This window comes from Euprymna scolopes, chromosome 36 (genome assembly GCF_053919585.1).
Source record: "Euprymna scolopes isolate OS-2025 chromosome 36, ASM5391958v1, whole genome shotgun sequence".
NCBI lineage: Eukaryota > Metazoa > Mollusca > Cephalopoda > Sepiida > Sepiolidae > Euprymna > Euprymna scolopes.
Window position 1 is genome coordinate 5011269 of NC_136517.1, and position 258223 is coordinate 5269491.

Consider the following 258223-nt stretch of genomic DNA (forward strand, 5'->3'; position numbering starts at 1 on the left):
GTATATTCTACGTGTCTGTATAATACAGTGTGTATATTCTACGTGTCTGTATAATACAGCATGTATATTCTAAATGTTTGTATACAGTCATGTAGTCTATAAGGAGATAAGACACATACCTTTTCTCCTTTTTTTTGTTGGAAAACATTCTATGGAAGTACTTGTAAAACAATTCCAGGGATGCAACACTGCGGCAATGTGACAGTGTTGAATCTAATCGTATCTATTGGGATATACTAAGATATGAATTAACACTTCTGCCTTGGATCAGTGTGTAGTACTTGTACTTTCCAACTCTCACGATAAATCATTTTTCACATTTTTCATCGTTGTTGATTAAACAAAAAGTCTATTAGGCATGTGTTTGCACGTATGGAAGTGAAACCTGGTTAGTAGAGTTGAGGATATGTGTTGCATGGAGAGAAATGATATGAGAATAATACAATGGAGGTGCAAAGTGAGTATTAAAGAGGCTCAGTTCTGATGACCTTGGAGGAAGATTAAATTCAAGCAGTTTAAGATCTGTGCATAACAGGAGACTTTGATGGTATGACCACATTGAAAAAAGGAGTTTTTTGGGGGTTAGTAGATGTAGAACAGTTAAAGTAGCAGATTCAGTTCAGGGTAGGGAAACATCAAAGAAAGTGATTAGGATGGATTTGAGAAAAAGAGGGATAAAAACCTGGCCAGAGATAGGTTACTGTGGAAGTCAATTTCGAATGCATGTCTGTGTTTAAAATGAATGTTAAACAGTCTTGTTTGTTTCACAACTAAATTGTTTGAATATGTGATCAATTGTCGACCAACTCAGTGCAAACAATCTGGATTTCACCCTGCAATATAAACTGCTGATGTGCTGACTGTAATATCACATGATCAGGGAATCTACAGCAGCTTTGTTTCTAGAGCAATATTTTTGACATATCAAAGATCTTTGATACACTTTGGCATAAAGGTTTACTTCACAAGTTAGCCCAGTATGGAATATCTGGAAATGTTTTCTCAAACATCAAATTCTTTCTCTCTGATAGGTTCATGAAAGTAGTTGTTAATGGGAAGAAGTCTTGAGCACAAAGGGGCGTTTCAAAAGTAATGCCTCCTGTTTTTATTTCGCCTGAATCGATCAGAGGAAATTGCAAATTACATTATGATGACCTAACATGCATTCATGACCTGGAAGTTTCATGTCTCTGTTGCAGATATTGACGTGTTAGCTTCTATGAAAGCAACCCCTGTCATGGACATGCGTCATAAAACTCCTCCATGCAGAAAAAAATTAAACTGATCAACATTCACCAGTGCCTATTGAATGTTTGAGGCTGATCTAGTTGAGGGCTGCACAGTTAGGAGATGGGTTTGTTGATTTTAGTGTTGACAGAGATGAATGACAAAGCGTGCTCCAGATGCCCATATACAGCCATCACCTCATTGCTGGCAATAGTGCATTAACAATGATGGTGACTATGTAGAAAATAAATTCAGCAACACAAAAAAATCACTTTTTTTAATGGTGTTACTCCCATTTTTTTTTTTTTTTTTTTTTTTAATCAAAAAAATAGGATGCATTACTTCTGAAATGACTCTCACAGTATCAATGCCAGCATGCCTCAAGAATACATTCTGGGCTCAACCCTCTTCCTCATTTTCATCAATGATCTCCCAAATCACATTTTAATATCATTTGTTAACGTTACTGCAAATGCAATTCTCTATGTATATAAAAACCAAGTATGTCCAAGGATGGAGTACTGTTTCCGCATCTGGCCAGGAGCTGCTAGAAGCAGTTTATCCTACCTTGACAGAGTTCAGAATAGACATTGTAGCTTAGTGGGGATATCCTTTTCTTTTCCCTGCAACCTCTTTCCCACAGAAGAGATGTTGCAAGCCTGTCTTTGCTTTATCGTTATTTCCATGGCAAGTGCTCGTCTGAGCTCCAAGCTCTGGTCCCTCCTCATCAATCTTTCACAAGAAACACCCGTCTAGCTGAAATCACTGTCAATAATTTCGCCCACTCTTTGTCTGTGCTTAAATGAAAACAAATTCCATGGACAAAGCTTCTTTCTTAGAACTGTGCGCCTGTGGAACTCTCTTCCATTTGCCTGCTTCCCAGCTGATTACAACTTAGTTGTCTTAAAGTCCAACATAAACAAATTCTTGATGAACCGCCCCCCTTAAGTAATCCAATCTACCAAATTTCCATTACTAACGATTACTACAATATTATCCCATTGGATACTGCACACTCTATAACCTTTATCCTCGAGTGGCTTCCAGGCCTTGATAAGTGGTGACTCCTATGGAGGAAAAAAAAAACTATCACTTAAAATTAATTTTTACAGATGTGGGGTGGAGAAATGAAAAATAGAAACATGTCGCCAATGTTAAGATATAAAATAAAAAAAAAAACAGGCATAATATCAACAGAATGTAGGCAAATAATTCATATATATATATATATATATATATATGCACACACACACACACACATTTCATACAATTCAGTAAAAAAAAAAAAATAATGTATATATATTAGAGCTCTTAGAATAACACATTTGTGGGAGACCTTTTTCTGTCTACAGTGGCATAAGATATTCAAGGAAGGCAGGGAGTCTGTGAGGGATGATGAGACATGTAGGAGGAGTAAGGAAGTCACAACACCAGAGTTGATTGGCCAAATAAAGAATTTCATGGGTAAGGACTGTCGTCTGTCAATAGACATTGAGTGCACAGTTTGATGTCCATGTGGAACTCTACATACAATTATTTGTGAATAAATGAAGATGCGAAAGATTTGCGCGAATGCACCAGTTCATAGACTATTTGACCAAGATAAGCATTAAGACGGTTCCTCACCTTGCCTATATTCCAAACCTTGCTGCATGTGACTTTTGGTTTTTCTCATAACTCAAGAAAAACCTTATGAGACAACTGAGGAAATGAAAGAAGCTGTGACGAGAGTCATTGACACGCTTAAACAAGGGAATTTCCATGGAGCCTTCCAGAAGTTGTTGGAAGGTACGAGTGCATTGCAGCCGGCGGAGATTACTTCAAAGAGGACTAGAGTTTCAGGGCTCTTTTATCAATAAAAGTGCCCATACGAAAAAAGTTTGGAAATTTATTTGTATATATATATATATATATATATATATATATATATATGTATAAGAGTGATAGTTATGCTGTTAAAGATTTTTAAGTCGCTAATGGCTACTTTTGTTAATGATTAGAGTACAGTATCTGTTCTTTTCGATTGCAGGAGGTGAAGATTGGCTCCCCTGATTATTTGAATGCATCAGGTAAGTATTCTTGTTTCTTCTTTTTAATTCCCATTTTTTGTTTTGTTTTTTTTTTAACCATTTTTAGGAAAAAAATCTGCTGTCACAATTTTTCATGCAACCTGATTATCTACTGGGTCGGGCATAAATACTGTTACAAAATCAAACTAAAATGTTATCCCAACAAAATTTATTACAAAACCCAATTACAGAAAATGATCAGCAAATACTGAAGGAACAATATGACATGAGTATTTTTCAAAATGTTTCCCCTGAGCCTTTACTACATTTCGAAGTCTTTTGTTCGATTTTATCTTAAAAGCTTCAATAATTTGACAAGGAGTAGACCAGGCGTTACTCTCCAGGATTGATCACAAAGAAAAATCAAGTGTTAAGATCAGGTGATGAGGGAGGTCATTCTTCTTTGCTTTGTCAGCCATGATTGGCAACACTCAAAACACAATTGCGAATTACTGAGGACTTTTACACAGTCATGGCTTATGAAACGAGAACATGCTACCCACCCTGGATTAAATAAAGTGTTCCGTTTAGAATTCCAAGTTCGCCAAGATACACCTGAAGAAGGTCGAAGGTTATATCAACTGAAATATTGTTAAAATAATGTTCAAGATGAGAAGAGTAGTCCAAAGAATTCAAAGAACACAAATGATAAATCCTCATCTGAAAAACTGAAAACTGTATGATAGTCACTTATAAATCACATATTTCTGCTAATTTGAAAATAAAATTTTTATGTTGTACCCAACCGAAAATGTAGGAAAATGTCTATTGCGTGGTTGGTGAATGTAGGAAAAGAATCCTTAATATTGGAAACCAAAAAGTACTTATTTATTTGGTGCCCAACTGCCAGCCAACCTATCATTGCTCTTTTAATACTGCAGATGTTCAGTTGTCAACTATAGATTTTTAATTACAAAGAAAATAAACTTCTGAAACTTGTCTAACAGCCGATAAGGAAGCATGTTTTTTTTTGGGGGGGGGGTATGTTCTATTTTTACCAACAGTCAAGTATCATACTCATTATGTGTCTTTAAAAAAAAATTTTTTTTTTCATAACATTGGAAAATATTCTATTCTTCTCTTTCTTTCCTTTCCTCTTTCCTTTCTTTTTCTTCTTTCCTTTTTTCTTTCTTTTTTCTTTTTCTTTCCTTTTTTCTTTTTCTCTTTTTCTCTTTTTTCCTTTTCTATTCTTTCCCTGTTTTTCTCTTTTTTTCTAGCATTTATAAAGATGACTTAATAAAAACTTAATTTGTGATATCTTTTCTTTTATTCGTGTAATTTAAAGTTTTTATTTCATATTAATTTAGTAAACTGATGATGGTAAAAGATGGGATTGTCTGAGAACATGTGATTTTTAATGACAAAACCATCAGTTTCATCATAGTAAACAAATATATTGTAAAGATTATTTCAAGTTTTACTTAAATATTGTTTAATTGTGAATTTGTACTCAAACGTATCAAAATCAAAACACGTTTACACATACAGCAATACTCAATTATTAAAGCGATAATATATATAAATATAGTCTAATATTTTTATGTAAGCTGACTTAGAAGTCACAAAATATTACGTCATGGGCAACACCAGATTGTGTAGTGTCTCTGAATAAAGAAATGCCACTGTGCCCTTTAACTATCAATGAATAAGTCATTGTCGATCATACTTGTACAGATATAACATTTATGTCTGTATGATAGGTAAGTTGATTCATTCACTCATTCACTATAAACACGGACAGTATCATCTATATATATATATATATATAAAGTCTATCACTATTGGCTAAAACAAATTATTAGCCATTACATTGGCGAAAAGGGAGATAAGTATGCCCCCTGTATTCGCAATCTTCAAAGTGTTTTCATCTTGGGAAAATGCAATTTCTTCCAATTTTCCATAAAAATTACTTTTAACTCTAATTTTCTACTGGATGAATTTTTATCATTTTTTTAATGTGTTACTATTTTAGACATGACAAGTGAAATTGTTTTTGCTTGAAATAACATTTTTTTTTAAAATTGATCCATCGACTTTATTGTAACAAGCATCAAAATGACTGCATGTAATGACTGCATACACTAAGTAGTAACCAACCTGTACTTAACACTTCGTTAAAATAATCGAGTCAGTCAAAATATTGATGATAAAAAGGATATATAACATAAATATCATTGTGATTGAAAATGATATTAAAACATAAGATGCAACCAATACATTAGTTTAGGAACTTTTAATATTAGGGGCTCTCAAATTAGTATTAGTGCCTCTTGCTGCAGTCTAGTTGGCCTTGATCACAATGATCACAGGTTAAACTACTTTTTTATAAATTCAAACAATTCATAAAAATGTTGGGTAGATGCATGCCATCTATGGTACTTCTAAATATTTTTTTTTTATTTAAAAATAAATTACTTTGTACTTAAAAATAAAAGACCAAATAAACTTTTGATCTGTCTAGAGTTACCTGCCCATGATTTGACCAGATTATAAGAAACAGAAATTCAAATGGAGGACGCTACCAAAATCGAATAATTCACAATTAAAATCTCCTCACTTTATAGTAGTTCTTTAAGCAATAAATTATTAATAAATCGTTAATATTATTTTCAATGTTTCGTCCATTTATTTCTTTGAGTCTACAACTTACAGATTACTTCACAGGGAAAGTTAATGCAAAGTTATATATTTTTTCTTTTAACAATACAGTTTTATCCCATCTTTTATTCATCTTCGTTTTTTTTTTTTTTTTTTTTTTTTTTTTTTTTTTTTTTTTCAAAGTGGACATTGATGAATGCCCTCCATGTACTACGACTGTGTCAGGTTCCCCACCTTCACAAGCAGGCCCAGTTGAGAAGACCAAGGAGGGACACACACCACCAAATTCTCCAAATGTCAGTTTAATGTCTCCTAGTCAGAGGTAAGTTCATACTAAAATTCTTTTCTGCATATCAATGTCACTGAAAAAAAAAATTTGCTTTTACTTTAGTTTTTGTGGTTCAAAAGTTGAACCAGGATTGAAAAAAAAGAAAATTTTTAATGAAACTTTTTCACACAAAAAAAAAAATGTATAAAAATTTGTTAATTAAAAATACAGTGAGTATTTTTATTGCTTTAAACGTCGTTATATTAATTTTTCTTTTTTTTAACATAGCCTAGTTTTGATTTTGATGCCAGCCATTTACTCAATTCAAAAAGCTGTTTTGTCTTACTCAAAAACTGTACCAGTATACATTAATGTAAATGATGGAGAATATATTCTTCCAGATGTTTTCACTATAGACATTTCTTAGGGTATAGTGGTTTATAATCTCTGCATCTGATGGGAAAACTTGACACAGACAATTTTATTTCTTTTATATATAACTTGTGTTTATCGTTATTATATTGCTAATAACATAGTATAACAATAACAAATGAAAATTGGTTAGAAGAAAAATCTGATTTTTCAGCTTAAATGTTATTTGGGTCTGACTTTTAATAGTCTGACAAGATAACTTTATATGTTAAGATTTGGTTCTTATTGGCCATCCTGATAAAGAAGGGATTATTGGTTCCCTGAAAAAGGAGGGATTCGACCTAGTAATTCACTCTTGTTCATCTGTTTGCACTTTTCTCAATCAGGGCTTGGATATTTTTAAAAATTTTGCACAAACATTAGTCATGGTGGAAATAAATTTTTGCCAGAATGGATTTTCTGGGATAACTCTCGTTGATCCCCCCTAGAGGGCAGTATAGGGGTAATATTACCCCAAAATCGTTCGTCCGTTCATTTGTATTGCATTTTCTCAATAACCATGCCTTGGATTTTTTAAAATTTTGCATGACCATTAGTCATGGTGAAAGTAAATTTTTCAGTCATGGAGGGGGACCTCACATGCTTGGTTTGTTTAGAATTACACTTAGTTAAATATATATATATATATATATATATATATATATATATATATATATATATATATATATATATATATATATATATATATATACAGAAAAATCTTTATGAAGCATGTACTTGTCATGGAACAAAAATGTCATATTCCAAAAAGCACATATATTGATAAAGTAAGTTTCTTCTTTAATAAAAAATCAAATTTTATGAGGAAGCAATGAGGCCAAGAGTCACCATTTTGTTTTAAAATTCAAAGTCAACAATTCGATTATTACCAAGATTTTGTTTGTATTTAAAATAATCAAAAAATTTTAATCCTTAAAAATCATGAAATTTGATTTTCTTAAAAACAAAATACTTGATCAATTTAAGTGATTTTTAGAATATGAGATTTTTTTTTCTGTATTGTGTTTTTAATGAAGTGTAATTGTAAATCTATTAAAAGATTCATCATTGGTCTTCATTTTTTTTTGCAGCCAACAATCAGTTCCGGCATCAGCTGCCCTCCCGTTTCTCACGGCCACCACTCAATCGTCTGAGTACATGGAGTTGCAAGTTGAGTATTGGACAATCACCTCAAAAACAGAAACTGGGGACAAAGATCGCATCAATAAAAAGGAATCTAGCAAGTGTTCCCTGAAGACGGCCTTCCGTTCTTTGCATGTCTACCGTCTGCCACCGACACCAAGTGAAACGCCAGTGTCTGCGGGATTCTGCATGGGAGTTGTGACCAAAGAAAAGAAGCAGAAAAGTAAGCAACATATTACTTAGCAGTCATTTGTCATCTTGCTTATTGAGGAAATTCTAGAGGCTTAAAGTTAATGAAAGGAATTGAAGTGAAGGCTGTTAGCATCCTTAAGTAAAAGTGGTGCCAAGGGAGAGACAGGATTCAAACTTTACAAAACCAGGTCGCCAGTCCATATCATTAACCACTTAAACACTATCACTTCACAGAAAACCATTTAAAGAAAAAAAAAGAAAATATTTATTTACTTGTTAATAAAAATATTTATTCATAAAAACATTTTTTTTAAATAGTTATTTGTTTATTAATAAAATATTATTTATTAATAAAAATATTTTTATAAAAATATTATTTATTCATAAATTTTTTTTTTTAAATATGTATTTGTTTATTAATAAAATATTTATTCATAAAAATATTATCTCTATGGTATAAAAGGAATTTGTCTGTGAATTTGTTCCTTATATACTTGAAAACGTCTGGGCTGATTTTTTTGAAATTTTACACAAGGTACTTTAGTGCCTAGCAGTGTTCTTAGATAGGTTTTGTGTCGGAATTTCAATAAAAATAATCGATAATCAAAATAATCGATAATCAAAATAATCCTATGAAAGAAGGAACGGATGATTTTGACCAAAGCTAACATCCTGCACAGCCTAACATCACAAGTGCATTTGAGAAGTTTTATTACCACACAAGCAGAAAGGCCAGGCATATAGAATCAATAGAAGGTTCTTTGATGTGACAGACATGTTCGAAATGAAGGTTTCTATTTAAAGCACAATTTCACAATGATACTTGACTTTTTTATTTTAAACTTAAATTGAACCATTATCAGCGCACAATTAGTAATACCAGGCATATAAAATCAATTAGTTCTTTGGTATGACAGATGTGTTCAAAATGAATGATTTTAGCACAATTGAAGCATGATACTTGATTTTTGCATTTTAAACTTTAATGTAAGTCGTCATATATAAAAATGATTTTATAAAATCAACAGTAGGTTCTCTACAGTGCAATGTAAACTTCAATATATTGTGAACTTAGTCATTGCGAGAGACATACGAAGCTTTTTCCGGGTGCATCATTATGAGTCCCCAATTAGAGCAGGCAGTTAATCGATTTGATTGAAAAATGGGCTGTTTCATCGATTTCGATGACAATAAAAATATTAGAGTGTGAAAGATTCATTGATGATCATTCAATCCCGGGCAATGTCAGGTCACTCTGTTAATTTATTCATAAAAATATTTATAAAAAATTTTCTTTATAAAAATGATTCATAAAATATTATTTATTTATAAAAAATATTATTTATTTATAAAAATATCATTTATAAAAAATATTTCTTCAAAAAATGTTATTTATGAAAAATATTTATTCATAAAATTATTCATTTATAAAAATATTTGCTCATGAAAATATTATTTATTCCTAAAAATATTTATGAAAATATTCATTTATAAAAATATTTACTGATGAAAATATTATTTATTCATAAAAATATCATTTATGGCATAAAAATGTTCATATGAATATTATATATAAAAATATTTATCAAATTCTTTTTCTTTAAAAAAATATTTATTCATAAAAAATATTATTTACTAAAAAATATTTATAAAAAATATTATTCATAAAAATATTTGTTCATAAAAATATTGTTTATTTATAAACATTTATTTTAAAAATATTATTTATTCATAAAATAAAATATTGGCAAAAATTGGGATATATTTTTTCAATTTTTATTTTTCGTGTTTTATTTGGAGTCCAAATCAGGATTTTCACCAATTCTTAAAACAAAGAATTTCTTGGATTCTAACTTTGCATTATATTGACGACACTTAAGCAACATCATCAGCCATCAATATTTTTGACGAATGTTTATATTTTTTTTGTTTTACTTTATGAATCAAAGTTTTATTTTATTATTTTTTAAAGTTACTGTTTAAAATAAAAATATAATTGCAAAATTAATTTTTTTTTGTTTTACTTTATGAATCAAAGTTTTATTTTATTATTTTTTAAAGTTACTGTTTAAAAAAAAATATAATTGCAAAATTAATTTTTTTTTTTTTTTTTTTTTTTTTCCAGTTATGCGAATAGGCAAGAAATCAAAAGACCCTGAATCTAAAAGTCAGGTGATTGAAGGAATCAGCCGACTAATCTGTACCTCCAAGAATCATCATTACACACTCAAAGGTAAATTTTTTAAATTTTTTATCAGCAATGTTAACGAATAAAAAGACATTTATGCATTTTTTTATTTTGAACAATTTTTTTATGTGTTTGCATTTTTTATTCATTTTTTATTCATTTTTTTTTTTTTTTTTTTTTTTTTTTTTTTTAAGAACTTTTTTTGAGAACAGGAGGTGACTCCATCTGAAAATGTCAGAAATTCATGTAACTTTTAAGTTCAAGTGTAATATGAACAGACACCTTGCTGCTCCTACATTGTATCCATATCAAATTGGTCCCAATAGTAACCCCTTACCTCCAAGTGGTGCTGTGCTTTGTTTGAAGTGAAATAACAATTAAAAAAAATTTAACAAAAACAACTTTAAATAAAAACAAAAACACTGAAGTAATGTTAAGGAGAGGTGCAAACGAGCTAATGTCCAGGCAAACGAAAATAAACAATGAAATCCCTGGGAATGTAAGCAGAGGTGCAAGCGAGCTAATGTCCAGGCAAACGAAAATAAACAATGGAATCCCCGGGCTTGTGATGACCTTGGTCCATGACATCAAATCGGTCATGGGTCAGACCGAAAGCAGTGAAAAGTGTTAATAACAAGCTGGCAAAGAACTGGGATAAGAGGTTGGAGATGCTTCAATAAAAGAGAAAAGACAAAGCAAGGGCAGAGAGATAGACAGCTGAGGGACAAATTGTCATAGTTCGCGATCACCCCTACCACTACCCCTCCCCCACCTCCGTCATTGTGTATGAAATGTGTATATTAAATATATTGTAAAATAAACTGTTTTTATAAACAAAGTGTCTCGTATACATTGATAAATGAATTAACTGTCCATTTTAATTGCTAGATGGTCACCAGCTAGACATATAATGTAACAGTAATACAATAACGCAAAATAAAACATTATCTGAATATTTACTGAATTGGAATAAAATGAATAAAATTTTTAAATAAAATCTTCAGACATCATCTTTTTGAACATTTTCATTTGAATCAATTTTTTTTTTTTTCTGTGCAATACATTTCCTCTCTGCAGATACATGTTGCGGATGAAAATACCCAACATTAAGACGGTAAAAAGTCAGTTTTTTTTTTTTTTTTTTGGTTCAAAGTTTAAAAAGACATTGTGCATATTCAGTGTATTCTCATCCATTTTCAGAGAAATCTTTTGAAAAACGGTGATTTGTCTCCCCTGTTTTGACAGAAGTTCTTCAAAAATGAAAATGTAAAAAAAAAAAAATGTCCAAAATAACAAATGCACAAGTACCTTTTTATTCATTATTAAAAAAATTAAGTCAAGGAGTAGGGCAGTAAGATGTTTGTTTATATTCAAATTTCTACACGTATGTACTGTTGAAAGAGCAGGAAAAAAATTTGGACAAAAAATATATATTTGAAAATTTTTTAATCTTAAATAAAACTTTTAGTAAGTGACATGTTGAAATCTAAAAATTGAAATTCATTTTACATTTGCAGCCAACAAAAACGGTCCTCTCGCGACGACGACCGGTTCTACGCATGCGTCAGATGACGTCATGACCTGATTTACTTTAGTTGAAAAGCTGAAAAAATTTCATGTATGTGTTGCGTTAGGTCAGTTGGTTCATTATCTAAACATTTTGGGTTCAAATAGTGGTGTGAGATGTCTTTTTTTTCTTTTCTTTTTTTTTTTAAATTTAAATATTGAACCAGTGTTATTCAAGCCATTTTTCACGTAACGTTCGTTTTTTTTTTTTGTTTTTTTTTTTACTTCACTTATCCACCCCCGACCACACACCCAAAAACACCCGGGTACCCACCGATTTTTTTTAATTTTAATATCGAAACAGGCTTATTTAAGCCATTTTTCACGTGTTCGTTTTTCTGTTTTCAACATCGTTCGTTTGCCTTACGTCAGTTTTTTTTTTTGTGTTTTTTTTTTTTTTTTTTTTTTCGATGTTTTGATCTTTTATATCACGTCTAAATGATAATATTTACGACTTAACAAGGGGGGTTGCCTCTCTATTTAATTTGCCCGACTTTGAAACGTTAAATATTCGACATTTTCGGATCGGCACATGTAGATTCGTCTTTTTTGTATAAGAAAATCAAAACTGGATTCTAACCGGATGTAAACGTCACCGTCAACTATCCTGCAGTAAAACAATTTGACCTCATTAAAAACTGCAATGTTTGACATTCACTTTTTAATCACTCTTACATTCACTGTCGCTGTAGCTTAGGTGTTCAGGCTCAGCCTATGGGCCTCAAGGCTCCGGGTTCAAGCCGACCTGTCACCAAGCCCCCCCCCCCCTTATTTTTTTTTTTTTTTCTCCCATTTTTAAAATCACTGTTTTTTATTGTTTTTTTTTATACTTAAATTAAACAGGGTTAAGTTTCCTTTTGGTTCTCCTTAGAGAAATAGAAAAACCTGGCTGAATATCATAAAAGTATAAAAGTTTTCTTGGATTTATGATGTTAAATTCAATTAACTAATTATAAATAAAGAAAAGGTGACGATGACAATAATTCTATAAATTACTTAAAAAAGCAAGTTTACCAGTTGTAAAGTGATGATTACTTGAAAATTCAATCTCGCTGGATTGAAGGTGAATACGTTTCTTCTCCATTGTGTGTTATGTGTAAGCAATTAAACATTGTCTAATGAAGCAATGGTTTCAAGTTAGATGAAAAAACACCTCTTTCTCACAGAAGAGATGTTGCAAGCCTGTCTCTGCTTTATCGTTATTTTCATGGCAAGTGCTCATCTGAGTTCCAATCTATGGTCCCTCCCCTCGTCAAACTTTCATGAGAAACATTCGTATAGCTGAAAACACTATCAATAAATTCCCCCACTCTTTGTCTGTGCCTAAACCTAAACATATATTCCATGAACAAAGCTTCTTTCTTAGAACTGCACATAAGTAATCCAATTTATCAAATTTATACTAACGATTACGATATTGTCCCATTGACTACTGTACAATCTTTAACCCTTATTCTCAAGTGGCCTCTAGGCCTTGATAAGTGGTGACTCCGATGTAAAAAAAAAAAAAAAAAAAACACCTTACTACTAATCTTCCTTATTTTTCAAACTTAACCTTATTTTATTGCGGTAAAAAGGTTTTATGGTAGAAAATTTTTTTTTCTTTGTGGTAGGTATACTGTGAGAATTTGAACATCTCAATAATGTGATGTCATGTAAAAAGGTTTGAGAACCGCTGGACTAAGACTGTTGGCTTTGAAGCCAAGGGAAAACTCCTGGCTTATTGAAGTTTGATTTCTCCGTTGAAAAGTTATTTAGGTTTAACTTTTAAAATCCAACTGACATAATCTATATATATAAATCTCACCTGTCTCTTTAAATGTATTTATGTTTGTATGTCAGCCTAAAACTTTCGACAGAGGTAACGGATTTTTACGAGATCAATATCATTTTGAAAGTCGACCCTTCGGACTACAAATATAAAAAAATTGGCGAAAAATATTAATTCCTTCACCGTCAACTGGACACTTTTCTGCAGGGAGGGGTTGCTTTTTTCGCTGATATTTTCAAAAGTCATCCCCTATTTTCGATTGTCTAGCCTTAATTTTTTTTTTTTTTTTTTTTTTATTCAATTTTCACCCCAAACAAGGCACAGTGCCACTTTGAAGTAGGGGGCTACTATTAGGGAATTAATTTGCGGGGTCATTATGAAGGGAGAAGAGTAGAAAGATGTTTGTTAACATTACACTTGAACTTCTGCATATCATTGCAGTTGGGAAAGCAGAATCCCGGAAGGGAGTTCCAAAGACCCGCAGTTCTGGGGAAGAAACTATTGGAGTAAAAGGCTTTCTTGCACCTAGGGATCTCTACTGTAAAGGGATGAGACTTAGTAGCTTATCGGGTTTGCCGGGGGTAGTTACGTCGGGGAGGTACAAGTGTTTGCAGTTCGTCAGAGCATTCACCATTAAAGTATTTGTAGAACAGGCAGAGGGATGCAACATCTCGTCGATGGGACAGAGGTTGAAGCCTAGATGACAGTTCAGGACCTATCAGGTTGGCGACTCTTTTTTGAACCCTGTCCAGGAGCGAGAGACAAGCAGCAGATGCACCAGCCCAGATGTGACAACAGTACTCCATACATGGGCGAATTGTTGCCTTATAGAGGTATAGGATACTGGCAGGCGTAAGTAGTTTTCTAGCACGGTAGAGGGAGCCAACCTTCCTTGCAGCAGCCTTGGCAATGCTCTCAATGTATCTATTCCAGTTCATATTCCCTGTAAACGTTAGGCCGAGGAGTTTAAAAGAAGTACTTTCCGGCAATGTGTTCTTGGCCATTGCTATTGGTGGTAGAGAAGGTTTCTTGTAGTTATTGAAGGAAACAAGCTTAGTCTTAGCAGCATTGAATGAGACCAACCATTTTTGTCCCCATTCCACTACGGATTGGAGGTCATCCTCTAGTGTTTCTGCCATTTTCTTGGATATGTGTTCATTTGTTTTCCCCTCATATCTGTTATAGAGAGTGGTGTCATCGGCAAATATACCCATCTCCGAAACAATATTATCAGGGAGGTCGTTTATGAATATCAGGAACAATAGAGGTCCAAGGATAGACCCCTGAGGCACTCCCGCATTTATGTCATGTTGTTTGGATGTACGTCCGTCGAGGACAACTTTAAACCTACATCACTTCTGCTTTGCAATGGTCACAAAAGCAAAGACGTCAGTTTTTTGTGTTTTTTTTTCACATTCTTTGCCTTCTTCATGCTATGGATTTGAGACTACCTGCCTACTACCACTTTTTTTTTTTTTTTGCTCAATAAACGTCAGGCACCCAGGCTAGTTTTATAGATATGTAACATCCAAATTTATGAACATTAACTTTCAAAATTATACTGACATAATTTTATAGATTTTTTTTTTTTTTTTTCACTTAGAAGTCACCACTTATCAAGTCCTGAAGGCCACCCAAGGATAAGGGTTAATGAATGTAAGGTGGTAGTATAGTCATCATGATAGTATAAATTGGATATAATTTTATTATTTATAGAGACGGCTCAACAAGAACTTGTTTATATTAAATTTGAAGAATACCATGTTGTATATAACCAGAAAGCAGGCCAGCAGAACAGTGTTCCACCGGCGGGCAGTTCTGGGAACAAAGTTTTGTTTACGGAATCTGCATTTAAATTTAGGCAGTTAGAGAGTGGGGAAAATCGCATATAGTATTGTAGCTAGGATGCAGAATTTTTTTGGTGAAAATTTAGCAAGGGGGAACGAAAGATTGGAGTTCAGTCGAGCACTTGTCATGAAAATTATAGCATCCAAATTTATTAACCTTAAAGAAGATTCTTTTCTAAAAAATGTTTTGTTTTTCCTTTCAGTTGTTGTTGATGGCGTTGAATGGACCGGTGTTAAATTTTTCCAGCTGTCTTCACAATGGCAGACGCACATCAAAAACTTCCCTGTGGTCATCTTCTCGTACCAAGAACCCGTCTGAAGCTAATCAATGTATTAATGTCAGACTTTGGTGTTTTCCGAATAAAGCTATCTCCTCGTCCTGAAACCAACGTCTCTGAGTGTCTGCCAGAGGCTCTGCCTGTAGCATGTGTTCGGCTCAGCTGTATATTCAGTCAGTAACACTTCCGTCGTCGTCAGTAGTTCTCTCTTGTGCCAATGTCCACCTCCCCTCTCCTTCCTACTACTTCTCCTACTGGAATATCCGTATAATTCTTCCTTGGCAGACATGTTTTGGCTACTGTATACAAAGGGACGGAGAGAGAAAGACGAGGATCTTACTGAGACATAGAATGACAAACGGACAAAAAGAATCGTTGGAATCTCTCTTCTAATTTAGACTGTGTTATAATTGTGACTCCAGGTGATGCCAATTTCCATGCGTAGACAGTGTACAAATAGCAAACAAGACAGACAACACATTCATGGCACTCTCAAGAGGGAGGGAAGAAGAGTTTAAGGTTTCTTCTTTCTGCCTTGATGAATCATGGGGAAAGGGGGGGCTGTAACAGTAACTTTTTCATTAGAAACACCTTTTTATAAAAAAAGCCTAAAAATTAAAAAAATCTTAGTTATGATTCTAAGCAGTTATTGCTAAAAAAAAATGAAAGAAAAATAAAAAGATGTTTGAAAGAAGAAAAAACAAACAATGTAAGTGAACTTTCAGAAGAAGTTTCTGCCCTCTCTCTCTCTCTCTCCTCTCTTTCACTCTCTCCCTTGCTCTTTTCTCTGTCTCTTCTTTACCCTCTTTTGCAGTCAGATGGTATCTGAAACATGTAGAAAATCAAATTTTTTTTTTATATATATAATTTTAGGAAATGTATATTGTTTTCTTTATATGTATGTATATAATGTGTGTGCATATAGACACACATTATGTATGTGTGTGTATGTATATATTATATAATGTGTCTACATATATATATATTTGTATACATGTATATATAAATATATATATATATATATATATACATACACACATTATATACTGTATATATATATAATATGTGTATATATAGAGATAGAAAAAGAATGAAAAAAAAGCTTAAACGTGTGCTGTTCCTTTTTTTGTCTTTTTTTTTTTTTTTTTTTTTCGAAAGATTGTCACGCAGTTACCTTGTTTTCTTGTGCTGGTCAACGGTGGCGCCATCTTGCTGTTTAAGATAAATCCTTTCTGACTCTATCCGCCTCTTCACCTTGCTCGGCATCATCATTGTTGGTGCTTCATATTAAACATTTTCTCCTCCTCTCCATTGACCCACCAAATCCATCAAGAAAAACAAACTGTATTATTTATGAAAGAGTTGATCACTGTATTGTGCATTGGCTGGTGTTAACTAAACTGCATAAACAGTCCTGCCTGTCCCCTTACCCCAACCATCCTTCAACATGATGTATGCCGACGCCACCACCGATGCCATGCCACCGATGCTGACAAAATTTGGTAATTTGTGAGATGGTTAATATTTTTTTTGCTATCATAAAACAAAAATGGATGGGATACGATGATGATGATTGGGCGAAAATTAATTTGGGGGCAACTGAATCTACATTTGTCAAGGAAAAAAAACAATTTTATTTTTATTTATTTGTTTTTTTATTATTGAATAAATAAAAAGTGATGAATGTGATCCAAAGAACTAAAAAAAAAAAATACAAAAAAAAAAATTTGGTTGTTTTTTTCCAAAAGTAAACGTTCACCTCTGCTGGCCATTACTTCAGTCTGCTTTTGCTTATGATTATTTTTAAAAGTTTCTGGTGAACCTCTAAACCCCCTCACCCACAAAAAATATCATTGTATCTCCTAAACATTTTCCCAACAATTGTGGAGTAGACCTTGCTGGATGCTGGGCAGATTAAGAACATTTATTAAATACTTTTTCCTTTTTGTTTACAACTTTTTTGAATTGTAAAAAATTATAATTATAGCTTTTTTTGGGGGGGGGGTAGATAGACTTTTAAGAAAGTTTAAATGCTTGGATTTTTTTTATTACCTTATTTTTTTTATTTCTGGGCGACTTGTGAGTTTGTTAAAAAAAATAAAATGAAGTGGAAGAAGAAAACTTCAATAAATTTTATTTTAAAAAGTAAATAATTACTATTAAGTTTAAATTAAGTAAATTTAAAAATCAAATTTTGGAATTTTTAGTATTTTGTATTTTTACTTATTTTATTAAGATAATTTTTTTTCCTCCGATTTTTACATTCTGAAAAAAAAAAAAAAATATATATATATATATAGAGAGAGAAAATTGTTAAAATGAGGCTCTTACTTTTAAAAATTTAACTTTTAATCAAACGTGATATTAAATTAGTATCTCTCACCTTCTCTCCTCCCAGTTCCATTTTTTATGGATTTTGTGAACAAAAAAGGACAACATTTTTAAATATTGAAACAAAAAAAAAAAAAAATTTTTTTGTTTTATCCATTTCACTTTTTTTTTTTTTTTTTTTTTTTTTTTTTTTTTTTTTTTTTTTTTTACATTTTCTCAAATCCTGACAAACAATAAAAAATTTGAAATTATCGTAAATCATACACAAAATTAAGATATTTTCTTTTCTTAATTCATAATTTTAGACTATTCTTTGTTCAGTTTTGTTGGGGATTTACCAAATCAACAATCATTTCCAGGTAACAAACTAAAATTTACAAAGACAAATTCTTTTTTTTTTCCATAACTGCAAAGTAAAATGAGTTATCCTTCTTTACTACCCTAAACAAAAATAATTTTGAAATCGTCAAACTTGATTGTTTTCATAATCCTAAACTCTTAGAATCACATTATATTTCAATAAGAAATTTTCATTTTATTTTAATTAGATTTTTTTTCTTAGTAGAATTACAAATTTTCAGCCATTTTCTCTCCTAGCTTCTTAAGCTACAGTGACCATCATTTTTTGATGAACCTTTTCAGATTTTGTTAAAATTTATTTGATTTAAAATTATTCAATTTTATTTCCAAAATTCTGTAATTTATTAAGATCCAGATATTTTTTTAATAAATTGAACTTCCCCAGTTATTTTATAAAATTATAAAATTTCTTAAAAGATCCAAATGTCAAAATAGTGGATGTCTCTTTTGCTGCTGCAGTTTAATATGGTGACAAACAACATGGCTGGACACACATACTGCTATCATGTATATAGTAAAAAATAAAAATTTTATTGATTAAAATCAAACATTTAAAAAAATGATAACTATTGAAGTACCCAATCTAAAAAATGGACTTATAATTTAAAGTTATTCAGACTATTCTTCTCATCTTGGGTGTTATTCTCACAACGATCGGTTAATATAACGTTCTTCACATGCATCTTGCTGAACTTGGTTAATCTGTGCAGAATTTTCAATGGAACTCTTTATTTAATCTATGGAGGTAATCTGCTCTTGTTCGGTCAGCCATGAGTGGGTAGAAGTAGATCTTAATCGTATTCTTAATATCGTCTGCACTGAGGATTCAACCTTAAACCTCCAGAAAACTGTCACTTAGAAGTGATGATTATTTAGTGAAAGACTTGTGGATGTTGAAGGTCAATCCTTAGTGCAGATGGTGGACTGTGAGAAGTTGAATAACGAGATGTTTGTTCATATTACATTTAAACTTCTGCAAGATGAGAGCAGTTGTTTTAATATGAACCAATTCTCATCTCAAAAAGTTGAAACTAATAATAAAGAGTTTTTTTGTTTTGTTTTTTTGTTCTTAGAAGATTTTGTGTAGTTTGAATAAATTTGGAAACGGTGAGTTTTTACCAAAGTAAATGTAGGTATTTCAGGACTAACGGGAACAAAAAATAGAAAAAGGTTAAAAACTGACATTTTTTGTTTTGCCATTAATATAATTGTCATTAGTTTAATAAACAAAAACTACACGTTTTTTTTTTTTTTTTTTTTTTTTCAGTTTTAATGGTTTTTGTTTTTTTTTTGTTATTAAAAACAAATGATTTGAGTTTTTATTTAGAATCAAAAAAAAATACAGAAAATTTTTTTGATGTTCATACCTGTCACAGAACAGTCATATTCCCAAAATCATGTCAATTGATCTAGTTATTTTTTAACAAAGAAAATCAAAATTTACAATTTGTAGCAATCCAAAAAGTTTAATTATTTTGATTTCAAACAAAATCTCGGTAGTCAAATTGAGTTATCGCCCTTGAGTTTAACAAAACAACATGGTGGTTCCTATCTTGCTTGTCATAAAATTTGATTATTTTCTTTTTTTTTTTTTTAATTTAAAAAAAAATTATTTGATCAATTTATGTGATTTTTTTGATAGCATCGTACATCACAAAGATTTGTCTGTGTTTTTGTTTCTAAGTTGAATTCTAAAGAAGAACTGATTTTAGTAAACTTAAAACTTAATATGAGGCTCATTTACTACTCGACAGTCAACAGAAAATGTTAAATTATTTTATGTGAAACGTCAAGTTTTATCAGAATGATCAGAAAAGATTTTGACATTTAAGGGAAGTTCAAAATTTGAATAAATATTTTAATAGTTGACCATTTAATATTATCAACAGATTTTCTGGGGAGAAAAAAAATTGTTGATTTCAAATTACAAATTTCATGATTCTTTTATTTTATTTTTTTTATTATACCATTAGAATTTTCTAGTAACATTGAATGTTTTTATTATAAATAGTTTTAGATTCGTCTGGGCGTCAGGTTCTATTATTGAATATATCAAAGTGTTTAAATCTTTAAATAAATTATCAAAAATAAATTAGAAGTTGAACAGATAATGGCTATGGATGGGATTGTAATCATCATATAAGAATTAGTGGTTTTTGTTTTTTAAGAAAACAGGTCTTTTCCCAAGAATAAATGAATAAGAAATAAAATGATATTAAAATAATAATAATAATAATAAAATAAGAAATAAAAAAATAAGAATTAGTATTTCTTTTTTTTTTTTTTTTTAAAGAAAGCAGAAGGTCTTTTCCCAACTAGTAATAAAATGTGCTATAAATTTAACAGAACCTAAACCGTCAGACATATTTTTAATGAGTAAATTTTTCAACAAAATCATTTTGTTTTAGTATCTGCTATTAGAATACAAATCTTTTTAAAGTATTTTATTAAACTAATCCTACTTTATTGATAAAATCGCACGCCAAATAGATTGAAGTACTTCTTCGCCACTTTAGATGTTTTTGAACGCATTTCATGTAGTCCGAAAATGTCCTTTTTTTTTTTTTTTTTTTAAATTAATCAGATTTCAAAATGGTCTCAAAGGCTTACAACATATGCATTCTGTATATAGGAAAGCGATCTAACTTATCCCCCCCCCCAATTTTCAAGTTCTCAGCCTTAAAATCTTGTTTTTGACGTTCATGCCCTAAGGTCTTTACAAGTGCAGCAAGATGTTGGATGTTTTATCTATTGTTGCTGGTTACAAACGTAAGTTTTCAAGCTTCAGTGTCCCCAAAATGTAGGTCCGCCATTTCTCCTAACTGTGATATACTCAATCAAAACCATTGATCATTTTTATGTCTTGCAAAAATGATTTTTTTTTTCCAATCTTTTTAATCTGAAGACCTGCACACACGCACACTTGCACTTTTTTATAACGACTGGATTATCTGTGACTTTTTTTTTTTAATCTAAAGTTTCGTTTGATACGCTCGCGAATGATAATCCTTTGTTATACATATCAACTTTAAAAAAAAAAAAAGATTGTGCAACGGAATAAGCTAAAAATAAGACGTTGAAAGAAGAAATTAAAAAGAAAAAGAAAAAAATGTCTCCATGATCAAGAATCTGCTGTCGAAAAATACATCAGTTTGATTTTGTTTCTTTCGATTGTTCAGAAACCGAAAAACGAAGGAGGAAAGAATTTTTTTTTGATTTTGTAACTTTTGTTCATTTCTCATCTGAAGTAGAAACCGTTTCGTTAATTTTTTTATTTTTTATTTTACCAAAAGACAGAATTAATTTTTCAGTGTTTGCATAGATTGGTGATCTTTTAAACCAACGCATTTCAGGTGAAAACATTTTTATGTAATTACGTATCATGTCGAAATTAGTATAAATTCCAAAAATTACAAAAAATGATCCAGTAGAAAAATAAGTAAAAATAAAATTTATCAAATTATCGAGTTTTATTGTATTTTTTTAATGGGGAAGTGTTGTGCAACCAATTCAGTATGACAAACTGATTTATCTCCTTTGACGTAAATTCACTTGAACTAAAGGTCTGCCATTTTTAAACAACATGATTATGAATGATTATTTGTTAAAAATGCATTTACCAAATCTTCTAGAGAATAATTTTTTGTAATTTTTACAAATTTCATCATAAGCACATAATGTTTTCACCTGAAATGCGTGGATCTAAAAGATCATGAATGTACACAAGCATCACTTTTCATCAGAAAAAATGTAGAAATGCATTTTTATTTTATTTTTTATCCTGGAAAGAAAAGCATTAAAATCTGCTTGGCATTTCGTATTTAAAATGACAGGAAAATATTAAAAAGAATCTATTTTCCATGAAGTTCAGCATACAACGTTTGAATTCCTCCATTTCCCCCTATCGGCCTATTTTTTCAAAAGAGAGATGCACTGATGCATTCGTTTATTTACATGCATAAATTCATACATGTGTGTGTGTGTTTGTATAAATGCATCACACACACCTATGTTTATAAGAATAATTACAACAAGGTTTTGTTCATAGGAGGTAATCCAGTGAATCCTTACTGTGTTATGTGGAGGTATATATATGTGTTGGGACGATTAATCTGAGTCAGAAAATCTTAACATTTGGGAGTTTCGGAATCGGTATCAGAATTGAAAATATATGTGCCTATTTTCCAATGCCAAAAACAATTCTTTTAATTATCTTTTCTATTTGATTTTGTTTAAAACAAAATCTTCCACGGTTGCTAGTAATAATAAAATATTGATTATGAACTACCAGAAAAGCTAAAAACCTATAAAGCACCCCCGCATGTGTTATTTATTATGTGTTTTACAGTATCAGGAATAATAACTCTACAGTAAAATATTTAAAGATTTATAAAGAATCGGAATCAGGAATTATATTGGAATCGTCCCATTAATATATTTGAAAGAAATTTTCTTGAACATTTGTGTGTATGTGTGTGTGTATATATATATATATTTATATTTTGTGTACAGAAAGTTGTTAGTTGAGACAAATCATTGGTACCGTCGGTTTCAAGCCCGATAATAAGGCCCGTTTAAGGTATCCTTATCAAGCTCTCTTCAGCCAATATTCGTCTCTTTATATATATATATATATATATATATATATATAATTTGAAGTTGCTATTTTTCAAAGGTAGGTTAACCAGTGAAATATAACGAGGTTTATACGAGAGTGCTCAATACAGAAGTAGAGAAAGTTACACTTGTCTTTACATAAGCAATAGTTTGTTGCTACACAGTCATGAGCATGTTTCGGTCTACCAGTATTTACCAACTAGAGACCTCATCAGGCAACAACCCTTATTTTCGAAAACGTTTTTGGAAATAAGGGTTGTTGCCTGATGAGGTATCTAGTTAGTAAATACTAGTAGACCGAAACATGCTCATGACTGTGTAGCAACTACTGCTTATGTAAAAACAAATATATATATATATATATATATGCACACATACAAATGTTCAATAACATTTCTTTCAAATTGCCACAATTAAGCTCAATAAAAATAAAATGAATTTACACTTTCAGAGCATTTTATATATATATATATATATATATATAGTGGTGTGATTGATTGACCTCTTGTCTCACTCTCTCTTATATATAATTTTGGAAGTTTTTTAATCTTGAAAAGTATTACTAAAAACATTTTTTTAATTGTTAGTCCTTCATTGGAAAATTATTTTGTCAGTAATTTAATTTCCTGCAATCACTGAATCAACTTGATATATATTTAAATTTATGTTTCCCTACTACATTTTAAAAAATAATTTTTTGTATTATGATGTCATAAATCTTTGTATATTTATGATTTGCTAAAAAAATGAAATCTTTCCTGATAGTTTTATTAATATAAAGATTATGATGACGTCATTAAAAAACCATTTAAAATGTGATAACGTGAAAAATGTGTAAACAAATTTCGTAAAGCAAAAAAAAATTATTTTTGAAAATATTTCATTTTTTTTTTTTTTTTTTTTTTTAATTCTCTAAAACTCTTCTAACCATATTTTACCCTGGGCAAAATCTCCTGGAACTGACTGTGCAATGTTAATTATGAACAAATATAAAGAATTTTTAACGCATATGTAGGTATATATTCGCATATATGTAGATATATATTAGGTATGAAAAGAAATTATATTTACGTGCTCAATAATAAATAAAACTCTGGATTAGGTATATGTTTTTTATATAAACTTTTAGATTCCATCAAATGGAGCTGTAAAGAAAAGGTGTTGGCCCAAATAGATCTGGCTCTCAATGATTCTGACTGAAAAATGTCTGCATATGTGTAGCCAAATAATTTTTGTATAAATAAATAAAAAAAATATGTATCTAATACACAGCTCTATGTGTTATAGAACACTTTTATATGAATACGAAAAGGATTCTCTGGATTTTTATCCTGTGGATGTAAACTTGGCTGGATTACAAATATACATGCACACACATGTATGTATATTTGTGTGTGCATATATGTATGTATGTAGAATGAAAAATAATTATACATATATACATACACACATATGCTTTTACTATAAGATATGTCTTTATATTAATGTGTATTTTTCTGTACAAATGCCTATAGGTGGATGCTTGTGGACATCTCTTGATTTTGAGATATCAAATATGTTAGTATTAAATATGAATATACGGCAATTTGCATGTAATGGAAATTTTAGAATGTTTTCAGAACGACACATTTTGATGAGGTTATCTTTGGGCATCCTACTGGATGCCAGACATTTACCCGCTATGTTATACATTCCAACCGAAACGAAAGGTCTTTTTAAGATTCTAACCATCACTTTAAGTGTGGTTGTCTGGATCTCTCTTGCACTTGGTTCATCGGATATATTTGCCAGGTAATTTTTTAAATTCTTAATTGTGACATGCTATGCACCCTGAATAGCTTTTACATTGGTAGAAATTCAATAGCTGATATGGTAAAAATAGATTGTTCGCAATCAATGAAAGTAAAATATGTTTGAGATTTGATTATGAAAAGAATTTTTTAGATTCCTTTTTTTCATAAAGGGTTACCACATATCAAGGCCAGGAGAGTACTCAAGGATAATGTGTGTATTGTAGTCATTGGGACAGTAGCGTAGTAATTGTTTTTTGTAGAAATTTGGTATTGGTATAATTAGATTATTTACGAGGACGGCTCAATAAGAACTTGTTTATATTGGAAGTGAAGATGACGATATTGTAGTCAGCTGGAAAGCAGATCAGTGGAACAGAGTTCCACAGGTGGGCAGTTGTAGGAAATAAGCCTTGCTGACGGAATCCAGAGAGTGGGGAAAATTATTGATAGTGATTTTGGCTAGACAAGTGTTTTTTGTGAAAGATTGCTGAGGAAGGGGGCACAGGTTGGAGCTCAGTTGAACACTTGCTATGAAAATCATGATAGAGCAGAGACAGGCAGCATCTCTTCTGTCTTCTGTATGGGAAAGAGGATGCAAAGAAGAGAAAAGGGCATCACCTACTAGGTTACGAAGATGATTTTGAACTGTGTTGAGACAGGATAAAGTCTTCTGAGTAGCTCCTGCCCTGATATAACAATAATACTCCATTTTAGAACATACTTGACTCTTGTACAGGTAAAGGATTGCATCAGCCATGAGATATCTATTATAGCGATAGAATGAGCCAACCATTTTCCAGTGACCTTGACAATCAATTTGATGTATGTGCACCATTTCCAATCAGGAGTGAATATCAGACCAAGAAGTTTGTCTAAAAATGGAGCGCCCTCAAGACGAGAACCGTTCCTTTCAATTGGGGCAAGATGTAGGTCAGAGCACTGATGATGAAAGGAGAGAAGCTTGGTTTTAGATGCATTAAAATTAACAGCCACCTTTTTCCCCATTGCACCACGTGCTCAAGATCAGAGGAGAGAGAATCAGAGAGCTCTTAGTCATTTCCTGCCTTTGAAGTGTTGCCATAGATGTTAGTCAACTGCATAAATGTCTACAAATGATCTACTATGCTCATCATCTTCAAGGCTCTCCACAAAATTGCTTAAACCACCATTGTGCTGTGCATTCAATAGTGGTTCCTTGGCCAAACACTTTGTTGATATCACAAGCTGTTTCAGCAGCTTTTCGACCTACCTTTAATTGAAATAAGGAAATTGTGCAAATTTTTTTTTTTCCATCTTGTATTCAATGTTCTGAACAGAAGACATTTTTTTAAACGATTGTAATTTAAAAGATTAGATAGAAGGAAAAATGCTTTTTAAAATGATATATAAAGTAAAGGTATCATAATGAAAGCTTTTTTTTAAATCAAAATTAAAAGTTCTGCAAGAACCTTCTTGTCAACCTAATATATAGATAGACAGGTGTTAATATAATGTCATATTAAATCCAAAAAAAATTATGGAAAGCAACTGATGATCCCTATAATAATATTAGGACTAGCATATATTCTTGGAAGATTGCAAGAGATTAATGTATTTACAAACAAAAGCATCTTCCAGAGAAGGACTTGGGACTAAAAATTTTATTTATTCTCATAGTTTTAAAGATTGAAAATCTCCCAAGCCACACACACACACATATATATATATATATATATATATATATATATATATATATATATATATACTTATATTTTTATCTTTATTCTAAATCGACCCTTAAAATATCAGATTTGAACTTTTTTATATTCCAACTATCTTGATTTATCCAAAATATTTCACTATTTGGAATATTCATTTTAAACGATTGGATTTTACTTTATAAAATAGAATCTGAGGCAGAATAAATATATAATTCTCAATTCCCAAAGAATCATTACCAATTACTCTGGATACTATATCGAAAATAATTGGAATTTACCTTCCATGTGGATTTCTTCAACCAATTTGGAATCTAATATTATCCCACTCAAATCAAGGATTACTATTCCATTCAGGTACTAAAATCGCATATCCTCTCAGTTTTTTTTTTTTTTTTTTTTTCTCGCTCCTCATTTTAATCAAAAGAATTTCTATAAAAAAAAAATTATTTATGTAAAATAAATTTTTTTTTTTACAATTTAGGAATATTTTAAATATTTTAGGTTCCAAAAGTATGGTTACTGAGATGATTGTAGTTAAGATACTTTTTTTTTATCACTTTAATTCAATGATGACCAACGACCCTTAATTTCACCACATTTTTAATTACCTTGTGAGTGTAAATTTTTATATTTTATGCAAATAATGTTCCGATATTACACTTAATCTTTTTTGCCCTCTGTAAGTGAAACAGAAATTCTAGACTGAAGCCATTTTTTGTCTCATCACCACAATGTTGCATCCTGTTGCCTTTTTATATATATATATATATATATATATATATATGCATCACCACTTATCAAGACCAAGAGGCCACTCGAGAATAAGGCTTAAAGAGTGTACAGTAGACAATTGGACGATAAAGTAATCGTCAGTAATGAAAATTCGGTAAATTTGTTAACTTATATGGAACGGTTCATCAAAAACTTGTTTACGTTGGACTTGAAGACAACCATATTGTAGTCAGCTGGAAAGCAGGAAAACGGAAGACAATTTCATAAGCGTGCAGTTCTAAGAAAGAAGCTTTGTTCATGGAATTTACATTCAGGGTTAGGCACAAATAAAAAGTGGGGGAAATTATTGATAGTGTTTTCTGCTAGACGGGTGTTTCTTGTGAAAGTTTGGTATGGGGAGACCATAGATTGGAACTCAGTCGAGCACACCCCATGAAAATAACGAAATATTATATATATAACTACTTTAATGGAATATGCACTGATGAACTCCTTGCACTTGTACCCGCTCAGCGTACACACCCCAGACTTACTAGATAAGCAGCAAAATCCCACCCCTTCACTTTCGAGCTCCCGAGATGCTGGAAAGTCTTCTACTCTAATAGTTTATTCCCGTGGATTGCTAGACTTGAGAATTCCCTCCCTGCTTCCCTGTTGTACTAACATGCAAAAGTTTAAATGTAATGTGAACAAACATCTCACTTATTTGCTATACATAGTTCCCCTGTAGATATCATCCCGAATAGTGGCCCGTTATGTCCAAGTAGCAATATGCTTTGTTTCGGGTGAAAAACAATAAAAAAAAAAATTTTTATACCACAAACAAGGCGTATTGACACTTGAGTGTTAGTACAGTAAGGGGAGCAGGAAACAAGGAGGGAATTCCAATTTCTAGCATTCCAAGAGAAGGCACTATTAGAATAGAAAACTTTTCAGCATTTAGGAACTTCAATAGAGATGAGGTGGGACACTGATGCTTGTTGGGGGTTTGTGCATCGAGGGACCTAAGTGCTCAGAATTCAGAAGAGCACATTCCATTAAAGTATTTGTAGAACCCACGGATGCAACATTGCGGCGATGGGACAAAGGCTATAACTTGATCAACAGTGCAAGACTATTAGATTCGATAACTATATATAATGAACTAGTTGTGCCTATGAATTAAGGAACAGTTTTGTGCTAGCTGCGTCTAGATAACATTACAGTATTATAAAACAAAGTTATTTTGAATGTCATGCGTATTTGTCCTGTGATGTCTATACATCGTATTATGTTTAAATAATTGTGCGTCTGTGTATCTCTCTTTCATTTGGTCTCTTTTGAAAAACCAACTAAAAAATGTACATTAATCTGAAAAGCAACAACCAACCACACTTTTTGACATTTAACTTTGACTAAACCCATCAATTTCATTGGCTGAAAAAAAAAAAAAAAGTAAACAGCTATGATGATGAGCTATCAAATCGGACTATACAGCTTTCTGATTGGCTAAGAAAATAACCAATGAAAAAAGGAGAAAACAAAAAACGATTTTGAACTAATTTTTGGTTTGATTGATTGTGAAAATTTGTTAGCTGAAAAAAAAAAAGTCTGCTTTTTGTTCCTATTTATACGCCCTCGCCCTGCTCTGCCTGCCCCTCCCTGATTCACAGCCACTGTGAAGCCACCAATCCCTGACACGCCCCTGCTGTACTTTAGCCTTGGCTCATTGCTTCATGCCTTTTGCTGAAATTGGAGTTTAGTGCTCACCAAGTGATGACGTTTTGTGTCTTATTTTTTTGTTTGTATCTTTTTCAGAAGCAAGTGACAATATTTAGCGAAAACAAAATAGAAAAAAAAAAAAAATGGTTCGGTATTTAAGATGGGAAGCATACGCATTAATAATGATGAGCTTTTGTGGACGAAGATCCTTATCTTTGTTGCTTATATATTTGATGTATATAAAATGTTGGGGAGGGGCAGGACCCAATCAAAGTAGATTATTGTTCGAATACTAAATGAATCATTCCTTTTTCAGTTCTTTTAAGTGAGTAAAAAAAAAAACTGCTGGTGATTATCAACAAAAAAAAATAAAAAAATTTTTAATAAAAAAAAAAAAACAATTTTAAATGCCAATTGGTCTATTTTTGAAATGATGAATCATTAAATTGCAAGATCATTCATATTGTGTTTTACTCGTTGTTTTGATTGGCGTGCACTCAGGGGTCACCAAAACCCTCAAATCAAACTCATGTCTATCATAAAACAATGTGGAAAACATCCGAATTATTTAGATTTTTTGGACTACTGTTCTCATCTTGAGTGTTATTTTTAAAATGTTTTGTTCAATGTAACCTCTGGCATTCTTCAGATGTATCTTGTCAAACTTGAGAATTTACACCAAATTTTGAACAGAACCCTTTTTTTTTTCTTTTTTTTTTTAATAATCTGTGGAGGTGGCATGCTCTCGTTCTGTTAGCCACCATGATTGAGTAGAAGTAATTTGCAATTGTATTTTTGAGTGTTGCCCGCACTGATGACTGAGCTTTCAACCTCCAGAAAAAGTGTAATTTTACTACTGATTTTTACCAAATACTTTCAAACAATTCTAATATGAATGCTTGTTTTCTAGATGTACGACCTTACTACTTAACATTATATATCAGTATTTAGTACAACATATTTTCATTAATGTATATTTTTTATTATTTATTACGGCATACTATATATTTATAATAGTGTGTGAGAGGACACTTCTCAATGTATATACTCAACGAATATTTGATATCCAGACTTGAAATTTGGTGTATCGAGTATTCAGGCATGTAGAAAACGTTTTAATCAGTTTTTATCTGGAGAAAAGGGCTGCTAAAGGGGGTCACCTTTGAAAAATTGGTATGTGGGGGGTCGGATTCTTATGTTTATCAATTGCTTCATGAATGCACATGCATGAATCGTTCACATGACAGCTTCCTTATGTTAAGAACAAGTAGGTTTGAAAACACTTGTTAAGGATCGTGTCAAGCTGGCCTAATGGTTATTGTACTTGACTCACTATCTTTAGGTTTTAGTTTCGACCTCAGCTTGATTTTTTTTTTTTTTTTGTTTTTCAAAAGTGAACTGTTTAGAAAAAACATGCACACGTCTCAGTTTCTTTTCGTTTTTTTTTTTTTTTTTTTTTTTTTTTTAGGGGTGGGGGTTAAGGAATTAAATGTTACATTTAACGCCGGGTACAGCTGGTAATATACTAATAAACGTATAAGTGTAGAAATCGTTAAAAAAAAAATTTCATCTCAAACATGGAAATTGAAAGCAGTTCAAAGTATCATTTTTTTCTAATTTATACAAATTGCATTTGCTTTTTTTTTACACCTGAAAAAAAAAACTTAAATTTTACCAATTGTCATAAAAATTCATAAAAAAATTTTTTTTTTTTTTTTTTTTAAATTTAAAATTTTCTTGAAATTTTCTAACATTATGAGTGTCGGCCATGTTTATTGCCTCTGTATTAAACTACAGCAGCAGAAAATACTGTTAATTTAATTTTCAGAGTTTCTTTAATTTTTTAAATAAAAATTCATATCAAAAACAAATGAAAAAAGGTCATACAAAAGAGAGAAAAGTTAAAAAAAAAAAAAATAATTGATTTGGGTTTTAATCGAGCTGGGTTTGACGGCTTTCCAAAAACACAGCACCATTCTAAAATCAAAAAGGATGCCAATAACCGTTAAAATAAAAGTAGTTTTATATGACCTTGATTGTATCACATGAACTAACCAACCAGCCCATCGCATTGAGGTATTTCAAACCACGTAATGCGTTTCATTATGAGACACCTGATCAAAAAAAAAAAAAAAATATCTACCCTCAGACAAACTACTTTGTTATTCTCTCTATTTGATAAAATCAAAAGTAAAACCCTTAAACCTTTTGGCCATGTCAAACGATCAACCATTAGCCTGTCAAAGTTATTCTTTAATGGTGTGTTAGAAGGCAAAAGAGGCAGACAAAAGCTAACGAGAAGGTGGAGAGAAAATGTTTTTGATTGGACATCTCTCAACAGTTGGGCGTCCATCAACCAGCTTGCCCTGGATCGGAAAGAATGCTGAAAGATAAGTCATGTTCGTTTGCAATCCACACCAAGTGGACAATGCTACTCATGATGATCGAATTTTAACAAAATTTATGAAAAAAAAACAATAAACTAATAAAACGACTAAACGTCAAAATCGTGACTTTTTTTTGTTGCTGCAGTTGGTTAGTCACAAACATTATGGTTAAAATAAGAACTTGTTTCAGAAATTTTGAGATGAGGATTGATAATTGATTTTATTTGGACTACTATTCTCATCTTAGATGTCATTCTCACAACATTTCGGCAGATGTAACCTCTGACCTTCTTCAGGTGCAACTTTTTCAACTCTTTTGAACTGAACCCTTTTATTTAATCAACAAGTGTAGATTGTCATTTTGTCAATCATGAATGGATAAAAATGTTCAGTAATGTGGCGCAACAAATAAAGGCATTGAGTCATGATCAGTTCTATGTTCGTCTTCTGGTTCAATCCTTTGTAAAGGTTATTTAAAGAATAAAATTTTTTTTTTTTTTACTTAACATTTCTGCCCGATCATGGCTGATGGAAAAAGAACAATCTACACTAATGAGTTAAATAAATTCTGAGTTTGACAAGACACACACAAAGGAAGTCGGAGGTCATGTCAGCTGAAACGTTAGAATAACATCTATGATGAGAACCTTAGTCCAAATAATGCAAATTTCCTCATCTCAAAAATGACAAAACATTCTTACTGATACAGATATGTAACCGAAATATCCGACAATAAAATTTTGTAATTTAAATATTTGGTGGGGCCTGTGGAAATTCCACGGTTAATTAAAGGAAGTTTTTTTTTTTTTAATTGTATCTTCATAAGAAACAGAACCTTAATTTTTGTTTTCGAACGAGAGCAGGTTACTTTCATTGGAGGCTACATCGGCTGAAACGTGATGTTAGATTTTATTAAATGAAAGATCACATACGTTCTCATAAACGCGTAGATTGCATATGTTTGTTTTTACTCGTGAACGATCAAGAAACCATATAAAACCAAGTTGTTTTATACGGTTTCATTGCATAGCGTGTTTAGACGCGCTGGTCTTTCATACTCGCTTCTTGTCGTTCATGACTGGTCGTGATCATCCTTTTAACTTTAGCAAAATGAACTTTTCATTCATGAATGACACAAGGTAAATTTTGCTGAGTTTTTAAAGTTTCATTTGGGGAGAGACCAATATAGCTAATTAATTATTTAGTTCTCTTGTTACTAAGTATTCTGAAGAATTGGTGACGACGGACAATCTTGAGGTAAAATACGCTTAAATTATCTACATTATTTGCGTGTCCCATTCGCTTAACGTCTAATGGGAGACTGAGCTAGAAAAACCTTTTTCTTTCACTTAAAAACGTGACATCATCTCATCGTCAGATCATTTGACACCTACATTTCTAACATGCTTGATCTATTAACCCTGCCCTGGCACTCATTTCCATTCAACCATGAGAACAATTCTCTTTTACAGATCTGGATTATCCTGACATGCACTCAGTGTGACTCTTACCAAAATTCATACTAGCTAACTTAATTACTACTTACTGGCATAGGGTCCCAAATATATAACGGTAAGAATATCATCGACAGCTAGAACAGTCATCCAAATGATATAAACTCGTTGATTGTTATTGAAATGTACTTATGACTATCAGTGTATCCACCTCTAAAAATTTAACAATCAAACTTTCTTGATGTGATTGTAAAGAAGTTTATTCATTTTAGATTTTGCATTGCAATCGTCATTTGTTTAAATTGGAATTGCTTCTTGTCAAATTATATCGCGATCATTTTGATGTTTTCAATTATTTATTTTCCAGATGAAAGTCTCACGTACGAATGCTATGCGTATCAAGTTTATCATTATTCCTTGAAAAATAATTTTTTTTTTCTAATGAGAACGCTAGTCCGAATATGAATGATGAAAATAATTCCTCATCTCAAAAATTTCCAACAAAAAAAAACATTTTCACTCTAATGATAAAAAAAAAATGTGTGAAATCAGTAACAGTGGCTTTTGAGTTCAATAACGCGTCCCTGATCTTGTCATATAGTCCATCAGTTTGTAGAAAAAACGAAAACAAAAAAAAAAACGCCTAAGCAAAAAACGTAATTTTTTTTTTTTTTTCTGAAGTAGATAAGTAGAATTATATTTTATGAAATGAAAACAGAAAGAAAAAAAAAACATTTAAAGAAAAAAATAGTCAACGGGCAAAGTAGATGTTCTTTTGTTTGTTTTTTTCTGTCGTTATTTTCTAGTGTCCAATTGATCTTTTCCCAAGCCCGGGAACAAGTCTTTGCCTCATAGCACACTTTAAAAAATCTGAAAGAATAAAGAATTGTTTGAAACGCATTTTCTGTCTCTTTTTCAACCAACTTTTTTTTCTTATATTTCATCTTTCCATTTCTTTTCTTATCTTCTTTTCAGTTTTTGACAGCAAAAGAATTTACTGCTATAAAACTAGAATAATTTACAACACATTGTTTGGTGCTTGTTTGGTACAGTCAACAGATAGATTTTATTTCAATACATCGTTTTAAGCAAAAATAATATTTCGTACTTAATCGTCATGTCGAAAATAGTAATATATCCAAAAATTACGGAAAATCATTGAGTAGAAAGGTGTTTATAGTAAAAAGTAATTTTTTATGGAAAATTGGGTAAAATCACATTTTTCTTAAATGTTATGAAGCAGACACTCAAGACAATAAGAGTCTACACGCAGGGGACATAACTCAGAAAGGAATATTTTAGATTACTTGTGTCCTGGCTGCAATATTTATCTATAGCAAGAGAATTTTTTCTTTTTTTTTTTTTTTTTTTTTTTTACTAAAAACGCAACAGCAGTTGTTCTACTGGATGAATTTTCGGGATTTTTGGATGTATTACTATTTTCGACATGACAATTAAGTACATCGTATTGTTTTTGCTTAAAACGACATATTTAAACAATCAATTTGTCGACTATATCCTAACAAGCACCCACATTTTTATAAATTTTAGCTGCATATGTATGTGAGAAACATAATTATTCTTTGTACGTGTGGACATCCATTATTTGTCGTGTATTTTCGCCAATAACACATGTGTATCTTTATTGTTTTATCGGCATTAAAAAAAAAAAAACTAGTTGAGAAACAGTAACATTTAATTTATTTAGTTTGTCCAGGTAAACATAAAAGTAGGTTAATATTAGTGTTGGGACGATTAATTGGAATCGGGGAAAATCGGAATTTTTTTGGGTATCGGAATTAGAAATAATTGTGCATATTTTACAATGCCAAAGCGATTCTTTTACTTATCTTTTTTTATTTTATTTCACTGCTGGTAATAATAATAAAATATTTATTGATTTTAATATTTATTGATTTTATTTATTGCTGGTAATAATAATAAAATATTTATTGATTTATTTATTGCTGGTAATAATAATAATAAATATTGATTTATAGATTTTAAACTATCAGTAATGCTAAAATCTATGGATCATCACCCACTTACAAGTCTATTTTACGTTTGAGAAAATAGGTGCACATTTAACACAGGTTTTTTTTTTACGGTAATTGGGGAAAATAGCGACTTTATAGTTAAATATTTAGAAGTTTATGAAGAATCAGAATCGAGAAAACTTTTGGAATCGTCCCATCACTCGTTAATATAGGAAGATAAATAAACGTAATCACTAAGAAACGATTTTTTTTTTTTTTTTTTAATTTTTTTTTACAAAGGAGTTACATGTCAAGACCCGGATGCCATTCAAGGATAAGGGTTAATTGGTGTATTGTCGTGATTGGGACAGTAGTGTAATAATCGTTTGTGGTGGAAATTTGGTATGATCAGATTATTTACGAGGACGGTTCAATAAGAATTTGTTTACATTGAACTTGGGAACAACAGTATTGTAGTCAGTTGGAAAGCAGACCAGTGGAACAGTTCCACAGGCGGGAAGTTCTAGGAAAGAAGCTTTGTTGATGAAATCCACATTTAGGTTTAAGCGCCGATAGTTGGGGGATTTATTGATAGTGATTTTGGTTAGATAAATGGGTTTTTTTTTTGGTTTTTTTTTTTTCGTGGAAGATTGGTAAGGGAAGGGATCATAGGTTGGAGCTCAGACGAGCACTTACGATGAAAATAACGATAGAGCAGAGACAGGCTCGCAATGTCTCTTCTGTATGGGAAAGAAATTGCAGAGAAGAAAAAAAGGCATCACCCACTAGATTGTGAAGTCAGTTTTGAACTCTGCCAAGGTAGGATAGGTTGCTCTGAGCAGCTCCTGGCCAGATGTGGCAACAGTACTCCATGCTTGGACGTACTTGACTCTTATGCAGGTAGAGAATTGCATCAGCAGGGAGATATCTACTGGAGCAGTAGAATGATCCCATCATTTTTCCAGCGATTCTGTGAATGGATTTGATGTACGTATTCTATTTCAGATGAGGAGTGAAGGTCAGACCAAGGAGCAAAAAGTACAATTGTTCCCATGACAATAATGTACGCGTTGCAGATGCAAGAAGCAGAGCATGTGAATGCACAGAATATGTGAAATTGAATTAACATGAAATCTTACTAGTACCCCTCGACGACAATACCCTCAATAAACCTGACAAGCAGCAAAATCCCACCTCTACACCGTAGAGATCCCTAGATGCCGTAAAGCCTTCTACTCGAATAGCTTTTCCCCTTACTGCTGCACTTTGGAATTCCCTCCCGGGTCCCTGCTTCCCTGACTGTACTGACATGCAGAAATTCAAGTGTAATGTGAACAGACATCTCGCTGCCCAACTCCCTAAATAGTATCCCTGCAAATCTGGTCTCAAATAGTAGCCCCACATGACTAAGTGGCGCTGTGTATTGTTTGGGGTTACATGACAATAAAAATAATTATAAAATTCAATGGCAGTGACACACTAGTCAGAAAATAATGTACGAGAATGTTGGTTGGTTCTTTGACCAAAGTCTGAGAGGCGATTGACTCCATAATTAAAAGCTGGCAAAGTTGTTAGGTTTTTAATAGCTTAAATATTTGAGCTGGTTTATTCACCAGGTGGAGGAAGCAAGAATACAAACTTTCACACAAGGAGCACCCTCTCATGTTAAAAACATTTTTTTGTTTTTTGACATCGCTCCAGACAAGGCATAAGGCCACTTAATTTAAGGAGCTAACAAAGAAAGGGCCCATGATGCAGTGGATGGAGACATTGAATCTCTACACTTCCAGGTGAGCATTGTCTGAAGATAACGGTTTCAATCCTACCCAAAGCCGGACAGAGGATTAGTTGGCTAAAACATGGTGAGATGACAACAACTATGGAAGGCAGTAATTACTGAGGATACGGTTACGAGACTCAGCTTTCCTATTCTGTCGCGGTTAACTACCCAGAAGTATAGTTGGCTGAAACGTTGTGAAGCAACGACTAGAAGATTAGGATGATAGTCTGCAAATAAATAAGTTGATGCTTAGTCGGGTCAAACCATTTATCCGAACCTATACTAGCTTTTAAATTTTCTTAGTTTTCTTCATTTACAAAAATTGCTGCCTTGAAAATATTGTCCTGCTTTTAAAAAAAAAAAAAAGGGGGGATTTCAAACTGTATCTCCTGAGATCAACTTTTCAAGAATTACACATCATATGTGCTAAAGTATATTCACTTATGGATTTACCATTGTGCTTAGTTACATATAAGCACAGGATCTCGTTGACTCGAGGATCACATTCTTCTTGCCGTGTACAAACATTTTAAAAAGGCATTCGCTTTCAAGGAGGCCAGCTGAAAACCTACTTACACATTATCAAAACTTACGTCAAATCTACTTCCAGTTCACAGGTCTACGGTGTTCACCACTAGTCCTGGAACTGGCAACCCATCTCAACATGCGTGGTCTACGTTTGTCTGGGATGCTGTGTGTTCTATGAGAGGAGTCGGCTCAACCCATGAATGACACCAGAATCAAAAGTCAACTCAATTAAAATTAAGGGGATATTTTTAGGTTATCTTCTATAATATAAATCTCACCTGTCTGTTTAAATGTATGTATGTATATCTGCCTAAAACTTTCAACAGAGGCAACGGATTTTCACGAGATTAGTATCATTTTGAAGCTCGACCCTTCGGACGACAAATATCGAAAAATTGTCTAAAAACATTAATTCCTCCACCGTCAACTTGGCACTTTTCTACAGGGAGGGGGTCGCTTTTTTCGCCGATATTTTCGAAAGTCATACCCTCTTTTTGATTGACTAGCCTTAATTTAAACCTTCGCCACTTCTGGTTTGGCGTTGGATGCAACAGCAAAGATGTCACTTCTTTTTTTTTTCACTTTCTTTTCCTCCTTCGCGTCACAGGTTCGAGCCTGCCTGCTTACTAACACTTTCTTTTTTTTTGCTCAACACACACCTCCAAACATGCGGGCAACGCCGGGCACCCAGGCTAATCAACAAAGAAAAGATGTTTAAGAGGAATTCATGCATATGTGGGGCAATTTTAAAGAGATGGAAAGTGACATCACAGATTTTGTGGTAAATAGCATGCGTTCAAACTTTTTTTTTTTCTAAACTATTCTCGAATTTTCTAAAGGAAAACGTATTCCTGACTATTTGTGTAGGCTTACCTTTCTTGGGATCAAGTAAGGGGCTTCATAACTTGACTCGAAGCAGACCTCATCTGTTCTGAATTAAATACTGACTATTGTTGTATAAATCACAAAGAATATGATCATTTTTATTGAGTTTTTGTTTTAGAAAAAAAAAAGGAATAGTTTAGAAATCAGCTACATTAGAAAAATCATGTTCAAATATGCAGCTCAAATGTAGAATTTTCTTAGGAAGTGCTAAAAAATGAAGGAAAAAAAATAATGATTCATCGGTGTTCGCAAGAGTTGCACAATCTCCAACCACACTTCTCCTAAATCGACACTGCTTCAGTCCAGTGGCAAGGAGAAGTTCAGGACGACTGGAAACAATACCTAGATATATGGAGACTACATATAGCATCTTGAAGCCCCAAATGGTCACCCATCTGGTACTGGCCAAGCTCATTGTTGCTTAACTTCAGTGATCTGACAGGAACCGGTGTGTCAAATGTGATTATGCCGTATGCGGTGTTTGCACTAGTATTCAAATATCATAAAATAATCATATAAAATATGTATATCATAAACTATTCATATAATAAAATCAAAGAATTTTGTCAGTAATTTAACTTATCGTATACAAATTATCTTTTTTGATGACCTAAAGAAGAAAAAAATTACTTTCTATTTACAGTGGGGGATTTCAAACAGTGAGGGTTGTCTGACTTGCTATTTGCTTTCTTATTCAGCTTCAACATTTGCAATGGTTTTGTGCAGGGACTTAAAAAAAAAAGGGACGTTTTTTTTTGTTTTTTTTTATTACATTTTCACCCCAAACAAGGCAAATTGCCACTTTGGTGTAGGGGGCTACTATCAGGGGCAACAACTACTGGGGTACTATGTAGGGATTTGGGCAGCAAGGTGTCGGTTCACGTTACACTTGAACTTCTGCACGTCAGTACTGTTGGGGAAGCAGGGACCTGGAATGGAATTCCAGAGTCTAGCGGTTCTGGGGAAGAAAACTTGATAACTGTTGTTCGACGGCGCAGATGTATTCATTTCTATAAAATCTACAAATAAATACACATTGGTTTTCTTCATAAAGTGGAAGATTCAACATTTTTTCTGAATTCAATTTATTTGAAGTTCTTTATTTGCAATTGTTTTGTGAATTTTCCTTCTTTTTTTTTTTTTTTAAATCTTAAAAAGAAAAAAATTTTGAACTAAAATTCTTGGCAAATTCTTTTCCTCTTTCGTAAATTAATCGTATTTGGATAATTCGCTGTCGTCATTGTCAAGATGCCTTTCGAAATAACTCCAGCTTCTCATGGAAGGTTCTGGTTTCTTTGTCCAAACAAATGATCCATGGCGCTGATAAGAAAACAAAAAAATTGCTAAACAAGTTGACAATATTGAATCGCTAAATTATAAAGCATGGAAAGATTAAGACTGACAAATTTCAGAAAATTTATAAAAAAAAATACTGTAATCCAACAGAAGAAATCCAACCTACAAAAGCGGGGGAGAGTTAGCTTATGAAAGGAACAGGTTTAGCAAATCACTCACATTACACCACTCTAGTGCAATCCATCAACACTTGAAACAGCATAACTACCCCCATTCACAATTCAGACACTTCTTTGTAAACAAAACAAAAATTATACCCCCCCCATGTCAAAATGCTAAAAATTATGCAAAATAATTAAATTTTCCAGGCACTTTAAATAAAACACCGAAGGTTATCAAAACAATGAAATCACAGCAACCAACACCATTTAAGAAAAAATTTACTTGCTGTCATTGGTTTACTATATTTAAAAATAAATATTTATCTTGATTTAAACAAAAATATTCATAAAAAAGAAAAAAAAAAATCAGAAAAAATCAAAAATATTTTATTTTGTTCTCAGTTTGTTGTTCAAAACAAATATTTATCGTAAAACTTGAATGAGTTTTTTTTTTTTTCTTAAATTGATTATTCATTGTATTTTCTTGGTAGCTAAAAGATATATTGTTTTCATTTTTTTAGTAATCTTTCATTCAATTAATTTATAATAACAGAAATAATTATTTTCATTAAAAAAAATTGGCCAGCGTTTGTGCAAAAAAATCTTTTAAATCACACAACTTGTTTAGCACGCACACATATATATATATACATATATATATATATATATATATATTACAAAGTAGTCACCACTTATCAAAGCCCGAAGGCCACTCGGGAATAAGAGTGAATGAATGTAAGGTGATAGTTTAGTAATCATTAATGGTGTAGATTGGGTAGAATTTGGATCATTTAAGGGAAAAGCTCAAGAAGAACTTGTTTACATTAGACTTGAAAGCTACCATATCATAATTGGCTATGAAAGCCTACGGAATAGTGTTCCACATGTATGCACTTCTAGGAAAGAAACTTTGTTCATGGAATCTGCATTTAGATTTTGGGACAGAGAGTGGGGGAAATTGTTGATAGTGATTGTAACTAGTCGAGTGTTTTTTGTGAAAGTTTGGCAAGTGAAGACCATAGATTGGAGCTCAGACAAACCCATGCCATGAAAATAATAATAAAGCAGAGACGGGGTCGCAACGTCTCTTCTGTGGGGAAGAGGATGCAGAGAAGAGAAAAGGGCGTCACCTACTAGATTTTGAAGCCAGTTTTGAAAAAAGACGCACTGAGCAGCTCCATTTTAAGGCGTATTTGGCTCTTGTACAGATAGAGAATCGTATCAGAAGTGAGATATCTATTGGGGCGGAAGAGTAACCCAACCATTTTTTCAGCAATCTTGGCAACAGATTTGATGTAAGAGGTGCCTTTAATAAGTTTCCAGATTTTTTTTGTATGGGCACTTTTATTGATAGTACACACATGAAACTCTAGCCCCCTATAAAGTAATCTCCCCCGGCTGCAATGCATTTGTTGTACTGTTCCAACAACTTCTGGAAAGCTCCATAGAAGTTCTCTTATGTGAGCGTGTCAATGACCCTCGTCACAGCTTCTTTCACCTCCTCAATTGTCTCATAACAGCCTCTAAGGTTTTCCTTGAGTTTAGGGAATAAAAGTCACTGGGAGCAAGATCTGGACCATATATATAGGGTGAGGAACTGCCCATCTTGGTCAAATAGTCTGTGACAAGAATGGTGCACCCTTGAGACAAACTTTGCACAAATCTTCCACATCTTCAGCTCCTCATGAATAATTATGTGTACAGTTCCCACATTGACATCAAACTATGCACTTATTGTCTCTATGGACACACGGCGGTCTTTATTCATGAAATTCTTTATTTGACCAATCATCTAGTGTTCTGACTTCCTTACTCCTCCCACACTACTCATCATCCTTGTCAGATTCCCTGCCTTTCTTGAATCTCTTATGTCACTCAAAATCTGATTCTCAATTCAAGCAAGATGGTCCAAAAGCAGTCTGAAGCATTCCATACGTTTCTGTGGCATTTTTTTTTAAAGTTTAAAACATAATTTCATTTCATATCATTCTTCTAAATTGTCCTCACGTCCAGATTGCATTTTTGAAATTCACCAGCAGTGATAATCAGGCTTTAGTAGAGTGTATTCCAATTTCTGCTGTAGCTGTTCATTTGAACCTGAAATCATAAAAATTGGTCAGTCATCTAAAAAGATGTAGAGTAATAACATACTGAATTTTTAAAAGTCTACACCAATTTTAAATGCCTGTACAAAAAAAAGTCTAGAAATTTATTGAAAACACCTCATATATGCTCCATTTTAAATCAAGAGTGAAGCTTGTGAATACATGATTCTTTTCCAAGATGAGAGCCATTCATTTTAGTTGGGGTGTGATCGGGATCTGAGCGATTATGATGAAAAGAGAGAAGCTTGGTTTTTGATACATTAAAATTAACCAGCCGTTTTTCCCCATTGCACAACGTGCTCAAGATCAGAAGAGAATCAGAGAGATCTTGATGATTGCCGGCCTTTAACGTGTTGCCATAGATTGTGGAGTTGTCTGCATAAATGTCTATGAATAATCTAAGAATGTGATTTGGAAAATCATTGATGAAGATCAAGAAAAGAACTGGGCCAAGGATGGAACCCTGAGGGACGCCAGCATTAAGCTTCTGATTTCTGCCCATTGACAACTAGGACATTTCCAGCTATTCCATAACTAGAAATCTTGTGAAGTAGACCTTTATACCATACTCTATCAAAAGCCTTGAATATGTCAAGAGCTATTGCTCGAGAAACAACGCCCTTGTCAAGAAATTCACTAATTCTGTGTGATATTACAGTTAGTAAATCAGCTGTAGATCTAGCATAACGAAAACCATATTGCATGTCACTGAATAGATTATTTCTGCTGAAGTGGTTTGACCACTTCTCTATTTATCACAGATTCCAGCAACTTACTCATAGCACACAGGAAGCTGATTGGTCTGTACTGAGAGGCAGACTGAAAGACCGATATCCAGAATTTTTTTGATACAGGGCAGACTGATGTTTTTTATCATGCATAGAAACGGAAACTCTGAATTAAAGAAAAAAAACTTTGTATTTAATCAATAGATCTCCCTCCACTTTTTCCCATCTTCCGTTTTTTCTATTTTTTATCTCATATCAGTCGCCAGATAATCTATTATATAAAAAAAAAATATCTATGTGAAATTTAAAATTTATATCTTGTTAAAAGTTTTTAAAATAGATAACACGAGGCACACAGGATTTAACATTATGTTTCACCAGCAACCTTCTTGTTTTCTGTAAAATTATGATTCTTAAAACTTATAATTGGTTAATGGATTTAATTAAAATTTTAGTTATAAATAATGTAGAAATAATATCCCTTAGCGTTTTGCTTGATAATTTTTTATTGCCTTCATAATCTTTTTTTTTTTTTTTTGTAAATTTATTTTCAACTAAAATCAAAAATACGAAACCTCTGAAGTGTAGAGTTAACTCCCCTTTTTTTCCTTTGTCAAACATGGTGACTTACACATCTGAAGAAGGTTGGAGGTTACATCAACCGAAACGTTGTGCAAATAACACTCAAGATGAAAACAGTTGTGTGATTAATTCAAATAATACAAATATTTATTTTGTTTTGCCTACTCATTTGTGATCTATTCGCATTAAAAAAAAAATATTTAATATTTATGCTCCCAGGTATTCCATCCTCCTTTGGGAGAAGGGATAATATAATATCTAAGTTCTGAATTTTTAAGATGAGGTACGATTCTTTGTATTATTATGATTAATCAAACTAACGTTCTCATCTTGAGTGCTATTTGCACAACATTGCGTTTTGCTTGATAATTTTATTAATAATTTCTTTTTTTTTTTTACATTCACTTTCAATTAGAACCAAAAATACAAAATCTCGGAAGTGTAGAGTTAACCCCCTTTTCTCTTTTGCCAAACATAGACTTATACACCTGAAGAAGGTCGGAGGTTTCATTGACCAAAACGTTGTGCAGATTACAACCAAGATGAGAACAATTATCCGATTAAATCAACGTACAAACAAACCATGCATTTTTTTCTTTTATCAAATGAATCTTAGATGCATACAAAAAAGCCGAGTACTAATTTAACCCAACTGATGAGCAATTCTTACCTTTCCTCGGAGCGGGTAGTTTTTATCATAACGGGAATCGTAGCAATGCTCATAGGAGATTTTCTCTTTAATATTGACGTCTTTTTCTTGTAAATTATTCAAATGGACTGGAAAAGAAAAGAACAAAAGAAAACTTTTTTTATTTTTTTTTATTCAATTTTCACCCCAAACAAGGCACAGTGCCACTTTGAAGCAGGGGGCTACTGTCAGGAACTTAATTAGCAGGGTCATTATGAAGGGAGATGAGTAGAAAGATGTTTGTTAACATTACACTTAAACTTCTGCATATCAGTGCAGTTGGGAAAGTAGAATCCCGGAAGGGAGTTCCAAAGACCCGCAGTTCTGGGGAAGAAACTATTGGAGTAAAAGGCTTTCTTGCACCTAGGGATCTCTACTGTAAAGGGATGAACCTTAGTAACTTGTCGGGTTTGTCGAGGGTAGTTACGTCGGGGAGGTACAAGTGTTTGCAGTTCGTCAGAGCATTCACCATTAAAGTATTTATAGAACAGGCAGAGGGATGCAACATCTCGTCGATGGGACAGAGGCTGAAGCCTAGATGACAGTTCAGGACCTATCAGGTTGGCGACTCTCTTTTGAACCCTGTCCAGGAGCGAGAGACAAGCAGCAGATGCACCAGCCCAGATGTGACAACAGTACTCCATACATAGGCGAATGGTGGCCTTATAGAGGTATAGGATACTGTCAGGCGTATGACAAAAAATGACAAAAAAGTTAAACATTGGTTTAAAAAAAATCTAGTTAGAACATTTTGTTTTGTTTTTTGTGTTATTTACTGCTGAATCCAGTCATTCTGATTAAACAAAAAACAATTATTTGTTAAATTCTTAATATCTTATATATATTTGTTTTCTTTTGTTTTGTTTTTTTCCTTTGAAATTCATTAATTTCATGTATTAATTGTATTGTTTTATTGTGTATTTTTTGTATATTTTGACAAAAGTTGCATTTTATTTTTTGTCAGGTCATTTTTCCATAACAACTCATTTATTTTAGGAAAAATATAATGACGTCTACTTTAGTCTTTAAAACTAATCTTTTATTTTGCTTGTGTTATTGTGCATTTTATCACATATCAATTCTTTATTCCAATACAAAAGCTGCTACAATTTCAAATGCTTAATATCTTTGATAGTTCTTCAAAAAAATTTAAAAATTAAAAATAAACGTTTACAAGTATTTTTGATACAGATGTACATAATAATACTTTGATAAGTATGTTTTAACTTAAATAGGGATGGTATAATAAAATTGTAGTGTCTGTGTTCACGCCTGGCCTCCATAGAATGGAGATAGGCACAAACTTTAATAAAGACTTTTCATATCTATCTGCTTAAGTATACTTTGATAATTATGTTTCAGTTTGAAGAAATATGGTATAATAAAATTATGGGGTGTTCGTTTGTGCCTGACCTCCATATAATGGAAATATGTCACAAAGTTTAACAAGGTTTTTTAATATAGATCCACAGAATATTGTGATAAGTGTTTCAGTGTGAACAGTTATGGTATAATAAATTATGGGGTTTATCTATTTTATTTTTACTTTCATCATATTTTGCTTTGGTTTTGATACCCCCAAATTCGAAGCTATCTCTTTACAACCCTTCCTTTTCATAACCTATCATACTTTCATAAATCAGAGTCATTTTTCTGTAGACTGTTTTTGAACCCAGTCAACGACGGACACTTTTGCTAGTATATATATATATATATATATATATATATATGTATATATATATGTATATATATATATATATATATATATATATATATATATATATATATATTACAGGTAAAAAAAAAAAGAACATTGGTTAGCAAAAAATTAATCTGGAGTAAAAAATCTAGACCTGATATCTGAAATTTTTTTGTTCTTTTTTTTTAAAACCCTGTGCTTTAATGAACAGTGTGAGTATGTAAGGAAATGAAATTTGACCAATGAGGGTTGAAGACATGCGTTGCATGATACTAAACATTTTGTGAACAATTTCTAACTTTTCATGCCTCTTTCTATTTTGCTTGTGCCGCCTGCTAGGATTAAGTGGTCATCAACTGATTCCCTTCATGTCTTAACGATGTACCATGTCTGGCTTCGGGTCATCACCATCAATGTAGGACACACTTTGGAACGTTTTGGATGACCTGTTTAAAACATTTATCAGTCAAGACTGACAGAACAAAAGCATGCTATGCCTGCAAAGTTCCCTTGTAAATTCTGTCCAAATTCCCGAGTTCAATAGAAATATTCCAAAGTTTGACAAGGTACACCTGAAGAAGGTCGGAGGTTACATTGATCGGAACATTGTGAAAATAACATCCAGGATGAGATCAATCGTCCGAAGAAGCAAAATAATATGAATCCTTTGTCTCACAAGCACTTTAATGGAATGTGCTCTGATGAACTCATCGTACTTGTATCTCTCGACGAACATGCTACCAACTAAGCTGACAAGCAGCAAAATCCCACCCCTTCACTGTTGAGATTCCTAGATGATGGAAAGCTTTCTACTCTAACATTTTCTTCCCTCGGTCTGCTAGACTTTGAAATTCCCTCCCTGTTTCCTGCTTCCCTGATTGTACTAACATGCAAAAGTTTCAATGTAATGTAACAGACATCTCGCTGCTCAGTTTCCTACAACGTCCCGTTAGACATGATCCTAAATAGTAACCAGCTTGTGTCCGATTGGCGACACGTCTTGGTTCATATGAAAAAGAGTAAAACAAAAAAGTCACTCACAGCCTTTTTTCGACGATGCATTTTTGGTTGTGTCTGTGGCACGTGATTGCATACACTTCTCAAAATTTTTGTTTTGATTCCGACAAAAATCCTTCCGGAAGACTGTATCAAACGTGTAGGCTGCCAGTGGAGCATCTGTCGGGGAAGGTAACTGCGGTGCAATCCAGTGACCTTTTGGTTGACCTTTGGTCTCCACATGGCATATGGGTTCGTTAAGTGATCGTGAGTTTTGCCGCAAAAAGTTGCATTTCTTAGGGAAAGGCCTGTTTGCACGATAATCTGTGAGATCGTAAGGCAACACCTGACTTTGATGCTGCAGCATGTCCGGCCGTTTATTCAGGTGCACACCCAGCGGATCCTTTTCTCTCACCTCGCTGGACGTTTCTGGATATTTCAACGGTTCATCATTTTCATCATAGGCAGTAACACGATAAGTATTGGGACTAAAAACACAAAAAGAAAAGTTTTTTTTCAAATTAATTGGAATTTAAAACCGCAATTGTCTAAATGAATGCAAAGGTTGTTTTTTTTTATTGTGTCTATATTACCATCAAAACTGCATTTAAAACCAATAATACATAGTCTTTTGAAATACTGAACCGTTTTTTTTTACTCACATTCATCCCTAACAATATCACGACTTGGACGTAAGGGGCTACTATTTGGGACCATGCCTAGGTAAGATTAACAAGATGTTTGTTTACATTACATTTAAAATTTTGCATATCAGTACAGTCAGGGAAGCAATTAGCAGGAATTCCAAAGTCTAGCTGTTTGAGGGAAGAAGCTATTACAGTAGAAAGATTTCTAGCATTTAGGAACCTCAACAGTGAAGGGGTGTGATTTTGTTGCTAAGTGGGTATGTACATTGAGGGTTTTATTTCTACTATTATATAAAAGGGACTTTGTGTGTATGTCTGTGTGTGTGAGTTCGTTCCCTATAGACTCGAAAACAAGTGGGCTAATTATTATGAAGTTTCACATGAGGATACTATATGCCTGGCAGCGTTCTTGGATAGGTTTTGTCTCAGAATGGCTTCGATAAGTATCGATAATCGATAAGCGAAATAATCTGATAAAAGAAGGAACAGGCGATTTTGACCAAAGCTAACACCTTACACAGCCTAATAATTTTAATAAAAAAAAAAAGAAGAAATTATCAAAAGTTTTTTTAACGTATTTTATTCATTACTATTTAAGAGAGATATGAAAAATATAACGGTTCAGAGATCAATCAAAATGCAGATTTCTTTTTAAATAAACGTATTCATTAAAATTCAAAATTTCCATATTTTTTTTTTTCTATTTAAGCGTCTTCATCAGGAAAGTAGACATTTTTTTTTTTTTTTTTACACGGCATGTTGACACTTAACCGTAGTCTTCTATTCTTATCGAAGATTGAGTTTATGTCCGATTCCAGATGTTTCTTGCTCTGGTATGCACGTTTGAGCTATAAATGAAAGCGTTTCCACTGTTTGAATGCATTTGAAATTTGAAAAATATAACAATTTACAGACCAGGGGAAAATGCAGCTTTTTTAATTTGTAAATAAACATTTATTTATTTATTTATTTATCAAGGGAGATAATTCAGGTGACATATATGAAATTTTATTATTACAATAAATTCCAGCTTAATAGTGACCTTTGGTGAAAGAAGAAACCACTAGCACGACCAGCAACCAGATGACCAATCTCAGAGACGTCCCAAAGAATGAAAGGTCTGTTTTAGTACATCCAAAACCTTGATGGTGTGGAAATCGTGTTGCCACACAAACTTATAGTCTGCATGTATTTGTGTACCTTTGAACTAAATTTGATGATATATGCATCTATCCAACGTCTGAGATTAGACAATGCTATATTTGTGATCCCACAGTTTGATATTGCAGTTAATTTGTAACAACCCTACTGTAGACAATAGTCCATAGCAAGTATGGTTACAGTAATAGATGTACTTATCCAGCGTCGTCCGGAAGTAAAAGAAAGAATTATTAACTTATTTATTAAGAATTTCATAATCAAATTATTTTGTGAAATATTTATTTTTGAAGAACCCAATTGAGAGCACGCAGTTTGCATATGAAAATTTCCTTTTAATCTGTTTCGCTGAGTAGGGAAAAACAGCTTTCTTAGCTGGAAAAAGTATTTCAAAAATAAAAGGAGGCAAAATAAAATATATTCATACTGATAACATAGTGGAAGCTACCAATTCAAAATTCAGCTAATCTGAATCAAATATCGATGTCAGACAGATTGCTATTTGGGTTGAACTTTGAAAATCTGACAAAATAACATTATATGTCAGATATTTTGTCTATAACATTTCATCGAATAATGTACCTCGGCCTATAGTTAAATAGAGAAGTAGTCAACCACCTCAGTAAAAATAATTTCTTCAATGACATGCAATCTGAGGTATGGCATAAGGGTCTACTTCACAAGATTTCCAGCTACGGTATAACTGGAAATGTTTTCTCAATCATTAAATCATTTCTTTCCGATAGGCTCATAAGAGTAGTGGTAGATGGACAAAAATCGGAGGCCTGCAATATAAATGCTGGTGTCCCTCAGGGGTCAATCCTGGGCCCAACTCTCTTCCTGATCTACATCAATGACTTCCCTAAACACATACTTAAATCATTCGTTGACATCTATGCTGATGATACGACCATCTACGGCAACACATCAAAGGCTGTAAATGACAAAGTTCTCTCTGATTCTCTCTCCTCTGATCTCGAGCGCGTGGTTCAGTGGGGGAAGATGTGGCTGGTTACCTTTAATGCATCCAAAACCAAACTCCTATCCTTACATCATCAACGCTCTAATCCCCATCTGGCATCAATTGTGATGGATGGCTCTCGTCTGGGTGAGGCCCCGTGTTTTGACAAGCTTCTGGGTTTGACCTTTACTCCTGATCTGAAATGGAACACGTACATCAAGTCTGTTGGCAAGGTCGCTGGAAAGTTTCTTACTTAGAACTGCATGCCTGTGGAACTTTGTTCTATTTTCCTGCTTTCCAACTGACTAAAATATGGTTGTCTTCAAGTCGAACATAAACAAGTTCTTGATGAGCCGTTCCCCTTAAGTAATCCAATTTACCAAATTGCCACTGTTAATGATTACTATATTGTTCTATTGACTACTGTACACTAATTCTTATCCTCAAGTGACCTTCAAGCCTTGATATGTGGTGATTCCTTTTGAAAAAAAAAAGGGAAGAAACAACAGCAGCGAATGCTGTGTTTAAAAGTGTCGATTCTCAATTGGACAATACTTGTCAGCAGTTTCTGGCAGCCAATCACAGGCACAAAAATATTCATTTCTGAATTTCACATCTATAATATAAATCTCACCTATCTGTTTAAATGTATGTATGTATGTATGTCTTGCAAAAACTTTCGACAGAGGCGATGGATTTTCACGAGATTGGTATCATTTTGAGGATCGACCCTTCAGACGACAAATATCGAAAAATTGGCTAAAAACATTAATTCCTATACCCTCAACTGGGCACTTTTCTTCAGGGAGGGGTCGTTTTTTTTTCGCCAATATTTTTGAAAGTCATCACTTCTTTTCGATCATCTAGCCTTAATTTAAACTCATGTCACTTCCGGTTTGGCGATGGGCGCAACAGCAAAGACGTCATATTTTTTTTTTTTTCCAGTTTCTTTTCTGCCTTCGCATCACACGTTCGAGCCTGCCTACCTACTACAACTTTTTTTTTTTGCTCAACACACACCTACAAACACCCGGGCAACGCCGGGAACCCAGGCTAGTCTAATATAAAAATCCAAATGCCAGCGTTCTCTTTCTCTTTTCCAGTTTTCTTTTAGACTCAACACATGTGAGTATGTCCCTAAAATCAGCCTTGACAGTTAAGCTGATGACCCGAACCATTCACAACAAGAAACATTTACAGATTACTAAACACAGTGACAGCAGTGACTGCTTATTGAACTTAGGTACTCGCTCGCACACAAGTTCATACATACGCTCACTAAAAAACGGCAAATATACATCATCTATACATACATACGCACATCATCTGCTACCGAATTTACACACTGTTCCTTTTTACTTGCCTCCCAACGAGAGCAAAGTTAGGCACAAGACAACACTGAATGCAAGGAAAATCCAGCTTTCCAAAATGGTGTTTCTCTGGATTGGAACAAAATTTAAAATGCCACAGTCTAAAAGGATTTCTCCTTCATTGATCGAGGATAGAATAGACTAAGTGTAGCATCAGAACAGATACTACACTTTGTTCCTGAATTATTTAGAAAAAGATTAATTATTCATATTATTTGGATACTGTCCTCATTTTGCGTGTCATTTTCACAATGTTTTGGCCAGTGTAACAAGATACACCTTCTTCAGGTGTATCTTGTCAAACTCCAAAATTTTTCTATTGAACTCGTGAATCTGCATGGAATTTTTAATGGAATCGGGAGTAGCAAAGATCAGTGACACAGTAGATAGAGTATTTGGTAAAATTCACTTGCAAAAGTTATACTTCTGGAGGTTGAAGGTTTGTAGCCGACAGATTTGTAACAAACACAAACAGGATCAAATTCTCGCCGCTGGAGATTTTGAAATACACTTCCTTCCTGGCTTGTCCAATCAGAAGCCAGCTCTCAGTCACAGGACTGAGTTTATGGAAGGTTTAACCAGCAATACACTCTCCCTCTTTCTTACCAGCTCTCGGTGGCAGCATACTCTTCTGTTGTAACACAACCTCGCTAGCATGAATTCAAACAAGCTAACATTGCTAGCTCCAAATACGGACTTCCACATGCGGTACAAACTCGTACTATTTTTTTACCACAGGACTCTCTAATCTTTTGTCCTTATCCATACATAGACGCGCGCTCCAACTACCAACTTCAACACGTATCCACTGAATGCTTTTCTCTTTCAACAGAATATGTATAATCATCAACATCTTAATACAGAAGCTCTTCCAATAACTTCTCTTTCTCCTATATTTTTACGAACGAAGATAAAAATAAAGCTGCTTTTAAATGTTAGAATGAGGCTTCGTTTAACACTTTTTTTTTTTTACAGGTCCAATCCTCAGTGTGGGTGGCACTCCAAATGCAATTAGGATTTACTTACGACTTCCACCCAGTAATGGTGAACAGAATGAGAGCATCTTACCCCTAGTGATTCAAAATTCCGTGCAGATTTCTGAGTTTGACAGAAAGATTCCTGAATTCGACAAGATACACCTGAATAGGAAAATTGAAAATTACATCAACCGAAATGTTGTGAAAATAACATTAAAGATGAGATCAGTAGTCCGCAGAATCCAAATAATACGATAAACCATTTGTTCCAAGTCAAAAAGCCCAGACACACAAATTGCAGCGATAAAAATAAAAAAAAATGCAAATTTTTTAATTGAATTCAAACGATATAATGATTGAGCACACAGATTATGGGACTTTTGTACTTAATACACATTTTTCATAATTTGCCTTTTTGTTTTGCTTGTTATATTAAATGCAGATGAGAATAAGGGTGCTAATGCACTTGCTGATCCGCGCTATTTTTTAAATCGTATTTCCAAGTTTAATTAAAGTTTTATGATACGTTTTTTATTCAATTGTAAGGTTAAAGTATAGAATAGTTACAAAACACTCTCCCCCTCCCCATGTTAAGAATGGCTTTTTAAATAATAACGTTATTTCAGCATGGATCAATAAGTGCACTAGTACCAGAATAATTGTTCAAATAATGAAAATAATGTTTGTAGTTATGACGTTTAATAATTTAGCATATTATAGACTTTTTTAGACTCGGGAGGTGGGCGGGGGGGATATATGAAAATAAGTACAAAAAAAAAAATGGTGCATGTCCAGAGTTCAACCTAATTAAAAATAAAAAAATAAAGAAAAATCTTTATGATGCACATAAAATGTCATATTCCAATTACAAAAAATTAAATGTTATGGGTAACTGATAACGGTGTATCTTTATCCGCCGTATTATTAAAGTGAGACAACTCAATTCGAACTACAGAGATCAAAATCAGACCAGTAATAACTAACAAGCGTAAAAAGAAATAAAATAATTTTCTACATAAAAAAATACTTGATTAATTTATATGATATTTGGAATATGACATCTCCGTTCCATGACAAGTGCGTACAGTAAAGATTTTTCTGTATTTCTTAAAATTATGTTGAACTCTGCAGTTGCACCAAAAAATTAATTTTTTTTTAATGCATTATTTCACGTAAATTCTAAAACTAACTACGCATTTTTAACTTATTTTTAAACAATTAAAATATTAAATATTGATTTATTTTTTAATTTAATGGCTAAAATCGATATTATTGCATTTTTTAATAGACAGAAATGGAAATTATGCAAAAAAAAAAAAAAAAGAAAGAAAAATACAATTTTTAATTTAAAAAAGAAATTTTTTTTTTTTTAATTCTTCTTATTGGACAAAACATCCGTTGGTCAAAACATCCGCTCAAAAAATAGATTTTTTACGTACTTGTATTTATTTGGGACCCTTTTCTTCCGAGCGATTGTTGGCATATGTAAAGAAGTGGCCATTCTTAAACCGTTCTCCCTAGTTTCCGATATGGTAGTTTTCAGTCCTTCATAGTTTCCTAAACAGCAACAAACCTATGCCGCCATATTGTTTAGTTGTTGGCATGGAGATGACACGTTTTTTCTCGTCATTACTTACATCACCAAGGTGTGTGTGTGTGTGTGTGTGTGTGTGTGTGTGTGTGGGAGAGAGAGAGAGAGAGAGAGAGAGAGAGAGAGAGAGAGAGATTTTCCAGAATAGCCAACAAAAAAGTGGTAAAAAAATAAATAAATACACAACAAATAAATGTTACTAAAGTTACTTTTCTACCTGGATAAGTTTTTGCGTTTTTACTTATTTTAAAACGTTTTTTTTATTTTTTATTTTTTTTATTGTTTTTATTATTATTAGGTAATGTAAAAACGGATTAAAACGAAAAAGAAAAACGGTGATCTCATTCGTGCCTCGATAATCGCTGAAAAATCGAAAATTAAACAAAATACTGATAAAAACATATCCAATAAATGTCACCAATCGTGCGAAAATGTTCTACAAGTATTTTGGTGTTTTTAGCAAAGAAACCAACAAAGGAAAAAAATAAGGGTTAAAATTTCAAATTTATAACAAACAAATGTTATCAAAGTTACGTGGATAAATATTTTGTTTTAACGTATTTTAAAGCTTTTATTGCCTTCGAAAAAGAACGAGTATCGAGTTCATAAGTTGCTCACCCCAAACATTTCGTTCATATTTTGTTTTAATTTTTTTTTCTTTTTGTAAAACTCGATTTTCTTCCTCTGTATACCTGGAGCTAAACGGGACTTCCATAAGCAGAGTTTCTTTCCAAGGATTTTCTGTATGTGGGATGCAGTACCACATGGCTACTCCCCAGTTAACTACAACATAGTCATTTTCAAGTTCAATGTTAACAAATTCTTGTTAAGTAATCACATCCAGCTCAGATCCAGCCATAGTTTGCAACTCTCAAGGTGGTATCTCAACCTCCACCTGACACAAATCATTGATCCTTGTCCTCGAATGGCCTTAGGGTCTTGATGAGTGGTGACTTGTTAGTAAGTAAATAATTAAAAAAAAAAAAACGCTAAAAGACTTTACTTCTTTTCGCTTTATCTTAACCAGTTTCTGTTACAAGTTTTTACATCAACTGGTTTGCCGGCAAGAACTCTGTGTTGGTTAATTTACTAATTAGAAAAGTTTTTTCTTTTCTCCTATTTCATATGTAGTACTAAATTGATTTTAACACCAGGGTTTTAATTTAGAAAGGCGAGGGAGGGTTAGGGTTAGGGTTAAAGGAGCAAGTTATGGGGTGGGTCTGGGTGGGTAGTTGTAAGGCTATAATAATAAATTTCAGAATACCAATATATATTAGATAATATGTAGCAATAATTCTAAGCTTTCTTTGTTATTAGATATACAGGGAGGGGGTTTGGGTATAAGGCAGAGGTAAAAAGATAGGGTAGCAAAGATTAAATTAAAGATGGCTTTCTGTGTGGTAGGGATATCTCCAGTGAAGACCCTAATTTACCTTATATGTGCTTCCGGGGTTACACCACTGCATTTATATTTGCACTCTATCACCCTCACAATAGCGGAGTTACTCTCTTTAAAAGCATATCTGAGAAAAATTGACCATATCGTGTCTGCTCATCCTTTGGCTAACATTCACATTTGTGGTGACTTCAATGTCCACAATGTGGAATGGCTGACCCACACCCACTCGAAGAAGACAGATGATGAGGGGAGGTTGTGTCATGATTTCGCCATTGCCTATGACCTCACTCAGATTATTCACGAACCCACCCATGTGCCCGATACTTCCGGTCAGTACGCAAGCCTTCGAGACCTTTTTCTCATAACTTCCCCTGAGCTATGTTCATGTTCCGTTCTGTCTCCTCTGGGGTCTTTTGACCACTTGGTTATATGAGTTAAGATAAAAATGAAATGCAATAAGTCTTCAGACGTACCTCTCCATCGTACTGTATATCGATACTCTATGGCTGACTGGGATAGCTTCCGTACATTTATATCTGATCTACCCCTGCATTCCATGTTTAAAAAGGATGTGTCCTCCATAGTATCAGACCTGACCGAATGGTTAATTGTAGGCATAGACCGATTCATACCATCCAAAAAATTCCAATAAAAACCTAATAGCCAGCCATGGTTCTCCTCAGAATGTGCTGCTGCCATCGCGCAGAGAAATCAATTTTTCAATAGCTACCAACGTAATAGATGTACTGAGACTAAAGCTGCTTTCACGACTGCCAGCAACTACTGTAAAAGAGTAATAAAACATGCAAGAGAGCTATATGCTCAGTCCGTTAAATCCAAAGTAGCTGAGCAGCGGCTTGGTTCCCACCAGTTCTGGCAAATAGCAAACAGGATCCTGAACAGACACGTGCGTTCTATCCCAACCATCATCAATGGACCTGAGGTCATCTCATCAGCATCAGACAAGGTCAAACTATTTGCCAAGAACTTTGCAGCTAATTCTACCCTATGCGACGCAGCCCATCAACTCCCCGTATGTCCTCCTATAACAGACAACATGCTATGCAACATACAAATATCTGTGCGTGAGGTCGCTAAGCTAATCAAGAACCTTGACTCCAGTAAAGCAACTGGCTCTGACGACATTCCAATTATAGTGCTGAAAAAGCTTCAACCAGAACTTGCCCCCATACTTACAAAACCGTTTAAGCGTGTCCTTAAGGAGCAGTGCTTCCCAACACCCGGGAAAACCTCATCAGTATGCCCTGTATTTAAGAATTCAGATGATAAGTCGTCTCCCTCTCAGTACAGACCAATAAGTCTCCTGTGTGTCATGAGTAAGTTGCTGGAATCCATATTAAATAGAGAAGTAGTCAACCACCTCAGCAGAAATAACCTTCTTAGTGACATGCAATATGGTTTCCGTTCTGCCAGATCTATAGAGATGTGCTAACAGTTATATCTCATAGGATTAGTGAATCTCTTGACAAAGGCTTCTTCTCTAGGGCAATTGCTCTTGACATATCAAAGGCCTTTGATAAGGTATGGCATAAGGGCTTACTTCACAAGATTTCCAGCTACGGTATAACTGGAAATGTTTTCTCAATCATTAAATCATTTCTCCCTGATAGGCTCATAAGAGTAGTGGTTGATGGGCAGAAATCAGAGGCCCCCAGTATTAATGCTGGAGTCCCTCAGGGATCCATCCTGAGCCCAACTCTTTTCCTGATCTACATCAATGATCTCCCAAAACACATACTTAAATCATTTGTTGACATCTATGCTGATGACACGACCATCTATGGCAACACATCAAAGGCCGTAAATGACAAAGTTCTCTCTTGTTCTCTCTCCTCTGATCTTGAGTGCGTGGTACAGTGGGGGAAGAGGTGGCTGGTTACTTTTAATGCATCTGAAACTAAGCTCCTATCTTTGCATCACCAACACTCTGATCCCCATCTGACATCAATTGAAATGGATGGCTCTCAACTAGGGAAAGCTCCATGTTTTGATAAACTTCTGGGATTGACCTTTACTCCTTATCTGAAATGGAACATCTACATCAAGTCTATTGCCAATGTCGCCAATATTTCACGAAAAACACCCGTCTAGCTGAAACCACTGTCAAAAATTTTCCCCACTCTTTATCTGTGCCAAAACCAAAACGTAGATTCCATGAACTAAGCTTCTTTCTTAGAACTGCACGCCTGTGAAACACTGTTCCGTTTACCTGTTTCCCACCTGACTACAACTTTGATGCCTTCAAGTCCAACATAAACAAATTCCTGATGAACCGCCCCCTTAAGTAAGACACTTTATCAAATCTCAAAACTAACGTACCGTACACGCAATAACCCTTATCCACGAGTGGCTTCCGGGCCTTGATAAGTGGTGACCACCTTGTAAAAAAAAAAAAGAAAAAAAACCTTTTCCTGCTTATGAACGAGCATATATGTACTCCGCTGTTTATATCTTACTCGTTCATAAATAACATAGATCACTGGTCCTTGCAGTCGGGTAATTTAGGACCATATTGTTGACTTTTGCACACTTTTTTCTATCATGGAGATTTAAATCCTCCGGGAGAATTGTCTTCCGAGCTCTCTGCTTTGTCGGCTAATCCCACATATATATGTATATATGTGTGTGTGTGTGTGTGTGTGTGTGTGTGTGTGTGTGTGTATGTATGTATGTATATGTGTGTATATATATATATATATATATATATATATATATATATATATATATATATATATTGTTCCTGTGTGCCTCATTCTTGTATGCATGATTCAACTTTGCCCCCGTTTAACTAAATTTTCAACTTTTCCCCTTAATTTTATTTCATGCCTTATTTTGACCTTACCTTTATATATATCCCTGAATTTTATTTACCTTTTAGCTATTGTTATTATTATTATTATTATTATTATTATTCTTAGTAGTATTTTTATTATTATTATTATTATTATTATTATTGCTATTATTATTGTCATTGTTATTATTATTATTATTATTATTATTATTCTTAGTAGTATTTTTATTATTATTATTATTATTATTATTATTGCTATTATTATTGTCATTTTTATTATTATTATTAATACTACATTTTCCTCTATTACTCCACCACGCCAATCATCCACATCCAAAATTCTCCTTTTATACACCCCCAAAAACTTTGCTACCCTATCTTTTTACCTCTGCCTTATACCCAAACCCCCTCCCTGTATATCTAATAACAAAGAAAACTTAGAACTATTCCTACATATTATCTAATATATATTGGTATTCTGAAATCTATTATTATAGCCTTACAACTGCCCACCCAGATCCACCCCATAACTTGCTCCTTTAACCCACTTTCGAACCCTCCCTTGCCTCTCTAAATTAAAACCCTGGAACAGGACGCCCCATGTATTCTCTCTTTTTCAACCCTGCTTAGAGTACACCTATTCGCCCTTTCGCCTTAAATCATTACTATAATAACCCTCCCAAAATTATAACCCACTTCATAGTGCTGTTGTCGTCTCGGTTGCATCTGTCAAAAAATTTCTCTCCATAGATAATAGACATCTTACACACCGATAAAATAGAATTACACAACATACACGACATAAATTTAAAACTATTTTTTAGAATTCGATAAAACTCCCCTCAACAAATCTATAATTTTAATTGATCTATTTCGTTCCTAATGAATCCCACACTAGACGTCGCATCCACACTATGTTACCTTGCATCTTTTCTACTCTTCTGATGATAAGCATTAGGCTTCGAAATGCCTTCGCATAAAGCGTCCCTTCTATCCCCCAACTAATTGTTTGTATTCCCTTATTTAATAAATGAACCAATTTATATTTAACAATATATAGTTTTTGTGACTTCATTTCTCATTCATATGGTTCTCCTATATATATATATATATATATATATATATATATATATATATATATATATATATATGTATATATGTCTGTATAATTATTTACTATAATAATTTACTATAATAATTAAATACCTACAGACATTAGTGCTTCATCCTTTCAGGAATCTTTAGTACAAAAAGTCACTTAATTTGATCATATATATATATATATATATATATATATATATATATATATATATATATATATATATATATGATCAAATTAAGTGACTTTTTATATATATATATATATATATATATATATATATATATATATATATATATATATGAATTTTTTTTTAATGACATTTTCACCCTAAACAAGGCACATTGCCACTTTGATGTAGGGGGCTGCTATCAGGGACATAAACTACAGGTGTACTATGTAGGGAGTTGGGCAGCAAGATGTCGGTTCATGTTACACTTGAACTTCTGCATGTCAGTACTGGGGAAGAAACTACTGGAGTAGAAGGCTCTCTTACATCTAGGGATCGCTACTGTGAAAAGGTGGGATTTAGCTGCTTGTCGGGTCTGTCGGGAGTATTTACGTAGAGGGGGGTACAAGTGTCTGCAGTTCGTCAGAGCATTCACTGTTAAAGTACTTGTAGAACAGGCAGAGGAATGCAACATTTCGTCGATGGGACAGAAGCTGAAGCCTAGATGACAGTTCAGGACCTATTAGGTTTGCGACTCTCTTTTGAACCTTGTCTAGGAGTGAGAGACTAGTAGCAGATGCACCAGCCCAAATATGACAACAATACTCCATACATGGGCGAATGGTGGCCTTATAGAGGTATAGGATACTTTCGGCCATTAATAGCTTTCTAGCACGGTAGAGAGAACCCACCTTCTTCGCAGCAGTCCTGGCAATACTCTCAATGTAATTGTTCTAACTCATGTTTCCTGTGAATGTTAGGCCGAGGAGTTTAAAAGATGTACTTTCAGATAAAGAGTCTTTGGCCATTGCAATTGGTGGTAGAGAAGGTTTCTTGTAATTATTGAAGGAAACAAGTTTAGTCTTGGCAGCATTGAATGTGACCATCCATTTTTGTCCTCATTCCACTACAGATTGGAGGTCATCCTCTAGTGTTTCTGCCATTTCTTTAAATATGTGTTCATTTGTTTTCCTGTCGTGTCTGTTATAGAGCGTGGTGTCGTCAGCATATATACCCATCTTACAAACAATTTTGTCAGGAAGGTCATTAATAAATATTAGGAATAATAGAGGTCCAAGGATAGACCCTTGGGCACTCCCGCATTTATATCATATTGTTTAGATGTACGACCGTCGAGGACAACCTGGATTTTTCTCTTATCTAAGAAGGATTTAATTATGTTAAGTATTTTTCCAGTGATATCGTATGATCTGATTTTTCTGAGAAGACCTTCATGCCATACCCAGTAAAAAGCCTTAGATATATCTAGAGCTACCGCTCTATACTCCCCTGCTTTGTCCAGTGAATGGTATATATGCTCAGAGATTACAGTTAGGATATCTCCTGTGGAACGAGCCTGCCTAAATCCATATTTTTAATCGGTCAGAAATTTAGTATCTGTAAGATGATGGACCAGAGCCTGGTTAATTATGGACTCAAATATTTTGGCAAAAAGTGGGAGGAGGCTAATCGGGCGGTAATTTACTGGGTCGGTTCTTTCGCCAGAATTCTTGAAAACTGGTACCACAGAAGCAGTTTTCCAGCAGGCAGGAAAGCAAGATTCATTAAGGCATTTGTTGTAAAGTTTGGAGAAAACTGGAGCTACTTCGGCAGAGCATTTTTTTTAATAGCACAGCCAGGATGAGATCAGGTCCACATGCTTTTGAAGTGTCAAGATTTTTTATGATAGCATGCACTTGAGAAGGGGTGATCTTCAGATCGTCTAGTGTGGCATCTGTCCGCAAAGGAAAGTCAGGGAGAAGGTGGTTAGCAGGGTCCAGTGTGGAGTTGGAGGCAAACCGACTGGCAAGCATGTTAGCTTTTTCGGTTGCTGAGCAAGCACTCTTGTAGATTTTTCAGAAGTCACAGGTTCCTAATTTCTGTGCTTCGATGCGTTTTTTGGTGGTTTCAGTAAATTCTCTCTTAGCTGTCGCTATTTCTTTCTTACAGTTACTTCTGGCTTCTATATACTTCTGTCTGTTTGAACTGGATTTATGTTGGTTAAATCTGTGGTATGCATGCTGCCTTTGCACGATGGCAGCTGCAAACCATTGGGGAGAGTGGGTCTTGCTATAAAGTTCTGTGTGGGAACATGTGCTCTAATTGCCGCTTTGAACCATTCAGTGGTCTCATTTGCGCACTGTTCAGCAGGAAGTGAAAAGATATTTCGCCATGGGGCGTCTCTGAGGAGATCCCTGATGGTTTCTCAGTTAGCCTTTTTATAATATCTCGTTGTTTTTAGTAGTGGCTCTTCTGTTTTGGCTCTAGAGTTAAGGGCTATTTCAACCATTATAATTGCATGATCGGCGTTTCCGAGTGGGCTGTGGGCATTCGTTACACAATCATCGGGAACTGTGGTCAGAAATAGATCAAGAAGTGAAGCGTGTTGTTCTTCCTTGTCTGGGGAACGGGTTGGAAACGTAACCATTTCTGATAGGGAATGAGATATAGAGAAGTTACGTGTTGTGGTACCAGCTGCGTCTGTGTAAGTAGAAAATCCAAGCTAGTTGCTGTGGTGGACATTGAAGTCACCAAATACATGTACTTGTGCGCTAGTGTCGAGGGAAAGTGCTGTATCTATACTGTCAGAGATTTTGTTTATTAGGGTACAGTCGTGGGTCGAGGGAGAGCGGTAGAGAAAATAAAAGTAGCTAATGTTGTGTTGCATGTTAATTCTAAAGCACATAAAGGCTTGATCGTCCGATTCTAGTTTTGTTTTTCTAGTCAAGGAGAGGGTGTTACAAACATAAACTCCAAGTCCGTGCATATGTCTGTCAGAGTCCTTATGGCAGAGTGGGAGATATCCGGGCATGTTAAAGTAGTTAGAGGGGATAGGGGAGTGTAGGTTAGTCTCACTTAGTGCTAAGATATCCGGGGTGTTTGTTAAGAGAAATGCTTCAACATCATCTAAATTAGTTCTAAGCCCAAGGATGTTCGTAAATGCAAGCCTCAAGGAAGGAGGCAAATTGGTTTTGTTTGAGTTTTGCCCTGGTTTAAGCATAATTTTTTTTTATTGTACTGTCATTTTTTTAAGAGTTTCAGTTTAGGTAAGGGTGCTGAACAATTTAGTGAACAATTAAATGAATTTTTTTATGAGCACTTAGTTCCATAACGAGTACGCATAATATAATTTTTTTCAATATTTTCATTTTTTAAAATTTTATTTCATTTATTTATTTATTTGATTAAACCAAACAAGTCACATAGATGTAAGAACCATGCACACACGAAATGTGGTCACATACAGGTGAGGGTTCAGCTTGGCGTTAAGAACTTAGAGTTATCTCCCTTTCACTTTGTGGTCGATTAATTTCGAATTATTATTATTACATTATTTAGCCAGTTCAATCGTAGACTAAAAGCACGTCTAAATTAACTTTTATGCAAATCCCGTTGTTCTAAAAATTAGGAAAATAAACATTTGTACTCCTTTTTTAATTTTATAATATTAATAAACATATTTGTTGTCGTCGTCGAGGAGAAATGATGTCTGTTGCCATAGCAACGTGCACTGTGCCACTGCCCCTGTGTTCAGTGTTTTCGAAATAGACGAATTATGTCGTCTACGGCCAGAATGAGATTTCTTGAAAGACTTCATACTTGTATAATTCCAGAGATTTATAAAGAGAAAAAGTGAGTAGAATTGACATTTTTATAAATGTCTTTACGGTTATTTATTTATTTATTTATTTATTTATTTACGTAATTTATTTATTTACGTAATTTCCTAATGGAATGACCGCTTTCTTCGCGCTTATTGCCAACAATTTTATTCAAAGTTTGACTTGTACGGTTGTTTAATTTATGAAAAAAAAAAAAAAAAAAAAAAAAAAATTACGTTCGAATTTATTATTTTCGTTCTATTTTGGCATCGTTGGAGAAAAAAAAACACAAAATATTAAATTTAAGTTCAACAAATTTTCTAAAAAGAAACCTTGAGTAAATACTGTTCTGATGTTACATTTCACTTTTTCTGCCCTCGGTTCGGTCAGTAGAAGAGAAATCCTTCATGACTGAGACAATTTTAATTTTTTTGTTCCTATCCAGAGTACCCCCTTTTGGGGAACTGGATTTTCCCCACATTAAAAACCGACTTTGTGTCTAACTCTACCCTCGTGGGGAGGTAAGTAAAGAGGAACATACGTTTAAGTTTTGGTTATTTTTTTAAAATTTTCGGTGCTTGTGCAGTTTACCGGGTAAAACATTATTATCACGTGCTTAGATAGATATCATGTCGAAATTAGTATAAATTTTTAAAAATTACGAAAAATAGTCCATTACTAAAATAATTTCAAGTAAAAATAGAATTTATGAAATTGTCAAATTTGATCGTAAGTTTTAAAATATTTAAGTTGGTAGGTATATGCATTAATGGCGGAAACCGATGGGCATGGGGAAGGGGCAGTTTTGAAAGTTTATCATAATTTTTTTGTAGGCTTCCAATTATTTTGCGATTGTATTTGAAAGATTAAAATATAGAATAGGGGACAACGAAATGAAGTTTCATTCTATTTTCAATAAACAACTATTTGTCATTTTCGTTAGTGGCGTTTAGTAGAAGAGTACAAGTAAGAAACGGGTTAGTAGGTTGAAGTTTTCTTGTGTGAAGATAGATTTAATATATTGCCAGCTTGTTGAGGGAGAGAATAGTTCAGTTCCGTTTACACGTGTTTATAGCTAGTAGCAGTCGGTACGAAGGAAGCCGATTAAAGGAGAAAGAAAGAGCAAAGTCTTCAGTGTTGTCGTGTGTGTGCTGGTGTATGTGTGTGTGTGTGTCGTGTGTATGTGTGTGTTGGTGTATGTTCTTTAGCATGATAAACAATGTTCATTTGGGTATCGCACGTGGAAATGGTAGTTAGAAGAGAGCCATTGTTAGCTTGTACTCACGTTCGGCCAGGGGGGACTAAGCCCCCCTCCCCCGGGCGATGTGTGCTGCTTGGCAGAGCATCGAGAAAGAGAAAGAGGGTTTCAGATTTTGCTTTTTATATACTCAGTCACATGATTGAGAGCTGGCTTATGATTGGACAAGCCAAGGAGAAAATGAATTTCAAATCTCAAGTCGAGAGAATTAGCTTCTGCCTGTGATGTAGTGAGTGTCAACTGCTACACTATCGTTGCATTTTCATTTTTTCTAATCTTAAAAACTAGATGTTGGTGTTACTATTATAAGCTTTGTTACAGTTAAAGAAAAAAAAATCGCTGCAGCTTGGAAATGAAATATGTAAAATAAAGTGGTGTTTATGCACTTATGTTACTGTGCTATTTTTTCACGTTAAATTCAAGTTTTACAATCTTTTTTGTTTATTACATTGTTAGGTGAAAGTACAGAATAGTTACAATACACCCCCAGTTCGGTCACATAAGTGCACGCAACTGAAACTAGTTCTTTTTTTTTTTATAATCACAAATTTAAATAATTATGAATTTATTCAAACGATCTTGCTAAGTCAATCCCCCTCCAAAAATATATATAATAAAATCTCGAGTTCTGAGAAGTAACTCCTGCCTATGTTGTAGCGAGTGTCGGCTGCTACAAAAGCCTAAAGTTTATTTCTTAAAGGAAAAAATATTTTTACACGTGAAAAAAAAAAGTTATAATGAAAAATGTTTTCACAGCAACATTCAGGAACTGACAAGTTCAGCTAAATTTTGAAGTTAAATAAATTCATTGTAAAAATCCCTTGAAAGATATTGAATTGAATTAAAAAAAGAAAAAAAGAAACTTAATTAGACCCCAAAAGCGAGAGGTTTTGGCTTTGCACAATCAAAACAGACCAAGTCATCTAGCATGAGTTCTACATGACGCGAAAAATGGCAGAAAGTCAAAAGGCTCCTGAAAATGATGTCAAGTGGTTGGAGAGAGGGAGGGGTTGCAAAACCGACTGATTTTCTTTTTTGTTTTTCCAGCCATGCATTCGTACATTCCTATCGTGAATGTTTGTATACTTTTTACCATCTTTTAATTTAATTATTTTCACGTGTTCATACTTTTAAATTTTTTCATTTTTTTTTATTTTTCAAGATTATATAAAAAATTATCTCACGCTAAAGATTCCATGTTCATTTATGCAAGGAAAATATTAGAATCTTACATATAAAAATACGCTAAAAATGTAATCGTAAAAAAAGAAGAAATATCTTTTGCAATTATATTTTTTTCTGTGAAAATAAATAATGCTTAATTCAATGATAATATCGTTAGTTCGATAAATTAATTTTTCCTCGAGTTATATCGCTTTCGTTAATACAGACTTTTGGGACGTTTTTCATAATTATTTTTTTTGATTGTTACAATTTACGATGTTTTATTTTCATTGAATAAAAAAGCAAAAATAAATTTATTCATTTTTTTTTTTTTTTTTTTTTACTGCTGAAAACCATAACTTTAGTATAAGTGTTTTATGTTTAAACAAAATAATACATTGCCACTAAGATTCAAATAAAAATAATGGGTTCATTATATTCCGTGATTATTACTTGATAAAAACTGAAAATTTCATTAAAATTAGTTAATTTCCTGATTTTTGGTGAATTTTTAAGTAAAGGGGAGGGCTCAAAATGTTTATACATTTTGAGCATTGGCATTCATTTTGCACATACCTAAAAGTTGGAGAGTTTTTTAAATCTCATAATTTATCAGAAACAGACTCGTATCCCTTGCTTTCCTTGAAATCCGCTATTGAAAAAAATAAAAAATGTCCGACGGGCTAGTCTACGATTTTTTTCTGAAAAATAGGTCTAGCACATCTATTGGATCATTTTTCCAAATTTTTACTAGATTTTGACATGAGATAAAAGTATGTAGTGTTTTTAGTTGAAATGTATTTGTTCGAAAATTTTCTATACTGTACAAGCAACAAGTTTTCTACTGTTTCTCCAGTCAATCAATATAAAACCAAAAAATCCAACGGTCAAAGTTCACCGTTATGCCAACTGAAGACACCTCAACATTTTTCGAGAAATCAACAACTTTTATAGGTTTTCGGTTATGCCGAACACGAATAGCGCAGGGAAAATATGCTAAAACACAAATGATTCCAATTGTTTACTCTCTTTCTTTCGCTGGATCTTTCGGCAGAAAGTTTTAACATGAAAGTGTTAACTCAAAGTATATTCAACCAATGAAAATCTTTCCAAGCTCTCAAAAAGTAACACATATGTGTGAAAATAATAAGTCAGTGCCAACTTAGAAATTCCAATAAGAACAGATCAACAAAATCAGTTCTCTCTAGATTACACCAGCCGCATTGGAAAAACAACAGAACGTACGCTCTTCAATCTTCCCCTTTGTGAAGGAGGGGAAGCAAGTAGCAAAGAAAGGGACTCTATGATTTACGTGTCCAACTTTAATCAACTCACGTATATCTATACATGCACTAACAAGAACAAGGTAAACCAACACACATACATGCACAATGCCACGCTGCCAAATACTCATATACATATATTATGTACACATACATATCATTCACTCGATAAACATATTGACTTTTAACTATTATTTAATCAACTTCTTTATTCAAACACGTGTTACTCTATCAACATTTTTATTGTTGTGAATAGTTTTTATATTCTTTTATATTGTATGAAAATGTTTTCTTATGAAACATCGTTTTACTCAATTTTTGCATTTTCGAAACTCTTTTCATGTTTTAGATAGCACTTGTTATCTGGTGACTCTTCCATTATTTCAATGTTTCATTTTATGATACATGTTCCATATAAATGTCCTTCAATTTCTTCCTTCGGTATAACATGACTTTTATACCCCAGTTCATATTTAATGTTCGTGTGGTTTTTGCCAATACTTAAAGATGTTATTGTCATCCAAAATGGCCTCTACCAAAGCCAAAGACCACGCCACGCTTCCAAATACCTTATTTTTATTTAAAGCAAAGCAAATAGCATTAAAAACGATTAGCTACCAAAAGCTTTTATTGCACGTGAAACAGTCAGAAAACAGTCAGAAATATATAGTCACCATCTTTATAAGCAAGTTGAGAATGCCATGACAAATCATCATATTATATGAATCTGAAGATTCTATTGTTGGCATTGGTTTCTCTGATATTTTTTCAGTCAAAGTTATTTTTAGAAAGGCATTAGGAGGGACCACGCGAAGTTTCCCAAGATCCTAAGTGAAAGTGATTTTTGTGGAACAAACTGAATTTAAACTTGGAACACCCAGGTTGTCAGTCCATGTCGTTAACCACTGAACCATCGTCACCTCTCATTATAAGGACAGATAACTTCAGTTTATAATTTTTTATAAAGAACAAGCAATAAGAAAAACATTGATTTACCATTTTTTGCTTGAAAACTTTTCAACCAAAAAATGGTGTTAAGTTTTGAGACATTGTGTTGAACAAAGATGGCGGCGTAGTTCAGATCAGTAACCAAGATGGCGGCGTAGTTCAGATCAGTAACCAAGATGGCGGCGAAGAATTAAATGCAGTCCGTGACGTAGCAAACGGCAAACTGATTGAATCCAAAATTCGACAATTTTTATAATAATTTTGCGACGTTTTCATTGGTTGTTTAGCACAGCCGTTGGTTATAAAAATGATTGGCGAATCCATTCGTCTCATACACCCATCAAAAACATTTTACAAATGGTAAAATAATGTTCTTTTTTTTCTGTTCTACTAGCACAATATCTTTGACAAGTCAAAGAACAAAAGATGTCGGAAAGATAAAAGAGGAAATTGTTATTGTCAATAAAAGCTACGAAATGTGTCTCCTGGCAAATTGGAGCAAGGATGGTATTGAATTTTGATTCCTACAGAAGCATTAGTGCCCAAGTTATGACGATGCATCTATACAAAGTTCTTCAGTCCTGCCTGCAGAAAGCGGATTCACCCACCTATCTGAATCACGATATGCGGCAATGACTATTTTCATTTTGCAGCACAAAAGCTGGATATTTTACAAAGCCGTGCTTCCATGATTGTTTCCTTATTGTTGTTTTCGTTTTGGTGAGGATGACAAGACTTTCATGGCGCTCTGATTACGATTCAAATAAATAAATCCTTAAATAAGTCGACAAACACGTGCTTACATTTATAACAAGTTTTTTTTTTGGGGGGGGATATCACCATTTAATTTCGGTTAATTATTTTAAGACCTCATTTTATTTGTGATACCCGACTTGTTTCCAGTCGGCTCCTCACTATAAACGTTCCCAAACTTCATTAATGATGACACTCAACTTGCATGATTGCTAATTCCATTTGCTTCAAGCACTCTCTTGTTGAATTTGACCTGTTGACTCTTGATCAACAATCATGACTTATAATTCTTGTTGAATTTGATCTGCTGACTCTTGATCAACAATCACGACTTATAATTCTTGTTGAATGAGTTCAAAATCATCCGATGTACAGAAATACAACATTTTTACACTTCCTCTATTTTAAGATTTATTTTAATTTCTAAACACCTGATTGATTTTGTTTTATTTTTTTCTAGTGAAACCGAGAAGAATAGAAACTGTGAATATTCAGCGATTGTTAAAATACAATCTTGGTTTCGTGGCGCTAGATCTCGGTTTTACCTAAGGTAAGAAACAACGAATCTAAACTTTTGAAGAACTGAAATGAGATTTGATTTTGTGGGGAAAAAAAACAAACAAAACTTTTGTTTTGGAATTTTTTTGATGAGGATTGATAATTTGAATTACTTGAATTATTCAAATTACTGCTTTCATTTGGAATATTATTTACACAACGTTTTGACCGATGTAACCTTGTGGATCTGGAAAATGTTTCTGCTGAACACACATATACAATGCCACGCTGCCAAATACTCACATAAATTACTTATACACAAATATTATTCACTCTATAAACATATTATTCACTCTGTAAACATATTATTCACTCTATAAACATATTATTCACTCTATAAACATATTATTCACTCTATAAACATATTTTTCACTCTATAAACATATTATTCACTCTATGAACATATTATTCACTCTATGAACATATTATTCACTCTATAAACATATTATTCACTCTATAAACATATTATTCACTCTATAAACATATTTTTCACTCTATAAACATATTATTCACTCTATGAACATATTATTCACTCTATGAACATATTATTCACTCTATGAACATATTATTCACTCTATGAACATATTATTCACTCTATAAACATATTATTCACTCTATGAACATATTATTCACTCTATAAACATATTATTCACTCTATGAACATATTATTCACTCATTAAACATATTATTCACTCTATAAACATATTATTCACTCTATGAACATATTATTCACTCTATAAACATATTATTCACTCTATGAACATATTATTCACTCTATAAACATATTATTCACTCTATGAACATATTATTCACTCTATAAACATATTATTCACTCTATAAACATATTATTCACTCTATAAACATATTATTCACTCTATAAACATATTATTCACTCTATGAACATATTATTCACTCTATAAACATATTATTCACTCTATAAACATATTATTCACTCTGAAGTGAATAGTATCAGTAAGTAAAGAATTGCCTTTTAGAAAGGTTTTATTAACTGTAAAATACACGTACGCTCTTGAAAGGATCGAGCGGGAAAATGAAACAGAGGGCGCTTTTATTATGAATGTCAATCCCAAGGGGGATAACTCTTAACAACAAATTAAATCATAACATTTTCCCCGTCCTAAAGTATTCAAGTAAGGGGTAATTAATTATAGACAAATTTTTTTTTTTTTTTTTTTTACAATCACATAAGAATCATTTTATTTACAAATAACATATGAACCCAAACTGCAGTTTTTTCAGTATTTAGTCACAAAATCCTTATATTTACTAGGGAATTGTCGAACTCGGGACGACCTTCGCACAGATTGGCAGGAATGCTGATTTTCAGTATTATTTTTTAGTGAAATCTGATTTTCTTCAAGATCAGACGATTGATTTTTGTCTTCCTCATGACCAATGTTTTCATTAGTAGAAGGTTCAAATAAAGTCTCTGAAGTAGTAGGATTATTATTAGAGTTTTCTTCATTTGATGAGTTTGGAGCTAAGTCTCGAACGTTGACAGTGGTTTCAGTACCAGAAGGTAGTTGAACATAAGCGTAGTGGGGGTTGACATCTATTAGGGTGGCAGGCGTTACAGGAGGGTCATATTTACTTGTTTTAGTGTGGTTTCTAATATATATTGGGCCTGGTTTAACCCAAGAAGGAATTGAAATTCCGGAAGCAGATTTACGACTATATTTAAATAGTCTATCATGGGGAGTCATATTAGTGGCAGTACAAAGTAATGATCTAATTGAATGAAGTGCGTCCGGTAGTATGTCTTCCCAATAAGGTAGTTTCATTTGATTAGAATGTAATGTTGTTTGAATGGCCTTCCATAAGGTACTGTTGAGTTTTTCAATCTGTCCATTACCTTCAGGATGATATCTACTTGTTTTAGAAGTAGCAATTCCTTTTTTGTGTAAAAAATCCTTTATTTCTCTTGCTAAAAAATCAGAAGCACGGTCAGTATGTATCATGTCAGGCAAACCAAAAATTGAAAAGAGTTTGTTTAGACAGTGGATAATGGTTTTGCTTGTCATATCTCTGCAAGGAAAAGCGAAAGGAAAACGGGAATACTCATCAATTAGAGTAAGTAGATATTTGTTGCCATGTATAGAAGTAGGTAGAGGGCCTTTAAAATCAAGATTTAATCGTTGAAAAGGTAATATGGCTTGAATGAGAGTCCCTCCATTGGTATTGGCGAATTTGGGTTTCAGTAATTGACAGGATGAGCAAGAGTCAGTAATATTCTTAATTTGATCCAAAGTAAAAGGGAGGTTCCTCGTTCTTATAAAATGGCTTAGTCTTGAAACACCAGGATGACATAATTGTTTATGTAAATCACGAAGATCTTGTAGATTGTAAGTAAGAGCAGAGATGCGAGAGAATGTGTCAGCAGCAATATTTTCAGGTCCAGGTCGATAAACTATAGTGAAATTGTATTGGGATAATTCTATACGCCAACGACATATTTTGTCATTCTTAATTTTTGATTTTCTTTTATTGTCGAATATGAAGCTGATGCTCTTCTGATCTGTGATGACTTTAAAGTGCCTGCCGAGTAGAAAATGTCGCCACTTACGGAGAGCTTCTACAATAGCGGCTGCCTCTTTTTCTACTGCATGGTGCTTAATTTCGTTAGTATTGAGAGTTCTTGAAAAAAATGCAATAGGACGACCTTCTTGATTTAGTGTTGCAGCAATGCAATAGTTACTAGCGTCCGTTTCTACTTCAAATTCTTTATTTGGATCTACCGTTATTAAAGTGGCGTCTTTTAGATCATTTTTCAATGTTTGAAAAGATTTTAATACAGATGGAGGTAGTGGAAATTCTTTGTTTTGATTTAGTAATAAAATTTTATCAGAAAATTTTTTAATGAATTTGCAGTAATAGGAAAACATTCCAACTATTCTTTTTTGAGATTTAAGATTCAGCGGAGGTGGTATTTCGAGTAATGGTTTTAGTCTTTGATAATCGGGAGCTATTTGATTATTTTCTATGGTGTAGCCGAGTAGAGTAATAGAACTAGAAGAAATTATGCTTTTATTTTCATTTAAAGTGATGTTATATTGTTTAGCAATTTTGTAGAATTTTTGAAGATTGTAATCGTGTTCTTCTTGATTTTTTCCACATATAGTTACGTTATCAACATACACAAAGGTATCGGTTAGATTTTCTTTTTCTATAATATAGTCTATGCTCCTCTGGAAAGCACTTACTCCATTGGTGACGCCAAAAGGAAGACGAGTAAATTGAAAAAGTTTGCCACTTACTTCAAACGCAGTGAATTTACGATCAGCATGATTTATAGGTATTTGGTGATAAGCAGATTTTAGGTCGAGAGTAGAGAAGATGTTATATTGAGCGATGTCGTCTACCATCTTATTGATATTAGGCATTGGGTAAGCGTCTAGTTCCGTGAATCTATTAATGGTATCGCTGTAGTCGACTACCATTCTTTTCTTATGATTCTCATTCGAAGTTACAAGAACTTGCGCTCGCCACGGAGATATCGAAGGTTCAATTATGCCTTCTTTCAACATTCTAGCAGTCTCTTCTTTTATGAATTTGTTGGCGGCAAAAGTGTAACGTCAGGATTTTGTCGCAATAGGAGTAGTATGAGGAGAAAGATTAGAAAAGAGAGGAGGGGGTGGAACGTTTATGGTAGGAAAAAAATTATTCGTGTTTATAGCTCCAATTATAAGTTTGTCTCTAGGACCGTCGAATTTAAGTGTTACTTTTTTATATTTTTTTAAAATATCTTTTCCGATTATTAAATCAATGAAAAGGTTTTCAATGATTTCAATTGTTATTCCAGAATGGGTTTTATCTTTCAGTATTAAATCCACGACAGCTTAGCCAGTTATTTTAGCATGTTGATCGGAAGCAGCCAGAGCTATAGTTTTGTTTTTAGGTATTGTGAAGAGTTTAAGTTTTTTAGCAGTATTTTCATTAATGAATGTTTTTACACTGCCGGAGTCCACCATAGCGTTCACGAAGTGCCCGTTAATTTGGCATTGAGTGAATGTGACATCTTTGGAGTTAGTTCCTAGTCAGGATAGAGAAGGTGAGGGGTAGTCAGAGTCGTCATAAAGAACAGCGGTATGAGTGTTAGAAATAGAAGATTTACACACTTTAGCCCAATGACCATTTTTTTTGCATTTTTTACATTCGGCGTTTCGTGCAGGACATAAATATCGAGGATGACGTGATTTTCCACAGAAAAAACAAACCCCTTTTGGATGCATATTTTCTTTAGTCACAGCTATACGATTGTAGCCCGAAGAATTATTTGTAGCTGCTACAGTAAAGTTATTTGCGTAGCTTATCGAATGCTTTTCTGCTTGTTCAAGAGATCTGGCCGTGGCATATGTGTCTTGTAAAGTCAGGATGGGTTTTTCTAACAGTCGTTGTCGGATGGACGAAGAAGAAATTCCACCGATGAAAGCTTCCCGAATGTATTGATTTTTGTTTTCTTCAGCAGAAACCGCTTCGAAGTTACATGTTTTGGCAAGCATTTCCAATTGTAGTATGAAGGAATCTATATTTTGTGTTGTTTGTTGCTTCGTCGTCATCAATCGATATCTATTATAAACAATATTTTCAGGTTTTAAATAAGCGGCGTCCAATGTTTTTAATGCACTATCGTAGTCAGTTTTATCGCTTATTAAATCGAAAACAGAAGCTGAAATACAATTGATCAAGGCAAAGAAATTATCTGAAGTGTTTTCGATTAATCCGTTATTATGTGAGCGGATATAATTCTGGAGGGTTAATTTCCAATGCCTATAGGATTTTTCGGAATTAGGGCATGTAGGTTCCACCTCGAATCTGTCGGGACGTAAGATTCGATCCATTATTTTTTTTTTTTTTTTTTTTTTTTTTACAGTTAATAAAATTGAAGTGAATATTATCAGTAAGTAAAGAATTGCCTTTTAGAAAGGTTTTATTAACTGTAAAATACACGTACGCTCTTGAAAGGATCGAGCGGGAAAATGAAATAGAGGGCACTTTTATTATGAATGTCAATCCCAAGGGGGATAACTCTTAACAACAAATTAAATCATAACAATGAACATATTATTCACTCTATAAACATATTATTCACTCTATGAACATATTATTCACTCTATAAACATATTATTCACTCTATAAACATATTATTCACTCTATGAACATATTATTCACTCTATAAACATATTATTCACTCTATGAACATATTATTCACTCTATAAACATATTATTCACTCTATGAACATATTATTCACTCTATAAACATATTATTCACTCTATAAACATATTATTCACTCTATGAACATATTATTCACTCTATAAACATATTATTCACTCTATAAACATATTATTCACTCTATAAACATATTATTCACTCTATAAACATATTATTCACTCTATGAACATATTATTCACTCTATAAACATATTATTCACTCTATAAACATATTATTCACTCTATAAACATATTATTCACTCTATGAACATATTATTCACTCTATAAACATATTATTCACTTTATAAACATATTATTCACTCTATAAACATATTATTCACTCTATAAACATATTATTCACTCTATAAACATATTATTTACTCTATAAACATATTATTCACTCTATGAACATATTATTCACTCTATAAACATATTATTCACTCTATAAACATATTATTCACTCTATAAACATATTATTCACTCTATAAACATATTATTCACTCTATAAATATATTATTCACTCTATGAACATATTATTCACTCTATAAACATATTATTCACTCTATAAACATATTATTCACTCTATAAACATATTATTGCTCTATCCCAGCTCTCATAAATGGACTTGAGGTAATCTCGTCAGCATCAGACAAAGCCAAACTCTTTGCCAAGAACTTTGCAGCTAATTCTAACCTTTGCGACTAAGGCTGCAAACCTCCAATATTTCCTCCTGTATCAGAAAACATGCTATGTGATATACGTATATCTGCACGTGATGTTGCCAAGCTAAACAAAAACCTTGATTCCAGTAAAGCAACCGACCCTGAGGGTATTCCAATTATAGTACTCAAAAGACTTCAACCAGAACTTACGCCCATACTTACAAAACTGTTTAAATTTTGTCTTAAGGAGAATTGCTTCCCGTCACCCTGGAAAATCTCATCAGTATGCCCTGTATTTAAGAATTCAGGTGATCGGTTATCTCCCTCACAGTACAGGCCAATAAGTCTCCTGTGCGTCATGAGTAAGTTGCTGGAATCTGTGTTAAATAGAGAAGTAATCAACCATCTTAGCAAAAATAACCTTCTTAGTGACACGCAATATGGTTTCTGTTCTGCTAGATCTACAGCAGATGTGCTTACAGTTATATCTCATAGGATCAGCGAATCTCTCAACGGAGGCTACCTTTCTAGGGCAATTGCTTTTGACATATCAAAGGCCTTTGATAGAGTATGGCATAAAGGTTTACTTCACAAGATCTCTAGCTATGGTATAGCTGGAAATGTCTTCTCAATTATTAAATCATTTCTCTCTGATAGGTTCATAACAGTAGTGATTGATGGGCAGAAATCAGATGCTCTTAGTATTAATGCTGGAGTCCCTCAGGGGTCCATCCTGGGCCCTACTCTCTTCCTGATCTATATTAATGATCTTCCAAATCACATCCTTACATCATTTGTAGACATCTATGCTGATGACACTACTATCTATGGTAGCACATCTAAGACCGTAAATGACCAAGTTCTCTCTGATTCGCTCTCCTCTGATCTTGAGCAAGTGGTACAATGGCGAAAGAGGTGGCTTGTTACTTTTCATGCATCTAAAACCAAGCTTTTATCTTTACATCATCAATGCTCTGATCCCCATCTGGCATCAAGTGAAATGAATGGCTCTCGTCTTGAGGAGGCCTCATGTTTTGACAAGCTTCTTGGCTTGACCATTACTCCTGATCTTAAATGGAACACATACATTAATTCCGTTGCCAAGGTCGCTGGAAAAATGGTGGGATCCTTCTATCGATGCAGTAGATATCTCACTGCTGATGCAATTTTCTATCTATATAAGAGCCAGATACGTCCAAGGATGGAGTACTGTTGTCACATCTGGGCAGGAGCTGCTAGAAAGGACTTATCCTGCCTTGATAGAGTTCAAAATAGACTTCGTAGCCTTGTGGGGGATGTCCTTTTCTCTTCCCTGCAACCTCTTTCTCACAGAAGAGATGTTGCGAGTTTGTCTCTGCTTTATCGTTATTTTCATGGCAGATGCTCGGCTGAGCTCCATTCTATGGTCCTCCCTCGCCAAACTTTCACAAGAAACACCCGTCTAGCAGAAAACACTATCACTAGTTTCCCCCACTCTTTATCTGTGCCTAAATCTAAGCGTAGATTCCATGAGCAAACCTTCTTTCTTAGAACTGCACGCCTATGGAATTGTCTTCCGTTTTTCTGCTTTCCAGCTGACTACAATATGGTTGTGTTCAAGTCTAACGTAAACAAGTTTTTGATGAGCCGTTCCATATAAGTTAACAAATTTACCGAATCTCCATTAGTAATGGTTACTATATTGTCCAATTTCTACTGTACACTCTTTAACCCTTATCCTCGAGTAGCCTCTTGATCTTGATAAGTGGTGATGCCTATGTAAAAAAAAAATATATATATATATAATTATATATATAATATATAATTTGTTTTAAATGAATATTATAATTGCTTCGGTCTTAAATACAAGGGTGAGTCAATTATTTTTTATGTGTTTGAATTTTTGAGATGAGGATTGATAATTTGAATTAATCAGACTACTGTTCTCATCTTAAGTGTTATTTCCACAATGTTTTGGATGATTGTAACCTCTGACCTTCTTCAATCCTCAATGTGGCGATACTCAGAATACAATTGCAAATTAAAGCTTCTACTCGGCCATGGCTGATGAAACAAGAGCATGCTACTCCTGTAGGTTAAATAACAGGTTTCTTTTGAATTTTCATGCAGATTTCCGAGTTTGACAGGATACACTTGAAGAAAGTTGGAGGTTACATTGGCCAAAACATGGTGCGAATATAAAACTCAAGATAAGAACAGTAGTTCAAATAATCCAAATTTTTTTGTTGTAATATTTGCTAATTTGTGGCACGTATATCACATGACTGTTCATGGAAATTTCTTTTGATTTTAAATATGGAGGAAGAAAGAAACACGAAAGAACCAGCATCTTCCGCAAGAATAACGATAGAGTAGAGAGAGAGAGAGAGAGAGAGAGAGAGAGAGAGAGAGAGAGAGAGAGAGACTAGTTACCACTTATTAAGGCCATAATCCCCTTGAGGATAAGGATTAATTAGATAGATGGATTGTCAGCTGAATGATTTTTTTTTTTTTTCACAGTGATCACCACTTATCAAGGCCCGGAAGCCACTCAGGGATAAGGGTTATTGCAATGATGAATAATATTATGAGAGGATTGAAAATAATGAATGGAATGAACAAAATTTGATTACTTATGGTACAGTTTATGACAAATATTTGTTGACATTCAATTTGAAGACGACCATAGTGTAATCTGCAGGGAAACAGTCCCATGCTAGTATGTTCCACAGATGAGAAGTTTAGGAACAGAAACTTTGTTTATGGAAATCTCTTTTGATGTTGACGAAAGAAAGGAAAGTTCTTTTCAGTTGTGATAGACAAGTTCTTGTTGTGAAAGTTTTAAATACGGTTGGAATTAGAGATTGGAGTTCAGTCGAGCACATTCTATGGAAATAACGATAGAGCAGAGAGAGATGATCAAACGTCTCTTCTGTGAGAAAGAGAACAGAATAGATCACCCCTCAATATTGCAAAACTTTTGACTTGTAAATATTCTTTGGATCTATGTTTGTTTTTCAAAAAAGTTTTTTATAATTTTATGTTTTTTTTTCATTTACAGACTTTTAAACACCGCCGCCATTACCATCCAAAAACATTGGAAAGGTTATTTAGCACGCATCTATTACAGAGATTATTTATTGGTCAGTGCAATTATACCTATAATTCATTTTACGTGCAACGTTAAGTTATAATAATTAAAAAAAAAATGATTTTATGGCCCAACTGTAGATTTAATACCCCAAGTATGTTAGCAGCTGAAATGAATCGATTTAGCCCAACATGTATTTCATATCTTTTGTAGCGAAGCAATATTTTGGCAAGAACCAACGAGAATTCTTACCTGCAAAAAGAGAGACACAACTCTCTACAGACTCGTTCGTCGCGAAGACTTGCAAACATATTCTCGACGCTACAATCCTGCAAGCACACAGTCGACACGACACACTCTACTGGATGACTCGCAAAGAGACACTATCGAAAGCAATGAGCTAATTACACTCTCAAACACAACTTTTGAATTTGTGTTAAATATTGAGCAAACAGATTCACTAGAACATTAATTAATTAGTTGAAAATTATAGCAAGTGAAAGTTCAGTTGAAGGTCAACATGACGAACAATTTAATTTTGCTGTGAGAATTGATACAAACGGACGTTCATCGTATTAACTCAAAGAGAGAAGTCGTTGGATGCCCAGAAATGCAAACATGTTTTTTTTTTAACACTCTGATATAAACGCGATCCATTCTAATGTCAAATTTTGGGCAAGTAGACTCGCTAGTATATAATTTGGTTAGTTGAAAATAAGAAGAAATGAAAGTTTTAGTTGGGGGTCAACTTATTGAACTGAAGATTAAAATTATTGGGGTTGCTGGTATTGATAGAAACGGATGTAACATCACATTGCTCAAAGAGAGAATGAGCGAGAGAAGTCGGCAGTTCGTTTAAAGCACAGCATGTGTGAACCTATTTTAAAATTCTCAGATAAAATATGAGGGACGTTCCAAAATTAATGCCTCCTATTTTTTTTTATTAGTAGGGAGAACCCGACGTTGTCCAGGATTGAATAAAGATCAACAAATTTTTCACACTCATATTTTTGTGTTGTTATCGAAATAGGCGAAATCATCCATTTTTCAATCAAATTGATTTATTATCTACTCTAGCTGGGGACCCATCGCAGTGCACTGGAAGAAAGCTTCATATGCCTCTGTACAGTGACTTAGTTTACAATACATTGCGGCCTACATTGCACTGTAGAGAATCTACCGTTTATTTTATAAAATTTTATATATAACACCTTGTACTTATAGTTTAAAATGCAAAAATCAAGTATCATAGTTCAATTGTGCTCTAAACAAAAGCATTCCTTTTGAATGCGCCTCTGTCATGTCAAAGAATCTACTGTTGATTTAAAATGCCGGGCCTTTCTGCTTGTGTGCTAATAAAACTTCTCAAATGCACTTGTGATGTTAGGCTGTATAAGATGTTAACTTTGGTCAGAATCAGTTGTTCCTTCTTTCATTTCAAATGAATCAGATGATTCTGTTGTTGGCATTCGTCACTCTGATATCTTTCTAGTTAGACATTCTTTCTAGAAAGACATTGAGAACTTACATGTGACGGTTGCCAACATTGTAGATGAAAATTAAATGTCCAAATGGCTGATTTCTCTCCTGGAATGTTTATCAAAATAAAATTGCTGTATTCATTTAGTTTAGAGCTTTAAGTGCTTCACAATTCTGATAAGAGACATCTCTACAAGAGCAAGGCTACCTTTCTATAAAACCCTGTTCGAGCCTGAATAAATACTCCAAAGCACGTATGATAACTCTTGCATGAAACTTGTAGAACGAATAGGATTCAAACTGGGCACACCCAGGTTGTCAGTCCGCACCGTTAACCATTTAACCATCGTCATCTTCCTGGTGACGATGGCGCCAAAAAAGACATGTAAGAATAATACAAAATGAACAAGTTATATTAACTTGTGTGCTGTTTTTCTTGTCTTTGAAGCGTCAACGTAATTTCTCCTGACATATATTTATAGCAGCATATATGGAAAGAAATGGAAACGTATACAATTATTTTTCCCTTTTTTGTCGCTCTCAATAATGGAAGAAAATAACCCATTTATGCTAATAATTCGAATGGTTGACATTTTTTTTGAATAAAAAGATTAAATAAAAATATTTTTTGATTATGAAATTCTTGTTGCTTGCCAGTTATCAATTTGTCATCCATGAATTTATCTGAAGAAAAATATTTCTAAATAAAAAAAATATTTTAATATGATTGCAATTTCTTTTCCAGAATTATTTCCAGAAATTATGTTTGAAGCATTTTAATTGCATGGCAACTAAAGTGAGTATAAAATTATCAAATCGTTTTTTTTTTTTTTTTTTTTTTTTATGGCAAATCAACACATTTTGGGGGTCCTTTAATTAATAAATGTTTAAATCAGAAACATTATATGTCTGAAAATTAGTCATTTATTTTTATAGGAATTTATATTTCAAAATCGATGGCTAATATTGGGGCAACCTGTATTTAGTTTTGTTTGGTTTTTGAATGTTAATTAGAAATGTTTTTTGCTTTTGTCACTCTCTTCATTTATCGATCATTTCTGCCAGATTTTCAAAGTTTCATAAAATTGGTTCATTGTTTGTGGGTTGTTTTTTTTTTATTTTGCTTTTTGTTTTTTACGATTTTGCATATTTTTTTTTCCTCTTCTTTCTCTGTGTTTTGGTTGGTGTGTTTTTTTTTTTTTTTTTTTTTTTTACACAGTGGTCACCACTTATCAAGGCCCGGAAGCCACTTAGGGATAAGGGTTATTGCGAGTACATTACGTTAGTGTGGAGATTTGATGAAGTGTTTACTTAAGGGGGCAGTTCATTAGGAATTTGTTAACGTTGGAATTGAAGACATCCAAGTTGTAGTCAGGTGGGAAGCAGGCAGACAGAACAGAGTTCCACAGGCGTGCAGTTCTAAGAAAGAAGCTTTGTTCATGGAATCCACGTTTTGATTTAGGCACAGATAAAGAGTGGGGGAAATTTTTCACAGTGGATTCAGCTAGACGGGTGTTTTTCGTGAAAGATTGGCGAGGGGAGACCAGAGATTGGAGTTCAGACGAGCACCTGCCATGGAAATAACGATAAAACAAGGATAGGCTCGCAACGTCTCTTCTGTGGGAGAGAGGTTGCAGGGTAGAGAAAAGGGCATCCCCCACTAAGCCACGAAGTCTATTTTGTACTCTGTCAAGGCAGGATAGGCTGTTTTTCGCAGCTCCTGCCCAGATGTGGCAGCAGTTTTGTATTTATAAACACTAATTTTTATTAATTATGTCAAAATAGGCACTGATTGAAAAAGAAATTTGTTGCTTAATTGTGAGTACATTAGAATCTTATGCACCTCAAAGATGTACGCAACAGAGCCAGAATCTGCCACTGAAGAAATGAGATTAGCTACAGATCCATTGCATGAACCCTCGAGACTTCTAAGATTCAAAAGTTTATCATCTGCAAGGGTGACCTTACAAGTGGCGTCTTAGGGGAAGTATTTTCCTTTTTTGAAAGGAAAAAGGGTCATTCCATCTCCTTAATCAAGAACCATTGATCTTAATTGTAATAAACTTATAGATATACCCACAGGCCGCTTGGCATTGCCTGGTCATAAAATATGCTTAAATATATTTTGATTAATGCAGATTTTATATTATGTTTAAGAGTTAAAGAGTGTACAGTAGTCAATGGGACAATATCATTTCATTTTCATTTTTTTTTTACAAAGAAGTCACCACTTATCAAGACCCAGAGGCCACTTGAGGATAAAGGTTACTGAGTGCACAGTAGTCAAAGGGACAATATCATAGTAATCGTTAGTAATGTAAATTTGGTAAATTTGATTACTTAAGTGGAACAGCTCATCAAGAACTTGTTTACATTGGACTTGAAGACAACCATATTGTAGTCAGCTGGAAAGCAGGGAAACAGAAGAGAGTTCCACAGGCGTGCAGTTCTACGAAAGAAACTTTGTTCATGGAATCCTTGTTTAATTTTAGGCACAAATAAAGAGTGGGGGAAATTACTGATAGTGGTTTCAGCTAGACGAGTGTTTTTTTTGTGTAAGTTTGGCAATAGGGGGAAGCATAGATTGGAGCTCAGACGAGTGCTTGTCATGAAAATAATGCTAAAGCAGAGACAGGTTTGCAACGTCTCTTCTGTGGAAAAGATGTTGCAGGGAGGAGAAAAGGGCATCCTCTACTAAACTACAAAGTCTATTTTGAACTTTGTACAAGGCAGGATAAAGTGCTTCTAGTAACTCTTGCCCAGATGTGGCAATATTTCTTCATCCTAAGATGTAGCTTTTTTACAGGTAGAGAATTGCATCAGTAGTGAGATATCTACTGGAGCGGTAGAATGATCCCATCATTTTCCCAGTGACCTTAGCAACGGATCTGATGTATGTGTTCCATTTCAGATCAGGAGTAAAGCTCAGATTCAGAAGCTTGTCAAAACATGGAGTCTCCCCAAGATGAGAGTCATTCATTTCAATTGGTGTCAGACGGGGGTTAGAGTGTTGATGATGTAAAGATAGAAGCTTGGTTTTAGGTGCTTTAAAATTAACCAGCCACCTCTTTCCTGATCGCACCACATGCTCAAGATCAGAGGAGAGAGAATCAGAGAGAAGCCTTTGAAGCGTTGCCATAGATGGTAATGTCATCAGTATAAATGTTTACAAATGATCTTCGGATGAGATTTGGGAGATCATTGATGTAGATCAGGAAGAGAGTTGAACCCAGAATGGATTCCTGAGAGACTCAAGCATTAATACTGTGAGCTTCTAATTTCTGACCATAGATCACTATAGACCTATCAGAGAGAAATGCTTTAATAATTGAGAAGACATTTCCAGCTATACCGTAGCTGGAGATCTTGTGAAGTAAACCTTTATGCCATACCTTATCAAAGGCTGTTCCTCTTTATAAGCTCTGTTCCAGCCTGAATAGATACTGAAACATGTGTAATAACTGTTGTATGAATCTTTGCTGATGAAACTTTATTTAATATGTTTTAAGTCCACACACACTTATAAACAAGGAAAATTAATTGATGACAAATAAAAAAATTATACTATTGTATTTTTGAATGTTAAACAAAAAAGAAATACAATGTAAAATATTCAATGGAGTTTCGAAATTTTATACTTTTCTCATTAGTGGAAGTAAGCTAGTGTAGAAAGCAGAAACATTTCTGGAACAGTATAAGAATTGAAAATTTAGATTCTGCAATCATGGAACCCAATTGCAGGAATATGAACAAGTTATAATCCATAATGAATACAATTCAAATGTAAAAAAGGTCAACATATGTATATTTTTTTTATTTTTTATTTTTTTTATTCAATTTTCACCCCAAACAAGGCACAGTGCCACTTTGAAGCAGGGGGCTACTATTAGGGACTTAATTAGCGGGGTTATTATGAAGGGATATGAGTAGAAAGATGTTTGTTAACATTACACTTGAACTTCTGCATATCAGTGCAGTTGGGAAAGCAGAATCCCGGAAGGGAGTTCCAAAGACCCGCAGTTCTGGGGAAGAAACTATTGAAGTAAAAGGCTTTCTTGCACCTAGGGATCTCTACTGTAAAGGGATGAGACATAGTAGCTTGTCGGGTTTGTCGGGGGTAGTTACGTCGGGGAGGTACAAGTGTTTGCAGTTCGTCAGAGCATTCACCATTAAAGTATTTGTAGAACAGGCAGAGGGATGCAACATCTCGTCGATGGGACAGAGGCTGAAGCCTAGATGACAGTTCAGGACCTATCAGGTTGGCGACTCTCTTTTGAACCCTGTCCAGGAGCGAGAGACAAGCAGCAGATGCACCAGCCCAGATGTGACAACAGTACTCCATACATGGGCGAATGGTTGCCTTATAGAGGTATAGGATACTGTCAGGCGTAAGTAGTTTTCTAGCACGGTAGAGGGAGCCAACCTTCCTCGCAGCAGCCTTGGCAATGCTCTCAATGTATCTATTCCAGTTCATATTCCCTGTAAACGTTAGGCCGAGGAGTTTAAAAGAAGTACTTTCAGGCAATGTGTTCTTGGCCATTGCTATTGGTGGTAGAGAAGGTTTCTTGTAGTTATTGAAGGAAACAAGCTTAGTCTTAGCAGCATTGAATGTGACCAACCATTTTTGTCCCCATTCCACTACAGATTGGAGGTCATCCTCTAGTGTTTCTGCCATTTCCTTAGATATGTGTTCATTTGTTTTCCCCTCATATCTGTTATAGAGAGTGGTGTCATCGGCAAATATACCTATCTCTGAAACAATTTTATCAGGGAGGTCATTTATGAATATCAGGAATAATAGAGGTCCAAGGATAGACCCCTGAGGTACTCCCGCATTTATGTCACATTGTTTGGATGTACGACCGTCGAGGACAACTTTGATTTTTCTATTACTTAAGAAGGATTTAATTACATTATGAATTCTTCCAGTGATTCCATATGATCTAATTTTCCTTAGAAGACCATCGTGCCATACCCTGTCAAAAGCCTTAGATATATCAAGGGCCACCGCTCTACCCTCCCCTGTTTTATCCAATGAACAGTATATATGTTCAGAAACTACAGTTAAGATATCTGCTGTTGTTAGGATACTTCTGTCAAAGGAGACATTATATTGTACATGGACTTTCAATATATAGCATTCTTCAAACCACATTTACATTATTGAGTTACGGTCATTAACATATCACATTAAATTAAATCTATTTAAATAATTACCTCGATGACATTACTTATTCGACATAATAGCTTTGTTTCAACTGTACTAATTAAAAAAATTAATTATTTAGTTTATTTAAATTTCAAGTTATATCTGATTTAACTGATTTTATCTGAAATCTGAAACCGTTTTATTTTCAAACCAAAAACCAGAAAACCAAATGGGGAATTAACTGATAGTTTAATTGAAACGGAGCACGTTATTAAATATTTGTTTTCATTTCAAAATATTATTCTCAGCTGAATTATTATTTTTATTTTTAATTCGGAGGAAATTTTTTTTTCGCTTATTCTTAATTTTTAAGTAACATTTTTATTTGTTAGAGAAAAATAATTAAAACTAATGTCCTCACGAGGGCAGAGTTAGTCAGAGACACATGTGAACAAAATCCATCATCCTCAGCTCTTTTTGTTTATAAAATTTAATCGGTGTTCCCCTGGATTTATTATAATAATTATACCATAGCAAGTGTGTTTAATAGCCTGCAAAACAGATTTTCTTTATAATTTATTTAATATCTTAAATTAAAAATGCTCAATTTTTACGACGTGGCCCAGCGTCGTTTAACCCTTAGAAAAAAAATGGTCGATGTGAAGTTTCTTTCCAACTCCTCAAAAAACTTGAAAATGACAACTTTTAGTGGTTTTCAATGGTGCTGATAAAGAATATCACATTTATATTTGGGGCAGATAAGTAGTTTTCATGATATGAAAAATTACTTTTTCAAAAAGTGGGGGATCACTTTCCTATATAAATTTAATGTAAAATGGGCACCCACTTTCTAACCACCTGGTAATTTCTTCATATCATAAAACAAATTTAACTGTGATATTCGTTTTCAGCACCCCCGAAAACCGGTGCTGTGTTTTTTACTAAGAGATTCGTTTATGTTTTCATAATTTAGGACATAATTAATGCTGTCAGTAAGTTTACACGAGCGGTTTACAAAAATATATTATTTTTTTTGAAGGTGGGTATTCAATTATAGAATTTGTATAGTTTTTACCAGGTGCTCCTGAACTTTACTTAACCGCCTCCTAATGTAAACAAAATTTTTGTGAAATGTTAAACTGCAGAGGCACCGGTTAACAACTATACAAGTTCTATAATGAAAAAAGAACGAAAAACAAAAGTATGCTTTTGTAAACTTACTAACAGCATAATTAGCGTCCTAAATTATGAGATGAAAAAATGAACGCATCTCTTAGCAAAAAAGAAACAATGCCAATTTTCAGGAGTGCTGAAAACGAATATCACAGTTGAATTTGTTTTATGATATGAAGAAATTACTAGGTGACCAGAAAGTGGGTGCTCATTTTACGTTAAATTTATATAGGAAAGTGATGCCCCACTTTTTGAAAAAGTAATTTCTTCATATCATGAAAACTACTTATCTGGCCCAAATTTAAACGTAATATTCATTTTCAGCACCACGGAAAACCATTAAAAAGTCATCATTTTAAAGTTTTTGGGGGAGTTGGAAAGAAACTTGACATTGACCAAAAAAATTAAGACCTGGTTTTTTGTGGCCTAATACGTTTAAGCAGTCTTTATAAATAATATGAAAGAAGAAATTTTGAAAAAAAAAAAATTAACATTTTAGCGTGTGGGATAACTTTTCTATATAAATTTAACGTAAGATGAGCACCCACTTTTTGGCCACAAAGCATTCAACCAGATATGTCATCTCTAGCATTTTTTCAAGTTTCGCGATCGAGGGGGGGGAGGACAAAACATGACAAATACAAAAACTTTTAGTTTTTTTATGAGGGGGGGGGCAGGAATTACATTTGAAACATAAAATAACGATAAATTTAATTAATTTTTATGAAACCATTCTGTACTTTCACCTAACAATTTTATAAACAGAACGAACCCCAAAATATGACAAATTCAATTTTTTTTTGGGGGGGGGGGGGATTACATTAGAAATATAAAATGACGAAAAATGTCATTTAATTGTTTTTGGAATTAATTTTTGGTAGATTTTTTTTTTTTTTACGATCGCACGGGCATTTGCTGTTATTTTTATTGAAACAAAAGTTGTAATGATTTATTTTTGATTATCTCTTCTTTACAGGGGGGAGGGGGTCTTTCCAGTGCTCAATATCCGGAGAATAGTTTTTTCTCTTTGTAGCCCTTCTGCTGAAATATCTGGTGGAGAGGGTATCACATACTTTTTTTTTGGGCGATTACATTTACATGTTTACAGGTTTTCATCCGTTCTTTTATTTTTGTTGGGGGTACCACGTTGCCCATGATGAAAATGATTAGTATACAGGTGTGTTTCAAACAGAACTTCATGTCAACCCATGCTAGTATATATATATATATATATATATATATATATATATATATATATATATATATATATATATATTATTGAAATATAAATAGGTTCATATCGCCGTCACCTGCAGAAGATGTATCATCGTCGTTTTTGTTTCAATGGAAGAAAAGGAACATTCTTTGGCTCTGTTTCAGCTCTCGGGAAGATCTTACCATAGAAAGGTGTGATGATGGCTATCATATCATATCATATCATATCATATCATATCATATCAAATCATATCATATCATATCATATCAAATCATATCATATCATATCAAATCAAATCATATCATATCATATAGCATATCATATCATATCAAATCATATCATATCATATCATATCATATCATAGCATATCAAATCATATCATATCATATCATATCAAATCATATCATATCATATCATATCATATCATATCATATCATATCAAATCATATCATATCATATCATATCATATCAAATCATATCATATCATAGCATATCAAATCATATCATATCATATCAAATCATATCATATCAAATCATATCATTTCATATCATATCAAATCATATCAAATCATATCATATCATAGCATATCAAATCATATCATATCATATCATATCAAATCATATCATATCATAGCATATCAAATCATATCATATCATATCATATCATATCATATCAAATCATATCATATCAAATCATATCATATCATATCATAGCATATCAAATCATATCATATCATATCATATCATATCAAATCATATCATATCATATCATATCAAATCATATGATATCCAGATTTAAAATCTGGACAAACATTCAAATGATATCTTCCGTCGTTTTACATGACTTGTCACACTTTACCATTTTTGGGACACAAATAAAATTGATTGAAGTGAAAGCTTAAAATTAAAGTTGCATTTTGTGAAAGTTAAAATGTGTGGTAAGTCTTCCACTAATGTAATAACTGCACATGGAATTTATTGGTGGCTTTTGCGTTTTGATTTCAGATCCAAAAGGTTTGGCGAGGTTACCAAAGTCGGAGAAATATCTTTGACTTTCATCGAAGAAAGGTTTACTTGATGACTTTAATTGAAAAGAATAAACTTCTTCTGTAAGTTTTTAAAAAAATTTGTTTTTACTTATGTTTATGGCATTCTATATTATATTTCCTTTAATCTGTCTATCTGTCTGTTTCACTTTTTCTCAGAAACCACTGAGCCGATCTGGCTGAAATTTTGTATGGAATTTGTTATGATAATGTGGAGTGAACTAATTATTATGATATCTGTTCAATGCAAAGTTAGAGATTAATACGCATTAATAAAGATTACACACCACAATACCACATTTACTCTAAAAGTTTTCTTGGAAACTACTAGGCCGATCTGGCTGAAATTTTGTATGAACCTTTGTTATTATGAGGTGCAGCAAACTAAATAATATAATATCTGTTTGATGTATTGTTAGGGATTAATAAGGATTCATAGGGATTCATAGGGACTAGTATATAATGCAAAAATTTAACCATATTCAAGCATCAATTTGCATAAAGCACTCATTCTAAGTCAACAAGTTATAACTTTTGCCCGATTTTAACAGGCTAAAAGTCTAGTTTTTTATTCGCTAAAATTTGAGATTGGTGAATGATGAAGAATATTATGAGAGGATTGAAAATGATGAATGCAATGAACAAAGTTTGAGTACTTATGAAGAGGGTTTATAACAAGTATTTGAAGACGACCATGTTGTCATTGGCAGGGAAGCAAATCTTGGAAAAAATATTGAGATAAAGAGTTTTGCTAGTCACAGACAGCGTGGAATAAGTATCGGCCGTCGAGGTCTTCTATCATCAGAGCAGTCTCGACAATCAAAGATGAATTAATGTAACAAGATTAATTCAATTTATCAAAAACTAAAACAATCGCATTTCAGTTGCCATATAGGGAAAAGATGGTAATTCACATATATATAAAGTTTGTTTGTTTGTCTGTTTTAGTTTTTTATGAACCAATCATTATGGATTTCTGATATATATTCTAGGCAACCCAGTACGTCACATGAGCACATTACTGTTTTGTAAATTTTACCATTTAGGAAGTACGACCATTCAAACTCACATCTGCTCCAAAAAACATTTAAAATAAGTTAGATACAATAAAATGAATGGTTAAAAAGATTGTTTTACATCCGTGTTGCGTTATATCATGTAATACATTCTCAAATGATCGCTGCTCGAATGTGATTGATTAACAATATTAACAATACTTATGTGATTGGTAATATATTTTACTATTGATCATATTACATTGGACATTTTTACTTTTTGAATGTTGTCTACATTTCTACAGCTTACACACACCTCCACTTTCTTTTCTGCCTTCACATCACAGGTTCGAGCCTGCCTGCCTACTACAACTTTTTTTTGTTGCTCAACCCACACCTACCCAGGCTAGTCTATGTATATAAAAGGCAAAAGTGGCATGCGTGTTTTTGTATGCCCACGAAAAGCTTTTCCCGGGGGGAGGGGGCACTCGAGAAGGTTACTATATTTTAGAACTTTTTATATACTTCCTAGATCATAATATCTACGATTTGCGAACGGATGTCGTCTCTACATTTATTTTGATCGGCTTTTATGAAATTCACGCTATTCTGTCCTTCCGCTTGTTTGTTGGTCTTTTTCGTATAAATAAAGCGAAACTCATTGAAGCAAAGCCGTCAGCGGCCTTTCGTGCCGGGACGTCTTGAAAGCAATTAGCTTTGATCAATGTGGGGAAAACCCTTCATATAAAACAATTGCTATTCATTTGAGAGTTCCGCTTTTCACTTCCTATGGCCTCGTAGCGGTAAGATGTCACATTTTCTTTCACTTTCTTTTCCACCTTTGCATTAGGGGTTCGTCATGGATTCGAGCCTGCCTGCCTACTAACACCTGTTTTCTTTTGTGCTCAACACCTGGGCAACGCCGGGTACCCCCGCTAGTCTGATATATAAAAGGCAAAATGGGGGCGTGCGTTTGTGTATGCTCACGAAAGGCTTTTTGCGTCGGGGTTCTCGCATTGGTTAGATTCCGGGAGAAGTTTTTGTATCTGTTCTGTAATTGGTCCTTCATACTGTGACAATTGCTAATTATTTGGGTACTGCCAAAGTGCCCCCTTTTTTGGGGGGAACTGCTTTTCCCCCACATTAAAAACGCCCTTCATGGGAAGCAACGCCATTTCTGCAAGTCATCTTTTTGATTAACTACGTTAAATTTGAACGCTTTACACTTCTAGTCATGGTTTCTTTTCCGCCTTCGCGTTGTGGGTTCGAGCCTGTCTGCCTACTACCACTTTTTTTTCCAGTTCAACACACATCTACAAACACCCAGGAAACGCCGGGCACCCATTTATCATAAACTTTGTATGTCCGATCACTAAATGAAGATCTTATCCAATTTATAATTGATTCATGAAGATCGTAGGCGTTGAATAAGCAGTGATTTGACATCATCTGCAAAATAAGAATACATATTGATAAGTTTAATTACCCGCCAAAAGAATTAACAAATACATAAGATTAAATACCGATGGACATGACAAATAACACCCTTCCCGAGAGCTCATCATTCAAACTCCTAGACTTAACATTCACAGGCAACATGAATTGGAATAAATACATTGAGGATATTGCCAAGGTTGCTAGAAAATTACTCACACTCAAGAATATCCTATATGTTTACAAAGCAACAATTCGCCCATGCATGGAGCGTTGTTGTCACATCTGAACTGATAAATTTATTACAAGTCTCTCACTCTCATGTGGCGATATTGCATATCTCAGGTAAAGCTGAATAACCTTGCTGGTACCTTACTGGCAAATTTCTCACAAATCATTATGACTAAGAAAAAAGTGGCAGAATTTTAATTCCCAGAAAAATAAGCTGACCAAAATATTGGCTGACAAAGAAGTTGAGGCTGGGTACAGGACATGTAAGGTGTTACTGACAAGTAAATGACAGAACAATATTCTTGCAGTGAAAATTATAATTCAGTGAAAATTATAATTCTGTGAAAATTATAATTCAGTGAAAATTATAATTCTGGGAAAATTATAATTCTGGGAAAGTTTTTTGGTAAAGAAAAAACTGAAAAGAGAAAAAAGAGAGGAATATTTGAATTGAGTGTGAAGAGAAGGGAAAAAACTTTCTTTGTTTCAAAAAAGAGGAAAGAGACAAGAAGGATAGTTACGGGAGTAAATAGATCAAGACATAACGAGGGAGCGAGAAAAACTAAACTCAATTAAAAACAAGGTTTTCAGATGATAGAGAGACGCCTGAGAGATACAGAGGAATCCATAAAGGTTTGGACAGCAAGTTTTACCAGGGCTCGCAAACCAACCAATTCGCTCAGATGAACTTAGAAACGTGTTAAACTGAAAAAAAAAAGAAAACTAGCCATCCAGAATCAGAACGAAATATAAGCTGTCCATTCTATTTTCTTGTATATAGACTAATATATATGGCTTGAGGCAGTTGCCTGTCTAGCCACACTGATGAGCTGTGAAACAGCGAAACAGTATTGTATGTGGATGACTATAATGCTCCCTATCTTGGGTTGAGCACATTGGGAAGTGATATACAAACTGCCATTAGCATATTAAGCGACAATATTTGTGTAAACAAATCGAGCGGAGACATTTGGACGATGTCAAAACATCGTTAATTCATTACCCACGCAGTAGCAGCCGTATAGCACAAAAGTGAGAAGCCTTGACTGTCATTTGGGCGGTCAGATTTCGATCTTGGCTTGAGGCAGTTTCCTGTCTATCCACACTGATTAGCTGTAAAACAATGAAAAAGTACTGTATGTGGATGACTATATATATATATATATATATATATATATATATATACATACACGCACACTATCGCAATGTTTAACCGAATAATTATTTTTTTTATAAGAAAATGATTATTAGTGACTTGTAAGTCATATCTTCTTTGTTTTGTTTTTTATTACAATTTCCCCCCAAACATGGCACAGTGCCACTTTGATGTAGAGGGCTACTATCAGGGACATAAGCTACAGGGGTACTGTGTAGGGAGTTGGGCAGCAAGATATCTGTTCACATTACACTTGAACTTTTGCATGTCAGCAGGGACCTGGAAGGGAATTCCAAAGTCTAGCAGTTCTATGGAAAAAACTACTGGAGTAGAAAGCTCTCTTACATCTAGGGATCTCTACTGTGTAGGGATGGGATTTAGCTACTAGTCGGGTTTGTTGGGAGTACTTTCAAGCATTCCAACTCATGTTCCCTGTAAACATTAGGCCAAGGAGTTTAAAAGAAGGAGTTTGTTATGAAGTGATCCAGTTTTTTTTGGGGGGGGTTTTCACAGATATCGCTAAACCAGACCTTTCCATTGACAAATGCTTTCAGCCAAATAGTGACGTTTGGTGAAAGAAAAGATCACCAATATAACCAGTGACCAAACGACCAAACTACATAAAGTGAAACAAACTACCTGAATCCCTTGTGTAGGATAGGTCTTCAGCTAGTTCTTGTTCTTTACTGCCGGACAAATGTTTTCCGTTTGACAAAGGTTTATTTGTTGTTTTGTTTTCATTCTTACCTCAGGTCCAAACTTGAAGAATTTGCTGAACATCAGAAGGAAGAGCAACTAAAAGTTGCGTCCCAAAAGCATCAACAATTTCAAATCCGTCAAGCATGCAAAGAACATCATCTGATCAGTACAAAAGTCATTCCAGGAATATACAACTCGCCTTACAGGTACAGAAAAAGAAACGCTTCCTTTTTAAAGTCCAAGCTAATATATATATATGTATGTATGTATATTTGGGGTGGGTGACTATGAACACTGCAATAATTGGTCTTTTATTTTTATCTTTTGTAAAATATTTCTATTTCCTTTCATCAAAATTTTTTCTTTACCAAATCCTTTTTCATTCCATGGAAAAAAAAAAAAACTTTCCAACTTTATAGTGTATCGATCAGACTATTGTTCTCATTTTGAGAGTTATTTGTGCAACGTTTCAGTCAGATTGTCCTCAGGCATTTTGGTTGTTGTTTGCAAAAGAAAAGAGAAAAGTTACTAGCTCTGTAGGTATTTTCGTATTCTTTGAGTTAGTCTCTATTTTATGGTTATTGTTTTGAATTTGTGAAAAAAATTAGTTGATAAAGGTGAAGCAACTCTAATAAAGATCGACAAGGAATTATCTCCTTTTCATCGCCAAAATGTTAAGGGTGTACAATGTTTGTTTTTTGTATAATTAGAAGCTCCCAAATGCTACTAATCTCTAGGCTTGGTCTGGTAGAATTTTTTCTTTTTTTAGCACTCTCCACCGTGCATCTCTGTCAAATATTTTGACATTGTTCCACAAAGGAAGTTCCGTTTTCTTTCCATATGTGATCAGTTCTGACTTTTCGACCTCTGTGTCATAGCTTTACAGTGTTCTTAATAATATATAATGGTTGTAAGCATTGAGCTTCCTATATGTAAATTCACTGAAATTCTGGTGTTTATCAAAAAGTGCTCAATGATAAGCGGAGCATAATCATAGTATGTTTCTTTATACAAACATTATTGGCCACATATCTGCATACATGCTTGACGTCAATTTACCTCTAACTCTACTTTGGACCCAGCAAACCATTCCCTTCCTGATTTTCATTTGTGGACAGATACCACATGAGATGATCTGAAAATCACCCCTTTTCAAGTAGATGATATCATAAAAAACCTAGACACCTCAAAAGCATGTGGACCTGATCTTATCCCGGCTGTACTATTAAAAAAATACTCTGATGAGGTTGCTCTAATTCTCTCCAAATTCTTCACCAAATGCCTTACCGAATCATGCTTTCCTGATTGCTGGAAAACCACTTCTATGGTACCAGTTTACAAGAATTCTGGTGAAAGAACTGACCCATTAAATTATTGCCCCATTAGCCTCCTCACACTTTTCGCCAAAATATTTGAAAATATTTGGATCCATAATTAAAGCTCTAGTCCACCACCTTACAGTTGCTAAACTTCTGTCCAATCAACAATATGGATTTAGGCAAGCCTGTTCTACTGCAGATATCCTAACTGTAATCTCTGAACGTATATACCATACAAGGTAAAGCAGGGCAGTATCTCTAGATATATCTAAGGCTTTTGACAGGGTATGGCACAATAGTCTTCTCAAGAAAATCAGATCCTGTGGTATTACTGGACGAATTCTTAACATAATTAAATTCTTCTTAAATAAGAGAAGAATCTAGGCTGTCCTCGATGGTCGTACATCAAAACAATATCATATAAATGCGTAAGTACCTCAGGGGTCGATCCTTGGATCTTTATTATTCCTGATATTCATAAATGACCTCCCTGATAAAATTGTCTTTGAGATCAGTATACTAGCTGATGACACCACGCTCTATAACAGACACGAGGAGAAAACGAATGAACACATATCCAAGGCAATGGTGGAAACCCTAGAGGAAGATCTCTTGTCTGTAGGGGAATGGGGGCAAAAATGGATGGTAACATTTAATGCTGCCAAGACTAAGCTCGTTTCCATTAATAATTACAACCACCAATAACTATGGCTAATGATACACTACCTGAAAGTACTTTGTTCAAACTCCTCGGTTTAACATTCACAGGAAACATGAGTTTGAACAGATACATCGACAGCATTACTGTGGCTGCTACAAGGAAGGTGGGCTCTCTCTACTATACTAGAAAGTTACTTACACCTGAAAGTATCCTATACCTCTACAAGGCCACCATTCGCCCATGTATGGAGTATTGTTGTCATATTTGAGCTGGTGCATCTGCTACTAGTCTCTCGCTCTTGGATAGGGTTAAAAAAAGTCACCAACCTGATAGGTCAGGAACTGTCATCTAGGCTTCAGCATCTGTCCCATTGACAAAATGTTGCATCCCTCTGCCTGTTTTACAAGTATTTTAATAGTGGCTGCTCCGACAAACTACAAGGCCTCATACCCCCTCGACATAAATATCCCTGACAAACCCGACAAGCAGGAAAATCCCACCCATACACAGTAGAAATGCCCAGATGCCAGAAAGCCTGCTACTCTAATAGTTTCTTCCTAAGAACTACTAGACTTTGGAATTCCCTTCTGGGTTCCTGCTTCTCTGACTGTACTGATATGCAGAAGTTCAAGTGTAATGTGAACAGACATCTTGCCTACATAGTATCCTTGCAATTATGTCCCAGATAGTAGGCCCGTACACAAAAGTGACACTGTTTGGGCCTTCTTCGGGGTGAAAATGCAATTAAAAAAAAAACGGCCATGGAATTTCGAATTCATCAGAAGAGGAGAAAACCGGCTTTATAACACTAAAAGGGTATTCAAAGCTAAAACTGGCTTGAGAACATTTAGATTAGAAATGAAAAAGTAAAAAAAAAAAATGGGGTGAATTAATGGAGACCAAAAATTGAGAGCAGTATAGTAAAACTGGAGAGCTCCACTAATTTTCTATGCGGCTTCCATTTTGTGGACATTAGTTTTATTTTGAGTTGAAGATTAACTTCAATTTATTAGGTTTCCTTTTTAAAAAAAAATTAGATTTTAAGGAACCTTTTGGAGTTTGAATTCATATTTTTGGAATGTAAATTTTCCCATTTTTTGCTAGTTATCACTTCCCTTAAATTATATTTCCCAATTCTTCTAGTGACCACTTTTTTCTATTTTGGATATTTTTTTTTTTTTTTTTACTTAGGCATCACACTTATTAAGGCCAAGAGGCATCTCGAGGATAAGGGTTAAAGAGTTACAGTAGAAATTGGACAATATAGTAATTGTTAGTGATGGAAATTCGGTAAATTTGTTAACTTATATGGAACGGCTCATCAAAAACTTGTTTACATTAGACTTGAAGACAACCATCGATTGCTTGAACCAATTACTAATATGTGAGCTTTTTTGGGATTGATACACCCAATTACACTGCATTGGGTTTAGTCTTTGGGTATTCCTTGGATCAATTCTAGACATGTGGAATATGCCTGAGGACTATTTTACGTTGCAGTCCAGCCTCCCTGACGTTTGACTGAAAATTATTTTACCTAAGATTCCTTCCATTGAAGTTTGTTCTAAATCTGATTCCTATTAAACTGTTGGCATCTCACCTGGATTTCTATTGAAGATTACCTTACTAAAAATTTGTTGCTTTTGAGTTTATTTTCGAATCAACCTCTATTGGACTATTTGTTGTCACACCTGGGTTACTTTTCCAAGAACTTTGGTTAGACTAATTTAAAAAAAAATTTCTATCTTTTCTTTTTTTTTTTCTTCCTTTCATCTTCTCTATTCTTCTGTTGTCTACTCCCTCATCCCCTTTAATAGTCCCCATTAATTCACCCCATTTTATTTTTTTTTTCATTTCTAATCTAAATGTTCTCAACCCGTCTTTAGTGTTTAAATGCCAGGTTTTCTTTTGTTTATTTTTCTTCCCATATAAGGAACTTTTCAACAATATTTTGAGGAACATAGCTTTGTCTCTGATGAGTTGTTTGGTAGTTTTCCACTATTCAACAAAACATGTGTAAGACATACTTCATAAAAAAATGAATAAAAAATTATCAGTGTGAAATTAACTGCATCCTCTGGTTTTGGAATGATAAACTAACGATATATATATATATATATATATATATATATAAAATCATCCACATACAGTACTGTTTCGCTGTTTCACAGCTCATCAGTGCGGCTAGACAAGCAACTACCTCAAGCCAGGATTGAAACCCGACCGTCTGTACGACAGTCAAGGCTCCTAACCATTACGCTATTGGCGGCTGCTGAGCGAAAAGTGAGTTTAACAATGTTTTGACAACGTCCGAAATACCTCCACTTGAGACACAAAGAGCGTCGCTTATATGCTAATGGTAATTCGTGTATCACTTCTCAATATGCTCAACTCAAGATGAGGAGCATTATATATATATATATATATATATATATATATATATATATATATATATATATATATATATATATATATATATATATATATATAATCGATATAAGACACTGATTAAAAATCAGATGAAAAATCCTGATAGATATTACTTGAAGTAATACTTTCAGGGTGATCCTAGCCAAAAAGGAGAAACTCAATATTTAAGCATAGAACAATATATAAGTTTGGTGGCTATATTTAAATTCTGAAAAAACAACTTACAGACACATATATTCGAATGAAGAATTTATTGTTTGACAAAAGGAATATATAGAAGGAAATTAACATAACCCCTTCTATATATTCCTTTTGTCAAACAATAAATTCTTCATTTGAATATATGTGTCTATATGTTGTTTTTTTTCAGAATTTAAATATAACCACTAAACTAATATATATATATATATATATATATATATATATATATATATATATATATATGTTTATGGAGAAATATGTTTATTCAATTATATTTGACCTTTTACTAGTCCTTTAATTTATAAAGCTCGATGTAACTACAGAGCAGATACAAATAAATGACAAAATTCTATATTTCAATTGTATACATACATATATATACAGGGTGGAACGATAAAATTATCACACTAGAAAAAACGACATGATTCCATTTACGTTTGATGAAAACTAGTTTTCTTTTTTTGTTGCAGACCATCTACTAGTAGGCCAGTTGTGTACATATCCCAAGAGTAATAGGAGCTTTCTATCATGTTTGAAAGTGACTCAATATTCAACAAATGAGATCGGAGAACTCATGCTTTCTACTGATCCAAGTTATAACAACAGGACCATTACCAGCACCCTCAAAATGCAAATCTAGATGGTTCAATACTTTAGGGCACAGCTCAATGCATCAGACAAGCTTTTCCAGCCACAGTTATGGTTTTTTGCCGGGTTTTCTTTTGTTTATTTTTCTTCCCATATAAGGAACTTTTCAACAATATTTTGAGGAACATAGCTTTGTCTCTGATGAGTTGTTTGGTAGTTTTCCACTATTCAACAAAACATGTGTAAGACATACTTCATAAAAAAATGAATAAAAAATTATCAGTGTGAATTAAATGCATCCTCTGGTTTTGGAATGATAAACTAACGATATATATATATATTTCAAGTGAGGGCTACATCATGCCACCTCACATCTTCAAAGTCGGCTTAAAAATCAACACCAAAGTGTTCTTGGATGTGCTGAAGAGTGTGGTGATCCCCTGGTGCAATCAGGTGGCTGCTGGCAGACTCTGGGTATGGCAGCAGGACTTGGCACCGGCCCACAAGTCCAAAGAAATCCAGGCTTGGCTTTAGAAGGAGTGCTACAACTTTGCACCCTTCTCTAACTGGTCCTCCACCTTCCCTGACCTGAACTCGCTGGACTACTTCATTTGGTTGTATGTCGAGAACATCGCCAACATGACTTCCCACAATACCAAAGCCAGCCTGATCGCTGCATCTACTGAGTGTTTGCTGAGCTCCACTGGCGTTTGTGGAAAAGGCATGCTCTCAGTTCCGAACCCATATCAAAGTGGTGATTGAGGCTGAAGGCGGCTACATTGAATAGATGTCAGCTCTACTACATAATCAAGTTACCTGAATTGATTTTTTACAATAAAAGTTTTAAAATAAAGCTGTAGTGTTGTTTTCTTTGAGACGAGAATTTTATCGTTCCACCCTGTATACATATATAGTCTAGCATGTCTAAAAGGAATAGTGGAAGGATGCAGAAAAGAGGTAAAACACAGAGAAGATGTCATGGTAATCTATGTTGCTGAACTTCAATTCGTCAGACAAAAGGCAGATTAAAAGATGATCGAGCATATTCTGCAGGGGTCGGGAAAAAAGTAAGATTTTGTGTATGAATTATTTAATCTTGTTTTTTTATAAACATTTATTTTCAATAATCAAGCTAAAATATGGCCAAAATTTGTTCTTCTCTTTTTAAAGTGACAACAACAACAACAACATGGAAACATTCATCCGATCGATGCAGATTCATAATATAAAACCTGTAAAGATGGAAAAGTTTCCCGAACCTCATCAGAAATTATACCCCTCACCTGCTGGGGAGCTTCCCCCTATTTTGAAAAAGCCTCAGGTAAGCTGGAGAAATAACATATGTACATATGAATGCCATACAATACACACACACACACACACACACACACACACACACACACACACACACACACACACACACACACACACAACACAACACACACACACACAACACACACGGAGAAATAAAAAAAAAAAACTAAAATTAGTTCTGAATTTTTTAGATAAGGGTTGATTGTTCATGTTATTTGTTTTGATCGAACTATTGTTCTCATCTTTAGTGTTATTTGTGCAACGTTTTGGTTGGTGTAGCCTTCAACATACATGTTCGTCGCCATCTTAGAAAAGAAAGGAGAAAAGTTACTGGCTCCAGAGTTGGTTTCGTATTCTTGGAGTTGTTTTTGTTTTTTCACCGTGGTTTCGTAAGTGTTAAAAAATTTAGTTGTCAAAAGGAAGTAAGTACAATAAGGTTTGACAAGGGATTATCTCCCTTTTCAAAACAGAGCATCAAAGATTTAGTCATGTATAGATAGATTAATATATAACGGTGGCTAAGTGATTAATGACACTGGCTGAGAACCTGGGTGTGCCAGGTTCAAATCCAGTTCGATCCAGAGAAACACTGTTATTAAATCTGCACTTATCCTTGTGTCTAACCTCCTGGAAAGAAGGTAACTAGAATATATAGATTCCTTTAGTCTCACCAGGAACCAAATAAGATATAATAATTTTCGGCGCTTGTACAGGATCCTCCTCCCCATCTAAAAAAACAAAAATAAAGAAAGATCTGTGTGATGTACATACCTGTGATGGAAATAAAAATCACGTAAATTGATCAAGTTTTAATTTTATAAAGAAACTTATTTTAAAATCAATTTGATTTTTTTACAATGCCCCCACTCGCTTTTCCCCATATTAAGGATGTTTTTTCTAAAAATTCAATTAGAGAGTTATCTCCCTTGTTACATAAAACTATTTTCAAGATGGTGTTGTGAAATCATCGCTTGTAACTTAGCCATAAAATTTTATTTTTTTCTTTAAAACTAAAACTTCTTGATTAATTTGTGTGATTTTTTTGGTGTACAATATTTTCTTTCTGTCATATTATACAGATTTTTCTTTATTTTTGTTTTTACATATTGGAGAAATTCTGAACAAACATCACATTTTCTTTTATTTCAGAAAGCAAGGGAAATAACTCTATCGTTTTACATGTTGCATGTTAATAATGTGGATAACACGATACAAGTTGAGCCCAACTTGCTTGTGTCAAGTTGAGTAAAAAGGGGTAAAAAATAATTGCCGGTGATATAAATCAGATTTGTTAACTCTTGTTCAATGAATGATTGCACTGAGAGGATGTTACCGCTCCACATATACACTTTAAAATAAATAGGGACGCACATGCATTTCTAGTGGAGTTAATTGCAGTTAGTCTAGAGTTAGCCAGGGGATTCGCGGTCAGGCAGTCAAAGACTTCTTTAGCCAGAGCGAGAGAATCTTGATTCAAGATAAGGAAATGGAAAAAGAAGAAAAGAAATCTGAATCTGAATGAATGTGGAAATTCCAAAATAAAGATTTCTCCAAACAATAAAATTGTGTTTTGAGGAGCAGGCATGAATCTTCACGAAGGGGCATCGACTGAGAAATGGAGAAAAAAGTATGTGTTGTAAGATCTTTTTATATGTGATACACACACACGCACGCACACACACACACACACACACACACACACACCTGTGCACACACAAAGACAGACGAATTACAACAGAATATGTATCCACTAGTGTTAGGACAATTATCGGAATCAGAATCGGGAATCAGAAAAATCAGAGCTTTTTGAGGTATCAGAATCGATATCAGAATTGAAAAATTTCTGATGCCAAAACCGATTCCTTAAATTATCTTTTTTTATTTTATTTTGGTTTAAGAAACATTTTCCATTACTTGTAGCAATAATAAAATAATAAATATTTATTGATTTAAACTTTCAGTAAGACTAAAATCTCTAGATCACCCCAACGCAAGTGTTTTTACGTTTGAGAAAATAAATGCACATTTACGATGTGCTTTTACAGTGATTGAGACAAAATAATACTTTTATAGTTAAATATTTAGAGATAAAGAATTCGAATCGGTAATTTGGTACAAAATCGGTAATTGTATCGGAACCGAGAAAAATATTAAAATCGTCCCATTACTAATATATACACAAGAATATATACACCTTTTCCCCACCGCAACGTAACATATTGTGTTTTTGCCATGATCAATTAAAGTTGAAAATTGTAGAAATAAAAAATAGGAATTTGATTCATTTCTTTACTTGCTGTTGCATCCTTGTCTATAACTTGCAGTACGTACTGCTTTTTTGATATTTTAGGGTCCTTTCCGGCATCCAAAAGAAGTTCAGCTTCAGCGCTATAAACCATTTCGGCCAAGTTTGCGAGTGGAAACTGACTTTGAACATTTAGAAAAAGCCCGGAAGGAAATGAAAGACAAAGAATGGACACAAAGACTTCATGATGATCTGTAAGAATCCTTACATTTTCTGTTTGTTTTGTAGTTGATTTTTATTTTACTTTAGTTGGTCATACAAGTACACACAGACAACTGCCTCTTATATAATATTAATAATTATATAATAGGGGGTGCCCAGCGTATCCGGGGTGCTTAGAAGCAGGTGTTAAAAAAAAAAAAGGTGTTAGTAGGTAGGCAGGCTCGAACCTGTGATGTGAAGTCAGAAAAGGAAGTGAAAGAAAACTTATTTTACAACTATGCCATGACGCTACAGGAAGTGAAAAGCGTTCAAATTTAGCAATGTCAATCAAAAAGTTGTCAACTCAATGATAATTAAGCTGAGAATCATATGAAAGTGGCTTTTAAACCTGGCCTGGGGCCAGTCAAGCTTTTGCTTTCTCTCATGGTATTTATTTTCTTCTCCACGAGGTCATTACCCTGAAAAAAAGGGAACTCTTACAGCATCCAAATGAATAGCAATTGTCTGATACGAGGGGTTTTCCCCCACAGCGATCAAAGCTAATTGCTTCTGGACGTCCCTAGAACGGAGGCCAGGAATCTGTCTTCGCTTTCAATTAGTTTTCTTTTTATACAATTAAATAAAGGAAGAGGGATAAGTTTCTACACTCAGATCTACTTTTACTGTCATCAATGAATACCCAAAAGAAATTTCATAAGACATTTTCCAGATTCATAGGTTAAAAAGATGCTCACAACATTAATAGAAAGAAGTTGACTTTTGATCTCTATCAGATTACAGATAGACAATTATATTTTTTTAAAATAAATATTTTATTTCTTACATTTATTTGTATACCATAAGAGTAGGTATAATAATTTGATTTCAAGTAACTAATTAAAATGTTGCTTCTTTTGATACAAGTGGCCATTGGAGGAGAGAAATAAAGTAAGAATGAGGGAGAGAGAAAGTAAGTTGTCAACAGATTAAAGTGTAATGAACCTATTTTAGGTTGACACCACTTTATGTTAATGAAAAATAAAGCTTCCTTGAAATGGCAGAGATGCATGTGAAAATTAAGCAAAGTTTGGGAGCGCAAAAAAAAAGTATCCCAGGTAATACAGTTGATATTAAATAAAGGTACTTTTTTGTTTATGGAAAGAAAAAAAAAGAATAAAATTATATAACATCCTGTAATTGTTGGGAAGTGGAGGAGAAAGAGGAAAAGAAATATAACAAAAGAAGAGGGAATTGGTTTATCAAGGTTGACAAAGGATTGTTAAGCAAAGTGTGAGTTATTAAAATAAGAAGGTGGGGCAGTTATTAAAAAGACTGAATAATAGAGATATATTTAGGACTGGGAAGGGGTTTTAGATGTATGGCACAATCATGTTGAGACACTGGTTCACGCCAGATCACTGAAGTTAAGCAACGTTGAGCCTGACCAGTACCAGATAGGTAACCATTTGGGAAGGCTAGGCGCTGTATGTACTTTCTGGGAAGGTTGGGCATGGGACCGGCACCCTCACCCTGTAAAAAGAACACCTTGTTACAAAAACATCTACAAAAGTTGTAGATGGCCTATGCCCCTCCAGGGGCTCAAGGGCTATGGGAAGGGGTTTTAGGAGTTTAGTTAACTACAGAGCACAGTCAAATGCATATCGTGGCTCAAATAGACCGAGATGAGCTGATGGCAACTGATGAACACAGTCTTCACAGAACGTACAGGTGGACGTTAGCACTTAGAGGGTAGTTTCCACACCGCTATGACATACTGAGAGTACAATGAATTTATGCAGAATGTGTTAAAGTTTGTGTTTTACTTTGAAGTTGTTTTATTTTTTATATACTAGTGGACCTATATGCACCCTGCTGCCAATGTGTCAAAGACAACAGCATGCCCAAGGGAGAAGATAAGAAGATATATAAAAAAAAAGAAGATGACGACAAACAATGTTAGGGGGCAAATGGTTGTGCCACAATCCTTCCATAATAATCTTTTGTATTTTAATTTTACTTTCATTTTGATCTGGATTGAACTGGGAAGTGAAGGTTTTAAACAGAATTTTATTCACACAATTTTCAAAATTGAATGTGATTAGCTGAGATCACATTAAGTTTATTCTTTTCGATGGAGGTGACGGTGGTTCAGTGCTTAATGACATGGACTAACGACCCGGGGGTCCCAAGTTCAACTCCAGTTCATTCCACAAAAATCACTTTAACTTAGGATGTTGGTAACCTTCATGTGACCTCTCCTGTAAGTAGTTGATGTCTTTCTAGAAAGAATTCTTACTAGAAAAATATCAGGGAAACCAGTGCCAACAACAGAATCTTGCATAGAGAACTTTAATTTTTTTCAAATAATTAAATTAAAAGCAGTTAATGAGAGACAAAATTAGCACACAAACCTGAAGGTGTCCTTTTTGTTGTGTCTATTTTGTGGATCCTTGAAACCTGATCGATCCACTTCACGATCAATTGAATAAGCAATAACTGTAGATCCGATGAATATATGTCGTTATTTTCATGGTAAGCACTCGACTGAACTCTAATCTATGGTCCCACCTTGCCAAACTTCCACAAAAAACACTCGACTAGCTAGAACCACTATATACGATTTCCCTTACTCTCTATCTGTGCCTTAATCTAAATGCAGATTCCATAAAAAAAAAGCTTCTTTCCCAGAACTGCCCGTCTGCAGAACACTGTGCCATTGGCCTGCTTCCTGGTTGAATACAACCTGGTAGCCTTCAAGTCCAATATAAGCAAGTTCTTGTTGAGCCGTCGCCATAAATAATCAAATTTTACCCAATTTACACCATTAATGATTACTATACTACCACCTTACATCCATTAACCCTTATTTATCCTCGAGTGGCCTTTGGGCCTTGATAAGTGGTGACTCTCAATTAAAAAAAAAGATGATGCAGCAAACAGGTTGGTCATTGATATTGAAAATAGTTTATAGGATTTGTAACCATCGAAATTAGTTTATAGGATTTGTAACCATCGAAAATAGTTTATAGGATTTGTAACCATCGAAAATAGTTTATAGGATTTGTAACCATCGAAATTAGTTTATAGGATTTGTAACCATCGAAAATAGTTTATAAGATTTGTAACCATCGAAAATAGTTTATAGGATTTGTAACCATCGAAAATAGTTTATAGGATTTGTAACCATCGAAAATAGTTTATAGGATTTGTAACCATCGAAATTAGTTTATAGGATTTGTAACCATCGAAATTAGTTTATAGGATTTGTAACCATCAAAAATAGTTTATAGGATTTGTAACCATCGATTGTAACCAAAGTAGAAAAGCAGATACCAGACACAAAGATGAAATCGAAAAAGTTGAAACACACGAGGAGTCAAAAAAGATGCATCTCAAAAATAATATACAACATTATATTTCGGATTCTCGCGATGGAATTGAAATGTTAAATGTTTCTTTCTCTTTTCTTCCAGATTTCTTCCAGTAAGAAATGTTCAACCAAAGTACGAACGTCTTCTTTACACACAGGCTCACTATAAACAATTAGCATATGGGAACATTCATTTCCGTGAAACGAATCCCAGCTTACAAATTTCAAAGAGAGTAAGTAAATTTTGATCGCAGCATTTTCATTTAAAATATTGCAAATAGTTTTATCGAAATTTCATAACCACAATCGGTTATATATTTGTAATTTCGAGCGCAGCGCTACCGGAAGTGGTGACAAGGCAAATCAGTTCCTCCATTTTTATTGTTCTCCAGTATTTCTATTGTGAAGCGATTTATTGAAATGAAATATAAGAAAAGGACATCATTAAAAAGTATACAACAAAAATTAACAAAATTATAAAAAGATTAAAATAGTACAATTAGTTTTATTTGCACTTATAATAACAAAATTAAGTTTTATATTTTATTTGAAATTTTATGAGAAATATATGTTTACAAAATTATAGAAATATGTTCGTTTTTTTTTTGTTTTTTTTTTTAAATTTTAATGGCAACAATTTCATTCAAGATATTGCATGGTAATTTCAATAGGCTTATCTAATTTTCATAAACACAAATTATATTTCAATGATATCATGGACATTGCTAGATTTCTGTTGATTCTTGAACCGGTCTTCTTTTTTTTTTAACAATGGAGTCACCACTAATCAAGGCCCAAAAGCCATTCGAGTATAAGTGTTAATGAGTGTATCGAGGTCATTGGGATAACAGCATATTAATAGTTAGTGGTGGAAATGGGGATAGAAATAGATTATTTAGGGAGAGAGAACGAGTCAACAAGAACTTGTTTACATTAGACTTGAAGACGACCATATTATGGTCAGCTGGAAAGCAGGCCAGCCGAACAGTTTCATGAGCGGGCAGTTCTAGGAAAGAAGTTCACGGAATTTTCATCTTGACAGCCTTACATTATTTTCCTTTATAAAGAGCAAGCCACTTATATGAAATGCGACTTGTGTTGAGACTTTTGCGCCCTCATTGCTGACAGAACTGGCAACAAATCCTGGACATGCAGCTGCAGTGACAGAGAACTGCAAACACACAAAGTCACTAAAACACGGCGTGAGTTTATTGCGAGAAAAAATTCTGTATAGGCATTAATAAATTTTTGTTAAAAATGAAAAATCTTTTCGAGTTAAAATCTATTGAGAAATACACATTTTGTATTGAGAAATACACATTTTAAATATATAAACATTAGGTAAAGAATAACAAGTCGTTCAAAATGGCCGTCTCATTTGGATCATATTGGATAATGTTACTTAATGTTTACATATTTAAAGTGTGTATTTATCAATATTTTTCAATAGATTTTAACTTGAAATGATTTCTCATATCATCATATTTAACACAAGAAAACAAAACATTTTTAATGCCTACAGTTTGTTTTTTTTTTTTCCTGGCAAACCATTCACTCTGTGATTTAATTTTTCCATTTCATCACTGATTGGATTTCACCACAACAGATTTGTAGCTATCTAAAATGTCTCCTATTAGGAGGAGCTGGATTGCGGACTATCCTCTCAATCATTATCTCCTTCATCGTTAGATATTTTATTGCATCGGAAAAGTCACCAAATTGCGGCGTAAGTGGTTTGCGAGAAAAACAAAAAATCTGTTTGTCCTTAATGTTTTCATTATGTGGGATTGAAATATGAGGAATCTTTTCAAGTTAAAATCTAGTAAGAAATACACATTTTGTATTGAGAAATACACACTTTAAATATATAAATGGTAAAGAATAACAAGTTATCTAAAATGGTTGTCTCATTTGAACCATATTGGATAACTCTACCTAATGTTTACATATTTAAAGTGTGTATTTCTCAATACAAAATGTGTATTTCTCAGTAGATTTTAATTCTAAAAGATTTCTTGTATAAAATATTTCACAAAAAAACAACTTTTTTTAATGCTTACACAGATTTATTTTGCAATATACTCACGCCGTGATTTATTGATTTTGTTCACAAACAATCAAAATATACTGACCTTCATGACAGATTTGAGATTTAACCGATCACCATGAAAATGAGTGGAGTAATAGGCTCCGCCACATACAACTTTCTATGCAGCTTGAGATTATTAATGATATGCCACCCTAGGGAATTGTGAGCACATCTCTATTGCCATTATGGAAAACACTTTGAGGCTGCTCTCACCCTGCCAAGCCACCAGGAGATCAAATGAATTGTGATACTTGCATGTTACAGGAAGGATTTTTTTTAAATTCAATTTTCACTTCAAACAAGGCACAGTGCCACTTTGAAGTAAAGGGGGCTACTATCGGGGACATAAGTTGCAGGGATATTATGAAAGGAGATGAGCAGCAAGATGTTTGTTCACATTACAATTGAACTTCTGCATGTCAGTACAGTTGGGAAAGCAGAATTCCGGAAGGGAGTTCCAAAATCTAGCAGTTCTGGGGAAGAAACTATTGGAGTAGAAGGCTTTCTTACACCTAGGGAACTACTGTGAAGGGGTGGGATTAAGCTACTTGTCGGGTTTATCGGAGGTATTCACATTGAGGGGATACAAGTGCTTGTAGTTCGTCGGAGCATTCACCGTTAAAGTATTTGTAGAACAGGCAGAGAGATGCAACATTTCATCGATGGCACAGAAGCCAGAGCCTAGATGACAGTTCAGGACCTATCAGGTTGGCGACTCTCTTTTGAACCCTGTCAAGGAGTGAAAGACAAGTAGCAGACGCACCAACTCAAATGTGACAACAGTACTCCATACATGGGCGAATGATGGTCTTATAGAGGCACAGGATAATTTCAGGTGTAAGTAGTTTTTTAGCACGGTAGAGAGAGCCCACCTTCTTCGCAGCAGTCTTAGCAATGCTCTCAATATATCTATTCCAGTTCAAGTTCCCTGTAAACGTTAGGTCGAGGAGTTCAAAGGAAGTACTTTCGGGTAATGTGGCCATTGCTATTGATGGTAGAAAAGATTTCTTGTAATTATTGAAGGAAACAAGCTTAGTCTTGGCAGCATTGAATGTGAACATCCATTTTTGTCCCCATTCCACTACACATTGGAGGTCTTCCCCTAGTGTTTCTGTCATTTGCTTAGATATGTGGTCATTTGTTTTCCCCTCGTGCCTGTTATAGAGAGTGGTGTCATCAGCAGATATACCCATCTCAGAAACAATTTTATCAGAGAGGTCATTTATGAATATCAAGAATAATAAAGGTCCAAGCATAGAATCCTGAGGTACTTCTGCATTTATATTGCTTAGATGTACGACCGTTGAGGACAACCTGGATTTTTCTCTTACTTAAGAAGGATTTAATTATGTTAAGTATTTTTCCAGTGATACTATATGATCTAATTTTCCTTAGACGACCATCGTTCTATACCCTGTCTAAAGCCTTAGATATATCAAGGGCTACCGCTCTACCCTCCCCTGTTTTGTCCAATGAACGGTATATACTCTCAGAGATTAGTTAGGATATCTGCTGTGGAACGAGCTTGCCTAAATCCATACTTATTGTCGGTCAGGAGTTTAGCAGCTGTAAGGTGATGGACTACAGTTTGATTAATTAAGGATTCAAATATTTTGGTAAAAAACTGGAGATTGATAATTTAATGGGTCAGGTCTTTTGCCAGAATTCTTGAAAACTGGTACTACAGAAGTGGTTTTCCAGCAGTCAGGAAAGCAAGACTCGCTAAGGCATTTGTTGTAAAATTTGGAGAGAACTGGAGCAACCTCAGCTGAGTATTTTTTTAATAGCACAGCCAGGATGAGATCGGATCCACATGCTTTTGAGGTGTCTAGGTTTTTTATGATACCATGTACCTGAGAAGGGGTGATTTTCAAATCATCTAGCGTGGCGTCTGTCTGCAAAGGAAAGTCAAGGAGAGAGTGGTGTGCCGGGTCTAATGTGGAGTTTGAGACAAACCGACTGGCAAGCAGGTTAGCCTTCTTGGTTGCTGTGCAAGCAACCTCATGATTGTTTGATAGTGGGGGAATCGTTGACTGCCCATTATTTACTACACTGTTGTAGATTTTCCAAAAATCAGGAGTTCCTAATTTCTGTGCTTCGATGCGTTTTCTGGTTGTTTCAGTGTATTCTGTCACAGGTTTATGATTGACATCATGTTTCAAAACATGAATTCAAACATAAGCGATTAATGGGTAAACATGATCGATAGTATTGGAAAGTAATAATCTAAAACAAACTAGCAAACATGCAAATGAAAAGAGCATATTTTTGCTAATAAATGAAATAAATTTTTATATTTTTTAATAAAAAATATAAAAATTTATTATTTTGATATTGAATAAATTTCTTTTTAATTAATTTTTTTTTAGTTTTTAATCGGATTTATTTTTTCAAATACTTTTTTCATTTTTATAAAATTTAAAATTAAAAAATTAAGAAAACATCAGAGATCTTAAACTATTTTTAGAAATGGGAAAAAAATATGGTAATAGTAAATAATAAATTCTCAAATAAAGCAGATGCCATGATTTGAAACGGAAACAGAAATTGATATTTTTGGTCTCAGGGTTCATACAGATTTTCAATGTTCATTTTCAAAGTTTTTCAAGGCGTTCTGCAAACAAAATTCAAATTTTCAGAACAAAAATTGGGGTTTGTTTTATAATCCAAAGCGATTAGAAAACGTGGTCAAAAATCAAATAAGCAACAAATATAAATTACAATAACCAATAAAAGTGACATTGCAACTTGCATCATTTTTTGATGTTTTTAAGTCATTTTAAATTATTTTTTATTTCATCTCAAATATTAACTCTCTTTACGGATTTTAAATTTCCAACCAAGATGGCTGTCGTCTTGCCCATCTTTTTGCCATTGGAAAATCTGGTCCATGCAAAGAAATTTTTTTTTTTTTTGAGGGGGGGGGCATTTTTATTTATAGCAGCTGCCACTACTCCCTCCCTACTAAAAAAAATAATTAAATTAAAAATGAGAGCAAAAAAAAGAGATTTTAATTTTTATTTCAAATTTTAAGTAGTTTTCCCACAATTATATAATCCTCCCCAAAATATATAACTTTTGAAAAGAACTTTGGAAAAATTGGACAAAAAGTGTTTTGCAACGATTTTTTGATGATTTTTACACTTTTTTATGTCTGTCCTTCCCCTTCTACTCCACAGCCTCAAAAACATATCTTATTAAAAAAAAGTGGAAATTATGGAGTTATAAATTTTAAGGCTCCTCCACCAACTGTTTGAAATGTTTCTACATGTTTTTAAAATGTTTGGAACTTATGACCCCTACCCCATTCCCTCTTTCTGCCCCCACCCTATCCTGTCACCAAACTTGAAAAAATGCTTACGATTACATGTCTCGTTGACCGCTACGTGGCCAAGAAGTGGGTGCACATTTTATGTTAAATTTATACAGGAAAATAATCCCCCTCTCAAAAATGTTAAATGTTTATCATTTTTAAAAAACTCTTTCTTTCATATTATCGTTAAAGGGCATTGAAACATGTTCGCCAAAAAGAAGTAGATTTTGATTTCTTTTTAGAATATAAACTACGCTGGGTTAGGTCGTAAAAAAATACCCAATTTTTTTGCAAATATTTTTTTCATTTTTTTTTAAATTAAAAAGATTAAAATTTTAAAAGTTAAGAAAATATCAGAGATCTTAACTTTTTTTAAAAATGGAAAAAATTACATTAATAGTAAATAATAAATTCCCAAATAAAATAAATGCCATGACTGGAAACTGAAACAGAAATCTTGAGATCTTTGGCAATTATATAATTCTCCAAAGTTTTACTATTTTTTTTTTAATTTTTAGCAATGTTTGGAGCGAAAAGGCAATTAAAAAAATTTTATTGTTGTTTTTTTTTTAATTTTAAGCAATGTTTGGAGTGAAAAGGCAATTAAAAAAAATTTTTTTTGTTTTTTTTTAATTTTAAGCAATGTTTGGAGTGAAAAGGCAATTAAAAAAATTTTATTGTTGTTTTTTTTTTTAATTTCAAGCAATGTTTGGAGTGAAAAGGCAAAAAAAAATTTGCTTGTTTTTTTTTTTTTTTTTTTTAATTTTAAGCAATGTTTGGAGTAAAAAGACAATTAAAAAAAAATTTTGCTTGTTTTTTTTTAATTTTAAGCAATGGTTGCCAGTTCAAGAAGCACCAAAAATGATACCTTCAAACGCTGACTTAAAAAAAAAAATTTTTTTTACATTATAAATTTAAAAAAAAAAAAGAAGAAAAAAAGTCTGACGTGTCATTATTTTCCTTTTCCATAGGATTTCAAAACTTGTCTGCCACCAATTCCTGTGTTTGACGACCTAAATATGACGTATTGATGAAGAGATTTGAACCAATGTCATCGGTGTTCATAAATGATTTCTTCAAAGAACTTGACCGTTTCAAGTTAGAAGCTCAAAAAGGAAGAGAAAGAAAAACAAAAAATTTGAACACAACAATCATGAATGTTTCAGATTTGTTTCTTTTAGATGAGGGGGATTTATACTTTGTATCATTTCTCAGTTGGAATCTTATTCTCACGTTTCAATGTAACCTCCAAAGAGCCATAGATCATCTATGGCCTGTTTAACTTTGTAAATTCTCTTATTTTATAGAGTCTCCAAGTTTAGATATATTTATACAAAATGATTTTATAAATTTTAGTTTTTATATAACATTCTTTTGATGTTTTTTTTCATGGAAAAATAAAAAATTGAAATCACTTGAAACTATTGTTCATAATTATTTAAAATACTAATATGTATTTTTTAAAATTTTTTTATTACATTTTCACCCCAAACAAGGCGCATTGCCACTTTGGTGTAGGAGGCTACTATCAGGGGCAGCAACTACTGGGGCACTATGTTGGGATTTGGGAAGCAAGATGTCGGTTCACGTTGCATTTGAACTTCTGCGTGTCAGTACAGTTGGGGAAGCAGGAACTTGGAATGGAATTCCAAAGTCTAGCGGTTCTGGAGAAGAAACTACTGAAGTAGAAAGATCTTTTACATCTAGGGATCTCTACTGTCGGGTTTGTCGAGGGTGTCTACGTCGTGGGGGGCACAAGTGTCTGCAGTTCGTCAGAGCATTCATCATTAAAATACTTGTAGAACAGGCAGAGGGATGCAACGTTTCGTTGATGGGACAGAGGCTGAAGCTTAGATGCCAGTTCAGGGCCTATCAGATTGGTGACTCTTTTTTGAACCTTGTCTAGGAGCGAGAGACTAGTAGCAGATGCACCGGCCCAAATGTGACAACAATACTCCATACATGGGCGAATGGTGGCCTTATAGAGGTACAGGATACTTTCAGGTGTCAGCAGTTTTCTAGCACGGTAGAGAGAGAGCCTACCTTTTTCGCAGCGGCCCTGGCAATGTTTTCTATATAATTGTTCCAACTCATGAATAAAAATTCTTCTTCTGTCTTTTTTTATATCTAAAAAATTTCAATTTCATTAAATACTAGTGAGGGGTACCCGGCGTTGCCCGGGTGTTTGGAAACTCCGGGGGTGGGGGGGAAAAAAAGTAAGTATGAGGATCGAACCAAAACCCTTGAGGCAAAGTTGTAAATTAAAGTGTTAAAAAAAAAAACGTGCGATGTTAACCCTTGCCCCACCGCGAGATGCTAACGGAAACACGTTTGAATTTATTTAATTACTTGGATTTGGCAGGTGCCCATTTTAATGAGTTAATGAGGTCAAGTTTGACTGCGGAATAGTATTTCATTTAATGCGGAATGCTTTTTTTAAATTTTTATTTTCCCACGATGTTATAGGAAAAAGACTAACCCACATGCGGCGAGCGACAAATGTTGAATATTTATCTTCCCTAAATCAAGCAAATTAAATAGAAAGGCGAGCTTCGTTGTTAACTCTGAGATATTACAATTTATATGTGATATAAAAAGTTTTAAAAAGTTGTGAACCGACCGACCACTTCTCTGAAAAAAGCCTTTTGTAGACATACAGAAAAAGTGAACACACATACATACATACATTTTCGCTTTTATATATATAGATTAGTATGTCCCCCAGCATTACCCGGTCATAAAATACGCTTAAATATGATAGTTTAATTTATGCAGATTTTGTATTTATCATTATATATCAAATTTTCTATTGATTATTATATTGTACCAAATATATAGTAGAGATTTCAAAAGTTTTAAAAAAAAATCACTTGTATGCCATCTTTTTTCATACAAAAACTTGAATAAATAACGTTGTTAAAGATATATATTTGCATGCATAGAAATAAAAAAAAGTTTAATCGATTTATGGCTACCAAGTTCCAATTTCAAAAATTTTTTTACCCTTTAGCAGTCATTTTTACCGGCTAAAAACCAAATTAAGTTTTCTATTTATTTTTTATCTATTTTAATTTCTTATTTTCGTAAGCCTTTGAGATGAGGCTTCATAATTTGTGTATTCAATTTTATGCACGCTGAATGAAGATGAGAATAACAATTTGCAAAAGAATAAGTGCACAAAATCAATTTGTTCCATGAGTCCAAATACTCTATATATCAAGTTTTAAGTCTGTAGACCAAAAATTGACAGTAGTTTGGCAGAGACTGTTCCTCACACAGACAAGGTACTTATGCACTTTTGTTAACGTGCTGAAATAATATTATTTTGGAAGCCATTTTTAACATAGGGAGGGGGGTGTTTTGTACCTAACCATTTAATAATAATAAAAAAAAAAGATACCATGAAACTTGAATTACAAAAGTACCTCACTTTAAAAATTATTATAATAATAATAATTTGCTTCAAGCAAACTAAAACATCCTCTTCATTTTATATTTATTTAAGTAACTGGACACGGTGGTGGGTCCCCATCTATAATATAAATCTCACTTGCCTGTTTAAATGTATGTATGTATATTTGCCTAAAACTTTCGACAGAGACAACAGATTTTCACAAGATCTGTATCGTTTTGAAGCTCGACCCTTCGGACGACAAATACCTAAAAATTGGCTAAAAACATTAATTCCTTCACCCTCAACTGTGCACTTTTCTACAAGGAGGGGTCGCTTTTTCGCTGATATTTTTGAAAGCCATCTCCTCTTTTCGATTGACTAGCCTCAATTTAAATCTTCACCACTTCTGCAACAGCAAAGACGTCACATTTTTTCTCACATCCTTTTCTTCCTTCGCAGTACGGGTTCGAGCCTGCCTTCCTACTACCACTTTTTTTTTTTTTTTTTTTTTTTTTTTTTGCTTAACACACACCTCCAAACACCCGGGCAACCAGGCGAGTAAAAATATAAAGTCAACTTGTACCCATAAAGTATTGTTTTACTATCTTTCATATCTTGTACAATCCTATCATAGTTAAAACAACGTTAAAGTATATCTGTATGTGTGTGTGTGTATATATATATATATGTATACACACACATACAAAGATATACTTTATATTGACTTTAGATTTCTATAGAGACCCACTACCCTGTCCAGGTAATTATTAAATAAATGGAAAATGAGGAAGATATTTTAGTTTGCTTGAAGCATTGTGTGTATTGTGTAAATCAGTTGTGTTTGAAGTCTTTGACAATGCAGTTTCATATGAGTCAATAAAGTAAAAGAATAATGACAATGTTGAAGGAATTTCAATAATTTTCAATATTTGTTTGACCAACAGAATGTGGTGCACAAGAACAATATTATGAAATATGATACATCGAAATTTGAAATACTCTATGCATAGTACAGACAAGGCAGTTCTTTGGATGCCTAATTTGTATAACTATATTTTAAACTGTTCATGATAAATTAGTATTTGGTGTTATTCATTTGTAATTTTATTGTCCTAATTTTACCGTGTATATGCAATAGTTTTGTAGATATTAACAATTATTAATTAAAATGATTTAATAAGAAACAAAAATTGGATAAATTATTAAAAAACTTTAACTTACATCATTTAGTTTCTTCTTAGCGATACCTATTTTCTTTTTGTCGTTAAATTGTTTTAATTTGGTAGACAAAATTTTTTGCATTTGTATTTAAACATTTCTTGGCATCATTTTCAGGACTTGACTTGATTTTCAACAAGTTACCATTTGTTCCTAAATTGCAAATTTAAAAATGAGAGCCTAACCTGACACAAACGCACAATCACTGAGCAGAGTTTTCATAAGATAGTGTCCTTTTTCTTTTTATGGGCTAATGCGTCACTGCTTATCGAGGCTGAAAGGTCACTCGATGGTAAGAGTTAATGAGCTTGTCATTATGATACTATGGGCATCTCCCTCCCAAGTGTTAGGAAATGAGAGAAAAGGAGGAAAATAAATATAACAAAAGAGAAAATAGGTTTATCAAGAGTAATTATTAAAATGACAAAGGACTGAACAATAGAGTTATATTTCAGATTGGCAAGGAGTTTCAGGAGTTCAGTTAACAAAAGAGTACAATCAAAGGCATATCATGGCTTGAACCAGATTGAGAGAGCTTGAACAGACAGAGATGAGTCGATGGACACATCCTCGACAGAATGTACATGTGGATGTTACCGCTTAAAGAGTAGTTTCCCACAATGGTATCCCACACGCACCCAGAGTCTAAGCAATATGTACAGAAAGTGTCGGAATCTATGTTTTCCTTTGTAATCGCATTTTGCATTTTTTACATATACTTGTGACCCCCCCCCTCTTGTGCACTCTCTTGGCAATTGCCAATATGTAAGAGACGACGGCACGGCCATAACAAGAGAAGACAAAGGAGAAAAAAAAACTCATTGTACACAAGACTTTGGGTGGCAAGATGTGGTTTTACAGGAAGTCAATTTTTTCAAACTGTCCAATGCATGCTAACTTTTAAAACGGACATTAGACCAAATATAATGATGATAATGGGTTGGTGAGATGAAATAATAGTATGTAGTGAGATGGCATCCTCAGCAGTTACGGCTACAGCACAAATCGATTTGTTTGTTTTTTTCTTTGTTTTTTTTGTGTGTAACATCGCAGCTATAAATAAAAATAAATAAATCCGACTCGGCTTTTTCTTTTTTAATACAAGTCGTTTTTTACCGTTTTTTTTTTTCTTTCTCCCAGTCTTGACACCAGCTTAAAGAGTCTCTTTCTGCGAGGCCACATGTCCGTCTTCCTTGGAAATGTTTTTTTTTTCTGCTCCACTACATGCTCGCTATAGACAGCCATTTCTCGTCTTCGACTTTACACGTCCATCTTTTTCAACCATGCTTTTTCTTCTCCTGACCATGTGATGTCCTTTTTTTCTTTTTCATCTTGCACACTTCCTAATTTTCATATGTGCTTTTTTTTCGGCAAGCCAGCTATCTTACAGCTGCTGCTGCTATTTTTCCCACACACTCATGTTCTGTTACACTTGCGCCACAAATGCTCACTCGGGAATGTTGATCACTTTGTGAAATTGGTAGATATCACCCTAGACTTTTGACCCCATGTTGAAGAGCCATTGCTCAAAATGACAAGATACTTCCAAAAGGCTGACCAGGAAGCCATCAGAGATTGAGTTAAGGTTAGGGTAAGAGATGCCCCATGGCGTAATATCTTTTCTTTTCCTGCTGAACAGTGTGCAAATGAGGCTACCGAATGGTTCAAAGCAGCAATCGAAGCACATGTTCCCATACGGAAGTTCTATAGTAAGCTCAAGTTCTCCTCAATGGTTCACTTGAACTTGTGCAGCTACCATTGCATAACAGAACGCATGCATTGCGCAGATTTATCCACCGTAAATCAAGTATAAACAAGCAAAAGTTCAAAGATCTTAGAAATGATTGTACAAGTGAAATAGCTGCAACCAAGATAGCGAAATAACCAGAAAACGCATTGAGTTGCAGAAATTCGAAACTTACAATTTCTGGAAAATTTATAACACACTGATGAATAATGAGCAATCAAAAATCATGAGGTTACTTGAACGGCAATTGCGAACACTGAACTGCTTGCCCAGTCGTTTGCCCTCAACCCCACTCTAGACTCAACAAACCACTTCCCTCCCAAAATTTTTTTTTGCAGACAAAAGCCACACTTGATGAAATGAAAATCATCCATTCTCATGTCATGACACCATAAAAAACCTAGAAACTTTCAAGGCATATTCACTTGGTCTCACCCCTGCTATACTAAATAAAATTAAATAGTTATATAATGCATGCCAACTTGTAAAACAGACATTAGACCAAATATGATGATGATGATGATGATGATGATGATGAGGAGGAGGAGGAGTTGCTGAGAAATGGTACCGCCAGCAGTTTGGGTTATAGCAGAAATCGATTTCTTAATTTTTTTTTTTTTTTATTCTTATAACATGTTCACTGAAAGATTAAGTGTAATTTGTTTCAGTTTCTTCCAAAAAATAATTATTCCGGCAAAGAAAATTATTAAAATGGAGACAATTTTAAATGATGATGTAAAATGCTTAAATTATAAGAGACCATCATTATTTTAACTTAAATTTATTGTTGTGTAAAAATATTTTTCCACACCCCAACAAGGCATATTGCAACTTGGAATGTAAGGGGTGGGCTACTATTAGAGATTGTGTCTAACAGGGTACTATGGAAAGTTGAGTAATGGGATGTTTGTTCACATACATTTAAACTTTTGACCGTTTTTACCTTCCCATCATTTTGTGACTTACATATTTTATTAAATTTAAACTAAAATGAGATCAATGAATCCTGGGCTATGCCAAGTAGGCACATGTAGTATCAATATATATCTATATATAATATATTGACAGTCTCTTATTAAAATATATAATTTAAAAAATTTTTCAAGTTAACAAAATTTGAAGTATTTACAATTTTTATTCATTCATTAATTAATCAATTTGTAAGTGAATTTTCATTGACAAACATTAAAATTTCACAGGATAAAAAAATAAAAACGTCTTTAATTGTTTTTCATAAAAATGGGTTGGGTGAGGAAACAAAGGATGAACAACAGATATTGAATATAAAACCAAATAGTTTTCACCTTTTTTTTTTTTTCTATTCCACATTTTTCACTGAGATATCCAAGTTTCTTATTTCCTACAAAGTTAAACAGTAAACACTTTACACTAATCTCGAAGGTACAATTTTCAGAGTAAATAAAGAGTTACCCCCCCTTAAAGAAAAAATATGTCCAATGCAATACCTACGAGTATGTCCGTGGTTCATCTGGTTTAAAGTATGACCCCTCCCCTCCTCTTTTGATTATTCAATGACGAAACAAAATATACATTGAAAGATACTATTTCACTCGTGGCTGGAAAGGACCACAGGTTCATACCTTTCATAATAGTGATGTAATCAAGCCCAATAGATCTGCTAAGATTAGAACTTAGCACCGGTGATTCCATTGTCTGTGAAAGCATTCATTAACCTCATGATGCACTCCCCGCATGTGTAAATGTTCAATATAAGCGCATATATTATATCGTAATAAGTGCGTGTATGTTGCGTGTGATATCATTATGCGCGATATCATTATGCGTAATATCATGCGATATTGTTGCGTGTGATATCATTATGCATGATATATCATTAAGTGTGATATCATTATGCGTGATATATCATTATGTGTGATATTGTTGCATGTGATATTGTTGCGTGTGATATCATTAAGTGTGATATCATTTATGTGTGATATTGTTGCGTGTGATATCATTAAGTGTGATATCATTTACGTGTGATATTGTTGCGTGTGATATCATTAAGTGTGATATCATTTATGTATGATATTGTTGCGTGTGATATCATTTACGTGTGATATCATTTACGTGTGATATTGTTGCGTGTGATATCATTAAGTGTGATATCATTTACGTGTGATATTGTTGCGTGTGATATCATTAAGTGTGATATCATTTATGTATGATATTGTTGCGTGTGATATCATTACGCGTGATACATCATTAAATATTTAATCAAACAAGAAGTTTCTTGTAAGGTTTTAACATAGTTTTTTTTTAATTCTTAAACAGTCTCCTCCTTCAAGAAGGCAACATTCATTTAAAGAATTTATGCTCCCCCCCCCCCCACACACACACTAAAAGGTTTAGTCCTTTTTAAATATGAAACTAGACAACTTGTTATTGGTTGTTGTTGAAAGAGTCTTGGACTTCTTGTTTTCTTTCAATCCACCAGCATCAGCGGAATTCTTTGAATCATCTTTTTCTGTTCGTTTCCGTTTCTTGCTTTCATTTACTTCGTCCTTATTTTTCTTTTCCCAAACCTATGAAAGAAATAAAATTTGAAAATAGATTCATTTGCTTTAGGAGTTTGTGGAAACTGGCAGCAGCCACAACTGAGCATGAAAATAAATTTAAAAAATGTAAAGCCAAAGAAAAATATTTTTATCATTAAATGGAGGTTGATTTTAAATTTTGTTCATGAAAAAAATAAAAAAATAAGCAAGCCTAATTCATAGAGGTTTACAAAACAAACCTTGTCCTCTTTAAAATCAAAACACTATAAATAATATATATAGTCCCAAGTTGGATGTTTAATGAGGTGGTTGGTTTCTTTGAGGGCTGGTGAGCAGTTTGGCCATGGGTGGTCCCTTAGCTAGAGGACTGTATTGATTGTATTTGCATTCTGGTTTGGTCAGGCAAAAATTTCACTTTGCAAATATACAATTTGACCCAAGAAAAAAATAAACTTCTGTTACTGGAGCTGTTGGTTTTGTTTGGAAGGATTCCTTTGTTGTGATATCGACTGACTTGAACAACAGTATTTCTGTTTTTAATGAATAAGAAATCTGCATTAACCAAGATATAATATTTATGCATATTTTACAACCGGGCAATGCCAAGTGGCCTAGTTGTACATGATAAAACTAATCTATATTTTTAATTAAATTTCTACTCAATGGTTTTCTGTAAATTTTAATGTAGCTAACAACTTCAGCCTGTAAGCATATCAGAGATTTCTTCTTAATTTATTGGTAATATTTCACTTGATTTATTATTATTTCACTTGATTTATTATTATTTCACTTGATTTATTAATTATTTCACCTGAAACATTATATCAAATCAATACAAACCTAAATTTATACAAAAATGTAAATGACTCAATGCTATTTCCGTTTCATAAACAATTCACACAATTTGAATTCTAACGACTATGATTCGTTGGAAAAAAGAATGTAAACTTCAACCTTCTTCAAGTGTATCTTGTGAAACTTGGAAATCTTTATGTCAAAGTCGGTTATCTGCACGGAATTTTGGACGGAACCCTTTATTTAATCCACAGAGTAGCATGGTCTCGTTCCATCATCCATAATTGGACAGAAGTTGTAAGTAATTTGCAATTGTATTTTTTTTACTGTTGTCCGCACTGAGGATTGAACCTGCAACCGCCAGACTGAATTTTACAAACTACTTTATCTACTACGTTATTTGAATTAAATGAAGGATATGTTTGAAGATTCATGCAGATGCCCGAGTTTGACAGAAAGATTCCCGATTCAACAAGATACAGCTGAAGAAGGTTAAAGATTACATTAACTGAAATGTGAAAATAGCTCAAGATGAGAACAGCAGTCAGAAGGATCCAATTAATGCGAATTTCAAAAGAACATAAGAACAGAACGCCTCCGTATATACAAGGAGATGAAAATTTTTGATTGACAATTGAATGAATTCAAAAGAAAACAACAAAATTTATGAAGCAACAATAAAAATAATAAAAAAGAACAATAAAAATAAAAAATAATAAAAAGTAACAATAAAATAAAAAGGCAACAATAAAAAAATAAATTAGCAACAATATAAAACAATAAAGCAACAATAAAAATAATTAAAAAATAAAATAAAATACAAAAATAAAAAATAATAAAGCAACAATAAAAAAATAATATCAAAAAATGCAATTATTTCAAGTAATTTCTTACATCTTTTTCCTCTTTTGGTAATTCTTTATATTGATCTTTTCCAAGTTGTTTAATGTCTTCTTCGGACAATTCTGGATGCTCCTCTTCCAAATCTTGTTTGTTTTCCTTGAACCAGGCAGGAAAGCCAGACTTTACAGCAGTACTGAAAAGGACCAAAGACAAAAACGATCACACATTTAAAACACATTTCAGATTTTGCGTTTCCAAATGGGTCAAATGGATAACAAACATTTTGTTTTCTTTTTTTAAATAATTTCAAAATGAAGACGATCCTGATTCTTCATCATGTTTGGGAGGCTGGGGAGGGGGGTGCCTCACCTCCTGTCTGAGGCATTCTTGTATTTTATTTAGCAATTAATAGAAAAATAAGAAAAAAACATATGCAGTAGTGGAGGTTAGAGTAAATGGCAATACCCCATTTTTTTATACTTAAAGTATCAACTAATATGTTTTAAAGGAGACAGGAACATATTTTTTGGTGAAGCAAGTTTTCTACTTCCATCCCTATGAATAATTTGAAGTATGGCAAAATTATCGTTTTCAGAGAGCAGGAAGGGGGGATGAACAAAGTTAAATAAAGCATGATGGAGAGAGATACAGAGAAAAAAAGAGAAAAATAAAATTGACTCAAAAGAGCATAAAAACAGTTTGAGTTTTTCTTTAAAAGAAAAAAAAAAAAGAAAAAAACATAAGCGGGCATCTTACATCCCTGATATACATGGGAAAGGGAATACAAATTAGTTTAAAATTTGGTCAAATAATAGCTTTGATACAAAATTGTATTTGCAAAACAATGTTTGCCATAAAATTGTAGAATGAAAAAAAAAAAAAAAAATTGCAGTATTTTATTTAAAAAACTCTTAAAAATGAAAAAGCAATGTACTCACTTTTGTGGTTTAGCCTTGGTTTGTTTTGTGCTTTTATTTCTAGATTTTTCATTGCCAGAATGATTATTGACAGAAAATAATTTCATCTGATTTGGCAGATTCTGTTAAGTAAAAAAACAAACAAAAAAACAACAAAACAATATACTTTTTGTGTCTCTCTCTCTCTCTCTATATATATATATATAACTCTTTATGACTTGGTTGAACTAATTCATTCAGTCGTAAATAAATGAATATAACGGTATAAATAAAGTGGGAATTTATTCAAACACAGCTTGTATGTATTAGTTCAGTATCTAGGTAAATGACAGATACCTCCATATTGCAACTCCCCAGTGCTTACATTCAGTATGCCGCCATTTAAAATTAACAATAAATATCTTTTTTAATCATTTACATGATAATTCAGGTCATAAAGGGTTAAGCTACTAATTATATCTATTTTTTTACAACTACAACACTTGTCTATTTACACCAGTCTCAGAGAGTGGAGAATTTTGTTTGGTGTCATGAAAATAATTATTTCAAGAACTATGAATAATAATCAAGGTAAGTTTATGAAATGCAAAAATTCTCAGCGGTAGTTTAACTATTGAACTTCATAATGAAAGATTGTTATACTGAAATGTAATAGAAATCATCTAGCAAACGACCTCGTGTTTGCTTAACCTGTAAAATGCCAACAGAAAATGTAGAAAAGAAAAGACAAGCATCATCTTGTAGGCCGCTCATTGGTGAACGGATACCATTAATTTGCATATGTACACAATTGGTAACTGTTAAATGGGATGAATTCTAAAGCATTGCAGTTCAGTGGAGTTTTTTGTTAGACAGCTTAGAACGAGAATGAATGGTGGAAGATAATATCAAATACACGAGGATTTGTTGCAAGTTGAGAGAAGAAAGGAAAAAAGACTTTCCTGCATTGTATCGACATGAGGGCAGTTTTTGTTTTTTGTTCCCTTTCCATGTTATAATCTTTACCCTGTAAACTATCTAAAATTAACAATAAATATTTTTTAATCATCTACATCATAATTCATGTCATAAAATTAACAATAAATATTTTTTTAATCATCTATCATAATTCACGTCATCACGTCATAAAATTAACAAGAAATATTTTTTTAATCATCTATCATAATTCACGTCATAAAATTAACAAGAAATATTTTTTTAATCATCTATCATAATTCACGTCATAAAATTAACAAGAAATATTTTTTAATCATCTATATCATAATTCAGGTCATAAAATTAACAAGAAATATTTTTTATTCATCTACTTCATAATTCACGTCATAAAATTAACAATAAATATTTTTTATTCATCTACTTCATAATTCACATCATAAAATTAACAATAAATATTTTTTAATCATCTACATCATAATTCACGTCATAAAATTAACAATAAATATTTTTTAATCATCTACATCATAATTCACATCATAAAATTAACAATCAATATTTTTTAATCATCTACATCATAATTCACGTCATAAAATTAACAAGAAATATTTTTTTAATCATCTATCATAATTCACGTCATAAAATTAACAATAAATATTTTTTAATCATCTATATAATAATTCAGGTCATAAAATTAACAATAAATATTTTTTATTCATCTACTTCATAATTCACGTCATAAAATTAACAATAAATATTTTTTATTCATCTATATCATAATTCACGTCATAAAATTAACCATAAATATTTTTTAATCATCTACATCATAATTCACGTCATAAAATTAACCATAAATATTTTTTAATTATCTATATAATAATTCACGTCATAAAATTAACAATAAATATTTTTTAATCATCTACATCATAATTCACGTCATAAAATTAACCATAAATATTTTTTAATCATCTACTTCATAATTCACATCATAAAATTAACAATAAATATTTTTTAATCATCCACATCATAATTCAGGTCATAAAATTAACAATAAATATTTTTTATCATCTACATCATAATTCAGGTCATAAAATTATCAATAAATATTTTTAATCATCTACATCATAATTCAGGTCATAAAATTAACAATAAATACTTTTTAATCATCTACATCATAATTCAGGTCATAAAATTAACAATAAATATTTTTTAATCATCTACATCATAATTCAGGTCATAAAATTAACAATAAATATTTTTAATCATCTACATCATAATTCACATCATAAAATTAACAATAAATATTTTTTAATCACCTACATCATAATTCACATCATAAAATTAACAATAAATATTTTTTAATCATCTACATCATAATTCACGTCATAAAATTAACAAGAAATATTTTTAATATTCTACATCATAATTCAGGTCATAAAATTAACAATAAATACTTTTTAATCATCTACATCATAATTCACGTCATAAAGTTAACAATAAATATTTTTTAATCATCTACATCATAATTCAGGTCATAAAATTAACAATAAATATTTTTAATCATCTACATCATAATTCAGGTCATAAAATTAACAATAAATACTTTTTAATCATCTACATCATAATTCACGTCATAAAATTAACAATAAATATTTTTTAATCATCTACATCATAATTCAGGTCATAAAATTAACAAGAAATATTTTTAATCATCTACATCATAATTCACATCATACAATTAACAATAAATATTTTTAATCATCTACATCATAATTCACATCATAAAATTAACAATAAATATTTTTTAATCATCTACATCATAATTCACGTCATAAAATTAACAATAAATATTTTTTAATCATCTACATCATAATTCACGTCATAAAATTAACCATAAATATTTTTTAATCATCTACATCATAATTCACGTCATAAAATTAACAATAAATATTTTTTAATCATCTACATCATAATTCACGTCATAAAATTAACAATAAATATTTTTTAATCATCTACATCATAATTCACGTCATAAAATTAACAATAAATATTTTTAATATTCTACATCATAATTCAGGTCATAAAATTAACAATAAATACTTTTTAATCATCTACATCATAATTCAGGTCATAAAATTAACAATAAATATTTTTAATCATCTACATCATAATTCACATCATAAAATTAACAATAAATATTTTTAATCATCTACATCATAATTCACATCATAAAATTAACAATAAATATTTTTTAATCATCTACATCATAATTCACGTCATAAAATTAACAATAAATATTTTTTAATCATCTACATCATAATTCACGTCATAAAATTAACAATAAATATTTTTTAATCATCTACATCATAATTCACGTCATAAAATTAACCATAAATATTTTTTAATCATCTACATCATAATTCACGTCATAAAATTAACAATAAATACTTTTTAATCATCTACATCATAATTCACGTCATAAAATTAACAATAAATATTTTTAATCATCTACATCATAATTCACATCATAAAATTAACAATAAATATTTTTTATTCATCTACATAATAATTCAGGTCATAAAATTAATAAATATTTTTTAATCATCTACATCATAATTCACGTCATAAAATTAACCATAAATATTTTTTAATCATCTACATCATAATTCACGTCATAAAATTAACAATAAATATTTTTTAATCATCTACATCATAATTCACGTCATAAAATTAACAATAAATATTTTTTAATCTACATCATAATTCATGTCATAAAATTAACAATAAATATTTTTAATCATCTACATCATAATTCACGTCATAAAATTAACAATAAATATTTTTTTATCTACATCATAATTCACGTCATAAAATTAACAATAAATATTTTTTAATCATCTACATCATAATTCAGATTATAAAATTAAAAATAAATATTTTTTAATCATCTACATCATAATTCACGTCATAAAATTAACCATAAATATTTTTTAATCATCTACATCATAATTCACGTCATAAAATTAACCATAAATATTTTTAATCATCTACATCATAATTCACGTCATAAAATTAACAATAAATATATTTTAATCTACATCATAATTCACGTCATAAAATTAACAATAAATATTTTTTAATCATCTACATCATAATTCACGTCATAAAATTAACCATAAATATGTACTGTTTAGAAAAAACATAATACATGTGCATGCCTCAGTTTTTTTCTGTTTTTTTATACTTTATTTTTTTTAAAAGGAATTTAACATTACATTTAATACTGGGCATCACCAGGTCCCTCTGCTAGTATACATATATATATATATATATATATATATATATATATATATATATATATATATATATATATAGTGCCATATATAAATATAGTGCCATATACTATAAATAATGGATTTTTATGTAACACTGCTTTTTGTATGATTTTTCTTTACAGACTTTTTCTTCCTTTGCATGACTCTCTTTTTTGAGCTTTATCATCAGACAAATAAAAAACAGAGAGAAACGTTGTCAGTTTTACAGTTTTAATTTAAAAGAGAAAGTAGCAATAATTTTTTTGAATATACAAATGCTAACTAGTCTTTAACTTTAAATCAAACTCAACACAAAGAATGTTTAAACATCAGCAACTGAAAATGGAATAAATAGTCAACATCTCTTCGTACAGTAACTGCACTCTATTCAATACTAGTGGGGATACCCAGCATTGCCCGGGTGTTTGGAGGTGCGTGTGCTCTTAAATCAAAAAAAAAAAAAAGTTTTGGTAGGTAGTTAGGATCAAACTTGAAGCCCTGAGGTCAAGTTGGAAAAAAAAAAAAACGTGAGACGTTAACCGCTCAACCAGCAAGAAAGAGTAAGTGAAAGACGGTTGAATTTATTTAAGTAGAATTGACAGGTGTCCGCTGAATGAGGTCAGTAGAAGTCGCGGAGTTGAGATTTACGACGACGTAAGCAATGGCTATTCAGCCGTTAACATTTTCTATGGGACAGTTTTTAATGAAGTGAAACCCCAACTTTGGGAAGGAAAAGCAGCTCCTCCGTTTATTAAGGGAGTGTTGTGCAAATGAAAGCAATCGTCTGATATGGCAGTGAAAAGCCGACATTGACCAAACGTTTACATCGCTTTCTTGGAGCCCACCCGGCCAATTTGAATCCAGTTTTGCTTTTTTTATACCGAATAGCGAAAGAAACACGCAGCGATCTAAAAATCTGAAAAAAAAAAAATAGCGTTTAAAAGTCGGGCAAATTAAATACACGCGCGCCCTTTTAAACAAAACATTTCTACACAAAATAATTGACAATATTTTTTTCTCCAATTTTTCGATATTAGGTGTCTGAGAGATCATTTTTTCTAACGGTGCCATGTTCATGCCACTTTAATGCGGATGACAAAAGTTTTTAGCGGACATACAAAAACACACAAATAGCTGTCCTTTGTATAATAAACTAGCAGGGATGGGGGTGCCCGGTGTTGCCTTGTCATAAAATCCGCTTAAATATGACATTTTAATTTATTAAAAATAAAAAATGTGACTTGGGGGTGCCATCAGCCAGAATGGAAACCGAAAGCAAAATTTGTAAGCATTAAATGGAGACAGACAGACATATTGAGGTTTTCCGGTTGTGAAATAATAAATGGAAGAAATGGAGAAAAAAAAAGTTTTTGTAGGTAAGTAGGAAGGATTGAATCCGAAGCCTTGAGGCGAGTTGGAAAATAAAGTGTGAAAAAAAAAAAAAAGTGCGACACTAACCACTGGGCCAGCAAGAAGTAGTAGAGGAAAAATAATTGGATTTATTTAAGTATTACGAATTGGCAGGTGCCCGTATGTGACGACTTAATGAGGTCAACTTTGACTGTGGGCAGTATTTTATTTACTGCGGGGTAGTTTTTTGGTTTTATTATACAAAAAAGCCGAATCCAGACGCGGCGATCGAAAAATGTTGAATATTTAGTTTTTCAAAGTCGGGCAAATTAAATACACACATGACTCCCGTTGTTATCTCGTAGATATTATCATTTAGATTTGATCTAAAAAGTTTTACGAAGGAGAAACCCCCGCGAGAAGGCCGAGGAAAAAACCTTTTTGCGGACATACATGAAAACGCGCGCGCGCGCGCACACACACACACATTTTCGCTTTTATATATATAGATTATCGATCATGATTTTTGTATAATTTTAATTTAAAGAATTTGTTTTTGTAACTTACTTTTTTAGGTTTTGTTTCTTCATTAGAAACTTTATTGGATTTGTTTTTCACCAACGAATCAAATACCTGAGTGCCTTTCGTAGCTGGAAGAGGTTTCTGTGGAGTGTTCACCTGTCAGACAAAAAACTTTTAAATTAAAAAATATGACTTTATGTAACAATATTTATACCCTAGATGACCTTGCTAGTTTATTCTTATAAGTGTAATGTGAACAAACATCTTTCTACTCATCTCACTTCATAATGCCTCCGCAAATTATGTCCCCGATAGTAGCACCCTACTTCAAAGTGGCACTTGCCTTGTTTGGGGTGAAGATTGAATAAAAAAAAACAAAAAAAAAACAAAAGCTAATTCAAAAATATTTTTAAATAGAAAATAGTTTATAGTCAGCTAACGTACTTCCTAACACCAGGCATAGTGCTACCAGAAGCAGTGACAAGGCAAATCAGTTCTTTGACTTTTATTGTTCTTGAGTATTGTGACGCGATTTATTGAAATAAAATATAAGAAAAGGATATTATTAAAAAAGTACACAATAAAAATTTAAAAACTATACAGGTAAAAAATAACGCAATTAGTCTTTATTTGAAATTTTAATAACAAAATTAAATAAGTTTTTATTTTATTTGAAATTTTAATAACAAAATTAAATAAGTTTTTATTTTATTTGCAATTTTAATAACAAAATTAAATAAGTTTTTATTTTATTTGCAATTTTAATAACAAAATTAAATAAGTTTTTATTTTATTTGCAATTTTAATAACAAAATTAAATAAGTTTTTATTTTATTTGAAATTTTAATAACAAAATTAAATAAGTTTTTATTTTATTTGAAATTTTAATAACAAAATTAAATAAGTTTTTATTTTATTTGAAATTTTAATAACAAAATTAAATAAGTTTTTATTTTATTTGAAATTTTAATAACAAAATTAAATAAGTTTTTATTTTATTTGCAATTTTAATAACAAAATTAAATAAGTTTTTATTTTATTTGCAATTTTAATAACAAAATTAAACAAGCTTTTATTTTATTTGCAATTTTAATAACAAAATTAAATAAGTTTTTATTTTATTTGCAATTTTAATAACAAAATTAAACAAGTTTTTATTTTATTTGCAATTTTAATAACAAAATTAAACAAGTTTTTATTTTATTTGCAATTTTAATAACAAAATTAAATAAGTTTTTATTTTATTTGCAATTTTAATAACAAAATTAAATAAGTTTTTATTTTATTTGAAATTTTAATAACAAAATTAAGCAAGTTTTTATTTTATTTGAAATTTTAATAACAAAATTAAACAAGTTTTTATTTTATTTGAAATTTTAATAACAAAATTAAATAAGTTTTTATTTTATTTGAAATTTTAATAACAAAATTAAATAAGTTTTTTTTTTATTTGCAATTTTAATAACAAAATTAAATAAGTTTTTATTTTATTTGAAATTTTAATAACAAAATTAAATAAGTTTTTATTTTATTTTCAATTTTAATAACAAAATTAAATAAGTTTTTATTTTATTTAAAATTTTATAAGAAATATATGATTATAAAATAAAAATTTTTTTTCTTTTTAAATTTTATAAATAAGTTTTTTCATTTGAATTTATATAATAAATATGCTTATGAAAGTATAAAATTATCGAAAAAACATACAAAAGAGGACTTGTACAGGGAAGAGAAAAAAACGAAATGATTTACTTTGTCACTGCTTCTGGTAACACTACGCCAGAAGTATGTCAGCTGACTATAACCAGAAAATACAAGTTTACATTTTTCTGCTCCAACTCAATATTGTAAGATTTATTCAAATAATTATTTGTATAAGAAAAGCACCTCCCATCAACTTAATTATTTATCGTGCTTGAAAGTGCTTTCGGCTCTTCAACAATTGAGTTTTGATGACCAACACCATATGATTGCCCTCTTTATTTTGACAACATGGAGGGAATGTTAATTCATAGACCAGGATCCTTCAACATCTGCTGCCTTCATCTTTTTTGTGAGCGGAATATTAAGTGATCTACCGAAAACTCAGAATGGTCAACTTTGGTGATATCATGAGGAGTTAAGATACATTTTCAGTCTCGCTGTTGGTAAAGATATTGTATTTTGTGTAGCCGCTGACCAGAGTGACCTACATATGTTCCAAATCGATAGAATATCAAGTTGATTTACTTACAAATTGTTTTGCTTCGCGTTTTTAAAACTATGTTGGGTTGTTTTCCCCCCTCAATAATTATTAGTTCCCTTTTTTTGGTACCAACTAAACTTTGTATAGACAAATACAAAGTTATAGAAATTTGCGCAAAAAATGTCATTTGAAAAATGAAATGAGGTTTTTTTTTCTTCAAATTGTATTTTTTTAAATAAATAAACGAACAAAAAAATTTTTTTTGTTTGTTTATTTAAAAAAATACAATTTGAAGAAGAAAAAATATTGAAAAAAACCCCCAAAAAACCTTATTCCATTTTGCAGATTACAGCTTTGGGTAAAACCTTGTAAATATCGGGTGACGGAACTTGAAGATAACCAACATGTTTTTTTTTCTTTTCAAGATAGTGGTAATTTGAAAATAATTCTGACCTGAACAAATTATTTTCTGGAAGGAATTAAACCGAACTACATTTTACTTTTAAAAACATGCTATATAACTGCCCACAAGAAAAACTGCCCAAAATATTGATTGTGTACGAAGAAAATTGTTGATGACAAACGATAAAGTTGGTCTCTCTATTGGTAGTAGTATCAGACTAATAATAGTCATATCTATATCTCTCTCTCTCTCTCTCTATATATATATATATATATATAGAGAGAGAGAGAGAGAGAGAGAGAGAGTGTGTTCTTTTTTAAGAAGCAGCAAACTTTAAAATTGATAACTTTATTTTCTTTAATTGCAGATTTGGTAACTATCAGTTATTTTTTAGTTCAGCTTGTTTTGACAATTCACCATAAAGATACTGACACCAGAGCAGTTTGCAAATTGTGCAAATTTATTTTATTTATTTTTGATGAACGAATAATTTCATAAAATGGACCTGCCTACTGGCCACCTTGTTCATGGGATTTAACCTCATAAGATTACTTTCTTTTGGAATATGTAAAGTCCTATGTTTAAGCTGATAAACCAGAAACAATAGACCATTTGGAAGACAACATTTGATGCATTATTGCTGTAATACACACTAATTTAATATGTAGTTTGTTTAAAACTGAACCTCTAAATTAAACCCAAGAGTTGTGGGGCCATATCCCAAAATTGTATTTAACTATAAATGCAAAAACTTAAACTTATAAATAAATATATTTATATAAGAAAAATAGTTTTGTGTTTTATTTTAATTTTAAAATTACTACCTCTAAAAAAAGAGAACAAAAAAAACACCCTTTACAAAATTATAGTATGAAACCACAGTATAAAATTATAGAACATCATCTTTTGTAAACTTACTTTGAATGGATTGATGGCTCGGCCTGAAGATGGAAAATCTTTGATAGATTTTTGTGATGAATCAAGAAATTCTTTGACCATCTCTGCATTTGAACCGTGAAGAAACAAAAAATAAAGAAACAAAAAAAAACATGAAATTTTGGCAAAACAATTTCCAAGAAGAGAATCTCAAAAACAAATAGAAAAAAAAAATCAGAAGCAGACTAAATATGAACAATATAAACAGAATGTGTGCAAAACAGGAGACTTTGTTGGTATGGGCACGTCGAAAAAAATGGAGAGTTGTGTTAGTAGATGTGTTGTGTGTCAATAAGATAGTTAACGTGGTCCTGAGTTGAATGCAACTTGTTTGTGTCAAGTTCAGTGCAAAGGGGTCAAAAAAAGGGGTCAAAAAAAGGTTACCGGCGACATAGATTAAAACCATTGACTTCCCTTCACAACGCGTACACCCAGTGAGGTCAACGACTGTATTTTGAGTGCAAGCTGGTTAACAGGGGTTATAATTCCACACACACTTTGAAATAAATAGGGGACACACGTTCATTTGCTAGACAATACAGTTCAAGTTCGACAATCTGAAGTCCACCACAATGAGAGAATCTTGAATCAAGATAAAAAACAAAAGAAGAAGAAAAAAAGATCTGAATTGATTCAGGCCATCCTGTCAATGATGAAATCCAAATAATGTAGTCTCCAAACATTAACAAAAATTATGTCTTGAGACCTTCTTATATATGACAAGCACACACACACACACACCTATGACTGTTATACACATGTGCATACACAGAGGACTCTAGGTCACAGCCATGTCACAATTATATATACACCTCTCCCCCGACAACCGAACAGATGTAGGACAATTAAGGTTCAGTTCAGAGGGGAAAACCAAGGAAAATATGCAAGGAAATGATAAGGATGGACAAGATAATTATTCAAGTTGATACTACATGGCAAAGCCAAATTTTGTGAGTTTAGAATTCAATGTCCAAAAGAACAAACTTGCCAGCAACATGTGGACTATTCAGATGACGTAGTTGACAGACAAATGATAGCTGGACTGAGAAATACCAAACACCAAAGGAGGTTATTGGCAGATATAACCTCACTTGCTACATTAGAGCAGAAGTTTTCATGATTGGTCAACAGAAAAGTCACCCCCGCCCACTTTAACAATGCCACAATACCTTCTTGTGCTATTTAGTGTACAAAGGTCTAACCAAGAACAGCAAAACCGTTTGATCCCACAATACACAAAATGTTACAATGGATGCAGAAAGACATCACAACTATGAATTGAAAGGATTGTATGGGAACTGTGGAGTGGAAGGGTCCGGCATTGAAGATACAAGAAAAATGTTAAGTGGGAAGTCATTCATATTCGCCAACGGTAACCCGGATAATTTTTCTGCTTGAAAGCACAACAAAACACAGCTGACTAATGTGCCCCACCTTGAGTGGGATGGGGGAGCAATTTCAGATAAGTGCTTCAGAGCTACCCTCTTCAGTGACATAAGATGCCCGAAACTCATGCAAGATTCGGACATATACACAAAAAAAAAAAAAAAAAAAAAAATCAGTGAGCGAGTGCAGTCATCACATTCCTGCTTTTGCAGACACAGAGGCACAAGACTCGAGATTCAGAAACTCCTTGGATACCGAGAAGAGTATCTTGTATCAACTACCCATCTGATACGGGGTATAACAGACAGCCATTTACGTTTTATCCATTCCATGCGTACAGTACCATATTCTTTACTGAGTGGGGGTCAATACTGGTATTATCGGGCCCCTCAAGGATTCCATGAATCAGAGGATGGATACATCTGTCAGTTTGATGACTACTTACATATATATATATATATATATATATATATATGCAAGCAGATGTACCTGGCATTTTATATTTTGTTGTTTTGATTTTTGTGAAAATATATATCTACTATAAATATTGCATTCGAGAAAAGCAGTAATGTGTTAAAATGTCTTGCATAGTGCGTAATGGATGGATTTTGCCAACAGTGCCTACGAACTTGCTGATTTTAAATCTTTAATTTTTAATCAACTTCTCATCGACTTTATATATTTTTACTTACCATCACCGAACGCGGTTTAATGTATGTTTTACTTTTCACTTTTCGCTCCTTTGCACTTTTCCTTCCTCAACACCTGATGGAACTTTTATTAATGTTTTCAATTTTGATATTAAAAAAGATTATATGGAAAATCGAAAAATTAAAAAGAATCATAAAGCAAAGTGTCTCCGTTGCATTTAATAATGTTTGCTTGAATACACACATATATATATATATATATATATATGTGTGTGTGTGTGTGTGTGTAAACACTCACGCATACATACCATTCTCTTTCTTTTCAGAGTCATCCTCCATCTCTTCTTCAACATCATTGTCAGCCTCCTCTTCTTCCACCTTCTCTGTGTCATCCTCTTCCAAATCATCATCATCATCTTTGTTGACATCATTTTCCTTTTCTTCATCTGCAGCTTTCCTCGGTCGTATCGCAACCATTCTGCCATTTTGAACTGAAGGACGACTTTTTTTACTGTTAAAAGAAATAAAGAAAGGGGGGGGGATCTTCATCATACAGAAAATATTTTTTTTTTTTTTTTTTTTTTTTTCAGAAAAAAAAAAAAAAAAAAAAAAAAAGAAGCTGATTTTGACCAAAAGGCAAACAAAGTTTCATCTATTGAAAACTTCTTTAACAACTTAAATAAAAATCTACTTTTTTCTGGATTTAAAATAAAAAAATCCAGTGAACTCACATTTCTGACTAAAAGTTATTTCTGATTAAGAGTTTTTATTATACAGCATCTAAAAATACATACTTTCCTTTGATTACAATTTACTCTTCTTCAAGCTGATAGTTAACACATTGTAGGTAACCATTATCAACAAATAACCAAATTTGAAATGAATTTTCGGATGATACAGCACTCATCAAAATGTCTTAATACCCACACTGTTTAACAAACTCTAGCAACACGACCTTATGTTGAATCCCGGGGCTTGTTTTATAAGTACTTCCACAAAATATGCTCTAATGAATTTACCAGACTTGTATTCCAGGATCAATCAGTAAAATGAATTCCATAGCACTTGTGCTCCCTCGATATGCATACTCTCAATTAATCTGATACGCAGCAAAATCCTACCTCTTCACTATTAAGGTCCCTAGGACACTATTCAAGCCTCTATGAAAAGTTTTTTCCCACGTGAACCAAAATTATTGTCAGCCAGCCCTCACAAGTTCAGACCTTGGCATGTGGTCATATCTGTAGCCAATAAGTTAAGCTTTCAAAATCATATAGGGTTTACCTAGTTCTCGCCTATAATTCTGGAGCTACGGCAGCATTTGTGGAAAAAATTAGCTGAAAATGGCCTATAAATCGTGACAAAGAATTTCAAGGCACCATTAGCGTCTTCCCTCTCTTCACCAAAATCTTTCAGTCTTTAATCAATCAAGCACTAGTCCACCACCTCATAGATAATTCCGACCGACACTATGAATTTAGGCAAGCCCGCTCTACTGCAGATATCCTAACTGTAATCTCTGAATATATATATCATGCACTGGTTGTTATGAGAGGCTAGGGCAGTAGCTTTAGATGTACCTAAGGCAAGGATTGGCACAATGATTTTCTTATGAAAATTATATCACATGGTATTACTGGATGAATACTTAAGATAATCAAATATTTTTTTTAAATGGGAGAAAAATTCAGATTGTCATCGACAGTCATATGTCAAAACAACATGATAAAAATGCTACAAGGGTCAATCCTTAGACCTTTATAGAAACCTTTTTTTTTTTTTTTTTTTTTACAAGGAGGTCACCACTTATCAAGGGCCGGAAGCCACTCAGGGATACGGGTTATTGCATGTACAGTACATTGTACGTTAGTGTTGAGATTTCATAAAGAGTCTACTCAAAGGGGCGGTTCATCAGGAATTTGTTTACGTTGGATTTGAAGACATCCAAGTTGTAGTCAGGTGGGAAACAGGCAGATGGAACAGAGTTCCACTGGTGTGCTGTTAATGAAAAGACTCTTTCCAGTATTTTCTACTTAATTAAGTTACAGTGTAGTTCTATACTGTAAATCAAAAGCAAAGCTTCTCACTCGCCAACACACCATGACCAAGCAAACAAGTTTCATTATGAAACTGATTTCAACCATAATGCATTTCTTTTCATTTTGAAGCAAGCCAGCCATTTTATTCTTTTGTTAAATTGTAAAAAAAAAAAAAAAAAAAAAAAAAAAAAAAAATGAAAAAACAAGGAAAAAGAAAACCAGTCAAATAAATTACAAAATTACTATTAAACTTAAACGATTTGATTTTGGGGAATTAGAGATTGAGTATCATTCTTTTTGACAAAAAAAAATCTATTGATTACTTTTAGTTTCTTTCACCAAAATACTGCATTCAATCTATGGATTTAAACATATTTCAAAGATGCCTAATTGTTTCAATGAAATTTTATTTACAAACTAGCGGGGGTACCCGGCGTTGCCCGAGTGTTTGTTTCCGGGACGGGGAGAAAGTTTTAAAAAATGTTATGGTAGGTAAGTAGGAAGGATCAAACCCGGAGTCATGAGTAAAAGTAGGAAAATAAAGTGTGAAAAAAAAACAAAAAACATCTGCAACGTTAACAGTTCGGCCACCAAGAAAAGTCCATTCCAGTTGTTTAGGAAAAAAAAAAAAAAAAAAAAACGACTACGGTAGGTCGGCGCGAACGTGAAAATATAATGTGAATTGTCCAGCACGCTAACCACTACGCCACAGAGCACTGCGGCTTAGTTTAGTGATTTTAAATAACTTCACATGAAAGAACTACGAAGCCAAACCGGTGTTCTCTTCTCAACTGTTCCTTGTGAATGATCCCCAAATGGTGTTAAGTGGTGGCAGGGGGAGGAGGAATTTATTAGAGAGAAAATATTTTACCACTTCCATTGATCTTAACCGATTTTGGCCGTGACTTCTCAGCAGAAAAAGTATAGAAATCTAAGATTATCGAGGAATTTGAGAAATAATAAGCCTATAACACACCTCAGATATTGTTCTGCCGTTTGTGCATATTATATTTGCATGAAATATCTTTATTTTTAATCCTATTAATGTCAAAATCAGACGGGAAAAAATGAGTTCATTTTATTTATATAGAGATGAATAGATGTATATGAGTAATAATGGGGAGTGGAAAGATGTACAAAAAAACAAATAAAAAAATAAAGAACCAAACAAAGTGCTAATGTGGCAGGTTAATAAGACCTTGCCAACCTTTTGCTAAGTGTAAGATTGTACCGTTTTCTGGGTTAATCGAAAATAAGTAGGTTGGTCTCTAAATAGGAGTGAGAACTAAGTGGGGATATGAAAAATAAAAAGATCAGGACAGAATATGGAGATATAATGAAACAAACAAGTCAATAAATATCCCCTCTTTCCTTAACATTTTTATAAGTATTTTTTTTATATCATGGATAAAGTCTTAGCATTACGAGTGAAAAAGTTTCTTACCAGTATTTTCCGATCAATTTATATCTCATTTTTGGTTTCCTCAATTTTTTCAACAGATCAAAAACTATGCTTGTAATGAACAATTTTTTAATAAAATGTTCATTACAAAAAAAAAAAAACATTTTTTTAAAGGTCATCATAATAAAACATTTTCATGTTAAACTTACTTTATTATTCGAGGAGCAGGCTGAACATCTTCCACATCGTTTTCCTCTTCTTCTTCCTCTTCATCATCCTCACCATTGTAACTTTGTCTGGCTCGAGATTGCCGCCGGATCTCCTCAACAGCCCTCCGTCGTGCCAATTCACTAATTCGTTGAGCCAGCTGCATTCGTTTGAGGCGACTCACGTATTTGATGGCCAACTGCAGGGTGTGTTGGTCTGGCATCATTTCACAGACATCCAACGCTCGACATTCACGATCAGAACGGACAGAAAGCTACAACGCAAAAAAAGAATTGCTTTCAAAATTAACACATTTATACAAATGAGAAAAACTGAAATCACTTTGAATTTTCCAACCTGGAGAGCCACGTTCTAAATAAACAATACCTGCTGTTAAAAAAAGAAAAAAAAAAAAAAAAAAAGAAAAAAAGATAAACACTTGGGCTTTTTCGTCTGCAAACTTCTTCTTTCTCACAGAAAAGATGTTGCGAGTCTATCTCTGCTTCATAGTTAGTTTCATGGCAGGTGCTCGACTGAGCTTCGATCTATGGTCCCTCTTTTGCAAAACATTCACAACAAATATCAGTCTAGCTACAACTGTCAATAATTTCCCTTACTCTTTATCTGTAAAACTAAACAAAAATTCCATGGACAAAGTTTCTTTTCTAGAATTGTCCGTTTGTGAAGCAATACCATAGAGCTGCTCCCCAGCTAACTATAACATGATAGTTTTCAAGTTTAATATAAATAAGTTCTCGCTGAGCCATCCTCTAAAATAATTAAACCTTAGCCAAGTTCCACCATTACTGATCATCAGTGTTGTCTTACAGTTTACCCGACATTCATTAACCCTTATCCTCATGTGGTTCTTGGGCCTTGATAAGTGGTGACTCCGTAAAAGTAGATTCGGGCAAGTTAATGCTAAATAATATGATTGAGAGAAATGCTTTCCTGATTATGAGACTCCAGAAATCTTATCAAGTAACATCTCATTCAAGAAAAATCAAGGTCGATCACGAAAGAGATGGACCAACCAGATAAGGGTTGAGACTGGTATGCCACTTCTGGCAGCTGAAATACTGGTCCAGGACTGTAATAAATGTTGTAATTTTGTTTTCAAGTATCTTGGAGTATGAAACTAAGTTAAGCAAAAAATAAGTTGTTTTTTGGGGGAAATAAAGTAATTGGAAAATTTAAATAAGCAGTGCAAAATCCGGTCAGGTGAGTGAAAGGAAGATCAAAGAATTGGATAATCAGAAATCACAAATACAAACACACTATCAACCAATCTCCAATCTCTGTTCCATCACCGCAATATCACATCCCTGTGCCTGTTTTTTAAGTACTTTAATGAAACATGCACTTGTTCCCCTTGATGTAAACACCTCTGACTAATCCAACAAGCAGCAAAATCCCACCCCTTCATTTGTTAAGGTCTCTAGATGATGGAAAGCCTTCCACTCTAATAGTTTCTTACCTCAGACTGTTAGACTTTGGAATTCCTCTGTTTCCTGTTTCCCCTGACTGTACTAACTGCAGAAATTTAAATGTAATGTGAACAGAGATCTCACTGCTCAACTTCTCACAGTTCCCTGTTAGACACTATCACAAATAGTAACCTCTTATGTTCCAAGCAGAAAAAAAAAAAAAAAAAAAGATCTTAAGGAATGGTTCAAAGTGATTAAACAAAGTATAATTGCAAAAAACGACTCACGGCAAATAGTTTCATGAGTTCTTCTTTGGTGCATTTCAAGGCTTCTTCTTTGGCAGAGTGATCAAATTCTTCCCCTTCAGAAACACAAGAATCGATGGTATTTTGAAGGAACTGCATACGCCACCATTTTTCCTGATAAAATAAAACAAAATTAAATTTTTGAAAAGAGATGAGAAATGAATCCTTCATCCATTAAAAGTTAGTGACACTTTTTTTTCTTTGTTTTTAAAGTAAATAGTTAAAATGAGAGGCCACCCCTTAGATAATAGAGAGAAAGGAAAAAGACAGAGGTAGACAACGGATAGATAGGTAAAAAGAGAGAGAGATGAATGAAAAAAAAAAAATGAAACTGCAGTACTAACCCTAAGGTGGGTTTAATCGACTTCCTCTTTTGAAGGAAGTTTCATGAGAGTATGAAATTCACTAGCGGTCCCCAGTCGCATATATATCTCCTTTAGGGGAGATAATGATGTTAGGTTTTTGCAACTCTTGCAGGGAGGTGTCGATGTCTTCCTACATACAGCGCCTGGTATTCCCAAATTGGTTACCAATCTGGTACTGACCAGGCTCAATGTTGCTTAACTTCGGTGATCTGATGAGAACCGGTGTGTCAATATGATTATGCCGTACAGGTTTACGGTGGAGAGAATAGAAAAAGAGAGATGGATAGCAAGGGGAAAAAGAGAAAGGTAGACAGAGGATGGGGGGGGGGTAGATAGCGGATGGGGAAAAAAGGGAAAGGTTGACAGCGGATGGGGAAAAAAGAGAAAGGTAGACAGCGGATGGTGAAAAAAGAGAAAGGTAGACAGTGAATGGGGAAAAAAGGAAAAGGTAGACAGCAGGTGGGGAAAAAAGAGAGAAAGAGGTAAACAGGATCATAAGATTTACCTCATATAAACTTTTCTCGGTGCTTAATTCACACAAAGGCAACTGTAAAGGTAATCGACCCATCACCGGTCGTGGAAGAGTCGATGGAAATCGAGATCCTTTGCAAAGGATGCATCTGAAATAAACAAAGATGCAAAAATAAATTAAATGTGCTGATGTTGAGTGAATTAATCGAGTAGACTTAATAAATGCAATCGGCCTGAAAGGAAAAATACAATCTAACCCCACCAAGCTGAGCTATATTATGCATTTTACCTTATTTTAATTATTAAGGAAAATAGTTTTCAAAGAAAATTAGCAAAAATTGAATTTTTCTCTAAAAAAGAAACCAGAAAGTTCGAATCATAACAGGTGATGTAATTATTTTATGAAAACTTAGAAAATCTTAGGGCAATTTAACAAAACTCAACTCTCGCTAATTGTCTTCAAAAACTATTAATAATTAATTTTTCTACCTTATCATTTTTTGTGATTTTTGGATATTTTTATTACCGTGACCTGACAGTTAAGTAGATACCATTTGTTTTACTTGAAATTCAAATTTCACAGTTAATAACAAATAAACACCAAAAATTCATATTTTTATGACATTCTTCTTGCTTAACTAAAAATAACCAGTCTCCTTATTTTTATATTATCCATATTATTATCGTATAGAAGTATGAGGCGTTCCAGAAGTAAGGCCCCCTATTTTTTATTCCGTAAGAATGGATTAGACAGGATTGCAAATTGCATTGTTATGATGACTGAACTTCTGCATTCATGACCTGAAAGCTTCATGTCTTTGTTGCAGATATTGACGGTGTGAGACTCCAAGAAAGCAACCCTTGTCATGGAAGTGTGTCAGAAGCAGAGATGCGCCATTGAATTTCTGGAAAAAGTGCATTGAGAATGATGCTATGTAGAAAAATAAATTCAATTCTGGAGCACAAAAGGTCACTCGTTTTAACGGTACCACTTTCGTCTTCATAGATCTTCAACACTTTGATTAAAAAAAAAAAAAAATAGATTTTACTTTTGGAACTATCCTTGTATTAATCTTTATCATAAAAGTAATGAGACTTATCTTACCATCTAATTGACATAAGTGTTTATGGTGTGTATAGATAAATGCATGTATTTTAAATGATAAAAAAAAGTTGCTTCTCCTCCAAATACTGAGAGATAAATTACAAAATGTTAAAGAGTGGTTGAATCAATAGAGTACGAGAAGCGAGAGAAATACATAAATAGTTATGTGAGCAATGAGTGATTTATTCAATGGATTAATAAATTACATTTGTATTATTTGGGTTTTTTTTTTTTTCAGAATATTGTTTACATCTTAAATGTTCTTTTCACAACGTTTCAGCCGATGTAACCTGTATTTCGAGTCGCCTACAAATCTGTGATGTACTGGATAGAGTAATTGATAAAATTTAGATACACTCTTCTGGAGGTTAAAGATTCAATCTTCAGTGCAAGCTCCACTAAAAATACAATGGCTAACTACTTAAGACTTCTACCCAATCATGGCTGACGGAACGAGAGCATGCTAACCCTGTAGATTAAATAAAGGGTCCCATTCGAAATTCTATACAGATTCGGGAGTTCCAAAAGATACAACTGAAGACGGTTTGAGGTTATATCGACAGAATGTAGCGAAAATAACACTCAAGATGAGAATAGTAGTCCGAATAATCCAAATATAAAAAAATCAATCCCCATTTTAAAAATTGAGACACAAATTACAAAAATTAAAACATTTTTTTAAAAAATTAAATTCAATTCTAGAATGAAAGTATCTTTTAGAATGTATGAGGTGCCTTCAATAAGTTTCCAGACTTTTTTTTCGTATGGGCACTTTTATTGATAGTATACGCATGGAACTTTAGTCCCCTTCGTAGTAATCTTCTCCGGCTGCAATGCACTTGTTGTACCATTCCAACAACTTCTGGAAAGCTTCATGGAAGTCCTCTTGTGTGAGCGTGTCAATGACCCTCATAACAGCCTCTTTCAACTCCTCAATTGTTTCATAATGACATCCACTAAGGTTTCCCTTGAGCTTAGGGAATAACCAAAAGTCAAAGGGAGCAAAGTCTGGACTATAGGGAGGGTAGGGAACTGTCTGGATGCCATCTTCATCAAATAGTCTGTGACAAGGATGGAATTGTGGCCTGGTGTATTCGCGCAAATCGATCGCATCTTTAGTTCCTTACGAATAATTGTATGTACAGTTTCCACACTGACATCAAACTATGCACTTATTGTCTCTATGGACACATAACGGTCCTTATCCATGAAATTCTTTAGTTGGCCAATCAATTCTTACGTTCTGACTTCCTTACTCCTCCCACACCTCTCACCATCTCTCACAGACTCCCTGCCTTCCTTGAGTCTCTTATGCCACTCAAAAACTGATGCTCAATTCCAGCAAGATGGTCCAAAAGAAGCCTGAAGCATTCTATGTTTCTGTGGCATTTTTTCCAAGCTTAAAGCACAATTTTATTGCATGTTGTTCTTCTAAAGTGTCCTCACGTACAGATTGCATTTTTGTAATTCACCAGCTATGACAATCATGCTTTAGTAGGGCGTATTCCAATTCCTGCTGTAGCTGTTCATTTGAATCTGAAATCATAGAAATTAATCAGTCACCTCATAAGATGCATAGCAACAATATACTAAATTATCAACAATTTACAACGATTTTAAATGCCTGCACAAAAAAAGTTTGGAAACTTATTTAAGGCACTTCATATTTTGCATCAGAAAAGTGTAAAAAAGCCGTAGGGAAACAAATATTTCGTATAAGTGTAGATATAACTTGACATTACAAATAAGAAGAGCATAGAAATCTCACGGTCAAAAAAACATAAAAGTCAACGAATAAATTGTCTACCAAATAGAATTCAATAATCATCAGTTAAACAGTTGGATAAGCTGGACATCTTGAAATTAAATAATTTGTGATACTATCAATGCCCTCGCCCTAAAGTGCTGAGAATTAAAAAAAAAAAAAAAAAAAGAAAAAATAGGAGAAACAATATAACAAAGAGAAGAGGAAATAAGTTTATCAGCAGAACAAAGTTATAAGAAGTTGTTCACCAAAGCACACAAATAAAAGCTGAAACAGGATTGTTAATCAAGGTGTGACAGTGAACAGAAACAAATGGCTGAATAATGCAAGTCAATATGTTTTAGGAATGGCAATGAGTCTTAGGAAAGTTTATGGGCAGTCTTGGGTTTGCGGCACGAGTATCAAGTTAGACAGTAGAATGCAGGTCATGGCTCGGATCAGATTGAGATGAGCTGACAACGCCAACCATTGACGAAGAGGCTTTTACTGACCATGTAAATTTGAACATAAGGGTCATTTTTTGCAATGTCATACACACACCAGAGTCCAATGGAATTTGGCAGTGTTGTGCTTTTTTTTTTTTTTTTTTTTAAATATTTTTCAAATGTTTGTTTCATGATCAGTTTGTCTGTATTTTCTATATTTCTTTTTAATTAAGTGGAATACTAAATAAAAACATAAAATTCAACACCAACCTAATCTGTTGCAGAGATTCCACAATACCAATAATCCAATAATGGTCGGATTTGCCCTGAGCCTTGAAAAAATAAATAAATAAATAAATAAAACAAATAATAAATTAATAAATTGTATACTAATTAAATGGCTAAAACAATAACAATAATAATAATAATAAAACATTTAGGTATTTTTTTACGACCTGCCCCAGTGTAGTATAAATACCCTCAACCACCCTCTGTTAAGAACAGCTTTTGAAATAACCCCCCCCCCATGTTAAGAACGGCTTTCGAGGTTGGGGGGGGGGTATTCTGAAAGCCATTCTTAACATGGGGAGGTTCGAGTGTTTATAATATGCTAGGGCACGTCATAAAAATTTACCAACATTTATTTTAAAAAGGATTGAGATATCAGCAAAACAAATTAAAATCAGGGCCAAAACAGTGGTTGTCCAGAATCCCCCATCCACCTCACTACGACCTCAAAAAAAATAAAATCTATTGATGTATGTACCCATGACGGAAAGAAAATACCCCAAATAATGTAAATTGATTAACTAGTTTTATTTTAAAAAAAGAAAATCAAATTTTATGACTAAACTAGAAATGACAATCTTGCGACGCCATCTTGAAAATAGTCTGAGGGAACAAGGGAAATAATTTCAAATAATTTAAACATGAAATTTTAGAAAACCGTTCTTAACACGGAGGGTGGGGAGAGGCATTGGACAAAGTTAAATTTGCTTTAAATTTGATTTTCTTCTTTAAAAATAAAAATGCTTGATCAATTAATACGATTTTTGGTGTACAACATTTTCTTTCCATCACAGATACGTACATCATACAGATCTTTCTTGATTTTTGTTTTATGAGAAAAGGAAGGGAATTCTGGACAAGCTCTAACAAAACTTCTTTGCGCAACTTATTGTGAAAAGATGGCAGCTAAATAATAATACATCGTTAATGCTCAAATCTGAATCTATGTTCAAAATTTTGACACTTTTGTAAGTTTAGTAATTATTTCTATTAAGTTTTGTTAACTATATTTGATACTATTATTTTCTTGATCGTAATTGTCTAATCAGGATTTAATAGATGCACAATAAAATTTGGTAATCATTACAAGGGCCGCTCTAAAAGTAATGTTTCCTATTTTTTTTATTCTGTTTGGATCGACCAGAGGGGGTTAAAAATTGCATTGTTATGAGGACTGAACTTATACATTCATGACCTGAAAATTTCATCTCTCTGTAGCAAATATTGACAGTGTGAGAAAAAAATAGAACCGATCCACATTCACCGGCACCTGTTAAACATTTACAAAGCCAATGCAGTCGACGTAAACACAGTTTGGAAATGGGTTTGTTAATTTCAGAATGGTGACAGAGATGGGTGTGAGAAAACGCGCTCTGAAAGGCTATTATGATGACTGAACATGCATTTATGACCTGAAAATTTGATCTCTCTATTACAAATAACATGTTACGGTTTGAGACTCTAAGAAAGCCACCCCCGTCATGGATGCACATCAGAAGCAGAGATGCGTCATTGAATTTCTGGCATAAATGCATTGAAAATCATGGTGACTATGTAGAAAAATAAATTCTGGAATGCAAATAGGTCGCTCGTTTTAATGGTTCCACTTCCATCTTCTTTGTTCTTCAACGTTTTAGTTTTTTAGTTAAAAAAATATAGGACTCACTTTTGGAACGATCTTTGTAAAACAAATTATTTTAAAGAAAATTAGACAAAATCTATTTTGCTTTATCTACTCATGTATTTAAATTAATATTCAAAAGTTCTAAGCCAATTTACTGTAAATAGTATTGAGTTCAGTTTCCCCTCTTGAATCTGAGGAATGGCAGCACATCATCATCATTTGATCGTAGTCGAGATGATGGAGTTCACACGCTCACACTATATATCCCAGTCCTGCATGATTACTTCCAGGTCCCACCTCTCAACATTGGCATAGAGAAGTAATAATTTCATTTACTGCTCTAAAACAATGGCTTGCAAACTAAACATGTCTTGCTTTGACAAGAGATGATGCAAACAAAAGTTCGCCATCGATTTGTTGTTTGTTTAGATGTGTCTTTTTTTTTTTTTTTTTTTACATAGGCATCACCACATTATCAAAGCCAAGAGGCCACTCAAGGGTTAAAGAGTGTACAGTAGAAATTGGACAATATAGTAATCATTAGTAATGAAAATTTGGTAAATTTGATAACTTATATGGAACGGCTCATCAAGAACTTATTTACGTTAGACTTGAACACAACCATATTGTAGTCAGCCGGAAAGCAGGAAAACGGAAGACAATTCCACAGGCGTGCAGTTCTAAGAAAAAAGCTTTGTTCATGGAATCTACGTTTAGGTTTAGGCACAGATAAAGAGTGGGGGGAATTATTGATAGTGTTTACAGCTAGACGAGTGTTTCTTGTGAAAGTTTGGCGAGGGGGGACCATAGATTGAAGCTCAGTCGAACACTTTCCATGAAAATAACGATACATCAGAGACAAACTTGCAACATCTCTTCTGTGAGATAGAGGTTGCAAGGAGGAGAAAAGGACATCTCCTATGAGGCTACGAAGTCTATTTTGAACTCTATCAAGGCAGGACAAGTCCTTTCTAGCAGCTCCTGCCCAGATGTGGCAACAGTATTCCATCCTTGGACGTACCTGGCTCTTATATAAATAGAGAATAGCATCAGCAGTGAGATATTTACCGGATCGATAGATGTCATTCATTAGATTTTAGACTCTTATGAGTTATGAGCACCATTTAGGCACGTTTCCAACTTTTTGGAAAGTTTCTATCTTTCCAAACCATAAGCATATAACTGCATTCTTAGACCATTAAATTAAACATAGCTTACTTACTTATTATCAACTAGCAGGACCCGCTAACCGACGTTGCCCAGTGAAAGAATGCCCCTCCCCATCTCATAAAAACTTAAACTACGGTTGTTGCTAGTGGCCAACCCCAAAGTCCTAATGTTAAGAACGGCTTCCGGAATAGACACCCCCAACCTCGCCATAGTAAAAACGGCTTTCGGAATAGACATAACGGGGGTTATCAAAGTATTTGCTACAAATTTAACCTTGATATTTGTTGTCAGCATACCCACCTGCAAAGATTATACCCCCTCCCCCCCAAAAAAAATTGGGAAGTGGCAGTGTCGGGTGGAGAAAAGTAGATTTGTTCATTGCATGTGCATACAAATCTGACGGCCACTGAATTACAGTGCATAATGCATATCTTTATATCTCGAAAACTAATTAACTCTGCCAAAGTTAAAAGAGATTATTTTATTCATCACAGTTGAAAACCTATATAAGTCGTCATTTTAGAGAAAAGTGTGGAGGTGGAGCTAAGGTTAAAAAAAAAAAAAAGTTAATGTCTGAGCAGTGTCGATAATGAGTCTGGAAAAGAGAAGTAAAAAAAAAAATAAAAAATATATAACAAATAAGTGTTTAGGGTAAATTTGTAGTTTTGACAGACACAGAAATAAGAAAAACTTTATTTTTATATAAAAACACATGAACAGATCTAAAGATATACACACACATATATAATTTTTATATATATATATATATATAAAAATTATATAAGGCTGCAATAAAACCACAAAAAATTTCATTATCATTTTTATGAGACTAAATGTATGACATTCTAGGCTGCCGTATTGCTGTAAAAATTTGGCCTTTCTAAGGTTTGGTATGGTGGCCTTTTAAGGCCAAATTTGGCCGTTTTTACGCTTTTTCATGAAACACAATCTTAATTAAGAGCATAAAAAAGGCCAAGAATTGATTATATAATGTTATGAATTGAATTTAGAAAAAAAATTCTTAATGCTGCAATATTTTAAGTTATAAATTTATTATATTTTTTACTAGAATATCTTGTCCTTTTTTCCAGTTTTAACAAGTAGTCCTTTCTTTTCCATGTTTAAACTTAACCATATTACTTTTCATGCTCGCATTTTTCTATTGTAATTCATGATTTTTCCAGGCATCCAGTAAATTCACTTGTTCTTTGTTTAATTTCAGTCTTGTTTTTTTTTTTGCTTTTAATAAAATCCTCTCAATTATCTCCCTTTCATGCTTTCTTTCTGTTTCACTTGATACTTCTCTTTTTACGAGCGGTGAATTGGTAGCAACAGTAGTCACTGAAGCGATGTGGTTGCTATGGAAACCAATCATAAAAAATGTTGCTAACCTCCTTACGTTTTTTTTACGATTTTGAAAACCAATAAATTCATCATAACTTTTGTTTTACTGGACGAAAATGGAAAATGTATTTTTCACAATATAGCTGAGAAGATGATCTATAAACCTATAAACTGTAATTTTTTTTAAATTTGGTCGAAAAATGAGTGAAGCTTTAAAGCAGTTCTAAATGACTAAAATTACCACTCAACCATATATTCAAACACGGTAGATGTTGCAATTGCTTCCATTCTTCACATTCAAAATGGCTGAAAGCGAATTTTGAATTTTTGGGGATGAAGATTGAGACATCCTAACAAATGCCAGTTATTTACCTGCTATTTCAGAAACTCCAATCAAGAGATCTTTTTAGGATTCTAATCATCACTTTAACTGCAATTGCTTGTATCTCTCTTGAACTTCAACTAGGGTTGCTACTCTCTCCTTGTCCCATATCATGGTTTCAAGTTTAACAGTTGCATTTTCTAATTGATATCAACCCTTTCAAATTATACGGCACGGAGACCTAACACAGCAAAATCAAATTCACATAACAGTGCTCGTTAGATCAATCAAGTTAAGCAATGATGAGCCTGGTCAGTACTAGTTTAGTGACCATTTAGGAATACCAAGTGCTGTATGTAGGAGAACATTGACCCCCCCCCCTGCAAGAACTGCAAAAATATAAGATTGTCATCTTCCCAACCCGAATATACATGCAACTGGGGACCACTTGTGAATATATTCCCTAGACACTTCATCCTTCAGGGGAAGCCACTTCAACCTGCTTGTGATTAATGCTGCTAGCTTGACTTGATGGAGAGCAGGGATGAATCTTTTTCTTCTCTGCTCTGTACAGACCAGCATCATTGGACACACTGACTTCATCATCAGATGACATGGAGACCTGGGATGAGATGTTGCGCATCCAGATATTTGGGAAACAAACAACATCCTATACACCAAAAATGGATGAAGATGATGAAAACGAATATCGTTAGAGAATGTAAGCAAAAAAATACTTACATGATTCTTTGTATGGCACACTTGCGTCCAGCTGTTACCAAAAGATCGATTCAACATGCTGACGACTCCCGTAGAGTCCATGTAGAATGGTGTTCCTTCCAGGGAAAAACTGAAACATAAAATATAACAAGAATATATAATTTAAGTTTATAGAAAGCAGAACAATGCAATGATGTGACGGATAAACTCAAATGGACGCAACTTAAGATAATAATGGTGGAAGTAGCTAAGCAGTTTCACTTTTATTAATCCATTACATGTGTACAAGTATAACGATATGTTTTTTTTTAAACTATATTTTACATGTATAATGATACATGTTTTGTAAAACTATATTTTACATGTATAACTATACATGTTTTTTTTAAAACTATATTTTACATGTATAACGATATGTTTTTTTTAAAAACTATATTTTACATGTATAACGATACATGTTTTTTTTTAAACTATATTTTACATGTATAACGATACGTTTTTTTTAAAACTATATTTTACATGTATAACGATACATGTTTTTTTAAACTATATTTTATATGTATAACGTTACATGTTTTTTTAACTATATTTTACATGTATAACGATACATGTTTTTTTAACTATATTTTACATGTAGGATGTTTTTATTTGTGTTTGGTGATCAGGTGGTGTGTGCATGATGCTATATTTCAGGATGTCTTCCCTTCGTCAGGTGTGTGTGTGCAACTTTCAAACGTGCATATATATCTCATAGACTAGCTTGGGTGCCTGGGTGTTTGGAGGTGTGTGTTGAGCAAAAAAAAAAAAAAAAAAAAAAAAAAAAAAAAATAGAAAAAAAAATCTTTGTAGGTGTAAAAGAAAAGAAAGGTGGGTGGGACAGGTAAGTTTGGACCTGGAGCCTTGAGGCCAATAGGCTGACGACATACACCTGCGCTATGGTGACGAACGCAATGTAAGACATAAAATTTAACGATTAAAAAGTGAATGAGTTCAAATTGAGGTCAAACATTTCTATGAAACAGTTTTTAAGTGCATGTTTAAAGAGACCAAATCCGCACTTAATTTTACTGCGAGATAGTTCTTTTGAGTTTGTTTTTACCCAATTTTGTCTGGTTTTGTTTCCCCAATGTGTTGAGGAAAACCAGCTCCCCCGTTTATTAGGGGAGTGTCCGAATGAAAGCAATTGTCTGATATGACGGTGAAAACCAACATTGACCAAACGTCCATCGCTTTACGGACGTTCCTGGCCCGTAGGCCGAGAACCGCACCTTAGTTTCACTTTTATAGGAAAAAGCCGAATCAACACGTGAGAAGCCAAAATAGCAATAATTTTGTAAAAGTCGCTGTAAATAAATCTAGATGCGACGTGCATTTGCAAATCGCAGATATTATTATCTAGGAGATATATTAACATTTCTAAGCGATAGTGCTCCCCTCCCCCGAAAAAAAAAGCCTTTCTTGGGCATACAAAAAATCTTGCGCGTTTTTTGCCTTGTGTGTGTGTGTGTGTGTGTATATATATATATATAACTACTTCATTTACTCACATAAATTAATATACGAAAGTATAAATTTATACATAAACTTTAAGTATTTACTTCAACAGTGCTCAATACGTAGGCAGAGCTAGTTAGTAAGTTATAAAATATATATGGCGATTAAGCTACACTGAATATTCCGCGTTTCATCAACTCAAGGATTCTTCAGGCTTAATCGCCATATATATATATATATATACTAGCGGGTGTACACGGGATTGCCCAGGTGTTTGTAGGTGTGCATGTTGGGGGAGGGGGTAGATAAAAAAAAAAGAAGGCTTGAAAACAAATATAAAAAAAACAAAAACAAAAAACAGCGAAAAAAGTTTTGGGAAGGAGGTAGGCTCAAACCTGATTACCCATCGTTGCCCAGGTGTTTGTAGGTGTGTGTGTTTTGGGGGGGGGGGTGGAATAGATAAAAAAGAAAGAAAAAACAAACAAAAACAAGAAAAAAAAAAACTGTAACCTGATTGAGGGGGGGGGGAATCGGAGGTGCGTGTGTAGATCAAAAAAAGAAGCTCGAATTAAAAAAACAAAAAAAAAAAAGCTTTGGGAGGGAGGTAGGCTCGAATACAAAGCCTCAAGGTTAATAGCCTGAAGACATACCGCAAGGCCAGAAAGCCAGGGACTTTTGAGCGGTCGAAAATAAGCGTTCAAAAACGAACGTCGTTTTTCTAGGTCATAACAGTATCAGCAGCAGCAAACCAATTCACATTTTGTCATTGTTGTATAAAAGCGGGCGAAAGAAAATATTTTTACGACCACGTTTCGTATGTGCATGTGTACGCAGTGTGATGATATATGGAAGTGAACCAATGGGGGTTGAGGATATGTGTTGCATGGGAGAAAGGGTATGAGAATGATACGATAGGTGTGTAATGCAAGTCTTGACAGGCTTAGATCTGATGACCTCAGAGGAAGATTAAATCTAGACAGTATTTGGGAATACATTTTTAGAACAGAAGACGGGTGGAAATAATGGATGAAAGTTCTTAGTGGTTGAAAATAATTACGATTAGGGACGGCTCAACAAGAACTTGTTTACATTGAACTTGAAGACGGTCATATTGTAGTCAGCTGGACAGAGATAAATAAAGATTTGGCAAAATATAAGTTTGCTTGGAAGTCAATTTTTAAAATCTATCTAACCCATATCAACATGTAAAATGGACATGATGATGATGATGACGATGATGATAGCTAAAAGAAATCTATGCTTTATGGCAGATCCCTCTGCCTGTTCTACAAGTACTTCAATGGTGAATGTTCTGATGAACTACAAGCTCTTGTACCTCCTCGACGTAAATACCCCCAACAAACCTTACAAGCAGCTAAATCCCACCCCTACACAGTAGAGATCCCTAGGTGTAAGAAAGCCTTCTACTCCAATAGTTTCTTCTCCAGAACTGCTAGATTTTGGAACTCCCTTCCAGGATTCTGCTTTCCCAACTGTACTGACAAACATCTTGCTACTCATCTGCCTTCATAATGCCCCTGCAACTTATGTCCCCAATAGCAGCCCCCTATATCAAAGTGGCACTGTGCCTTGTTTGGGGTGAAAATTGATTTAAAAAAAAAAAAAACAGAAAGAAAAAAGATTACTGCTAAGTGGGAACCATTATCTTCTCTATTTATTCAAAAAAGAGACAAGAAAATCTCACTTACCCAGTCCAACACAAAAATGCCTTTGCACTCAGAGGTAACAAATCTCCTTTAAGTACAGCTTTTCTTTTCTGGCCAACTCTGTAAATGTCTGTCCCTAAACACTGATCTCCAGGTACGCCTACAAAAGTTCAGTTATTCACTTGGATCATTCTTACGTCATTCCATAAAGAAAAAAAATAGATATTTATTGATAAAAAATACTGTTTCAACAGCCAATGAAAACGATTTGAGTTTTATAATAGATACTATTCAAATAAATAAATAAATAAAAAATATTAATTATTTTTATACTTATAAACACTAGTGTTTCATGCTTACACAATCATCCATGTAGAAAGTGATAATTACAGCGGATTCAAATCCAGTCACAAAGCCACCATCGACTTTGTAGGTGAGCATCTTTCCTCTAGGCTACTCGCAATTAACACAAAAATTGAAGGGAATTAACTATCTATAAATGTCGGTGAGCATTCACAATTAAACAGTCAGAGAGAGTATTCCACAACCAAAGGTTTGAATGTTGCAATATATATATATATATATATATATATATATATATAATATAAATATATAAAATATAAATATATATAAAATAAACAACAATTACAACAACAATTATGTAATTTCCGTGTTATATTTTTATGTTATTGCTCTGTTTACCACATTGAGCTCTCATACCCGGATTTCCTCCTGGAATTATTCCATTATAACACTATATATATATATATATATATATATATATATATATATATATAACAAAACAGCTATATTCAAAAATCTAATATATTATTCATCTTACCATTTATTTCTTTCAACATGTCAAAATATTGTTTTTTACAGCATAGAAACAGATTATTATTATGTCAATCTGGAATTATTTCATTAGGAAATTTTTTTGAATTTTTAACTTTAAAAAGAAAAGAAAACTGATTGGAAATGATCACATAAAGCCAGAAAAAGTCCAAAGAATAGTTGCATTGTGTGTTATAATATTGAAGCCATAGTTATATGCATACTTTCCATTACAAGTATGAACAATATAATATTGATGAGATATATATTCCATTATAAGCATGTATAAATATAATGTATGTATATATATATATATATGTATATATATATATATATAACTATTGAACGAAACATTATGACTAGTGTAGTGATATAAAAATGTATAAATAAATAAAAGTATATATTGCTCTATATAATATTGAGCACTCTTATATAAACCTCCTTAAATTCATTACTTTTTTTATCATTGAATATATTTAACCTGGAATTATATGTGTGTGTGTGTGTGTGTGTGAGAGAGAGAGAATAAAATACACAGTATATAAAATGAAATTTCATAGATACAGGACATATGAAAAATAAACACAACACAATTGAGTTCATATATGATTGTGCAACTTTTGTATATTTAATGCTTCATAAATACTATTTTTTCCCCCCTAAAAACAATCACTGGAAATAGTTCCACGTTCTGATTTTCGTGTGACGCAATAGCATCCGCACTTGATATTAAACGAAGAGCATACTAACCTACTCCGCGATGGTAGACAACCATCAACTGGTCTTTACCTGCAGCCAGACATACAAGAGGACCAGGGATGGCTATAATCTCACGCTGTATACCAGTTAAGGTAAACAAACGTACAATCCTTGAGCTTGTGCCTGCGGCAATCCAGTTATCCCCGACAGTGACGGCCTAGAATCATACAGCAGAAAAATTTTAATAAATTTTTAAAACTTTACAGAAATTTTTTTTTTCAAAATAACTAAAAATTTTTTATTTAATCTATTTTTTTTGTTGAGAATCAACAAAAAAATATGTCAATAAATCAATTATTTTGAAAAAAAAAAAGAAAAAAAAAGAGTACATGCACAGGAAAGATATAGGCATGAAAGAAAAAAAAGCAAAGGAACTGATTTGCCTTGTCACCGCTTCCAGTAGCAGCCATCCAGGAAGTTAGGAAGTACATTAGCTGACTATAACCCCCTTCTTCAAGTGAGTTTTCTTCAACTTGATAATATGAACAGAATTTTAAATGGAACTATTTAATCCTCCGGAAGTAGATTGTTTTCATTCTGCCATAACTAATTATTAATTATATTCTTAGTATTGCCTGTAGCAAAGATTGAACCTTCAACCATTAGAAAAGCGTCACTTAGAACTAACCGTTACTTAGCACTTTATCATTTGTGAGGAAAAAATGTACATATTATTTTATGTATCTATTTTCAGTATTTATTTTGACAGTGCTCAAATAGAAAAGTAGACCTAGAAAAGTTCTGAAAATATATAATTAATATATATAATTAAGATATGCAGAATTTTTTGTAGTTTATCCATGTGAATAAAAATAAATTCATATAAAAAAATGTTTAAATTAAAAAAATAACCCTAACAAAAATAATAATTATAATAACAATAATAATTAAACAAATGAATTCGTATAAAATTAAAAAAGTAAGCAAAAAACATCTAAAATAAAATAAGTCACTTCTTTATGCAAAGAAAAGGAAAACCTCTCCTGCCAAAAATTAACAAAGAAGTCAATCAGAGGTTAAATAAACTTTTGTCGGATAAATGCATGCACATTGGCTGCGATAAATGGGTGTGTGAATAACAAAGAATCTGATTGGCTGACTAACAAATACAGTATCCTAGGAATATATAAAAATATGAAGTAACACTGATTCTACGCAATAGCCTGACGAGTCTTCACGAGGATGAAATGCAGAAAATTTTGTGTTGCTCAATTCCCATAAGTTCTGATTATATTATTTTCCTTTGTATTATTGGCACAAATACCCTTAGACAAAGATGTTCTAAAATATGAAAAAATTTAAACTGAACATGTTAATTCTATTTCTAAATAAATTTTCTAAGAATATAAACATAAAATTAGGATTATTAATTTACTAAACTTTTAGCCCATTAAAAATGGCAAAACTTTTTAGCTCATTAAAAATGGCAAAACTTTTTAGCTCATTAAAAACGGAAATTTTTTTTAGCTCATTAAAAATGGTAAAACTTTTTAGCTCATTAAAAATGGTAACAAATTTTTAGCCCAGTAAAAAGTTTTAGGCAATTAAAATTGGTAAAAATTTTTAGCCCATTAATTAGAATGAGTGCTTTATGTCGAATTGATGGTTGAATTTGTGGTCATTTTACATTAAATACTAATCCCTAACTGTTCATCAAACGGATACCATATTTAGTTTGCTGCACCTAATTTCAGCCAGATCGGGCCAGTAGTTTCCAAGAAAAAGTGAAACAAACAGACAAAAAGAAATATATATAGATATAATACTAAAGCCAATAATCTTGTTTGCATGCATTTCTTTGCAAATTGAATGTAGAGTTCAGGGCTAGGAGCAGGTGTATACTGAACGTTTTATGATCAGGCAACATTGTCTAGTAGTTTTGATTTTATCATCACTTTTGATAGGAACTTCAGTTTAAAAACAAAGTTTTCCGGTTCGATTTTAACATGGTCAAACTAAGTCAATTATAAACCACCAACCTCATATGGTAATAAAAGAAATGTATTCCAAAGTGTTGTGTTTTTCTTTATTTATTTTTAAATAATAACTAGAACAAACACAATAAAAAAATACTGAAAGCATGATCAAGTTCTGACAATTATTACATTTTCTTAAATTTTATCCTCGAATGGCTTTAAGCTTTAAGTGGTGATTCTTTAGTAAAAGAAAAACTTTACTTGGAGAATGAAACCCTAATTACCAAGATTTCTTCTCCTTCTGACATCGTCAACGTCCATTCTTTTCCATTATCCCAAGATGCAAAATGCATGCAAGTCAGCTTACTGGAATAAAAAAAAAAAAAAAAAAAAGATTTTTTTTTTAAACATTTTAAAAACTATAAAGTTAAAAATAAGGTTTTAAAATATTTTTTAAGTAGCTTCAAAGATATTTTGAAATAATTTAAAAAAATAATTTATAAGTCGAATAATGAAAAAAAAAAAAAGGTCGACCTAGACGAGAGGATCCAAAATGGCCGACCAGGACTGAGATATGACACGTGACCGGATGTAAAGGAAGAAATATCTCATGTATTTAATTTAAGCCGTCGTTTCGTATCTTACAACAATTTATTGTAATGATATTAAAAACCATTCCCTGTTAAATTAAAACCGAAAATATGCTAGGAGGGGGAGCATATTTTTCAGTTTCAATTTCGTAGGTAACATCTTTGTCAATAAAAATACTACAAAACTAATATAGTAAAAAAATACAGCCAATATAGGAGTTAAAAACTTCAATATAGTCAATTTTTCTTTAATTTTCAATTTGGCTTTTTTTTTGGCTTTTTTTTACTAATAGCAACTTACACTAATTATTAGCAAAAGAAAAACACAATTCTCCTTTCATTCAGTTTTTAAGATATGCATTTTTTGTCCCTAATCTGCATTCTAAACTATTTGGGGGGGGGGGGGGTCACAAATATAACTGAACACAATAAAAGAAATTACTTTTCAATAAATTGATTATTGCATTCACTTTTATGCATTTTGTTAAAATTTTTAAATAATTATTTTTTGTATTATCACCCAGACTTAGGGTTATTATCAGGAATGGGCGTGTTTTTTTTTTTTTTTTTCTTTTAACACATTTCACGATAGACATTCATATGGGCAAGATTTAAAACAAACAAAACTGGTTACATGTCCTTAAAATGTGATCTAATCCCAAATGTGTGATCGTTTTATTTTTTTCCATTTTCCAGTTGTTTACATGTAATCGCCTAATGAAAGGAGAATTGTGTTTTTCTTTTGCTAATAATTAGTGTAAGTTGCTATTAATTAGTATAAGCTCGAGCCGTTGTTTCCTTAATAAATTATTTCAGCTAGAGCCGATGAATTGTCAGATATTTTTTTTTTTTTTTTTTTTACTTCGTTTTGTTTTGGTAAGGTTTCATTATTATTTAACATTTATTTGTTGTATATGTTGTAAGATACGAAACGACGGCTTAAATTAAATACATGAGATATTTCTTCCTTTACATCCGGTCACGTGTCATATCTCAGTCCTGGTCGGCCATTTTGGATCCTCTCGTCTAGGTCGACCAAAAAAAAAAAACACTTTTTAGTAACTCAAAAAATCTATTTGAACAATAAAAAAATTTCAAATAGATTGAGAAAATGTAAAGGGAGGAGCAAATTAATTTTAAAATAGACACACACACACATACATATATATATATATATATATATATATACACACACACACACACACACTTTTTATTTGTTTTTACATAAGTAGTAATATGTTGCTACACTGTCATGAGCATGTTTCGGTCAGTTTGGTGATATAGCTTATACAAAAGCAAAGTTTACAATGAAAATATGAGGAATTCCTCGTCACAGGGAGTTAATATCAGGAGGTTCCGTCAAATGTTGTGAAAAATAAGATTTGGTTGTATGTAAATAAGACGAAATAAGGGTGCGGATTAGGGTCTGTGTTTAGATATAGGAATGAATTGAAAAGGATAGGGGGTTAAAGATCGAGATAGAGGTAATGGAAGACTTAAAAGAAAAGTATTCGTATGCGTGTGTGATGGCTGCCCTAAAGAGGGAATGTGAATTTGACATATCTCTGCTAAAAGGCGTTTCAGATTTAATTAGGTTATTCAGTTATAAAAATGCTTATAGTTTGACTAGAATTTTTATGCGGTCAGAAAATGTACAGCATATGTTGTCCTTTTGTATATCCCCGCCCGGGGGAATGAATAGGAAGGAGAAAGACAAGCCTTAGAATCACTACCAATAAATTATTTATGGTTTCCCCTTTTTATTCGTCGTCTTTCCTAGTTTTCTTTCTTTTTTCTTTTCTCCCTAACGTCTTTTCCTCTTCATCTTTTAACTCCTTCACTAATGATGATGTATGTACGGATAAAAATGGTTGGACTTGCTTTGCTTGGGATGCAGATTCTTTGTTATAGCGCTGGATGGATTGACGGATGGCCTTGGCCCGTCATCACGAAAGAGACAATAATGGCTATTGAATGTGTAACCCCATATTGCCCACCAACAAGTTGCCGACCCCAAACATTGTGTGTCATGCACTTTTCGTTCATCTTATCTTCTCGTGGGGATATCGTAATTTTCTCACTGATGACCATCGATGGGGACACACGCTAGTCCACAAATATAAAAATAAAATAAAACAAAGGAAAAACAGATGCTGCACATATATGTATTTGCACATCCTCATCAACTCTCTACACTACAACACCAACATCTATGCCCTATCAAGGCTGGGTTCGTCTATTGCCGCCAGTTCATCTCCCATCTCCCTTGAGGACCTCTGAACAACCAATTGTCTTCTGCTGTATCTGAAATCCGACATCCCATGTCAGCATTTAGGCCTTAACTAAGCTTACAACTGACTCATCACGTGTCGTTCCTATTGTTCGATCCTTTATTAATTATATAGTCCTTTTTGCCATCGCCATTCGTCGCATGACACTCTACGAACATAGTGTCACCAATTCACATGCGGCGTGTTCATATCATTGTACTATTTTTTAATGCTCAATTCAGTTTACTATATTATCTACTATCTTTCAATATTCAATGATGCCTCCTTCCAGGTCTTATCTCCTCCTTTGCTGGGGGAAGGATAATGTAGTATATATTCATGCATCATGATACTATCTGTAATGGCACTTATGTATGTCGGTCTAGTCAAGCAAGCATCTACAAGTTTCCCATTCAACTCTCACGATATTTTTCAATGGAGGAAAACATAAGGTTTGTAAAAAAAAAAAATACTTGATTACTTGGGTCGAACTGACATTTATAAAAAGTGATTAAACAAAAAAAAAAAAAAAAAAAAAAAACTTTCCTCTTTTAATTACCTTTCATTGGATTCTTCAGTTATAGGAGAAGCCAGTACGACCGCCTCTGTAGACAAGTCAGCCATTGTATAGCCAATATGATTATTAAGGTGCATAGCATGATGTGTGGCCGTGTTGTGAAACTCAATATCAATTGTATTCTCAGATTCTGTATTGTACTGCTTGATAATTCCAACAGAGTTCCATTTCTTAAAAAAATATGGAGAAAAAGAAATAGACAATAACTACAAAAATATGAAAATATACAGAATTAAAAAAATGTTTTTTTTTAACTCATGAAAATATATATGGTTATGTTTTTCTTGTATTCAAATAGGACAATAATTAGCATGGGTGTATTTTTACTTGGTTCTTGTCCAGAATTCACCCTATATTAAAAAACAAAAATAAAGAAAATCCTGTATGATGTCTGTATCCGTGACAAAACAAAAATATCATATTCCAAGAATCATATAAATTGATCAAGTAGTTTTATTTTTAAACAAATAAAAAAAAAATCAAATTTTATGAGTATCCGAATATGATTATCTTGGACACCATTTGGTAAAAAATATGGCAATAAACATGGGGTGATAACTCAACAATAATTCAAACTTACTAGATTTATACTGAAATACCTATAAACTCTCATTAACCGCTTAAAAATGATTTTATTTAAAAATAAAACTACTCAATCAATTTATGTGATTTTTGGAATATGATATTTTTGTTTTCTCATACATATTTTTCTTTATTTTTGTTTTTTTTTTTAATATAGGGTAGAATTTTGAACAAACACTTTTTTTTGTTCCATTTGATAGCCCCCCCCCCCCAACTTGTTTTTTCTTTTCATTCACGTTCACCCCTAACAAAGCATATCACCACTTGGACGTAAGAGGCAACTATTTAAGACCATGCTTAAGAAAGATTAACAAGATGCTGGTTTACATTACATTTAAACTTCTGCGTATCAGTGCAGCTAGGGAAGCAGGTAGCAGAAAGGGAATTCCAAAGTCTAGCTGTTTAAGGGAAGAAACTATTAGAATAGAAAGCTTTCTGGCATTTAGGGACCTCAACAGTGAAGAGGTGAGATTTTGTTGCTAAGTGGATTTGTCAGGGATATGTACGTCAAGCGGGCACAAGTGCAACAAGTTCATCAGAGCACATTCCATTAAAATATTTGTAAAACAGGCAGAGAGATGTAACATTGGGGCGATGAGACAGGGGTTGGAACTTAGTTCACAAAGTGGGACCTATTAGATTGAAAACTATTTTTTCGACCCTATCCAAGAGGGAGAGACTAGTGGTAGATGCACCAACCCAGATATGACCACAATACTTTATGCATGGGCGAATGGTGGCCTTGTCGAAGTACAGGATACTTTCAGGTGTGAGTAGTTTTCTAGCTCAATAGAGGGAACCCACATTCTTTGTAGCAGCCTTCGCAATGTCCTCAATGTACTTGTTCCAGTTCATATTTCCTGTAAATGTTAGCCCGAGAAGTTTGAAGTAAGAATTCTCAGGTAGAGGGTTATTTGTTGTCATGGTTATCTGTGGTTGGAGAGGTATTTTGTAATTGTTAAAGGAAAGCAGCTTAGTCTTAGTAGCATTAAATGTTACCATCCATTTGTGGACCCATTCCACTATGGTCTGGAGGTCATTTTCTAATGATTCTGCCATTGTTTTAGATTTGTGTACATCCATTCTTCTCTCATACATCTTATAGAGCGTTGTATCATTAGCAAATATACCACAACATTATCAGGGAGGTCATTTATGAATATCAAAATAACAAATGAAATTAATAATAATAATAATAATAATAATAATAATAATGGCAAGCAATCTAAGAAAGATTAATGTAAACAACAGTAAACGTAGTCACTAGTTTTGTCTTCTCTGCACCAGCCTCTCGAACCAAAGGTTCGAGAGTCCTTCACCACCCTTATTCAAGGCACACCTCCATGCTGGTCTATTTTCGGTTAGCTCCTCCTACACATTCACATTGATGTCAAGATGCGATCAGATCCCATTTGGCCACGTCTTTAAAGTGCAGCACCCAGCGACTGCGGCTTCTTGATCCATTTGCCAGTTCGCTGTAGAGGATATCCTTAGGGAGACTGCCATCGGGCATTCTGCGCAGGTGTCCAAGCCAGCGCGATCGTCGTATCTTGAGTGTCTGGAACAAGGAGCGGTTGCCGGCACGTCTTAGCACCTCTTTATTGGTGATTCTATCCCACCAATTGATGCCCATGATATGTTGCAAGCATCAGAGATGGTAGACGTTCAGTCTTTTCTCGTGACGAGCATACGTGGTCCAAGTTTCTGCTCCATACAGTAGGGTACTCAGAACATAGCATTCGTAGATGCGGCATTTTGTGCGAAAAGTGAGGTATTTATTGAACCATGCTCTTTCACGTAGTCGGTTGAAAGTAGACACTGCTCTACCTATGCACGTTTGTAGCTCCTGTTCAATAGATACTCCCTTGTTGATGCTGGATCCAAGATACGCAAAGTTCTCGACAGTCTCTAGTTTGTGGCCATTGATGGTGATTAGTGATGCGTCACCCTGGTGCATCACAACTGTCTTCTTCACACTGATTACTAGTGCGAACTCTGCACAAGCAGCGCTCAATTTATCAAGCAGCCACTGGAGTTCACTTGCGGAGTGCGAGACCAATGCAGCATCGTCTGCAAACAGCAGCTTAAGTGTTAGGACTTTTCGAATCTTGGTTTTGGCGCGTAGGCAAGCCAAGTTAAAAAGTTCTCCATCAGAGCGAGTATGAAGGAACACACTGTCTTCGTCCTCGTGATTTCCAAAAGCGTGGTGCAGAAGAACTGAGAAGAAGATGCCAAACAGTGTGGGAGCCAACACACAACCTTGCTTGACTCCACTGCACACGGGGAAGTTGTCAGACATGTCACCCTCAAAGAAAACTGCGGCTGTCATGTTGTCATGGAGCGAACTTATCAAACTAAGAAGAGTTGGTGGACAGCCCAACTTTTGTAGGATGGCAAACAGACCATCTCTACTGACCATGTCAAAAGCTTTCATGAGGTCCACAAATGCGATATGGAAAGGTCTACGTTGTTGTCTGCATTTTTCCTCGATTTGACGCACTGAAAATATCATGTCCGTGGTTGAGCACCCGCTGCGGAAGCCGCATTGCAATTCTGGATAAACGTGGTTTGCAATCTGCTGGAGCCTTGGAAGGAGCACTCTGGCAAAGACTTTGCCGGTGACACTGAGTAGAGATATACCACAGTAGTTATTGCAATCTCCTTTGTCTCCTTTCTTGAATAAAGTGACACTTTTAGCATCTTTCATAGCTGTTGGAAATTTTCCGTTGCGATAACTGGTGCAGAGGAGGTCGTACAAGTGCGGGAGCAGGAACTTATCGCACTTGAGCAGAAAATGGAAAACCGTAATAAAAATATAATGAAGATATAGGTGTGAGAGAAAAAAGTGAAGGAACTGATTTGCTTTCAGTAGCAGCCATGCCAGAAGTTAGAAAATTATCTGATTATAACCAACATTTTATAATTAAAAGGAGTAGCAACTCTTTGCCCATGATTGTCTTCATTGCTTCAAAGAGATTGCTATAAACCTATTTGACATGGACATGGCTAACGCAATACCACAAGGCTGCTTCCTCGCCGACTACAACAGCTTTAAAGTCCAATATAACCTCCATTCTTTATCAATCAATTTCTTCCAAAGTTCCATTATTATCTATTATCATAGTGGTGTCTCACCAACCACCTGACACATATAAACCTGTATCCTCGAGTAGCCTTCGAGTCTTGAAAGTGAGGACTCTCTTGTAATAAAAAAAAAAAAATGATTGCTTGACATAGAAGCAACTCTTCGGAAAATAAAATATTTGTTAATCTGATAAAAAAAATCCCAAGAGAAGAACACTTTCAAACGTTATTTGTAGAGGCAATTACACATATTGCTAAATAAATGCCCTAGGGAGGTGACTACATTGATAGGGATGAGAAAATCCCAGAAAGGACTTTAGGGGTAAATGTGTACCCCCCCCCACACACACACATTTTTTTTTCTTTACATAAACCAGGCCAAATTCAGATCGATAGAGTAGATTGGCTATCGAACTTGGGGGATCAATCTCCGTCATTTCCCAAACTTCTCCCACGAGTCTCATCATGTTCCCACGTTCATCCCCCACCACCACAGCCATCATTCTACTTTTAAGCACAGCTGAAATATAATATAAGGAACCAACCATAAACCTATGTGTTAAATGCTCAGGTGTAGAAGCAGGTTGAAAAGCTCGCTGTAAGGGTGTCGCCTGTGGTATTTCTCGATTAGGCACGGAAGAAACAGTTTTTGGAGTGACGTCATCAGCTGCTCCTTTGTCAGATAAATTTGCATCATCTGTAAAAATAAATAAATAAATAATGATAAAATAAATAAATAAATAAATAATGATATAAATAAATAAATTAAAAAAAAATAAAGCAAATGTCGTCAAGTTTAAAATATTAGACCAAAATATACCATAGCACCCCCCCCTTTTAATTGCATTTTCATCCCAAACAAGGCATAGTGCCACTTTGATGTAAGGGGCTACTATCTGAGACATAATTTGCAGGGTTATTATGTAGGGAGTTGAGCAGCAAGATGTCTGTTTACACTACACTTGAACTTTTGCATGTAAGTACAGTCAGATAAGCAGGAACCCGGAAGGGAATTGCAAAGTCTAGCAGTTCTGGTGAAGAAACTATTAGAGTAGAAAGTTTTTTTTTTTACATCTGGGAATTTCTACTGTGTAGGGGTGGGATTTTGCTGCTTGTAAGGTTTGTCGGGGAGGGGGGTATTTATGTTAAGGAGTTACAAGGGCATGTACTTTGTTAGCGCACCTACCATTAAAATACTTGTAAAACAGGCAGAGGGATGCAACATTTTGATGATGTGACAGAAACCTAGATGACAGTGTGGGACCTGTTAGGCTGCCGACTCTTTTGAAGCTTGTCTGAGAGAGAGAGAGAGAGAGAGAGAGAGAGAGAGACTAGTAGCAGATGCACCAGCCCAAATGTGACAACACGCATTACTGATAGCTGAACGTCATATTGAATATCCACTTGAGATAAGGGAAATAACTAAATATATAGAAGGCCACCAAGTTCGATAACTTTAACTTTAACATTGCTGATATCTACTAGTGTCAAGTGTAAGTCAAAGTTCCAACAAAAGAACAAAAAAACAAAACAAAACAACTTATAAATTTTCATCTGTACAAATAAATGTAGTCAATTTAATTTTTTAATCCAAAAGCCAATAACATGTGAAAGTAGAAGTTTCTTTAATATAATATATTGCTATTGTAAAAAATTTGCATTAATTTATGTTTATTAATGTGTGACAACTTTTTATTTTTACATTATATATATATATATATATATATGTCATGCTCATGGTTGTGGCATTCACCCTGGGTCAGTTGGGTCGAGCCTTTCCAACAAGTTCACCACATTCCAAACACTGGCTGATGTGTCATAGCGATCCAAGGCTGCTTCCATTATGAGTTCAAGCTATTTGCGGTTCCAGTGACCTTATAAAGGTGAGGGCCCAGAATCAGTTCAGTGTCCCAGGTTTTGAGTTGACCACCATAACGTTTTTTCCAACCCGGTGGTGGTCGCGCTGGGTCGATGATTTGTTCTATAACAAGAATTTAAGATTTGCATGACGGTTGTAGAGGAGCATGCTAAACACACAGGCCCGTTACCTCATTCATCTTAGCAACGTTACACCTTCATCTTAGCAAGCCATTCGCAATTCCGATGACAGACCACGTAAAGGTGAGGGCTCAGAATCAGTTGAACATCCTTTTTAACTGTCCTGAACCAGGTTTTGAATTGACCACCATGACGTTTCTTCTAGCCTGGCGGTGGAGTTGGATCGATGACTTTATAGATGAAGTCACCAAGGTATCGACAAAGGGTGTGGCCGAACCAACGAAGGTGTCTAGTAAGGAGAGATTTTTGGAGGAAGTGGATCGTACAGCAAGTGTGAGTAGTACTGTTAGGGACAACCTGTTGCCAGCGGACACTGAGGATGGGGCACAGGCAGTGATCAAACACCTCCAGTTTGGGTAGGTCACTTGCCCGTACAGGCCAAATCTCACAGCAATAAAGGAGAATGGTTCAGACAAGGACCTGATAGATTGACTTTAGTGTTCAGTCTTATTTCTTTTCAAGACCAGAGCTGCAATCGAAGTCAACAGAAGGTGGTGCATGCATTGCTGAATACTGGGTGCAGATGCGTGTTGCTTTTATAGTTGTAGTGGTAGAAATTATTTTCATCCATGGTTTTTATTAATTTAAGGTTGATTGCTAACAAACAAAATGAAAGATCTGAAGAGGAATTGCAAAAATACTTACCTTTGGTTTGATCATCATCATCAGCACTGAGAATTCCATCGAGTCTGGCAGTAAATTCATTCTCACTGATCTCTCCGTTATCGACTTTGGGATTATCCGGGCCAATTGCTCCGTCCAGCAAGTCATCATCATCCATCTCACCAAAAAGGTCACTTTCAACAATTTCAGTCGGCTCGTTCCCTTCTTTTACAGACACCTATCACGACAAATCGTTTAAGTTTGACAATTTTTATAGACACCTATCACAACAAATCGTTTAAGTTTGACAATTTTTATAGACACCTATCACGACAAATCGTTTAAGTTTGACAATTTCATGAGATGCTGCCTCTGACAAAATCAGAAGTTGTTCCACTCTACATCACAAAACATTGAAGAGGAGGGAAGAGAAGAGAAGAAAACAGGCAAAGAAAAAAAAGGAAGAAATAACAAAAAAAGAGGATAAAAACAGGCAAAAAATGAATAAGAAAAAAGGGGGGAAAAAAGGAAAGAAAAGACTCAGATAACAAGTTCAGTTCAAAATTACTGAAATTTAGAACAACAAACTATAAAGACTGGAGAGTTCCTCAACTCAACCACGATGATGGAATCATATAAAAACAATATACAGGATGGAATGATAAAGTTATCACCATAGAAAAAACCAACATGATTCCATTTCCATTTCATGAAAATCGATTTTCTTTTTTTTGTTGCAGACCATCTACTAATTGGCCAATTGTGTACAAATCCTATGGATGGGATGAGAGCCTTCTATCATGTCTAAAAGTGACACAATGGAGTTGTGCCACTGTACAACCCCTGCTCTCTACTGATTCAAGTTATAACAACAGAACCAGTGCCAGCACCCTCAAAATGCATCGCTGGATTATCACGAATGCCCAGGGTGATGAAAACAAAGCTTTCGATCACAGTTATTGTCTTTGGTTTCAAGTGAGGGCCACATCATGCCACCTCACATCTTTGAAGTCGGCTTGAAAGTCAACACCTAAGTGTACCTGATGTGCTGAAGAGTTTGGTGATCCCCTGGTGCAATAAGGTGGCCGCTAGCAAACCTTGGGTGTGGCAGCAGGATCAGTGTTGGCCCACAAATCCAAAGAGACTCAGGCTTGGCTTCAGAAGGAGCGCTACGACTTTGTATTTTTTCTCACTGCCCCATCCTTCTCCCACAACCTGAACCCACTGGACTACTTTATTTATTAATGGTCATATGTTGAGAACATCACCAACATAACCTCCCACAATACCAAACCACAACTGATTGCCAGTATTTGCTGAGCTCCCACCAGTGCTTATGGAAAAGGCATGCTCTCAGTTCCAGACCTGTATTGAGGCGATGAATGAGGCTGAAGCCGGCTACATTGAATAGATATCAGCTCTACTACAAAATCAAGTTACCTGAATTGATTTTTTCAATAAAAGTTTTAAAATAAATCTGTAGTGTTGTTTTCTTTATGGTGACAAATTTATCGCTCCACCCTATAATAAGTATTTAAACAAATACAGCAGAGATGAATGTCAAGTGATTTCATACAACAAAAAAAAAACTTACTTTTTCATCTTGACTGGGGATAACATTTTCCATAAGTGCTATTTGTCCCTAAAAAAATGAAAGAAACATATTTTAATGAAAAGAATAACCTATTTCACAAGTGAACATTTTAACCTTTACAATGTTTTACGCATAAATTTTATATCATGAATAATTAGTTGAAACAAACCCTATGAAGGACCGTCACCAAAATGACTAGATTTAGCCTTAAATATTCCAAAAAGGGTTGATATGCCATAAAAAAAAAAAAAAATCGTATGTGTACCTTGTAAGTACTAAGTAATCAAAAAATATATTCACCTGTTTATCTGCAAAAATGGCTTCATTCATTTTTGGCTGCCAGGCAAAAGATGTTATTCCTTTGTCATGCTTATAACTAAAAAAAAAAAAATGATTTAAATATTTTTGTATACTGCATGCTATATACAAAATACATATTTTAGTATTTAATAAAAATACATTTAAATGGATTGACTTAGAAGAAGTGTCAATCTAAATATATATATATATATATATATATATAGTCATCCACATACAGTACTGTAACGCTGTATCACAGCTCATCAGTGCGGCTATATATATTTCTGGGGAAATATTTTTTATTCGCTTATATCTATATTTAAGGAGTTCAATGTAATTACAGAGCATATAATGAATGAATGACAAAGTCTATATTCCAAATTTTATGATGTTGGCCATCTTAGAATTTATTCCTTTAATTCAGTTGACATTTACACTTCTTGACAGTACCTGTTTCGTAGCACACAATCAATCACTTAATTATTATATCAATCAGTGAATGTATTGTGCCTTTAAGTGATCAGAGGAAATAACAACAATCAGTTCATCAAAAGGAAATAAAATGCGTTTTGACATGATTAAAAAAATCCAAAAATTGGAAGAGAAGCTGTAAATACTTTATAATTTTCTTACATTACGCCATTATATATAATAAAAATCTAATGAAGAAACAAACAAATGTTCTAAAAAAAACAAAAAAAAGAGAATGGGACACAATTAAGCAGTGTATGAAAAGGAACCAATCAGTGGACGTAGCGGAAAGATTATATCTATATCTATCTATATATATATATATATATATATATATATATATATATATATATATATATATACAAAATAAAAATTACAATTCAATTTACCAAAATGATCCAAGATGGTAAAACTAAAGTATATTATAAATATTAAAGTATTAATATTTATAAAATAATCTCAACCTGATATAAAAGCTCGATAAAACCAAATAGGAGAGAGAGCTTATAATAAGAGCAAATAGTTAATAAAACATGTTAAAAAACAGTTTGAAAAAGAGTAAAACAATATATTTAATTTGAAAAGTGGATAAATAAATAAGTGGATAGATCTTAATTCGCGGAGTTTCGAAGAAATACTTTCCTTCTTATCAGAGGGTAGGAATTAGCAAAATGCGGGATCAGATTTTGCACACAAAAGTATTCGATGAAACTGCAAGTAAGTCAAAGATCTTACTTGATAACAAAAAGTGAATCAGAGGGAATATGGTGAAGAAAAAGGTGATTTCACGTGAATGGATAGTCTTGTGAAAGGTATATATATATATATATATACACTAGCAGATGTACACAGCATTGCCTGGTATTAAGTGTAACGTTAAATTCCTTTTAAAAAAACAATGAGGTAAAAAAAAAATAAAATAAATAAAAACAAAGAAACTGAGACATGCGCATGCAAATATTGTTTTTTCTAAACAGTTCATTTCTTATAAGTAAAAAAAAAACATACTCAAGCTGAGATCGCAACAAAAACCTAAAGACAGTGAGTAAAGTACAGTAACCATTAGACCAGCTTGCCATGATCTTTAAAAAGTGTTTTCAAACCTACTTATTCTTAAGCTGTCATGTGAACGATTCAAGCATGCACAGTCGTGAAACAATTGACAAACAGATAAAAAAAACAATTTCTCAATTCTGACCCCATTAGCAACTCTTTTTTCTGGACGAAAACTGATTAAAATATTTTCCACGTCTGAATACCCTATATACCAAATTTCAAGTCTTAAGATAAAAAATTTGTTGAGTATATAGGTTAAGAATTGTTCTCACACACACACACACATCCATAACACACTCCCGTTAAACACTGAGACTCTTACGACACAGCATTAGTTACCTATATATTTCCTCTACCATTCTCCCTTGACCCATATCAGCTCAGCAAGCGTTGCTGTACAATGAACATCCTAGTGGTTTGATAGCCGAGGAATCGTTGGTTAAAGATTTTCTAGAAATCACAAATTTCTTCGACTCGATGCATTTTCTTGTCATTTCGATGTATCTACGTTTAGCTGTGGCTATTACACTCTAACAATGATTTCTTGATGCTATTCAGTTTTGGGTTGTTCTTCATTATTGTAGTGAAATTCAACCCACGAAATATTGAATTTGAAATGAAACCAATGATATCTACTAAATTGTCATGTCGCTGTAATGAAAATATCCAAAAACGTTGAAAAATGATGAGGTAGAAAATTAATTATTCATGAAAACAGTTTTTGAAGACAATTAGTGAAAATTAAGTTTTGCTAAATTGTCCTAAGATTTTCAGTATTCAAAAAAGATTTACCTCCTTTTAGTTATGATTCAAACTCTCTGTTTTTTTTAATTTTTTTTTATTTTTGCAAAACTCAATTTTCACTAATTGTCTTCTTGTCTTCGCAAAACTATTTTTATTAATAATTAATTTTCTACCTTATCTTGTTTTGTAATGTTTGAATCTATTCATTACTGTGACGTAACAATTCAGTAGATACCATTCGTTTCACTTGAAATTCAATATTTCAATTTCCAAATTTTGCTACAAAAAAACGACCCTGGTGTCTAACTCTGTCCCGTAGGGAGGCATTATAAATAGGTACAATAACGAAAAAGAACTGACAAATACCAAGTAAAGGGAAGTAATGTACAGGTTTTTTTTTTTCTTCAAGAGTTATCTCCCTTGCATTGAAAGTTTATTTTTCGCATTAATATGAGTTTGCACAGGTTGGAACTATTGGGGAGAGTGAGGCTTATGATTAATTCTGTATCCGAACAAATGCTTTTATGCCTGTTTTGACTAATTTTTTAATTTTTTTATAGAAATCACATCAGACAAGGCATTGAAGCAAGTTAATATAAGGAGCTAAAAAGAAAAATATTACTACAAGGTAAAAAAAATGACCAACAATAAGTGTGAGAAAGAATGCGTTACAACGAACTGCACTTGTAAATCCCACCCCAGTCCAAACATAAATATTCACGATCAATCCAACTAAGAAGCTGAAACACTTTCTATTCAAATACTTTCTTTTCTCAAAGTTTTGGAACTCCCTCTCTGTTCCCTGTTACTCTGACTATACCAACATGCAGAAATTTAAATGAGATGTAAAAAAACATTTCTCTGCACAAATCACCACTTAGGATGTCCACTATAAATTTGACCCTTAATCAGAGTAAACCCACTTACATTTAAGTGGCAATATGCTTCCCTTGAGGGAAAATAAAATTAAAAAAAATATATATCCATTACGGAAATTAAACAATAGTATTGTAGTTGTGAGTGTTGTCGTCTCCTACAAACCTAAAATTCATGTTCAAATTGCTATATTTTTTCCCCCCCATGATATTTTTTTAATTGAATTCTAGGTAAACTTTTTTTCTGGACAGATTTTTATTTATCCTTTTTCTTTTATTATTTTCTTTTTTTTTTAATTTTTATCACTTTCTATCAAGTTTTCCTTGTCCTTCCTCTACCAACTGACCATGCTACCTCAACTGTTCTACATCTACTAATCTAAGAACTCTCATCCATTCTTTCTATGTGACTAAACCAACAAAGTCTTCTTGTTCTATGCGCATCAACCTATACAGCCTTACTTTAATTTTCCTGAGGCCACCACAATTAAACCTGTCTTTAAGACTCATATTACACATCCATCATATCAATCTCATAATTTCTCTCCATGCAACGCAGGTCTTCAATCTTCACTGACCCAATTGATTTCACTTCCATACATCCGACTGCATACACATTCCTGATAGACGGTGCTCTGCTGGTTAGTAATGGCAGAAGTTCTCCAAACTTGATACATTTACTTCTCCCCCTAAATAACATGTCTTCTTATCTTACGTTTTTCAAACGTCATTCTTACAAAAAAACAAAAAAGGTTGGGTTATATCCTCAAATGCATCCCTAAGTTTCTTATCTGCCCTTTTTCCATTTTTTCTTCTGATATATATTACACACACTTTAAAGGCTTCCAAAACCTATTAAACATTAGAAGTGAACTAAGAAACAATTGTATACTCGGAGTAAAATTTATTTTATAATAATATATATATATATATATATTTGTGTCTGAGTAAAGCCTAGCCATTGGCTTTTGAAAACTTTAACCCATGGTGAGAATAAAAATGAATCTTATTTGTTAGCTAGCTAAACTAAACACCACGTGGATATGTAAAAATACCTGGTAATACAAATTCCATGTATTTTAGCAAAATTCCTTACGAAGAGGAAATTGATGAAATTGTTAATTTTTAAAAATTTGAAAATTGCTCATAAAAGATTGTTTCTTGATTTGAAAATTGCTCAATTAAACAAAAAAATTTTTTTTTTTTAATTGTAGGAAGAAAAACAACAACAGCCATACTTACATCTTAATACATTTTTTCATCTTCCAGTCAAACAGCAGAATTAATCCATCATAACAAGTTACTGCGAGATGTTCCCAATTTGGAGCAAATGACAAAACAGATATAAACTGTTGAGAAAAGTAAAAAAAATATCAATTTGATTAAAAATGTAAAGATTTCTTGGCAATCACGCATATTAACTTACTCGAGCTGGCCTACATAAATAGAAGGCTGTTCCATTAAAGTCACATAACCTGCTAATGTCGCAGAAATACAATGGCCACAGTTGGGCAATAGACGACTATTATGGGGATTATTTTCATTCATGTGGTACTGACCAAGTTCAGCGTTACCTTTTAGAGCAGTTAGCACTCCAAATTCTGTTGATATTTTTTGTAGTTGAATTGTAAATGAACATATTAGATCACTAAATCAAGGTTCAAGTGAAAAACATACCTAAAAATGTCTTCCCTTGAACATGTCTTATCATTAATCCTAAATCTAATCTAACCCTGACAAAAACTCCTTTAGCTCTGCCACTAACCCTAAGTCCAAATGGTACTCACTCCAAAACAAAAACTTTCTTGACCCTAAATTCAAATGGCAAGTCCTGTTGTACAAACCCTTTTCACACAGGATTTATCCCCCATAGAAAAATAAATTGATTAACTGCCTTAAAAAGTTAAAATGGCCTCAAAAGTTTAGATTATTCTTGATCAAATTTACTAATTCCTCATTGTAAATTGTTTTATTTTATTTTCACCAAGTTTTCAGAGTGTTCACATCTCTACGACTAACTTGAAGTCTAAATGGCAAACCTCCCTTTTCGACAAAGACCCGCTTAAAACAACACATAATTAAAGACAAAAAAAAAAATTTAAAAAAAACATGCACAGGATTTATTTCTCAAAGAAAAAAATGGTTACCTGCCCTAAAATGCTAAAATGGTCTTGAAATCGGGGATTATTTTACATTAAATTTTTATATTAAACTCATATATTATAAAAAATTTTCCTATTTGATAAGTTTCTCATGGTCTTAATATGTAATTGCTAAAAAAAGGGAGAATCACATGTTTTAGAGAGAGAGAGGGTGCGATTTAACAAAAGGTGTCAATCTACAATAATACCAAAGAAATCTTGAAATATATTTATTTTTACATAGTCCTAGCGGCGATTCTACACTATCAGAATGAAATTTCGGAAATCATAAAACTGAATTTCACACAAAAACAATGGTATCTACGTATTCCTCATATTTTTAAAATAATTATATCCAATAATTACGAAAATCGATAAGATAGAAAATTATTTATTAAAGAAAACAGAAAAAATTTGAAGAAAACAATCGTATTTGCTTATGTAAGACACAGGAGAGTTCAAAAGAAAGGTAATTTTCCTTTTCGATTTAAATAAGATGGCCGTAATTTTTCACCTGCTAACACGATTAGGTTCTTTTTTTTTTTTTAATTCGTTAATATTCAGGCAAGTCCGACTGCATAATTTGAAAGCTAATATTGTAATTTATTAGAATTGAAAAAAAAAAAAAAAAAAAAAAAACAGTAGAAACCATTGTTTTTTATCTGAAACTCCATTTATCGACTACAAAATTTCGTTCTGATAGTGTAGAAGCGCCGTCCTAGCATTAGACTTCAGTTTCTTGTACATAAATACATCACACTTTAACTTTGACTTCCTTAACTTAAAAAAAAAAAAAGATAAAAGCATCGTGAAAGGGAAGGGGTGAAAAAGACTAGATTTTAAGTATATGTCATTTAGCATTATTAGATGAGTGTTCAAAAGAAATGGATACAAATACAAATCAAGGATTCCCGTTAGAAAAAAAAAATTTGATTTTTATCAACAAATATTTGATGATGATGGTTACAATAGAAAATTTTGCCTTCGGGACAAGATCAAAGTGTAGTATCTGTTCTTCAGATGCTGCACTTCTATTTCTTGTTCTCTTTCAGTGGAGGAGAAATCCTTCACGACTGAGACAATTTTTATTTTTGTACCTTTTCTCCACGTTAAAAAACGACCCTGGTGTCTAACTCTGTCCCGTGGGGAGGCATAGTAAATAGGTACAATAGAAAATGTATTTGGTCTTACCTCTTTTATCTTTGGATCACTTAAAGTTGCAACTTTGTTCCAGTTTTTTGTAGAATAAACAATAATTTCTTTCTCTATAGGAACCAGGAGATTCTAGGAAAGAAAAAGCAAGAAAAAAAAATAAATAAAAATAACAAAAAAATTATTTTTTTAAGATAGAAGATTTAAGAGATAATTTGCAATCATAAAAATCAAACACTTCATGAAACAAAAAATAGTTTCTTTTCATTAATAATTAGAAATTACAGAATGAACTAGAAAAGTCAGTTATTTTCTGTAGATATAAATATTAGATACTTGTTTAGAATTACATTTTTTTAACAAAAAAAATAAAAATACAGAAAAATCTTTATGATGTACATACTCGCCACAGAACAGATATATCATATTCCAAAAATCACCTAAATTGATCAACTAGTTTTCTTTTGTACTAAGAAAATCAAAACTTACGATTTTTAGTGATTAAAAAGTTCTGATTATTTTGAATACAAACAAAATCTCATTAGCCAAATTGAGTTGTCGCCCTTGAATTTTCCCGGATAGTCATGCTTCTTCATAAAATTTGAATTTTTTTTTAGTTAAAAAAAAAAAAAAAAAAAAAAAATCCTTGATCAATTTACATGAGTTTTAGAATATGATATCTTCGTGATGAGTACATACATCATAAAAGTTTTTCTGGACTTTGTTTTTTGTTGATAAGTAAAATTTTCTTGTCATAATATTTGGTGTTTATTTAACAGCAAATATTATGACAAGAAAACAAAGGCACTAACCTTTAGACTCTTGTAATTTGATCTCATTGGTTTTTTTTTTAAATATTATTGATAAACAATCAACTTTGTTAAGTATTGTCTTGAAAACATACATTCATCCAAATATTGTCTGGAAAACATACATTCATTCAAATATTGTCTGGAAAACATACATTCATTCAAATATTGTCTGGAAAACATACATTCATTCAAATATTGTCTGGAAAACATACATTCATCCAAATATTGTCTTGCAAACATATATTCATCCAAATCAACTGGTTTCAAAAATTCAATTTTCATCTGACATCAAAATTACAAGAGGATTTAACAGAAGATTCCATATTTTTATAATAATCAAAATGCAAATTGAATTGGCAGATTGAATATCTATTATAACCGAGTAAAAATAAAAAGTACAAAATACAGATTCAAATCGAAACACCAGCGGCCAACTGTAAATTCATAAAAAAAGATAACAGAGGTGGAAAGGGATAGAGTTAAATTACAAAGCCGGAGGTAGAAGAAGAGAAAGAGGGGGGAGAGAAAAAGAGGAGGGGGAAAAAAGAAACGGGAGAGGGGTAAGTTATTGAAGGAGAAAGAAAAAAGAAAGAGACAAGAAATAATCCGACAAAGAAAAAAGTCAAATCAATAACAAGTGCATTTACGATAAAACTATTATTTTTAAAAGAGCCTAATTTTTGGCGGGGTACTTCTGTAGTCTTACAGGCAGTTAATAAAACCCATACACAGCAGTATAATTAGCAATCGATGCATCAGCAAAAACATGATACAGAAGTACAAGGTATGATTCTGAGAGCCATAAATTGCAGTATTTACTTCCTTCCCAGTTCAGGAAGATGTGACACAAGGTCAGGAAGGTAATGAAATTCAAGCCAGCCCCCCTAAAGGAAGAGCACTCAGCCTTTTTAAAAATGTTTTAAAAACGCAGTCGGCAATCATGTCAGCATTTCCCATCCAGGCATCTCAGGCAATAAGCAATCAACTCACTTTGCCCGAAAGATAGGAGGCAAGGCCTGGGAAAAATTAAGTTCTGTTTAGTTTAATGTACACAGAGGGAGAAGGGAAAATTATTTATTGTGGTTGTAGCCAGATGAGTTTTTGTTTTGAGTGTTATACAGGATGGGGGGGGGGTACTTGTACAGTTTAATCAAGACATTAAAAAATGAAAATATCAAAAAAAAGGTTAGATTGTACGTATCTATTTTGAACTGAAGATCTCCAAAAAAAAAAAAAAAAAAAAAAAAAAATTCACTTAATTTGATCGAGTAGTTTTTTTTTGTTTTTTTTTACAGCAGAAAAACACGTTCTTATGACAACGCAAAGAAGGTGGCCAACTTTGAACTTTTTGAACACGTCACAGGGAGATAACTCAGTTTAAAGCACCAACACTCCCTCCCCATCTTTAACACCAGCTTTGCTTCCTAAAAATCGAACCATGACTACCTTTTGCTCAGTATAACAAATTGTAAAAAAAAAAAAAAAAAAACCCTACTCGATCTGAAAGCCAACCACTAACCTTAACTCCGTGTGGCAACATGCTCTTAGTTAAATAAATGACTGAAAGAATAATTAAATATCGACTTCCAATCTCAATCTCACTGTTTTCTTCCTCCCTTACAAAATTCATAATCATGCCGTCTTTTTTGCGTTCAAAAAAGAATATACAATTAAAATTACCTCAGATTAAGATACCTCAGCTCGCAAAATAAAAGATCATCAAAAGGACTCAGATTCTGCTGGACTGATTGTCGAAGCCGGAACCTTGACTGACATCTCACTGTGATTGCGACCTAACACCAATGAATGGTATGAATCACTACATTGACGTTTACATGTAACTATATTTATAATATCTGGGTAAGTCCATTATTCCAGAAATGGGTAGATCAGCTTATCTCATAAAAGATACTCCAAGTCATTAATTTAGAATATGGGTACATTTTGATAACAATTAGCTATTTTATTTCAACGTTTCAGTTAAGGTAACCTTCAACCTTCTTCAGGTAAATCTTTAACAGCCATGTTTGTGTGAATAATAGATTGTAGCTCAAAAAACATTTTATTTTCAAATAGCCATTCAACATGTTTTGACCATGTCCAACATTGTTTAACTGTGAGTCACATGGGCTATATTTAGTTTGATTTAGCTTTATGCAAGAAGAGAAAAAGCTAGAAGCCTTTTTTTGAAGCTTTAGGGTGCAGAGCTCTACAGAAAAATTTATCTTTAGTTGACCACAACTAAATATTTTCGTTTACTAGCCAAATTAAAAAGTTACTAGCCAAACCCATACGATTTTTGGAATATGACATTTTCATTCCATAACTAGTACTACATTATAAAGATTATTTTGTATTGTTTTATTTTTCAATAAGTATTATTCAAAATATGCACTGAATTTTATGTTGAAACTTGAATTTCTTCAAGTGTTTTTATTTTTAAACAGCTTTTGTCAAAAAACAAAATAAAAAAGTATATTGTTCTATTAAACTTTTATTGTTTAAATTATTTGGCTCTCCTCATTTTATTTGAAAAAAAAAAATAAAGATTGAAAAAGTATTTTTCATTCAGTAATGAGCTTTGGAAGATTGTCAGTGAAAAAAAAAAACAAAAACAAAAAAAAACATGATCACCTAAAGATGTGCATTTTATTATTTCTAGTCGCCACATGGAAAAACTCGCAATGTAAAGCCCTGAGCACGTGTGAAAAATCACATCCAAAAATAAAATCTTAGATATACTTACACATCAGACAAAAATAGGTTTTCAATTTATTTGGCAAAACGGTTAAGTCCAAAAATTCAGCACTCAAAATTAAGATGTCGGAAGTGAACTCGGTTTACCTAAATATGGAACGAAAGTCACTAAGCATGAAACGCAATACGAAACCTTATGAAACCACTCGTTTTATCATGAAACAATAAAATAAAAAGAAACTTATTTTTACATTTCTATAAATAAATTAAAAAAAAAAATTTTTTTTTTAATATTTAAAATATATTCATATAGAAATAGAGGTGTTAAAAATAATTTTTTTAAATAAATTATTTCCATATAATTTGTATTTCATTCTATGCTTAGTGACTTCTGTTCTGCTGCATATTTAAGTCAACCAAGTCCACTTCCGGTGTCTTAACTTTGGGTATTCAGTTTTTGAACTTAACATAAAACAACCGAGCTTCAATGCCATGTAGATAAAATTTTACAGAAAAGAAGACATGGCACTTGTCCAAATTCATCTTGAATTGTTGCGTTGTTCATGCATTTATTATTTCACATATAAGTCAATTCCAAGGACCAGGAATTCTGATTGAAAAAGCAGCTATCCTTTGATGTAATTAGAAATTGGCGGTGAAACAGTTTCCTGCAATGTCCATGTAAACCTCTTTTGGACGCAGAAGCAAATAATACATCCTGATGCATATCATCATGCCCATCTACACCAAAGATTAGGAAAAATTATCAAGTAGAATTTTAATTAAAATTAAAAAAATAAATTTTAGCGTCTTTTGTTGATCCATCATTCATTATCATTTGGTTAAATGACAGACTGACTTATCTGCCCCTACTTTATGGGCATTCCTGCTCTCATCAATAGCGGATGTACAAAATACAATACAACTTATTTTTATTTAAAATTCTATCCAATAATTTTTTCTTAATTTTTGGTGTAGATACCTATTTTTATTTGATTCCTGTAAATTTATTTGAAACTGTGATATTACTGTAAGCAACTGGAGTGGGTCTAGCTGCATAAGCACCAACTTTAGACATTGCTGAAATTTTAACCATAGCTAATCAATTAATAAATACTCCCCAAATGTAAGCTTTTTTTAATGAGTATTATTAAGTATTGTTAGTAGGGCATATGGACACAGCCTCCCATTCAAAAATTCAAATATTTATAGTTTGCATGAAATTTGATCCATCGTTATTCAACAACAATCAAGCAAGGTCTGTTGAATTTCAATTTCTTTAGCTTCAAATTTCAAGCATTTTTTTAGTATTAAGTTCATCAAGTCCATCATTATCAAAATTGGGATAAATAAGATTTAGTATCTTAATTTTAAGCTTTCCAAAAATATCATATTCAAAAAATCATGTAAACTGATCAAGCAGATTTATTTTTAAAAAAGACCCTAACCCTGAGCCTCCAAGGAGTGACTGTGTACTCGCCATTTTGAAAAAAAAAAAAAAAAAATCTTAAAAAACAAGGGAGGTAACAACAATAATTCATACAATTTGAAAAAGTTAAAATGAAAAAGAGAAATAAACTAATTTGATAACATACGATGACATTGAATAAAGCTTCAACTGTCTTTTGGTACTTGTACAGTTTAATCAAGACATTAAAAATATCAAAAAAAGTTTATCTATGTATCCGTTATGGAATGAAATTCTCTGAAAAAAAAAAAAAAAAATTCACTTAATTTCATCACATAATTTTTGTTTTACAGCGAAAAAACAATTTGTTATGATACTGAGCAAGAGGTTCGATTTTTAGGAAGAAAAGCTAGCATTAAAGATGGGGAGGAAGTTTCAGCGCTTTAGATCGAGTTATCTCCCCGTGGCATGTTCAAAAAATTCCAACAAAAATTAAAAAATTCAAAGATACTACCTTCAATGTGCTGTCATAAAAACATGTTTTTTCACTGTTAAAAATAAAACTACTGGATCAAATTAATTGAAATTTTTTTTTTCGGAGATCTTCAGTTCAAAACAGATACAATATAACGTTTTTTTAAAAATATTTTCACTTTTTAATGTCTTGATTAAACTGTACAAGTACCAATTTTTTTTCTATAACATCAACTCATTTGTGATGTCCCTATTCTAGAAAGGATCACCAATAATTTCATAATAAATAATGCTGAATCAAACTTACGTTTCCTTCTTGATCAAAACACAAACGGCAAAGAGATTTTACTAAACTGAGGAAAAAGAAAAGGAAAAAATTCTATTAATATGTCATACAATTATTTTAACCAAATTTAGATTTAATAATAAACCATTTAGATTTAATAGTGAAAATAAAAATGTTACACCCGTAAGAGTTGGTCAGGGGCAGGTAACTCTTATACCTATACCATTAAAGAAAAAATTTTTACATGAAAATCACACTTTAACAAAGATTATACTTTACTTAGTATTTAAATTCATAATAAAAAAAATGGCTGATTTATTTGTTAGCACTAATTTAGAATATCTAGATATAACAGAGTAACAAAATCATTCAGCTACGCACACACACACATGCATGTGAATAAGACAGGACATATTGTAAGATTGTGATTTCTGGTCGCTTGATCACTATAGACTGTCTTAATGACATTGTGCGCGTATTTGGCTAAATAAATGTTAATTTCCCTTAATTCTCACGGCAGTTGTTGGGCTAGAGATAACGTTGCTAATAGAGTCAAAGGTGAAGAAATTGTGCATTTTGAGCTGGTTCTGAATGGTCGTGCCATCAATGCCAAACTTTGCTGTAAGGAGTGGGTCTACGAAAAGTTGAAGCAAAAGCACCTGGCTTTCATCAACTGAAAGCAGGCTAAATGCAACAAGACAATGCCAAGCCACACACGACTAAGAAGACTAAAGACAAGTTTAAAGAGCTGGACGACATTGAGTTTCTTCCAAATTCAGCCTACAGTCTTGACTGTACTCCATCAGATGACGGGCTTTTCCGCTCAATATAACACTTTCCGAAGAGCTGCTGATTTGACTAGTTAATTGAAGTTCAGGTAGCGTGTCAAGAATTGTTTGATTCAAAATTGGCTGACTGGTACTTTGACCAGATCTGAAAGCTTGCAGATCGATGGTAGAAAGTCTTTGAAAACAGTGTTTATTTTGAGGATAATTTTTTTTTGTTTTTGTTGTTATTATTTGCTGAGTAAAATTTAAATTTTTTGCAAGTTTCTTTTTTTTTTTTTTTTACACAGTGATCACCACTTATCAAGGCCCGGAAGCCACTCAGGGATAAGGGTTATTGCAAGTACATTTCGTTAGTGTGGAGATTTGATGAAGTGTTTACTTAAGGGGGCGGTTCATTAGGAATTTGTTAACATTGGACTTGAAGACATCCAAGTTGTAGTCCGGTGGGAAGCAGGCAGACGGAACAGAGTTCCACAGGCGTGCAGTTCTAAGAAAGAAGCTTTGTTCATGGAATCCGCGTTTTGATTTAGGCACAGATAAGGAGTGGGGGAAATTTTTCACAGTGGATTCAGCTAGACGGGTGTTTTTCGTGAAAGATTGGCGAGGGGGGACCAGAGATTGAAGTTCAGAGGAGCACCTGCCATGGGAATAACGATAAAACAAGGATAGGCTCGCAACGTCTCTTCTGTGGGAGAGAGGTTGCAGGGTAGAGAAAAGGGCATCCCAAGTGCTTACAAACTTTTGTGACAACTTAATGTATCATTGTTTTTTTTTTTATTCATATATTAGTGAAAAAGTGGCTGGATTGTGTCTACATTTTGTTCTTGAGGAAGTGGTATTTTCCACACTAAAGCCATGAATTTAACGGCTGTCTTGTTTTTGAATCTTAGAAGCAGCTACATGGCAAATCCTAGTTTTCTATTTCATAGAAATATTTCATAATTTAAGTTAAGGCAGCTTATAAAAGGTGCTATTTTTTAGCAAACGTTAAATTCAAATAAATCACTTAAAAATATTTTTATTATACAAATATGTGGTTTATTCCAAGGATTAATTCTTAGCATTTATAATTTAAATATAACTTCGGGTATAACCTCTCTCCACCCGCAGCTGCTTGTAAACGGCAAAATCTAGAGGTCCAATTTTCACGAAGGTACATATCAAATTATTTCACTTATAAAACATTGAAATATTATCTTTCAAGTACTTTATATTGTCTGTTTTTTCAGTGTGTGGGATCTTATATATCCTCCAAAAAGTAATCTAATGGGTTTAAATTGGATGAACAAGGTGGCTATGAAATTTTGTTCATCAAATGTTTCTCTCAGTAAATTGATTGTATCGTGCGCTGATGATGAATTGCCAAACCTAGCTGAGCTTGATAGTTGCTAAATCTGCAAATAAAGAAAATAGAGTTGTCACTTTACAGTTTGCTACCTCTTAAAAAAAAAAAAAAAAAAAAAAAAACTGTACAAGTGTCAAGTCTGCGATATGTTGAACTTAGTATTCTTAGGAATTGCCACTTTGAAGTAGGGGGCTACTATCAGGGACATAATTTGCAGGGATATTATGAAGGAAGATAAGTAGCAAGATGTCTGTTCACATTACACTTGCACTTCTGCATGTCAGTACAGTTGAGAAAGCAGAATCCCGGAAGGGAGTTCCAAAGTCTAGAAGTTCTGGGGAAGAAACTATTGGAGTAGAAGGCTTTTTTACACCTAGGGATCTCTACTGTGTTAGCTGTTTTTAAAATACTTACAATACTTAGTGATTCAAAATTTTAGATATTATTATTAAATTTTTTTTTTTTTTTTTTTTTTTTTTTTATTATAGATCAGTATTCCCCCTATATCAAAAAAAAAAAACTAAAGATAAAATCTGGAGGATGTACATACTTGTGATGAAAATATCATATTCCAAAAATAATGTGTCTGGGTAATAAGCCATAAATAAAAATTTGTGTATTTCACAAAGAAAAAAAAAAAAAAATTCTTTTATTGTACGCATGTATGATTTAAATTTAAAGTAAAAACAATTGAGTATTTATTTTATTTTTTCTTTTATTTTAAAATAAAAATAGTAACAAAATTTAAAAAGCAAACCATCAAGGATTTTCAATTTGGAATTTTAACAGAATCAATCCCCAAAAACATGTTTGGGGACAAGAATTGCAAGCTTCCATAAAACGTTGGATACCTAACCAAAGAAAATAAGGATAATAAAATAACTTGGATGACCCGTATAAAATACAATTTAAATTTAAAAAAAAAAAAATAAAGCAGCAAAAACTTTTAGTTCTAAATCGTATCTAAAATTGGAAGCAGAAAAAAAAAAAAAAGTTTTATTCATTTTCAATTGTCTTTTTTTTTTTTCAGACATTCCTTATACGCACAAATATACAAAAAGAAACAAGGTCAATAATAAGGATGTTTCTCCCCTGCCTACGTCACTTTTTTCTGTTACATGAATGTCAGGATTGGATTACGCTCACCAGAAAAAATATGATTTATTCACAGATTCACTTAAAAAAAATAAAAAAGTTTGGTTAAAACAGTTTCTTTTCAACTTTCTTTTTCTGTTTAGCGAAAGTCTTACCAAATCTTGCTGGTTGTTATACTGAAAAAATATCCCTTCTGATTGATATTTACAAATTCCAGTTGAATTTTAAAAATCTGCATTTGGAATGCATTTTCTTTTTATTTTTAATGGTTTTGTTTTGTTCAAGAAAATATGATCAAAATACATTTTTGGAACTTTACTTTGAAAATTTCTTTTCAGAATAGTTTAAAAGTTTACATAAAAAAACCTTTACTTTGAAATTTAAAATAAAAAAAAAATCTAGTTTTTTTTATGTACAGTTTTACAATTAAACTGGAATTTTTCTTGGCAAGACTTCTGCTAAACAGAAAGAAACTGCTTTAATAAAAATGACCCAAGTTTTCAGTTTTTCTTCGTTATTGTAGCGAAATTCAAAAATTGAAATATTGACTTTCATGTGCAGCAAATGGTATTTACTGAATTGTCATGTCACAGTAATGAATATATCCAAAAATTATGAAAAATAATAAGGTAAAGAATTAATTACTAATGAAAATAGTTTTTGAAGACAACGAAAACTGAGTTTTGCAAAAAAAAAAAAAAAAAAGAAAGAGGTTAACATTTTCTGAAAACTGAAATTCTTTGACCAATTTAGCAAAACTTAATTTTTGTAAATTGTCTTCGAAAAATGTTTTCATTAATAATTAAGTTTTTACCAACATTTTTTATTGTATTACATTTTAAAATGCCAAAACTTTTTTTATTGTATTACATTTTAAAATACCAAAACTTTTTTTTATTGTATTACATTTTAAAATACCAAAACTTTTTTTATTGTATTACATTTTAAAATACCAAAACTTTTTTTTATTGTATTACATTTTAAAATACCAAAACTTTTTTTATTGTATTACATTTTAAAATACCAAAACTTTTTTTTATTGTATTACATTTTAAAATACCAAAACTTTTTTATTGTATTACATTTTAAAATACCAAAACTTTTTTTATTGTATTACATTTTAAAATTACAAAGTATATTTTGAAATTAATAAGAAACCTGTGTAAGGCCAAACATGTGTTTTCATTTTTTTTACCTTAAAGAAAAATGAACTTTTAAACCAAAGTTAAAAAAAAACAGAACAAATTTTTAAAAGCCCCACCACCACCACCACACCTCAAATACACACCTGATATCACTGCATTTTTCAAGTCCCTGCCACGTCTTCAGACAAGTTTGGTTTGTAAATGACCACACCTTAAAACTGCCATCACAACTTGAAGACGCCTGAAGAGATGAACAAGCAGAACTTTAAGTCAATCTTCATAAAACAGTTTTGGACATTTTTTCCCCCCGTTTTTTCAGCAAGAATATTTATCTTTGCGGATTGGTTTTTGGTTTCATGCAGAACCTCCCAACTGTAAATGAGGAAGAAAGCAAGGTTAATTCCATGTCACTTGAAGCAAACTTAATTATGAGGAAATGTGGAGTGGGTTGTAGTAATTATTTTTTGATTGAATGCTGATGAAATCATGATACATAATAAAGAACTGATTCATGATCATAATAATTCCCAGGTTATATCAAAGCAAGTTATATTTAGTTTACATACTGCAAGCATTCTGTCGTTGTTTACCTTGACAATTCATGTTTATTTTCATTGTTTTTAGAGCCCTTTAACTAGGATTCTTTTGTTAGTAATTATATCTGTAATTTTCATCCTTGTTCATGCATCATGTTTTATTATGTATAATGTGTTTTATGCATCAAGCTTTATGTATGTTTCTTATGTACTAAGTCTTATGTATCATCTCTTACTATGCATCTAGTTTTATTATATATCATGTCTTACTATGCATCAAGCTTTGAGTAATGCTTTTTTATATACATCAAGTTTTATGTAAAATGTTTTTATGCATCAAGTTTTTTATGCTTTTTATGCATCAAGTTTTATGTATAATGTTTTTTATGCATCAAGTTTTATGTATGTTTTATGCATCAATTTTTATGTATGATTTTATGCATCAAGTCTTATGCATCAAGTTTCATTATGTATCATGTCTTACAATGTATCAAGTTTCATTATGTATCATGCCTTTCTATGTATCAAGTTTTAATATGTATCATGTCTTATTATATCCATTTTCCACAAACCTGTGAGAAATAAATGCATATATCATCAATCATTTCATTATTAAAGCTAGAAAGAAAGAAAGAAAGATAACTCTTGACAAATTATTTTTTATTTCCACCACTTCAAAGTCCCCTTAAAATACAAATGAACCAACTTACCACAAAAAGGTCTTTCGGATGCAAAGCCACACTTAACACTGGCGCTTCATGACCAACTAATGTCTTTGTGCCGAGACTATTCACGTCAACTACTTTGATCGTAAAATCACTGAAACAGACAAAATAAAATCATGTGAAAAAACAAAATGTTGGTTTGAGTGACGGCAGATATAGTGTTTGTGCTAAACTCATTTCTTTTCAATTCCAACATAACTGGGGGTGCTGAAAACTTTTTTACAAGGGAGTCACTACTAATCAAGACCTGGAAGGCATTCGAGGATAAGAGTTAATGCATGTAAGGTGGTCAATGAGACAACATCATCATGGTCAGTAATGGTGGAAATTGGGTAGAATTTTATTATTTAAAGGGACAGTTCAACAAGAATTTGTTTATATTGGACTTGAAAATGATCTAACCATGTTGTAGTCAGCTGGAAAGCAGAGTCATATTAGAGAGTTCCACAGGTGGGCAGTTCTAGGAAAAAAGTTTGTGAAATTGAGTTCAAATTTAGGCACAGATAGGCAGTGGAGAAAAATTGTTGACAGCATAACAACAATGAACATATGAACAACAATGAACATAACAACAGCAATGAACATAACAACAACAATCAACAACAAGTCTTGAGGAGTACGATGATAGTACAAGCATAACTGAGCTGTTCCACATATACATTAGAAGCCAGTTACGGAACTACCGATCGCTAGCATGATAAAAAAAGTGTTAAAGGACAAAGATGTGACTGGTAGTCGTGTAAAGTTGTTAACAGACAAAAGCCAAACGGTTGTCATGGGTGATTACATCCTTCCAACATTTAAACTCCTCAGACTGACATTCTCAATCAACATGAAATGAAATAATTGCATTACAGATGCTACCAAATCTGGAAAACTGTTCACAATTGACAATATTCGATATCTCTACAAAACCACCATCTGCCTATACATGGAGTATTGTTGCCACATCTGGACTAGTCTCTCTATCTCTCTCGGACAGGGTGCAAGAAGAAATTCTAACACTCTGCTAAGCTCCAGCCCTCGTGTGTTGCATCGCTTTACTACTACTTTCACGGAATGTGCACTTCTACTACCTCAGCGAAAATATCCTCAACATCCCACTGCTTCACTGTACACGTCCTTACATACCACAAGATTTCCTACTCAGTTTCTATCTTCTGATCGCTTGCCTTAGCCTCTACCAGAGTAGTACTTTACGGGTTAGTGGCAATAGTTAATATGTCTTTATAAAATAAAAAAATGCACTTCAACAAATGGAGTACTGGAGTATTTGGACTGGTGCATCAACCACATGTCTCTCATTTTTAGACAGCGTCCAAAAAAAAAAAAAATCTATTAGGTCTAACCTCTGTCCCATCCTCACAATATCACATCCCTGTGCTTGTGTCGTATTGTCGTATCATAAAGGATATGAGTGTTTGTTGCGTTATCTCTAATAATGGATTAGAAGAGATGCTGTGTTATATTATATATTTATGTTGTATCATAAAGGGAATCGTGTGTGATCATCTAGTCAGAGTTAATGTTGTGTGTGAGTGACATGTATTTTCAGAACCTACCTCTGCTTCTTCGATGTTGGACCATCTGGAATTTCTCGTCCTGGAGGGAGACTTGATAACTGTTTTTGGATGAAGATTCAAATACTCCAAGACAAGGAATTGGTTCTATAGTTTATTTCACTTTCCCAGATGTCCTGCAGAAGGTGGAAAGTGAATCCGGCCTGTGTGGGTTCTTCTTCTACACACGTCAGCGTTCGTCTGGTCTATTCTCTAACATCTGTTTTACAAGTGCTTTAATGGCATGTGCTCTGATGAGCTCATAGCACTTGTGTCCCCCATCGATGTACATACTCCTGACTAACCGACAAGCAACAAAATCCCACGCCTTCACTGTTGAAGTTTCTAGATGCTGGAAAGTTTTCTACTTTAATAGTTTTTTCCCTTAGACTGCTAAACTTTGGAATTCCTTCTGTATTATACTGCACAAATTTAAATGTACTGCGAACAGACATCTCGTTGCTGAACTCCCACAGTCCCCTGTTAGATATGAGACCGAATAGTAGCCACTTATGTTTCAAGTGGCAATGTGCTTTGTTTGGGCCAAAAAAGAGTTAAATATATAAGAAATAAAAAATATAAATATAAAAAAGAAATATAAAAAAAATCATAAGAAAAAGAAATATAAAAAAGACATAGAAATATATAAAAAAAGAAGAAAAATATAAAAAAAAGTATTTAGTGGTTACCTTGCTCCTGCCACTAACGTTGATCCAGAACGGTTCATACATATATGGGTTGGTGGAGCCGTAAAGCGAGTAACGAGCCCATCAGGAACACCTTCCGGGAAAGTAAACACTTGGACAGAGTTCATGTTGGAGGCTGTGTAGAACTTGTGATTCTGTAAAGAGATGTGAACATTTCTTATTGTTGATCAGATTTTGCAAGTCTAGTCACGGTTACGGTGATGACTAGGGCTAGGACAACAGCATATTCTTTTCTTTGTTTTGACTCTTGAGTGCATATCCGTTGATATCTTATATGCTTTTATATAGGGTGATGTGGCTCTTGGTTGTCTAACTGTGTCGGATATATACCCGAGAGTCAAAACGATAAGAATATTTTGTTGTCATAATCCTAGTGATGACCAATGGAAATGGTGTTGCATTTTCATAAACAATAAAAAGTTTGATGATAGGAGCACGTGTGTTTTACAAGAAACGCATACTTATGCATTCATGTGTTATTAACGGTGAACGATCATGAACAATTCAATTAATAAGGTCTTTTTATACATACGTGTGTCTGCTCTTTATCCTTTGATCGCCACTTTTTCCATGTAGCCGTTACTTGCACAGTCTAGTGACTGCGATGGCTGTTTAACTCAATATAATAAATGAAATTCATGCATGGAGACACAAGTAGACTTGTTGGTGGTTCTAAAAGCTTTATTCAGGAGAAGAGATTCATTTACCAGGATAGTTGAAAAATTACTTCTTATAAAAAGATAAGCTAAAGTTAATTTCTTTTCAATTTCTTTATTTAATTAAAAATTTGTTGAAAAATAGACAATCTAGAGAAACTTTACTTAATATCCCTACACTATGTGAGCACATCTTGTCCTTTTGGCCTCCTTGAGGCAAACTGCTTCAAAACTGCATCAGACATGAGACACAATTTTCATCTAAAATTCATCACTTGCCTCTAGCGTGTTTTGTCAAGATAGCTGACCCTTGGCCCTTATATCATCTCATCCACTGGGTCTATTTGCATCTGCTGCTAGGTCATCCTGATATATACTTAATGAAATGCTCTCAAAATTCATACTAGTTGACATATCTCTACCTACTAGCATAGGGTCCCAATATATAACAATTGTAGTTCTAAACGATAAGAGAGAATTCCATAAACGTAAATGTGTGGTAACAGCTAAAATAAATTTGCAAAGTCGATGTTCGCCCGTCGTTTGCAAAAATGATCACGATCATGCAATTGTTTCATGGGTCTGGAGATAACTTGTCAGTCCAATCTGAGCTCTGAAGTATCTCTCGTATGTGGAATGATTCTGTAGCAAAGATGAGGAATGCTCTGTCTTTTCTTTTAGTAGATTTCTTCTTGCGTTCTTCAATACGTGCAGTAATCATGGTCTCTGTGTTTTGCATTACACCAGGAACATCATTTTAGATCAGGTTTTCTCATGAGTTGGAATACAAACTGAATTATTTGAGGCTGTCCTTAAACCGTTTCCACTGTGCTGTTCCAGTTCTTTTTCCTTTAGACAGCTCTTAACTAACGATACTAAAATTCGATACCTTAACAATTGCACACGAAGACTAAAACACTAGAGGATGACCTCCAATCTGTAGTGGAATGGGGGCATAAATGGATGGTCACATTCAATGCTGCCAAGACTAAACTGGTTTCCTTCAATAATTACAAGAAACCTTCTCTGCCACCAATAGCAATGGCCAGTGACTCCCTGTCTGAGAGTACATCTTTCAAACTGCTTGGCCTAACGTTCACAGGAAACATGAGTTGGAACAATTATATTGAAAACATTGCCAGGGCCGCTGCGAAAAAGGTAGGCTCTCTCTACCGTGCTAGAAAACTACTGACACCTGAAAGTATCCTGTACCTCTATAAGGCCACCATTCGCCCATGTATGGAGTATTGTTGTCATATTTGGGCTGGTGCATCAGCTACTAGTCTCTCGCTCCTAGACAAAGTTAAAAAAAGAGTCGCCAATCTGATAGGCCCTGAACTGGCATCTAAGCTTCAGCCTTTGTCCCATCAATGAAACGTTGCATCCCTCTGCCTGTTCTACAAGTATTTTAATGGTGAATGCTCTGACGAACTGCAGACACTTGTTCCCCCACGACGTAGACACCCTCGACAAACCCAACAGGCAGCTAAATCCCACCCCCACACAGTAGAGATCCCTAGATGTAAAAGATCTTTCTACTCCAGTAGTTTCTTCCCCAGAACCGCTAGACTCTGGAATTCCATTCCAGGTTCCTGCTTCCCTAACTGTACTGACATGCAGAAGTTCAAGTGCAACGTGAACCGACATCTTGCTGCCCAAATCCTAACATAGTACCCCAGTAGTTGTTGCCCCTGATAGTAGCCCCATACACCAAAGTGGCAATGTGCCTTGTTTGGGGTGAAAATGTAATAATAATATAAAAAAAAAATTAAAAAAATTAAAAAATTACTAGAAGCCATACTAATTAAAAAACTACAGTCCATTATTAAGTGGATCTCTTTTAATATCAGATTTGTTTTGTTTGTTTTACGGCATATCAACCCTTTTCGGGTTATTTAATGCCGAATCCAGTTATTTTGAAAATAGTATTCATGTTGCATCCAGTTATTTTGTAGGTTTTTATTTTTCAAACTCTTTGTATCTTCAATCGCTTGTTTGTAGTGTTTGGTTTGGTTGTTTTATAGTAGATTTTATCGTTTTTGTTCCCGGCCCTGCAGAACATGAATGAGTTTTGCAATGGGAGAGGTTGGTTGGTTGGTTGGTTGTTTGTTTTTGTTTTACGGCATATCAACCTTTTTCAGGTTATTTAAAGCCGAATCTAGTTATTTTGAGGAACGGGTTTTTAATGGAGCATATTTGTTTTTTTAAGTCGGATTCTATTTAACCCATAGTTGGGACTCTAACAGGTACTACCACTCTGGGTCAGAGCGGACCTGGGAGCAATGGCAATTAAAGGGTGGCTCCACACTCCCCAAGGCCCGCAAGGTGGGGTCTCACCATTGGATATAGTTTTGGGTCATATCCAGGACCGCAATGGGAGAGGGAAAAGGGGCTACAGTATTAATGTTTGGTACATTTGAAGTTAGGAAACCAGGATAGAAAGAGAAAGGAAAAATGGGAAGAAGGGAAAATGGGAAGAAGGGAAAATGGGAAGAAGGGAAAATGGGAAGAGAAAATGGGAAGAAGAGAAAATGGGAAGAATAGAAAATCGGAAGAAGGGAAAATGGGAAGAAGGGAAATTGGAAGAAGGGAAAATGGGAAGAAGGGAAAATGGGAAGAAGGGAAAATGGGAAGAAGGGAAAAGGGGAAGAAGGGAAAAGGGGAAGAAGGAAAAGGGGAAGAAGGAAAAGGGGAAAAAGATGGGTTGTTGTTTTGCAGAACATAATTCAGTTTTGCAAAAGAAGTAGAAAAAACAAAAAGCATCAATTTAGGTGCATCTCGTCTCTGGAAGCCAATATCTTCAGGCAGTCTGATATGGTAGCACCAGTTTAATATTGGGACAAATATACTAACTGTATTCAAACACTAACAATAAATAAAATCTATATATCTATAAAAGTGAAAGTGTCTGTGTATCTGTGTGTCTGTCTGTGTACATTTCCCTACGCAATAACTCATGTCAAGACTCAAAATTTAATATACAGAGTATTGAGATTTGGGAAAATCTTTGTAATCTGTTTTCGGACAGAAATTTGGCTGTTAAGGAGTCAAAGTTCAACGATTTGACTTTTGAGAACACTACCAAACTCCTCCGACAATTTTTGGTTTAAACACTTGAAATTTTAGATATAGGTTCCTTGGACATGGATCTAACTTAATAACTTGATTTGAGTCCAAAACAATAGATGTTAGAGGTCATAATAGGGGTCAAAGTTAAAAAAAAATTGACCGCTTTTTTTTTTTTGCTCAACCTGCACCTCCAAACACCTAGGCAACACCGGGCTGAAATGCTAGTATAAAATAAGAAAATCAAAATTAAAAATAATTCACGCCTACCCATCTTGCAGCCACCTTTATAACCAATAAAAAAAAATAAAAAAAACCCAAAGAACTATAAACACACCAATCCTCAATAAATAAAATGACAACAACAACAGTCGCTCCTGACGACGATCGGATGCACGATCGAAAGTGCTTGAGAAGAATGTGGTCGAACAACAACTACTGGGCGCCATAATATACAACGTCAGCAAAAATAAAAAAGACCGCTCCGCAAACTGAAAAGATAATAAAATCGAGGAAAAAAGAACTCAGCTGTGTTCCAATCAGACATGCTTGAATAATATCTATACTAGAAAACCGCTTGGCATTACCTGGTCATAAAATATGCATAAATATTATATTTTAATTCATACAGAAACTAATAAGGGTAAAACTGAAAAGAAACAAGAAAAAAATAGGAAAAATAAACAAATAAACTAAAAAAAGAGAAAAGGAAACTTTAAAGGAAAAAATTAAAGGGTAATTTTACCCTTTAATTTAAAAAATTGGTGAAAGAAAATTGAAAAGAGAAAAGAAAAAAATGGACGAAAAGACAAAAAAAAAAATGGAAAAGAAAAAACAAAAAGGGGAAAAACCAAAAAGGATAACTAAAAAGACAAGAACAAAAAAAACAAAAAGGGAAAAGAAAAAACAAAAACAAAAAAGGAAAAGAAAAACAGGTTCCCGCTTCCCTAACTGTACTGACATGCAGAAGTTCAAGTGTAATGTGAACCGACATCTTGCTGCCCAAATCCCAACATAGTGCCCCAGTAGTTGCTGCCCCTGATAGTAGCCCCCTACACCAAAGTGGCAATGTGCCTTGTTTGGGGTGAAAATGTAATAATAAAAAAAAAAGGGAAAAGAAAAAACAAAAAGGGAAAAGAAAAAACAAAAAGGGAAAAGAAAAAAAAACAAAAGGGAAAAGAAAAAAAACAAAAGGGAAAAAAACAAAAAGGATAACTAAAAAGACAAGAACAAAAAAAAAAGAAAAAGAAATTTACAAATGGAACAATAAATATTCAAAAAATTTTCTCATTAATTTTTTATTAATTTAACTTTCATTTGTTTTTATTATTACTAATACTAATATTTTTACTTGAAAGATTATAAAAAAATAATTTTGTGGACAGTGAGTTGTCTATTAAAGAGGGCAAAATGGTATTTCAAGCAATGAAATAAAAGTTATGTCTGAAATTAGTTTAATATCTTTTCTCAGTCACCATGAATCTTAGAACAAAACCACTTTGTTCGGAACAACCCAATTACATTTGACCGTCTTCAACTCGACATCATTTCAAAACAGAAACTTATTATTCGAAAAATTTTATTCTCACGGTAAACGTTTTGTTTATATTGCAATAATCTTATCAACTAATCGCACCCTCACATCTTCCATGAAAATCATGAGAAAATTAATGTTTACTGTCTGTAAAAAAAAAAATAAAAAAATAATTAAAAAAAAAAATGGCTGACAAAATCCTTTAGTAAAAAGTCACAGCCTTTTAAAACTAATATTTGTCAGTTTCCCTTGTATACGAGAACTGAAACTAATTTGTCTTTCAAAGCACTGCAACATTATAGTGTTATTACACATAGTAAATGACCACATGCAAGGAAATACAGTGGAACAAGTCATTCAGATTTTTATCAAATTACCAACACTTGACCGGGCAGAAATATTAATTATGTTCTTAGCATCATTGGTACTGAGGATTGATCCATCAACCTCCAGAAGATTGTCACTTGCAAGGATTTGTGGCACAAAAGTACTAAGTATAATCAGTTCCAAGTGGCAGTTTTCTGAAATTTGAAGATTCAATCCTCAGTTCAGGCAATACTGAGAATGCAATTAAAAATTACGTAAGACTTCTACCTGGTCATAGCTCCCACCGTGGATTAAAATAAAGGATTCCGTTTAAAATTTTGTACAGATTCCCAAGAATGACAAGATGTATCTGGAGAAGATCAGAGGTTACATCAACCAAAACATTGTGAGGATAACATCGAAGATGATAAGGTTGTATTTCAATTAAAACTCATTAAATAAGAAAATTATTGAGTCACAGATAAACTCCTTATTGCAATAGTGGCCTGATTCAAATAGAGGCGGGCTCAAAACCACCGGATGGCACAAAAATGCACATAGCTTCACTTCTACAGCACCTATGACCAAAAGTGAGCCCATTTTAGAAAGGAAATAACTTGTATTTTCACAAATCAGACATAATTGAGCCTAAAAATTCCATTCTGAGTTTTTAGGGGCCTGATACTAGAAATATTTATGAAAAAAAGACTGAAATTTGCCATTTGGTGGCCCATAAAATCAGAAACTTACAACATTTTTGCCCCCCCAATTTTTTTCTTGAGATGAATTTTAGAACAAAATATCTATTTTTTTTATTTTTCAGTCAGCTACGGACTAAAAATTGAAATTTTCAATTTTTTCTTCTGAATCTCATACTTTGCACCAAAATGCATTAAAAAAGTATGGCGGAGAAAATCTAAGAAAAAAGGTCATGTACTGCCCACCTCTAATTCAAAAAGGAAAATTAAATCTGCACCATGTTTGAATGGTCACATTGGAAAGACCCACGGTGATTTTGAAGGTGTGCATGGAGGAAATGGATATGATGATAAAAATACAGAAAGAAAAAAAAAAAATTTAGAATTTTGTCTTGCAATGAACATGGTTGCAAACAGGGTGTTTAAGGCAAAAAAAAAAAAAGAAATCCATGGAATTAAAGAAGTAGAAAATGTATCAGATTGCAGAAATTAAAAACTCACAAATTTCTGAAAAATTTATAATAGTGGACAATCAACAATTCCCCTGCTATCCAACAACCAAGAAGGCTTGCCTGGTGGTTCAGACAAAGTATAAAATTTTAAGTCAATTTTCATTAAAAAAATTTGAAAGCTGCAATGAATAAAATACAAGAGATTTTGGATTCATAAAATATATTTATACCATTGTTAAATTATTTTTATTGTTATTATTATTTTTTATTATTATTTTTATTATTATTATTATTATTATTATTATTATTATTATTATTATAAAATTAAATAAAGCAGAATTTTCTTCCCCTCACAATCATTAGAATTAATACTAATCTGGTAGCATGTCTTGGATGGAGTCCGTATGAGAAGCAACACATTTTTTTTTTTTTGTATTTTCTGAGTAAAATGTGTATAAAGAAAAATTGAAAGCAACAAATAAACATTTAACCCCTTTTCTACCCTCATATACAAGTAAAAAAAAAAAGAAAAAGAGATCCAGACAATTGCACTTAAGAGAACAGCGAGGATACTAAAAAGAGCTCTCGGTTGGTTTCAATAAAAAGCAAGGCATATGTTGGCAGCTGGTTTGGCTGCCCCACACCCAGCATTATAATCTTCAAAGGAAAAAAAAAAAAAAAAGTAAATATAGCCGGTCGCCTGGCATTGCCCGCTCGTAAAATATGCCTAAATATATTAATTTATGCAGATTTCGTATTTATTATAGTCAATTCTTTATTGATTGTTATATATTATATTGTACCCAATATATATTAGCATTACAAGTTGATTTTTTTTATTTTTAGATAATTGTTATTTTATCAACTTGCATGAAAAGAGCTATATAAAAGATGCTTAAAACCGTTTGAATTATGCAAATACCATCAGTAGTTCAAAAGTTATGAGAATTTTAAGTGCCAAAATTTATGCTTTTCCATGGACATTTTTCTTCAGAAAAAAATGGACTAAATTATGGACCGCAACATTTCAAGAAATTCGGTAATTTCGCCACGATTTATTTATTTTTCAATCTATTTTCATGAAACTTGGCACTTTTATGTAAAATTGTGTGCTCTTTCTGATTATGCAGTCAAATTTGATGTATCTCTTTATCATAAGCCATGAATTATAAATTCAGATGTACAAATTTCAATTTTTTTTAAACTGGCGCATGGTATCATACAGTGGGTGTCTATTCATGAACAAAACTAAGTATTATAGTGGTATTTAAATATAGCCTTATTGAGAGCAGGCATTTTCCTGCCTCCTCACCAAAGGAGAGCTTAATCTGAGTGTAGCCATTGAATGCCTAAAGAGCATTCATGGGCAGTATTTACTATTTGCCTCAAAGAAAAAAAAAATTGAGATGTGAATTAATCTCAGAAATAAATTGAAGAAAATTTTTCATATAGATTTTGGATTTCTGTAAAAGATGGAAATTCCCATAGTCGACCAGAACTTATGCATTTTGGAACCATTCCAATTTTCAATTTCGTAAATCCTCTCTATCTGGCACAAAATATACCCCTAAAGAAATGGCAGAAACACAAGTGGATGACCTCCAATCTGTAGTGGAATGGGGACAAAAATGGATGGTCATATTCAATGCTGCCAAGACTACGCTTGTTTCGTTCAATAATTACAAGAAACCTTCTCTACCACCAATAGCAATGGCCAATGACTCTTTATCGAAAAAAAAAAAAAATCCACCAAAAATTAATTCCAAAAACAATTAAATGAAATTTTTCATCATTTTATATTTCTAATGTAACCCCCCCCCAAAAAAAAATTGAATTGTCATATTTTGGGGTTCGTTTTGTTTATAAAATTGTTAGGTGAAAGTACAGGGTGGTCTCATATAAAATAATTACATTTATCGTTATTTTATGTTTCGAATGCAATTCCCGCTCCCATCACAAAAAAAATTGTATGTCATGTCTTGCTCCCTCGATCGCCAAACTTGAAAAAATGCTAAAGATGACATGTCTCTATATATATATATTATTCCTTAATTGGAATTCATTTTTTTTAGATGAGCATTCATTATATGTTAATTTTATTTTTATTTCGGACTATTAGTCTCATCTTTATTAGTTGTTGTTTTTGGATCTTTTTATGTGTTCCTATCCGTCGCGGTTACCACCTGACAAAGGCCAGAGGAAGTTGGCCGAAACGTTGTGAACCAATAAAAAGATCCAAAAACAACAACTAATAAAGATGAGACTAATAGTCCGAAATAAAAATAAAATTAACATGACATGTCTCATTGAACGCTTTGTGGCCAAAAAGTGGGTGCTCATTTTACGTTAAATTTATATAGAAAAGTGATCCCCCACACTAAAATGTTAATTTTCTTTTTTTTTTTTTTCAAAATTTCTTCTTTCATATTATTTATAAAAACTGTTTAAACATATTAGGTCCCAAAAAAGTAGGTCTTCATTTTTTTTAGGGGTTAAATGATGCTGGGTGACGTCACAAAAGTGACCATTTTTAATTCAAATTATTAAATAAATTATAAAGAAAATCTGTTTCGCAGGCAATTAAACACACTTGCTATGGTATAATTATTATAATAAATCCTGAGCAACACCAATTAAATTTTATAAACAAACAAAAAGAGCAGATAATGTATGGGATGATGGATTTTGCTCACAGAAAATTGGCCCTGTGTCTGACTCTCTGCCCTTGTGGGGATGCAAGTAAATAAGGACATCAGTTTTAATTATTTTTCTCTAACTCATAAAATAAGTTAAATCAAATATAAATTGAAATGAAAATAAACTAAATAATTAGATTTTAAATCATATTTTTAAATAATACAGTTGAAACGAGGCTATTATGTCGAATGAGTAATATCATCTAGCTAATTATTTAAATAGATTTAATTTAATGTGATATGCTAATGACGGTAACTCAATGTAGATTTGGTTTGAAGAATGCTATATATAGAAATTACACATAAAATGTGATGTCTCCTTTGACAGAAGTATCCTAATATGGGCATAAATATTTCTTGACCAGGAGAGGTGTACACACATATCCTCTTTATATTTCTTTGAACATGAGGGGGGGGGGTCACACAGATAAACAAACACACGAACGCTACTACTTTATATATATATAGATATTTATTTGATATAGACAAATTTACATGGTCATGATACTGGACATGCTAATGTTTTGTAGAGATGGTTGGTTAAAACCAAAGAAGAGAGCCAGTTCTCAAAAACTTTTGAGAACTAACTGGCTTTCTTCTGTAGAAGACAAACCGTTTTTAAGTTGCCTGAGGAGGACTTGTGGTTTTAATCAACCATCTGTCCGAAACATTAGCATGTCCAGTGTCATGACTATGTAAATTTGTCTATATCAATAAAAATATATCTGGCTCTTCTTTTATTGAGCACTCTTAATAAACTCGTTAAATTCTGGAGTTTTCTATCTTGAATACCTATAACTTGGTATATATATTTACTGTGGTGGACTAGTCAAGTCCTGAGAATGTCTGATGGCAGGATACCAAAAATCCTAATGTACAGTCAGTTAAACGGAGGAAAGAGGAATGTGGGGCGACCATTACTGAGGTACAAAGACAAGTTAAAGAGTAATTTGTCTTCAATTGGTATCACACACAGCAGTCTTGAAAACCAGGTCTTAGATTGCAAAGAGTGAAAATCACTTTTGTTTTCATTCTGATAGTTTGAATCATCTGCGTTAAAAAAAGGAAAAAAGCTAAATGGTCAGCTGCCGTATCATCGACCGCATCACTGAATGCACACACTTGTACTACGCGTGAATCCGTTTGTAAGTCTCTTGCAGGACTTAAATGTCATCTGAGGCTGAAGCGTGAATGAATTTAAATGAGTTGGAACCTCATACGTCAAAAACTGATGGGTGAGTCCAATATATATAAGCATGGCCAAAAAATGGAAGAAAAACCAAGTTGTTATTTTTTTTTAAACAAATTAAAATCTTGATTGAGATTGTCGGACTGACTTCCTCATCTTGGTTGTTATAGTCAGAACGTTTCGGCCGCTTTGTCCTCCGGCCTTCATCAGGTGTTTTGTATCGAACTGGGGAACCATTTGTTAGAATCAGCAACTATGTCCCAAAGCCTAGCTGGTGTCCGAACACGGTACCCCCGTAATAATAATAAAGGGTTGGGGTCGAGACTCCTAACAAATGGTTCCCCAGTTCGATACAAAACACCTGATGAAGGCCGGAGGGCAAAACGGCCGAAACGTTGTGACTATAACAACCAAGATGAGGATTGGTTGGTTGTTTTTGTTTTACGGCATATTAACCCTTTTCGGGTTATTTAATGCCGAATCCAAAGATTTTGAAGAAAAAATTTTTAATAGAATATATTTGTTGTTTTCAAGTCGGTTTCTATTTAACCCATAGTTGGAATCCTAACAGGTACTACCACTCCGGGTCAGAGTGGACCTGGGAGCAATGGCAATTAAAGGGTGGCTCCACACTCCCCAAAGCCTGCAAGCTGGGGCCTCACCACTGGATATAGTTTAAGGTCATATCCAGGACCCCAAGATGAGGAAGTCAGTCCGACAATCTCAATCAATGAAAACACCTCATCTCAAAAATACAGACAATTACTAAATTAAAATCCATTATTCTTGGGCAACTTTTTTTTTTTCCAGAAAAATAAAAGAATGAATTTTATCATATGAAAAGCAGAATAATATAAAACTTTTTCTATTTTTAATAGAATTTTAAATTTTAAATTTTCCAAAAAACACCATTCACCACCATTTTTATCTCGAGGGTAACACATTTGAATATTTTTTTTTTAAAAGGTTTTTGAACCAATTAATTTTTTTATTTTGTCTGAATAAGATTTCGGATGATTTGCTATAAGAATATGCAAAAAATATTATAACATAAGTACCTGAATTTCAAATAATTTCATCTTTTATCTCACTCTATAGATTTCGCGTGAGGAAATTAAAAAAATCTAAAATTTAATGATAGTTTGGAAGAAACTATGGTAGCCTTTACAAGATAAAATAAGTTCAGTTAGTCCTGTAAATTTCCATGTATTTTTAACGTTTGTTTTGACAATTAAGTGAAGAATCAACTTTATAAGGGTTTAATTCTTTTTTCATAAGCAATATATATATATATATATATATATATATATATATATATTTGTTATACTTAAATCTTGACTCTGTCCCTCACACTTTAAACTAAGTCAAGCGCAAGTCACAGGAAAAAGGAAAAGTAGGAGATAACTGTTTGTAAATATGAACAACTGTTTGTAGGCCTTATGGTCTTCCATAGATAAGGCAATATCACGTAACAACAAATTGCAGAAAGAAATTATCGTATTTTTTAGCAAAATGCGCAGTTTTTATTGATTTTTTTTCTTTTTTGGCATTGATTCTTCAAAGCATTTCCTATTTAATTGTATATTAGCAGTATTGGGCTCTCTAAAAGAAAATTATTCATTTATTTTTCGAAAATGTAACCGTAGAGTTTGTTGTAAAAATAATGAAAATATATAATTTTTTTTTTTGCTAATCTGAAAGATAATAATTATTATTAACATATTTAATGAATTTCACATTTCACAACAAAAAAGATGAAAAACTAAACACATTCTAAATTCGGATTTTCAACCTTAAAATTTGATAATTGTTTTTTGTTTTTGTTTTATTTACAATCCTCACCCTTCTCACAATACAATATATTTCGTCCAGATTTAACTGATTATTTTAAGCATATTTGTAACCACAAATAAATAAGGGGGGGGGGTTGTCGGCAAAAAAAAAAAAAAATACATAAGTACACCATTATAAAATTCATTCTTCACTTAAAAATCAGTGACAATTTCGTATTGATTAGATAATTATCTGATTTTTGGTAGATTTTTAAAGAGAGACTCTGTCAAAAAATACTTACTCCCTCGTTCCGTTTTGGCCGTGCCTAATATATACATAAGAACAGTTAAAGATTGTAAATTATTCTTTACAAGAATTTATTGTTTGACGGGATACTCCAAAATAATATTATGATTTCCTTAATCCGAGTACAGATTTTGGGAAAATCGAATCTTATGACCAATTTGCTTTTTGAAACAACATAACCACTGCATATCCTTTCGTTTGCGTTTTTATTTTATTATTTTTTTTCTCTTCTCCGTTTCATGAACTCTAACTTTTTTTGCATATATGATTAGTTTTCATAGAAAACAGTTACAAGTTATGCCAGTACCAGCAAATTCAGTTTTGCTACAATAATTATTTATTTATTTTTTTTTTTACACGGTGGTCACCACTTATCAAGGCCCGGAAGCCACTCAGGGATAAGGGTTATTGCAAGTACATTACGTTAGTGTGGAGATTTGATGAAGTGTTTACTTAAGGGGGCGGTTCATTAGGAATTTGTTAACGTTGGACTTGAACACATCCAAGTTGTAGTCAGGTGGGAAGCAGGCAGACGGAACAGAGTTCCACAGGCGTGCAGTTCTAAGAAAGAAGCTTTGTTCATGGAATCCATGTTTTGATTTAGGCACAGATAAAGAGTAGGGGAAATTTTTCACAGTGGATTCGGCTAGACGGGTGTTTTTCGTAAAAGATTGGCGAGGGGAGACCAGAGATTGGAGTTCAGACGAGCACCTGCCATGGAAATAACGATAAAACAAGGATAGGCTCGCAACGTCTCTTCTGTGGGAGAGAGGTTGCAAGGAAGAGAAAAGGGCATCCCCCACTAAGCCATATATTGTATTTTACAGTCTTTAATTGCATTCTTTTATGATAAGCTCTATTTGCTATTTTGGTTGTATTGAGCATTTTTATTTGGTTGGGATTACTATATAAATATAAATCAACGGGAGAGTCAAATAAATGTATATATATATATATGTTAGATAAGAAGGGCTGTCCCCTTCTCATGTAAGAAGGCAGACTAGACAAGTGAAAATAATATTAGGAAAAGGCTAGAATCGAACCCTGTAGGCAAGTGAATAGTTGAAATCCTAGAAATGCAGTCAATTGTTTATTCTTTTAGAAATAGCTAAATATTATTTATGTCGGAAAAAAAAACGATTGTCCATTAATTTAGAATAACTGGATAATAAATATGTCAGTTAAAAGAATGGACAATGCGAGTTAAAAATATTGTTTAAAAATAGGTTAAATACTAAACAATTAGAATTGAGAATTTTTTCTTTGCCAAAAGTGTTTGGACAGACATATGTAAATCCACATGAAAGTTAATCACGTTGGGAACCACACTTCTGATGTCATAAACAAAGGAGATTTCTCAATATATGAATCGAGTGTTCAAAGTTAGGAAGTTGATTAAGATCAGATAATCGGAGCAGATTACACACAGTGATAGAGTCAGTTGGAGACTGAAGAGTAGACCATGTAGTCGAAAAGGCTTGAATTCCTGACATCATCGATCGGCCGGTTGAGGAATAAAGAAATCATCAATAATTTTGTAACTGTGTTATCTCGTGTCGTCTTTACAACCAAAAAGATGTGTTTTGCATATTCATCTATAAACAAACTCATGTATAACCCCCTTACAAGTAATGTGCCTCCTCCATCATAAGTGAAGTATCTCCTCCCCTCTGTATGTGTTGACAAGAATCATCCAAGTCTGTCATAAATGTCTTCTTCCTCATCATCATCATCTATTCTGAGTCCTCGTTACTCAGGTCTCCGATATGAACCCGTCATCTCTTTCAATATTCCCCCGCTACACAAGGAGACTAAACTTTACACCTAGTCAGAGTAATGAGTATAACTACATTAAAAAATATATCAGTTGCTCAAATATCTTTTAGTATGTCTACATGTGCACCAAAACGATAATGCCTGGGAAATTATGAGACGATCTCTTCCTCCGAGATGTGGAGGGATAAGCTTACATACTGCCTGCCGCTCAATAACAACTATGCCTCGTTCCTTGAAGCTAACTGGGAAAAGAAGTCACTCAAAAACCCACACCTGGGCTTTACAAATAATTGTATGGCGGTACCTGATTTCAACAAACACTGCCATCCCAACAGAGTTGAGAAGGAAAAGATAACGAAATACCAAGGTCTTATGTACGACATGAAAAGAAATTGGAATCTTAGGAAGATCTCGATCATTCCAGCAATTATAGGAATAACTGCATTCATGAAAAAGAATTTCAAAAACTACCTTGCAAATATACCTGGTGAACCAAGTGCGATAGAGATACAAACAATTGCACTTTTAAAAGGACGGTTAAAATCTTAAAAAGATCTCTTGGTTGGAATGTATGAGATAGCAGGTGAATGTCTAGCATCCAGTAGGATGCCCCATCCACAGCTAGAACAAAAAAAAAAATAATATCTCATAATAATTGTGAAAAAAAAAAAAAAAAAAAAAAAAAAAAATGTAAAAACAACTGACCTTATAATAAACAGAATAAACTGTTTCACCAATCTGATAAGATGCTGCGTCCGAATCGTCAAATCCTTCCCATGTACGGACATCGCCATCAGCACCACAGCTGAGGATGTACCTACGAAAGAGAATGAAACGATCAGTTTATCAAAAGAAACAAAACAGAAGAAATGTGGACAAGAAATTTATGTGGTGAATAAAAAAAAATTTAATGAAAAATAAAATTAAAGAAATAAAATATATTTCCAAATGGTTATTTTTCATATAATTTTTCAAAGAAATGCGTCAAAATGAATTCTCGCTTAGACTTAAAAGATTCAACTGATCATAGAAATGTTTTTGGTGCTTATTCAGTTTTATTCCAATATTAAAAATTGCTGGTAAAAAGAAAAAAAAAAAAAAAAAAAAAATGACACGAAAATTATCATGTAATTATGTGTTATGTTTAAAAAAGACAATACACGAAAAATTATGCAAATTCATCGAATATTTTTTTCAAAAGAAAAACATATTTTAACAGTGAAATGTCTCGTCTGCCATTTTCTGCTTACATTAAGGTCAATGAGACATAATTCAGAGTTTAAACATCACACAAATTCATCATAATATTGGCTAGATACTATCAATCAAATTTATAAACACAAAAATTCCATTTCTGAATTTTTGAGATGAGGATTGGTTATTCATATTATTTGGATTCTTCAGACTACTGTTCTCATTTTTAGTGTTATTTTTACGTTTCAGTCGATGCAACCTCCGACCTTCAAGTTTATCTGGTAAAACTCAGGAATTTGTTCGCAAGGACCCGTGGCAGAGTGGTTAGAGTACTTGGAAAAATCAATTGTAAAAGTGACATTTTCCTGAAGGTTGAAGATTCAATTCTCAGTGTGGGCAACCAAAAAATACATTGCGAATTACTTAGGACATCTATCCAGTCATGGTTGACGGAACTAGCGTATGCTACTTCCAAAAAGTAAATAAAGGGTTCCGTTCGAAATTCTGTCCAAATTCTAGACTTCGACAGAAACATTCCCAGGAGTTCAACAAGATACACCTGAAGAAGGTCAAAGGTTACATTGATCGAAATATTGTGAAAATTATACTCAAGATGAGAACAGTAGTCCAATGGATCCAAATAATACAAAAATTCTCGATGAATTTGCATAAATTTTAGTGTACAACTTTTTTTTAACCTAATAGGCAAGTACACAATGGCAACAGTCGGCATCAATGCACATTGCTCTGGTTGTGAGGAACAATGGCTCAGTGTGAGAAGATGCAACCTGGCACCAATCAACTGATTCTGCACGTGTGCATAGCTGATACGTCGTCCAAACAAGAGTGCATACCAAAGCAGCATCCAAAATGTTGATCAGACAGTGGCCTTCAACATTCCGAGAGTTGGTCTGAGTATAAACCGTAAAATCTCATGATAACCTGATCAGCTTAAAAGCGCTTCACAGTGATGGCAGCATGACAGAGTCTGTATATTGACAGAGTCTGTGTGTGTTGTAGCTGAAGAATGGGATGTTTTTCAGATCGAGGTCATCCACCGAACCAGTTGGTATCTATGAAGAGAATACCTGTCAATTGATTCAGGACTTCTAGCATCATCAAGCCGCTGGAAAGATTGCTTCCTGAATGGGGGTCACCAATTGAGCTGCTAACAGACAATGTCGCAGCATTTTGCCAAGTTTGCACAGGTATGTGGTGTACATATACAAAATTGGTGTCCTCACATACCATCAGGAAATGGGATAGTCGAGCGATCCCATCACATGATCCAGCGGATTGCTACAAGAACCTGCTTCTCATTTTTAGAGGCAGTATATTGGCACATTGCCATGCCAAAAAACAACAAAACAGACTCAACTGCCCCAACTAACGCAACATATACCAACAAGATAAGCGTTAAGTGTATAGATGCAGCATTTGTGCCTGATATGCCAGTTTCCAATCCATACATGGCAGATGTTGTCTGGTGCAAGAATTTACACACAAGATGTACAATGCAATTCAGCAAGGATACAGGGAAAAAAATAAATAGCATACATTCAGTCTTTGGAATATTGAGCAACATAAAAGATGTGCAACCAGCATGCAGGAAGGATTGTCGATGATCACGTGGCTTCTTCAGATGATGAAACTGTAATAATGTATTAAAGATTGGACAAGGAATATTCTTTAGAAAGTGATGTATCTGATGGGCCAAGATGTGTCGAGTGACATGTTTGAAGAGCGCATTATAGAAGAGGTACCGGAGTCCATATCATTAAGACAGAGCACTAGACAGAAGTGGGCTTTCTCACATTGCCATTTGTGTGATGTTGAGGTTAGGGAGAAGTGTGAAAGAACATGCACGGAACTACCTGAGATTGGCGTGTGTGCTCTTGCGAGAATACATATGCCCAGGTGCGATATAAAGAAAACTATAGTTGCTCAGCAGTGGCGTTGTAGATTGTGCATAGTATGTATGGACAATTGCATTATGAGGTGTTGGTGTAACAAATTACGTTATGAGGTGTTTATAAAGCAAAGTGGGTTAAGAGGTGTTGGTGTGACTAATTGCACTACGAGGTGTTGATGCAGCAAATTGCATTATGAGGTGTTGATGCAGCAAATTGCGTTACGAGGCGTTGGTGTAGCAAATTGCGTTACGAGGCGTTGGTGTAGCAAATTGCGTTACGAGGCGTTGGTGTAGCAAATTGCGTTACGAGGCGTTGGTGTAGCAAATTGCGTTACGAGGCGTTGGTGTAGCAAATTGCGTTACGAGGCGTTGGTGTAGCAAATTGCGTTACGAGGCGTTGGTGTAGCAAATTGCGTTACGAGGCGTTGGTGTAGCAAATTGCGTTACGAGGCGTTGGTGTAGCAAATTGCGTTACGAGGCGTTGGTGTAGCACATTGCGTTACGAGGCGTTGGTGTAGCACATTGCGTTACGAGGCGTTGGTGTAGCAAATTGCGTTACGAGGCGTTGGTGTAGCAAATTGCGTTACGAGGCGTTGGTGTAGCAAATTGCGTTACGAGGCGTTGATGTAGCAAATTGCGTTACGAGGCGTTGGTGTAGCAAATTGTGTTATGAGGCGTTCGTGGAGCAAATTGCGTTACAAGGCATTGGTGGAGCAAGTTGCGTTACAAGGTGTATATGTGGCGAGTTGAATTGTAGAGTTGGCAAGAAGTTCTGACACTGTTTTTTGCCGAACAGTTTCTACTAGCATTGTGTTAAATTTTTGATTTTTAACAATTGTAAATCAAAGAGCTTTTAAATTACTTAAAAAAAAAAAAAAAAAACGGTAAGTAGAACAGTAACTTTTCTTGACTTTGATAACAATTATTTGTTGAATATTTGTTTTTTCTTTTGCAACCATTTTTTCTTTGTAGTTATCGAAGGAAACAAGTTTAGTCTTGGCAGCATTGAATGTGACCATCCATTTTTGTCCTCATTCCACTACAGATCAGAGGTCATCCTCTAGTGTTTCTGTCATTTCTTTAGATATGTGTTCATTTGTTTTCCTGCCGTGTCTGTTATAGAGCGTGGTGTCATCAGCAAATATACTCATCTCACAGACAATTTTGTCAGGGAGGACATTTATGAATATTAGCTATAACAGAGGTTCAAGGATAGAACCCTGAGGCACTCCCGCATTTATATCATATTGTTTAGATGTACGACCATCGAGGATAACCTGGATTTTTCTCTTATCTAAGAAGGATTTAATTATGTTATGTATTCTTACAGTGATACCATATGATCTGATTTTCCTGAGAAGACCTTCATGCTATACCCTGTCAAAAGCCTGAGATATATCTAGAGCTACCGCTCTACCCTCTCCCACTTTGTCAAGTGAATGGTATATACGCTCAGAGATTACAGTTAGGAGTCTGCTGTGGAACGGGCTTGTCTAAATCCATATTGTTGGTCGGTAAGAAGTTTAGCATCTGTAAGGTGATGGACTAGAGCTTGGTTAATTATGGACTCAAATATTTTGGCAAAAAGTGGGAGGAGGCCAATGGGGCAGTAATTTATTGGGTCAGTTCTTTCACCAGAATTTTTGAAAACTGGTTCCACAGAAGCAGTTTTCCAGCAGGCAGGAAAGCAAGATTTATTAAGGCATTTTTTATAAATTTTGGGAGAACTGGAGCTACTTCGGCAGAGCAGTTTTTTAATATCACAGCTGGGATGAAATCAGGTCCACATGCTTTTGCAGTGTCAAGATTTCTTATGATGGCATGCACCTGAGAAGGGGTGATTTTCAGATTGTCTAGTGTGGTGTCTGTCTGCAAAAGAAAGTCAGGTAGGGGTTGGTTGAGAGGGTCTAGTGTGGAGTTGGAAGCAAAACGACTGGCAAGCATGTTAGCCTTCTCGGTCGCTGAGCAAACAACCTCATGATTGTTGGATAGTGGGAAAATTGTTGATTGCCCATTATTTACTACACTGTTGTAGATTTTCTAGAAGTCGCGGGTTCCTAATTTCTGTGCTTCGATGTGTTTTTTGGTGGTTTCAGTAAATTCTCTCTTAGCTGTCGCTATTTCTTTCTTACAGTTATTTTTGACTTCTATATACTCGTCTGTTTGAACTGGACTTATGTCAGTTAAATCTGTGGTAAGCATGCTGCTTTTGTGCGATGGCAGCTGTACAAGTAGAAGTAAACCCTTGGGGAGAGTGGGGCTTGCTATAAAACTTCCGCGTTTGAACATGTGCTTCAATTGCCGTTTTGAACCACTCAGTGGTCTCATTTGCGCACTGTTCAGCAGGAAGTGAAAAGATATTTCGCCATGGGGCGTCTCTGATGAGATCCTTGATGACTTCCCAGTCAGCCTTTTTATATCTCGTTGTTTTGAGCAATGGCTCTTCCGTTTTGACTCTAGAGTTTAGGGCGATTTCAACTATTATCACTACATGATCAGCATTCCCAAGTAGGCTGTGGGCATTCGTAACACAATCATCGGGAACTGTGGTCAGAAACAGATCTAAAAGTGATGCATATTGTTCTTTCTGGTCAGGGAAACGGGTTGGAAATGTAACCATTTATGATAGGGAATGAGATATAGAGAAGCTATGTGTTGTGCTACCAGCTGCGTCTGTGTGAGTAGAAAATCCAAGCCAGTTGCTGTGGTGGACATTGAAATCACCAAACACATGCACTTGTGCGCTAGTGTCGAGGGAAAGTGCTGTATCCATGCTGTCAGAGATTTTGTTTATTAGGGTACAGTCTTGGTTTGAGGGAGAGCGGTAGAGAAAATAAAAGTAGCTCATGTTATGTTGCATGTTAAGTCTAAAGCACATAAAGGCTTGATTGTCCGATTCTAGTTTTGTTTCTCTAGTCAAGGAGAGTATGTTTCGAATATAGACTCCAAGCCCGTGCATATGTCTGTCAGAGTCCTTACGGCAGAGTGGGAGATATCCGGGCATGTTAAAGTAGTTAGAGGGGATGGAGGAGTGTAGGTTAGTCTCATTTAGTGCTAAGATATCCAGGGTGTTTGTTAGGAGAAATGCTTCAACATCATTTAAATTAGTTCTAAGCCCACGGTTGGATGTTCGTAAATGCAAGCCTCAAGGGAGGAGGAAATTTTGTTTTGTTTTGTCCTGGTTTAAGCGTAATGGGTTTGTTTTACTGTACACATACATTCAAAAAAGCTGTCACAAAACAAATATAGAACAAATAAATGTTATCAAAGGCAAGATAAGTTTGTTTTTAGTGTTTGTATTTAATGTAACATGTTTATTCAGCTCGAAAAACATACAGTGTTTACCGATGTATTCGAAAATTCAAAATGGCGGCCGACTCTCTCTCGGAGACGGTAAGTTTGGGAAAAGCAGTTATAAATAAACAACTAGTAAAAATACTGTTAAAAACCCGCCGAATATGTCAGCCTATCTCACGGTAACATATATTGAGCGAGTTTGTACAAGTATTTTGTCTGTTTTTTTATTTATAACTTATTTTCCCAAACTTACTGCCTCAGAGAGAATCAGTTGCCATTTTAAATTTTCCAATACATCGGTAAACACTGTATGTCTTTCGAGCTGAATAAACATGTTACATTAAATATAAACACTAAAAACATATCCAGTTAGGTAGAAAAGTAACTTATCTTGCCTTTGATAACATTTATTTGTTATATATTTGTTTTGTGACAACTTTTTCGAATCTATGTGTACAGTAAAACAAACCCAGCGTAATTTTAGATTGTACTGACATTTTTTTTTAAAGAGTTTCAGTTAAAGAAAATAAAAATACCTAGAATTTGATGAAAACGATCGTATTCGTAAGACACAGGAGAGTTCAAAAGGGAGGTAATTTTCAGTTTCGATTTAAACAAGATGGCCGCAATTTTTCACCTGCTAACACGATTAAAGTTTTTTTTTTATTCAGTAATATTCAGGTAATTTCGCCTGCATAATTTGGAAGATACCATTGTAATTTATTAGAATTGACAAAAATAAAATCAGTAGAATCCACTATTTTTTTTTTAATCTAAAAACTCCATTTATCGACTACAAAATTTCGTCCTAATAGTGTAGAAGCGTCGGTTTTTTTTTTGTTTTTATACGCCTTAATATCATTTTAATTTAAGGTATTTAGTTTTCTCTCACTGCTAGAACTGTGACACCATGGTCGGAAAGTGAGGTTGAGACGTCAGTACTCCCGAGGAGAGGCACTAGGCACTCCAACCTGCAAAAAGTGCCCGAGCAACCCCGACGGCATTCTCCAGTAAGGGCTAGTCAGTAAATGGTTATTTTGTTGTTGTTTACTTCTATGAAAAGTTTTAAGATTTAGAGTTCGAAAAAGAAAAGATATATATTTACCTCCCTGTTTCATCATAGCAAACCTCTGTGTGTCCCGGGCAATGACCGTATCGAATAGATGGTTTTAATTCTTCCGTTTCTACCATCTTTTTTCTTTCTAAAAAAAAAATACTAAACTTCTAACAGATAAAAGTTTTGTTGTCGGCCCCAAAAAAAATTGCCTTTCCCGCCAACAGTAGTTCGGCAGTAAATGATTCTACAATTTTTTCTTTAATTAAATAAATTAAAAGAAAATACTTAAATATTTTTATTTTATTTAAAAATGATTAATAATCGATTCACAATAAAATCATATCGCTATATTTTGCTTTTGATCAAATTTCATTTATTCAGTGCGGAGTACGTAGACATAGGCCAGCAGAAAGAAATGGCGTCCGGTGAGTATTTCACGCGATTCCTCTTAACTTTGCCGATGTTGACAATTTGACTTTATTTTTGTTACATATGTTTACATTGAGTTTAGTTTTCATGGCTTTCTTTTTGTTATCATTAAGTCCTATAAAATTATTTTAAGTAATTTGGAAAATATGTGTGATCCAAACGATATTTAAGGATTTAAGACGACTTGCTTCCTCCGTTTTTATTGTTAATGGAATATTTTCCAAAACTTACAGGAAAGTGTATTTTCTATATATTTTTTTAATTGGGCTTCGTTTTTTTTTAATTAATTTTTTTATTTCATAAGTTTTATCGATGCATTTTATTGTAATAGTGACTAATAATCTTAAAGAAATAAAAACTGACTTGAGCATTTTTAAATATTTGTGCCGGAGTACCAACAAAAACATCACTGGTTACGTGATTGAACGCACATTTTGTACATATATATATATATATATATATATGTATATGCTAATAATCATATGTTTTTAATCTTTTTCTTTTTGGATTTAATGGGCATATGTTTGTAAATAAGCACAGGAGTTTAAATACTTTTCCAGCGTTTTCTTTTCAAATTTTATTTACATGAATCGCAATCAGCTGATTTAAATGTATTCAACGTTGTTATTACCATGCGTACGACGACGCCTACCCCAAAATATTAATTTGTGACGCGCTGACGCGTATGTCATCAAGTAGAAAATCATTGTGTTAAAAATATCAATGAAAATATTTTAGTTTAAAATTATGAATTATTAAACAAACGAGGGCGTTTAGCAGTATAGACAACAAAACGAAAAAGTGGTTATCTCTCTCATATATATATATATATATATATATATATATATAACATGTTACCAAAGACAAAAAAAAGTTACTCTTCTACCTACTCGGATAAGTTTTTTGTAGTTTAACTTGTTTGAAAGTGTTTGTTTACTCGGAAAAAATAGTAGTATGGCTGACATGAGACGGTCATCCTGATGACTCTCGATAATATCTCAAAAATCGAAAATTAAACAATACTAATAGAAATTCACCCACTAAATATGACCGTGATATTTATTAGGTGTGTTTCTGCCAGTTTTTTGTTTTCGATTTTGAAGTGATTATCAAAGATCCGTGTGCAGATGGTGTCAACCATGATTATTTTTGTTCTGAACTAACCGAAGTAAACACACGATTTCTTTTTGTACTGGGGGAGGGGGTGCTTGAAAATAAGTTAAAATAAAATAATTCGGGATAAATAGAAAAATAACTTATCTTGCTTTTTTTTTTGCGCTTCGTCTTTTCTGTCTTCGGTCAGTGGCTGAGAAATCCTTCTTAACTGAGACAATTTTTAATTTTGTTCCCATTTAGAGTGCCCCTTTTTGGGGAGCTGGATTTTCCCCACATGAAAAACCCGACCTTATGTCTAACTCTGCCCTCGTGGGGAGGCAAGTAAATATGAACATTTATTTGTTTTATTAACACTTTTTCGTTTTGTTGTTTATGCCACAAAATCTCCATAAAAACAAATGTCTGTTTTGAATTAAGTGTTTTTATTTATTTATTATTATTTTTTTAATCTTTATGGATCCATGGCTAAAGTCGCTGGTCAACAGTTTTAAATGACAGTCTTCTGCAAGTTAAATCCTTAATCCTTTTACTATAATTAAAACAACAACAAACACAAAATTAAGAATAAAAAAAACCCGAATGTTTATACCCGGGAGTATCCGGTGGTGAGATTTAGGATCTTTGTTGAATGAAATCACTCTCAGGTCAGGTCAGGTCAGGTCAGGTCCGCTCTCACCTCAGGAATTCGTAGTACCTGTCAGGTTCTCAGGTTCCCATGGGTTGAATAGAAACAGTCATTTACAGACGATTTATTTATTTGTTGAAAAAAAAAAAATGCGCTTGGAAAACATTGTCCGATATCGCTACGTTCGAGATGCCATAAACTCAACCAACAATCGACACGGAAAAGGCAGCACTTTTTTTTATGCCCGCCACCAACCCTAATCAAGTGTCTCGCATTATTCGAATTAATCAATTGATGAAAATTGATCTGCTTCTCAAATATTTAAAAAATAAAAGCTGGTGTTTAGATATTTGCGCAGTTTATGGAACGTGCCGAAATATTTAGAAAGCCATTCTTAACATGAGAGGGGGGGACTTTTTTTTTTTTTTTAACTATTCTGTACTTTCACCTAACAGTTTAATCAACAAGATACTGTAAAACTTTACTTTAAATTGAAAATCATATTAAAAAAAAAAGTATGGTTCATAAACTGCAGAAGCACCGCACCGGTGTTTATTTTTACGTTTACTCTGAATATTATGCGATTTTACATTTTTTTCGGTTTTCAAAATAGAATTAACGTTAAAGTGTAGTGTCTGTTCTGATACTATACTTGGTAAATGTGTAGTTTAGCGACGTAAATTATTTGCCAAACAAAAAAAATTATAAAAACTATTTTTTATATAAAAATCATTAGACTGAAAGGCTGAAATAAACGCAGAAAAAAGTTCATTTTTATTATATTTTCATCATTTTTTATTAGACTAAATATACAACATTCAAGGCCACGGCAAGCTGCAATGCTGCATTGCTTTTAAAATTTGGCCTTTTAAGGATAATCTGTCAAATCTTAGAAAGGCTAAATTTTAAAAGCAATATGGCGACCTCAAATATCGTACATTTAGTCTATTAAAAATGATGAAAAAAATAATAAAAATGATTTTTTTTTTCTGGTTTTATTTAAGCCTTAGGGTATAATAATGCGTTTTATATAAAAATATATAATTTTTATAATTTTTTGTCTGTCAAATAATTACGTTGCTAAACTACACATTTGCCCTATACTTTTTCTGTCCTCGGTCAGTTAGAAATCCTTCTAGACTGCGACAATTTTTATTTTTGTCCCAATACAGAGTACCCCTTTTGGGGGAGTTGGATCTGGGTGGGTAGCAATTTATTTCTGCTCGCCTAACTTTTGTTCCCGTTTATCTGCCTCCTCACGAGGTCAGAGTGAAACACAAGATTGATATTTAATGGGGGACAAAAATTTAAACTGCCGCAATCTAGAAGGATTTCTCCTTCACAGACGAATAACAAAAGATAAAGTATAGTATCATAACAGATACTACATTTTAACATTAAATAAACCGGGGGAAAAAAAAAATCATAAAATGGGCAAATGTTGAGAGCATATTCCTCATGAATGACATTTGCTAACTTGACTTTAAAAAGCAATAATTCGTCCCCACTTGGAATACGGGTCCTTAGTGTTCGTCAAAGTTGGCAAGATGTTCTAATTCTCTTGAGCATCTACAGCATCATGCCATCAGATATATACATTTTTTTTTTAACTTGTGTTCACCCCTAACAAGACATATCGCCACTTGGACGTAAGGGGCAATTATTTGGGACCATGCCTAGAAAAGATTAACAAGATGTTGGTTTACGTTACATTTAAACTTCTACATATCATTACAGTCAGGGAATTCCAAAGTCTAACTGTTCGAGGGAAGAAACTATTAGAGGAGAAAGCTTTCTGGCATTTAGGGACCTTAACAGTGAAGGGGTGTGATTTTGTTGCTAAGTGGTCCAAGGATCAACCCCTGAGACACTCCTGCGTTAATGTTATTCTGCTTGAATATACGTCCATCAATGATAACCTTGCTCGTCCTATTGTCTAAGAAGAATCTAATTATATTTAGTATTTGTCCAGTTATACTGTACGATTAAATTTTCATCAGAAGCCCTTTGTGCCACACTTTGTCAAAAGCCTTGGATATATCAAGGGCTACAACCTTGGCTTTGCCTGCCTTATCCAGTGCATGGTATATGCATTCAGAGATGACTGTTCCCTGCCTCAACCCTGTTTCCTCTGGAGTATATATTCTGCTTGGATTAGATCTGTTTACTCGCCGAGATGTAACAGTTGCTTCTGTTGCCTACAGATTATTTCATGGTTCTTGCCCCACCACAATGCTTAAATATCATCCTGTGCTAAACAGACTAAATCTATGACAATAAACGTTTACATTAGAGCCACTGCATAATCACATTGGTGTTTGCTCAGAGATGTACTACCAATCTCCTTTTGTATTGTGTTCTGCAGTCCTGAACCTGCTGCCTCAGAACTGTCTGAATGAACATGTATCACCATCACATTTTCAGAGTTCTGTATTGGCTACCGTAATGTTCTTGAGTTTTATACATACCCTAATTAGCTTAGTAGCCTCTGTCTACTATTACTGACGGTTTTATGACCATGGCTTAAAAAAAGAGGGGGGGGGGCAAATGTAAAAATAAGCACCGGTTTTATTTTTTCAAATATTTAAAGCAAACAAATTTTCTTCGATTTTTAAATGGTTGCCATTGATTGGTTAATTTGAGTCATGTGAGACAAATCCTTGATTGTGATTGGTGACAGGCATTAGATGTGCTGCCCACTCGAAAATATGACTGATGGAATATCGAACAAGGAGAGACACATTCCATTGAAGTACCTGAAAAACAAACTCAGAGATACAATATTGTGATGATGGGATTGAAGTTTGATAGATCCGGTCCAAGAGGGGAGGTTTTGACAACAATACTCCGTGCCTGGGCAGATAGTGGCGTTGTAGAAATGTAGGACACTGGTAAAAGTGAAAAATGTTCTAGCATGGTAGAGAGAGCCCACTTTCCTTGCAACAGCCTTGACTATACCATTCATGTATTTGTTCTAAATGATGTCATCTGTGAGTGTTAGGCTGAGTGCTAGTAACCATGGCAATCATCAGTTGAAAAGGTTTCTTGTAATTGTTAAAGGAAAGTAGCTTTGTCTTAGTAGCATGAAATGTTGCCATCCATTTATGTCTCCATTCAACCACAGACTGGATATTTTTACAGATTTCTTTTTAAAGAAATAGTTTTGGTGGTTATTTAGAATCTAAATTTTTTAAATTAAAAACATTGAGAATTTAAAAAAAAAAAAAAGACAACATTGCAGAAAAATTTTTATAAGTACCTGTCACGGAACAAAGATGTCATATTCCTAAAATCACATAAATTGAGCATGTAGTTTTTTTTTGTTTTTGTTTTTTTTTTAACTAAGAAAAATCAAAATTTATGATTTTAGTGATTAATGTGAAATCATTAGTATTACGAGGCTGATCTTGTAAGTTTGAATTATTGTGGAGTTGTTAAGGATTCAGCTATTACCTTAAATATGTATGAATTCGTTTTGCCCACGTTGAGACTAGAGTGCAATGTCATCAGCATGTGTACCCATCTCCGACACAATTGTATCAGGGAAGTCGTTTACAAAAGTCAGGAATAATCAATTATCCAAGGATGGACTCATGGAGTACACCTGCATTAATGTTATTTTGTTTAAATGTACATCAAGGACAACCTGAATTTTTCTTTTGGTTCAGAGGATTTAATTATAGTAAATATTCGTCCAATTGCACTGTACAAATGAATTTTCATGAAGGTCTTCATACCAAACATTATCAAAGGCGGTGGAAATATGAAACTACTGCCCTAGCTTCATTTACCTTATCCAATGTATGGTATATGCATTCAGAGATGGCTGTTAAGACATCAGCAGTAGAAAGGGCTTGCCTAAATCCATACCGATAGTCAGAAAGACGTTTAGCATTAATGAGGTGGTAGATTGTTAGATTTGTTTTTGGTTTGTTTTTTTTACATAGGCATCACCACATTATCAAGGCCAATTGGCCACTCAAGGATAAGGGTTAAAGAGTGTACAGTAGAAATTGGACAATATAGTAATCATTAGTAATGAAAATTTGGTAAATTTGATAACTTATATGGAACGGCTCATCAAGAACTTATTTACGTTAGACTTGAACACAACCATATTGTAGTCAGCCGGAAAGCAGGAAAATGGAAGACAATTGTTTATAATTTAAAGATTTTAGTCAAGGCTTATTGGGCAATAAGCTTTGTAGGTCAGTTCTTTTACCAGAATTCTTGAACACTGGTACCATAGAGGATATTTTCATATGATCAGGGAACCAATATTCATTTGTTAGAGAGAACAGAGGTTAGATAGCAGATCAGACTGACATGCTTTGGAGGTGTCAAGTTTTTTGGCTTTTGTCTGTAGTGTGAATTTTGGGAAGGAGTAGCTTGTAGACTCCAAAGATGGAGTTTAAGGTGACCTGCTACGTAAATCATTCTTGGATAGCAGAGAGGATGGTTGATTACCAGTTATTCATAGCATTATTATAGATTTTTCAGAAATCCCAAGTTTCTAATTTCTGTGAGTTGTTGCGTTTTCTGGTCATCTCGTATACCTGCTTTTTAGCTGCTGCAATCAATTACACCCTTACAATGGTTTCTTGATGCTATACAGTTTGATTATTCATAGTTGATTTATAGCTGTTAAATGAGCAAAATGCTTGCTGCCTAGACACAATAGCAGCTGTATTGATCAAAATGATAGATTGGAGGAGAGTGGAACTTAGGGTTAGAATTTTCACATGGAGACATGCGTTGCTTTTTTCAGTTACGTCATTTGTACACTAATCAACAGGGAGAATAAAAATGTTTCATTCTATGGTGCATCTCTGATGTAGTCCCTGATGGAGGCCAAATTGTTTGACAGTCTGCTCTTATTTAACAATGTCTATCACTCTCGCTTCTGTGTGTCTCTCTCTATTAACTGTAGAATGTAACAGTGAAAGGAAAGAATAGGGTAATCCATTAATACACAAAAAAGGAATAGCAGCAGTAGTAGAAAACATTTAACCCATAGCTAAGAGTGGAGGGGGAGGGATTATAGTGAGCAGAAAGTGACTTATTTGAGATTTTAGAAATTAATTGGTTTTGAAAACTAACTTTTTTCTGTTTAAAACAAGCTAACATGAGCTTGACCAATGGGTTACCTTTATTTATAGTATATTTTTTTCCAACGTTCTTATCAGTTTATTCCATCTGGGGGCGGGGCATCTATAATATAAATCTCAATCATCGGTTTGTGTATGTCTTGCTAAAACTTTCGACACCCGCAACCAACACTTAAAAAATTCATAGTCTCTTGGCCAACAAATGTCCAAAAATTGGCCCAAAACATTTTTACCGTCAACTGGACCGTTTTCTACAAGGAGGGGAGGCAATATTTTTGCAAAGTCGTTCACAGTTTGTGACATTGACGTATGCATAAAACATGTTAGTTTGTACATCTGTGACGTAACAAGTCGCATGGGCGAGACGACTAAACAGTTTCCTTTTTTTCACCTCTTTTTCCTCTTAGTGTTACAGGTTCGAGCCTGGCTCTGCAGCTAATTTTTTTTTTTTTTCTTGCGCTTGCATGGGTACTCATGGGTATTTATTCTTTATAGGGATTTTGGTTGCTCAATAACCATTCTATTTTTTTTTTTTTTCTTACAAAAACTTTGCTTTCGGTTTCGCTTCTGGCTGATGGCACCCAAACGATGCCCTGCCCTCCTTTTCACAATTTGTTTTCATTAAAATCGGATTTACAATCGGACAATCTACCTCCCCCTCCCCTCGTCCCATTTTTTTTTCTTTTTACAACTAGGCAACGCCAGGCGCCCCCCTCCCCGCTAATCCTAAACGTGTGTGTGTGTGTGTGTGTGTGTGTGTGTGTGTGATATATACACACAAATAATTATAGTTTATTATTAGTCATCTACAAGGGTTGATTTACAACCACACCCAAATGCCTTTATGCTCATGTGTGTGTGTGTGTGTGTGTGTGCGTGGGGGTGGTGTATACCCAGTATTGAAGTGAATATAAATATTTAATTTGACTCATAGTAACAGTGATTAATCCTCAACAACAAAAGCTTTGCTTGTCTTGACTCTGTTGTGTGCAATTGTAGCATAGGGACTATTGCATATCTGCTTAGTTTTCGCCCACATTTCTGATATAATTGCTTGTTTCGATTGAATCAAATTGTATTTATTTGTAGACTAACACTTTCAGATAATTATCACCCCCACCCCTCCACTCCAAATAAAATTATATTATTCTTTTTTAAGCAATTACAGGTAAAACCCATGAAAAAGCTCAAACAATTATTGTAGAATTTAGAGTAGGGGATCAGTTTCATGTACTCTAAAAAAAATTTTTTTTCCTTTTGTTTATTTATTATTTTATTTTTGTTTACTAACATTTTAAGGTTATTTTAGTTACCGCCATTATATTTTTTATTTCAATTTTTAAAGTGTTTGGAATGTAATTCAATGTTTAGAATTACTTGCAATCACTTATTTATTTTTCCCATAAAAAAAACATTTTAACTTTTTTTATTATTACAAAACACTAAAACAGTTTTTTGACTTTAAAATTATAAACTGTAACATTAAAAAAAAAAAAAATTTAAACATTTTTTTTTTGCTTTTGCTAACGAGTCACGACTTATTAAGACCATAAGTCACTTGAGGATAGGGCTTGATATGATGGATGGCTTGTGAGTTGAATGATGAAGAATATTATGAGAGGATTGAAAATGATAAATGAAATGAACAAAATTTGATCAGATATGAGGACTGTTTCTTGAATTTGAATATTATGTTGTAGTATGCAAGGAACCAATCCTGTGATAATGTGTTTCATAAATGGAAGCTTCTTTCCAAGAAACTCTGGAAATTTTGCTGCTAAGCACATAGGAGATGAATTAAAAGTTCTTTATAGTTGTGGTATCAAAACCAGTTCTTGCTGTGAATGTCTTGCAGAGAGAAACCAGTGATTGAAGCTCAGTTGATCAGCTTCCATGGAAATATTAATAGAGAAAAACTAACAATGTCTTTTTTGTGAGAAAGATGCTGTAGAAAACGAGATTTTCTCCGCACGAAATTGTGACATCGATTTTTGTAGCATATTGAGGCAAAAACAAGTCACACCTTCCCAGATGTGGCAACAGTATGTCATCTGCGGACCTATCTGATTATTATGAGTAATATAGCAATGGCTTGAATGCAAGTCTTCCTTATATCTAGGTTATTAATTACTTCAATATTCTTGCCAACAAAAATTTGAAAATTTATTATACAAAGAACAAATGCAGTTAAAACTTTAAAAGTACATAAAAAACCCCAATAAGGTTGGTGTTTTCTTTTGTTGTTTTTTTAATCAACGTAACCCTGAAAAAATAACACCTAAAATTTAGAAAATAGATTCAATCCTTGGGGGTAAAATGGCCATTTTTATCATTTAATGTTATCAAGATGTACGTGCATCTTTTAATGTTATCAAGATGTACGTGCATCTTTTAATGTTATCAAGATGTACGTGCATCATTTAATGTTATCAAGATGTACGTGCATCATTTAATGTTATCAAGATGTACGTGCATCATTTAATGTTATCAAGATGTACGTGCATCATTTAATGTTATCAAGATGTACGTGCATCATTTAATGTTATCAAGATGTACGTGCATCTTTTAATGTTATCAAGATGTACGTGCATCTTTTAATGTTATCAAGATGTACGTGCATCATTTAATGTTATCAAGATGTGCGTGCATCATTTAATGTTATCAAGATGTGCATGCATCATTTAATGTTATCAAGATGTGCGTGCATCATTTAATGTTATCAAGATGTGCGTGCATCATTTAATGTTATCAAGATGTGCGTGCATCATTTAATGTTAACAAGATGTGCGTGCATCATTTAATGTTACCAAGATGTGCGTGCATCATTTAATGTTACCAAGATGTGCGTGCATCATTTAATGTTACCAAGATGTGCGTGCATCATTTAATGTTACCAAGATGTGCGTGCATCATTTAATGTTACCAAGATGTGCGTGCATCATTTAATGTTACCAAGATGTGCGTGCATCATTTAATGTTACCAAGATGTGCGTGCATCATTTAATGTTACCAAGATGTGCGTGCATCATTTAATGTTACCAAGATGCGCGTGCATCATTTAATGTTACCAAGATGCGCGTGCATCATTTAATGTTATCAAGATGCGCGTGCATCATTTAATGTTACCAAGATGCGCGTGCATCATTTAATGTTATCAAGATGCGCGTGCATCATTTAATGTTATCAAGATGCGCGTGCATCATTTAATGTTATCAAGATGCGCGTGCATCATTTAATGTTATCAAGATGCGCGTGCATCATTTAATGTTATCAAGATGCGCGTGCATCATTTAATGTTATCAAGATGCGCGTGCATCATTTAATGTTATCAAGATGCACGTGCATCATTTAATGTTATCATATAAAAAGAGGTAACTCTGATTTTTTTTTTTTTTTCACTTATTTCCTTTTATGCCGACTTGAGTTGTGTGTGTGTCTAGAGAGAAGACTGGACTGAGTGGAGAAGAGGGTGGGAGATAAAAGTTATGTTACACTTTTTTCCCTCGGCAATGTCGGGTAGGCCTGCTAGTGTTAAAAAAAAATGCTTGTGTTGTATGAAAATTGGAATAATTGTTTGCTTATTTGGTTCTGCGTAACAATTTATCTTTGTTCATAGTTTGAAACAAGATTATCTGTGTGTGTGTGTGTGTGTGTGTACAGTCACTGTATACAGTGACTGTTTTTATTTTTAACTTACAATTTATTCACTGATATTTTTATTTTTGAAAATTCTGATTTTTTTATTTATTTTTTTTTTTTTTTTTTTTATTCAATTTTCACCCCAAACAAGGCACAGTGCCACTTTGAAGCAGGGGGCTACTATTAGGGAATTAATTAGCGGGGTCATTATGAAGGGAGAAGAGTAGAAAGATGTTTGTTAACATTACACTTGAACTTCTGCATATCATTGCAGTTGGGAAAGCAAAATCCCGGAAGGGAGTTCCAAAGACCCGCAGTTCTGGGGAAGAAACTATTGGAGTAAAAGGCTTTCTTGCACCTAGGGATCTCCACTGTAAAGGGATGAGACTTAGTAGCTTGTCGGGTTTGTCGGGGGTAGTTACGTCGGGGAGGTACAAGTGTTTGCAGTTCGTCAGAGCATTCACCATTAAAGTATTTGTAGAACAGGCAGAGGGATGCAACATCTCGTCGATGGGACAGAGGTTGAAGCCCAGATGACAGTTCAGGACCTATCAGGTTTGCGACTCTTTTTTGAACCCTGTCCAGGAGCGAGAGACAAGCAGCAGATGCACCAGCCCAGATGTGACAACAGTACTCCATACATGGGCGAATGGTTGCCTTATAGAGGTATAGGATACTGGCAGGCGTAAGTAGTTTTCTAGCACGGTAGAGGGAGCCAACCTTCCTTGCAGCAGCCTTGGCAATGCTCTCAATGTATCTATTCCAGTTCATATTCCCTGTAAACGTTAGGCCGAGGAGTTTAAAAGAAGTACTTTCAGGCAATGTGTTCTTGGCCATTGCTATTGGTGGTAGAGAAGGTTTCTTGTAGTTATTGAAGGAAACAAGCTTAGTCTTAGCAGCATTGAATGAGACCAACCATTTTTGTCCCCATTCCACTACGGATTGGAGGTCATCCTCTAGTGTTTCTGCCATTTTCTTGGATATGTGTTCATTTGTTTTCCCCTCATATCTGTTATAGAGAGTGGTGTCATCGGCAAATATACCCATCTCCGAAACAATATTATCAGGGAGGTCGTTTATAAATATCAGGAACAATAGAGGTCCAAGGATAGACCCCTGAGGCACTCCCGCATTTATGTCATATTGTTTGGATGTACGTCCGTCGAGGACAACTTTGATTTTTCTATTACTTAAGAAGGATTTAATTACGTTATGAATTCTTCCAGTGATTCCATATGATCTAATTTTCCTTAGAAGACCATCGTGCCATACCCTGTCAAAAGCCTTAGATATATCAAGGGCCACCGCTCTACCCTCCCCTGTTTTATCCAATGAACGGTATATACGTTCAGAAACTACAGTTAAGATATCTGCTGTTGAACGGGCTTGCCTGAATCCATATTGTTTGTCAGTCAAGAGTTTAGCAGCTGTTAGGTGCTGGACTAGGGCTTTATTAACTAAGGACTCAAATATTTTGGCGAAAAGCGGGAGGAGGCTAATGGGGCGATAATTTAGTGGGTCAGTTCTTTCACCAGAATTCTTGAAGACTGGTACCACAGAGGCGGTTTTCCAGCAGTCGGGAAAACAAGATTCGTTAAGGCATTTATTGTAAAGTTTGGACAGAACTGGAGCAACCTCGGCAGAGCATTTTTTTAATAGCACAGCCGGGATGAGATCTGGTCCACATGCTTTAGAGGTGTCTAGGTTTTTTATAATAGCATGTACCTGAGAAGGGGTGATTTTCAAGTCGTCAAGTGTGGCGTCTGTTCGCAGAGGAAAATCAGGGAGTGAGTGGTGTACCGAGTTCAGTGTGGAGTTTGAGGCAAACCGACTGGCAAGCAGATTAGCCTTGTCAGTTGCCGTGCAAGCAACCTCATGATTGTTTGTTAGTGGGGGAATAATTGACTGTCCATTATTAACTACGCTGTTGTAGATTTTCCAAAAATCCCGGGTTCCTAATTTCTGTGCTTCGATGCGCTTTCTGGTGGTTTCAGAGTAATCTGACTTAGCTGTGTCTATCACTCTCTTACAATTATTTCTAGCTTCTATAAACTTCTGTTTATTTGAGCTGGACTTATGTCGGTTGAATCTGCGGAACGCATGCTGCCTTTGACAAATGGCAGCTGCACAAGCAGAAGTAAACCATTGGGGGGAGTGGGGCTTGCTATAGTATTTCCGTGCGGGAACATGTGCTTCAATAGCAGTTTTGAACCATTCAGTTGTCTCATTTGCACACTGTTCCGCTGGAAGTGTAAAGATATTTTGCCATGGGGCATCTCTGATGAGCTCCCTGATGGCTTCCCAATCAGCCTTTTTGTAATACCTCGTTGTTTTGAGTAGTGGGTCTTCAGTTTTAGGGCGAGAATTTAGGCTGATTTCTACCATTATCACAGCGTGATCAGCATTCCCGAGTGGGCTATGGGCATTTGTTGTACAGTCATTGGGAACTGTTGTCAGAAAGAGATCTAGAAGTGAGGCATGTTGATCGTGCTGGTCTGGGAAACGTGTCGGAAATGTAACCATCTGAGATAGGGAATGAGATATAGAGAAGCTATATGTGGCGCTACCAGCTACGTCTGTGTGATTTGAGAATCCTAGCCAGTTACTGTGGTGGACATTGAAGTCACCAAATACATGTATTTGTGCGCTAGTATCGAGGGAGAGTGCTATATCTATGCTGTCTGAGACTTTGTTTATTAGGGTACAGTCTTGGTTTGAGGGAGAGCGGTAGAGAAAATATAAGTAGCTAATATTGTGTTGCATATTTAGTCTGAAGCACATAAAGGCCTGGCCCTCTGATTCTAGTTTTATTTCTCTAGTTAGGGGGAGGGTGTTTCGAATATAGACTCCAAGTCCATGCATATGTCTGTCCGAGTCCTTACGGTAGAGTGGGAGATAACCAGGCATGTTAAAGTGGTTAGAGGGTATGGAGGAGTGAAGGTTAGTTTCACTTAATGCTAAGATATCCGGGGTGTTTACAAGGAGAAATGACTCAACATCATCTAAGTTAGTTCTAAGCCCGCGGATATTAGTAAATGCAAGCCTCAAGGGAGGAGGCAGGTTGGTTTTCTTTGAGTTTGGTCCTGGTTTAAACGTAACTTTTGCTTGAGCTGTCATTTCATTTTATTTTATTTAAAAGTTTCAGTTAGGGTGGATGAGTGAGGGGGTGCTGGACAAGTAGTTGTGCAGAATACCAGACATGCAATACAAGTAGACCATCAGCTGTCCTCACCCACAGGATTGTGGCCTCAGGAAAGCCCACCGGGGATGAGTGCAGGGTCCCTTTCCATGCGCGACATGGCACTACAAACATCCCGATATTTTACAACTGTTGATGGAGCAGCCGCTCTAAGCGCTACCAAAGAGTTAGGGCTCCTGTACTATCAGTCGGAAACAGCAGCCAGGAACTGTCAATCCGGTACCCTCAATCCATTAGGCAAAGCCAGCCCAGTCCAACTGCACTGACATATATGGCACTGAAGCACCCCACTGTGTCCAGTTTAGGGGGATGGGATGTGGCAGGAGTGGGGAAAAGCGGCGTTCATTACCCTAGTCAGGAAACAAGGTCAACCACTGGGTGATTCAAGCGAGTCCCTGTGATAGTACCTCTACGCCTGGCCAATAGGCAAAGAAGGAGTATGAAAGCCGAGCGATAGACAGAGTCTATCTCCTCCTTAAGCAGTTTAGGTTTGCCAACCGGTGATTTGTTTGAGTCACCAGCTCTAGGAAGGTTGTCGTCCAGGACTGAAGAGACCTCCCTCCCCTAGGTTTAGTTTCAGAGTTTTCCTTCTCCTAGACGGATGGCCTGGGAAGACCTACGGGTCCATCAGCTCCGAGGGGGTTCGCCCCGCGCCTGGGTCCTAATCCAGGTATTTCTGCGACCCCGCATGGGTAGTTAATATTTATTGGTTATTTAGGTTAATATCTCCTGGAAAAATCGGGCATTTAGGTTAGCTTCTACAGAAGATTTTCACTCCTCAAGTGTGGTTTAAAAAGGGCATTATTATGCTGTCCATTTTCATTTATACTGAGAGAGGGCATACGGAAAAATTCATGCAGTGGAAGCAGTTAAATTTGCTACAGTATTGGATCGAGAGAGTCGAGTTGATGTATGGTTAGATATAGTTTTGTAAGTTTAGCAATATATGGTTAGATATGGTTTAGTAGGTTTAGGAATGTATGGTTAGATATGGTTTAGTAGGTTTAGGAATTAGGATAAAGTGCTAGAGTATGATCTACTTTCTATTAGAAATTCTGATTTGGTGCCCAAACCGGACATTTAGTAAGACTGAAAGATTAGATATGCTCAGTATAGAGACAAGAGAACATTTGATATGGAGTACAGTTATACCTGATAGATATAGGTTATTGCATATTCTGTAAGTATAGTAAAAGTATAGATGGATGGATAAGTAGTATTGTATACGAATGCATGGAATTTTAGACAATTTGAGTAAGTTGCCTTTAGACTACAACTAAGGAGAATGACTTCGCTTTTCTCTTAATATCCGGAAGTTTTTATTTCAATGAGTACCGGTTTAGTTTGTGTAATAATTATTGCAATACTATCTCTTAATAAAATTTGCAGGCGTACATTAACGTTTTATTTTTAAGGCTAAAATGCAAATTTGAAATCTATAGAAAATCGATTATTTTTTTAATGAATAATTTTTAATATCCATAGATATTTATTTCATGTTAACTTATTATAGACGATGTAACGATATTGCTTGTCAGACAGTTCAAACTCTGGATCCCAGTATTTAGAATCTGGTCCCTTATCATTAGTTTGTCATGATGATCATGATTTCAAATGCAAGAATTAAATTAATTTCTGCCAAAATGGTCAACGTAACAACTCGGCTTAATAATTATATTTTGCTGAATATTTTTAAGATCTATACATACATACATACATAAAAAGTTAAGATATTGTAGAATTGGATTGACAATATTTTATTCAAAGCAAGGAATACAAAGTAAAGATGGAAGGTTCCTTATTCCATGGAGTTTGAAAGATAGGCTCAGAGGAAAAAATGTTAGCAAAAAGTACATATAAATATCTATTTTTGCTGGTTATATCATTTTTGAAATCAGTCGAGAAAAAAAGCTTTTTGAAAAAAAAAATTCATAGGAAAAATGAAAGAGTATCCAATAATTTTGGTTGCAAATATCCAACGAGTTTCAAAAATTTGTAATAGGTGTGGCGATTAGTAAATCCTTTGGAATCTCTTTAAAAAAAACAATATATACATACACACACACACACACACACACACATATAATGTTTTGTGTAACATTACACTTATCAGTGTACGTGTGTATATATATATAGTGAGAGAGAAACTGCGTCTATATGCAAAGAAAGTATTGTCAAATATTTTATGTACAATTCATAGATATGCGTTATTGGATAAAATAATTTGTACTTTTATGTGTAGCGAATAAGCATGAAAGCAATTAAGTCCTAATTTTCAATTTCAAATTTAGGATTTTTTATTCATTTTCAGTAATTATGGCGATTTGCAGTGTTAAGATTCGCAAGAAGTAGAATTTAGTATTATGGCTTGTGAAACGAAACTAAAAGTAAATGAGAAGAATTATATAATCAATAAAATTAACAAAGGAAAGTTTTTGCTTCGAATTTCTAAACATTTGAAAAGGGATCATCGAACACTCAAGAAAATATGTCATATGGAAATTCAACCAAGAGAAAAAAAATCTCTGCCAGAATTCAGGAATTTAACAAAGCAAGATCTATCATATATATGAAAAGAATTCATAAGAAACCCAAATGCGTCAAGTGCGTTCGTATTTGAAGTTGCCGAATTTCCTATAGTGTCAAGGTAAACAAGGTGCAAAGCATTAAGGGTGTCTGCTGATGTAAAAATAAACTAGATTCATTTTAATGAAAGAAAAACGGCATTAAGAAATAAGATTGTCGTATGCAAAACCGCCATGAAATCTCAGTAAAATGCTTTTTACAGACGAGTCAAAGATCACCTTCGTTAAACCCAATGAATACGCTCGCAAATGAGTTTTCAAGCTACATGACTCGAGACAATTTTTTAAACACCAACAAGCGGCAGTGACATCATGATATGAACTGGGATTATTAGTAATGAGTTCATGGATCGATTTACAGTGACAGTCCGGGTTAAACTGAATTCCAAATGTGACTGTGGTTTTCTAGAGCAATATTTCTTTGAATGGCTTGATAACCAGTCTTTAGCTAAGTGTTGATTCATGATCTTTATGCAAGACAACGCACTAAGTCATGCATCAAAGTTTATTAAATTCGGGTTGAACGAAAAGGGATTTGTTGAAGATTCAAATAGCTGTGACTTGAATCCCACTGAGAACATGTGAAACATCCTCAAGAGAGATATTCATTCTTATGGAAGGCAATTCAACAGCATGTCTGGCCTCTGGGAGTCAAAGTCAACAACTAAAGTTACAAATATAACATCAGATTTGGACAGTAGGCTGCTAAGAGTTATTGAAAAGAAATGAGCATTTGTGCAATAATTTTAAGAGCTTTTCACTATTTTTTTGTGAATATATCTTTTGTTTTTAAAATATTTTTTTTTTTGTGAATATATCTTTTGTTTTTAAAATATTTTTTTTTTTGTGAATATATCTTTTGTTTTTAAAATATTTTTTTTTTTGTGAATATATCTTTTGTTTTTAAAATATTTTTTTTTTTGTGAATATATCTTTTGTTTTTAAAATATTTATTTTTTTGTGAATATATCTTTTGTTTTTAAAATATTTTTTTTTTTGTGAATATATCTTTTGTTTTTAAAATATTTATTTTTTTGTAGGAAATGAATTTGTTCTAAAATGCTTTCATATTGTTTTTACATTAGTTTTACAAGGTATATTAATGTAAAAGATCAAATTAAATAGTTGCAAATAAACTACTGACGGTCAAATTAGTCTGTTTTGTTAATTTAATTTTTTTTTTTCTAACCAGATACAATAATTTTCTCTATCACTATATATTTAAGTTAATAGTATTGACTAGAATCTAAATATTATAATAGCACTTTCAACATTAAAACCGCAACATTTTATACCAATTCATAACCTGCTTATAATCTCTAAACACAGTTTATATTACAAGCACACATGAGGGGCATTTCAAAAGTATTTTAGTATATTTTTATTCCGCCCTAATAGATCAGTAGAGATTGCAAATTGCATTGATATGATGACTGAACTCCTGCAGTCATGACCTGAAAGGTTCATCTCTCTGTTGCAGATATTGACAGTGTGTGACTTTTAAAAACCAATCTGTCTCGAATGTGCATCAGAAGCAGAGATGCATCATTGAATTCTTGTCAAAAGTGCATTAAGAATGGTGGTAACTATGTAGAAAAATGTAAATTCTGGAGCACAAAACGTTGCTTATTTGATTGGTACCATTCCCGTCTTCATAACTCTTAAACTTTAAAAAAAAGGTAACTTTATTTTTGGAACGACTTTCGTATGACAAAGCATGTTCCAGACGCCCATGCACAGCCATCATTCATCGCTAATAAAAGCACATTGAGAACGGTGGTGGCTATATAGAAAAATAAATTCTGGAACACAAAAAGGCACTCGTTTTAATGGTACCACTCTTGTCTTCGTAACTCTTAAACTTTTTGGAGTGAAAAAAAAATAGGAGGCTTTACTTTTGGAACGACCTTCGTATATCTTTAATTCCAAACTCAGACTGAAACGCATAATCCATACTCAGCCCTCAACTAAAAACGGATATTTTTAATCTACAGAAGAATAAAAACGTTAAGAAGTTTAACATAATCTGTTGAAAGATGGTTTGAGGGATTGAAATCCGAATGAAATGTGTTGTATTTGGGTTAATATTTGAGAGGGAATCGACTACTTGAGATCGATCATGCAGTGGTAATGGTTGAAATAGCCTTAAATTTTAGAGCCAAAACTGAAGAGCCACTGCTCAAAACGAGATATTATAAAAAGGCTGACTGGGAAGCCATCAGAGATCTCATCAGAGACGCCCCATGGCAAAATATCTTTTCACTTGCTGCTGAACATTGCGCAAATGAGGCCACTGAATAGTTCAAAACAGCAATTGAAGCACATGTTACCACATGGAAATTTTATAGCAAGCCCCACTCTCCCCAATGGTTTACTTCTACTTGTGCAGCTGCCATCGTGCAAAGGCAGTATGAGTACTGCAGATTTAACCGACATAAGTCCAGTTCAAACATACAGAAGTATATAGAAGCTAGAAGTAACTGTAAGAAAGAAATAGCGACAGCTAAGAAAGAATTTACTGAAACCACCAAAAAACGCATCACAGCACAGAAATTAGAAACCCGCGACTTCTGGAAAATCTACAACAGTTTAGTAAATAATGGGCAATTAACAATTCCCCCACTATCCAACTATCATGAGGTTGTTTGCTCAGCAACTGAGAAGGCTAACATGCTTGCCAGTCGGTTTGCCTCCAACTCCACACTGGACCCTTCTAATAACCCCCTCCCTGACTTTCCTTTGCGGACAGACACCACACTAGATGATCTGAAAATCACCCCTTCTCAGGTGCATGCTATCATAAGAAATCTTGACACTGCAAAAGCATGTGGACCTGATCTCATCCCGGCTGTGCTATTAAAAAAGTGCTCTGCCGAAGTAGCTTCAGTTCTCTCCAAACTTTACAACAAATGCCTTAATAAATCTTGCTTTCCTGCCTGCTGGAAAACTTCTTCTGTCATACTAGTTTTCAAGAATTCCGGCGAAAGAACTGACCCAGTAAATTATCGCCTCATTAGCCTCCTCCCACTTTTTGCCAAAATATTTGAGACCATAATTAACCAAGCTCTAGTCCATCACCTTACAGATGCTAAACTTCTTACCGACCAACAATATGGATTTAGACAAGCCCGTTCCACAGCAGACATCCTAACTGTAATCTCTGAACGTATATACCATTCACTGGACAAAGTGGGGGAGGGCAGAGCGGTAGCTCTAGATATATCTAAGGCTTTTGACAGGATATGGCATGAGGGTCTTCTCAAGAAAATCAGATCATACGGCATCACTGTAAGAATACATAACATAATTAAATCCTTCTTAGATAAGAGAAAAATCCAGGTTGTCCTCGACGGTCGTACATCTAGGCAATCTATATCTATCTATATTTTTATAAAGTAATAGGGTTCGTGTGTTTCTGTCTGTGTGTACAGCTCTCCATCATCAACGAAATATAAAGGAGGTAAGAGGGTAGATCTCTCCTGGTAGAGAAACATTAGAACCCATTTTAGGATGTTTCTGTTATAGGAGACATAAGAATCTGCGCCTAATTTCTTTATATACTATTCTACAAACCACCCCCATATCGAATGACTTATGCTCATTTGCATATCACATTATATTAAATCTCTTTAACTAATTACCTCGACCTTATTACATATTGGAAATATTCTAATCATTTCAACTGTACTATTTACAAAATCTATTTAACATTTAATCTATCTATCTATATATCACATTATATTAAATCTCTTTAACTAATTACCTCGACCTATATATATCTATAAAAACAGAGATGTGTGTGCCACAGACGATTTCTGATTGGTTAATCCAATAATCACATCTCCTAAAAAACAATCGTTTCTACGCTCTTACCTTTACCATAAAATATTATGGCTTTATTTATTGTCCATCTTGGAAGGGTTTAATTTTTTAATAACTTGTTATTTACAAATTAAAAAAATACGAAACTATTATACGAAACTAAACTACACGAAACGCGCACACACGCACACACACACGTTCACTACCGTCACGTTGTTATGGCAACCAAACCCGCTGACTACATAAACAGTAAACACACACAGTAAATGTGATTTTCTTCATTTTCTCATTTCACTCGTGGTCTTAAATTCATTTCGGGTTTGTATTACTGTACACATAGATTCGAATAAGTTGCCAAAAAACAAATATATAACAAATAAATGTTATCAAAGGCAAGATAAATTACTTTTCTACCAAACTGGATATATTTTTCGTGTTTTTATTCAATTTAACATGTTTATTCAGCTCGAAAGTGTTTACCGATGTATTGAAAAATTCAAGATGGCGGCCGATTCTCTCTTTAACACTGTAAGTTTGGAAAAAGGTGTAATAAATAAAAAAACCGGTTAAAATACTGTTAAAACTCGCTCAATATATGTTACCGTGACATAGGTTGACATATATTCGGCGGGTTTTTAATAGTATTTTGTATAGTTTTTTATTTATAACACCTTTTCCCAAACTTACGGTGTTAAAGAATGTGTGAGACGCCATCTTGAATTTTCCAATACATCGGTAAACACTATATTCTTTTCGAGCTGAATAAACATGTTAAATTGAATAAAAACACGAAAAATATATCCAGTTTTTATCGGTTTTTTACCTTCTCTGCAGAAGTACAAAAAAAAACAAAACAAAAAAACGGAAGGTACTTTTACAGAATGTTAAACTATTCTTTCGAAGAAATTTAGCAAGAATACCTGTAAACCAGGAAATCGGTAAAATGTCATCATGGATGAATACTTGTCTATTATAATTTCTACCCTTGACAAAAACTTAGCCATAACAAAAGAGATTTATTGTTCAGATTGTTTTTGAGATTGATTTCTAAAAAGATATTTTATAAATAAAATCGACTTTAAAATTAAAGACTTAAATTACAATAATTGAATTTAAACATTCTTATTTCAATATTTGGCACATAACACCTGCAAAAATGATCACAATGTCAGGATTTCATTTATTTCAGAATCGATGGCAAATTGTGTAGATTGATATCTCATTATATTAAATACTAATATTTAACATTAGTTTATCATTTAAGCCGATAAAAAGCCCCCTTTTTTTTTTTCGAGTCATAAAAGGATTTGGAGTTTCCTAACCTTTCGGGTGCAGTTGCACGCTCTCAAAATAACTAAAGTGTTGGATTTAAAAAAATTGGTTCATTAAAACTAAACAGGTTTAGTTTTAATAAAAAAAAAAAATTAAAAAAAAATCGCTTTGGTAATTAGATATGTCGTATGGTTATCCCTAATCGCTGAATAAAACCGCTAACGAGTTGAATGATTACGACATAAAATTAAACTCCGGTTCCTGAAACGGAAACTTCGTTTGTTTTTGTTTTTTTCTTATCAATATATTTACATTGTTATTTTGTTTTCATTTTCAATCATTCGAACAGTTTTCTTTTTCAAGTAATCCAAGTTACAAAATTCCCACTGTTTACTATGCTAAAATCACAATGACTAATGTATACCTATTAACCCTTATCCTTGAGTGGCCTCTGGGCCTTGATAAGTGGCGACACCCATGTAAAAAAAAAAAAAAATCACTCGAACAGTTTTCTTTTTATAATGTACAGTTTTAAAAGTTTAAAAACTATATAGTTTTTACTTCAGGAAAATTAATGGGTCAGTTTTTACGATGTGCCCTGTTAAAATACTGTTAAAAACTCGCTCAATATATGTTACCGTGACATAGGTTGACATATATTCGGCGGGTTTTTAATAGTATTTTGTATAGTTTTTTTATTTATAACACCTTTTCCCAAACTTACGGTGTTAAAGAGGGTGTGAGCCGCCATCTTGAACTTTCCAACACATCGGTAAACACTGTATGTTTTTCGAGCTGAATAAATATATTATATTGAATAAAAACACAAAAAATATATCCAATTAGGTAGAAAAGTAACTTATCTTGCCTTTGATAACATTTATTTATATATTTGTTTTTGACTATTTTTTCGAATCTATGTGTACAGTAATACAAACCCACGATATGAATACTCACGTTGTTATATATATATATATATATATATATATATATATATATATATATATATATATATAAATGAGATTATAGCAGTTAAAAAACATTTTTAAAACACACACACACCTTTTTCAAAGTGATCAGAAATCGTATAAAAGTAAAAAGGGTAAATTTTTACTTACTTTCCAACTTAATCACCTTTAACGTGACTTTTACAGTTTTTTTTAAATGGAATTCATTTACCGATACAAAAGAAATGACAAGTAAATAAATCCATAAATAAATATTCTAAATGGTTTATTTTAATACTTGCCAGGATGCGGAGGAAAATGAATGAAGGGGGAGGGGAATAAAATAAAAACATTTTGGAAACAGAGTAAGTTTGAAAGAATTGCTTTGCCCAGAAAGAAATTAATGAAAAAATAAAATTAAATTTCTTTTCTTTCTTGATTTTTTTTTTAGTTTTTTATGAAAAAGGAAGTCAAAATTAAGACTATAAAAAACAATTTTTATTAAGAGCGAACCTCAGTCGTCAGGTCTGTAAAAAAAGACGTGGAATAATAAATGTTTTCTAATACAAATTGTTTTTACTTATGTGTTCATTTGTCTCTTTGAAGTTCGTTTGTTTAATATATCGGTTTGCAATATAATTTTGTCATTCTGTCAGACTCAAATTTTAAATCTATATATCTATAAAAGTGTGTGTGTGTGTCTGTGTACATTTCCCTACGAAATAACTCTGTCAATTTTTAGTCTACAGACTCGAAATTTGATATACAGGGTACTGAGATTTGGAAAAATCTATGTGATCGGTTTTTAGCCAGAAATTTGGCGATTAAGGGGTCAAAATTCAACGATTTGAGCTTTGAGAACTCTACCAAACTTCTCCAGCAATTTTGGGTCTACACACTTGAAATTTTAGATATAGCTTCCGTGGACATGGATGTAACTTAATAACTTGATTTGAGCCCAAAACAATAAATTTTCAGGGGTCATAATAGGGGTCAAAGTTTAAAAAATTACCCCCTTTTTTTTGCTCAGCATACACCTCCAAACACCCGGGCAACGCCGGGCACCCATGCTAGTATGATATAAATGCGGGAGTGCCTCAGGGGTCTATCCTTGGACCTCTGTTATTCCTGATATTCATAAATGACCTCGCTGACAAAATTGTCTGTGAGATGGGTATATATGCTGATGACACCATGCTCTATAGCAGACATGACAAGAAAGCAAATGAACACATATCTAAAGAAATGGCAGAAATACTAGAGGATGACCTTCGATCTGTAGTGGAATGGATACATAAATGGATGGTCACATTCAATGCTGCCAACACTAAACTCGTTTCATTCAATAATTACAAGAAACCTTTTCTACCACCAATAGCAATGGCCAATGACTCTTTATCTGAAAGTACATCTTTTAAACTCCTCGGCCTAACGCTCTCAGGAAACATGAGTTGGAACAATTACATTGAGAGTATCGCCAGTACTGCTGCGAAGAAGGTAGGTTCTCTCTACCGTGCTAGAAAGCTACTAACGCCCGACAGTATCCTATACCTCTATAAGGCCACCATTTGCCCATGTATGGATTATTGTTGTCATATTTGGGATGGTGCATCTGCCGCTAGTCTCTCGCTCCTAGACAAGGTCCAAAAGAGAGTCGCCAATCTGATAGGTCCTGAACTGTCAGCTTAACTTCAGCCTCTGTCCCATCGACGAAATGTTGCATCCCTCTGCCTGTTCTACAAGTACTTTAATGGTGAATGCTCTGACGAACTGCAAGCACTTGTGCCCCCTCGACGTAAATACCCCCGAAAACTCTGACAAGCAGCAAAATCCCACCCCTTCACATTAGAGATCTCTAGATGTAAGAAAGCCTTCTACTCCAGTAGTTTCTTTGGAATTCCCTTTCGGGTCCCTGCTTCCCCAACTGTACTGACATGCAGAAGTTCAAGTGCAACGTGAACCGACATCTTGCTGCCCAACTCCCTACACAGTACCCCTGATGCCTATGTCCCTGATAGTAGCCCCATACAACAAAGTGGCAATGTGCCTTGTTTGGGGTGAAAATTTAATAAAAAAAAAAAATAAATAAAAAAAATTCCCAAATTCATCTTTCCCAACCATACTGAATTGAAGACCTCAACCTCCTCCCCGTCCTGTATGATGTAAAACTGCATCCAATGGTGAGCCCCAATTTATTAAGAGTGAAGTCAGTCGACACCCGGTACTTATACTGGGCTGGTCAGGTCACTGTAGTGTGCTGTCTGCACAGATGATTGCTGCTGCAGTGCTAGTGCTGCTGCAGTCTGCACTCAATTAATTGTCCTTAGTCAATGGAGAGGGAAGGCAATTTTATTTTTGCAGAATCCCTTTTTGAGGGGAGCTGATTATCTCCCACATTAAACCGACCTTGTGTCACATTTTGTTTCGTTGGAAAAAAATAAATAACTCCTTGATTACCACCACTCACTTGTCTACTCTGATCCGGGGGAGTGGTAGCACGTGTCAGGACTCCATGTAACAGAAACTATCGTTTAAACGCTATTTGTTTACAAAACAAATCGAACTACAAACCAATTCATATACTAAACATATGTGATTATGATTAAAATCAAGCTTCGTATTTTTTTGGTTGACATTGTTCGTCAGGTGATCTGATATATATATATGAATGTTTTAGAAAAATCATTTCTGATTAATGTTTACCAGTTTTAAAGGTACGTGGTGTGTCAGAAATTTCGTAAAAAATATTGAATAATTCCACCCCATCTTTCCAAGCTTATAACTCCTCGTAAAATGTAATTCAAGCCCTAATTTTTTTTTTCAATTAAAGGAGCAAGGACCAAGGTTTCATTAAAAAAAAAAAAGGTTTTAAACTTCGGACTTTACAGATAAATTTCTAAAAAAAAAACACTACTTTTTTTGTTTTAAATCTGAATAGATTATTTATTGATCTTTTATCTTCAATTTGTGATATATAAAACTTTGGTGAGTAAATTATTTACTTTTTAATAGACACTTGAAAATGGGGGAGGGGCGTGAATTAAAAAAAAACGTTTGTCTAAAATATTATATTCGGTTTATTGGAAAGAGCATAAAATTTTACATTGGCCCTGAAAATATCGTAAAAATAGATCAATAGAACATTTTTTATAGATTTTAAAAGTTTAAAAATTGAAAAATACTGAGCTCGTAAAATTCAATTAATTTCATTACTGTTTTTTAAAAAATAAAAAAAATAATATTTCTATTACTTTTTATACAACTTTAATAGTTTATTTTGGAAGTATAATCCATAAAGAAAATAAACAACCCACTTTTAAAAGAGAAATTACGAGTTTTTTTTTTTTTTATATTTTATTCGCAGTTTCGTGTTAGGGGTGTCAAAAATTCCTACAAAAATTCTGATACACCTGTGCACTTTTGCCACCGTGCTGAAATAATAACGTTATTATTTTGAAAGCCATTCTTAACATGAGGAGGGGAGTGTGTATTCTGTACTTCCACAAATTTAATTAAAAAAAAAAAAAAAAAGATATCGAAGCTTGAATCTAACCTGAAAAAAAACTATTTCAAAATAACGCGATGGCAAAAGTGTACAAGTACCGTTTTAAAATATTCTGTTATGCTAAAAAAAAAAAAAAAAAAAAAAAACAGCCCAAGTTCGACGTTTGTTTATTTTAAACCTGATAAAAATTAATCGGAAAGGACTTTTCTATGGCATTCATCTCAATCAGATCGGATCAGCTGACAAAGAATGTCAACAAAGAAGTTCGGAACTTGATTTTAACCACACATTTACGGTTTCGGCATAAAATAACCTTATAATGGTTGATCAAATCCAAACAATCCAAAACCGACCATAACTCAAATGAAAAATGTGATGTTAATTCCTTAAAACTGAAATGGATTTAAAACGGATTTTGTTTTTAAACTAAATATTGGTCCCGATCAACTTTGTTTTTAAAATTCATTCATTCACAAATTTCCAATTCGTGTTTTATTTTGCAATTTTTGAACGATCGAAAGAAATAGTTTTTTATTTGGTTCAGAAAAACTTTATTTTTTATTTATTTTTTTGTTACTGGCCTAGAAAAAAATGGAAAATAATACAAAATTTCGAACAAAACTAACATATTCGTGTGGTTTTGAAGAAATAAAAAAAAATCACTTAATAATAATCGCTTTATGTCTCTTGTCTACTCGGTGACGCCTTACTCTTTCATTCATAAGTTAGTCATTCACAACCAGCAACCATTCATTCATGAAGATAGTAACACGCATACTACTCCTACTACTACGAGGCCATGTTGCGTGTTCTACATTGTAACCAGTTATGTCACGTTTCTTTTGCATAAATTTATCTATGATGAAATTTTTCTTTTTCTTGAATTTACTTTATATCTTTTTTTTTTTTTTTTTTTTTTTTTTTCAATTCTACTTGAAAAATTATGAAAAAATATATAAAAATGCCGCACGCACGTCTAAACAAGTCTCGGCAAATTACTTTGTTTTTGCATCTAAATAAAACCTATATGAATAAGAACAACTCTCAAGACAAAAGCATAGAAGTAGGTTGGAAAAGTAGAATTGATGGTCAAATAGCCTTGTTTTATCAAAAATCAAGGCGCTTCTATATAATAACGAAAACATAATGAATTTCAAGTGAAAAAAATGATATCTATGTAATTATCAGGTCTTGAATAGTAAAAATAGTAAAAACGATGAGGTAGAAAAATAATTATCAATGAAAAGAGAAATTTGTAAAATCACTATATTACGCTTACTAAAAAAAAGAAAAAGAAACAAGTTGGTAAGGGAGATAATCAAGTTCTGTTGTTTACGTCACGTAAAGAATGTAATTCAAAATGTCGGACAAATTTTATTCCTCATTTAAACTTTATCGAAAACTGTTTTTCATTAATAATTATTTTTCTACTTTGTTTTCCGTAATTTTTGGATATTTTACTATTTGCGACATGACAAGTACATAGGTAACACTTGCTTTACTTGAAATTCAATATTTTTCGTTATTATAATATAGAAGCACCTAAAATCAATTCTAATTAAATATTTATTTTTACTTAATTATTAATTGAACACAGAACAGTCATAAATTGGAGTGCTATTATTATTCTTTTTGTCGAAGTAAATATATATATATATATATATATATATATATATATATATATATATATATATTGTCACAATCTGTTTCCATTTGATTTTCACAAAATTTTGCATAAAGTTCTGATGAGTGAAAAACATCGGTGGCTTGGGGGTGGGGGTCTAAATAAAAGAAATTCTTACATTAGATTTTACTGAAAATCCACAAAATGGTACGATGAATGGTTATTTATAGGTGACCACATAAAAAACTGTCTCCCCCACCCAGGAAGGACAGAAAAATAATGCCACCAAATTGGCAAAAACACATTTTACATTCTTTAGTTGCTTTCTGTTCAAATCCACTCAAACTTGTATTTAACACTACAGACAACCATTCTCCCAGGCATTATCTCCTCCTTGGATTGTTTTTTTTTATATATATACTGTAGAATAATAAAGAGTCTGATTATGGCAACAATTACACCCATCTTTTTCTTTTTTTTTTTTTTGCCCTCCCCCCCCCCTGACAAAAGGAGGGTGTGATGGTCACATTCAATGCTGCCAAGACTAAGTTTGTTTTCTTCAATAATTACAAGAAACCTTCTCTACCACCAATAGCAATGGCCAAGAACACATTACCCGAAAGTACTTCCGTTAAACACCTCGGCCTAATGTTTACAGGGAACATGAACTGGAATAGATACATTGAGAACATTGCCAAGGCTGGTGCGAAGAAGGTGGGCTCTCTCTACCGTGCTAGAAAACTACTTACACCTGAAAGTATCCTGTACCTCTAGTACGAGGGGCGTGCAATAAGTAATGCCCATGACCCACTTCCAGTTGTCTGATCTAGCTGAAATTTTGCATGTGCAATGATTTATATCTCTACTGGTTATGTGGCAAATTACAGCTCTGAACTAATTGTTGTTTCTGTTTTACAGGTGTTTGAACTGAGTCAGGTGTGAAATGGAGCCTGTTGAATGTCAAGCAGTGATCCTGTTTTTGTATTTGAAAAGACGCACACCATAGGAGACTTTTGATGAAATGAAAGAAACTTATGGTGATAATGCCCCATCATATGACCTTGTAAAACGCTGGCATCGTGAATTCAAACATGGCTGGAAGTCTGTGGAAACAGCTCCCAGACCTGGTCCCCCTCCCCTTCTGCCATTGATGAGGCATCTGTCTGTCAAGTTGAGGCTGCCATTTTAGAAGATCGGCGTATTACTATTCGCCAAATAGCCCACGATGTCAATTAGTACAGGGTCTGTGGAAACTATCATTCATGACCATTTGCATATGCATAAGGTGTCTGCCAGATGGATTCCCAGGTTGCTGACACCATTCCAGAAGCGAGAACGCGTCGAGTGCTTGAGGATGAATTTGGAGATGTGCCAAGAAGATGAGTCAAAGTTTTTCAAAAGACTGATTACAAAGGATGAAGCCTGAGTCCATCACTATGATCCAGAGACCAAAACCCAGTCAATGCACTTGGACTCACCACCTCCAAAAAAGGCAAGGGTGTAGTCCTCCGCTGGCAAGGTCATGCTCACAGTCTTCTGGAATCAGAATGGAGTAGTGATGACAGATTTCCTGGCAAAGGGTACCACAATTACAGGAGCCTATTATACTTCACTTTTGAGGAAATTAAGGGAAGCTATCAAAATCAAGAGGCGGGGCAAGATCAGCAAAGGTACCCTCCTCCTGCAGCATAACGCTCCGGTCCACAACTTGCATGTCGCCAGATCAAAAGCACGGGTGTGTGGTTATGAAATCCTTCCCCATCCTCCCTACTCTCCTGACCTTGCACCCTCTGACTTTTACCTCTTCCCAGCCATGAACTTGTTTTTGAAAGGAAAGTGTTTCCCAGATGATGCAGCCTTGATTTCTGAAGTCACGTCGTGGTTGGAGGACCAACCTGGGGTGTTCTACAAAAACGGTCTCCAGAGCTGCATCAAACAATGGGAGAAATGCATAACTCTGGGTGGTTCCTATGTAGAGAAAGACTAATAACTGTGCCAAGTTTCGTTGCTCTACTGCTATGGGAAATGGGTCAGGGGCATTACTTATTACACGCCTCTCGTAGGCACCATTCGCCCATGTATGGAGTACTGTTGTCACATTTGGCCTGGTGCATCTGCTACTTGTCTCTCACACTTGGACAGGGTTCAAAAGAGAGTCGCCAACCTGATAGGTCCTGAACTGTCATCTACGCTTTAGCCTCTATCCCATCAACGAAATGTAGCATCCCTCTGCCCGTTCTACAAGTACTTTAATGATGAATGCCCTGACAAACTACAAGCACTTGTACCCCTTCGATGTGAAGACTCCCGACAAGCAGCTAAATCCCACCCCTTCACAGTAGAGATCCCTAGGTGTAAGAAGGCCTTCTACTCCAATAGTTTCTTCCCCAGAACTGCTAGACTTTGGAACTCCCTTCCGAGATTCTGGTTTCCTAACTGTCCTGACATGCAGAAGTTCAAGTGTAATGTGAACAGACATCTTGCTACTCATCTCCCTTCATAATATCCCTGCAACATGTCCCCGATAATAGCCCTCTACTTAAAAGTGGCACTGTGCCTTGTTTGGGGTGAAAATTGAATTTAAAAAAAAAAAAAAAAAAAGAACAAAAAGACTTGTAAATTTACCCTTGTCCGTTCGCCTGTTAGTCTGTCTGCACTTTTCTCAATAATTACGCCTTGGAATTTCTTGAAATTTTGTACAAACATTAAACATGATATGAATAAAAAAGTAACAGAACGGATTTTCCAGGAAAACTCCGATTGCCCTCCCTAGGAGTGCCTTTTGGGTTAAAATGGCTAAAATTGACACTTTTGTGCTTATAAAAAAAAATTGATGCCTTGGATTTTTATAAAACTTTCTGAAAAGTTGTAACTAACTGATTTCTATATAATTTTGTTTGTCTATACTTCGCAATAACTTTTGGGTGTGCCTCAGGGGCTCTTTTTTGGGACTATTTTACCATATTTGTCCAAAATTTTCTGTGTATGTCTATTTAGCAGTTTTGCATGGTGCTGGACTTAAATTTAAATATGTTAAGGCCTTGGGGACTTTGGGGGCTAAATGGGGGGGAGGGCAAGTGATGGACTTAGTCAATTCTTTTTTTGCATGGTGCAGAATTCAGATTTACATATGTTAAGGCCTAAAAGTGCACCGTTTCTTCATTTTCATCATGATTTGACGTGCCCTGGGGACTTTTGGGGCTAAATGGGGGGGGGCTGAACGTAGTGATGTTTTTATGCCTCTTCGTTGTGCACTCATTGGGGACCATGTAAGCTTTACTTGGTTTACCAAAAACTAAGCTAGTGAGTGTTGAAGGAGAGAAATGAATGAGACTGATACGATGTATGTATCATGTGAGTCTTAAAGACAGGCTTAGATCTGATGACTTAAGAGGAAAATTAAATTTGAACAGTATAGGGTAGAGGTATCAAAAGAAATGGGTGAGAGTTCTTAATTTATATAGAATAACCAGGTATCAAAAGAAATGGGTGAGAGTTCTTAATTTATATAGAATAACCGAGGTGTCAAAAGAAATGGGTGAGAGTTCTTAATTTATATAGAACAACCGAGGTGTCAAAAGAAATGGGTGAGAGTTCTTAATTTATATAGAACAACCGAGGTGTCAAAAGAAATGGGTGAGAGTTCTTAATTTATATAGAACAACCGAGGTGTCAAAAGAAATGGGTGAGAGTTCTTAATTGATATAGACAACCGAGGTGTCAAAAGAAATGGGTGAGAGTTCTTAATTTATATAGAATAACCGAGGTGTCAAAAGAAATGGGTGAGAGTTCTTAATTTATATAGAATAACCGAGGTGTCAAAAGAAATGGGTGAGAGTTCTTAATTTATATAGAATAACCGAGGTGTCAAAAGAAATGGGTGAGAGTTCTTAATTTATATAGAATAACCGAGGTGTCAAAAGAAATGGGTGAGAGTTCTTAATTTATATAGAATAACCGAGGTGTCAAAAGAAATGGGTGAGAGTTCTTAATTTATATAGAATAACCGAGGTGTCAAAAGAAATGGGTGAGAGTTCTTAATTTATATAGAACAACCGAGGTGTCAAAAGAAATGGGTGAGAGTTCTTAATTTATATAGAATAACCGAGGTGTCAAAAGAAATGGGTGAGAGTTCTTAATTTATATAGAACAACCGAGGTGTCAAAAGAAATGGGTGAGAGTTCTTAATTTATATAGAATAACCGAGGTATCAAAAGAAATGGGTGAGAGTTCTTAATTTATATAGAACAACCGAGGTGTCAAAAGAAATGGGTGAGAGTTCTTAATTTATATAGAACAACCGAGGTGTCAAAAGAAATGGGTGAGAGTTCTTAATTGATATAGAACAACCGAGGTGTCAAAAGAAATGGGTGAGAGTTCTTAATTTATATAGAATAACCGAGGTGTCAAAAGAAATGGGTGAGAGTTCTTAATTTATATAGAATAACCGAGGTGTCAAATTCAGTTGAGGATGCCAAGAAGGTGAGAATAGAAAGTTATTAAAATTAACTTGTTTAGGTGAAGAGGGATAAATGAAGACCTGGCCAGAGATAGGTTACTTTAGAAGTCAGTTTCTTGAAGCCATCCAATGCATGCCAACATGTAAAACAGATGTTAAACAAAATCTGATGATGATGGAAATTAAGTGTAATTGATTAAATTTAATCATTTTTTTTTTTTAACTTATGTTTTTCCTGTTTAGAATTTGTCTTGGTTATCTTCTATTCCATGAATCTCAGTCATTTTTTGTTTTATTTTACTTCAGCCGAAGTTCTCAGAAATCAAGGGGCCCGCGATCTGGGGCTGACACTTGAACTCTATATGAGATACATAGATATTCGAATGTTCCATTTAAGTTCTTTATCTCTCAAGCCCTGAGTTAGTAAAGAAATTGAGAACATAATTTTCCTCTCCCCAATTAACCATTTTTATACGTTGTAGTATATCTTTCATTTTGGTCTCTTGGTCTTACTGGATTCCAGGACAAGAATTTATCTAGTCTGGTGGAGTATCCAGCTTAGTGCTATTACTTGAGGTAATATCACTCGAAGAAGGTGCACCATTCCTCGTAAAAGCTAATGTGGGTTAGCCATAGTGAGATTTTATTTGGGCAGTGAATACTATGTGATTTTGAATATTTGGTCAGGGTTTACTTCTATGGAAAAAGTATCCTCATTCCAGATTGTTATGACAAACCTCTGTACAGAGAGAACGAAGACACTCGAGGACAGTGTCTAGTAGACATTATGTCCGTTAAAAACTTTTGTCATCCACATTAAACAGGCATGAACCTGGTATCGTTAGAAAGACCAATCTCTTGGACGCATAATATCGAAAAATTAGAAAATATTGTCAATTATTTCACGGGGAACTGTTGTTTTGTTTGAAGGGGGGGGGCTCAGGTAAAAATCTTGGTTTTGATGTTGTTTGTTAATCATGCATGTGCAAACGGTTGATTTGTGCTTTCATTTTAAACAGATAAATTTGCAATGTAATGGCATCTGTGTTGTTGTGGTCTGATCAATAACATGTTTGCTTACGGACTTAAAATTTTTATAAGATCATGCTCAGCATGCAGAATTTTTTCTTTTAATAACACAAGATGGCACCAAAGTCTGTTTTTTTTAACCATATTTTATGACCGTGCAACACTGGACACACAACACCCACCCACCTACCGCGAATTCACTACTAAGAAACGATGTAGATCTCCTTGCTTTTTGGGTGTTACTTGAGATAACGATCCTCAGTAACTACTGTAAATACGATTCTAATTTTCTCTTAATCTACAGACATTGTTCTCGAGGTGGTTATGAATGCCCTGGAAAAGAAATTTCTGATTAATGTTTACCAGTTTTAAAATATTCTACAGGATAAACCCCAAAAAAACAAATGCTAAATGGAGGCCATCCAGAACATATGCTGTAGAACGGAGAAAAAAGGCCAAAGACCCTAGTGTTTTGATGTGATTGATAATAAACTAGTTATGACCAAAGTTTCATTTCATTCAGACAAAACACTAAAAAACGGGGCCTAATTATAGTTGGGGCTCATTTTTTTCAGGGGGTCAAAAGTGACTTTTCCAGAGCATTCATGCTGATGAAGAATGCCAACAAAGAAGTTTGAAGTTTGGAAGTTGATTTTAACCTATGCCATTGTTTTAGAGTTATAACTATTTTGTTTTTTGTTTTGCAGGAGTTAGTCAGCCTACCACCAATCGGTCCAGCTTTGACATGGATATTTTGTCAAATTACCATAATTTGGAAAATTACCGGTCTGCTGCCAGTGTCACGTCTCGAGTGACCCACCGCTCTCCAATTCGTCCGTTTTTCTGCTGTGGAAGCGAACTGTCTCTCTCCAGCATCGTAGAACTCCATGAATTCAAACAGAACTCGTCATCAGCATCTTCCTCTGCGGAAGAAGCATGTTCCCATTTTGGCACGGATGTCACTTCACCCGATGATGACCTTGAGGGTGGGAAACATGCAGAAGGTCAGTTGTCATGTCAACAGTGTAGTCATTCATGTAATGTTGATATTGAGCCCGCCACTGGGGAGACGGTACATTGCGGTGAAGGGGCGGCTGACAGTGCCGCACCGAAAAGTAAGCACAAGAAGCTGTGGCCGATGAAACTCCGTAGCAAAATGCCAAAGACGAGTTACATGGATTACCAAGTGTCTTTAAAGAATCCACAACCGCGATGTCATGACTGCAATGTTCAGGGTGCAACTTGCGTTAATTTTGACGCTTGCGAACATCATGTGCTTCTGACACACTCTCAGCCTTTGTCCACCTCGAGTTTCGTCCGTTCTCCATCCAACAAGTCGTCACCGTCTGCGGCTCGTTCATCAAAGAGCAGGCATCATCGGAAACGGCAAAAAAAGAATATCGCAGGAGCTGCTTTCCAACAACACCAACATGCATCGTCATCACGGCAGCTAAAAGAAATATCAGACTCTGTACAAGGTAGCATTCCACCGGATGTTTCACATGAACCAATTGAACGCGGATTAAATAGAAGTTCACTCTTATCGTGTCATAACTTGTGTGCCGTATCATCTCCCTCCACGTCTGGTGATCAGTTCTGCTCCACATTCAAACGCAACTGCTCTGTTCAAGGTGCTTCTGATACTTGCAGACCGTTCTCCTTTAAATTTATCGATGAAGACGAGTTTGAAAACTCGGAGATTATGGATTACACGTCATTTAACAATCCCGAATCTATATTTCAGCGTATCCACAGTCGAGTGGAGTTCACACATTGTCTTGTGCCCGAACTGCAACAAATTGCAAATTGTAGTTTTTACTGGGGTATCATGGACAGATATGAGGCTGAAAAACTCCTTGAGAACAAAGCAGAGGGCACATTTCTTCTCCGTGACAGTGCACAAGAAGACTTTCTTTTTTCTGTCAGTTTCCGTCGTTACGGTCGTTCCCTTCATGCTCGCATTGAGCAGTGGAATCACAAATTCAGTTTTGACTCTCATGATCCTGGGGTGTACGCAGCTCGAACCGTGTGCCGCTTGATCGAGCACTACAAAGACCCCAGTTGCTGCATGTTTTTTGAACCAATGCTGACTCTTCCTCTTAACCGGACATTCCCGTTCTCCCTGCAGCACTTATGTCGAGCCGCCATATGCAGTATCACCACATATGATAAGCTCAGTTGTCTGCCCCTACCAGCATCTTTAAAGGACTTTCTTCGTTATTACCACTACAAGTTAAAGGTTAATGAAAAGCGGTTTTGAGCATGAGTTTTATTTTATTGTTTCAAATCCGTTGAATACTTGATGTAAGCTTTGTATCAAAGTCCAGACTGATGAGTTATTTTCATTTTTTATATAAATTTAATATTTTTATATTATATACTCGGCATGGGGTGTCCTGGGTATGACCTTAAACTGCACCTGATGGTGAGGCTCCAATTTTGGGAGCGTTTCAGAGCAACCCATAAGTCACCAGTACTATAAGGTCCACTCTGAAATTAAATGATTGTTTTGTCAGAGTCTTTGTCTCCGAGCCAAATGGATCTTGGGTATGATGTGAAACTAAAGATGGTTGAATACATACAAATTTGCATTTCAATATGAAAAATGGTGCTTGTGCAATATAATGAGTTTTTTTTTATTTTTAATGCATTTTTTATACAAAAAAAAAACACTTATGTACTTACATGTCATGTCAAAATTAGTAAAAATTATAAAAAATAATTACAAGTAAAAAATAAAATTTATCGAATTATAAAGTTTTATTTGTTAGAAAAGTCTTAAAAGCCAGGGAAAGTAACTGCAGTTTATGATTTTCGTACTTGTAAAGTTTAATCAAGACATTAAAAAGTGAAAATATCGAGAAAAAAAAAAAAAAGGTTATATTGTACGCATCCGTTTTGAACTGAAGATCTCCGAAAAAAAATTTCACTTAATTTGATCGAGTAGTTTTTTGTTTTATTTTTACAGTGGAAAAATATGTTTTTATGACAGCACGTTGAAGGCAGACATCTTTGAATTTTAAATTTTTGTTTGGATTTTTAGAACACGCCACGGGGAGATAACTCAGTTTAAAGCACCAACACTCCCTCCCCATCTTTAATACTAGCTTTTTTTCCTAAAAATCGAACCTTTTGCTCGATATCATAACAAATTATTTTTTGCTGTAAAAAAAAAAACTGCTTGATGAAATTAAGTGAAAATTTTTTTCTGAGAACTTCATTCCATAACGAATACGTACAATTTAAACTTTTTTTGATATTTTCATTTTTTAATGTCTTGATTAAACTGTACATATACTATGATTTTTAACAAAATAATTGTAATCCATCATTCCAAAATAAAACATGGCAGACTGCTTTTGTTTTTTTTTTTGTAAAAAAATAGTTTTGCATATCTTCAACTCAATCATTTTTTTAGTTACTTTTGAAATTTTTATTAATTTTAATGTGACATGTAAGTACATAATAATTTTTTTTTTTTTTTCACCTAAACTGCATTTCTTGACATTTCATTATACTACAACTAGCACTGTTGAATACACAAATTTGTTTCAATCTGAAAAAAAAATGGTGCTTGTGTAGTCTAATGAGATTTGAAAAGATGCAGTTTAGGTAAAATATACTATTATATACATGTCATCTTGAATTAAGTAAAAATTCACAAAATTATGAAAACTTATCAAAAAGAAAATTAGTTACAAGTAAAAATAAAATTTATCAATGTATAAACGGTGCTTCTATATTATAATAACGAAAAAATATTGAATTTCAAGTGTAACAAATGGTACCTACATGATTATCAGGTCTCAAATTATAACATGTCCAAAAATTACGAAAAACGATAAGGTAGAAAAATAATTATTAATGAAAAAAGAAATTTGTTAAAGGAAGCAAAATCACTATATTACACTTACTGAAAAAGAAACAAGTTGACGGGAGATAATTAAGTTGTTTACGTCACATAATGAACGTAATTCAAAATATTGGACAAATTTTATTCCTCATCTAAAACTTTATTGAAAACTGTTTTTCATTGATAATTATGTTTCTACCTTATCGTTTTCCATAATATTTGGATATAAGTACCGTTTATTTTACTTGAAATAAGTACCATTTGTTTTACTTGAAATTCAATATTTTTTCATTATAATATATAATCATCTTATAAACTTCTATCATATTTAAGTTTTAAGCCAGGGCAATTAACTGCAGTCTACGATTTTTAACAAAATAATTGTAATCCACCATTTCAAAAAAAATGGCGGATTACTAATGGTATGTAAGAACATAAGTGTTTTTACTTAAACTGCATTTCTTGATGTCGCATTATACTGTACTAACATCGAAAAAATTGTTTTGAAAAAAAAAAAAAAAAAAAAAGTTGTAAAACAAGTTAACGGTCAATGTGGAAAACTTGAGATCTGATGAAGAATGCAAAAATTATTAAAGAATAAAAAAATTCAAAATTATTATATGAAATGAATTCTACAGAAAGCAAACACCATTAATAAATATTTAAAGATATTAAGAACTTGAAGCATAAAATTTTTTACCAAAATGTCTGGATTCAATGTTAAATATCCCGAAAAAAGGTTGATGAGTGCTAAAATAACCAAACAAACCAAACTTTAGTTAAAGTTAGACATCATCATCATATTTGTTAACTCTTCAATTTTAATCTGATAACAACAGAGAAAAACATCAGACAAAACTATCGACAATCATTTGAATGAAAGTTTATTTGTATTTTTTGCAGACGTATATGGCATACTTTTCTGTCTAATTTTTTTATTATTGTTTTGAGATTACAATTGGTGAAGAAACATGTTTTTATTATTTTTATTTATTTTTTTTTTTTTTTTCTAACCAACTCATTCAATTTTTACAGTTGTGGTTCAGAAGTCAACCTAATTAAACAAACGGAAATGCAGAAAAATCTATATGATGTACGTATCCGCTATGGAAAAATATGTCATATTCCAAAAACCATATAAATTGATAAAGTAATTTTTTCTTCATGTATAAAAAATGATTCATTACAATTTTAATAGTGAATTGTAACATTACAATTTTATTAGTAAATTGTAACATTACAATTTTCTTAGTAAATTGTAACATTACAATTTTCTTAGTAAATTGTAACATTACAATTTTCTTAGTAAATTGTAACAATTTTATTAGTAAATTGTAATCATTAAAAATTTATTAGTAAATTGTAACCATTAAAAGTTTATTAGTAAATTGTAACCATTAAAAAACTAATTTTGATTGTTGAGTTGTTTCCATTTATTAAAAAATAACTTGGCTGACCAAAACAAACTTTCACTGATAAAATTTGAACTTTTTTTGTTAACATAACTATGTGATCAATTTACATGATTTTTGTGCGACAACGGTCATGGAAACAAACGTCCAATGGTGGCATATGTGTGTATTGTAAAATGTCACTGACACTCACTCAAAATCCGACCGATAGGAAACGAAAAGGTAGCATATGCAAATTAAAACATGGTTAAATCTGAGCATATAAAAAGCCGGTATTTCTTTCATTGGGGAGGACATTCTTTTTTTGACTTGGAGTCATTTGAACATACGATTAATTCGCGTGTCAGCGGGAAAAAAGATAGATAGATTTTCTATGAACATCGAAAACAGGAAAAAAAAAGGATTGTTGTTTTGCGTGTGCCGAGAACATTGCAAGCTGAAGAGAAATTCTTTTTTTTGCACGAACATTTAACGGCATTCGGCAGTTCAAGAGGGGGAAACTTTAATTTCAATGCTTCATTTTTTTTTAGTTAAAATAACTATGCAATCAATTTACGTAATTTTTGGAAAATGACATTTTGTTCAATGATGGGTATGTACATCATAAAGACAAGATATTTTTTTTTTTTTAAATTAGGTCGAATTTTGGACAAGCACCATTTTTACTTCTGCATGTTGATTAGTTTATATAAGTGTAAAGTAGACTGAGCCTCCTGATGTTGATGGTTTTTTTTGCATGCAAAGAATTATTAGTCATCACCACCATCTCAGAATTTTGTTACGTAATAATTACATTTCTAATAATTTAGTAGATCACTTGAGAACCAAATTCTCGGATTATTAAACAAAATTATTGTATACGTCTGCCACATTCCTTTTCAAATTTGAAATATTTGTCTTGAAAGTATTTTAGGACAAGTATATAATCTAAATTATTATGTTCAAATTCATTTAAAAAAAAAAACATTTAAATTCACGAAGGTGCACTAGTACAAGAGCAAATTTAATATTTTTATAGGAAAGAGGAAACATTTTGTGTCTTTTCTTTCCTTAGTAAACCTCTTAAGTGAGAGTATGAGATTTGTTAGGAGTCAGGGTGAGGGCTGTAACTGACAGTGTTTGCCTTTTTTTTTTCTTTTGTCACCTCTTATTACTGCTATTTATCTATTGTTTGAAATTTTTTAAAAAAATTTTTATTTTAGAATTTATCCATTAAAAAATATGGTGCTTATTTAGAATTAAAACTAATTTTAAAACAAGACAGAAAAATCTTTAAAAAAACAAAACTTCATGATGTATGTACGCATCACGGAATAAAGATGTCACATTCCAAAAATCACATAAATTGATCAAGTAATTTTATTTTTAATTAATAAAATCAAATTTATTAGTCATCCAAAAAGGGCTTTTTATTTTATTTGCAAACTGTTATCATAGTTGTTGTTGTTGTTTCGACCGACTCATTCTCTAGCCTTTTTCATTCGATGGGGTAGGCATGCTAAGTCTCACAACAACTATGGAAAGCAGTAATTACTGAGTGTACAATTACGAGACTCAACGTTCCTATCCCGTCATGGTTAATCATCTGAAGAAGGCCAGAGGATGAGTTGGCCGAAATGTCGTGAAACAACAACTTTGAGGATGAGGATAACAGTCTACAAATAAATAAATAAATACACAAATTACTCATCTCAAAGAATGCCAATAAAAAATAATATACAAAAAGGAGCTGTCTTAAAAAAAAAATAAATAAAATAACGGGGCAGTTAACTGCACAGTAATTTAAACTTATGAGATCAGCCTTGTGATACTAACAATTTCACATTAATCACTAAAATTATAAATTTTGATTTTCTTAGTTAAAAAAAAGAACTACATGATCAATTTATGTGATTTTTTAAATCTGACATTCTGTGACGGTTATATATAAATTTTCTGCAATTTATTTATTTTTTTTTTTTAATAAGTTTTAATTCTAAATAAGCACCCAACATATTCCTTTAAAAAATCTTTAAAAAGTGCAAAAAAAATGTCTGACATTAAAAAATGCATTTTGGGATATCGTTAAGATAAACAAGAAATAGAAATGAAGGCAGACTGTTCAGATTTAGTAACCCCTCCCTCACCCACTTTTGATTTGATTATTTATCTTTGTTTCATTTTTTTTTTTTTTTTTTCTCATTAGAATCACACATGAAAACAAAACATTTTATGTTTTAAATCCTCCAATTTTTGCCATGCATATATAACCCATGTGGTTATATTAAATATTGCTGCATTTCCATAACAAAAAATTGACGTTTTTATTTCATCTTTAATTATTATAACATTACGGGTTTCAGACATATTGTTTGTGTTTGTATTAAACTGCTGCAGCTTCACAAAAATGTCATTGTTTTGGTGGAAGGATGTTTTATAGATTATGTTAAAATTCAAATATTTAACTTTATTTCTAAAATTCAGTGATTTTTTTTTTTCTCCTTATTTAATAAAAAGCCGATTTTTAACTAATTTTAAGCTTTTTCATTTTGTTTTTATAACTATTTCTCCTTAGTATAATTAAAGGTGTCCTGCACTTCATGGACCAGCCAGACATAAAAAAAAATAACCTTTTTTTTTCTTTTTTTTTTTTTCCTGCTGTAGTCTAATACAAAAGCAAACAATATGGCCGAAACCCATACTGTTATCAGAAATGAAAACTATTTCTTTGTTATAGAAATGCAGAGATTGTTGTACCAGTTTGGTTTTTTCAATATACAATATGACAAAAAAATTGGACGATTTCTTTTTTTTTTTTTTTTTGCATTGTAAAACCCGTATCCTTTTTTCCCTTTTTTTTTTCTTCATTTTTTTCCTTGAATTTGTTTTCGTTTTTTTTTTTTTGTTACTTATATAGAATAAGAGCCATGCTATTTTTTATTATTATTATCAAATTAAATTCATTTTTTTTTTTATTAGATTATTAGGTAAAAGTACTGATTAGTTTAAAAGCGCCTACCTCTTCCCCATGTTAAGAATGGCTTTCTAAATAACATTATTTAAGCATGGTTCATATTTTGCATAAGTAGCCTTTTCTCAAGTAAAATTGGAAACTACACAAACTACATTTATTTAAAAAAAAAACAAAAAAAAACATATATATATATACACTTTATTTACACAAAATATGTTTAACGATTTTACAATCATTTGAGTGTGTGGATGTAATCTTATGTATATATTCTATTGTACAGATACAACTTGTACATGTAACATTCATCTCGATACGTGTATACAAAATATTCCAGACAAAAAATACTTATCGAAATATATTCGTTTCACAAATACTCACATATTTTACAAAGATAAACAAACAGTAACCAAATATTCCTTGATTCATTTATTTCATTAAACATTTATTTCATTTTCAAAAATTTCTATTTAAACAAACAAATAATACCATTGTTTGTAAATCCTAAATCAGTTGTTATCAACAGTTTAAAATGGCGTAACTTTATTTGCGTTGTTTTCATTCAGGTGGTTACCCTCTCAGTTGCTGTTTATTTTTCTACTATGTTTCAAGCTGATGTGACTCGACTGATTTTGTTCATTCAAATGCGTTGTTCAGCTATAAAAATGTTTTTCTGCTATTCAATTTTGATGGTGAAGTGGATACAGACGACTTGCGTATCTTGAGTGTGCACTCTCGGCCAATAATGACAGAAAAAGAAAAATATGCTTTGCCAATGTTTGCACTAATATTCATATCGCAATCAGTAAAATTCAAACAAAGAAAGAAAATGTCTCAAACTGAAGTTTAAAAAAAAAATTATTTGAGCATTTATCCAGTTTTGCTTCATTATTAAAAATTGCTCATTAACAGAAAATAAACAAAAAGACAGTACAATTTTTTTTTTTTTTTCTGTTTTTGTTGGTTTTTGTTAACAAGAAAAAACATTTTAACAACAAAATATCTCATTCACCATTTTATGCTTATATTAAAGTAAACAACCAAGGGACATAATTCAGAGTTTAAACATCACAGTCATCATAACACCGGCTAGAAATTGTTTACCAATCAATTTTATAAATACAAAGAATACTATGCATTCGTGTAAATTTTGATGTGCGGCTTCCCCCCCCCCTTTTTTTTACTTAACAGTTAAAGTTTTTGTGCAATTATAATTTTTTAATATTGAGGTAAAATTCGATAAGTGTTAATTATTTTCTATAAATACTAATGCAAAAACTGATCAAGCATGTTTTTCTTTTTCTGAAGGTTTACACTCATATAATGTTACATAATTACTAGTGTTGGGGCAATTGGGAATCGGAAAAATCAGAACTTTTGGGGCATTGAAATTGGAAAAATTTGTACCTATATTCTGATATCAAAAACAATTCTTTTAATTGTCTTTTTTATTTGAATTTTTTTAAAGCAAATTCTTCCACTGCTGGTAGTAAGAATGAAATAATAAATAAATATTGATTTTAGATTACCAGTAAAATTAAAATCTATAGATACCCCCCCCCATGTATTTTTACATTTAAAATATCTGCACATTTAACATGTGTTTTTACGATAATCAGGAATAAATAACAACTCTATTGTTAAATTTAACAATTTAGAGATTTATAAAGAATTGGAATTGGTAATTGTATCGGAATCGTGAATTGTTGCATCACTAATAATTACTTCAACAATTGCTCAATGTAAAACTGAGAACAATTAGCCTGATGACTAAGACAAGATATGAACTTTCTTGTAAATCATAACCATTGGATTTTTTTTTTAATTAAAAATATCTTTATATGATGGCGTTATTTTTCTAACCATAAAACTCATATTGAATTGTGTGCATGCATGTGTGTAGAATTGGTTTAGAAAATCCAAACCAAAAAAAATTCTGACATGTGTAACCCACAGATTTTGCTGATTAGTTTTTGCCATTGGTTGGATATTTAAAATCAAGTATAAGTATATTTAGGATTGAAAAATTTTCAGTGAACCTATCCTCTTCATCAGTTAAGAATGAATTTTCTTTATCTAAATTATCCGTTCCAAAAGAAATGTGTGAATTTCATTTATGTTGACTAATAATGTTTGATCTGTGTACAGAGAAAACCATATAACACATCAACAACATTGAATATCAGAACAATATTATTATTCATAAACGTTAACCTGAGGAAGGTTAAAGAGCACATTGGCCGAAACAGTCAAAAAAATAAAATTAGCGCTTGTGAGGACAATAATCGAAATAAAAACAAAGAAAATAGTGATAACCAAAAAAATTAAACGAGAAAAAAATATTTCAAATTTTTTTTCTCATCTTCGGTGTTATTTTTACGTTTCTGTCCATCTGACCTTCTTCAGGAGTATCTGATCAAATTCTGAAGCAAGGACCCATGGCGTAGCGGATAAAGTTAAATTCAGTTGTATTTTACACTCCTTTGAGGGTTCAATCCTCAGTACAGGTGACACAAAAGTACAATTGTGAATCTTGTAGGACTTCTACCTAGTCATGGCTGACGGAATATGAATTAAGTAAAGGGGTCTGTTCAAATATTGTGCAGATTCCTGAGTTCGATAAGGAGTACCTGAAAAAGGTCAGAGGTTATATCAACTGAAATTTTATGAAAATGACACTCAAGATGAGATAGTAGTCCGAAGAATATAAATGATCACTCCTCATCTCAAAAATTCTAAAGCAAAAAAATGTTTTTCATTGTTTTCCATTAACATCTCCTCATTATTAATCATTAGTTATTGATATAAATTAATTATATTTAACATTTTAATATTTACTCAAAGAAATTTTTATTTCTTAATTCTTTTAATCTTATATTGTAAATCACATTTTATTTGAATTTATTTTTATTCACACAAAACTAGAATGTAGTTAAATATGCACAAGTTTGACAAATACAAAGCTGATAAAATGTCAAGTGCTCCTTGCTTTGTGTAGACCAAAGATGGAGAAGAAACTGTCTAAATCTTCGCTTCATGTAATAAAAACACAGACGGTGCTGAGTGGAATACGTTTTCTATTTTTTTTTTTTTTTAGAAGTGCAATATACAAAAACAAGATCAATTAAATTATTTTAATGCAAAATAAACAGAAAAAATATTTTCTTTTCAGTTATTTGGAAGAGAATTAAAATATTAGAATTAAAAAAAATATGTAACAAATTTTAAAAAGTCATTTTGTTTTAAATTTAAAACCTTGATGATTGATATTAAACATAATTTAAATTAAAAGTTAAGAAAAAATATCAACTGCATTGATAAATTTTTTTTTTTTTTTTTTTTTTTTTTTACATTTTAAATCAGAAAATTAAGTATGGTATTTCTGCTACCTGTGGATGTTTATATCACATGACGTGCAAATTCACTTATTTAAAAAAAAAAAATTTTTTTTTATCAATCCATTGAAATGTAAAGAGCACTAAATTTTCACTGGATTTTTATCTCCTCCACCCCCACCCCTTCACTCTTTCTAGAAAAACAAAAATGGCTACTATATAACTTTAATCATAAAATTGTAATCTCTAATTAAGATTTCCACTTAAATCTGATTTTGTTTTATTCTTTGCTCCTTTGATCTTCCATACTTTTCAATGATTGCATCATTTCTATTTAATGTTGATTTTTGAATTGTTTTGTTGTTTTTTAAATTTGGGAGTGCATGTTTGGTTCAATGAATACTGTTGTAGACTATGCCAAACTTAAATCCTGTTGAATCTGTTTTGTGTTTCATGCATTAATACCATTAGGTGGGGATGATATGAACCCATTGTTTTCCCAAGCCAACTATGGATAAAATAGCAACTTTTGTTTAACTAATCATATAAAATTGTTTATCATTAGTATTGTTGTTGTTGTGTAACCCACAGAGAGTTGATATGTGTTTTTAAGCAAAGTAATATATTAATCAAAATGTTGCAAAAAAAAAAAAAAGAAAAAGGAAACCTTAATCTTCAAGTTATTAAGTCATGATCGTCTTTTTTACATATGCAATATTAGTTGTGATCATGGCTATTCCGTCCAGTTCAAGAGGAATGGCAGGATCAGAGCTACGATCAGAATGCTCCCTCGGATGAGTAATAACGGTTGAATGCATCTAAGCATCATCACAATATTACAAAAGACGTCTTTTTTGTTTGTTTTGCTAGTTTTTTTTGTTTTGTTTCTTTTTGCAACATTTTTCATTTTGTATCATGTTTTTTTTTAATCTTGTGTTTTTAAATTGAATTTTTAGATTTCATTCATTAATGTGTAAAAAGAAAAAAAAAACAGTTTGAATTTCCGGAACCTTGAAAAACACTTCCGTCCTCTTTTTAATGAAAATAATATGAAAATACAAATAATAATATTTATATCGGTTTTTATGATATAAATTAATATGTAAATGACAATAAGATAAATCATAAATCATAAATATTATTATTCATAAGTATATAAATGACAATAAGATAAATCATAAATATTATTATTCATAAGTATACTCTAAATAATTACTTGTAGGAAATATCTTCAATCACATTTTTTTTTGTAATTCAGAAATTTGACTCGGATTCAAAATTGATCATTTTAACAACCATTTCTCCAGCTGTTCAGGTAGAATTTGATTACAATCATTAAATAAATCTAAGCCCTCCCCCCTCCCTCAAGAAAAACTATGGTTGCTATACAGTGTTGCAGTAAAATCCAACCCTTAACCAAAAGAAAACAAAATGGGCAATAAAAACTAGTTTTATATTCAGAGATCTGACAGTTTTATATATATATATATATATATATATATATAAATTTTTATTAAATATATATTTTATTTATTTACATGCTACATTATTTTTTAATGTAACTGCCGTCGGGAAAAACGACTACCTCAAAGTGGATGTGAAATGAGTTTAGAACAGTTCCACAATGATAACCTTCAAAGAGTCAACCATGTTGTGGGTGTGACTGTTGGTCTTGGCCTCAGTCATGCCCTCAAAATATAGTTTAGGGAATGGCAGTTGAGTGAGGATGGAAGTCATTATGGTATCCGGCGGTAGTCTTGTCCGTTCACAACTTCTTAGCAGCGTCTGGTATTTTTACTTTTTGCTGCGACATAACTCTGATTATGAAATTGTAATTTATACAAAATATTTTTTTTATTCTAACAAAAAATTAAAATAGTCTTGTGTGATTCTCAACATTTACAACTAAAAAGTAAATACGATTCTAATTTTGTTTTGCAGAAAAATATTTTAACTTATAGTGAAATAAACATTTTTTTGGTACTTTTGCAGAACTCTGCCCCCCCCCTCCACCATGAAAAAAAAAAAAAAGCGAAGAAAAATCTGCATGATGTAGCCATATTGGAAAGAAAATGTCATGCACCAAAAATCATATACATTGATTGAGTAGTTTTATTCTTGAGTAAGAAAATCAAATTTTATGGATAAATGACTTGTATTTCAGGTTTATAATTCGCCCATGTATGGAGTACTGTTTTGTCATATTTGGGCTGGTGCATCTGCTACTAGCCTTTCACTCTTAGATAGGGTTCAAAAGAGTCGCCAACCTGATAGATTCTGAACTATCATCTAAGCTTCAGCCTCTGTCCCATCGATGAAATGTTGCATCCCTCTGCCTGTCCTACAAGTATTTTAATGGTGGATGCTCCGACAAACTACAAGCCCTTGTACACTCTCGGCGTAAATACCTCCGACAAACCCGACAAGCAGCTAAATCCCACCCGTACACAGTAGAGATGCCTAGATGTAAGAGAGTTTTTTACTCCAATAGTTTCTTCCCCAGAACTTCTAGACTTTGGAACTCCCTTCTGGGGTTCTGCTTTCCCAACTGTACTGACATGTAGAAGTTCAAGTGTAATGTGAACAAACATCTTGCTACTCATCTCCCTTCATAATATCCCTGCAACTTATGTCCCTGATAGTAGCCCCCTACTTCAAAGTGGCACTCTGCCTTGTTTGGGGTGAAAATTGAATAATAAAAAAATTAAAAAACTGTGTCTATGTATGTCTAGTGTATATAAAGTTATACATGTTTCTGCAATCAATATTCGTCTATCGTCTAGTGGTTAGAATTATGATCTCAGATGGAACACGTGCATCAAATCCGTTGCCAGGGCAGCTAGAAAAATGGTGGGATCGTTCTACCACTCCAATAGATATCTCACTGCTGATGCAATTCTCTACATGTAGCCTCGTAGGAGATGTCCTTTTCTCCTCCCTGCAACCTCTATCTCACAGAAGAGATGTTGCGAGTTTGTCTCTGATGTATCGTTATTTTCATGGAAAGTGTTCAACTGAGCTTCAATCTATGGTCCCCCCTCGCCAAACTTTCACAAGAAACACTCGTCTAGCTGTAAACACTATCAATAATTTCCCCCACTCTTTATCTGTACCTAAACCTAAACGTAGATTCCATGAACAAAGCTTCTTTCTTAGAACTGCACGCCTGTGGAATTGTCTTCCGTTTTCCTGCTTTCCGGCTGACTACAATATGGTTGTGTTCAAGTCTAAAGTTAATAAGTTCTTGATGAGCCGTTCCATATAAGTTATCAAATTTACCAAATTTTCATTACTAATTATTACTATATTGACCAATTTCTACTGTACACTCTTTAACCCTTATCCTTGAGTGGCCTCTGGGCCTTGATAATGTGGTGATGCCTATGTAAAAAAAAAAAGAGCCAAGTACGTTCAAGGATGGAGTACTGTTGCCACATCTGGGCAGAAGCTGCTAGAAGCAGCTTATCCTGCCTTAGCTGAGTTCAAAATGAACTTTGTAGCCTAATGGGGGATGCCCTTTTCTCTTTTCTGAAACCTTTCCCGTAGAAGAGACGTCACAAGCCTGTCACTGCTTGATTATTATTTTCACAGCAAATGCTCGTCTGAGCTCTAATCTATAGCCCCCCCTCCCCGCCTGACTTTCATGAAAAACTCCTGTCTAGCTGAAACCACTATCAATAATTTCCCCCACTCTTTATCTGTGCACCGTTATCATTTTTAGATCTTTATTTCTAAATGTTCCCATCACAGAGTTAGCAGCTCTTAATTTTTTCCCTTACATTTTCCTTAGTTTTTTCCATCAGACCATAGTGACAACTCCTGTCCACTAACTAACAACTCGTCTCTTCAACATCCCATTACAGACTAACTCCTAATTCTTCTTTCTCTTGGTTTATGTGTCTTTTACATCAGCCAGAGTGGACAATCTTATTTGTCATGTAAGCCACATCGTTATTTACTAAACCAAATTCCAAACTAGCTTTGTTTATAGTTTTTCCTCTATTCATAACGTTTTTCCTTGAGCCAAAATCCCTCAGTTAAATATTTAATTAATTAATATTTTAATTAACATTATTTTCTTTTAAAACATTTTTATGAATATCTTTAACATAATTTAACAATTAGTCATATTAATCATTCTGACCCTTGGCACTGCCCGCCACAACATAACACAGATACTACGCTGTGATCATAGCCAAAGGGCCACAACATATCACAATGAGCAATGATCTTGCAACACCATCTTGAAAAAAAAGAAAGAGGGAGATAACTCCAAATAAAGCTTTCGTAAGATTTCAAAAAGCTATTCTTAACATAGGAAGGATGGGGGGGGGGGGCATTGAAAAAACTCAAAATCGCTTAAAAATGATTTTCTTCATGCAAATACACCTACTTGATTAATTTATGTGATTTTTTGACGTATAATATTTTCTTTCTGTCATAAATAAATATGTAATACGGATTTTTCTCTTTTTTTTTTCTGGGGTGAGGTGGGTCTGAAAAAGCACCAATATTTCTTTTAGATTTTTAAATTTAATAAATCGGTCATTCTAAAGAATATACTGTCAGAAGGTATAACTTTGTCTCTTATTAAAAAAAATCACAATTTACTTGGATCGAGTTACTTTCTTAGATAGATATTTTTTTAAAAACTAACTTGTAATATTTGATACATGAGTCGCATATATCTATAAACACACATACATACACACCCGTTTATGTGTAATTATAGACAAGTAAACTTCCATCTCAACACACGTGGATTATGAAACCGTCCTGCAAATCTAATTACTTTTGTTTCTTTGTTTTTGTTTTCCTGACAATTGTTCGTATGCATGTGTTAGGGTTTTATACTAAACTTAGATCTTAACTAATTCTCCTTTTTATACAAGCACCTTATACAGCTTGTTATTGATAAATTAATTCGTACACACCTTTTCCTCATTAGCTATAAGAGACATAGTTTTTTCATCAGCTATGAGAGACATATTGAAAAAAGAAATTGTTAAAAATGTGCATAAACCCGTGTTCGGTCCGGGTTAGCTTTTTTTAAGGTTGGATCAATCACATGTTAATGAGTTCAAGATAAACCGAATATGAAAAAAAGCAAAAAAAACCAACAGTCTGTTTTAAATTAGTCTACTCTGCTTCAACTAGTCCCAGGAAACCATTTGCCAAGGCGTTACCTCTGCCGATTGTTTGTGAGGGTATTGCCTATCATGAGATAATCTCACTTGAGAGAGAATGCTGAAATAACTTTTAGGATATTTTTGCAACTTACCTTTGTAGAGAGTTAAGGAAAACCCCACTTACCCACCTAAATGCAGCTTTCACTGTGATTAGTTAAGATCTAAGTATAGTAGTGTTTTGTTCTTACTTCAATAAAACAAAAAGTAAAGTTGTTGAATTTTTGATTTTAAAAAAAGTTAAAACCAAAGTTGTGAATTATATGACTTTTATATTGACAAAATGTTGCAATCAAATTACAAATGATATTGGCTTTCCTGTTGTATGTGCCATTCCATGTAGGAAACTTTTTTGTCTGAAGATGCTGGGAAGACAGTTATATTGAGTTCTGTTAAATGTTGGTTTTTTTTTTTTTTACTGTGAACTAAATGTTTAAAAAATGTATGTTAAAACAACTTTTTGTGCTTCTTAACATAGCAATTATCACTAAGTCCAGTTAAATACGATAATAATTTCACATTATGCAAAATTATCGTTTAGAAAAGCGATAATTCACATTGTGCTGTATCCCCACCCCCACCTGTAACTTTCAAATTGAATAAGTTTCAATGTTATATATATATGTATATATGATAAATAAAAAAAAAAAAAAAACAGGAAAGTGCTCAATACATTAATGTTTTTATTATTTCAACCTCGGGGAT

At 33.3% G+C, this 258223-nt stretch overlaps 5 protein-coding genes across 36 annotated transcripts in view; 3 read left to right on the forward strand and 2 right to left on the reverse strand.

Moving 5' to 3' along the window:
* LOC145260301 (phosphofurin acidic cluster sorting protein 2-like) overlaps nt 1-16238 on the forward strand; it is a 459714-nt gene extending 443476 nt beyond the window's left edge. For all 32 annotated transcript variants that reach the window (XM_080118156.1, XM_080118160.1, XM_080118163.1 and 29 more), the window contains 5 exons: nt 3257-3296; nt 6078-6216; nt 7665-7939; nt 10034-10141; nt 15484-16238. In XM_080118156.1, coding sequence (XP_079974282.1) covers nt 3257-3296; nt 6078-6216; nt 7665-7939; nt 10034-10141; nt 15484-15599 — 678 coding nt within the window. In that variant the 3' untranslated portion in view covers nt 15600-16238. The remainder of the gene's footprint in view (nt 1-3256; nt 3297-6077; nt 6217-7664; nt 7940-10033; nt 10142-15483) is intronic.
* Nucleotides 16239-38772: 22534 nt separating this feature from the next.
* Nucleotides 38773-52786, reverse strand: LOC145260293 (uncharacterized). Its single transcript, XM_080118146.1, has 4 exons — nt 52610-52786; nt 46103-46545; nt 43345-43451; nt 38773-39122 (listed from the first exon to the last, which is right to left on the reverse strand). Exons 1-4 carry the CDS (start codon nt 52669-52671, stop codon nt 39012-39014), a joined length of 723 nt encoding a protein of 240 aa, XP_079974272.1. The 5' UTR covers nt 52672-52786; the 3' UTR covers nt 38773-39011.
* Nucleotides 52787-61714: 8928 nt separating this feature from the next.
* LOC145260294 (spermatogenesis-associated protein 17-like) lies at nt 61715-110497 on the forward strand. The gene is made up of 10 exons (XM_080118147.1): nt 61715-61873; nt 67709-67798; nt 76738-76819; nt 78992-79042; nt 86790-86893; nt 91399-91551; nt 97715-97865; nt 100209-100357; nt 103778-103907; nt 110048-110497. The coding sequence occupies exons 1-10, from the start codon at nt 61797-61799 to the stop codon at nt 110105-110107; spliced, it is 1047 nt and encodes a 348-aa protein (XP_079974273.1). The 5' UTR covers nt 61715-61796; the 3' UTR covers nt 110108-110497.
* A 7279-nt stretch (nt 110498-117776) lies between these two features.
* LOC145260295 (WD repeat and HMG-box DNA-binding protein 1-like) lies at nt 117777-207645 on the reverse strand. Its single transcript, XM_080118148.1, has 27 exons — nt 207472-207645; nt 200669-200780; nt 185494-185645; nt 183231-183339; nt 182128-182225; nt 177633-177678; nt 171974-172066; nt 169884-169990; nt 165496-165571; nt 165196-165243; nt 163644-163839; nt 161486-161637; nt 157257-157444; nt 154122-154203; nt 151913-152078; nt 150371-150488; nt 147189-147297; nt 141970-142031; nt 138439-138553; nt 137551-137682; nt 135839-136110; nt 132497-132699; nt 130135-130217; nt 126674-126784; nt 120531-120631; nt 119644-119785; nt 117777-117981 (listed from the first exon to the last, which is right to left on the reverse strand). The coding sequence occupies exons 1-27, from the start codon at nt 207555-207557 to the stop codon at nt 117805-117807; spliced, it is 3336 nt and encodes a 1111-aa protein (XP_079974274.1). The 5' UTR covers nt 207558-207645; the 3' UTR covers nt 117777-117804.
* A 163-nt stretch (nt 207646-207808) lies between these two features.
* LOC145260296 (uncharacterized) lies at nt 207809-243176 on the forward strand. The gene is made up of 2 exons (XM_080118149.1): nt 207809-207848; nt 241490-243176. Exons 1-2 carry the CDS (start codon nt 207839-207841, stop codon nt 243040-243042), a joined length of 1563 nt encoding a protein of 520 aa, XP_079974275.1. The 5' UTR covers nt 207809-207838; the 3' UTR covers nt 243043-243176.
* The last annotated feature ends 15047 nt before the right edge of the window (nt 243177-258223 follow it).

Excerpts from the sequence above, each read along its gene's own strand:
- LOC145260293 (XM_080118146.1), bottom strand. The coding sequence starts at position 52,671 with ATGGCCACTTCTTTACATATGCCAACAATCGCTCGGAAGAAAAGGGTC. Across the intron at positions 46,546-52,609 it reads AGGGTCCCAAATAAATACAA|TCCCAATACTTATCGTGTTA; the intron begins GTACGTAAAAAA and ends TTGTGTTTTTAG. Across the intron at positions 39,123-43,344 it reads ACTACCCGCTCCGAGGAAAG|CGCCATGGATCATTTGTTTG; the intron begins GTAAGAATTGCT and ends TTTTCTTATCAG.
- LOC145260294 (XM_080118147.1), top strand. The coding sequence starts at position 61,797 with ATGTCGTCTACGGCCAGAATGAGATTTCTTGAAAGACTTCATACTTGT. Across the intron at positions 61,874-67,708 it reads GAGATTTATAAAGAGAAAAA|TGAAACCGAGAAGAATAGAA; the intron begins GTGAGTAGAATT and ends ATTTTTTTCTAG. Across the intron at positions 91,552-97,714 it reads ATATACAACTCGCCTTACAG|TGACAACAACAACAACAACA; the intron begins GTACAGAAAAAG and ends CTCTTTTTAAAG.
- LOC145260295 (XM_080118148.1), bottom strand. The coding sequence starts at position 207,557 with ATGGTAGAAACGGAAGAATTAAAACCATCTATTCGATACGGTCATTGC. Across the intron at positions 163,840-165,195 it reads TCCCCAGTCAAGATGAAAAA|GTGTCTGTAAAAGAAGGGAA; the intron begins GTAAGTTTTTTT and ends TTGTCGTGATAG. Across the intron at positions 147,298-150,370 it reads GCATTTTTGTGTTGGACTGG|TTTTTCCCTGGAAGGAACAC; the intron begins GTAAGTGAGATT and ends TTTATGTTTCAG.